General features: G+C 47.0%; 8 protein-coding genes, 1 long non-coding RNA gene and 2 pseudogenes across 14 annotated transcripts; 6 read left to right on the top strand and 5 right to left on the bottom strand.

Moving 5' to 3' along the window:
* The first annotated feature begins 1,870 nt into the window (after positions 1-1,870).
* LOC127390262 (olfactory receptor 14C36-like) lies at positions 1,871-2,839 on the top strand (annotated as a pseudogene).
* Positions 2,840-12,492: 9,653 nt separating this feature from the next.
* Positions 12,493-13,379, bottom strand: LOC127390261 (olfactory receptor 14J1-like; annotated as a pseudogene).
* A 26,990-nt stretch (positions 13,380-40,369) lies between these two features.
* On the top strand, positions 40,370-45,051 carry APBB3 (amyloid beta precursor protein binding family B member 3). The gene is given in 13 exon segments (XM_051631525.1): positions 40,370-40,453; positions 41,342-41,532; positions 41,828-41,904; positions 42,147-42,204; positions 42,367-42,507; positions 42,896-43,023; positions 43,142-43,147; positions 43,234-43,348; positions 43,435-43,522; positions 43,689-43,772; positions 43,895-44,041; positions 44,139-44,350; positions 44,827-45,051. Coding segments are annotated over 13 exon segments (1,521 nt in total). The 5' UTR covers positions 40,370-40,404.
* A 100-nt stretch (positions 45,052-45,151) lies between these two features.
* On the top strand, positions 45,152-47,039 carry SRA1 (steroid receptor RNA activator 1). 2 transcript variants are annotated; one of them, XM_051631107.1, is made up of 5 exons: positions 45,152-45,232; positions 45,603-45,729; positions 46,127-46,304; positions 46,464-46,572; positions 46,661-47,039. In XM_051631107.1, exons 1-5 carry the CDS (start codon positions 45,208-45,210, stop codon positions 46,852-46,854), a joined length of 633 nt encoding a protein of 210 aa, XP_051487067.1. In that variant the 5' UTR covers positions 45,152-45,207; the 3' UTR covers positions 46,855-47,039. The 2 variants fall into 2 exon arrangements, with proteins under 2 accessions (XP_051487067.1, XP_051487066.1); XM_051631106.1 differs by lacking the exon at positions 45,152-45,232 and adding an exon at positions 45,292-45,388 and having other exon boundaries at positions 46,090-46,304.
* An 829-nt stretch (positions 47,040-47,868) lies between these two features.
* Positions 47,869-50,963, bottom strand: EIF4EBP3 (eukaryotic translation initiation factor 4E binding protein 3). Its single transcript, XM_051630963.1, has 3 exons — positions 49,809-50,963; positions 48,281-48,454; positions 47,869-48,089 (listed from the first exon to the last, which is right to left on the bottom strand). Exons 1-3 carry the CDS (start codon positions 49,924-49,926, stop codon positions 48,061-48,063), a joined length of 321 nt encoding a protein of 106 aa, XP_051486923.1. The 5' UTR covers positions 49,927-50,963; the 3' UTR covers positions 47,869-48,060.
* Positions 50,964-51,054: 91 nt separating this feature from the next.
* ANKHD1 (ankyrin repeat and KH domain containing 1) lies at positions 51,055-161,494 on the bottom strand. 3 transcript variants are annotated; one of them, XM_051630965.1, is made up of 37 exons: positions 161,115-161,494; positions 145,835-145,988; positions 118,557-118,713; positions 115,327-115,474; positions 114,274-114,421; positions 112,970-113,203; positions 111,540-111,634; positions 108,674-108,911; positions 108,279-108,470; positions 106,742-106,851; positions 100,767-100,826; positions 96,574-96,661; positions 95,862-95,989; positions 95,555-95,698; positions 94,824-94,926; positions 86,017-86,760; positions 78,749-78,894; positions 78,482-78,593; positions 77,635-77,780; positions 76,280-76,422; positions 75,281-75,494; positions 73,884-74,059; positions 73,112-73,274; positions 71,935-72,030; positions 71,522-71,638; positions 70,280-70,454; positions 69,514-69,967; positions 68,987-69,064; positions 66,808-66,951; positions 65,369-65,479; positions 63,670-63,819; positions 61,758-63,373; positions 55,840-56,034; positions 54,492-54,743; positions 52,825-53,000; positions 52,017-52,181; positions 51,055-51,571 (listed from the first exon to the last, which is right to left on the bottom strand). In XM_051630965.1, the coding sequence occupies exons 1-37, from the start codon at positions 161,391-161,393 to the stop codon at positions 51,512-51,514; spliced, it is 7,911 nt and encodes a 2,636-aa protein (XP_051486925.1). In that variant the 5' UTR covers positions 161,394-161,494; the 3' UTR covers positions 51,055-51,511. The 3 variants fall into 3 exon arrangements, with proteins under 3 accessions (XP_051486925.1, XP_051486926.1, XP_051486927.1); XM_051630966.1 differs by lacking the exon at positions 100,767-100,826 and having other exon boundaries at positions 54,492-54,746; positions 55,855-56,034; XM_051630967.1 differs by lacking the exon at positions 100,767-100,826 and having other exon boundaries at positions 55,855-56,034.
* An 859-nt stretch (positions 161,495-162,353) lies between these two features.
* SLC4A9 (solute carrier family 4 member 9) lies at positions 162,354-175,264 on the bottom strand. The gene is made up of 20 exons (XM_051631576.1): positions 174,996-175,264; positions 173,169-173,329; positions 172,820-172,969; positions 172,590-172,651; positions 172,358-172,515; positions 170,544-170,631; positions 170,147-170,301; positions 169,394-169,510; positions 169,014-169,188; positions 168,600-168,733; positions 168,214-168,485; positions 167,498-167,553; positions 167,219-167,401; positions 166,975-167,088; positions 166,199-166,360; positions 165,841-166,019; positions 165,521-165,593; positions 164,097-164,165; positions 163,046-163,219; positions 162,354-162,635 (listed from the first exon to the last, which is right to left on the bottom strand). Exons 1-20 carry the CDS (start codon positions 175,262-175,264, stop codon positions 162,354-162,356), a joined length of 3,033 nt encoding a protein of 1,010 aa, XP_051487536.1.
* A 3,627-nt stretch (positions 175,265-178,891) lies between these two features.
* Positions 178,892-186,280, top strand: HBEGF (heparin binding EGF like growth factor). The gene is made up of 6 exons (XM_051631574.1): positions 178,892-179,291; positions 179,442-179,615; positions 182,047-182,224; positions 184,198-184,353; positions 184,475-184,567; positions 185,766-186,280. Exons 1-5 carry the CDS (start codon positions 178,892-178,894, stop codon positions 184,545-184,547), a joined length of 981 nt encoding a protein of 326 aa, XP_051487534.1. The 3' UTR covers positions 184,548-184,567; positions 185,766-186,280.
* A 3,290-nt stretch (positions 186,281-189,570) lies between these two features.
* Positions 189,571-224,674, top strand: PFDN1 (prefoldin subunit 1). Of its 2 annotated transcripts, none has more exons than XM_051631074.1 (4): positions 189,571-189,651; positions 189,829-189,974; positions 208,888-208,972; positions 224,458-224,674. In XM_051631074.1, exons 1-4 carry the CDS (start codon positions 189,619-189,621, stop codon positions 224,539-224,541), a joined length of 348 nt encoding a protein of 115 aa, XP_051487034.1. In that variant the 5' UTR covers positions 189,571-189,618; the 3' UTR covers positions 224,542-224,674. The 2 variants fall into 2 exon arrangements, with proteins under 2 accessions (XP_051487034.1, XP_051487033.1); XM_051631073.1 differs by having other exon boundaries at positions 189,829-189,995.
* On the top strand, positions 190,185-197,460 carry LOC127389978 (uncharacterized). Its single transcript, XR_007890787.1, has 2 exons — positions 190,185-191,529; positions 197,088-197,460. It is a non-coding gene; the product is annotated as an uncharacterized LOC127389978 (long non-coding RNA).
* Positions 224,675-228,490: 3,816 nt separating the features above from the next.
* On the bottom strand, positions 228,491-255,722 carry CYSTM1 (cysteine rich transmembrane module containing 1). Of its 2 annotated transcripts, XM_051631188.1 has the most exons (3): positions 255,673-255,722; positions 243,160-243,407; positions 228,491-228,940 (listed from the first exon to the last, which is right to left on the bottom strand). In XM_051631188.1, exons 2-3 carry the CDS (start codon positions 243,386-243,388, stop codon positions 228,834-228,836), a joined length of 336 nt encoding a protein of 111 aa, XP_051487148.1. In that variant the 5' UTR covers positions 243,389-243,407; positions 255,673-255,722; the 3' UTR covers positions 228,491-228,833. The 2 variants fall into 2 exon arrangements, with proteins under 2 accessions (XP_051487148.1, XP_051487149.1); XM_051631189.1 differs by lacking the exon at positions 255,673-255,722 and having other exon boundaries at positions 243,160-243,413.
* Between the last annotated feature and the right edge of the window lie 14,108 nt (positions 255,723-269,830).

Genomic DNA, 269,830 nt, shown 5'->3' with positions numbered 1-269,830 from the left:
ATGCGCAGTCACTCAAAATGTTATATAACTTAAGGTTTGATACATGACAGGGTATAGCTTCCAACATTAACTCTCACATAACCACAACATTCAATGCTTTACAAACATGAATATAACTTCTAACATTTAACAACCAGCATTTAACATAACTTCCAACATATAATAAACATAACTTCCAGCATTTTAATAAACATTGCATTTTAACATTCAACCATATACATTCACATTTGATCAGCAAATTGATTTCATTATTCACCTATAACAACCCTACTCAGGAGCTCAAACCTCCTATTTCAGGGCCACGACAGCCAAGACATACACTGACCTTCAGTTCCCTGGCCAGCTCTTCCTTGCTGCCAAGGATCAGATCCAGGTGTTCATGACCATCGCAGGCCCATTTGGCAGCTGTGTTGATAAGCTCTCCCAAGACACTCCAGAAACCCCTTCACTGTTTTCCTCCTGCTGTGTTCCCCTTCCAGCAGAATATCAGGGTCATTAATGTCCCCAGTGAGGCCCAGGCTTCTCCTACCAGAGAAGACCTTGGTGTCCTTAGGAAAGACATGTCCGCTTTCCCACCCTGGCTGTGGGTTCCTCATCTCCCACTACCATGTCACCTTTACTGGTCCCCAAGCAGTGATCATGCCCCCAACCCAGCAGCTCCCTGGTCTCCTCTCCCACAGAGAAGAGTCCCCCACTCCTGCTTGTCATTGGGACTTTATCCTGAGTTTCCATCCCAGCAGCCCCCAGAACCACAGAGGATAAATGCTTGATTGTCTGTGTCTCCCTGTCCTGACACTCCTGGCAGCAGAACTCTGGCATTTTTCCCTCCTGACACTGCTGTCCTTCTCCTTTTTTTCTGGCTGGGGGTCAAGGTTTTGGGTGCAACTCAGACACTGGTGAGCATGTCCTGTCTTGCTGGTGTGTCCATGGAGGGAAAGCATTCAAATGGCCTGGTACCTGGGGCTGTGGGGACTGCAGGGTGTGTGGCTGGGGTGAGCTGACCCTCCCGTCAGGACACCCCATCTGTAGGATATTTGACTCCTTCCCTGCAAGGTCCTGCTGGGTCCTCCAGAAGGGCACAGCTCTCCCAAGGCACGCCTGTGTCTTCTAGGAGCCCCACGGAGAAGACAAGTCAGTGCCAAGGCCATGGAAACCCTGCAGCAGGGCTGAATGTGGGTAGCTGCAGTGAGCGCTGTTTGTCCCTTTCCGGGGGAGCAGACCTAAGATCCTGCTCAGGGACAATGAGATGGGCTGAGTGGCTGGGAGAGCTGCACTGAGTATTCTGACTCCTCTGCGCTCAGCAGTGTCCAGATTCTGCTCTGTGGTGACCATCTTCCAGCTCAAAGAGGTGCAGCGCATGCCAGCACAGGGCAGCTGAGAGCAAGACAAATGGCCAGGCTGGCTGTCCTCACCCTGCACTAAGGGACAGTCCCTTTGCCTCTCAGCACCCACAGGGTTTCACTTGAAAGGGGTTTCTGCCTTAAAACTCTCCTCAGGTGTGGAGGGAAACTAGAGGAGGAGAAACCACCAAAAATCCCCTCAGCTCTTCTCTGCAGTTGGGTGACTTTGGAGTGACAATGCTGGGAGTGATAATGCTGAAGGTGACAGGAGTGGATTTAATCCGAGGTCACCCCGTGTTCCACTTTTACATGCTGCTGTAGGGCCGGGCTAAGTCCTGCAGAGCTCACAGCTCCTAGGGGACCATCAGCCAGTCTAACCAGAGTGTCCCAAAAGCACCTGCAAGAGGCCTTTGTGAATAGAAAGAGGAAGTTTGTAGGTCCCTAAGACCTTCAGCAGATTTTTTTTGAGAGAAGACTGAGCTAACTTCTCCCTATCTTTTATTCTGTGGACAGAAGCCCAGAAGCAGCAGATGTCCAACGGCAGATCTATCACCCAGTTCCTCATCCTGGCATTTGCTGACAAGCAGGAGCTGCAGCGCTTGTACTTCTGGCTCTTCCTGGGTATCTACCTCACCGGCCTCCTGGGCAACGGCCTCATCATCACTGCCATTGCCTGTGACCACCACCTCCACATCCCCAGGTACTTCTTCCTCCTCAGCCTCTCTCTTCTCGACCTGGGCTGCATCTCCACGACTCTCCCCAAAGCCATGGCCCGTTCCCTCTGGGACACCACGGCCATCTCCTACACAGGATGTGCTGCACAGGTCTTTTTCTTTCTCTTCTTCATTGTAGGGGAGTATTGTCTTCTGACCATCATGTCCTATGACCGCTACGTGGCCATCTCAGACCCCTACACTACAGGATCCTCCTGGGCAGCAGAGCTTGTGTCCACATGGCAGCAGCTGCCTGGGCCACTGGGTTTCCTCTATGCTCTGCTGCACACGGCCAGTACATTTTCACTGCCCCTCTGCCAGGGCAATGCCCTGGGACAGTTCTTCTGTGAAATACCCCAAATCCTCAAGCTGTCCTGCTAACACTCCTACCTCAGGGAAGTCTGGCTTTTTGTGTTTAGTGCCTGTTTAGCATTTGGGTGTTTTGTTTTCCTTGTGGTGTCCTGTGTGGAGATCTTCAGGGCCGTGCTGAGGATCCCCTCTGAGCAGGGACAGCACAAAGCCTTTTCCACCTGCCTCCCTCACCTGGCCATGGTCTCCCTGTTTATCAGCACTGCCATGTTTGCCCACCTGAAGCCCCCCTCTATCTCCTCCCCATCCCTGGACCTGGAGATGGCAGCTCTGTACTGGGTGGTGCCTCCAGCAGTGAACCCACTCATCTACAGCATGAGGAACCAGGAGCTCAAGGATGCCACTAGAAAGCTGATTCCATGGAGAAGGTTCAAGAATGAGAAATTTTCTACCACAAATCACTCCCACAGTCTTTGAGTCCATCTTTTTTTTTTTTTATTAATTAATTTTATTTGTAATTACTGCTGTTACTGTTGTTCTTTCTTGGTTATTATGTTCCTACAGAAATGTTTGTATTTGTATCACTGCACCTGAGTCATGGACCTACCCTGTGTCACCTGGCTCCCTTACAAAAGTGTGTCCAACACTGGCTCAGAGCTGGTCTTGTTCATTGCACCGCTATAATCAAGTGGGATCTCCCCAGTGCAGGGCTTTCATGCTGGGCTCTGTCTCCAAAGAGGCCCCAGGAACAGCACCCCTGGAGTTCCTCTTCCTCCATGCATTCAGGACCAACAAGATAATGCGTTTTTTGTGAATTTTTAGAGGTGTAGGATAGATTTAGGAGTCAGCAGTTGGTGCCCAGTGACAGGTAAGTAGGTGAGTGTCATTGAGGGGTGTCCCCAGGGCTTCAGTGTCCCACAGGGGACACTGAAGACAGCCATTCTCTGGTAGTACACATGGAAATTCCTGGAGAGCATGAGTCATCATGTTCCTGGCGTTGTGTTGGATAGAAGAGGTGGGCACAGGTGGGGTTCAGATCCTTGAGTGTACAGCCCTCCTTTGTGCACTCTGATGTTCATCCCCACCAATGTAGAGCAGGAATTCCCACTGAGGGACAGACTACTCCAGGTGTGGCCACACCAGGGCTCACTGGAAGGGAATGAAATCTCTAGATGTCTGTGCTGGCCATGCTCCTCCAAATACATGTCCCAGTGCAGCTGGCCTTGTTCATGGTGAGCTTGAACCACCTGCTCATATGGTGTCCTTCACAGTGCCCTGGTCCTTCTCCTCAGGGTCTCTGCTCAGCTGGTCAGGTTCCCTGATACATGGGGTATTCTTCCCCACCTTCCCCTAATGCAGAACTGGTCACTTCTTGTATAATGACAGAGGTTTCTGTTGGCTGAGTCCAAGAGTTTCTAAAGATCCTCCTAGACTGACACTCCACTTGGTCAGCTCTTAATGCTTGCACAGAGAGGGCTCACTCAGGTTGTGGTGATCCATCAACACAAACTCACAGCATGAGGAGCTGCAGGAACTCGGGAGAGAAAAGGCATTACTAGTTTTGTGCAGTTCCACATCAGAATCAGCACAATAAGCACGTAAGAAACTCCCTTGTGCCCCATACCAAACTGTGTGGTGAGGCTGACATGCTGGAGGGAAGGAATGCCGTCCAGGGGGAGACTGGACAGACTTGAGATGTGGGCTTGTGTAAATTGCATGAAGTTCAACAAGGCTAAGTGCAAGGTCCTGCACCTGGGTCAGAGCAATCCCAAGAACAAATAAAGGGTGTGTTGAAAGTAGCCTAGACAAGAAAGACTTGGGGGTGATGGTGGAGGAGAAGCTTACCATGAATCGGCAATGTGCGCTTGCAGCCCAGAAAGCCAACTCTCCTGGGCTTCTTCAAAAGTGGTGCAGCCAGTAGGTCCAGGGAGGTGATTCTCCCCCTTTACTCAGCTCTCATGAGATCCCACCTGGAGAACTGTTTCCAATTCTGGAGCCCCCAACATAAGAAGGACATGGAGCTCCTGAAGAAAGTCCAGAGAAGGGTCACAAAGATGATCCAAGGGCTGGAGGACCTCTCCTACGAAGACAGGCTGGGAGAGTTGGGGTTGTTTGGCCTGGAAGGCTCTGGAGAGATATTATAGCATCTTCCAGTGCCTGAAGGGGCTTCAGAAAAGCTGAGGAGGGGCTTTTTACAAGGGCTTGCAGTGAGAGGACAAGGGGTAATGGATTAAAAGTGGAAGAGGGGAGATTTAGGTGAGACATGAGGAGGAAATTCTTTAGTGTGAGGGTGGTGAGACACTCACCCAAGTTGCCCATAGCAGCTGTGGCTGCTCCTTCCCTGGAAGTGTTGAAGGACAGGTCAGATGGGGCTCTGAGCAACCTGATCTACTGGGAGGTGTTCCTGCCCATGCAGGGGGGTTGAAATTAGATGATCTTTAAGGTCTCTTCCAACTCAAACCATTCCATGATGATGATGATGATATAGAGGGCACAAAGCAAAGCCAGGGACAGTGGAGAAAGAGCAGAGCTAGGCAGTTTGTAGAGGAATGTGTGAAGTTCTCAGTGTTGGGACCATTTCTGTTTAACATCTTTATTGATGACCTTGATAAGGACATAGAGTGTATCATCAGTGAGTTTGCAGATGACACCACGTTAGGCAGGAGTGTTGATCTGCACGAGGATAGGGAGGCTCTACAGAGAAACTTGGATAGATTGGATCATTGGGCTAATGTTAATGGTATAGACTTCGACAAAGCCAAGGGCAGGGTCCTGCATTTGCACCACAACAACCCCAGCAACACTACAGGCTTGGAGAAGTGTGGCTGGATAGCTGTCTGGCAGAAAAGGACCTGGAGGTTCTAATTGACAAGCAGCTGAATATGAGCCAGCAGTGTGTCCAGGTGGCCAAGAACGCCAATGGCATCCTGGCTTGTCTTAGAAATAGTGTGACCAGCAGAAGTAGAGAGGTGATTGTCCCCCTGTACTCAGCACTGGTGAGGCCACATCTAGAGTACTGTGTTCAGTTTTGGCCACCTCAATTCAAGAGAGATCTCGAGGTGCTGGAGCAAGGACAGAGGAGGGCAACAAAGCTGGCAAAGGGCCTAGAGAATAAATCATATGAACGCTTGAAGGAGCTGGGAATGTTTAGTTTGAAGAAAGAGGAGGCTGAGGGGAGACCTCATCACACTACAAATAGCTGAAAGGACATTGAAGAGAGGTTGGTGCTGGTCTCCTCATAGGTAATTAGTGATAGAACAAGAGGGAATGGCTTCAAGCTGCAATGTGGTAGATTTAGACTGGACATTAGGAAAAAAAAAATCACAGAAAGAGTGGTCAGACACTGGAATGGGCTTCCCAAGGAGGTGGCTGGGACACCATCCCTGGGTGTGTTTAAGGGTCTTTTGGATGTGGTGTTGGTGGATGTGGTTTAGGGCATCTTCTGTTGGACTCTGAGTATGCAGGGAAGTCAAGACCATGTGTGTCAGACCCTCCCTGCTCAGTCTTGGTCCCTGCTCCAACCCCACACTTCTCTTATCAACCCCCCTGGGACTTTCAGCGCCTTTCTCAAACTGAGGCTTTCTCCACTGAAGTCCCATTGACACCAAGTCCCACCTGCTTCACATGGAGAATGAGCTGCAGGGAGTTGTTTCTTAATTTCCAAAAAACAGAAGACAAAGGAAGGCAAAGTCCAGTAAAGAATACACTGGAACAGGTTGCCCAGAGAAGTTGTGGAAGCCCCATCCCTGGAAGTGTTCAAGGCCTGTGCTATGATATGATTCTATGAACTCAGTCGTCTCAATAGAGATGCTTTGGCCCACCCTGCTTGTCCACCAACTCCTGCTCCAGAAAGGCTCCCCTCAGCCTTGGGCACAATTCCCTGTCCCACGTGGGGACAATACCTACCCCTGGCGATCTTGAAGGCAATGGCCACCTCTCTGTGGGCAACTGTATCAACCCCTGAAGGGAGATGTTAGGCAGAAGTTGCCACATATGCAGAAAATATGTTGGTGTAGTAAGTGTGCCAGGAGTCTTCATTTCCAGAACTTTGATGCTGGTCTGTAAGTTCTCATTATTGTTTCATAGGCCATGGACGTGGACCAGCAAGCTGATGAGCTGATGACACTTTCCCTCCCTCTATGTAAATAAAGATGTATACATCTGGTCCCTTCTGACAGGTAGCACTTGAGTTTGCCCAAGTAGCCCCTGATTTGATTCCATCCACCACTGGCTGTTTTCCTCCAGAGTCCTGCCTGGAGGCACAAAGGCCTGTGAGACCTTGTTGGTGACGACAGACGCAAAGAGCAAACCACCTATCTCAGATCTCTCTATGCCAGCTGTCGCAAGCCGGTACTGGGGGGCTCCCAGCTGTCAGGTGCTTTTGCGACTCCCCCTCCCGATGTGGAGGGGTTTTTGAATAAGACCGAGGGTCACACACGGCGCTGCCTCTCACGGAGGAACGGCCACCGTGGGACCGTATTTCAGGGGGGTGGTTAGAAAGCACCCCCACCCCACCACGCTCAGAAATTGCCTCTGAAGCCAAGGTTTGCTCCACAAACTGATCGGTTTATTAAGGGTTAACACAAACCGAGGGATGATGTTTAGGGACAATGCAGGTGTGAATGGCTACCAGGGATATCAATATGTGTGTAGTGAGAAAGCTCCTTTAGGGAGGCAATGCAAGAGGTCCTGAGCTTTTGAGGGAGGGGGTTAAGGACCAAAGGGAGGAGGGAAGGAAGCCCTAAGAGGTTGCGCTGTGTATGGGGGTATGAGGAAAGGAATGTGTGTGTGTGATGTTCCTCCGGCGGCTTGTCCCCGAGGGCTCCGTTCCCAGCGGCAGGGTTGGTCGGTGGCCCCTTCTCGCCAGGCAGGATGGCAGGTCCGTGGTGTCGGAGGGGCAGCCTCTCGGCAGTGAGTGCAGCGCCCGTTGGTTTCCCCTCCAGCGGCAGCAACATGGGGAGGGGGCTCCGGCCCCGACCCCAGGGCTCGGGACCCCGGCACGCTCGGCGCTGAGGCTCAGGCTGGACCCGGGGCAGGCAGGCAGGCAGGGTCCCAGCACCAGTGTCCGCAGCAGGGGGGTGTCCCAGGCAGAAAGCGTCCGAACGGGCCTCAGGGAGGAGGGAAGGGCCCACCTGCTGCCCTCGCCCCTTTGATACCCCCTGACCCACCTGTCCAGTCAGTGTCACTGTCCAGAGCCAACGAGCGTCCATGAGCCCCACGTTAGGGCAGTGACTGCCAGGGGCACAGGGTGGCTTGTCGCCCATCCTTTCTGTCCCTGGCCACATCTGTTGTTTTGGGTTTAGTTGTCCTTGAGAAGCAAGTCTGTTTTAGTTCGTTAGCTGGGAATAATCAGGAGAGGCCTTCGCTGGCTTAAAAGGCATTTTGTTTAGACTGATGTGGGGGAAGAAAAGTTTCCCACACCAGCTCTTTAGCAGTGATACCATCATGTCTGTGCTTCTTCAGTAACCCTCCCTGAAGTAGTAACAGGCTATTATGGTGCCCTTGAATTTACTTTCCAGTTTCAACAGAATTTTGATACAAACCATTTCTGTGCTTGGAGGCTGCTATCCTGGAAGACCAAAAGTATCTGTCCATCATATTTGAAAAATCTTGGCAGTGTGAAGAAATCCCCAGTGACTGGACAAAGGGAAACATAAGCCCTGTTTTCAAGAAGGGGAAAAAGGAAGACTTGGGGAACTACAGGCCAGTCAGTCTCACTTCTGTGCCAAACAGATCCTACTGAAGGCTCTACTAAGGCACTTGGAAAGCAAAGGGGTGATTGATGACAGCCAACATGGCTTCACCAAGGGCAAATCCTGCTTGACAAACTTGGTAGCCTTCTACAATGGGGTCATAAGCAACATTTCCTGGGGTGGGACAAGAAAGACAGAGATCATCTGATAAAACTTTCCAGCTGGCTTTACTTCTCACCAGGAACCTCAGTGATTTTTCACCTTTCAAGGCAAGATCCTTGGTGCATGGAAGCAAAGATCCATTCATGTAGGAAGGGACCTCAGGAGGTCTCTAGGCCATCTCTTGCTCAGAGCAAGTTCAGCTGTGGGATCAGAGAAAGTTCCTCATGGCTATATTCACTGGGGCTTGAAAAGTTCCAAAGGTGAAGATGGCTCAAGCCCTCTGGGAGATCCTCTCCAGTGGTTGACTGTCTTCATGGGAAGAAAGTTTTTCCTCCCCATTTCAGCTGATGCCCACTGGTCCTCATCCTCCCATCATGCACGGCAGGGTAGAGCCTGGCTGCCTTTGGATGACAGAAGCTCTGGGAAGGCTATTATCAGGGCTCCCCAAAGCCTTGTCCTCTCCTGGCTTGGCACCTTTGCAGCAAGGAAGCTCAGTGGCATCCTGGGCTGCATTAGGAAGAGCACTGTCAGAGGGCTGGGGAAGGTTATCCTCTCTACTCAGCCCTGCTACAACTTGTCTTGTTCTTTTCCCTCAGGCTTGTGAACCCCAACACCTTCACTTGCACTTCAGCCAAAGCTGCCCTCCACATCTTCCTTGTCTTCTTGTGAGGAACAAGTCCAGGAGAGCACTCCCCCAATGGGTCAGGGATCACCTTCCACCTTGCTTTCAACCAGAGCCTTGGAGCAGAGGCTCATGGCCTTGGAAATCCAGAGTTATTACCAGGACTAAAACCTGTGTCCCTTCCTCCAGCTGTCTACAGCAGACCTTGTCCTCCTTCTGTCCTCCATCAGGTGGTTTGGTGATCCACTCTATATCATGGAGTGAGTGATCCACATAACCGTAAACCTGAGTGGACCCAGGCCCAGGGCCGTGCTGGGCTGGGCTGTGCCCCGTGGACAGCTTGGCCTTCAGGCTGTGTAGTGCTGAGTGGATCCCTGGGTGGCAAGTGAAACTTGACTGTATAAGAGAAGAGTGCAGGAAGCTCCATGCTGCTACTGGCCATGAGGCAATCTGCATGTCCTTACCTGTCTCCAAAACTGCAGCAACAAATTCCTGTGTGAACATCACCTTTTTGTGGCAGCAGGAAAGACGACTGGAGTTGTTTTTTTCTTCGTAAGAAAACATTGAAAGGGCTCAGAAGAGTAAAGTGGGAAAACATTTCAACTGGTGAGATCTGCACAGCTTGGTGCTCCATGATCAAAGGCACCTCCTGGTGCCAACCGACATCCAGGTCTGCTGCTGCCCTGTCAGGGATTCTGGCAGGTGTGACCTCACAGTCACCTTCCCAGCTGATGGACCTCCAGATGGCCCATGCGTTCCTGAGGCACAGCTGACATCATCATAGCACTCCCACCCATCTCCTTCTGGTGGCCTGAAAGCTGGTCATCTCACATTCCTCTTCCTGTGCCTTGTGACTCCTCTGCAGCCACATGATCCTGGCCCTTGCCCCAGCTGTGTGGGGAGGTAGAACTGAGGAGGTTAGAGTGTGGGTACGAGGGCTTTGGGATTTAGATGTTAAGGGTGGGGTTTGGGGTTCAGAGCTTGCCTTTGCGGGACAGGCATTGAAACAAAGTTCACCCAACAGTCCAAGTGCTGTTCAGTCGGTATCTTTATTCACGGCGCCGGACGCACAGGGCATAGGTCCTCCAAAAATGTGCGCACCTTACAGGGTAAGGTGAGAGATACATATACAGATGATACTTAATTATGTGTAATATTTCTATGAAACAGTTTGCATATTCATTAGTTTCCCAAGAAATCATTTACATAAGTGTCCACCCATTATCGCATGAGTTTTAAGTCCATTAGGGTCTCCTCAGGGTTGTTTACTTCATCCTTGAGTCTTCCTCACAGGAACCTTTGGCCGAGTTCTGTCTCTTCTATTTCTGCTTACTCCTTAGAATTGGTTACAAAAGACATTCTTAGTCACACTTAGCTGCAGTTCAATGGCTTCTTTCTTCTTCAAGGACCCTTGTATTTCTTCCCTAAAACTACAGATAAGCTCACACAAAAGGCTTTTACAAGTCAGTAGCAGTAGGCCCAGATGAAAGATTTACACCCTGCAAACAGTTAACTATTTGAAGTCAGAGTTTGGTTAATGCTCTGTTTCAGGATTAGGCAGTTTTAGAGAGAGGTTTGGTGTCCTGCTCAGAGTGCCTAGCTGATGGACCTTTGAACAACCTGGTCTAGGGGAAGGTGTCTGCAGCCATGGCAGGGGTTAGAGTTTTATCTGGGACTTGGGCGGAGAGCTCCATAGCACAGAGCCTGATTGGGGTAAGAGTTAAGGAAGGAAATGTTCATAGCTTTGGGTCAGGGGCTGTCTGTGGCCAGGTGGATTCTGCAGAGAGCTGTTTAATGGTCAAGGATCACCTCTTCATGATCCAGTGCACCCTTCAGGAAGTCACATCAAGGACACAGGAGGCTGGGATGGGTGAGAAAGGAGCTTCTGACTAAGGTGAAGCATGAAGAGGAAGCACAGAACCCTCAAGGGTTCTGTGATTATAGGCTGGAGAGAGACATTTCTCTGTGTCTGTTCATCTGTGCACGGAAGATCTGGAAGGATGTTGGAATTCCAGAGCCAGCTCCTACATAAATGGAGGGACTAAGACCATCTCCAGGAGGTATCCGAACTGTCTGCACAGGTTGTACATCTGACACTGACACAGCCTGGCGTGCAAACAGCCCAATCCTCATTTCCCTTTCTCCATGGACTGAGGTTTGCTTTGGCCTAGAGATCTCCCAAGGTCCCCTCCAGGGTGAGTGACTGTGCATTTCCTTCTAGAATGGGTATTCCCATGCTAATGATAGGTGGAGCACTCAGGTTCCCCAGGACCAGAGAACTGAGCACACATAACTTGGGTTGACTCCGCTGTGGCTTTTTTGTCCCACTCAAGTTATGGCCTCAAGGCTGCCAGACAGGATCCCCCAACCTGGTCTCATCACAACCTGAGCTGACCTTTTGGTTTTCCTTTTCCCCTCCAAGGCTCTTCTCTTTGATCATCCTCACCCATTCCTCTACAAACAGCCCAGCACTGCTCTCAAAGCACTGGCCTTGGCTTTGCTTGATGCCCTCTATATGGGGCACAAAGATGTTTCTAGTGTGCTTGTTGTGAAGATTCCAACATGGGACAGTTCAAATCTAGTAACATCTTTTACTTCCAGAGTGTTCTGCAATCTCCTCATGCTGTTACCTTGTGTTGATGGCTCACCACGACCAGAATGAGCCATCTGCATGGCAGCATTAAGGACTGACAAAGTGCAGCTTAAATCCAGGAGGATTCTGAAGTTCTGGGATTCAGCAAAGATAAACCTCCAAAGTTTTACCTCCAAAGAAGAAGCAAAAGTTCTGCATCAGTGGTGGGGATGAAGAGTAACCCCATGTCTCAGGGAACCTGACCAGATGAGCAATGGCCCTCAGGAGCATGGCACTCTAAAGGACAACTTATGAGCCAGTGGTTCAAGCTCACCATGAACAAGGCCAGCTGCACAAGGGGATGTATTCAGAGGAACGTGGCCACCCCAGACTGCAGTGCCCTTGGTGGAAATTCCTACTCTAGTCCAGTGGAGAGGAAGCACAGAGTGCCCAGAGGAGGCCTCCACATGTTCTGGGCTTAAGGCCCCAAACCACATCTTTGCCCACGTCTTCCATCCAACACAACCCCAGGAACATGCTGACCCTGCAGAACCACTGTGCTCTCCAGAAATCCATATGATGGGTGTCTTCTGTGTTCCCCTCTGGGAAAACCCTGGGTGCAGCAATCAGTGATACTCACCATCTCACCTGTCACCAGCCACCAACTGGTGACTGTTAAATCCACTCCTATATCTCTAAAAAGTTAGAAAGAAGATCCAAATTTTCTGATCTTGAATGTGGGGAGGAAGAGGAATTCCAGTGGTGCAGTTACTGAAACCACTTTGGAGAAAGAGCCCAGCATGAAAGCTCTGGAGCAGGGAGATCCCATTTTATTACAGCGATGCCAGTATTGGACACACTTTTATAAAGGAACCAGGTGACAAAAGGTACAACTCTCAGATGTAGTGACGCAAAAGTAAACACTTGTGGAGGAACATAACTGGGAGCAACGGCAATAATTATAAATATAAGGATTACAAATATATATTTTTAAAAAAAAAGATAGCAAAAGGGTGGATGTGTGCGAGTCATTTCTGGAAAGAGGGGGTAAATTTCTCACTCTTGAAAAATGTCCATAGAATCAGTTTCCTAACAGCATCCTTGATCTCGTGTTCACTGCTGGAGGCACCACTGAGTACAGAGCTGCCACTAACAGATCCAGGGATGGGGAGGAAAAGGAGGGGGGCTTCAGGTAGGCAAACATGGCAGTGCTGATAAACAGGGAGACCACAGCCAGGTGAGGGAGGCAGGTGGAAAAGGCTTTGTGCTGTCCCTGCTGAGAGGGGATCCTCAGCATGGCTCTGAAGATCCCCACACAGGACACCACAATGAAGACAAAACACCCAAATGCTAAACAGGCACTAAACACAAAAAGCCAGACTTCCCTGAGGTAGGAGTGTGAGCAGGACAGCTTGAGGATTTGGGGTATTTCACAGAAGAACTGTCCCAGGGTATTGCCCTGGCAGAGGGGCAGTGAAAATGTACTGGCCGTGTGCAGCAGAGCATAGAGGAACCCAGCGGCCCAGGCAGCTGCTGCCATGTGGACACAAGCTCTGCTGCCCAGGAGGGTCCCGTAGTGCAGGGGTCTGAGATGGCCACGTAGCAGTCATAGGACATGATGGTGAGAAGACAATACTCCCCGACAATGAAGAAGAGAAAGAAAAAGACCTGTGCAGCACATCCTGTGTAGGAGATGGCCCTGGTGTCCCAGAGGGAATGGGCCATGGCTTTGGGGAGGGTGGTGGAGATGCAGCCCAGGTCGAGAAGGGAGAGGTTGAGGAGGAAGAAGTACATGGGTGTGTGGAGGTGGTGGTCACAGGCAATGGTGGTGATGATGAGGCCATTGCCCAGGAGGGCAGTAAGGCAGATGTCCAGGAAGACCCTGAAGTGCAAGAGCTGCAGCTCCTGCTTGTCTGCAAATGCCAGGAGGAGGAACTGGGTGATAGAGCTGCTGTTGGACATTTCCTTCCTATGGGTTGATAAGGAAAAGGCAGTACCGCGTGAGGCCAGACATCTCTGAGCAAAACATATTGCATGTCTCACAGCAACCCCACATTCAGATTTTCTCTTTTCAGGGCACCTCTTTGCAACTCCCTCACTTCAGTTTCAGGTTTTGTAAGCTGAGGGTACCATTGGCAGCAGAGAATCTGTGATGGGCTTTTGGGGAGTCCTTGCTGTTCTGTGAAAGGAATCTAAGAACACAACATGATCTCATACTAAATGTACCCGTGAGAGAGAGTCAAGAGCTTCTTGGCATTGTTCCCAATTTGCCCAGATGCAGAACTGAGCCGAGAGGGTTTTGGTTTGCTTCTTTTGTTCTAGTTTCTGCTGCCATTTTGGGAGTGGTTTGGGGTGGTTTCAATCCCTGACATTTCTACTGTATCCCAAGAGAAACCTTGTGGGTGGTGAGGGGCAAAGGGCCTGTCCCTTAGTGCAGAGAGAGGAGAGCTGTTCTGCCCATCAGTCCTGGTCTCAGCTGCCCTGTGCCGGCAGCTTGGAGCTGGGGGACGATCACAAGTTTCCCTAGAGAGAAACCGGACTCTGCTGAGAACAGAGGAACCCAGGCTGAAAGAACAGATTACAAGAGTCCTCACTTTTTCTTAGGGCACCTGAGCAGGATCTCATCTGTCCTCCCCTAGACTGGGACACAGAGGGATCACTGCAGCTGCCCACATAGGACTGTACAGCAGCATTACCATGGCCTTGGAACCCAGGTGTCTTCTCCACAGGGATCCTTGTTAGCAAAGAGATACTCTGGCAAAGCTGTGCCTTTCTGGAGGGCACCCTGCAGCCCAGCAGAACACCCAGGGAAATGGCTGAATGTCCTGAATTTCCCACAGGAGACTTGGGCACTTTGCTGCCACAACGACATCTGCAGAGCAGGACCCAAAGAGGCAACATCTGGACAGGAGCTGAACTTGTCCCCTCCAACCCCTATCCCAGGCACTGACTCAGGCAATCCATGGGGGGATACAAGGGCAGTGCAGGCAGGGGGGGAAGCAGTGACATGGCAAAATGCTCCTGCCAAGGGAGGAGGGACAGGCAAATCCAGCTGGAGAACAGGGGCTGGTGCTTGCTTTCTGGGCCCTGGCTGCTGCAGAGGTAATGCCTGCCAGACACACCCTGGGTTTGAGGGCAGAGGCTCTGCTTGGGCTGGGGAAGAACAGGGAAGAGCTGCTACAGGGAAGGTGTCTGCACTGCAGGGACAGCAGGGAGGTGCCACATCACCTCCCCAGTGTTTCTGGCAGCAGCTCCCTCTCACTCCCTGCCTGTGTCTCTGCTGCTGGAGATGTTTCTGCCAGAAGCCATTATCCTATTCCCAGCTCAGCTCGCTGCCCATGCTTGCATCCCACCACTGTGTGCTCAGCTCTGCCTGCAAACCCCAGCCAGGGGCAGGACCCCTGCCAGGGGCATCTCTGTGTGTGCAGGGGCTAAATTCCAAATCACAGAAACCTGAGGTGGCTGTTGGTGACCTAATGTGCTTCTTGAAAAGTCCCTGTAGAAATGTCATGAGCTAGGGGTGAAGCTGTGACCAGCCCTGACCTATGCAGCACTCTGCTAACAGCAGAAGACCCCTGCCCTGCTGGAGGTCACTCCTTCTGTCCACCCACAGCTTCTCCCTACAGTGCCGAGGGAAGCTCCGCATGCAGGCTGAGAGCTGACCCTGGCAGGCAGCAGTCCCTGCCTCAGCACACTCCCCCTGGGCTGCAGGACCCTGCTGTTCTCATCTCTCCTCCCACTCCATGCTGCCTTTATTCTCTCTCTGCCTCCCAACTCCTGTCCCCTGGTGCCTGCAGGCAGTGCCCTCAGCCCTACTGCCTGTGCAGAGGAGCTGCTCCTGGGCAGAGCCGTCTCTCTGCAGAGCTGCCCACTTGCCATCAGCTCCCTCCATCCCAGGAGCCCAGCCAGCTCAGCAGCAGAGGACCAGCCCAAGGCACCATCTCCCCCCTCTGGGCTTCCTCCAGCTGTCTCTGGGGCTGCAGGGGAACTTTCTGGAAAACAGGGTGAAGTGATCACTGATTTGTTCTCCCTCAGCTGGCAACAGACACCTCTTTCCTCCACTGTCATTTCTCCTATCAGGAAAAGATTTAGCTCCAAGAATCACTGTACCATCTCTAGACAGGAAACAGGGACATGGAATGATGTCAGGTACCCTTGCTGAGGGACGGGATACAGCCCTCATTCCATGTCTGTGGTCTTCGGCTGCACCACGCACACAATACAAAACCCAAGGAGCTGGGATCCCTCTGACCTCAGGTCAGGTGGGCATACAGATGAGCAATGGGCATACTAGTGGAGCAATGCTTAGAGACAGGGCACCATCTGGGGGAAATTTCTTGGAGGCTGTTGGGGAATCACTTTGGCAGAGTGAAATGACATCAAATGTCCACTTTGACGTCTACAAAATGTGTCTGTGCTTGTTACGTTGTGGGCAGCCTATGCAGGGATTCATCTGAGGACATGGAGTCATGTCCCACAGGGAGGGCGAAGTCTCCCTGTTTCTGCTCCGTCAGCTGGGCTGACAAGATCTCCACTGATGGCAGTGATGGTGGAACCATGAACAACCCCAGATGTCCTAATAAAATTCAGGCCAGTAATTCTAATTCCAGACACAGGCCTGTAGAGTTACATGAGTTGCCAAGGCTCTCACAAACACCTACCTGCATTTGGCCAGGACAGAGATGGTCCTTACCTGGAAAGCCATCCCCACCCAAAGTGAGTGTGGAACAGACACTGCAGGCAGCATCACAGACAGGTTTGAGGACTTTGTGCAAGGAACTCGTGGCACCTCTGCAGCGTGGCAAGGTCTGTCCCTTCTCAACCCAGTAGGTGTAGGGCAGTCTATGAAGAGGCAGCACTTCACAGTGGGGTCTCAGTCATGGGCCAACACTTTCCAACCTCTGTTTTTCCTCCCCACCAACCTTTGCTGAGCGTCTGGAAAAAACAGTTAAGGAACAGACCATCAGTTTTCACAGTGGGCCTGTCAGCAGCACCTTGTCATTCCAGGAGATCAGCTTCATCTCTGCCAAAGGCCCTCAAGGGCAGCAGAGCCACCACTGACAAGAAATCCATTTCCTTCCAGGGTGCTCTTCCCAGCCCTGTTTTTCTCTGCCCTTGAGAACAGCAGGGTTTGCTCACGCTCTTTGTATCCAGTTCCAGCTTCATGTTTCCACCTGCAGTCCACTCTGGCATGTCTCTGCTCTGAGGCCAAACCTTTGTACCCTGAGGGTCTTGGACCCTTGGTGCCAAGTGTCCTACAGATAAGTCAGAGCTTGTCCTGGGGCTGCACTTGAGCTGCCAAAGCCCAAATGTGCACTGTTGCCCTGAGGCAGGGGCACAGCCAGACCAAGCTGGAGCCTCTGTTTCATAGAATCATGGAATATGCTGAGTTGGATGGGACCCATCAGGATCACTGAGTCCCACTCCTGTGCCTATGTAGGACACCCGAAGAATCACACCACGAGCCTGAGAGCATAATTCAAATGCAGCTTGAACTCAGGCAGTCTTGGTGCTGTGACCACTTCCCTGGGGAGCTTGTTCAAGTGTTTGACTGCCCTCTGGGCTGTAATGGTTTTGGAGACACCAACACGGTGTAGGACACCTAGAGAAAGAGAGAGAGAGAGAGAGAGTCCTTAGGACCCTGAAAGACTGGAAGGGTCAGTATTCCCACCCACTCCCTGTCACAATCTATCCAAGCCAGGAGAGATGTAAGCTGGGCCCTTCTCCCTTCCTGCTCCTTTCTCCCTTCCGGGGCTGCTGCTGGTTCCTTCAGCTTCCCAGGTGCTTGCTCCAGAATCCAACTGCATCAGGTGCTGTGAGGAGCCGTGGACCTCTCCCCTGGAGCCACCCTGCGTGTCCCATATCCCTGCCATCATCGAGATCGGTTTTGTATATAAATATCTACTTCCCCCTTCTCCCCCTTTACCCTTTTTCCTTGTGTTACAGAAAATTTGTTTCTAGTTTCAGTTTCCAAAGATTAAGTCTCTCTTCCTTATTCCCCTTCTATCTTCCCTTGGGAGGGCGGAGAGGGGGTGTGTCGTGAGCTGATGCCATCACAGAAAATGGTATCCCTCTGTGACAGCATCAGCTTACAACAGGGTAATAGAGAGCAATTATGTCCTCTGGTTTTTTGGGGTTCACCTTTAATATTTAAACCAGAACGTGGGTAAAAAACCTTTTCTTGATATCCAACCTAAACCTCCCCTTATTCACCTTCCTGCCATTTCCCCAAGTCCTGTCATTGGTCACAGGAGTGAAGAAATTTGTACCTGCCCCATTTCTTCCCATTGTGAGGAAACCATAGACTGCAGTGAGGTGACCCCTCAGCCTCCTCTTCTCCAAGCTGAATAATACAAGTGACCTCAGCTGCTCCTCATATGTCATGCCTTCCAGACCCTTCACCATCTTGCCTTCCAGGCAATCCTGCTTTAGCAGAGGGGATTGGAGTAGATGTTCTTTAGAGGTCCCTTCCAACTCTCATGATTCTGTGATTCTGTGAAGTGATGCACAATGGAATCACTCCCCACCCACTGACTGATGCCCAGCCAGTCCCTGAGCAGTGATTGCTCCTCCCAGCCAACTCCCCTTGGTTTATATAAAACTGAGCATGACATCATATGGTTTGGATCAGCTGTCCTGGCTGTGTCTCCTCCAGCTTCTTGTAGAGCAGCAGCTTGTTGGACAGGAGCAGTGTGAGAAACTGAACAAGTCCTTGGCTTCATGTCAGCGTTGCTTGGCAACAACTCAGCCACCCCTGTGTTACCAACATGACTCTCAGCTCAATCCCAAACACAGCCTCACACCAGTTACTGTGCAGAAATGTAGCTCTATCCAAGCCAAAACCAGCACAGGGGGTGAGGGCCAATGGGCATCAGCTGAACCAAGGCAGGAAAAACTTTCTCCCCATCAAGACAGCCAGGCAGTAGAGCAGATCTCCCAGAAAGCTTGTGTCATCTCCATCCTTGCAGCATTTCAAGCCCAAAATGCATAAGCCCCTGAGGAGCTACTCTGACCCCATAATTAACCCCACTAAGAGCAGCAGGTTGACCTAGAGATCTCTTGAGGTCCCTTCAAGCATGAACATTTCTGTGCTTCCATCCACAACAAATCTTCAATTTATGATGGGAAGCAAAGCTCTCAGGTTCCCAGTGACCACTATATCCAGACAGAAAGGAGTTTGGTCAGATGTCTGTGACTTTCTTGCTGCGTGGCAGGTACCCCCAAACAGCCCTGATCATTTCCACCGCTTCAGTGTTGTTTGGTTTTTTTTGTTTTCCCCCTTTTACCACACACAATTACTTCCCCTTGACCATCCATTTCAGTTACAGAGCTGAGAGGGTCGTGATCAATGGTGCAGGGTCGAGTTGGAGACCTGTAGCCAGCAGTGTTCCCCAGGAGGCAGTGCTGGGTTTGATCTTGTTTAACATATCAATCAATGAAGTAGATGAGGGAACAGAGAGTATCCTGAGCAAGTTCTCTGTTGATACAAAACTGGGAAGGGTGGCTGACACGCCAGAGGTCTGTGCTGCCATCCAGCGTGACCTGAACAGGTCTGGAGATTTGGGCAGTGAGGAAAATAATGAGATTCATCAAGGGAAACATAAGCTCCTGCAACTGGGGAGGAACAACTCCTTGCATCAGTAGAGGTGAGGGGTTGAGCTGCTGGAAAGCAGCCCTGTGGAGAAAGATCTTGGAGTCCTGGTGGACAATAAGTTAACCATACCAGTGGTGTCCTGGGATGCATTAAGAAGAGTGTGGATTTCAGATCATCAGGTTCCAACCTCCCTACTGTGAGCAGGGACACTTCACACTAGACCAAGCTGCACAAAGCCTCATCCAACCTAGCCTTGAACACTTCCAGGGATGGGGCTTCCACAACCTCCCTGGGCAACCAATTCCAGCACCTTACTACCCTCATGGTGAAGAATTTCTTCCTGATGTCTAATCTAAATCTCCCCTCTCTCAGTTTAAAACCATTACCCCTTGCCCTATCACTGTGCTCTCTGGTGAAAAAAAAACCTCACAGTCTCTCCTGTAGATACCCTTCAGGTACTGGAATGTGTTCCAAGGTCTCCCCAGAGCCTTCTCTTCTCCAGGCTGAACAGCCCCAAAACTCTCAGACTGTCTTTATAGCAGAGGTGCTCCAGCCCTCAGAGCATCTTGCTGGCTCTTCTCTGGTCCCTCTCCAACAGTTCTGTCACTATCCTGTGCTGAGGGCTCCAGAGCTATATGCAATACTTCAGGGGGGGTCTCACCAGACCAGAGCAGGGGGGCAGAATCACCTCCCTGGCCCTGCTGGCCACACTTCTTGTGATGCAGCCCAGGACACAATTGGCCCTCTGGGCTCCAGCACTCACTGGTGACTCATGTCAAGTTTCTCATCTCCTCCCACCTCCCAGATCAGGGCTTGTCGGCCTGGGGTTGCGCCGACACAGGTGCAGGACCCTGCACTTGGCCTTGTTGAACGTCATGGGGTTGGCACTGGCCCAGCACTCCAGCCTGTCAAGGTCCATCTGGATGGCATCCCTCCCTTATGGGGTTTAAAATAATCCACACAGCTTGGTATGGTCAGCAAATTTGCTGAGGATACACTCAATCCCAGTATCCATATCTCCACCAAAGATGTTAAACAGCACTGGTCCAAATACTGACCCGTGAGGGACAACACACAACACCTGCATAATTTTGAACATTAGCTATTGACCACAACTCTCTGGGTGCAGCCATCCAGCCAATTTCTTATCCACCGAGTGGTCCATCTGTCAAATCCATGCCTTGCCAGTTTGGAGACCAGGATGCCATGCGGGACAGTGTCAAACGCCTTGCACCAATCCAGGTAGATGACATCAGTTGCTCTGCCACCATCCACCATCTCTGTAGCCTTGTTGTGGAAGGCCACCAGATTGGTCAGGCATGGCTTGCACTTAGTGAAGCCGTGTTGGCTGTCACAAATCACCTCTTTATTTTCCATGTGCCTTAGCAGACTTTCCAGGAGGATCTGCTCTATTATCTTGCCGGGCACAGAGGTGAGACTGGCCGGCCTGGAGTTCCCTGTGGCTCCTTTGATACTGTCTCTCACAGTTTCCTTCTAAACACAACGTCCAGCATCCAGCTGGACAAGCACATAATGCATTGGGTGAGAAACTGGCTGATGGGTCAAGCTCAAAGGGTCATAGTAAATGGGGTCACGTCAGGCTGGCGACTGGTCACTAGTGGGGTTCCACGGGGATCCATCTTAGGGCCAGTACTCTTTGATATACATGACTTAGATGCAGGACTTGAAGGCCTACTAGTTAAGTTCGTGGATGACACCAAACTGGGAGGAGCAGCTGACACTCTCGAGGGCAGAGAGGCCCTGCAGAGGGCTCTGGACAAATTAGAGAGCTGGGCACTCACCAATGGCATGAAGCTGAACAAGGAGAAATGCTGGATTTTGCACCTGGGACACGGTAACCCGGGATATACAGACAGTCTGGGGAGCAAGAGGCTGGAGAGCAGCCCTGCGGAGAGGCATCTGGGGCTTCTGGTCGATGGCCAGTTGAACATGAGCCAACAGTGTGTCCTGGCAGCCAGGAGGGCCAACCAAGTCCCGGGGCGCATCAAGCACGGCATCTCCAGCCGGTCCAGGGAGGGGACTGTCCCACTTTACTCGGCACTGGTGCGGCCCCATCTTGAGTCCTGGGTGCAGGTTCGGGTGCCACAGCACAAAAAGGATATAAAGCTACTGGAGGGTGTCCAGAGGAGGCCACGAGGTTGGGGAAGGGTTTAGAGGGGATGCCGTACGAGGAGCGGCTGAAGGCACTTGGTCTGTTCAGTCTGGAGAAGAGGAGACTGAGGGGAGACCTCATGGCAGCTATTGCTTCCTCATTAGGGAAGGAGGAGGAGGAGGAGCCGACCTCTTCTCTCTGGTGACCAATGATAGGACCCAAGGGAATGGTGGGAAGATGTGCAGGGGGAGGTTTAGGTTGGACATTAGGAAGAGATTCTTCACCCAGAGGGTGGTGGAGCACTGGAATGCGCTCCCCGGGGAAGCAGTAATGGCTCCAAGCCTGAAAGTTTTCAAGAAACATTTGGACAACACCCTGCAGGGACATGGTGTGAACTTTGGGGTTGTCCTGTTCTGGGGCGGGAGTTGGACTTGGTGATCCAGGCTGTCCAAGGAGGTGCTTGAGCCACCATCCCTGGAGACATCTAAAAAGACAGATGTGGTGTCAGGGGACAGGGTTTAGTGGTGGATGCGGCAGAGTTAGGGTAGTGGTTGGACTCGATGATCTTGAAGGTCTTTTCCAAACAGAATGATAAGGGTACTGTAAAGATACCTGACATCTCCATCCAGGAGTTGATTCGGTTGCCCAGACCAAGGTGGGCACGGCTTCCAAGTCAGACTGAAGCAGCTGAAGACCCCATGTGGGACTGGGAAATGTGACCCAGGACCTCCAGGAGCGCTTCTGGAGGAGGAGCCGGTGCCCAAGGTTAGAGGAGAACTCTCATCCCTGCCTGCAGCAGGGCTTGGGGGGGATCTTGGGGTCTGGGCCCATCACAGAAGGTGTTTCCATTGGTCTAAGGTTATCTGCTGTGGGAAGTGGACTTGAGGGGAGGCAATGTGGACAGCAAAGGAATGCATTTTATTTTTCATTGAGGTGCACCTTGCTCTGTTTTGGTTTGTTGGTCATTAAGAAACCTCCTCCTGTGTCTGCAGGCAGCTCTTTCCCCAAGTGACACAGGTGGGAGTTGGTGCCAAGGGGCTGGAACTTGCAGCCACAGCCTGCAGTGGAGGCAGCTCCAATTTGAACAAGGTGCTTTGTGTCCCGGGAGTTCAGGGAGGGAAATGGTGGGGGTGGAGGTGGGGACAAAGACCGGCAGATTGTGGGACAGAAAGGGCCTTGATTTCCATGTGCATTCAGACTGCATCATCAGGGGATGCTCAGGATCAAGAACAGCTGGAGTTTGCTGACATCACAGAAGGTGTAAACAGGAAAAAAAAAAGAAAAAAAAAAAAGGAAAAAAAGAAAAAGGGGGAAACCTTGAATATTTTCTGATCGCTGTTCTGATGGTGAAAATAAACCATTTTCACTGTGTCTGCACTCCTGAAAGCTCTCCACTTAACCACGTAAGGTTTGAAGACTGAAATTATTCCCAGAGGCTTGGCTTGTTAAGGCGTTGTGAATGTTCATGAGCTCGCTGGTACTGAATTCTTGGACAGAAGATGATGATGACAGGTCAAAAAGCCTCTAGAGAAGTAAAATTCAGCAGCAAACCTCCAAGTTTCTGAGGGTGTTAGAAAGCCCCACTGAGGAGCATCACTGAAAGAGACCATGCAGGAAATGACCAGGCACGGAGACCGGCTCCGGGGGCTGGTGAAGCAGGAAGTCAGAGGCACTGCCTGCAGGTGGGAAATCCAAGGTGGGATGTGGCTGTGAAAGCCACCCAGGTGACTTGGTGGGATCTAAACCAAAATAATTTTTCAGTATCTCTTGAGACAAGGCCAAGAGCACCTGAGCATGCTGGAGCTGCCTAAGAATGTGCTTGGATGAGAGTCCAGCTGTGAGAAAAGCTGTGGGACTTGGTGTGTAACGAGTGTCAGGAGGAAACTAGTGTCCTATTCATTAACAATGGCAGTGGAGTTGGGTATCACGAAGCCCCAGAGGAGGATGAGGGGGCCCATGCAGCAAAAGTTCCTCCTCAGGGCTGGGGTGCATGGCCAGAGGTGGAAATGGCTGGTGTGTGAGGTGCTCAGGGAAAATTGCCCCGGGGAACATGGCACAGATCCCCGGGCTTCTCTCTTCTGCAGCTTTGGTGCCTTCTTTCCTTCACTGTGTCACCTGGCTCTGCACCGTCAGCACCCCGCTAGGTGCCTTCACCATGCACGCTCCAACAGCTGAGCTCTACACGGCTCTTCTCCTCTCCCAGACACTTTCTACCCAGCCCAGGCTCTCCCCAGCTCTCTCCACCTCTCCTGCCCTCTCCCCCATCCAGAGCAGCCCAGTCTGGGCTGGCCCCATGGCAGTGCCCACCACAGGGTGCTGCAAAGCTCTGGGCACTCGCACCATGGCCCCCGCCCCTCTGAAAGCCACAGCAGATCCTGGGGAGCTGAGAGATCAGCCCCAGAGCTGAGGACCAGCCCTAGTATGAGGACACAGAGCCACCCTGCGCCTGCTGGCCTTGTCTCCAAGAGATCCTTATTGCCAGCTGCTGGCAGCCCTGCTCTGCCAGCCCCTCTCCCCAGCACAAGATTCCTGGCCCTGGGACGCCTCTGGCTGTTCTGCTGCCCCAGTGAAAGGGCAGCCTGTCCCAAGCTGCAGTAGGCAGGAAGAAGTCTGAGTCATTCATTACCCTTTGGAACGAGACAATTGCTCCCTTGCTCCCCTACCAGGACGTCCATGCCTCTTTTTTCCCCAGGTTTTCCCCAGGGAACTGTGTCTGTGCTGGCCTGATCCACGTGCCCTGCGGGGCCCCAAGCTGGTGGTGCTGCTCTGCAGAGCGAGCAGGCTGTGGGGCCTGGATGCCGCGGGGAAAGGGTCTCAAGAGGGTCACTGCTGACCACCCCATCTCCAGGGGCACTGGCCCTCAGCAGGGAACGCTCGGGCCTGGGCTCCTCCCCTAACCCACGGCCCCAGTCCCTCCTCCCCTCAGTGCACGAAGAGCCCCAGCACAGCAGCAGGGCCTGACGGAGGCCGTTCCCGCAGCCACTCCTGACCCCCGAGGAAGGATGCGAGGGAAGATCCCCGCGCAGGGACGGCCCCGCTCCATGGCGCCCTTGTGCCCTCGGCTCCCGGAGCCACCCGGGCCCCGGGGAGCACAGGCCCAGGGCTGGCTCCGCACCAGCGCGGTCCCGGCCCCCCCGCCATCTTCGCCCCCTGCCCAGCGCGGCCCACGCGCCGCCCGCCTCACGCGCCCCATCCCGCCCAACCGGCCCAACGGCCGCGGCGCGAGCGCCCCCGCAGCACCAGGCGCCTTCCTCTGGCGGGGGAAGGAGCGTCCTGCCCTGCCTGCCCTGCCCCGGCGGGGACGAGGAGACGGCCCTGCCCTGCCCTGGGGGGAACTGCGTGTCCTCTCCCCTCTCCTGGCCCTCAGCCCTGCGGCAGGTACCGTGGTCCGCCCGGCTCCTCGGGCCTGCGCTGGGGGCAGTTGTCTGAGGGGGGCTGTCTAGAGGCGGGCAGGGGGCAGATGTCGGGCCTCTGCTGTGGGACAGGGGTGCGGGCAGTGCGAGCTGTGGGGCTGCTGGTGTGTAACGGGGAGGTCTGGGCGGAGGGAGCGGGGAGGCAGCTTCTTGAGAGTGGGGTCTGGGCGGGGGAAGCTGTCGAGACCCCCCCAGGGTGGCACGGGGGTGCCTGCGGCTGACGGTGGGGCCTGGGCAGGGGGAGCTCGGAGGGTCCCTGTGTGCGTGGCAGGGGAAGCTGTGGGGGGTTCATGTGTGACAGCGAGATCTGGGTGGAGGGCGCTGGGGGGTCTGGGGCAAGGGGAGGAGGTGTGGGGGACCTCCGTGTGTGGCCCTGGGGTCAGTGCCTCAGGGGTTGACAGGGTGAGGCCTGCCTTCCTGACTGTGCCTTAGGAGATGAGGGCAGGGGGAATGGGAGGACATCTTTCAGCCTGCAGGTGAAAACCCCGCCCCAGCCCTCCTACATGAGTAGAATGGGACCAGATCTCTCGCTTATTTCAGCACCCTGCAGAAGTACCACTTGCGCTTCTGCAGGAGGATGTGGCTCAGAGACAAAGGCTGGGAGTGTCAGGAGCCGGGAGAGGATCTCTGCTTAGGGCTGCTGCATTTCTCAGTGTACGAAGGGCAGTCTTTGGGCTCAAACTGAATGAAAAACCTGTCCAAAAAAGTACCAGGCAACGTATTCTTGTGTGAGCCTTGCAGTAATCCTGATGGGAACTGTTTTACCATGGAATCATTGTACTAGTAAGAAGCAGGTCATGTGATTTAGGTTTTGTGTTTCTTTATTATCATTATTTTTCCAGGTAGTAATGTACAGTTGAAGTATTTGTCACAAAAAGCAAATTGTTTCTGTTCCCATCTAGTGAAGAATTGTGTGATAAGTCACCAGGGTTGTTTCTTTCACCTAGGACGATGTTGGGTGTAAACGTAGCTACCTTTCAGAGGCACGGAACCCACAGGAGGTGGCTGTACAGTCTGAAAATACTCAGTTACCAGCAGAAACGAGTGGGGATTTTCAGTAAAAACCTGTGCAAGGCCTTTCCTCCATCTGATTTCCTTTCCCTGGAGAAGGCAAGAAGAGCTTTGCCTCTCGCTTCCGAAGGATGTTTTTGCTCAACAGTGAGGCTAGAATCTGTCCTCTCATCTGCCCCTCACGGGAGAAGATGGGCGCTGTTCCTCAGTAATGAGGTGACAGGACTGACGGTGAAGTGAATCGAAGAAAGATGCACTATTTTTACTGGTCAAAAGAATCTGCTGTTTGATTGTTTGTTTGTTTGTTTGTTTGAATACACTAAACATGGCTCTGGCTAAAGAGCAAGTCCTTTTACGTAGTTTGTTCAGGATTGCTGCATTTTCTTCTTTACTCTTGTGCTGACTGAGAATCTTACCATCTAAAAGTTGCCAGATTTCATCATTTCTCTGTGTTTGTTGTTACAGAGCGTGACGCCAGGACAGAGTCCAGCGACTTCCCTCATGGACAGGACCATCAAGATGAGGCAAGAGGCTGAAGCCCGGAGAGTGGCCTTGGCCTGGGGACTCCTTAATATGTCTGTGGCAGGCATGATATATACTGCAATGTACGTGAATTGTTACCTCTGGTTCTAACAAGCAAAGCATCCTGCTTTGTATGTCCCTAAATATTTCCTAGGACTGAATAGCTGCAAAATGGCAACTTTGTGTGCTTCTTTTCAGGAGTGGAAGACTCATCAGCTGCCATTGCAACATCCCATACGGGCCACTCTCTTGTATTGGTGAGTCACTGAGTTGTTTGTGTGTTGGTTTTGTGGTTGTTGTTTTTAATTAAAAACGTTGGTTTGCTTTCTGTTACCTCCTTTAAAACTGTTGGGATCTCAACATTTTTAGCGTTGGAGGTGAGGAGTGTTAACAGCGTTCTCGGGTGGATCATGAAAGGGCACGTTCTGCATTAAAGGGCACGGCTGCATTAAAGATGTTTAATGACTGGAGAACACTGCAGATTTTACTGCTGCATTGTACTGTGGGTGGGGATGGCATTTCACAAGACTTACTGTTTGTTTTGGCTAACTAACTGTATCTAGTATTAGAGGATGAAGCAAGAGAGAGAGAAAAATCATGAGACAAGTGACAGATGATTTGATGGAAGTTGATTTTTGAGAAATACTGAAACTTGATTGCAGTAGTTTATGTCCCTTTTTGAAAATGACTGTCCGCTTTTAGGAATTCCATTTTATTAATATAATCTCAATCAATTAATCTCAAGATAGAAAGGAAAATTTTCTGCAATGGTTCTTGCATAAGAAGGGGAAGAAAGAAATCCTAGATACTTGCCAAAATTTGTACTTATTTATAGTCATTTACTGGGATCGCTTGTGGAGGTATAAATGACATAGCTGCCCTTTTTGTTTGTGGGGGCCAGGGCAGGCCAGGTTTCCCCACAGCTGAACCCCATTTTTATGAAATTTTGATTGACAACTCGGATGCCCAATGGAACCCTTTCTGACATTTAAGGCATAATTGAGGTGGAGGTTTTGTGGCACCCTTTTCTAACTGATCATAAGGCAGCCACCATTAAATTAGCATTATGAGTGGCAGTGCCAACATCCTGACATTGCCGTATCATATCTGTAACTGTCATGATCCATTTAGAACCTGCTAGTGCCTGCTTACAATCTTTGTTGCAGTTATCATATGCTAATTATATATATTTACATTTGCCTGCTGATTTCTCCAAGCCTGATCCATACAGAGATCATGGAAATACATTTTCCAAAGCAAATAATCACCTCCGTCTAAGGCAGTATAAGCAAATGTGTTCCAATCGTAGGGGCACATAGCTGCAGTGGCACATAGCTGCAGTGGATACAGTTTTAATTATGGTAAGCATATAGGGTGCAGTTGGATCATACATAGCTGCACCCTCTTTTAAATCTTTCAATATTTTAAGGGTATAGCTCTATGTGAATGGAATGCCTGTCCAGGGTTATTAGGATCAGCGTCTTCCAGAAGAGGAAACACCTGTAAAAGTTCTAAAGGGATTTCCTCCCCATTTTGTAAAGTGGCACTAATACCTTTTTGTATACCTGTTTGCAACACAGGAGCAGAGTTAAGTGTGAGAGGAGTTACAGCTCAGTACTCAGAGGGCTCCTTTCTCTGTGGTCTTAGTGTGTCTTGGGGTTCTAGTATACTCTCTTCCCTATCATCGTCCTGACCCTTGTCCCACGTATCTACAGCAGTGTCAACCACATATGGTCTCCTGACTGATTTAATAATCTAAATCTGGGGGGTTAAACATGTCTTAACTATACTCCAAATAGAAAAGACTGTGAGAGAGAAAGCATCTGGCCTTTCCTCCTGAAAATGAGCTTTCATTTGTTTTCCTATAATGTCCCATCATTCTAAATCTATCATCTCCTCTTCAGGAAAGAAGGGCTACAATGTTCTACACAGCATAAAAACTCTGTTCTTTTGTCTGTTCTTTTGAGATATGAAAAGCTTGTTCTTTAACTGCTTTTTTCAGCACACTAATATATTGACCTCTATCTTTACAATGTATTTGATCATTTAATGCAGCCTTTCATCCTCTCCTTTCGCCTGGCCTGAAGGCTGCTCAACTGAAATACTTTCCCTAAAAGAATACAGCCAGGCAGTTCCAAAGGCTTGAGCAGTCTTTTGAACTCAACAGACATTCCTTGGCTTAACTTCAGGTTCCTTAAGGGTGAATAGCTCACCATCCACTCAGAGAAGAGACCTGCCTCTCCTCCAAAGCACAATTCAGAGTGGAGCTTAATTCAGACCTCTGAGTCAGTCCCTGAGGAAATTCACAGTCACCACCTCTCTGTGAAGCTGGAATTCATTCCTCATGCAGATACACTAGGGCCTGATGTTAAATGGCATTAACACCCAGCCAGAGGCTTGGGGAACTAAAACACACAAATATTCAACAGATGGGGTCAGCAGAAACATCGTTGTGTTACAGGAGACACTGCCAACTGGGCAGTTAAAGCCAGAAACGTTTCCTGTCATACTGAAATATATAAAAATCTGCATGACAGCTCACAGAGAAAGATCTGTGGACACACTTAATGTCTGTCAGCTAGAAAACAGAAAATGTTACATGTAGAATTCCAGTTTTCCCTTGCACTGTGAAGGGCTTTGCAACTTTGCCACACACCCTCCGTATTTCACCCCAGGAGAAACAATTCTTAATAGGGGTGTTAAATCTTTGTGATGGAACTCACAATGTAAAAACATGAACAACTGAATGTCACCAAAAGTCCCCCACAATCTTACCCCATTTGTTGGGCAGTTCTTTCTATAGTGGCCAGGTTCTCCACAATGAAAGCAAATGTATGATGGCAGGGGTTGACTCAAGGTCTTCTTCATGTAACTGCAAGTTTTGGGAAAAAATGGAAAAAGGTGTCCATGCGTCTTTGTTGTTAAAATAAACATCTCTGCAATTTTCCCATCATCTTCAAAGAACAGCTCTGACATCCTCAACACTCACTTGGCTGGGTCGTAGTAGTGGCAGGACTGTATCATCATAGCTTTGATTTTACCTTCTCCAGAAGTGTTGGCTCCAGCCAGGTTGGCAGTCTGTTGGGGAGTGATTTGACACACGCGTTAGAGACACGTTTCAGCCCATGCAGCCAAAGACACCATCACTCACCCAGTCCTGCACAGAGCAGCACAATGTAGGCACAGGCTGCATGAAAACAGCTGCTTGTATCAAGCAACACTGTCCTGAAGATGTTCTGGAGAGTCCTTAAGCCATGACATGGTGTTCATGGGCTGGCTCACCTACTTGGAAAGAGCTTTCTTGGGCACTCCAGATACAGACAGGGTCTAAGGGAGGGACTGTAAGCTCTTTGGCCCTTCAAGCACCTGTCATTCAGGCCAGCCACTCATATTCTGGTTTCATATGAGCTCCTTCACAAGAGCAACCTACCACATTAAACGCTTTCTTCAATGGTTGTTTCATACACCCCGTTTTTTCTCAACAGAATCCAGACCAACAGCTATGAAACCATTTCCATTTACAGAAAACTTTACAAATACTTGACTTATTTGTTTGAACCCCAAGGGTTTACAAAACACACCCAAAACCCACAACACTTTACTAGGAATACACCCAAATCCGGATATGGCATTTCATCATCATCATCATCGTCATCATCATCATCTTATATTGGTTGGTAATAACAACCCAGAAAGCTTTGTACAGTGCATTGCCTCCATGCTAAGCCAGTCTGCAGTGAAGAGGCTGCAGCAAGTAACAGCTCTGAGCTACCTTACTTTGTGTTCCTGCCTTTTTCTGAAATATTTCCATTTTCTCAAAAGCTTAAATGTGTACATCACTTGGACAGTTTTACACATTTTAGAATAAAACTTCACAGGAGTTTACAGCATTAAGGACATGTTTAGGGACAGCACTAATGTAGACCAGTTTTGTTTTTTTTTTCTTTCCCCCCCAGGATGTGCAGTGTTTAATTTCTGCAGTGAGAGAGAGATGAAGTTTCCAGTGGGTCGAGTTTTCTCTTTCTTGGAAATTAACTCCAGGCTTTATCTTCAGAAAAAAGAACCAGCTCCTCTGCATTAGGCCCTGCCTTCTCTAATCTTTGCATCTTCAAGGACCAGTCATTGACTTGGTGGGCACTGCACCTTTTCACCAAGGGCAATCACTGGTGCTTTCCCAGACAAAGTTACACCTTGCTGAGCCAACGTGCCAGCAGTTCCTCAGCAAACCATGGCATGGCAAGAGTTTCAGAGGCCACATCTGCTAACACACCCCACAAACCCATGGGTACACACCTGAACTCCAAAGCACATGCCCAATCCAATCCAACTACGTAGCACTGCTGCAGAGACAGAGAAACAGAGGAAAAAAAAAAAACACAACAGCTTATGTATGCAGTGAGGAACGCAGGAAAGCAACGATCAGCTCATAGCACCTCTGCCACACCTTGATTTGACCAGGGGATAGGGCTCTCCACCTGGAAAGATGCTGCTGCAGGGCCACCTCCCCACAGTGAACTCATTAACATGCTTGAGCACGTGTGCAAACACTTGCACATGCAAAAGAAAACCAGAACTGCTTTCTTGGTCACCTCAGCTACCATTTCTGGCTCTCCAGGGCTGATTTCAACCTTTTTCTCTGCTGTTTCTCATGACAGAACTGCCTATAAGTACCTCTGACCTTTCACCTGCAGAACAAGAAGGCCATTCTCCAAGGAATGAGGTGAGCAAAAATGCTTCACACAGAGGTATGAACAAGATCCCTGCCCTGGGATGGCCCCTGTACAGGCAGAAGAAGGAAGGTGAGTATTTTTTTCTCCTTACCATCCCGAAGCTATGCAAGCACACACAATTCACACCTGCTTCAGCATTCTCTGCAGGCAAAGCCTGCAGCGAGCCTGGAGGGAAAACAGTGCCTTCCCCCCCTTCAGCAGGAACATGGGATTGCAGAGCAAACCAGTAACCCCAAGAAGCTTTGACAGGGATTAACAGCACATCTGACACTTCTTGCTTCAGTGCTCCCCTGCGATCCCATCCCAATGCCAACTGTATACATAGATGCTATGAAATAGAAGCCATCAGCTCACCCCCCCTACAGCTGGTGACCCCGCACAGGAGGCCAGATGCCAAGGGGGTTGGGGTACAGGGGGACAGTGCCCACATCAGGAAGGACACCACCCCTCTGGGGAGCAAACAGAAGAGTTGGAGGGAAGAGCTGGAAACTCAGAATGATTTCCCAGTTCCATGGCTTGTGCCCAAAGCCATGGGCTGGCAGGAGGAACACGCTGCTGAACATGGGGCTGGAGACCTGCTGCACCTGTGTGCGCAGGCACCAGGGCTCTGAGCAACCCGGGGCTTGAAAAAGGGCGGGGAACAAATTGATTTATACATCCACAGAAAGTAGCAATTCCTCATTCTTGCTGCACTTTTTCAACTCTTCACCTTTTCTCCTGCAGAGGCCCAACTCTGCTTCCCAAAGCATTCAGCTGACAAGTGGCACCAGCCTCATCTCAGTCAAAATCACATGAGCAGATGTCCTGCTTTGAAAATTGCCAATGGCTACACTGGCCTGAGACCTTCTGGCCCCATAATCTGCTGCCGGGCTATGGCTGTGCAGGTACAATGTGGGCAGCTGTGCCTGTGGGGAGGAGAGGACAGGCCAGGTGACCCAAACGGACCAAGCACAGGGCTCTTGCCCACGGGGCACAGTATAAAATGGCTCCTCAGGGAGCTCTGTTTTTGGCTGCTGTGCTGGCTGGGCTGGGCTTGGCTTGGTCTGACCATTTATCTGTTCTTTCTGCCTCTGCTGGTGTTCCTGCATCCTGTTTTCTCACCAGAGAACACTGTTCATCAAGACAGGTGCCCTGCTGCTGCCTCCCGGAGTAGGACAAGCATGGCTGCTCCAATGCTTGTGTGGACTGTCACTGGGACCCTGGACTCAAGCACCAAACTGGAAAAAAAATTCGGAGCTTCCAACTCCCCTTGCTTTCTAACACTCTTCGAAACAGGAGGCTAGGTGTGGCTGGATAAGGATTCTGAAATAAAGACCCAATAACAACAAACAAGCTGTTATTGAGCAGGCATTCTTTGTTGCAGCACTGGGGATATATCCACCATAATTGCTCTGACGAGTTAGCAAAACACCCCAAATAGTATACACTAAAACCATGCATATTCAGTTTTATGTCAATGAGTTTCCAGTATTCTTTGACATAGTAATTTTATTTCCTAGAGTTGGCTATCTTCATAATTATGCCTGCTCGAGGGTCTCCTGTGGGGGTCTTTGTTGATTGTAGTCTTTTGTCATCTTTGTCCTGTCTCCTGTCCTGGTCCTGGCTCCAGTCTCCCGCTGGTACATTGCCCAGGTGAGTCAGAGTCAGCATAAGTGTTGTCTGTAGGTGCCACAGGTCTTAGAAGACTTGTTATCACAACCTGAAGGATTGACTGACAGTTTCACAAAGCTTCATTGTTTTAAAAGTAACCAGTTCAGCTAACTTAGTGCAGCTAATTAATTATTTTAGTAAATTTTTATTAGGGTATTTTTTAATTTCCTAACTAGTATCCTGTGACTATCACTCCTCTGCTGCCAAGTGCAGTCTGGGACTTGTCTGGTCAGGAAGTAGTTACCAGCTGAGGAGCATAGGTTCCATATTTGCATACAATTACATACAGACCTGTTGACAATCTGACACCAGCTCAGTCCCTGCAGAAGTGTCATATGAAATTAGAAGGGTTTCACCCCTGGGGGAAGGGGTATCTCCTGCTATCCCATGCCAGTGCTCATGATGGAGAAGCCACTTCTGAGATATACAGGCTGGTATAGTTTTAATTGAGTATTCACTCAGCATTTTGCCCAGTGTGAACTCTGCCTTGCTTGATACACAGGATAGTCCTTCTGTAAGACATGGACACACCAGCAGGGCTGCCTGCAGGTTCCATTGCACAAGCTGGAAGGTCTGAATGAAGGTGGCCTTAGACAGTCCCAGAACACTGATTCTACCTCTGCAGCCAAAAAATGGTGGTGCAAATGTTTTCTAAAAATCTGGTCATATTCCTCAGCACATCTGAGCTGGCATGCACCGGCAGTTGCAGAGCCTGAGGATATGCTTTCCAGGATCACACAAGACTTGCAAAAATCACACCTCACACAGCAATTTTGACCTCAGCAACTCTGCTGTCTGTAAAAGTGAAAAAGGAGCAGCAGCTCATCTCTCAGCTGACAGTTCAGTTCTCCTACTGCACTGCTTTTCTTCTGATTGACTCATGTGCATCAAAGTGTCGTGTACACAGATATGTCCATGCACATGTGCAAACCCTGGTAAATGCAGCTTGCCCAGACCTCACTCCCAAAGGACAGAGGGTCAGGAGGAGAAGGGATTAAAGAACAAGCAACTGTTCCTTGTGAACTCTCCCTTCCAGGCCATTCTGCTTCAGCAACATATGGCTTCAAGGAGAGGGGATGCTGATTCTCAGTTCCCTTCTCCTTCAGTCACCCAACATCTTGGAGTGGATGCAGAAGCACAGAGTGCCCCCAGAGATTGTTGCCCTCAGCCAAGTCCCCACAACAGCTGCTGGCACTTGGCACTGGGGTCACAAGAGGCAGGAGAGCAGAGAACTAGGCCATGTGTGGGTGCTGGGCTGCATGGGCATGCAGGCATCTCCATCTCCATGCTGTGCTCATGTGCTGTCATTCAACTGGGGCTTTTAGGAAAAGAGTCAAATAGTTAAATGCTATTTGCATTTATAGGTTAATGCACTCCAGAAAGCACCTGAGAGCAAATTTTTCTTTTCTTTGTTTCTAGGTGGGGGCAGATAATTTCTCCTTGCTGGAATGTTCCAGGCAACTACTACACAGTAGCATACACAAAGTAGGTTCTCTTGCAAATATAACCCTATGTCAAACACTTGTTCTCAGTGGACATTTCTACAGATCCTTCCAGTCCCAGGGGTGCTGCTACCTCAGCTCAGCTTTGACAGCACTTGGATTTTCTCCTCACAACCAGCTTCTTGGGGCTCTCTTTTTGGCTCCGTCTCCAATGCATGGTTGGTTGTAGTCTTTCTCCATGCATCCTGCTCAATCAGCATCTTGGCCATGGGGATGATGTGTGTGGTGTAGGCAGGCTGTGGGTGGTGGCTCTGGATGAAATGTCTGGGCAGACCCATGGCAGCCAGTGACCTCCTGGCTTCTTTCCTCTCTGGGAAGGCTTAAAAAAAGGAAAACTTTGATGACACCAAGGATGCTCTCTGGAGCCAAAGGGCTCCCAAGAACAACAACTCCCTGCCTTAGTTTGCTTCCGCACTGTTCTCTTCTACATCGAGCTTATCCCTTCCATTCTTCTTGTGCCTGAAGTCCTTCACTCAAGTTTGCAGATCAACTTTAATTTTCTCCTAGCAATCCACATTCAGAGTCTGACTCCAGGTGCAGTTCTCCAGGATAATTAATAAAGCACAGAGATTCTCTTCATTGTTTCAAGTTCCCAGGAAGTAAAAAGGCCCCGAAACTTTTGATACCAAGCCAACCATGTATCAGGCAAAAAGGTACAGTCTATCTGGTTTCTCTTGTACTAACTGTTAGCTCCACTGGTCCTTCTAGTCACTGGGGATTTGCTCAGGGATGCTGTTCAGGTTGGTCCATTGATCTGTCTGGTCCTGTTATAGGAGGGCACTGAGGACAGTCCTGTGGCAAGTGTCCCAGGTTCCAACAAAAATAACGTCCACGACTTTCCCCTGGGTATCTCTGCTGCTGGCCTGATAGAGGAGCAGCGATGGGTTGGCAGAGTCCCATTCTCTCCTTTCCCTGAGGGCCTGCTTTTCACCTCCACCCTGCAGGTTTTTCACCAACACTGTCACAAATACATCGACCTGCTGTTCCTTTAATTTCCTCTTTGCCTTATGTTCCTGTTGAATTTATTCCTGCCACAAACATCAGGCTTCTGCTGAGAACCTCATCTCTCGGAGGTGCCAACACCCTGTGCTCCGCAGTGTCTCAGAGAGACCAGCCAAGGGTGTCTCAGGTTGGCTACACATGATAGGGAGAGCAGAAAGGGCCCAGCACTTCACTGAGGAGTAATGACCACGGCCCAAGCAAGAAAGGGGGAAGCATCCATTCCTTGCAGAGAACAGCAGCCTAAGTAAGTGTGTCACTTTATGAGTGAAAACACCCTGAAAAAAAATCACATCAATGACAAACTATCAACAAGAAAAATGTCAAGTGCTTGATTTTTCTTTTTTCCTCTGATTATCAGGCCGTTTGCATGGGTTGTTTCAGCTATTGCTTGCTCCCAGCCGAGGATCTAGCAAGGAACACGCACTCCTGCTTTACTGCTCCAGAAGACTGGCTTTACTGGGCTTACACAGAATCCCCCCACTAGCCAAGTTGCACTGCCTGCACCCTCAGAAACAGGCAACCTGCCCTGTCACCAGAGCTGTGAGCGACAGTAACAACCTCAGGCTCTGGATTGAAAGGGATGGCAGTTAGAAAGGAAAACTAGCTCAGTGTGTGCTGGAGAGCTGCCATGCAGACACCTTAGGACACGCACACCAGCTAGAGATGGCTCCTGGCAGCCTTAGCTAGGGCCTGCTGTCTGCAGTTAAGGAGTAAGTGCTATAAGCACAAGTGCCTTTTTCCTCCCCATCTGAACAGCAAGAAACAACTGAAAGCAAGGAAAGACCACACTTGTTTCTACCTCTCATTTAGAGAAATGCTGAGAAATTTTTCTTATATTGCGAAGAGATCTAGCTGATTATTGCCCCAGAAAGATAAAATAGTCAAGGAGAAACCTCATGCCCCTTCTCTGGGATTTCTTTAGTCAGACCAGAAAAAATAGAGTTCTGGTCTCTAGCCCAGCACAAAAAATAATACCTGCCATCCCATTTCTTCTTAAAGCACAAAGCAAAGCAAACCAAACTCCTTCCAATACCTGAAAGGGGCCTATAAGAAGGCTGGGAAAGAGGTGCTCACAAAATAGGAGAAGAGGTAATGGTTTTAAGCTAGAAAACGGTAGATTTAGTTCAGACATTAGAAAACAGTTCTTTAATATGATGGTGGATCACTTGACCAGGTTGCCTAGAGAGGTGGTAGAGGCCCAATCCCTGGAGACATTCAAGCTCAGGCTTGATGGGGCTCTGATCAATCTGGTCTAGTTGGAGATGCCCCTGGTTATTGAAGGGGGTTGGACTAGATGACCTTTATAGGTCCCTTCCAACCTAATACATTCCATGATTCTAAGAAACCCAGATGTCTCTATCTTCAGGGTCAACACCAAAAAATTATGAGTTGTAAATGTCTCACACCTTTGTATAAGAGCTTTCCTTACACTACTGCCTATGAACCGAAGAAGAGCTTCCCCAAGCTCTCCCAGCATTCAGCATCTAGCATTCAGCATTTGTCAGCCCCAGACCCACACAGCATGGCCTGCTGCCTGACAACAGACAAAACAATGTTAGTGTAGGTAATCAACACCTGCTTGAAGAGGTAAACCAACACTTGAGAGAGAAAGCGAAAAATAAAAGGATCTCTGAAGAGTCTAGGCTTTGCAGACCTGAAATCAGGCAAAACTCCAGTAGAGCATGTACTGCTTCAGATTCACACTTGAGAGACCCACAGATATTATTGGGTGATGCCCAGAAGAAGCAGGGGCAGAGCAACACCCTCTCCACACCACCCCCTTGGCTCAGCACCCAGCACAGCATCACTGCTGGGGTTGAAGCAGAGCTGCAGCCAGCACAGTGAGTCCCATCACCAGACAGGCTGTTTTGGCTTGGTAGCCTGTGAGAAGCTGGTTGAGAGGTTGATGCTGGGGTGCCCTGTGCAGTGTGGGCAGGGCACTGCAGGCACACCCGTCCGTCATGTCCCTGTCATTTTGCCTCAGATTAGTGTTCAGAGCAACACAAAAACCAGAGAACTGCTCTCTCTTAACCCCTCCACCCTCTCAGGGAACAATAAAAGGGGAATAAGGAAAAGAAACTTCAAGGTTGGAAGTTAAAACTAGAACAGGAGAGAATAAAACATGCGATAAGGAAAAAAATTGCAAATATATACAAAGCTCCATTTCAGTGGTCACTGGCAGAAGTGTCTGAAAGTCCTTTGCAGCAGGGTCAACTTGGGAAATGGGGCCAGGGCTCTTCCCAGTACCCAACAGAGTCAGATCCTTCAGAGCATGTGGCAAGCTGATGACAAGGCAGAAGCCTAGCTCGAAGACTCCTGAGTGCAGTGAAGCAGCAAGTAAGAAGGGAACAGAAAGGGGCAGACTTACTGTCCTTCTGGCTTGGATAGAATATGGCAGGAAAAGGGATGGAATCCCAACCCCTCTCTGTCCTGCCCCTGTGATTACTCATGGTCCTAAACAGTCCCCTCTCTACGTCCCCATATTGATACCATAAAATTAGCCTGTGACCCCTCAAACCAGAACACCAGTACATGTGGGTCTTCTTGCAGCTGAAAACAGCTCCTAGCCAAATCTCAGCCCTAGGAGTGAATATACGTGGCAACAACCAAAGAGCCAAAAAAATATCAGCAGGATATTAAAATAATTAGCCATGACAGATAAAGCTGCTTAGGGTACTATTTACCTCCAAGCTGATGGAAAGGCTGACCTGCTCATTTGGCCTCATTTGCCATGTCCCAAAGAGGTACATAAGCTGCACAGTGTCCCACTTCACAGACTTTCTGGGATTCCTCAGAGACAGTAGTCCTTTTTTCCACTACATTGACATCCAAAAATATATTTTTCTGATGCTAAGGATGCGCCTTGTCTTTGTTTAGGATTGGGTTTCTTATTAGACAAGGGATCATACCATTGCCCTTACACTCTCCAGCCTATATCAAGCCAAGACATTAAAGACACCCCACAGACCTCTAATACGGACATGCCTGTTTGTAGGAATACCAACAGGCATTAAAAAAATCAGGACACATCATATGACAAACAGCTCAGGCAGAAGACCATCAATTTAAGCCATGGTTGAAAGGGTTTTACCTTAGAAGTTACAGGGTCTGGTGAACTGTAGGAACCAGGGCATGGCCCGTGCCCAGTTCTGCAGAGATTCCTGGGGAAACCTTGTCCAATGTCTTCTTGCCTGTCCTGTGCACTGGCTGGTCCACCTGGGAGGTGATCAACCACCCACACATATGCATGCAAACAGACTTTGAGCATGAGTCTCTGATGACCTAGGCCCTCAGGTCCCTCAGACCCTATGTTACTTTATCTTACTGGGCATCAAGATCTCCTGTCCTACTGAGCAGCTGGTCCAGTCTGAGGTTAGCCAGCTCAGCTCACCTGTATTTGAAAACACAGGCTTGAAACAGGGAGCCTGGTCACACAGAAGAAATGTCATTTAACAGGAGTACAGGACAGACTGTAGTGGTGAAACAAGACACTCAGGCAGGCAAACAAACCTATCACTGCTTACATGCCATCGAACCCTTTTCTCCCTTTTCATTCTATTTTCCTATGCTTGATTGTCCCCCTCCCTTTCCTCTTCCTATGTCTATTCTCCTGAACATCCCCTATGATGATTCATAAAATCCCTAGGTTCTGCCCTGCATCATCCCCAGATTCTCCTTCCTCTGCACCTCTTTCATGACACTGCCAGGAGAGAGTTGCCTTCAGTAAGGCATCTTTTTTTACTTCACTAAGTAGGAAGAGGAGAGGGAACAGTGTGTGTTGGGGTTGCTGCCTCCCATATGATCAGCCAAGCTCAGGTTTTGGAATTTAAATGGATGTTGAATTAAGGACAAGGAGTCACATGCAGCAGAGGACACCATGTTGTTCGAAGTCACCATAAGCTTGCTCCTGGTTGGGGAGAGCTGATTCCTGAGCACTAGAAAAAGAGGAAGCATCACTTAGTCTGGCAAAGTGGGGGTCAAGGTAAAGTCAGGACCCCTCTGACTCCCATTGCCTCAGATACATATGAAAGTATGGAGCAACGGGCCTCCCTTACTTCTGCTGTGTTGGGATGGGTTGTATTAGGGTTTGGCAAAACTAGGACACAGCTCTTGAATTGGATCTCAGAAATCCTACTAGTTCAGGACAGATGCAGAAGGGCTTATAGCCCAAGAAGCAGATGCCAACAGAAGAAACAGAAATTATTGCGGACAACTACAAAGTTGGATTATGCAGCTGGTGCCTTTCTTAGGCGTGAACAAGGTTAAAATGCAGGTAGGAGGGAAGAGTGTTTCACAAAACGAGGCATGCCCACAGAGTGCATGACTGAGGCTGAGCACTGAAAGCCAGGGAACAGGCATGGAAAATTCATTTTGCACTTCCAAAAAATGCAAGCTCTGTGGACAACTGCATGTGGAAAGAAGCAGCTCAGCTGAGGGGCATGGAAGGCTCTGAAGGACACAGGCTACATCCAGGATTAGCAGTTTCTGACTTGGGGAAAGGACAGGAGGTCATGATGGACTGTCTGGATCATGCCACGGATAGCAAACCATCTTGGAATGTCACCAGGCATCAGCAGCTTGGAAGGACTTTGTCCCTAGCAGCACATGGGGGGGGGCGGGCTACATGTAGAAACTGAGGTGTACAAACAAATGTCTCCAGAGCTTCCATGCCCAGATACTAAGCATCAACCACGAATCAGCTCAAGGTAGAATGGAGAACAGAAGTCTCAAACTGACAATGCAAATCTCTCAGTTTCTGGTGGGAAGGAGAAGGTGACCAGCATGCACATTTCAGTGTCTTCAGTAGTGACTGAAAGAGGTTGCAGCTGGAGGAAAATGGGAGGACCTGACCACGCATGGAAAAGAATAAACATGGAATAGGCATGGATGGAGAGGAAAAAGGGTGGTCTATGGGAGAAGGGAGGGGAACAGAGGAAGCCTAAGGGTGCCTGGAGGGGAATAGAGGTAGGGATGCAGGCAGCTGACCTGGACCCACCACTGCACTCAGAAACCTCCTTTTCTGCCCCCAAATGCCCCTTTCCCACTAGAGTCTCCCATTTTCCATCCTGAAATACCCGAGTGGTAATAAAACCATAGAATCCCAGACTGGTTTGGGTTGGAAGGGACCTTAAAGATCATCTAGTTCCAACCCCCCCGCATGGGCAGGGACATCTCCCACTAGAGCAGGTTACACAAAGCCCTGTCCAAGCTGGCCTTGAGCACTTCCAGGGATGGGGCTTCCACAACCTCCCTGGGAAACCTGTTCCAGCGTCTCACTGCCCTTTGGGACTCTGGTAAAGCCCCCCCTTCACCTTCCCGAAAGCCGCCAAGACCGCGCCCCACGCCCGACGGCGCCGCTCCCCCTCCCCCCGCCTCGGTACCTCCCGCCCCGCCCTGGCCCCGCCCCTCCCGCCGCAGCCGCCGCTGGTCCGGGCCTGGGGGGCCGCGCCGGGGCCATGCTGGGCAAGGACTACATGCTAGCCATCGTCCTCGTCAACTGCGACGGTCAGCCGCGCCGGCGGGCGGGCCGCACTGCGGAGGCCGGGGCCGGGGCGGGGCGGGGGGGGCCGGGGAGCGGGTTCCGGGCTGGGGCCGGGGCGGGGGGGCCGGGGCCGGTCAGTGCCCGCCGGCGGCTGCCGCGTCCCGGTGCTGTCCGCGGTGCTGAAAGGCCAGGGCTGGGGGACCCGGCCCGCGCCGCTCCCCGCCCCTTCCGCGGATCGGGAGCACCCCCAGCCCCAAACCTTCCCGAGGGGCGCGAGGGCGGCGTTCGGAGCACCCACCGGCCCCGCGCCCAGTGGGGGTCGCGCTGCCTTCCAAGGGACACAGCTCGCTGCTGCGCTGCGACACGGGCTCGTTGCCGTGACCACTCCAGGGCTCGGGGGGGCCGGGAAGAGGGGGTTAATCTGCTCTTCCTAGCTGCAGCCCTCCAAGGTAGTTCCCTTCTCCCAGACATCAGGGATATGGCCCCTGTCCTCCTTCCCCGTCCAAGCGGAGAAGAAGCCGGTCTCGGTCACCCTCGGGTGTCGGCAGGGCCTGGGGACCGCATGCTGCCAAGGAAATCTCTGGGCTGGCAGCCCCGGGACCTGCCTGGGCGCCCCTGCAGCTGCCTCCCCGGGCAGGCTCTGGCTGCCTGTACCGTTTGTGCCCCTGCCGGGCAGGGTGCCAATGAGAGGCTGATACCGGCCCTGGTCACTGGCCCGGGGCCCGTCCCCGCTGCAGCCTCTCGGGCCTGGCGCCTTCTCTTCGTGCTTCTCTGCTGGGCCGTGTGCCCAGCCGTGCACCCAGAAGCCACGGCACGACCCTTTCCCTGCTGGGTGAAGCTGCTTGCTTCTCAGGGTGCCCTGCAGCTAGGGGACCTCTCTGCCTCTTGCCTCACACTCTCCCTCTGCGCAGACAACCTCTGGAGTGACCAGAGCCTGGAGACAGACCCCGACCTCCCCCCAGGCTGGAGGAAAATCCATGACTCTCTGGGCACCTACTACTGGCATGTGCCAACTGGCACAACGCAGTGGCAGCACCCGACATGCATCACCGGCCCAGGAGGGTGCCCGGAGGCTGATGGAGAAGATACACTCCAGGGAATGGTAGGGGATGTGGGGAGGGCTGGTGTTGAATCCCATCCCCTGGCAAAAGCCTAATGAAGAGCCCTCTGGGCATCATTGGTCCAGCCTCCCTGTGGAGCAGGCCTGGCTCTGTCACCCCAATGCCCTCATCAGTTCATTCCTGGCCAGAGTTAAGCCCCCTGAATGGCTCCAGTAGGCCTCACGTTGGCCTCATCTTGGCTACATGAGAGGCACTACTATCCTGGAAGGGAGGGTTCCTACCTGGTGCCTCCTGACAACCTATCTTGCTGCCCTCACCTTTCCCATTCTCTGCCAGGACTGCCAGGCTCATGTGGTGAAACACTCGGCAAAGGACAGGCCCATTCCCAGCCCCATGGCTTCTCTGTCCCGAAGGTAGGACTGCCCATGCACTCTGCTGGCGTGTGGGACACCACTGACCATTGACAACTGCCTAAGTGCCCCCCAGCAGAGCAGCCACTGGAGCGAGTAGGACCATGCTGGTCACCACCATGGTTTACTTCCCAGCTGGTGGCATGGGAGTCTGATGGTGCTAGGGCATCCTGTGCTTCTCTGAGTGCCCCAGGTCCGTGCTGCTGGGTGGGAACCATCCCCTCACCCACCCCATTCCTCTGCAGGACCTCACTGCCCTGGCATGGAGAGGACTTCCAGCAGAATGCAGAGCCTGGCTCCAAGGTACTGCAGCCAGGGGCTTCGTGGCAGCATCATGGGCTCAGGCTGGTAGAGGAGGGGTCAGGCAGGAGATGCTAGGGACAGGAGCAGGGGTGACCAAACAGGCATGGTGAGGGCTGTGGGATCCAGGTGGCTTGTGCTGAAGCCCCATGTGTCTCTTCTCAGTGCTTTGCTGTGCGCTCGCTGGGCTGGGTGGAGATCCCTGAGGAGGACCTGGCACCTGGCAAGAGCAGCATTGCGGTCAACAACTGCATCCAGCAGCTCTCCAACAGCAAGGGCCAGAGTTCCATGGAGAATCGGGGCGAGGTGAGAGCCTGGGACAGTGCTGCCAGGCAGGGTCCCACCCTGGGACCACTGCTGAGGCTGGCTGTCTCCACCAAAGGGGACTATGCTTGGTGTAGGGACCAGTGCCTGTGCTAGAATCGACTCTCCACATAGGGTATCCATGCAGTTGTCCCAAGTGTGGGGCAGGTGGGTCTGATGGAGCTGTCCCTTGGGGGCAATGCCGGGTGTGCCTGGGTGGGCTGTCCTCACACACAGGAATGGTAGCTGTGGAAGGCTGTGGGGTGTAACAGGGCTGTTCCCACACTTGGGGCTGAGCCAGCTGGGAGGAGTGGATTGTCCATACATGTGCTGGGTGCTGGAGATGCCCAGGCCATCTTGTCAGGCTGAGGGAGCCGCTGACCCTCTACAGGGCCAGGACCTGGTGATGATCCTGAAGAAGGACACCATGAGCCTGGTGGACCCCCTCGACCACAGCCTCATCCACCACCAGCCCATCCTCAACATCCGCGTTTGGGGCGTTGGCTGCAACAATGGCAGGTGCTGGGGGCTGGGGCAGAGCCTGGTCTGGGAAGCAGCTCTGCCTGCAGTGGGGAGAAAGCATCCCAGCAGTAACCTGTCCCCTCTCCTCCCTCCCTGATTGCTGCCATGGCTGCAGGGACAGGTAAGGGAGCATGAGGCCAGTGGGCAGTGTGGGGAGGGGGATAGCTGTCTCTGCTACTTCTCACTGGCTTGCTCATGGCCTTACAGAGATTTTGCCTTTGTGGCCAGTGACAAGGACACCTGCGTCCTCAAGTGTCACGTCTTCCACTGCAATGTGCCTGCCAAGGGCATTGCCAAGGCCCTGCACGAGATGTGCTCCAAGGTGGGATGCAGGGGGTCTGGCAGGCACAGGCATGGCCCAGGGATCTTGGGGGTACAGGGAGGCACTGGGAACCCCATCTCTTGCAGATCATGGCTGAGCGAGCCATAGCAAATAGCAGGCTGCCACATGCCACCATGCTGGAGCCCATCTCCACTGAGGACCTGCCACTGAAAGGTACCAACCCCCCTGTGCCACCAGCTGCTCCACCTGCCCACAGTCTGCCCTTGGCCAGTGGGGATGCCCAGTGGCCATAGCCTTTTAAGCTGTCCAGCTGTGGCCCTGGGGTCCTTGGGGACAAGCAGGGGACAGGGGTCTACCCTCACCTCTCCTGTCCTGGTAGTCGATGTCCTGGAAGCAGTGAGGCAGTCGATGCAGACCTACGAGGCACTGTACATTGGCAGCCTGCCTGTGCCCAGGGCCATGGGTAAGTGCTGCTGGCCCCACAGCTGGGGGATGCCTGAGAATGTCCCACTGCCAGGTGGCTGAGCAGTGGTGGTCCCTGCCTGTGGGGCAGCAGCTGATGGGATGGGGTCTTCTGCTCCTCAGGGATGGATGTGCTGAATGAAGCTATTGAGAAGCTGATGAAGGGCCCTGGGCGGGACAACTGGACACCCTCCCTCCTCCACGTGTCTGACACAGCCATGAGGGTGCAGCCTGCACAGGTGGGGAGAGGGACGGGGGGCTCTGGCTGAAGTGGGCACCCTGCTGCCACCGGGATGGAACAGGCACCCACCATGAGGGCCTGGGCTGCTGGCAGGGGGTACCTGATGGGGATGGCAGGGTGGGCCAGGGGTGGATGGGCCCATGGGGTCCCTGCAGGATGACGAGGAAGTGGTGCACATCTGGGAGTGCCAGGTGCGGTACGTGACCTTCCTGGGTGTGGGCCGGGATGCCCACACTTTCGCGCTCATCGTGGACATGGGGCAGCACTTCCAGTGCACGGCCTTCTGGTGTGAGCCCGACGCTGGCACCATCTCGGAGGCGGTGCAGGCAGCCTGCATGGTGAGCGGGGGAGGGGCGCCCCAGTGCCCCCAGCTTCCCTCAGAGACAAGGGCTGGGGATGGTCAAGGGCAGAGCTAGGGGCCTAGGTGGGATGCCTGGCCCTGGGAAGGGCAGCAGGGGCAAGAGGGAGTTGACTTCAGGTGCCATGTCTAACCCACTGGCATGCTCTGTTGGGCTGCATGTTGCGCTCCACCTCACGGGCACAGCACGTTGTGTCTGACCCCATGGCCGCCCCGTGCTGCATGTGACGCTGCAGGCACCCCATGTTGTGTCTGACACCGCGGCAATGCCATGCTCTGCCCAACCCCACGGTGACTCTGAGTCCCCACCCCATGGCCATCCCACCCTGTGTGACCCCACAGCCACACAGTGCCATGTCCCACCCCACGGCCACACCAGGCTGCATGTGACCCCCACAGTGGTGCTACTTTGTTCCCCCACCACACAGCCACGCTCTGTCCCTCCTGTCCCCACAGGTGCAGTACCAGAAGTGCCTGGTAGCCACTGCACCGGCGGCAGAGGAAAAGGCTGCGACAGGTCGGGGCCGGGCTGGGCCGGCGGCCTCGGGGGAAGCTTCCAGCGGGGCGGCCAAGACCAGCGGGGGCAGCGGGGGAGCGGCAGGGTCGGGAGGCCGCAAGCGGGGCCTCTTCTCCTTCCTGGAGACCTTCCGCCTCCGGCGGGCGCTGCTACACACCCCATAGCGGGCCGGGGCGGGAGCCGGGGCGGGGGGAGGGCCGGGAGCCTCCGCCCCGCCCCCCGCCCCGGCTCCCCCCCCCCCCCCGGCGGGGCGCGCTGCCCCCCGCCCCGCCCCGCCCCGCCCCGGGCGGAAGCAGCGAGGCGGGGCGTGACGTGGCGGGATGGCGGAGCCCTACGTGAAGCCGGGTGAGGGGGCGCGGGGCCAACTTCCGGTGCGGGGGGAGACTGGGGGGCCGGGGCGGGGGCCCGGGGCGTGTTCGGGTGTGGGTTGCGCTGGGAGGACGAGTCATGGCGTGGGGAGGGTCCCGGGGTTGGAGCCCCGGGGAAGCTGTGTCTCGGGGGGTGAGTGGGGCCGTGTCTGGGGATGGGGATCCTGTCCCAGTGGGAGGAGCCTTGGGGTCGTCCGAGTCCTGGGGAGGGGGATCAGAGGGCCGTGTCTGGTGGGGGTAGCCCCGGGAAGGCCGTTTCGGAGGGGGAGCCCTTCCTGGTGCGGGGGCTTGGAGGAGGGTCCCCTTGGCCCCCCTCACAGGTCTCACTGTGCCCTTTGCTGCCGCAGGAAACCAGGAGCGTGGCTGGAACGACCCTCCTCAGTTCTCCTACGGGCTGCAGGCGCAGGCCGGAGGTCCCAAGCGAACCCCACTCACCCGCCGGCCCCCCCCCTCCGCCCGCGGGGACCCCCCCAGGTCAGCATCCGCAAAGCCCCGGCCTGCCCCACTTCACCCTTGCCCAGCCAGCGGCTCCACAGGGGACTCTCCCTCACTCTCCTCTCTGGGTCCTTCCCCTTAGGGCCGGGGGGGAATTGCAGCCTGGTGGGGTGTGGGTCTGGTTCCCTTTGCTCCGGGGCAGTGGGGGAGCAGGGTAGGTGGCACTTGCCCTTACTCTCAGCTTTGGGGTGCCAGAGGCTGGGCATTGCTGGCCCTGGGGCAGCACGGACTGGGGGCTGGAGACCCCCCTTCCTGCTGGGCCTGTGCTTCAGCAGTGACAAGCAAGCAGTTCCTCGGCTTGCATCCCTGCGGCTGGGCTGATGGGGCTCTTCCCCGCAGGTGCTTCTCCAGACTCGGCCTGTGCCCCTGCTGCAAGTCCAGCACCTCCTCCCCGGGCGCTGGGACCACCCCCCTTGGGGCCCATCAGCCTTGCCCCGCGGGCAGAGAGCAGAGGGCCAAGCTCTGTGGCTGGCCTGGAGGAGTGCAACGTGCCTGCCCAGGCCGTCCTGGCCCCGCTGTGGGAGGCCCTGGACACCTGCCGCCCCACAGTGCAGGTGAGATCCCAGCCCCTTCCTCCCACTCTGTCCCTGGTGCTGCAGGATGCAGCCAGGCAAGGGCTGCCTTGGGGCGGGGGGGAGGAGAACCCCTACCAACAGCAGCTCCCCAGAGCTGGTGTGGCACAGATCCTTCCTCCAGCTCGCCTCTGCTTCCAGAAACAAGTGTGTGATGACATCGGGCGGCGGCTGACGGTTCTGGGGGATGCATGGGCTCAAGGGAAGCTGTCAGCCCCAGTGAGGAAGAGGATGAGCCTCCTGGTAAAAGGTGAGGAGCAAGTACCAGGTGCTAGGGCAGGACATACCCCTGAGAAGGCTGACCCTACACCACTGACTGGTTTCCCCTTTCCTGGCAGAGCTTCAGCAACAGCACTGGGATATGGCTGATGAGATCCACCGTTCACTCATGGTGGACCACGTGAACGAGGTGAGCCAGTGGCTGGTGGGTGTCAAGCGTCTGATTGCGGAAACCAGGAGCCTGCCTGCTACTGAGCCTGCTGCCGAGCCGGGTGGCAGCACTGAGGCTGGGCCTGGCCAGGAGGATTCCTGATGCCAGGGATGGGGCTACAGACTGAACACCATGCCCCGGGCCACCAGCAGAAGGGCCCCTGCTGCCCTATGGAGTCTGGACACCTCCCCTGCCTTCCAGTCCTCACCTAGGAAAAGGGGATTTTAATCATTGCAACATTTTATTGGCAATTCACTACATGATGTTTAATAAACGGCACTAACCTACTCCTGGCCATAGCCTGCCCTGAGGTTCTGGCACAGAACAGGTCCTGGTTTTCTCCCAGGAGCAGCAGGAGACAGGACTACTGGGCAAGGCTGCTGCAGCTTCAGGCTTGTCCAAGGAACTCTCACCCTTGCAGGGTGTTCCCAGTCCACAAGATACGAAGGGAAGGAATTCCTCTGGCAGCATCTCAGCATCACCCAGAGGTAGTAGGCAGCAGTGTCCCTGCTGCCTGGCTCCCTCTGGCGTTGCCTTTGGCAGTGGAGGGAACCCCAGCAGTGGGTACATAACCCACCTCTCCTGTAGGAGATAGCCCCTGAGGGGTGCTAGGCTGGCTGGGAGGCTGACCTGCCATCAGCCCAGAGCAGCCTGGCTATACCAGGGCTTGTGTTGCAGCTACAGACCATGCTCTCATCTGGGCTTCTGCCCTTCCTGGCACAGCTCAGACCCAAGACACCTGGGGGAGTGAGGCCAGGGAGACAGATGGGAGGAGAAAAATCACCATGCTAGTGATGCCCACCAGGCCAGGTAAGCTCAGGATAATTACCCTGGACAAGCAAGCAGACAGCACTGTGCTGCTCCTTCCCACACTTGCAGGAAGGCCTCAGCAGCTGTCCCCACCACAGCTGGGTGAGGTTGCTTGTGTCACCCCAAGCTTGGGAGCAGACCCTGAGGCCATGCATTCACCGCCCCAGCCTGCAGGGTCTCTGTGCAGGAGTGAAATCCTCAGCACCCTCATAAGGGCTCCCGGTGGTGCTTACCTCCTTTTAGCTCCCCTCCCCAGTGCTCCAAGCACCCAGATGAGTCGCAACAGTGATGCACCAGGTCAGCACAGGGGTTTCACGTTGTTTATTGATCAAGCATGAGCTCCTAGGCAATTGCACCAGCCAGTTGTGCTAGAGCCTGAGGTGTCACATATCCATCCCCAGCATCAGAGAGGGCTGCAGCTAGCTGGTCATGGTGCCAGCACCTCCACGAGGCCCAGGAAGAGGCCCAGCTGTGACCTGGAGACAGGGAGCTGGAAACTCAGATGTCCATCTCAAACTGGTCTTGATCTGCAAGGGTATGAAGGGATACAGGGCCAGGGTTAGGAGGGGCTGTGTACCAGGTCTGCCTTTGGAGAAATGTGCAGGCAAAGGGGGCAGGAGCTGGAACCAGGGCTGAGCCAGGATCCCCCCTTGGTCTTTCAGCCAGGCAGGAAGCCCAGGCAGTGCACAGGCAGGGGTTGCATGCCAGGGCTGCTCACCTGGCATGGCTTCTTTGCTCTCATTCTGCTCCTTGAGCTCCTCCAGCTTGACGAGGCTGGACTGGGCCAGGGATGTGACACCGGGGATCTGGGGCAGGCAGCAGGGAGGGGTCCTGGCCACGGGTGAATTCTTGCACTCCAGCAGGAACTTGCGGTCGTAGATGATGCGGGTACCTGCCAAAAAGCAGGCAGTTGTCAGGCACTGCCAGCCCCCCTCTCCAAGCACCATTGCCTGAGCCCAGAGCAGGGAGTGGGACCCAGTTTGGCTTGGGGATACAGCTGGCTCTGAAGTCACTGTGGGGCTTCCCACATAGCTGACTGAGAGTCCTGCCTGGCAGCTCTTCCCCATGCTGTTCTGCCCCTGGATTCCTGGAGCTCTTCCAGGGCACAGCATAGAGGGTCCAGCCTTGACACAAGTGCCCCACGGTAGCTACCCTGTGCTGCCTGGAAAGCAGGGCCAGCCCCGGGGTCCTCAGCCCAGTGACCAAGCAGGTCCCCAGCATACCCTGCCCAGAGGTGTCTGGTGCAGGCTGGGTGCCTCCTTGCTGGCACCATGGGGAGTTGTACCCAGGGACCCATTCCCATCAGCTCAGAGGGCCACACTGCTGCCCTGCAGGAGCATAAGGCACTGGGTTCCATAGGACACCTCTGGTGTGCCAACCTCCTGGCCATGTGGCCCCAGAGCCATGCCCACCTGGGGCACACGACCCCTGAGGCTACACCAGCCTGCAAACCACCCTCTGTCCTGACCCACCCAGGCCTGTCCTCGCAGGCCAGACCCCTCCGTGCTTGGCTGCCCCTGCTCTGGGCCCAGAGCTCCTGGGCAGGCCAGACCCTTCCCACAAATACCTTACACGCCCTTGAGCCTGCTGTGCCCCGCCAGCTCCCATCCCCAGATAAGCTTATCAAGGCACACAATGGAGCCTGCGGCTCAACTGAAACATGCCCAGCTCAGTGACACGGCACACACAGCTCTGAGGACAGACAGCAAAGAGAAGGACCTGCTCAACAGCTGAACCCGAGGCTTTGGGGGTGGAGGGGCACAAGAGGCCAGACCTCAGGTGCCCCTGGAGGAAGCCATGCCACCCAGTACCTTTCTGCAGGGCTGGTGAGCTCGGGTGGGAGCAGACTTTGTCCTGTGCCCAGGCACAACCCACCCTACAAGGACCAGTGCTGCACCCACCACCCCAGCAGGACTGCCACCAACACACACCCCAGGCAGCAACATCTGCCTTCTCCCCCCCGGTACCACAGGACAACAGTCCTAGCTTCTAGCAGTATCTTCATACAAAGCTTTGGGGCTCCCTGTTCCACTCCAGCTCTGGGCCACCAGGTTAGCCACTACCTCATGGGCCTGCCTGGGGCTGGGGCCCAGACCAGGTGTCCATGTCCCCAAGGGCCAAGCTGCAAGCTGGAGAGCCCAGAAAAGGACCCACTCCGGATAGAGCTGCCTAAATTAGACAGGCATGGGGCAGCTGAGGCCAGTGGTCTGCTCAGGGGACAACCCTGTCCCCGTGCTGGGTCTTACCCCCTGGTGTCGTGCAGTAGACGGTGCCACCCGGCGTAGAGCTGTAGCCCTCTGGGATGGGGGGATGTTGGCTCCCTGGGATAGGGCAAGAGGAGGCGGTGGTGCCTGCAGCAGCCATGGAGCCCTTGTGGGTGGGGTGGGGCCTTAGGCCCCTCCTTCATCCCTCCCCACAACTCACCCCCCCCCAGCAAACACCTATTGCACTACAATACTGTCTGTTTTCAACACAATTACTGTTACACGTGAGTGTTTCTCCACTGGCATTTGCACTATCAGGGGAGCAGCAACAGCTCAATGTCTTTTGTATTTCTTCCTCAGATACAAGGAAAAATATCTGCATGTATCAGACAGTAGCATTTCTGAGGTTTATTTGCCTGCAGTATTTGGGTTTTCAGTACTCCTTCCTCATGCTTTTCCTGGGGAAACTCTGCTGCTGCTTGTAGGGATTTGTCTGAAGAAGGTGGAGAAAGGTGGAGAAGTCTGCATCTGGTTTGAGAAACCACCATAACTGGTCCATTAGATTGGACACCACATGCACTGTAATTACCTGCTTGAGCAATGGACCAAAAATGCAGTGTAGTTACTGCACTGCCACTGAGCAAAAGCAGAAATGAGCATAGTCCAAGTGCAGAAAGTGAAGAACTTCTGCATCTGGTTATAGAATGAATATCCACCTTAAGCAGTATATAAAAATCCCCTTCTTCCTTACAGAAAGGACTCGAGGAGCTCTTACCAGATTTAAAGGGTTACAAGAAGCTTCAAACTGAATATGCTGCTTTTTTCTCTAGAGTAAGTGGTCACTGCTTTCCTGAGATCTGTCCCTAGGCAACTGGTCACAGCAAGTCAGGTGAAGAAACCCTGCATTCACCTGCAAGCTGCCTTCCCTCTGCAAATTAAGATGCCATCAGTTGCCACGTTGTCAAATCAGCCCTTATTTCCAGCCCCTGAATAAAATCCAATCTCTCAGGCAACCTACCTGGACAAAGAGTACTAGAAGCAGCAAAACTAATCCAGAAGGAAAAAAATAATGTATAGCCATGTTTGCACACACAAAGAAACAAAAGGCTAATAACTGGCAGGAGGAAGTACTCAGCAGACCTCATACTGCTGTCAACTGCAGATCAAAACCCTCCCCCAAACCCTGACAGCATCCACATGCTAATTACCTGACCCTGAAAGGGGCACAGAAGCAGCTACTGACGACAAGACAGAGCCTCTTCCAAAATTCTCACACACAGCCTAAAAATACTGTTCACCTTTTATTGAATGTTCAGGGAAGTATTTCACATTAATACAGGCTACATAAAGTAGAGTCACTATACGACATGAAGTTTACTTAGCTTTTCCTTTAAAAGTATGTAATGTATGTAAATGAATGTAAACAATTATACAGATATTTACCACCCTAAAAGGTTGAATCATCTAATCAGCTAGTTCTCTGCTGCATATAAGGAGCACTCCATGGTGTTTAGCCAAAAGCACTAGTTTTGTCTGATTTTTAAGTTCAAAATGGCTAAACTAACTGGAGAACTGAATCAGTTTGTATAGGTAAATCAATTTGTTCTTATTCAATGGGCAATTGAGTTTCCATTGTTAAAGCCCACAGAAAATTGCTCAGTTAGGCACATCAAAAAAATCCCCAAGGTTCTTCAAGACCATAAAGATTCCCAAACAAGGCTAAAAAAGGATAGACCCCCTTTAAATCAGTTGACGTACTTGAGATGCATGTTTCCAATGTGAGGTGCCCAGGTGCCAGGCCAAATCTACAGCAAGAAATAAAAAGACAATTCTGTTATGAAAGCAAATACAGGTTCCTTTAACATAGCGTTTAACCACTAGAGGGCACGCTTAAGGCTTTCCCCTAAAATATAATCAGACTGTCAAGGCTGGGAGCCCTCTTCAGCTCTGGCCCAGGTCTGACCGACAACCTGCAAGATGCTGAGTATGAATATTAACCCTCTCACAACAACACTGATTACCCGGATGAGCAGTCTTGAAATGCTGCTTATTTTACCTGAAAGGTCTGGTATGGGTAGCACCATATATTTTTTTACATACACATACTGCAGGGGAAAAGTAATGCAATCTCAATCTTAGTATCAAATAACTGAAAAACGTCAACTATGCAGAAACAAATCAAAACAAAACAAAGCACAATACTGTAAAAAGACCTAAGTAAGCAAAGGTGGAAAAAGGCAACCACACTACCTGCTGAGCATCAGTACATTCTGTTGAGTTCTGGACAACTTTGATCATGGGATTCCAGGCGGGATCTGGCGTATGGAGCCCATTAAAGAGGGGGCCTCCTGGGCCATCCGCTAGCTGAGGATGCGAGGGTATTAGGGTGCCGCCATACATGGAAATCGGTAGGCCCTGAGGGCAAAGAAAAAGCACCCTTGGTGAAGAAGACCATGGCTGTTAAAGATGACTGTAGTACCCTGTCTGCTTCACATTGTATGTAATGCTCCCCAACTGGCAAATACCTGGCACTGTGAGAAAACAGGGCACCACTGCACACCTAGGCAGTGTATGGAATACAGTGACTCTTCAGAGGTTGAGATTCTAGTCAGCTGACACATTTTTCTGAAATTACACCTTGCCAGGATGCAGCAACCTCTGCAAAGCCCTTTCACATGACCCCCATAAAGCCAGACACAGCAGCTGTGCAAGGCAATCCCAGTGCTCCCTCTGTGGCACTTGACAACCTTGGTGCATACAGGACTGCAGCCCAGGGCTGCCCTTCAGCAAAGCCTGCACGCAGCTTGAGCCTACATGACTCCAAGTTGAAGATTTTCTATAAATTTACTGTAGCCATCTAAAGTATTGCTCCAGTTCAGAAAGAGCAAGTTACAGAACAGCTTTTTGCAATCTGAGATTTCTTTATCATGAAAGGAGGTTTGTGACTAGGTGGGGCAAGCAATGCTAGAAGAGGCACACGCATACAGCATAAACAGGAAATGTAGGAAAGACAGTTCTTGGTCATTTTATTGACTAAATTCAACCCTCTGTGACTTACTTTAGAAAAATCCACAAAACTATTTGGCATAGGTTGGTGGAAAATATTTGAGGGAGCCACTATTCCAGAATCATCTCTCTCCATTGGCTGATGCTGAGAAAATGTGCCTGGGTCCGACAGCTGCTGATGCATTGGATGATTTCCCATGACAGGCTGAGACCAACCTGATAAGCCTTCTGGAAAGGAGGAAAATGAAAATGGCTGGTTACAATTTATTTAAGAAAAAAAATTCTGGAGTAGAATTCAGCAGCTGCACATACCTACATACATCCATCCAAAGCCTCCTGAAAACACACAGCTACACAAAGGTATCTCAGGGATCTGCTCTGAGCCCAAGGCAAAGCAGCTTTAGGCTGACAGCCCATCACAGACAATGCAAACACACCACTCTTAGCTGTAGCATCAAGGCCTCTCACAGGGAAGCTGCAGCAGGCAGAACTACAGAAGGCTGGCTACATGCACACTCTTTCTTTCCCTCCAGTTCCCACATCCTGTCATACAGCAAAGGAACACAGAACAAAGTTACATTTATGATAGAGGCAAAAACAGGGAAAGATGAGACCAGTGAGGCCAGGAAGTCTGGCCATGCACGTGCCATCTGCAGGTACATTCATCTTGGTCCTTCAGACAAGTGTGGAGATAATGGTGACTACTAGTAACTGCAAGCTTTGGGTGCCCACAGAGGAACAGCTAAGATTCAATAAACCTCCAAGCACTGTCTGTGAGCACATACAAGCTTTTCTTGAAAAAACACAGCAGTGCTGAGACACTGAGTTAATTGAACTATACAGGCCTTCACTGAAAAAATACAAATACAGTACTATTAAACATTTGTTTTTCAAATTACCAATGGAAACACTTTACACCTCAACTGCTGCAGTTCCTCCTTTCCACAAGGGCCATAAACTACCAGGAAACTGAAAGTAAAACTTCAGCTGTTTCAAAGTCATTCTTTTGAAACCAGGACTGTCTGGAACAGAAGTTACGCTGTAATACTTAAGAGTCATGATAAAATCAATGCAAAAATGAGCATCCACAACTATGTGTTTCAGGATGCACCAGCTGCACCACAACTAACATTTTAAAATGTTAATGGAAGGCAGGCTAGAAACTTGGATGGAGGCAGTTGTCCTTTTAGGCCAAGGGTCAGACTTAGAAATGGACCTTCTTAAAGATAAAACTTGTGTACTTTTTCAATTATGTATCATTCAATAGACTTGATATGACATTTCAGAACTGTTCTCAGGGTTTTACAAGAGTATGCTAACAGATAATCTAGGTTGGGTGAAACCACCTACATTAGGAGAGAAATCCAAAGTACATCCATTGATACACACCCTCCCACAAACGACACCAGGTTTCCCTTCAGGACATCATACATGGAAGTTGATTAGTCTGTGGAACTTCATTCCTCCTCCCCAACTTTCTTTTAATAGAATCACAGAATGGTTTGGCTTGGAATGGACCTTAAAGATCATCTAGTTCCAACCCCCCTATCATGGACATGGACACTTCTCACTAGACCACGTTGCTTCAAGCCCCATCCAACCCACTCTTGAACACCTCCAGGGAATAGACATTCACAAATTCCCCAGTTTCCAATGCAGTACTTGCAGAAGGCCCTCTTAAGTTTCTTTAGGCTACCCCAGGCTGTACAAGAGACTTACCAGACACACTGTTAACTCCAAAGGACCAAATACCACTATGACCAACAGGGGCCGTGAAGTTAGTTCCTAAGGGTGTCGGAGTGACAGATCCTCCCTGGCGAATCCTGGCCAGCCTTTCTGTCCCGATGGGAGGGGGGACCTTTCGATCTTGACTGGTGTTACCTGCTTTTGGATGGCCCAAGTTAGAAGGTGCAGAAGCAGCTGAAAGGGGCGAAGATGATCCTGAGGAAACTGATGGAATAGGAGATTCACCTGCTGAAAAGAATATTTCTCTTGCTTAGTGACACAGAAAGCACAGAAGCTTGAGAGCATAAATGCTACCCTCTCTATCCCCCCAGTATTATCTCTGAGCAAATGATTAAAAGGTTTTAAAGCCTTTTTCTTCAAGTCTTTCACAGAAATTCTCTTTAGAGTTTATTTTAACTCTAAAAGCACCATTGTAACACAAATGCTTTCAGCCATCTGAATCATGTGGTATTCTCATGACATAGCAGTACATCTAAATTAATTAGAAGAAAGAATAAGAAACATGGAAGAGTTTCAGGAAGAGGTAAAATCATCAGCCAAAATACCATAAATATCTAAACAGCCTGGTGTTGGTAACCACCACTTTCAGCAGCAGAGAAATTAGACAGCTTCCCAAAGCCACATGTACATATACATGTACATACACATGTACACATAAGAGTGTAAGTCCCACCAACTTCAGAAGCGTCACTGACTCTTCTTGGGAAATCCAACTTCCTTTGATCACTCATTTAAACGTTTTGGTTCTTAAGCTCAGAGTGGCAATGAAGTTGCATGCAGTGACATGAAAAGCCTCTTCACTTAAAATTCTGAATCAAAGACCCATATTTTCTGTAAAGCTACTTCCATGTTCTTCCTTAGGAGGAAAACCCACTGTTACCTCAGATGATCCTTAAAGACTTTAGAATGTTTTAAGCAACATGAAATAATTCCAGAATAAAATCCAAAACAAAAAGAAAAAAAAGGCAAGTATAACTTCAAACTATGGCAAACATGACAGTTTCAACTAACATTATTCTCATAGGGGAATCTTTAGCTTGGTATAATCACCTCCACTCCCCCACAGCTTCATGTCCTCTCCTCTCAGAGCCTAGGACGAATGTTTTTTTTTTCCCCCAAATATGCCTTCACTAATGCAACCAGAACTAGTGGCATTTTACATGGGAACAACCACAAAATAGTGCAGCTTGGGATTTGCACGCCATCCTCACGGCTGCTAAAAGCAATTGGAAAGCATTTTATGCATCACTGGGTAATTTCCTCTCAAGTTACAAATCTACTAAAGACAACAGCTATGAATTTATAGTTAACTAAGACAGACCCATGAAGTTCCTACATGAATTTGTTGCGCTTGTCCAAGGATGTGGTGAAAAATGCTGTCTGTTAAAGCTGGGAGTCCCAACAGGCGCTGGCCCTTGAAGGTAAACCCGTGCTCCTGGTATGTTTGCTGAAAAGCCTGTCAAAGGACCTGAAGAAGAAGTTGTAGAGCTGTTGGATGGATCTAGAGAGGGTAAGCCTGAAATAAACATAAATTTGATTAAATATCTCTCTTTGGGAACCTGCTTCAAAGCACCAGAGAGAGCTAGTGCTCCAAATATAATTAAAGCATCTCATCACCTTCAGGGGTATCTGCACATGGTAAATTCATTTTACGGGTGCACGATTCTCCCTTAGAAACCCACAGAAGGCATATCTCTATGCTCTCTGTTTTGGCCTGAAGTTTTAACAAAAACAGCCATCCCTTTGTGGTCACTAAAAGGAAAACATCTTAGCAGGGAGGGCAAAAGATGAAAGCTGGGAGTGGCAAGGATCTTTGTTTACAAAAAAGCCACGCAAGTCAAACAGAGATACAGGGCTCCATGAAAGTCCCAAGGGAATCCGGCACCAGGGAAGCAGTTTGCTGCAGGATGGTTTTTGCCATCCAATAGGTACATTCACATATAGATTGGTCTGAGCATGTTGTGTCCAGAGAAACAGGGCTGGAGATGCACAGCACAACAGGAGAAGGGGCTGCCTTCCACTGGGATGTGTGAGAAGAAGGGAGAGATGGGAAGAAAGTTCAAAGTCCCACAAAAATTATTAGCAAGGGGGAATTACAGTTATTTAACAAAGTGGTGTAAAAGCTCTTCTCACACGTTATCACCTGAAAGCAGAAACAGGCATGGCCATACATTCATCTGAGTTTTGGGTTTAGTTTCAAGGGCCTATTAAACAAGACTAGTTTCAAAAGCACTTAAACATTTCAAAGTGACCACAACCAGGACCAGCATATGTTGCTGAAGAGCTAGGCTGAAGGTTGTATCTACACACCTCAGCAAACAGCAGTGGTGACAGGCAATACCTTAGGTCATAGACTAGAGGTGCACCTTTCATCACCTGGATACATTCCTGAAAGCCAGGTCTTTTCCCCCCAGTTTTATCAACCAACTCAACCTGATTTACTGCTTCCAGAAGTGCGAGATACAACCTGCTCACATTGACAGAAATGACTGGGACATATTTTTCTTACTCAACCTACCACAGAGTTTTAAAAAGAGAAGTTTCCATTACAGGCAAGAAGAAATAAATCACCAGCACCAACAGAGCATAGAACCTGAGTGTGGGAGAACAATCTTCCAGGGTTTGTCACAGCACAAAGTGCTGCTTGGCTATGAGCAGGATGCTAATGTCTCTGCAGGCTGCCTGTGAAGGCAGTTTGATGTGTGTGTGGTTGTCTTGAGCTGCATACTGGCCTCCATCACAGCACCTCCTGCTGAGGGCCCTCCCTGTGCATCTGCCACAGAGCTACCGATGGGACACTCTCGCTAACCCTCCATCCACAAAAAGGCAACTCAAGAGGTGGTCAAAAGGTTCCTGTGGTGACTGATTCCACCACACATCAAAAACAAGTTTCCAGCTGTTTGACAAACCACTGAAGATCCCAAGTCTCTGCCCCATATAGTAGTAAAAGAGCAGCTGCTGTTCATGGGAACTGCTGGTTTCCTAAACAGAGAACAAGGCAGACATTATGACAAAAATAGCTATTCTGCAGAAGTCATGTCTAGATGTGTCTTTTGAAGATTTGATAGGACGGGTACACCACTTTCAAAGCACAGTGACTGCACAACCAAGGCCACTTCAGCACTGCCATGTGCTTTCTACAGGTTGAAGGAAGTGTGACAGCAAGAGATGCACAAATTCAACAGAGTGGTCATTTTTCAGGTTGCAAAGTACATCTTATTATTATCTTGCCTTTCACAAAGGTAATGAAAAAACCCTCTGCTAATAATAAAAATGGCTTGTATGAACAATGATGTACACAATTCTGATTTCAGTAGTAAGCCCCCTATTTATGTACTTACCAAATCAGGTTTTGTAATGCTAAAACTCTTTGCAATTCTATACAGTGCAGTTACTTGGGCCAGGAATTCAAAATCCTCATCATGCTCTGAAACCATAACTGAGCTTTTGAGATTGCTGTAACAATCTCACACAAACTCTGACCAAAATTCAGTTTATCAAAGCTCCCAGGCACTTCTGCAGAAACTGGTTCCTGCAAGGGCTACCTCCACCTTTAGAGAAAGAGCCACAACACTTGGTCACTCCATGTAAAACAAAGAGCCAAAGCCATTTCATGCAACTTCCTACTCGGGTACTGTGCTCCCAAAGCTGGTGTATTTCAAGCTTGTTATACCTTTTCATGCCACATTAGAAAGGTCTCAAAGCTCTTCTTAAAATGCACAGGAAAGAAGGAACAATAGACTTTTGGTCTTCTTATTTGGCTAAGTCTGCTCTCCAATTGCAAGCTGCTAGGACAAGAGAACTAAAGACATACATTTACAGAACAGAGCCCCAGCTGGTGAGATCAGCACATGTATCTGTGTCTCAAAGGGAGTCAGAAAACTCAAGCTGCAGCTGAGCTTACCCACGAATAGAAAAAGCAGGGTACCCAAATTCCAGCCTGAGGAATGACATTTTCCTTGTTCAGAAAAAGCTGGTTTGGTGCACAAACAAATTCTATTAAATCTTCACCAAATCAGCTGAACGGTGATAACCGAGATGTTTTTTTATAGAAAAAATTGCCAAAGCCCAACTGTGCAAGACAGGCACAAAAGACAAACCTCTGGTCCATCAGGTGTAGATTCACAGCTGAGATAAGGGGATCGGTGTCCACCAGCTTTGATGACCATTACTGCTCCCTCCAGCATGTACTGAACTGCCAGGCAAGGCTGCTTGTTGCCCATCACATTGCTGCTGGCCAAAGCATAAGCCAGCAGTGACTGGCCCTTTTCCCCCCTCTCAAAATCTCATGAAACCTGCCACCAAATTCTATGGAAACAGCCAAGGCAGTTTCTGTTCAACCCACCTCGGAGGCTGAGTGGGAATGTCTGGACCCCTGGGAAAAGCCAGTGAATAAGCTGGGTGGACAGAACACAGGACCACACTTACTCTCCAAGGGAAGGCATCAGAGAGGTCCTCAGCTTACCATCCACACTCCTTTCCTCACAATTACACCTTCAAAATGCCCCCTTTTCCCCAGACTCCCCTAGCCACCCCCTTCCTCCTGTGTGCAGACAATTTAGACTTTGAAAGGAACGTGATCAAAAGCAGTACTAAGTAGAATGACATAAAATGTATCAACTAAGGACCTGCCTAATCAGTCACCTCCTGCTAGACAGAACCTTAGCAGTGCATCTACCTATTTGCAGTTTTTCCCCACTTGGCAATATCCTAATGAAATTCCAGCTCAGAAAAAAATGTGCCCTCTCCAAATATTTGTGTGCTTCAGTTGAGAAGTAATTCACACTTATCTCCCCAAAGCCAGACACGTGAGTTCTCCTCAGGTACTCACCTAACTTTCCTAAAACAGGGAACAATAAGAGAGTGGTGGGGGTTGGAAACGAAGGACCTCTGGAGATAATCTAGTCCAATTCCCTGCTAGAGCAGGGTCACCTACAGTAGGTCACACAGGAACACATCCAGATGGGTTTGGAATGTCTCCAGAGAAAGAAACTCCATAACCTCTCTGGGCAGCCTGTTCCAGTGCTCTGTTACCCTCATAGTAAGAGAAACAGATTTAGGCTACCTTTAAAATACTTACAGTCATTTAAAGACATCTAAAGACCAACACATTTTTCCCTGTGACAAACAGATTACTTTAGTGTAAGGGAACAGCAACATTTTTTGCTGCTATAGGAAGTCAAGTCAGCTGTCTTTGTAGGATGCAATCATCAGAAAGATCAGCAGCTTCCAATTGCCATAAGCTTCCTGCCCCAGGGGTTATTCCAGCAACACTGGAATAACCAGCACTGAGGCAACCTGCAGTGTTTCTGGAGTCTGCTGAGAAGGGTCTGGCAATTCTTTCATTAGCAGCCTGCCTAACAAACAAGGTCTAGTTATTTTACCTTCCACAGCCTCAGTTACATCTGGTCCTGCTTACTGTGCTGGGAGTGGATGTGGCCCAAGAGCTCTAGGTATTCCCTTGCTTTGCAGAACTAGATAGCCCAAATTAAGAAAATTACTGTCATCCCAGTGTTGTAGCTAAAGCTAGTCAGAGAGAAGTGCTCTACTTTTCAGAAGACCTGCACATTTGCCAATGATCAGAGAGGAAAGGGAATGCTGAAAATCTTATTTCCTCACCACTACATCTTCCAAATGCTCCCTTCTTCTTTAGTCTGAAAGTCAAATTACTTGACTTGTCACAATGCAGCATTCAAGTCCTAAAGCATTAGCCCAATTAACTAGCATACACTGCAGGGGTAAAGACAACCTCAAAGCAAAGCTCTCTAGCTACTTACTCATCTTCAAGGCATAAAAGCCATTATGACAAGAATGAACGGGAGAGCAGGTTCAAACAGACTAGATCTTGAGGGTCCCTTCCAGCCAAATGGGGGCAGCCAGCTGCCCACATCATAGGTTGAACACTAAGATGATAATAATTCTTAGACAAATAGAATGGTTTGATTGGAAAGATCTTAAAGATCATTTAGTTCCAACCCGCTGCCATTGGCAGGGACACTTCTCAACCAGACTGGGTTGCTCCAAGCCCATCCAACCCGGCCTTGAACACTCCCAGGGATGGGGCAGCCACAGCTTCTTTGGGCAACCTATGCCAGTGTTTCACCACCCTCACAGCAAAGAATTTCTTCTTACAATCTCAACTAAATCTCTTCTCTTTCAGTTTGAAACTGTTTCCCCTTGTCCTCTCACTACAAACCCTTGTTAAAAGTCCATCCCCAGCTTTCCTGTAGCCCCTTGAGGCACTGGAAGATGCTGTAAAAGTGTCCCTGGAACCTTCTCTTCTCCAGGCTGAACAGCCCCAACTCTCTCAGGCTGCTCCAGCCCTCAGATCATCTCCATGGCCTCCTCTGGACTCACTCCAACAGCTCTGTGTCCTGTGCTGGGGACCCCAGAACTGGACTGAGCACTGCAGGGGGGCGTCTCATGAGAGTGGAGTAGAGGGGGAGAATCACCTCCCTTGACCTGCTGGTGATGCAGGCAAGCACACAGTTGGATTCTGGGCTGCCAGCACATGTTGCAGGCTCACGTTGAGCTTCTCATCAACCAGCACCCCGAAGTCCTTCTCTGTAGAGCTGTTCTCAATCCATTCTCCACACATCCCAGATTAGGGTGCTTCTTTAGGCAGAGCACAACAAAGGCAAGGAGCTCACTGTCCGTATTCCTAACCCATTTCAAATAAATGCTGATGAGCTTGAACTGCTATAATCAATAGTAAGACAGTAACTTCCTAATAAAACACACACAGAGCACAACGTAAGCTTATTAAAATGCCAGAGCCATATTAAGGGACAAAATGTACAAAGTTTACCCTTACTGAGTCAAGCTTGAGTCTCAGATAAAATACTGAGCAATGGCATCCAATCATTCCTGCAGCTGGAACCTGTCCTGAGTCCTGGCCCCGCTGCTCTAGGTTTTTTATCACCTGACTTTATGCTCCATTCCAACCCAAAAGCTAACATCTATGCTACTCTGAACTCTACAAACAGGTGGGAGAACTCCCGTGTCTTACAGAGGACTAGCAATGCAACATCTGTCATGTTCCCAACATCTAACATGCTAGAAGAGCTGAGGAAAAAATAACACACATTTTCAAGAACACTTGGAAAAAACAGGCCATCCTTGTTACATTAGTATTCTCTAATTGTAATTTGTAAACTACATCTTAATTTGAGTTCGAGATTATCAAAATATAATGGTTGGAGAAAAAATTCTGTCCAGTGCATGATCTTAATGACTTACCTACAGGACTAGTTGAAACTCGTTGGGAAGGTGGCCTGAAACCAGGAGCCTTGGAGGTGTCAGGATGCACGTTTTCCACATGTCCTAGCACAGAGTTATTCAGAAAGGTAGACTGAACGGTGAAAGATGGTTCAGCTGCTGTTCGGGTAGAGAGTGGACAGTCTCCCCATCCTTGGTTAGCTGGCACCTGGTTACTATCAAAAAGACTACTAAAGTGATTGAAGAGCGTTGCTGGCCCAAAGGTAGGTGGCAATGATTTGTTTGCTGGGTTTATGTGCATCTGAGAACCGTTCATAACGTTCATGGCTGATGAAAGCTGCACTGCAGCAGGTGGACCTTGAGAAGGTGTTAAAGGAACTTGATTTGTAACAAAAATAGACTGAGGATCTTGATGGAGGTTTGCATTTGGTACCACTGAATAGAAAGAACCTCTGGACTGCATCCTATGAGTAACTCGAGGTGCTGGTACAGCTACTTGAGGTAAGTTACTGTTGTCCTGATTATCTGCAACAACTGACCTGGGTGATGCTAAGCTTAAAGGAGCAGTTTCTGAGCTGGATGAAAAAGGCATCGTCATGGAAGGATTGATCTCTGACATGCTGGTTGGCAGTACTTCATCTTGGACGTTACTTAGTGGTGCAGGGCTGCTTGCTGGGTGAGTTTCAGTGACTCCTGAGTTGCTGCCAGCTGACACAACGCAGCTACTTGCAACTGAAGATGGGGTGCACACATTTGCAGCTGGTTGCTCTGGTGTTGACACCTTCTCTTTGGGCGCTGAGACAGCCGAGAAAGAGTCCACTTTAAGTGCAGAATGCTGCGTTTGTGGAGCATTAGATGGCATAATTGCTGTGGGCATTTGCCCATTGTTTGGAGGAGCAGAGGAAGCCGAAGGCAAAGTGCTACAGGTGCTTGTCACAGTTGAGATTGCTGTTGCTGCAGCACTTGTCTTGGGAACACAGGCAAACAGTTGCTTTCTGACTGAGGAGGGAGTCCGGTTACTGGTTACACACAGCGGCTGGGTAGAAGCAGCTACAGAGGAGACAGTAATGGGACAACTAGAAGTAGGTAACCCAGGAGACTCCGTCTGTAAAATATTTCCATTCTGACTGCCTACACGACTGGAACTATTATGCTTTGGAGAGCTGTTCGTGCTGCCAGGGTTAACTGGTCTCACTGGGAACGGTCCCCAAGTGTTTGGTGAAGGTGAAAAAGTTCCTCCAAACTGAGCCATAGGCAAGCGAGGGTGCCGGATCTGTTGCATAGTTTGAGCAGCCAGCAAGGCAAAATGAGGGTGAGAATAAGCTAGAGGAAGAGACACTGGAAAAGATGAGCGCACATTTGCTGGGACATTCTTGTTTATTTTGTTAGTAGGCTGGAAAGTAGATAGCGTTGATGACTGTGACGTGACTAGGGGTGGTGCTCCAAGAGGAAAGGAGTTCTTGCTTGAAGCAGTCGCAGTGTTGGCTCCAGATGAAAAGTTTGCATGGATTGATTTGGTACTCGAAGCAGGTGTTCTTATATGAGTTTTAGGAATCAAGTCTTCCAGTTCCTTGGCAGGATCTTGAATAAGGGCATTGATGAGTTGCACTGCGTATCGTGTTGACTCTGTGCCACCCCTAGAATAAAATGAAACATATTTATCTTTTGCAAAAGGATATGTTCCAATTTGTGCAACATTCTATAGTCTCCATTTTATACTGATCTGCTAGTGCATATTTACTCCATATTTCTTGACATTTGCTATCTTAAGGACTGTCTTTGAAGAAGCAGGCCTTCAGTGTATCTTGGCAGCAGTAACATATTTTCAGTCTAGTAACAGGAAGCTAAGTATGTCCCCTCTTAAGAAGCAAACAAACTTCTTAATCAATGACATTGTGGACTTATTCAAGATTTTAATTTCTAGATACTATACCTTATAGTGATCATTCTCTCTCCGTTCTTATCCTTTTGCTTATCAACATCAATATGGGCACCAGTGACATCCTGAATTGCTGTGATGTTGCACCCACCTCTTCCCATTATTCTAGATACGACAGAAGCTGGGACAGACAATTTCTTTGACCTGTATCACAAAGATCACAAATCTGTGAAATACATTCAAACTTCTAAGTAATACAAAAATCCTTTGCTGTCTGACAGGTGGCTGAAGCAATTTTCTTAAGGTTCAGGACAGCAACTCTTTCTCTGCTTGTATTTTCTTCACCCTTTAGAGCCTCTTTAAAACTCCCTGACTAAAATTACTCATTATCCTCAGTACCTGCTGACGATTCTCTAGAAGCATTTATTCCACCACTGTGATAAAACAGATGCATGTGCCTCACACTGCTTTAGAAACACTTTTGGATTTTATCTCATGTACCTTGAAAATAAGACAAATCCTTAGCGTGTCAACTTAAATTTACATAAATAGCACTACTTCAAATATAAAAGCCCATGGCTCAGTTACTTTGATTGTTTATAGCAAGGATTTATATCAAGGACTAGGTGATTTTTCAATGTTTTCCCAGTGATCACCTCTCTAATGCCACTTGCATTCACAACCCTTTTAGTATCCACCTCTCAGACCTCGAGATCTGAAAAGTCACTTGGTGACACTACACAACAGTGGCTGGCAGCCAGTTGAACTGTGCAGTTCTGTGATTTAAGGAACTGCTGGAAGCTGGCTGTGGAGGTGGAGGCAGCACATGTTTTCAGAAGCAGGCTCACTGTCAGGTCACAACACCAACTTGGGTTCAGTCAAATAAGTTCACAGGATTTTTCTAGTTCACCTGGTATTGGTGGGTCAGTGCAGGCATACTGTACGGGGAAGTCCTTGAACACAAGCTATGTCTGCATGCAGATACCAGACGAGGTCTCTCTGGGGCACCACTGTCCTCAGACTTTAAAGAGTGGACTTCTCAAGCCCCTACACAACTTCTATGCTTGACAGTGCTGTGCAATAGTTCAACACTGAACAGAGAGGATTCCAAGGGGTTTCAGAAACCACTGTGACCAGAGTGCAGGAATCTACAAATCACTGCCACCCCTGAAAAGGCTGCCAGCTTCTTGCTATTTCAGTCCTGGAAACTTTTAAGTAACTTGATATTCAGGAAATTGTTTCTCCTTTAACAGAACTTAAAGGAAATATATATATATTTTAAAACACATCTAAACACAGGGAAATGTTCTAAAGCATCGACTCATCTTGTCATGTTTTTTTTTTCTTTCCCCCTCTCCTGTCAGGAGAGCATGCTGCAACCCTCCTCATTCTAAGGTCCTCAGAGCATGCACCCTGATCTCCCTTCAAGGCTGTTTCATGCTTTGGGTTTTCTTCCTCCCTTAACACTCCTCTCTCCATCTATACATCCCAGTCACTCCCTCCCCAAATCAGAGCTTCCATCACCACCTCACTTTCAAGACATGCCCACATTATTCACCGGGCTCCTAACTGTACCTTAGTCTGCTTCCACCTCAGCCCACTAGGAACCCCACATCACCACCCATGACAACTTTCCTCCTCCAGAAGAGCTCACTCCAATGCCCAGGCTCCTGCCCATCCATCCCCAATGCTGCTTCCCTCCATCCCCACCAAGCTCTATGGTTTTTACCTTGAGAAGTGCCCAAAACAGTACCTTTTTGCTCCTGAACAGCAGCGCCCTCCTCTCTGCAGCTGAAATTGCTCGACTGGTGTTGGCTGCAGAGTGTTGCTAGGAGGAGGGTCTTTCAAAACTCTGCCTACTTGCCTGTAAGGACAGAAGGAATGCTTTCATTGGTTACTTGTTTGGTAAACATCCCTTCTCACCAGGGGCATATGCAAGGGGAAAGGGAAGAAGAAAAACTCTTGTTGAGACCAGGAGAGACTTTAGGAGAGGAAGACATTGCACTTCCTGGACATTTTGCATACACACCTAAATTCACCAAAAAGCTCTTTGGTGGGACATATGCGTCCATCAGCCAGTGCACAGCCAACACCAGGGCAAAACACTTGATGGATGTATTCTTTATGACACAAGGCCTGATTCCTTAGGGTTGAGTAAAGATCAGGTTTTGGATGCCAGCTCTAGAGCCCATCTCCAGCAGAAGAGCACACAATACCCAATCTAGCAGCTGAGATGTGCCTGTGAGACTCAAAAGAGACCCAGGAGGAGAGATGGAGCAGCTCCAGGGTCTATAGTGGGGTCTGTGTGCAGCCCTGAAGAGTCAGCTGCTTACTGAACAGTTTAATGCCTGCACAACTCACCAACTGGTGGGCAGTCTGCAACCATACATTTACAGCAAGGCCACGTCACAGTGAAGAACTCCATTTGTGAACAGAACAAAAGGCAAAGACCAAACTACCTCTCTAAGGGTTCAAACGCTTAAATTTTCAGGCCTTTCTAACCTTTATTAAGAACAGGCTGTGGCTTCCATTAATCTGAATGCATTATATAGTCCATAATATTCCATTGTCTGCACATAGTCTAAAATTCTCAAAAATGAGCATATTTGGTCATTATCACTGCAGAGCACAAAAGCAGGAGGGTATCAGAAATGCACCTAAAACATCTGACACTTATATGTTCATGTTATATTCCTTTTTGATAAAGACAACAAAAAAAGGAAAGCTAGATGATCACTTCCAGTTACAAGCAGTAGGCATCATAAAGGTCACAGAAAAGAGACTAGGGTGTTAATGGGCATATAATAAAAACCCCTGTACATTTGCAAAGGTAAAGTTTGCTTTACAGAAAATCTTTAAGTCTAACAGCACTCTCTAGTAATCACTTTAAGGTGACAAGATTTTGCATGGAATTAGTGATCAAGGTCACCACCCAAAGCACAATGAATTTTAGCCTTGAAGAGATCATCCACCTCTCCTCTACACTACTAACATCCGTCCTGTCCTTAGTTCATCTGCAATCAATCATCTCCTGTAGGGGCTTTTTATTGCCATCTGCTCTCTCCTCCTTTTATCTTATCCTTACATCCTTTACTCCACTGAAGTCACAGGTAAAGAAAACCCTCGTGCCAAATGAGTATCAAGCTAAGAAGCTCACAGACAGTTTTTTAGACATATAATTGAAGTCTTTACCTTCTAACCACTTCTTTCCAGCCTTCTTCTCTTTTCTGGCCTCTTTTTGGACTAGTCAGATTCAGCTTTACATTTGGAGAGGTCAGAGGCAGGGAAACCGGCTTATAAGTAGCTGACAAATTTGAATGACCTTCACCATCAAGTCTGGGAACAGAAATGTCTAGATTACAAATTACAGAATAAAATGACAGCATTGCAGTATACATTTCTGCAGCTTAAAACTGTTAGCATAAACCGTTTTCATTCTTATTTTCTACCTGGAACAACTGTTCAGAAGCACTAAGGACATCAGATAAAAACAGTCTATTACAGGGAGTGCAAAGCCATTTAGGCACATCCTGATTACGTGTCTATACTGTGTTCTCCTTTTTGAATAGCTTTTCCAGCTAGTTACTACTAGCTATTTTAAAGCTATAATTATTTTGGTAATGTCTTTCTTACTAAGTATTTGAAAATGTCTTGTCTTTCAGCTCTTATTGTTACAGATTCCCTGGAATGGGCTCCTACCCCTCACTTCCCATTTTATGAATGGGTAACAGAGGCCCAAATATTTAAGCATATTTATGTATTTCAGTCCCAGAGGCATCAGCTTGGAAGCATGTGCGCAAATATTGCTACCTGTACTAATACAGCTGTAGCAATAGTGTAGTGATACAAACAACACAAAATCTGGGAGAGAGAGAAAGAGAAAGAAGAGGCAAACACATCAGGCTAACTGATCTATGTGGAGGTGAAAAAATAATAAGCTGCAGTGGGAGCTCACAAGTTCATCTGCAGCACTGAAACATAGGCAGCAATCTTCACAAGTCACTGAAAAACTAGCCTTCTATGATGTTACCCAGCAAATCTATGGCATAAGTGGAAAATTTACCGAAGACCTCATACTCAAGCTATCCTGCCGAGCATCACTCCTCCTCTTTGTTATATACAAGTGTAGATGCATCCATTTTTTCCCCATTTACAGGATTTTATGCCCTCTTGCAGGCCAACTGTTTATGCTAAACTTCATACAAACTTTAGAGATCTGTACACATTTCAGTAACCCAAGTGTACTGATGATTTGAAAAGCAACATTTAGACAAAATGCCTTTTAAAAAGGCAGCATATTAGGTTTTAGCTCTCTGATAATAAACCTGCCCAAGGCATCTGAAAGTTCTGCAGAAAACTACTTGTCCCCAGAGAACTGTAAGATCGAGGCAAAGAGAACAAGAACATGCATACAGAAGGAAAAATTGAGGCCATTGTGGAATCTTGATTCCAGAGTAGATTTTAAAAGCTTTTTAGGTATGGTTTCAGAAAAGCGTTGTTACCAAGTCTGAGTTTAAGTTTCAATTACGGTAGCCTTGTCATTGGCATATCTATGCAGGAAAAGCAAATTTAGAAATGACCTTCAGATAAAGTCTGCCCAGTGCAAGAGCCAAGGAGAACCTGCAAAAGTTGATAAAATATGCTAGCCCCATTTTGATATTTATATACTGTCTTGTTTCTTAGGTGTACTTTACTTAACAGAAGCATCACTTCTAACAAGGAGTGAGAAGTATGCATTTAGTTAATGCTGCTGTAATGAACTGCACAGGATTCCAAGGCTTTTGTAGGAGACCTGGGATGAAAGGTCCAAGGCAGGAACAATTTATAGTCATAAAATAGAACAAAATTCAATTTCTAACACTCTTAAAGGGTAATCCAAAGCACACACTCCCCCCCAACCACAAGGGCTAACAAATCCACTCATTCTGCACCCAACTTTAATCTAGGGGAAAAACAAACAAACAAACAAACAAAAACACGAAGAAAATTCCAACTCTTCCCACTCCCAGAAAAGTGCCTCAATCCATCTGCCAACTGCCCTCTTGCTTGGTGCCCTTTTTGATCCTGTAATGCTTGTGTTCTTACAGAAGCTGGGAGCTGGGTTCTCAGTCAGCCATGTGTCCTGTACCCCCATGCCCTGTCCCCTCCCTTAATGCAGGAAAATAAATGAAAAAAGAAACATATTGAGGATCAGACTCATACTATTTAGATGTAAAAATAAGCAAAGACTACAGATGCAGATGGGATCTAAGCTTTTTTATTCAGACTAATGACCTAATCAGAATTATTAGCTCATTCCCTGGCAACTGAATGCACTTCCAAAACCATTCATACAGTCCCTGTACAGTCACTGAATTCTTCTGACTCTCACCTCTGGCTTGACAAGGTTAAATCAAACTGGCCATCAACCTGGCAGGCAAAATGCACAGAGTCATCAACTTCTTCGCTCCTTAAAACAAAAAGATTACAATTCAAATGAGTTGGTGATGAAAACCGCAAACAATTACGAAGTAATGAAACCACTTCTGTAACTTGATTGTAAGTAAAGCCGGCACTTCCTTTTTAAATTCCCAGCATATCCACGTGAAAAAATATTCTAATAAAGCTGACAATGCAACATGGATGCTTAAGAAGCACAGAGAGAAAACTGGCTGGTTTGCTGAAGTAGTATTACAAACTAGTCAGCAGTGCAAAAAAAAAAATCTCATCTTTACCATCTTGAAGAGGCTGCATTCAACAGACTTCACAGTATTATTTAATAGCTACACAAATAAAGCAAACTCAGTCTCAGAAGACTTTGGGAATGTACCAGCTGGTGTAAAGCTTAAGCTACAGAAAATTTCCTTTGGCATAGGTAAAACTCTGTAGAACAAGAGGGAAGCAATATGGCAGTCTCACCTCATTGGTGTTTTTGAAGCTGAGGTGCCTGTTTTTTCTTCCTGAGAGGGGATAAGCAAAGAGGCATAGCGCCGCTCAGAAGAATTGGTGTCCATTGTGAAGTTCAACTCTTGGCTTTTACCTCCACTGCTACTTTCACTATTGCAATCTGTGCTATCCAAGTTATCTGAATCACTATTCCCACTTGCACCACCACCTCTTGGTTCTCCATTTATTTTATTTTTATCTGCTTTTTGTTGTGCTAGAGATATATGTTGATCTGGCAAAATTATTTGCATATTCTGAGGAGTCTCTTTTGTTTTATTTTTCTTATTTTTTCTGTTTGTGCTGGGGGTAGTCACCACATTAGCTCTCTTCTTCCCAAAGGCATTTGTGAAAGTAGCTGAAGTTGCAGAAATTCCAATTGTAGTTGTAGTAGTTGCACTAGGAGGCTCTATAGGAACTTCTTGCTCCACTGAAAGAAAAACAGTGCATATACAATCAAAATCCACAAAATAAAGAAATCAGTGCCCTAAGCTGTCAGACAGTTTGCATCACATTCAGCTTTAAGTCCTCCTAGAGTGAAAGAGTCTTCACAAAGGAGGAAAAAGGGGAACAAAGGAGTTTTGCCAGGAACTCTTGACTGTAGAAGGATGAACCAGGGCAGAGGCAATGCAACAATGTCACAGTACCAGATAAACCAGCTTTCAAACAGATACTCTTGCCTGGACGGTTTAAAAAAGGCACCCCCACAAATACATTGCTCATAGAAACACTTGCTCTTTACCTTCATCATCATTTTCTTCCTCATCATCATCTTCTTGCAGTTCCAGAGTTTCTTTAGGCTTGTTCTCTTCATCTTCTTCTTGTTTTCTTTTTTGTTCCTCTTTCTTCTTCTTTCTCTTTTCCTTTCTTTTCTCCCTTTTAGCTGCAAGAGCTTGCTTTCTGCTCTCCTCTCTTGACTATGTAGGATAAAAAGATCCATATTTAAACAATTTCACACAGACTCAACTATACTATAATTCAGATCTTCCCTAGATATCTGGGGGGGGGTAAAGTAGAGGACGATGAACTAGAATGACTCTGTCAAATACTAAATCATTACACAGAAACTGGGCAGACCTTATGGAACAACAGGAGCAGCTGGTTCCAGAACTTCTAAGGAATGACAACAAAATACCAACCAAAACAGAGGTACTGTAAGAACTTAGTTTTACTGGAAAACCAGCAAAATCTCTCATCATCTCAGTCACTTCTCAAAAAACAGTCAGTAACCTCATTAATATTTTTGCAACAATGTTCACATCTTTTACTCAAAAATATCTTCCAGAGTAATTTACATTAAAAACAGCACTAATTTTAACCACTTTTTTTAATGTAGGGAATCAGTCAAGTCAACTATCAACACTCCAGCTTTGCACAGCAACTGATGGGTATTTCACAAGTCAGTAACCTGGAAAATTTGATAAACTAATAAGGAACTTGTTCATAAGAAGTTTTAAGAGCTTCCATTAAGAGACCCCACTAAAGAGTCGTTAAGAAGTGTCTGCATTACTCTTGATGATTCACAGTATTCTAAGTGAGGGAGAAGTTGATTTTCCCCACTATTTGCTCAACTCCACACAGCTACTTGGGCAGTTCATAGGCTCTTCTTCATACCTCTGAGCAGATGTCCACACAATGCTTATGGACTCCCAGCTTACAGAACATCCCATGTACCACACCCCCGAGACCAAAGACATCCCTTATTAACACGTTATCCGTGCTGAAAGAATGCAAGGAGCTGTTACCTAAGGTGACTGATGCCAAGTCCAAGCTTTCTTAAGAAGGACAACAGAGTGACTGAAGCAGAAGTCAGTTCTGATTTACCACTCTCAGTATACACTTCACTTGTATATTAGCAAAAGGAAAGCACATACAGTCACAACATGAAGGACCACTGCCCCAAGAAGCACCATCAGGAAATACAGCCTATACATTAATACTTAATACCAACAGTTATGCTGCACCACAGCAACTCTCTACTCACTTTTTCCAGGTCTAGCTCCTTCAACAATATAGTTGCATTCTTATTTGCTTCTGCAGCCTGCTGGTCTTTAGCTTTCACAATTGTCTCCACACACTGGTGACACTTTTTCAACAGGTCCTGGAATGCAAACTTGTCTTACTAACTCTGTGAAAAACTAAAACTGACAAATGAGGATTGCACTACAAACATGAGATTAGTTTTCCTGTATTCATAAACATACAAACTATTTCAACAGAACAGGACTCCAAATGCCTATTTTTTTTCAGTTCTGTATGAACTGAAAAATGAAAAAAAAGGATAAACCTCCTAAACAAATGTACATGAGCAAACAGGTACATTCAGATTTTGAATACTTCAGAATTTGTATTTTCACTGAAAATAAGGGAAAGTGTCTTTCCTAAAATTAAACTCACCTTGTCAGTTATCGTTGCTATGTATCGCATGCATTCAATGTCTGAAGGAAACTGATTAACTTCTTTCACCAGGAACTGAACTACTTTCACGTGCCCCTAGAATAGCAAAGAAAATTCTAATCTCTTGTATCTGATTGTCAACATCAGTCACCAAAATAACAGTTTGATATTGCTTAGTCCAATGCAAAAGACCACGAATAAGCAAGAACATTTCTGGCAAGCTGTTGTTGGGGAAGAAAGGCAGTTTGTGTTTGCTGAGGGTTGACAGCACTCACATTGTTCTGCAAAGAAGCTCCGCCACAAGTAACTTCTTATTTTAAAATACAAGGACCAAACCAGGCCCGAGGGCAGAGGCAGCTGTTCATGTTTTTAGTGACACCCAAGAAGATCCTCCCTAAGACTCCACCTGTGGCCCCAACCCACACTCTTGCCACTCCTGCTGTGCAGCTAACTTAGATTGCTCAATTATAAGGTAAATCTGAACAGGGAACTGAGCCATCAAATCCTGGCAAACAGGATTCCTCTGCAGATGGATCCACTCACTGTTGGGGCACACTGTGCAACCACACCAAAAGCATCCAGCTGTTGCCTCTGAAGTTGTCTGAAAGCACTGGAAGGACAGCAATGGCATGCTCAGTATTGCTGTACCCTTATTTGATATTTTGTTAAAGGCAAAGAAACTACACTTAATAAATTCCTCTGCTATAGTTATGCTCCTTGCATCCCACAATTTAACCGATGAAACCATGGCAAAGCAACGTTCTTCCTGCCAAGATTAAAAGGCAGTGACAAAAGGGCTGACTGAACAAAGTGTCCCACTCAACAACAAACCAGAAAAGAAACAGGAGAAGCACAGGAGTCAGGATAGGTTATTATAGACTGGTATTTTGTTCATCTCAACAAGCAGGACTGAAACAAGCAGCACAATCTCCAGAAATTTTGAGTGGACTATGGTAATCCTGAGACAGTGAAATTGCAAACAGGGAAAGATTTTAGAAAGCATAAACCTGGAAATAATAAAGTTGACATGGTTTATGGAACAAAGATTTTATCCTCTTAAAAAGTGTATCAGTGTGAAGGATGCAGATTACAGCTTCTTGAAAGCAGGCATTTTTGCTGTGATAAATTTGATTCTTCCAAAAGCAAGCATTTGGAATTAAGAACAAATATCTCCTACCTTGCGGAATGCTGACATAAGAGGTGTAATTTTCCGATTATCTGCAGCATCCACATCTGCTCCTGCTTGCACAAGCAACTGAACCACATCATAGTGACCACCATTGGCTGCCAACCACAGAGGTGTATTTCCTTTCTTGTTACGGACATCAATGTGTGCTCCTCTAAAAAAGTACAAGTGTAAACAAGTAAAACAAAGTGGAAGTTAGGAAGTAAGATGATGTAAGATCAGAGTACAGTTAGATACATAATTCTATAATCTAGTGGCTAGATAGAGAAATTCTGTCCCTGGAATCTGCCTTAAAGTAGTGACACAGATTACTGAAGCCTCCCTTACAGAAAGGAATATTCATCTAATGTAGCCTACTACATCGCAGCTCTACAACTAGCAACCACAGCTCCTTTACATTATCATTCATGTGTGACTACCCACAGAACAAAGCAGCCCCTTGAGATTTTAGTAGCGCACAGGATTATGCTTGAAGAGTTCAAGAGCTCTTTCAGGCTTTGTCCTCCAGGTGACAGTAGGGAAATGCTCATGTGGGAATTTCTGGATTAAGACACAGAGTTGCCAAGCCAGATACAGTTTGCTTACCTCAGGTCCCAGTTGCCTATTTAACTTAATTGATACCGGAGTAGCAGGATACTCCAGGATAACACTGGAGAGTGGGGAACAGATACTTCCAAACCTTCCCATTCCCTTTGCTCTCAGATACACAAGACCATGTAAACAAGGGCACCCTGTGTGCAGGTAACGTGAAGAAATAATTTACCGATTAATGAGAAGCTCACAGAACTTGTAGTGACCCTTATCTGCTGCAATTGTTAAAGCTGTATCTCTTGAGGAAGGCACAGGTGGAGCATTAACATCTGCTCCTTTATCAAGAAGGACCCTTCCAACCTCTGCATATCCTCCTGAAGCTGCTTCCATCAGAGGTGTGAGACCAGTCTGTGCAAAGAGAATGAGTTACACAGTGTGAAATGTGTACAATATGCTTTGGATAAGACATAAATTATTTCTAAACAGGAAAATCCCTCAAAATTTATTTAGCTTCTTATATTTAGCCTAACTTCAAGCAGTTGCTTCCTCAAAACCAAACCAACCCAACCCAACAACCAACACAAACAAAAAACCCAAAAACCAAATGCTCTTGGGCTTTGATTTATACAAACGCAGGCAAAATGTTGTTTTATTTGTTTGTTTTTTGGGGTTTTTTTTCCAGATACTTGTCTCAACAGCAAAAACAAAGCTTACAACAGGATCTACAAAAACCAGAGGTTAGAACAGATCCAAATGAAGACACATGGGCTTCTATGAAAATGCTCAGACACTGACTTTATGCTTTTCTCTAGCCTCCCTTAGGCCTGAGGTTGATCTGGGCCCAACTTAGTTGTCAGGCCAGACTGTTAAATAAACTTAGACCAGCTGCTAACATGCCCAACTGACCATTTGAGAGCTGCCTTTTATCCATATCCCCTTTTCTCCAGCCAGTCATTCCAGAAGCAGGCAGGGTAGAGAGACACAGCAATTATTTCAGCAGCCTTAGGAGTTACCAAAAATTCCTTTCTGCTGGGGAAATCAGTCTGGCTGTCTATACAAGCTTTAAGCTTGCTTTATGGCAGGAGACACAAAGCTGTCCCAGAGCACCAAAGGATGGGACCTGTGGAGCATTTCAGAGGCACAGAAAGTCACAGTACTGAAGCCATGGGTTCTACGTAAAAGCAATGTAAAAGCTTTACAAAGTTCGATTGCACTACTTCTGTTGTAGACAAGAAATCTGTTCTACATGGGAATCACCATAAGCAACACAATTGTCTTCCTGCCTGTACACCACTCATATGTAAAAACATGTAGATCTATCTGTTCTATTAGTAAGTATCACATCAAGCTTCAACCCAACAAGCTTCTCAATACTAGAGAACAAGAGTCAGTCTAAGGTTCACTATGACCTCAGAAGGGCCAGTCAGCTTTTCCCGAATACAAAACATTCATCATCACTGATGCTTTTTTCTTAAAAAAACCCTCAAATTTCTCCCAGAGTACTCAGTAAGTTGTTAATAAATTCTCTGGGCCACTAGGGGCTCAAGAAACAGGAAAAGATGAAGAAACTGGATGACTTAGAGAAATCACCTGGTAGAAGCCAGAAGGAAACGCGATTCACACACTCACCTTTGCCCTGTGCTCAACATTGGCCTTCCTGTCCAAAAGCAGGCTGACCACCTCTGCTCGGCCTTGGAAACAGGCCAGGGTGAGAGCTGTGTTCCGGTTGGTCTCAATCTGGGCATTAATATCAGAACCCATATCAAGCAACAGTTTCACAGCAGGGACGTGGCCATTCATGGCAGCCAGCATCAGAGGAGAAATGCCAAGCTTACTACCAGTCCTAAAGGGAAAGAAACAAACTGCAGTTCCCAGAACTGGAGGAATACTTTGGGAAATGTTAAGTGTAGCTAATGCTTTGTTGTAAGCCAGAAAGGAACATATAACATATACAAATATAGAACCTGACCTAAAATACTAGCATTTTTTAATTGATTATGCAAAACCAGAGTAACTACATGCAACAGACAATTGCAATTGATGAAAAAGGAAAATAAATTTCAGCTTTTAGATGTTTAGATGGCTGAAGCACATATAAGTCTTAAATTATATACACTAAAAATCAAGGCTGCATCTGATTAATTCAGAAAAAAAACATGCTTCTAGCACACCTGCAGGTTTTCATTGTATCTAAGGACAGACTATATGTAAGTTTTCTTAAAATGAATAAAGAGGAGGCTTAAGAGACAGCTGTGTAAACTTGTTCTTCTTATTGAAAAAGAATTTCAAACAAACACAAAGAGCTGCCCTGAGTGCGTTGGCTGGTTCCTTTACCTGGTTCTATCAGAAATAGTTTTATTTCTAGACCCCAGAATGGTGGAAAAGGGAAAGCGAAGGAGTAAGTTTGCAAAATATAATAATCCCTTACAATTTATGCATAAGGGAGATGAAGTTTGTGTTAATTAATTAAAGGCAATTTAGAAGCCCTAAGAAAACAAACATACAGGATAACATCAGTGTAGAAAGTCTTGAAGGAGTCTGAAGGCATTAGAACTTCCAACCTGTGTCTCAGTATGTAGCCAACAAGAGTGTCCATGCTATGCTGCAGTTCAGCTGGTGCATAGTTACCTGGAATTTATTTCTGCCCCAGCATTAAGAAGAATCTTGATGATATTAACATAGCCACCAGATGCAGCAAGGCTTAACGGCGTATAGTCAGACACATTCCGATGTTCTTTATTTGCTCCCCGTGCCAACAGCAAATCAACCACCTGCAAAGACAGTACTTTCATTAAAAGGCATATTGTGGCCTTTGCTATTATGCAGGAAGTGAAAGGATGTTATCACATGTGAAATCTTCCAGTGTGTTAGCCGTCTCCACTGTCAACAGATAACATTCTACAGAAAGACCTCTATCCTCTTTTGCTTTCCTTTTACAGACGTGCTGTACAGACTTAGCAACTGATGAATACACCAGCCAGTCTGCATGTGTTGGAGCACTGCAGTACTTGCCTTCCAAAAAGATTCTCTTACCTAATAAAAAATGCACGACTTTAAAGTGAAGCTCTTCCTGTGAATCTTGAGCTCGCAAACAAAGGGTTTATTCCACTCTCATAATGTCTCCCACTGTCTGAGTGACTCTTTTCAGAAACCCCCACAACTTCAACTCAAATGACACTTGAGCCAAGTTTGACCCTCTGTATTACATGGTCTTTGGAGCAAGACAGGTAGTATAAATGAGCATAACTGATGCTAATGGAACAAGCATGAGGAAGGACTTCTCTATTAGAAGCTGCTTATGAGAAATAAAAGGGGGAAAAATTAAAACCTTTCTAGTGATGTGCTGCACTTCAGGGGGCCTCATTTTGCTACTAACATAGGCTAGGTGATCTTCAAATAAGCCAGAAAAAGAAGGCAGTTGCTAAGCCAGAAATGTAAGAGGTAGGTTCTGGCATAAGGCAAAAAATAAGGCGGAAGAAGAAAAGACTTAAGCAGTTCAATAAGTAATGCTATCACAGGCCACATTGATCTCTCCTTTTATTTTTGAGCAGCACTTTTACTGGTAAAGATCTGCAGTTCAAAGGTCAAAATGGAAACTTAACAATTTTGGCAAACTTTTAATCCTTACAAGTTCCCAAACCTACCCCCTGTTCTGAGAGCAGGGGGGATGCATAAAGGAAGTGTTCAGTGACTGAAGTTACTCATTAAACATCTCTATCTCCCTCACAAAAGTACTTAATCTTGCAAGGATACACTGACAGAAGAATGACCACAAGTTTTAACAATCATCAACTATCAAAATTTGGAAAAAAAAGTAAGAAATTAATAAAATTCCCTTACACTCTTGGAAGAAGAAAAAAGACATTTTTTTTTCTTGAAGGTTTTTAACTGTATGAGTGTAGCTCATTTATTGTACCATCACCAGAAGAACACTGTACAAAAAAAAAACTGTGCAAACTCATTGAGGATAGAGATGTCTGTACCTCTTGGCGTCCACCGGAGCATGCCAATGACAGTGGAGTGTCCTTTGTACGCTCGGACTGTGCCTCGATGTCCCCACCTTTGTCGAGAAGAATTTCCACTACACCAACATGTCCAGCAGTTGCAGCCAGAATCAAAGGTGTAAAACCTAGTAACAAGGAATCATGTTAAAAGCAACCCTGAAAATCTCAAAAGTATCATTAAGGAGCAGAAATGCACAAAAGGGTTAATTCACAACAACTTCTATTGATCAGACTGGAGGTTTCCTGGAGGCCACCATGTCAGACCCTTTCCCAGCCCTCTTCTGACCCTGACACATCTAGGCTCCAATTCCATCCTAATGTAATTAAAGGCTCTGCACAAGAAATCTAAACAGTGCTTGCACTGATCAATTTGTATTAAGTTCCAAGCAATTAATCTCTTTAGAGAAGTTACGGCTTTCCACTTGATTCCTATTTAATAAAGCTCCAGTAAGTGAACACATCTGCACTGTGCGTTTTGCTTATTTCCAGTGGTCAATATGAGTCCCAAGCAGAGACATGGTGGCTTTGTTCTCTCAGCTCTAAAAGATCAGAGTCTACTGAACTCTTATTTGGAATAATATGACACACAAGCTGACAAGTACTTCAGATACTGCTCAAATGCACTTCCTTTCAAAAATACAGTCAGAAGGGCATGCAATGTCACTGCCTCTTGATGGCAAATGTTTCTACATGAAGTGCAAGAATGCAATTCTACATTTTTGCAAGCTTCGGTAATTCACTGTGGCATAGAATCCCAAATTCCAATTTGAAATTCACTGTTTCGAGTTGTAGCTAATGATCAAACTGTTTTACTGTTTTAGCTTACCCTTCTTGTCTCTGTGTTCAATATTGGCACCACGTGCTATCAGTACAGATACAAGTTCTTCATGACCTCCTGCACATGCAAGGGTCAGAGCAGTGTCATGATTACTTTCAGTCTTCACAGTTGGGAAGAAAAAGAAGCAGATATTAAAAAATTAAACACAATTTAAGAGAACTTAAACATCTTTAAGACAGTACTAGATTAATTTTTTTTTCCCTTTCAGAACTTTTCTGAAAGCAAATCTAGTCCAAACCAACTGCAATTACTCACATGTGCATCGATGTCAACTGAAGGATACATAGGGAGCACGGACTGTGGGGGCACATTGCTGGAGGCCTGGGAGCAAGGCTCAGGAGTAGAGGATTCAGTAGGGAGCGAGGAGCTGGTGGAACCACTGGGCACTCTGCTGTTCACAGCTGAAAAGTAATAGCATGTTATTAATCCCCTCTTAGGAACACCACATATTATATGAAAAATATTTAGTTCCATAAAACTGAACCATTCTAATATCAAAACAGGAATGGGGGAAACAAGTGTTCCTAAAAACAAACAGGTTGGTGTCTTGCACAAAGCAGCTTTCCGGCAGTTAAACAGTGCAAGGATTGCCTCCAAACTGTGTTAAATTAGAAAATCATGTTATTAATTAGTCTGTATGCATTACAAGCATGAATTATAAAGATTATTAGTTATCCTGTTCAAATGGTAACCTTCAGTGTTAAGAGTTCAATCATATGCTCCAAGCAGGCAGATGATTTATCATCAAAACACAAGGCTAATGTTCAGAAATACAGTCTCATTCTGGACTTCAAAAATTTTTGAGGTAAATGTTAGTGCACACCTGGTCTCCAGAGAAGGTTTTCAAAGCAAGATGACTGACAGCAACTTACACCATTAATTGTGTCTCAGAGTTAAAACAACCCAGGAGGGGTGGAAGAAAAGCAGATGGGGGGGAGGAGGCAGTCCACAAAAATAAGAAAGCTGAAAACTGCCCTCCCTAAACTTTATTCTCATCGATCCACAGCCTGTAAAATATTTCCTCCTGAAGATCTAGTGCAGCTCAGGGACACAAGGAATGCAACTTTATATCCCTTTTTAAAAAAAATAACAAGATAAATATAATTGAGAATCAGATTTTATTCAGCTACTTTTAAATTAAACTCTACCAGAACAAGTAGAGAAATATGCCTGCACATATATATCCCGGGACCAAGACCTCTGTCTGTCTCTGTAACCAAAACAGAGGCCGTGGGGAGCTCAAATGAATCTAAGGCTCAGCTGGGATTACTTGGCAGGAAAGACTAACAAACCTAAGCACCAGCTATGAGTGCACTTTAAATATAGCAAGCCTTGCAAATATGGCAGCTGCATTTGACAAGTATTGTTACTGCTGGATTGCCCAACTTCCGTACTGTGCAGCCTCACACAATGGAATACCCGGTTAGCTTTAATTATTCCAAAACATACTCTATTTTTTAGCATTCCTGGAACAAGCAACCACTAAAAAATGGAGGTAAGAAATAAGCAGCAGCATTTTGCTTTTGTCCAGGCAATATGGGAAGATGAAGGATGAACACAAACCTAAGTATGACTTGAAGAGAAATTTTTGCAAAATTTTTCCCGGCTCAACCTTCCCAATTCCCCTGACAAATCACAGACCCACAATTACTCATAGAGAAACAGCACAGACAGAAAAGTCATAGAAAAATCGTCAACATGACCACTAATACCACTAATTAGGCACTGGAATAGGCTGCCTATGGAGGTTGTGGCTGCTCCCTCCCTGGAGGTGTTCAAGGCCAAGCTGGATGAGACTTTGTGCAGCCTGGTCTGTGTGAGGTGTCCCTGCTCATAGCAGGGAGGCTGGAACTTGGTCATCCTTAAGGTCACTTCCAACCTTCACCATTCCATCCCACCCCAGCCTATGGGACTACATAAGCATGACAAAGGAAACACAAACTAGAGTATGTTCAGATGAGTCCCTTTGGTTGGTTTCTGGAAACACTGGGGGGGGGCTGTCACCGATATTTTGGGGGTGTGACAGTTTTCAATTGCATTTTTTAAGTAAAGGTTTCTCCTTGGTGCATTGGCAAAAACCAGCATTAATATTTGGGTACCACAATAAAACAACAAAGTTGTATCCAAGTTCAGACTTTACACATTACAACTTTCAAGAGCAAACCAGGTTTGTGTTAGAAGTTTCAAATATAAAAGCTCCCACACTTCATCTGCTTACTATGGATTACCACTTATAGCAGCAGATGAGCACTAATTAATGCAATACAGTTTTGGTTTTTTTTGCTCAGTGCACTGAACAGCAAGATACTAATTGGATTATTCCTTCCAAAATACAAGACACCAAATTGCCCTGTTAAGGACTTAAGAGTAAATCAAACATGTCCTTTCTCATGAAAGACACTGGCCCAATGCTTTATTCTCTTTCAACTACAGGTAGATCTAAAACCACGTGCATGTGCTGTGCACACAAAGCAATGGTACACAGAGGAACTCCACCTGAGCCAGTCCAAGGTTCCTTCCTGCAATATACTCAATGTTGCTGTTACAGGTTCCACAAACTCTCTTCATTTCACAGCCATGACTGAAAACATCCAAGTATTTCTTGCATACTTTAGATTTTCATTGTGTGCTTGAAACATGAGTGTGCACAAAGTGCTTCAACTGCACAGTAACAACCATGTCAAACATGACAAATGGTAGTAGAAATGCAGAGAAAATTCTGCCCCAAACTCTTGTTTGAAACAAAATCTAACAACAGTCTACTACAACACCCACTTATTATTCATCCCTTCTATAACTACTGAGTTTACAAAACTGCAAGATTTTTTGAAGTGTAACTTCTGTTTCCTTAGTGTGGCTGGCAAAAGCAACAACAGAACTTGTGCTTTGTGGAGCAAAACATGTCTGAGAACTTCTGCCTCTAGTTTCATGGGGCTGATTTAGTTCAGCCTAACTAACACAACATTCAGATTTTTTAATTCAGAATCTGACCTCACAGACTTTTAACTAAAAGATGACTCCAACATTCCTTTGCATACATTTGTATGAAATTTGAGTTAACTTGCATTTCTCAAAGTCCATTTCTGTATTACCAACCTTGACCACAGGAGGTGGGACAGCTACTGCTCCTGCACAAACCCCATCTAGAGAGATGCAGCTGTCCCACCTATGGGACACAATGGGAGAGCCAACTCTCAGCTTCTGCCTCCCCCTACCAGGGGGGACCCAGCTGTGCCCCTGGAGATGGCTCCATTGGTGTGACTTCCCTGGCCCCAGGGAAGTTGAGGAAGTCTTGTCAATCACTAGTCTGTAGCAGGGCACACTCACGGAGCTAATGTGCAGCCTCCCTGACGAGCAATACCACCATGGCCACTCCAGACTTTCATCTCAGTAACTGGATTTAAATCAGGAATGAACATGGCATGGCAGCAGCTCTGCAGTGAAGAGCAGCACTGGCACTCCTAGGAGTCTCAAGAGCAAAGTGAGCTGGAGGGCATAAAACCAGCCCTGGGGGATGATCACCCTCAGCCATCTCTACACTGCACTACAGGATTTTAACAGACTAGAAAAATGTGTGCCTTTCACCTTCTGAGAGGACATGAGGGCAACTTTCCACCATGCAGATTGCTTCCTACTGAACTGGCTTTCCTCTGGGAAGGGTACTGACAAACACACTGATAGCTTGGTATTTAGCAAAAACCACAAAAATCGATTTTTGCAACCTGCACCTCAGATCTTTACAAAGTACCTGTTTTGTGACATAGCTGTTGGATGTTTCCATAGACTTCAACAGTCAAAAGACTTGTATTTTAAAAAAATTATTCTACATGCTACAAAATCCAGGTTCTCCATGTTTCAAGAAGGGCTTGAAACTTTCCAGAGGGACTTTCTTTGAATCAGTGTGAAGTCAAAGACAGGTCCCTCAAAGATATGGATTACTATTTTCAAAAGTTATTAAAAATTATCACAGGAAACATGAGTAAAACAAAAGAAAGCAAGAACTTGGCATTTTATCTAAGCACAACTTGGAAGGCATTGGCAGAACCTCAAGAAAGCATGTCTGGATGACACTGCAGCTGTAATCCATAACTGCATCTACCTAACCATTGCCATGCCATGAGCATGGATGTGCACGAATACTGAACTTGGATTTCAGTTCTCCTTTCATCAAAGGAACTGGGATTTTCAGGCCAAAGAAAACAATCCTTTTTCCATGCTTTTGCATGCAGCTTCTCAGTTACGTTACGGCACAGAGGCTTTTGCACATTGGTAACTGGGTCTTGTGTTGTGACTCTCACTCCCAGTTATCCTAGTAGCCAGTTTTACTCCAAACAGCAACCCTATATACAGTAACTCAGATGTCACCTTCTAAATAATTACAAATAGGAGCCTGCAGGAGAGTCAGATAGAAGCACAGAGATGCCACTTCCTAACTAAAAATACCAGCTGAGTAGAACGGGAGTAAAAATGCTCCAACTAGAGACAAAATCTAGCAACAAAGAAAAATGTTCTTAATCTGAATAAGCTAAAACAGAAAAAAAGCCCCAATTTAGACACTGCCAAATAAGAAACCTACTACGCCTAAATCCATAATGTGAACTGAAGCAAAACTCCAACTTTGCAAAACAAGATGCTTCAAGTAACCAAACGTGCACTGAGTAACAAAAATTAGATCCAGAATGTCCTCTTCTACCGGAGGATGCAATCCAAAATAATTTACTGCTTTTCTACTCTAAATTGCACGATGTCTACATCTCTTTTGAAAATGCTACTAAAAATTTGACTGTTGTATGCCCTCAAAGATAAGTTTAGTTGCAAGATTTTTGCTTCAGCACATCTGGATAAACTCCTTACAATCAAAAAACATTGTGGAGTAAAAAGAATTGCTTTTTACGTTTCACCTAACTTTCCAAAGGTTACTTGGTTACTTCTGTGTAGCTTTACACATCTAGCAGTGACTGACTGCCAGTAAAACCTCCAGCACTTCACACTTTAACATTAACCATCTCAATACCTAGCAGCTGACAAATTATGCTAGCACACTGGCAAGATAAATACTTCATTTACATATGTTGTCACAATTAAGTTAGTCAGCACAAGAAAGGCTTTGTAGAAATGCAAGTTCTCCCTTCAAGCTAGTCTCAAATAGAGGCTTTGAAAAATTTGCCTCTTATATCACCACTAGTAAGAAAAACAGTATTTCCATGTAGAGGGCAAAAAAGCTGATTTGACATTTCTGTTCTTCGGAAGTAGACCTGCTAGAAACTAGAATAACTCCGCAAGAAAGAAATGTTCGTAACTCTTGTAAAATAAGAGCCACTCACCACCTTCACTGCAGCCACACCAGTAGTACCGAGAAGTAGGGAAACACTTCATCAGCCCACCTGAGGGCAAGACACAGCTTCTAACTGAGATGAGAGTTCCCATGCACCCAGCACAAGCTCCTTAATTTTACCTGGCATCTGTAGCATGCATGTAAAAATCAGTTCCCGGAACAGTCTCTATGGCTCAAAATTTCTTTACAAAATTAAGGACTAACAGGCAAGTTTGTGGAAAAAGCTCAAGTGCCTTTTAAATATGGAGTTTGAGTATGAATAGGTAGTTACAGTTTGGTTGTAAATGTACTTAAGTTTGAGATATAGTAGGACTATAATTTCACTCTTTCACACAGTCTAGATTTTAAAAGTAGCAAAATATCTAATTCTCTTCCAACAACTTTTTGGCAAGAGGGAAGTAAAACAAACTTAAGAATCTCGTAAGAAAATCTATTTCAATAAAACAACATCAATGCATTTTTGCAGGGACCTCTGGAATTGGACAGCTGAAGTTTTCTTGAGTCCCATTGCTGTGAATACAGTTTCTAATAGTTGTAGAAGAGCATACTATTTGAACCAATTTTTGCAATGAGCAAATCCCATTTCTTAGCAAAAAATGTCTTTACCCACTTTGCAAGGACAGCAAAGAGTTTCAGAAAAATGAACCAATGGCTAGTCATGGTTTTTTAAATTATTTTTAAGACAAAGCTTTTCTAGTTGTTTGCAGCCTTTCCTCCAGCAGCTCAGCTCTCACGCTCAGCTGACTGTGGCAGGGCTTGGTATGGGTGCATCAAGTGTTCTGGCTGTGATGTCCAGTGCTACCTGTGAAAGCACATACACTACATGGTCTTGTGCTAGAGATGTCAAACTGTCAGCAACAGGAACTACCTTGAAAATGAAGCCCTTGTTGATTAAGTTTTGCATTAACCATTCAGATTTTCCTCCTCACACACTGCAGTAAAATCTTGAGTAATAAAAATCAAGAATAATCCAGTTGCTTTTTTAATACCCTGAAGAGCAGGGTAGAGTGGGGGAGGGAGGAAATCCAGGCCAGAAAAGGGGCAACTGAAACTGATTATTTATAATCCAATACAATTTCTTTGAATTACACTGGATAGCTGAAGGAAGCTGGTGCATCACTCCACAATAGCCCACCAACTATGACTTCCATGGGAGCTTGCACAGTCACAGCTAGTCTCAACTTGCACAAGCTCAATGCAATTACCATTCTAAAAATCCACAGGAATGGCTGGCAAAAGGTCTTACCACATATTTCTACAATCTTCCAATAAACTTAAGGAGAACAGGGCAGTGACTATGGGGAGGGGAAGAAGAGACAAAATAAGGGCTGAGGGACAGACATAAGGTGCAAAGGGAAACACCTAATTAAAAAAAACAAACTACAGACCAAACAACACTGTCTATATCCTACATACCTCCAGCAGCAAACATCAATCCTAGTCAAATCCATGAAATGAAGTAAACCCAAACGATCATTCTTTTTCCACCAGGGGAACTCGCACAAGCCAATGTGTGGGAACTTCCATTCTTCTTCACACCCTTATCAACAGCTGGAAGGATGGCTGGATTTTTTGCTTTTCATCCATATAACAGGACACATTTTTGTCATATGTTCTATCTAAAAAGCAGATATTCCTGCACAACCACCAGCGTTTAGAGGGTATTCTGAAAACACAAGCCTCTGCAGAGCTGAGCAGTTGTTTGCAGATTCCAGGTTGTGTTTAAACTGTACCAACACCCTGAGCAGCAAGAAGGCCACACATCCATACAGGTGACAAGAAATTGACTATTTCTAGAGATTTTCTTCTACACTGAAGAAAGTCATTCAGATACAAGCCTGTATCAAAATTTATACAGAAGATATAAAACTGTCATGCTTCCATGTTTCCTAGTGTGCACTACTAATCACTTATAAGGCTATTTAAAGAAACACAGAAAAAGATGAGGCCAAAGGGGTTAAAACAGGTCTCAAGTACAGGAAATTTTACACTTTGGAAAAAAAAGATATTTAAAAGTCTTATGTTAGAATTGGAAGTCACTATTAGGATTAATAGTACTAATCAGGAACTTTATTCTTAAGCAAGTACTCCCAAACTGGAAAACCCCCGAGATGTTTTTGGAGGGAAGGAGAGAGAGGGAAACTGAGCACACAAATTAATGTAAAAATAGTTATGTTTCTTAACCCACCTGCTATTAGGTCATCAAGAGTGTCGGTAAGCGTCTGTGCTGGAGTGGCAACCATTAATCCGTCTGGTTCTTGAACTAAGAGCCCCTGCCCAGCAATTTGCTGCTGCTGTCCTACATTCTGCTGATTCCCTAATGCTTTCTGAAGTTCAAGAGACTCTGTCCCATGATAACCTAAATTACCAGAAAAATTACATTGCGATGCTGGCAAAGGCTGGATAGGGACAAACTCTATTTGTTCAGTAGGTGGTGGAGACTGTTGCTGCTCATCATCTTTAGACAAGATTGTGTCAACCTGAGATAACCCTGAAAAGTTATCCTCTGGCAAACCCTTATTAGCTTCCACTTCTGGGAAGACCCCTGTAAGTGGGCACTGCTGCTGCAGGGGAAGTGGTGTGTCTGTCTGACCTTTGGTCTCCAAATATTCTTTGGTAAACTGCTGTTGGGTTTTCATCTGCAACTGCCTTTCCACCTTCTGCAGCTCCTTCAATATTTTCTTCTTCTTCTGTACTTGTTCTTCTCTGTTCTTTTTAAGTTCTTCAATCTTATCTTTATTTAAAGGTTCACCTTGAATTAATTCCAATGATTTAAGTTGTGCTTTTTCAATAGCACTAATTCTCTGTCCAAGTTCATTCAGCTTGCCTTCAGTCTCTTCTACTATGCATTCCAAAGGCTGGTATGGGTGAAAAGGTGGCAGTAGGTCCTTATCTGCTACCTGCAGGGAACTTGACTTCTGCTTGGATGCACCTAAGCACATGAAAAATGTTTGAAAAAATGCCATGCTGAAGATACCCCAAACCTCCCCTCTCACCCACCAAAAAAAAAAAAGGAAAAAAAAGAAAAAAAAAACAAAAAGAAAAAAAAAGAAAAAAAGAAAAAAATCTTTACAACTAACACTGCACATCTGTCAAACCACAAAAAGGTAAACCTTACTCTGCATGTCAAGACAAGAAAGGACAAAGCATATAGCTGATATTTTCAATATTGATCCTAATATCCCTTTAACACAGCTATTTTAATCTTAAGGAATAAGGAACTTCTGTGGTTTCTGACACACATGACAATGCACCTGGGAAGTGTCATCAGTGAGAACGGCAAGCAATTTAAATCATTTTCTCAGTTCCCAAAGTTGTTCTGGTATGCAGAGCCATTAAGCTATTTTCCAGACTGACTTTCAACAGCAAGGTTACAAGGGAACATCATCTAGATTTGACAGCAGACTAACCCTACAGCAAGATCAGTATTTTGAACTAGTACTTCTCCAAACACTCTAGCATTCCACCTTTACATTACAAACAGAATCCTGCCAGTGATTAACATATACCAATATATTTGAAGCATCAGCACCTTTTTAAAAGTTCTGAGATAACATTAACAGCTTGCTTGCCTCCATCTCTACAGTAACAAATTAAAAATTCTGCTCACTTCTAAGACTTAAAAAAATAATCTTCAACATTAATCTAGCAAGGAACACCAAGCAGGGGCAGCACTTCTCTTGAGTGCTCACTGCCTTCCAACAACCCTTTGCCAAAAGCTTTACCTGTGAAACCTCCAGATCTTGCTAATAGAAATCTATTTAGTGCTCAAATTTTGATAATTCCTTCACTGTAAGAAACTTCAATTAAAAATGTCAAAGGTTTTAGCCTGACTAAATAATGTTCTGCAGTAACACTAATTTACAATACCCAGTGATATATATAGCATTTTTTGTTAAAATAAAATTTAAAAAATTTTTAAAAAAGGAAAAAAGAAGAAAGCTTGAGTATTTACAAAGCAGACTCATATAATTTTAATAATTAAATGGAGAATTAAAATTATGTACATTTTGACCTACGGCTTAATAAAGCTACCTACACATCACAAAGTTAAATGAAAATCTGAATGCAAAAACCAAGTCCCACATCTGGCACTAGCTTTAGAAGGATTAAGTTTCCTAGAACACAGATTTATTTCTCTGTGTCTTCTCTCCCCAAAATACTAATTGATACTAATACAATTTGCTGCTGAACATCTTCACCAGACTCTCTGGAGCCAAAGCAAAACATGTCCAAATTTAAGGGAAACAACAATTTTACTAACCCCAGGAATCACCCCAACATTTCACAAACACTACAGACAACTTCAATAAGTTCTTTCTCCAGTTCATTACTTCACACGGCTGCCTTGTACAAGCCAGCAGTTCCAGCTGAACACCTATTCCAACCACTATTATTATTTTGTCTCTGAAGCATTAATGAGTCCCAAGATAATTTCTCAGAAGACAACAAAGAACTGGACTAAAGTTTAGCAGTAACTTGCTTTGTGCTGGCTGGTGGATACCTAGCTCAAGCCTGCCATAAACTGCTGGCTCTTTGGCTTTGGAGAGTACTTAGGGTTTTATATAGTTCTCCTCCCATTTTAAAAAATGTGACTTACAAATGATACAAGTTTTGAAGACCACTCCTGAAAAATATATTTGCACTCACCAAAAGATCTCTAAAATGCTTGTCTATATATTTGTTAGAAACTAGTAAAAGTCAATTGGTGTCTTCTGAACCTAAGCTGCTCCACTGCTGAAGTAGCAGCAACATTATGGTAACCTAACTCAAATCAGCCCTGCCTTTAAGATGTGACTAAGATGAGAAGCCTTTGCGCTTCTCTGTTTAATGGCAGCCTCAAGGCTACCATTTCCATCCCAGCCCAAAGCATTCCCACAGCCTGGCAGCTCTGGGCAGCTTCCATCACTCTCTAGGAAAGAAAAGCTGCAGTTCACAAGGAGCCTCCCAAAAAATCAAGTACCAATATTGTCTCTCTCAACTAAATCCCACGTGGGGAGAAAACAAGCCTGTCAAAGGAAAACTCTTCTACAAGCACAAGAGAAGGTAAAGAGATGAAGCCTGGCATTGAGAGCTGGGTTGGGTGGAGGAGCCAAGGCTGGTCTCACAGTGGACAGTGCTTCCCAGGCAGCAGCTCACACTGGGAATGAACAAGGAAAGTTGGGACAGTTTCTGAAGACAGGTGTTTAGGAAACCAGCAAAAGGCTCTCAAGTTCCAAAAGCAGTGGGAGATTTACTTTAATCAGCTTATAATTAGTTAGCATGGCCACTTTTCACATTCCAGCACCCTTTCCATGCCAGAAAATAGTTGCAACCTGGAATCTTGAGGATACTGAAAGAGGGGGAGGGATAGCAAGAAAGATCTGCTAAACCTCACATGCACACCTGAACAGCCAGGTCCAACCAGAGCTGGAGAAAACACTGCTAGCAGCTTTCAATCTGTAAGCACTGTAATATAATAACACCATATTTTAATGTTGGAAGTATTTAAAAGTAGCAATTTCCTGTTTTATCCAAATCTCTTCTGTGTTGCAATATCCTGAAGAATACTGTGCCCATTTTAGTAATTAGGAATAAGACATTACTTTATACTTTTACTTTTGAAATACGTAAGTGCAGTGAGATTTAAAAATCTCAACACAGGCTAGATCATAATTACTTGAACTTTTTTTTTATTATTTGGTTAATTTATCTTTTTGGTGGAGCATCAGTCTTTTACACAAACAACCTACAAAATTAAACCTACCAACATTAACTAGTAAATCTAGCCTCTAAAGCAACTGTCTTGGTCACTTTTAGAATACTCTTTTAGTATGACATGAAGACTGAGGATACATGAAATCCAGATGTTGCTACACAAATGCCTCCTAATCATGATTACAGACAGAATTGTTCAGTTGACAGAAAACCCAGAGTGGTTATGGGCACCTCAGGAAAGCTGCAGAATAAGGAAACAACCATTTCCCAATGTATTTGGTGATCAGTAACACCAATTGGTCTTTTACTTATATTTCCATATTCCCACAGGTTCTCGTCCCCAACCTGACCAATTCAGCCTTCACTGCCATTCCTGCAGAGCACACATCTTCAGCCAGTTTTCTGACCAACACATGTCTTGGTGTAAGACCTATTCTACACAAATACAGCTTCCCATCCATCCCTCTGACTTCTTATTCTCTGTAGGAAAAGAGGTAAATGTTTCCTGTGGAAAATTCTCCTGCATACTGCAGGTAATCTCCTAAGTACCTGAGCTGTAACAGTCTGTTCAGCTACATGATCCTTGCTCAAGCACCACTGCTGCTCTCTTCAGCACCTAGTAACACACAGGGAGGACAGACACCACTACCAGTTCTTAATGACTGCTGGCTGCAAGTAGCTTTTAAAGGTTTTAGACACTGTGAGCAAGCATTTGGAAAAATAATGTTCATATTTATAGCCCCTGGGTGGCTCTCATGAGCAATTAAGTTCTTCTAATTTAAATTTGCTTAACGCACATTGTTGCCTACAAACAAAACCATATTTCATCCCAAGTGCTTCTAATTCTCAAAGAACTTGTTCTTCTAGCCCTGACTTATAATTCATAGGGTGTCTTCTCCTAAGAAAGGAGTAATGTATATGCCCTTTCACAATGAATAGGTGAGATGCTACTGGTCCAAAACAAACCTATCTAAAACTACCCTGTTGACCCCAATGCCAGTGTTGTAAGATGTACCTCCATTTGCTAACACCCGAGTGACAGCCCTGTAGTCCACAGCAGCAGCACAGGCAGGGACTTGTGCTGTCCTCTGCAGGTCTGAGGACTGATATATACTCCAAGGAAGTGTTCAAGAAACATGATGTAGACAATTCATGTTCAGATGTTACCCTAAAAGCGCAGAGGAATTAGCAAGGAAAGACATTTGTTATATTTTAGAGCAAGCAACTTAAGAAAAATCACTACTTAATTTCGAGGTCTTTTCAGAAAAATAAAAAGGGGAAAGGTTTGGTTTTCCAATCCATTAAATTCTTCTTCTGTAAACACAACTGCATTTCAGCTTAGTGGTCTTTATCTTGGCCACCACCTGAAACAATTCTAGTATACTTTATTTCTTAGTTGATGAAATTCTGGGGCTTGTTGACAGCTTCTTTATTTCTAGACTTGTTAAATGGGGGAAATAATATCCAAACAAATTCCAAAAGATTTTTCCAGCATAAAAATGATAGCAAGAAAAGTCAACTGTGTGATACACATTTGCACATTAAAATACACCTTCTTTGCTGGAACCAACACCTAGCATATAAATCTGTATTAATCATGATGTCATCCTAATATTACCTAGAACTTTAAAAAAACCCAACAAAACAAACAACAAACACACCACAAACCAGAATTCAGTCTGATTTAAAACCTTCACCTCAGTGAGGACTATATAATCTTTCTAGTTCTACAGTTAACCTGGCCCCTGCTTCAGTTAAATCACATGAGATCTCTGCCAGCACAGAAGTCAGATATCAAAATAAAAGACTTAGCAATGGCATACATGGGGATAAAGTATATTGAAGGTCTCACTTAAAAAGCTTAGAGATTCCAAAAATCCTCCTCAACTTTAAGGAAACTCTGGTTTCCTTCCTAGGGATCAAAGGCAGATGTCAGAAACTTTTCCATGAATAACTGAAGTCTATTAAGTCTTGTGGAATTCTAAAAAAATATGCACTACAAACAAGAAATGCTACAAGTTACTGGCCACTTAAAAAAAACAGTGAAAAAGTCTAATGACAGTATGTTGATAGGTTTTAAGCACTCAGTTAAGGCAAATTACTTCATTTATAAGCACGCTTTCAGATCAGCTATGAAGTAAAACAAATCTGGAGAAAAACTTCAAATGCAACTGATACCTCGGCCTCAAAGATAGACTAATTTAAGTTCCGACCTGTTTAAAAACACCTTAAATAGTTAAGACATTTCAACTAGAATTGTAGAATCACAGAATCATCATCAATGTTGGAAAAGACCTTCAAAATCATCAAGTCTAACCATTTACCCTACAGCCCCTAACCACTAAATCATCTCCCTAAACACCACCTCCACCCATTTTTTGAACACCTCCAGGGATGGTGCCTCTACCACCTCTCTGAGCAGCCTGTTCTAAGAAAACAATCCTACTGTTCTCCATGGATTTCCTGAGCATCCCCTCGCTGCACTAGAATGTTGTTTTTCAATAGTGTTCAAAAAACATGCCATGGGCTTGAGGCAGTGTGCTCACCAGAGGGCTCTGCAAAAGACTACAGCAGAATCACAAACACCACTGGGAGATTCACAGCTCACTCTTAGCAAACACGAGCTTGCACTTCCAAACTAGACAAGATTATCAACGGTAACAGTATTGCACCAGCTGATTTCCTGAAGAAATCCAACAACACTTCTTTCAACCATTTCACGTGCTGGGCACTGAGACTCCCTTGCCCCAGGAGCACTTGGAGCTGCATCGCAGCCACTGCGCTTTACAGCCCTCAGAGTAAGAGGGGAACCGGCCCTGCAGGAACAGCATGTTTGGTTTGTTGAGTCAGAAGACTCTCTTGTGTTGAGTTGCTGCATCACAATTACTGCTGAACAATCCTGACCATGTTCACACAAGGGCAGCAGTAAGCACAAAACACCAAGGAAGAGATCTCTTGCCTCTCTCTATGGAAGCACAAAGATCTGAACTTCACTGGGATTTCACCTCTACATGGACACAACAGCCACATGCTAATCATAGTGCATGAAAACCAGTCCTTTCTAAGCACAGAAGAGTTGAGGTCTGGTCAGTCCCAAGAAATAGTTCTGCTTCTTCTTCCACCTGAATTTTCTTCAGCTCTTGTGGAGGCTACCATCCTCATATATCACCTTTACCTGAGTCACTGTGAGCTCTGAAACGTTTCTCTTTTCAGCTGCTAACACTGATATTAAATCCTTTGCCAAATTATTTATTCAAAGGGCAGTTATTCCATACATGTTCTTACTTTACTAAAAATAATAATGTAATTTGAAATTAGAGCATAAATTCCTCTTGAAAAACACCAGGCCGTATGTTAATCTTAACAATAACATACAAGTCTATTCTAATTTTACATTTGACTTGCCAAGAACTCTTCAGCAAACAAGTTGTTAATACTGCATTTCTTACATAACTAATAAAGGTTCTTAGAAACCAGCCTGTGCTGAGGTTAAGAAGGTCAGGTGCTCCTCTCCTTCCTCCAAGTAGAATTTATAAAAAAACTTCAGAAACCTAATCCTAACTGTGAAGGCAAGAGATTTGTCTTCTCCAGGATGAACAGTTTTGTTCCCTAAGAACTTCAGACTGCTTTCCCCCTACCCATGGAAACAATAAACACACCTTGACTCACACCCTCTTTGCCGCTTGTCTCCCAAGAAGTCTAACAATAGAAGTTTGGTATATTAAAGCCATGTGTGTATAACAAGTTAAGAATGGAAGTTCAGTAGAGTACTAATGATACCACAGTTAACGTAGCAGGCTGGTACCACCACAATGATCACAGTGTTTTATCACAAAAACACCATTTTCCCCCTAGAGGTCCAAGCGCACGAGAGCTTTTGCACACACAGTTTTCAGGAATGCTTCATCAGCCCAACAGCACATCCTGGATTGCTACATCTCTTGCAACACATCACAGATTTGTTTCATTTACATGCATGAAGCATGTCCTGAAACACTGAGAACAACTAGATCTCTCTGTGCCAGTTCTGACAGCATGGGTACTGCTAAAAACATGCCTAAAGTATGTGCTGACATGTAAAATAAGTTGTTTGTGGGTTTTTTTTAAGAGAACTATTTCTTAACCTACAACCAACTATCAGCTTTTCATGACTGATTATGAGACTTACAAGCTTGTAACTTTAGTTTTCTGACTCAGTATCAGTATCTCATTGATTCCCATACAACATAAATTGTACTTCCAGAAGACTAACCCACTTCGCAATATTACTATTTATAAGGGTACACATGCTGATATATAGCTTTTTGCTGTTTTATTTGAACCAGAAGTTGCATATTCTATTCAGTTTTCTGATATTCATTTTTATGAAATCCAAAATGTCAAGCGTTTCATATCCTTGGAAAATGATACAATAACTGCAGTTGAGAAGTCACACACATGGCATATATACCTGGAGACAGTTGTGGCTGCATGTTTAAAGACCATTATGTACAGAATTTTTTTCTCTCTTCACTTGTGTCCCTGGGGTTTTTTGTTTGTTTTAGAAAGCACTGAGCACTTCCAGAATAAAAGAATTAAGCTAGCTAATAGAGCTTTTGATATTTTAATATCCCTGTCCAAAACTGCAGATGAGTAGGAGCTGCAGTTCGTAACTTTCCACTTGAGAACCTAATCCTCTTTCTGAGCTGACTTAGCTGACATGAAGAGTCAGTAACAGAATAGCTATGAGTGGAAATGAACTGCTAAATTTGCTTTTTTAATGATTGCAAATAGTTCTAATCAATCAGTCCAACCACGTTCAAATCCCCTGACGTTATGACTACTTATAAGATTACTACTATTAAGACAAGAAAAATTCTCCTGTAAATACATCTGCACTGGCATTTTACAGTGCCAGCATGTTTGCATTGCTACTGTAGGAACAGAAAAAAGTTGATATATCAAGTTCATGGATATAGTTGCAACTGTTCTAGACAACCAATATACAATATTCAAAAGTTAAAAACATTAATAAACTCTAGGTGTGGTGTTAGCAGTCTGCACTATAGCAGTCACAACAGTTATTTTCCTCCAAAAAATTACAGTAAGAATAAAATGAGACTAACCAGTGTTTCTACACTGTAGAATTCTGTAAGATAACCAAAACTATCCACTACATAAAATACTTTTAAGTTACACTTCATTAGAGGTGTTTAAGAATTAATGGAGTGGACTATACTATGCACGAAGTCTAGTAAAATTGTCCCCAGCCTATCAGTTCCCAAATTGCATATATCCTTCAAGTGGCTACATACTAACCTTTCACCACTCCCAAGGGAGGTGGTGAGTTCTCTTGAGGGGTTCTGTCAGGTTCTTGGGGAGGTACAACCATAGCAAGTGTATGCACCGGTACACGTGGAACCTTAAAACAAAGCCAGAGACACACACTCAGACAAAAAACCCCTTTTGAATGGACCAAATCTTGAAGCACTGATACAAAGATAAATTTCTACAGCAGATCTCCATTCCACTCTTCCCAAGCTATGCATGCTTTGCTCTTGGTGTAATCTGTCCCATGCTATTTTATTGTGGATAATACGACAAACTATGTTTCTCTTAACAAAATCCCAGGCTGCTTATGCTGCAAAACTTAACATCTTCAGGCTTTTAACCAACTAACTCCACCGGAAAGCTGTCTCTCCAGCCTGCAGAACTCTAAATTTACATAATGTATTACAACAACATTTCAGAGGTGCTGTCACAAGGATTTCGAACTGTTGAAACAAAATACTGAGCAGACACAACCAAGAAAATAATGTTATTTTGGGCTTGGGACTATCCCATAAAGGAGCAGAAAGGGAAGAGAGTTCTTGCACTCTTCAGGACACTTTCTCCCTCTCTACAATTTTCAAATGTGTAGTCTTCTTTTTTTTAATTATTCTGTCCACTGTATATATTCACACCTAGATTAATTTCAGAAGTTAAGTACTAAGGAAGTGCTTCTTTGCAACACTCATGATGATGCTTAAAAAAAAAGTCTTATGCCTGACCTGAGAGTGATCCTGAGATGGAGGCGTGAGCTGAGACAAGTCTGCTGCAGGAACTGCCAAAACATTGTTTGGGTAATCCAGCAAGTAAGACACAACATTTGTATGGCCTCCTTTGGCGGCTTCAATAAGCATTGTTGAGCCATCCTAAAGTGAGATTTTGGAATAAAAAGCCAGAAGGTGAATTTTGCTACCTGGTGTAGCACGCACAATATGAATTAGACCATTTGAAATTACACACTTACTAATTCACTAAATCAATTACATAAATTATTTCAGTACCTATGATAAATGCACATTAAGTGAATACCTTGAGCCGATGAGTAGGATCTGCCCCATGAGCCAGAAGGAGCTCAACAACTGCCAGGTGGCCTCCTGCACACGCCAGTGACACCACCGTGTGGTCATTATTAGCTGTAGCCCTGTTAACGTTGGCACCTATAGAAAGAAGATCTCAAAATTAAACACAAGGAAACTTTTTAAAAGGAAGTAACAGCAAGTACAGCTTTTTTTCTGGAATAGAGATAAACTTCGCTAATCTTCTTAATTCATGCACAATTCTAGGGTAAAGCATAGGAATATTAATGATTGAAGACTTCTGCACAGCATTGTCCTTATCTTGTAAAGACAAGGCAGCAATGAGGTTTCAGAGGGCTTGTAAATGGGAAGAGAGAAGGAACACTTCAGGTGCACAAAGCACAACTTTGACATTTTCATTCTCAGCACTTATCAGTATCACTCCACAGTTTCAGACAGTGCTTTTTTCTGAAGTGTGGGGTAGTCTTTTTAAGAAACTGAAAATACTTGCTGTACTGAAAATCTACTAATCTATACAATGAGAGTAGGAAAAGGAGAAAAATATTTTGTGATTCATTGTATCACGAAATTCAAAAAACCCTTAATGGTTTGACAAATGCTCATACACACATAACCAGATCCATTTTGAAGAAGGATCACAAACCCACAGAATTGTAAAGTGGCATTTCATGTTTTTCAATTAGTTATTAAAACTAGAATTTTACCTTTGCTAATGAGGAATTGCACAGTGCATAAATGACCAGCTCGTGCAGCCTTCATTAGTGGGGTTCTCCCACCTTCGGATTCATGCTCCTGTTGTAAAGAAGACATAAACAGGCAAAAATTATAGCATTGTTTCAGCTTTTGAACCATCGCATAACAGAATCAGAATTACCTGTCTCATCAGAAGATCTGTCTTATAAGCTAACTGGAATAAATTTTCATGTTACATTAAATACTGAATCACACAGTCAAGAAACATTAAGACCACATCCTTACTCCTCCCACACATGGAAGTTTCCCTACTGACACACCCCTTTTTGTTTTAGTGTTCAACTGCATGACATCCTTGAGAACAGTAACATCTTGTTTCCTCCTCAAAAAAGGGACAACTATTTAGCACAAATATCATCCAGCATCAGGATTTATACAAATGACTAAGAACTGGCATGCAACCGTTCTGAGACCTGTCACATGCTGCATGAAGCATGTCCTGAAACACTGAGAATCTTTAAAACTACAATAAAGTCTGAAGTGCAGACATTTTTAGCAGATGTTGAAGAGGACCAGCAAAAAAAATGAGACAAATCAATGCAAGTCACAAAAAGTCTCTGAACAAGAGGACTGGAGAATAAAGTACAAAGCCGACAAAAGGATGATACAAACCAACAACAAAGAAAGGAGCAAGAACAGTTTTCTAATTCAAAAAGTTTCTGAATATTGGAAGTATGTGGTTGAATACAAATGCATTAGAGAAGTTACAGAACTAGAAAATTTGCCTGCTATGTAGACATGATCAATACCACAAAGAATGCTGACTAATACATATCAACCGTCCCACAGCAACACGGGGAGAGAACAAACATGATGTTCTGGGAGTGTTTGTATTTGCACTCTGGATATTCAGAATGATCAATAATATACTAGGACAGAGGGATATGGAGTGTGTTTGATTAAGTATCTAGGAAGCCCAGCTCTAAATTCACTGTTTACTCCTGGAATTGCAAGTCTATCTGGCAGTGAAAGTTAACATTTAGCACTGACAGTGGATGATACTGCTGTTTACAAATACAAAGGGACAAGAATAGATTTGACTGAACAAAAGAAATTTCTTCCAATAGCTTCAGTATTCTTGAACACCTGCATACGTCCCTTGACATACGGCTTGCTTCAGTTGCAAGCTGTATCTCAAGTTAGGTTTCTGTTTATGCACTCAAAAGAAGAATTCTATTGAATGGATCTTCTTCTGAAGACTTATCCTATGCAGAAAATACAGAGTAATCTGTTGCTATAGCAGGGGTCACTCTACCCCTGTCCTACTTGCTCTAGGAAGAGCAGCAGCACTCTGCTCCCATGCCTTCCCAAGAGGTTTGTACTATTGTACACACTGCTTTAACACACACTTAAACCCCACATTAGTGCTCTGATTTCTTTGCTTACTTGGTGGTGTAAGGCATACGTGCACACAGGCAGACAGGAAGCCTTACAGACTCACTACTGTAGTCATCTCTTTATTTTTTCTTTTTTAATAAGTAGATCCCACTTCCTGGGCAAACGACTGCTTAGCTGTTGAGAACTATATGCATACTTTTGGATTATCTGCATGTCAAAATTATTTGCAGGCCATGTAAAGCCATGTTAGTATGCGGTCCTATGATATGAAAGAATTAGTAGCATGCCCTTGAGCTCTGATGCTTACTCTGGTATTTGGAACAGTTTTTTCCTCCTCAGCCACTGCCAACAGATCATAAAAAGCCAGATGCAGATGTTTGCCTTATGCACAGTGAACACCTGGTACTGCCAGCAAAGCACTCACAAAGCAACTGAGGATGCAAAGAATTGCTGAACACCACTTCACTCTCTAAGAAGGACCAGAACAATACTTCCCAAACTATTCTATAATCCCCATTGTTGCAATAGCAACATTTATTTTAGGTCATCCTCAGTATATCCAAGATAGCAAAAAGCCATCCTACATTGCATTCAAGGTAACACTTCAGATAACTAGCAGTGAGGTACCATTATCTGCAACATTATTTATTCCTAGCAGACTTCACTGCTGAAGTCTTAAACAGATGTCAGGAGGCTTCCTCATTTAAATGCAATGTAGTTATTCTGCCCAGTTTAACCAACTGTCACTTCATCAAGCAGGCAGAACTTCATCCTATTACACACTTCAAATACACTATTATACACTTCAGATACTTGCAGTACCATACACAAACCAGTCCAGACAAACTAAATCGTTTGTGAGTCTACTTGTCGCAGATCTTCAAAAGTTACTGCATTTTGATGGTTATTTTCATGTCAGAAGACAGAAACGGGTGTTTTCAAGACTAAATTAATTCCATGACTTGAGAACTCTATTTAGCCCCTAACAGGGGCTATTTAGCCCCTAACAGGCTAAATAAGGCTCCAGAGAGCATTTACTCAAGCTTTAGGGGAATGTATTCATAGCAAGTCCGTGCAAATTCTTCTGTAAAAACAAAAACTAGCAAGGAGTACTCATATCCAAAGAGAATTTTCCCAGCTATCTGCACTGTAGGACTCACCACACTACTCTTGTCTCTATTCACTGCTACAATCCTGAGAAATACTGCGGTTAGTATGATCAGAAAGCAGTAGAAAGGAGAACATCTATGCCAGCTTTGCCTAGGAAAACATTTTCTAAACACTTGAGTGATATGCTCTCTTGCAAATTCTGCTTGAACAGAAAGAATGTCTGAGAAGAATTTCCTGTACATTTGGGTACCAGACAGGAAGGAAGGGGAAAGTGACAGTATTACCTAAATCAAGTAAGAGCAGACATGATCTGCACCTTTTCGACTCGGACTCAAGAAGGACATGAGAATCCAGTCAGCAATAACTATTTATTTTCTAGACAAATCAATACTTCAGAGAGCAGAGCAAAAGCAGTGTCATCAGAAGCATCTTACAACAATCATTGAAATTTATTTTTGAGTTCTCTGTTTTAAGTAATTCCAAGCTCAACTACATAAGGCCTTCCCCTCCCCCCATGAATGTCCTTGGTTCACATGTATTCATGGTTGGCAGGTATTATTCATTAGGGTTGCTTTTTTTTTTTTTTTTAATTAGTTTGTTTCCAATGTCCTATGTTATTTAAAAGTTCTAGAACAAAATCTGCATCTCATCTGTGACAACAGGGAATATTTAATGCAAATCTAAGTAAAATGATTTAGACAAACTTTTTAATGCAAGATAAGAACGAAGCAATACAGTTGTTAACAGCATGCCACTTTCCTGGTTTTCAAGACTGAACACTTATCAAGAGTCACAGAATGTTACAGGTTGGAAGTGACCTCTGAAGATCATTCAGTCCAACCCCCTGCCAGAGCAGGACCAAAACTAGAGCAGATCACTCAGAAAGGCATCCAGACAGGTCTTGAAAGTCTCCAGAATAGGAGACTCCACAACCTCTCTGGGCAGCCTGACCCAGGGCTCTGTAATCCTCACAGTAGAGAAGTTCTTCCTCATGCTGAGGTGGAACTTCCCGTGCTCAAGTTTGAATCCACTGCCCCTCATCCTATCACAGGGCACAAGTGACAAGAGGTTGTCCCTGCCTTCTTGAGGCCCAGCCCTCATGTAGTTAGAGACATTAATTAATTAGATCCCCTCTCAGTCTTCTCCTCTCTAGACTGAAAAGCCCCAGGTCTCTCAGCCTTTCCTCCTAAGGCAGGTGTTCCAGTCCCTTCATCATCCTCATAACCCCCGCTGGACTCTCTCCAGTAGATCCCTGTCCCTCTTGAACTGGGGAGCCCAAAACTGGATACAGTATTCTAGCAGTCACCCATGTAACTGTCCCAGATAACCTCCTAAGATATGCAGTAAAACAGTGTATCGGAGGCACCTAAAAACTCAACTAGCCCTCTAGTTCAAAGTAAGTATCTGACTGGGAAGACATTACAGGAAGTTAGATCAGTACTAACAGGTTTAACATAGCTACTTGTGCTAATAGACTTAAGGATGTAACTTGTTCCTTTTGTGAACACTGAGATACTGGTTTTTAAAAACAGGGTTTTAGAAAACCCAATGAAAGGGAAAATGGAGGACAAAGATGACATGTCTAGTCTACACAGTAAGACTTTATTTTTTAAGAAATTTAGATGCCTTAAATCCATGTTTGTCATTAGCATGTATCCTGAGGCTGCAGCTTACAAGCATCAAAGGCCAACCTCACCTGATGCTTGCCCGGCTCTATGCCCTCCAAAATAGTCTTCTTTAAGTCCTCCTGCTTGTCCTGCGGAAGGAAAAAGAAGTACTCACGGCTCTTGTTCTACACATAAGTGTTGTTCTTGGTCATGAAGACCTGGAATGTGAACTTAAATAGACCAGATTCACCAGCTGAAAACTGTTTTGCTGGAGTTAGGCAAGCAAGCTCAAAGGTAAGACTAAGCAACGCTGCTCTCACCATGAGTCATCCAGGTTCATGAAGACAGCACAAAGGTCAATACAGCATCTTGTTAAACACAAGATTACTTTTTTCACTACTGGCAAGAGAGGATTTCAACATACTTTGCATCATCCAGAGACTGCAACACAACATCCAAAAGGCTTCAACTACAAAAATAAGCTTCATATTTCCTACAATCTTTTGCTTTACCAGTAGAACACTCAGGGCCAAATCTATGAAGGTCTGAAATCCCTGAACTTCCCCTGATGGTTCAAGAAACAGTATGGAGAAACATGACAGCTTCTCAGATCTCTGACTGTAACAACATAGCTATCATCACACCACTGTTTTCTTTCATTCAAATCCATAACATATTAGCTACTTTTGCAAATGTTTAAATGCTGCCTTATGCATGCTGCAAACACCCAGTGTGTCATGTCAAGGAAAGAGTTTCTAATTAATGAGCCACACCACTGTAAGAGTGTGGCTTCAACCGAAGCCAAGCAATGATCCCTCCAATGATAAAAACACCTGTCTGTAAAAATATTTTGTCATAGGGTAGTTTGGCATACTTTTTTTTTTTTTTTTTTTTTCAATTAGAGGTATGTGGATGCCAGGTAGACAGTTTTAGTCTTTCAAGGAAAGCCAGGCATGGAATTTTAACAAGTATAAAGAGCTTTAGGGAGAGCATGACAGAGTAAAATGAAAAGAATGCAAGGATGAACCTCAGGGGTTCTCTTCCATCTCCCAATCTCAGCACAAGAGCACCCATATATCTTGTAGTAGAAAGGTAAACTCCATCACTAGATCAACTCTCCTGTGCAACAGAGCCTCACATACAGCTGCAAGGCAGTCCAAATTAGAAAATTCAAATTTAAAATTCTTTTTTGTACTTCCCATCTGAGGAAAGCTGGGACCTTCTTGCTGTCCAAAAAAAAAAAACAACCACTCTCTCTTTGTTTTCAGCTACACTGAAACAAGCAAAGATGGAACCACCTTGTCAAGAGCAGTCTTGCCTTCCAAAGGGGGACTGGAATCTCCAGTGCGCAGCATTTCATGCAAGTCTGATTCTACTTTTAAAGAGAACATATATCCAAAAAGATGCTTTTAGTTTACAGAAAGGTACACAGCTTAAAAACAGGGTATTAGCTCTCATTAAAAATCACCAACACTCTTTTGTGAGCTGTACAGTCCTTAACCTAGTTCCTCTGGGAACACACACACATCATACCTGTCTTACCTTACACAATATTTGAGATGAAGGTAACTGATAGCAAAGGCATAAATGAGGGGGAAAAAAACAAAACAAAAGCCAAGAACAAAAAGCAAGCCTACTGGAAAACCACAAGTCTCCTCTCACCTTTGAGAGAAGACAAATCCTTGCCACACAGGTCAGTAACTGTATGACTGAAGTGCTGGTTATTTTTCCTGAAGCAATTAAACCAGCCCACTGCTTAGAAAATTTTTTTTCATCAATTTGTATTTCAGAGTTCTAACCTCCAAAATGTCACTCCTAAAGTAGGCATTTTGTCCCCATAAAGAATTTTGTAAACAGGTAAAATTTACATTCAGTAAAGTGGCAGGAGCTCAGACCTAGACTCTGGAAACCTCTAGTCCTGCAGGTGATGAAGGAACTAGAAATGCAGCTAAGGCCCAGACAGGAGCACAAACTGAAGGGTTCAGATGTGCCTCTCATACTACCATCCATATACTTGGCAAAAGACAGGCAATTTCAAAATGCATACATAACAAGGAAACATGTAGGCCTGCCAAGCTTCTTTTGCTACAGATTTTGACAGACCAGCTATGTCCCTGTAAGGACATGGAGAAGACAAACTCCTAGAAGAAGGGCATCAGAAAAGTAACAGAATAACTGGAAACAAGCCAGACTTCATCAGCTGTTAGTCACAAGGAGATACAATGATTGAGGAGCTCTCCAGCAGAAAGAAACAGATAAGCATGTACTCCAATACTGCTTACTTCTAGTCTAAGTTGCCACTGCAGAGATTTAAGGAAAAACTAACCACTAGCTGAAGAAAGCTAATCTCAGCCATCACTTTCTTCTAGTTCTCCTGGTTTTTATAAAGCCACATTACTTAATAAATCTACCAGAGGTCAAAAGCTTAATTGGTTCTTTAACTTCTGAATTATACTTGATATCTAGGCCAGAAGATCAGTATCTGAAAAGCTAGAGATCCAAAAACAACAGCCTTTTTGTCCTGAGATGTGGTGGTAATAATCACTCCCAGCTCAGACAATACTCTGCTGGGGACTAGAGATGATCATAGAATGGTTTGGGTTGGATGAGGCCTTGAAAAACCATCTATTCCACCACCATGCCATGGGCAAGGACATCTTCCACTATATCAGGTTGATCAGCTTGTTCAAAACTGCCATCCAACCTGACCTTGAACTTCTCCAAGGAGGGGGCATCCACAACTCCTCCAGGCAACCTGCTGCAGTGCCTCACAACCCTCATCATAAATCATGCTCAAAGTTGAGCTCAAGGTTCTATTTTGAGATAAAGAAAACATCAACCAGACGCAAACAACACATTAGAATCAGTTCACTAGAATGAGCAGGGTAACTTGAGCCAAGTTGGAAGACTTTGGTTTTCAAAGCGCGTTAACACGGAACACGCCCTCCCCAGGAGAAACATCTCCTGCCCTCTTCCAACCTGGCTAGCCCAGCATGAAAGAGGCTCCTCTTCGTACCTGCCGTCTCAAAGGCTGCAACTCAAATCCTACTCAGTCCTGACCTCCTGGCAACTGAAGAGAAACCTGAAAAGCCAAGAAACATTTGAGGTCTTAAAGCGGATTATACGCTTTCCAAATCATGTAATTAAGGCTCTGAACTGGGGAAGAAATGGGAGAACTGACTGCAACAAAACTTGACAGTCAGTGTTTGTAATTTCTTTAACTCAAGAGCATTTGGGGAAGAAAGATCAACTTTATTTCCTCATTCTAGAATTGGAGATGAAAAACCCTCAAAAACCACATTCCTCACCTTCCTGATCTGGAAGAAAACAGAATATGCAGGTGGCTCACAAAACAATCAAGTAACAACAGCAAAATCTAGCCCTGGCTACATCTCTACAAGTAAATAAAACTGGGTCAAGGGACAAGTTTAGGCATGGGATCACTGATCAGTCACACTGCTCATTCCTTTGCAGCCTCCCTGGCATAGTACTGGCCCTGTCAAGAACCACAGGTGAGGAGGTCATCAGGGATTGTTCCCAATGGGCAGCTTGGAAAATTAGATATTAAGTAAGTCTCCACTTATCTCTGAGGCCTCACACCCTCAAGAACTGCTTGAAGACCTCATGCCACAACCCAGAGATGTCCCAGTGTATGCTCCCAGTGTTGTCTTAGGAAAACACCCCTCTGGTGGGCTGACATGCTACCAAGTGATATTCTTGCAGACACAGAGGCACAACATGGATGTGCTCAGTGGGAGCCATTTTTCCTTGCAATCAGAGCAAACACTCAGACCTGTTTTATTTTACTGTTTAAGACATAACCAGTGTTTTCCTCAAAAAAGACTGCTTTGCAACAGTGAAAAATGTTTTATGTCCAACTCCTCAGTGACTGATATAAACCTCAGGAACAAAGAAGGTTTCTAGAAAACAATGAAACATCAGTGAAAGCAATCCCAGGAAAGACTGAAGTTGGAGGATGAAACAGGAAAGAAACTGGAGATGTATGTTCACTTGCTGTGTCTGAACAAGGAGAGCAAACTGAAGACAAATGAAGACAGACCAGCCAGAGGTCAAAGTCCAGATCTGCATTTGGCTCCCTACTCCACTGAGATTACCTGGGACAACTTGGTGAAATCATCTAACCTCATTAAAATTACTAATGACAACTGAAATCTAGAAGAATAATCTCCCTCAGTAGTGCCAATGAAGCTTTTTCATACTACAGCACTAAGGCAACACACTTCAGAAACCTTCCTCAGTACAATTACAATGATAACAATGTATCCAAACCAACTTACAACTTCTAATCAAGCAAAACAACACATAGGTTTGAAAAGAAGCTGCTCCAAACCTGAGGCACCTGTCATAGCATCACTGCAGTTTTGGAGCCATTTCCCCATTTACTTACAACCAGAATTCAAAACTAGTAGATGAACACAGCAGGTCTCCCTTTCATGTGCCATTTTCCTTTTCTTCCTTCCTATATTTTTTCTTGACAGCTCCCCATTTTGTTTGGCAATACAAGAAAACGCAGTACGGTAACATTTTCGAAAGGCGCAAGATTTTTCTCAGCAGTACTGATCAGAACTAGATGCTGAAGGCACCAAAGCACTGCTCACCTTAGTGATGAGAGCAAAACATAAAAATGACACAACTCTAGTAATTTGAAGTGACTTTTAGCCAGCACCCTTTCATGCTATGAAAAGCTTATGCATGGGAATTTGTATTTTTTTGTATCAGGCTTTGCTCCTCACTTTGAGATACTTCTTGATTATACCTTTTTATAAGTAAGAACTGAAATATTGCTTATAAATACCCAATAAAATTTCAAAAACCTCTCCTGCCTCTACTAGAGTGGCTGATGCTCAGTATCCAACACTGAATTAAACAAAGAGCAGGTGTACGAAAATCCCCACACACCTCCCTATTAACATGGCCTTCTTCCCTGGGAGGAACATATGAAGCAGAACCTTACTGCAGAAGAATTAACAAGGCCTGAAAAAAGTGTATTCACAAAGAGTGGAATTCACAGTTATAGCATTAATGTAATTATATTTGCAAATATAAACTTAAAAAATAAAATACTTGATTTAGGGTTGAGATTGAAGTAACTTCATTAGAATGCTGATTTATCAGGTTCAATGATAAACTTTTCTGGCATTCTTGTTACTTAAAGTGCACAGAAAAACCCTAAAATATTCAACCTAAATCCCAACCCCTTTCCCTAATAAAAAAAAAAAAATAATATATATATACACACAAGCAGAGAGTGTGGAAAAAGAAAGGAGAACAGCGGGAGAAAAAAACGAAAGGCAACCAAAAGAACAATCTTTGCTGCTCATGTCTTATTAGACATAATGCTCTTAAACCCCTTTTTACTGCTTAAAAGCCAGGCACACACTGTATCCCTGCAGCTGATGAACCTCTCCCAATACACAGTAAAAAATAGTTGATAGTTACATATACAAGTTTGTTATTATTAAATGCAAAGGAAAAATAAACACTATGAAAGCAATATGCTAAACCCAAGAACTACAAGAAAGAAAATAGTTCTGGAACAAAGAAAAGAGATTATATTATGCTGGTCATCTAAAAGGCATTGCTTAGTTTGGTGTGGTTGTTGTTCTTTTTTTCCTACAGTTTTAAAAAGAGACTCACAGTGATCAGAAACTAACACTAGAAGAGAGAAGCAGAAGCACCTAATACTAAAACATTTTAAATTCAAAGCAGCGGAGCAGGTAAACTCTAATACACAAGAGTCTGGGAATAATAAAGTAGCACAGTGAATAAAGATAAAAGAAATATATCCTGCTAAACAATTAAACTTACGGATTATACTGAAATGCAGATAATCAACTGTCACAAGTGTAAACTACAGTTAAAACTTTTCACTTAACAGATTAAAGATTATCCAATCAGAATTTTTATTTTTAGAGCAAACAGAACATGCAGGCTTTCTAAAAAGTTTCTTTCATGCCTCTTTTCACACCTATATATGAATCCCAAGTATTAAAATAACCTTCCTGTTTTGTAAGCATATAAGCTTTGGCATATAAAGTCTTACCAAATCAGCACCAGCTTGAAGCAACACATCTGCAACATCAGTGTGTCCATTTTCACAGGCATAGGTCAAAGCTGTATCTCCTGTTGCTGTGGTGGCATGAACATTAGCTCCTAGAAACACAACATTATTTTTTCATTATCAACATCTCCTTATCAAGTATGTCATATCACAGAAACACAAAAATCAAGGCACTTGATCTGTGGCAACAGCTATATCCTACTGACCAACAGCTTCCATAGCCCAAGGGCATTGCTCTCATGGTAAAAATTGCTCTTGAGGTAAAAATACTCTGAGGGGTAAGGCAAGGCTTGGTAAAACGATGACTGGCAATCTAAGCACTTTAACCTATATGCTCACTCATTCCTATGGTCCCTCTACAGCAATGAAGATTTCAGTAGTTACAACAAATACAAGTGAGTCCAGACAATTGTCTAGACTATTGCTTTGACACAGCTGCATGACAAGGAAAACCAGACAAAACACGTTATTGAATTAGTATTAATTCTACAAATTTTGTTTTTTCTCTGCTCTTTAAAATATTCTGCTTTAAAACCATTTTATTGGAACAATTTGACTAGTTTAATATATGCCAGCTACACAAAACCAATGTGTGGTTCTTGCTATGTAACACATTATTCCTCCCCCAAAATGCCAATGTGATGAGCCATTTTCTTATTTTCAAGGTGTGAGATATATTTAGAGACTCCCTGATGCTAACACAAGGCTTCTCAATTAACTTTCTACACTATGACAAGTGAAGTGCAGGCAGCGTTCCAAGGGAGCCGGCAACAGGTGCCACATGCTGGTATCACTGCACGAAGAGACACAGTTGTTACTGTCCCTCGATGAGCAGGGAGGATTACTTTCTAGAATTACAAATCCAGACAATTTTATGTTTATTCTTAGAAAAAAGCATACAAATAAATCACCTCCCATAACAAGGAAGATTTCTAAAATGCAGCTCCTTTTACTTTACTGTTTTAAGCAGTATTACTACATTTCAGTCTCTACCAACTTTAAACTGACAGATGGACATTGAAGTGTCATTTTTCCCCAAATCCAGCAAGATTTCATTTTTACTACTGTTTAATGTAGTAGTAAAACACATTCATCCCAGAAATAAGCACATTCTAGAATCTGTCTTGCACACTATTTCCCAGGGCACAACTCCTAAAGTACTGCTTATTCAGGGAGACTGACTGCAGATAATCAGGCCCAATCAAGGCAGGTATAGCATATAAAAACAAGCATTATCTGCATTAACATTTTGTTCTAAATGCAGTTAGTTGGAAATAATGTTCCTAGTGAATATTTAGATAAGCAACAGAATACAGTGCTACATGAGGCACTTTCCTCTGTTAACAGTATCAAACAACATTACTGTGTAGCTTTTTTTTTTTTCCCTTCTTACAAAAATATCAGAGAATACAGTTTCTTGTTACAACACTGCCACTATCAAGCCCAGGTATCTTCTAAATCATATAGAACAATGAGTTTGTAGTATCTGTGGGCTAGATCATTTGCACTGTACACATACCTGCTGCCAGCAAGTATTTCACCAATTCAAGATGACCCTCTTGAGCAGCTTCCATCAAAGGTGTTGAGCAACCAAGTTCTATATCAGCTCCTGCTTTAATAAGGAAATCAGCTACTTCAGAAAACCCTCCACAGCATGCCAGAGTGAGAGCTGTTTCTTGTGTTTCCTCCGTCTGTGCATTTATGTTTGCCCCTAAGAAATAAAACAGCTGTTATTTTAATTGACCAGATGTGACGTAGGAAGGTGAATGATCATCACCTCCAGTTTGGGTGGTTTAGCTTTGCTCTGTAGTCACAGTAACGAGCATGCTACATCAGAGGAATGTGTACAACTGATGGCAACGGTCAACACTGCGTTCTTCAGAATGAACCCTCCAGAAATGTCAGTGATCTCACCTTGTGCCAGCAGCAACGCTACCATCTCTTCATGGCCTTCCCGAGCAGCTTCCATGAGAGGAGTATAACCTTCATCATTAACTTCCTCCAGGTTAGCTCCTCTTTCAATCAGAAGAGCTGCTAACTCCACGTGTCCACCACAAGCAGCTAGAGTGAGCGGAGACTCAAATGAATCTGCAGGCATATTCACTTGAGCACCACTGTCTAAAAGCAAGCGCGCCACTTCCACATGTCCATCCTGAAAAATTAAGGTGAATACAAAAATCAGAAACAGCTTGATGCTGTAGTTGCAACCACTATCATACTAGATCTGAAAGTGATCCTCAAAAGACAGGGTCTTTTTACTTAGCATGGTTCAATTTATGTCATTGTTATGGTAATGCTTGGATTAAACTGACATGTAGGTTTCCAACTGCATTTAAGTTAGGTTAAGTTTCACTTAAGAAACTGGGACCCAAACTTGTAGAACAATTTGAAGAAGATATCTTGGAAAACTGAAATAGATTTATTTGAATCAAAGCATACTCTTTGTGTCTCTCAGCAGAGAGAAAGCCACTTGCTGCCTTGTATACTGCAGATGCACAGGGATCAGGTGCATCACCTTGGACACTCCATCTGTCATCCAAAGAAACATGCTGTTCTTCCAGAACAAGTAAAGTGTCAGACAGCTTTGATGGTTTAGAGCCCAGTATCCTGACACAGAGGTTCTCCTGGGATTTGACAACTAAATTGGATTAATTCTTTAAATGAGCCCAAATGCATGCTGACAGATTTTGATGGAGAACTAAAGAATACTTATTCCTGAAGAAGACTTCAAAAAGGCCAGTTTCAGTGGGAAATATCAGATTCTTTTATGTTGCAGCCTTAGAAGGAAATCTAAATAAAGTCAGGCAACACTAAAGAGCAAAAAAAGATGTTAGAAGACCTTTCTGCCCAAGATTCAAGCCAGAGCTGTCCAGGCTAGGGCACTGATGCTCAGGGGTGACATATTAAGTTATAAAGCTACGAATTCCACTAATTCCCAAAATCAAAGAACTTTTGCATTAAGAACAGCAACCTCAAACAAACCACCAGTTCCCCGTTCTGGTGTCACCGCAATTGTCAGCCAGTAACTCAAACAGCTAACACAGAGGTATGAAAAAAGAGGGCAAGAGGGCTTACTGAACACACATCTCCCACCAACTCTTTAGTTGACCACAAAGAAGGAAGACAGTGAATAAGATGCACAGCAATCAAGTCTGTAAATGAGACAGGCTGCCATTCTCAGAGAAGCTGGCTAAAGCCCAAGAACCACCTCATCTAACTAAATGCACTATCCCAGGCATGGCACTCCATCTTGACCAAAACATACTAAAATTCAGAGGCACTTACAATATAATGGGTGAACTGACACCTCAGCTTCCTGTATTTGCAGTGTTCATTAGTTAGAAAACAGCGAAGGCTTGGAAAAGTCATAATAATTTGGTGGGATGGTTCCCTTCTGCAAGGGTGCAGCCAAAGGATAACAAGGAATAAACCACATCATTTGATTTGGGACTTTGAAGGATCAACTTCCCCTCTTGCTTCTAAAGGTCAATGCACATTTTGTAATGCAAACTAGTCTGAAACATCCAAGAGCTAAAAACATGCAGGCAACCCACACAACTTATCTTCACCGAGTGAGACACTTCACAGTCTCCACAACAACCCAGTGTTCAGGCTGCATCACCATGAAAGAAAAAAAACAAAAGCTAAACTGAAAGGGGAAAAAAAAAAAAAGAGACTAAACCTCAACAGAGCAGTAGCCTGATCAAAATATTTAGTCATGCTGCCATCTCCTTTAGGTGACAGCACACACCCACTGCAACTGTGTCCTTCCTAATTCCTTATTGGCACTAGACTGTCATATAGGGACGACTATTCAAGGATACTATTACCATCACACTATCAGAAGACTCTGACACAGCTTGAGATGTTCTAATCTGACCTTGGTCACTTGCATCATCACCTCACTACTGCACTGTAAGAACACTTGATCCTCCAGCTCTCAGAAGACTGGAGGAACATTGCAGCCTATCTTCTAAGGCTTACAGGCTTTGGGGAGCAAATTAAGTTTTGCTCCATTTGCTGTTCTTCCTATGAAAACAAGGTCCCTGTTCTTTCTTCAAAGAAGTTCCCCAGCTTGAAGAATAGACAGAAGGTCACCTAAGGTCTGAACAAAAATGGTTGCAGATATGCTTTGACACTACAGCATACTCTTTATTAAGATTAAACTCTTGGAAAGGGAAGTTCCTCCTCAATGGCTGCTTTGAAATTATATGAGTTTCCCAAGGACTAAGATACAAACTACTTCTGGTACACCATTTTATTTAAAAAAAAACAAAAAACAAAAAACAAACAACCTCACAGCACTGTTTATAGAAACCTAAAGCAAGCAAACCATTTCTACTTGCAACACACTTCCTGCAGTGGTGAAAGGAAAAGTGTAATCACTCAGCTCTGTGCACTTCCAGAAGGCTCATACCATGATGATCTGAGAGTCCTTATTTATAAAGACAAAGGTGGAGAACTAACTCTAACACTATAGAAGAAACAAGTGATTTGATTTAACTTGTTACTTTCCTGCACTGCAGATCAGTGACACCTGCACTTCACATAGGGAGCACTTAAAACAACACATCACACCCCCAAAAATTAGAATATTTTTTCCCTAAGATTAATTAGACTGAGAAGCTGACCACCCTTTGTAACTACAGTAAAGGCTTTCTTACAATAAAAACACATCATCACTGGCAGACCCAAAGCAGCCTGTTGACAAAGGCTCTCTTTTTATAACCTCTTTTATTCCTCTCTCATTGAAAAGTGAGGACAAATAAAGGCTATTTACCATGCAGGCCTCCATTAGCGCTGTGTGCATCTCATCTGTTTTATGTTCTTGATCAGCTCCGGCTTCAAGCAAAAAACGAACCATATCTAAATGGCCTTCAAAACAAACAGATCAAAATAATTAAGAATGTACTATCATAAACTTTTTACTATTACAGACAATATTCTTAATGAAATAATTTAGATGTACATAGTTTGCTAGTAACATTTTTGCAGGTTACAATTTGCAAACCTGCTCTATTTAAAGTAGACTAAAGAAATGCCAATGTGAAATGGGCAGCCAGACATCAGGTGGTTCTTCCCAAAGATACTGCCCAGCAATGGAATGAAGTCAGACCTCTCTAATCCAGCTTTACACAACAGGAACCTTTCCTTGGGAGATCAAGCTATAAAAGACTGTGCTTATTCAACTGTATAGTGACACACTATATAGTTATGAATTCTATCATTTTAGAATTTGTCTGTTAAAAATGATACATTGAGCATCCTCTTCCAAGACAAAACTTAGTTATAAATAAACTGACAGCAAGACACAGTACCCCAGCCATCTTACCAAATATATTACAGGAAATCTCTAGTCAATGAAAATCTTACATTACATAAGTCTATTAAGTTTTAGATCACAGGAGACAAGAATGCCCCTCCAACATATCCAGGAGTACTTCTGCTGACATTTCTCTCTCAGGAACTACTACACGCTGCAAGACACCCATGACAAATCCAGATCCAAGGGTTCAGATGGGTTATACATTGTATGCAGCCTCCAATTCTAACCACAGAGGCAAAACCTGAAGTCACTATGACAATAATCCACATCATTAAAGCTTCTAATAGGAGAAAAATAATTTTAAGAAATTTTATCTTGAAAGAATACTGGATTACCATTGCATTAAGTTACTTTATATATAAATAGCAAAGGAAATTAAGCCATAAGTCCATAAAAGTTCATAAAACATAACAATTCATAGACATCCTCCAAAATTACACTGAAAGTATCCAGTAACAATATTAGCATTTTCACCCCATTGGGTATTCCAGGAGGATTCCTTCTAACTGTTTCCCAACAACTACCGGAGAAGTTTTCATAACTTGCAGATAGTTGGTGAGGGGTATCCAAACGAAATAGGGAATGCAGTATAGTGGGGGAAGAGGAGAGTGGTGATGTGTCAAAACACGTGTTTGGATGCAGTCAGTCACAAGTTTTCATCTGTAACATGTCAAAGGCAGGTCCACCACATTTGATCACAAGTAGACAGGCTTAATATCACTACACCATGGATGAGCATTTCCTGATGTCAAGTTTAAAACCAAAATCCAGTATTCCAAAACTCTTCATAAAGTATTCAAAGTATGGCTGGAAGCTTCACTTAGATAAATCCTAGCAAATAAATTCAAACAAAAATACAAAACAAGGCAAGAGACAATAAATACCTTTATAGCATGCAAGTGTAAGTGCACTTTCTTTGAACTCGTTGGAGTGAGTGTTGATTCCCGCACCATATTCCAGCAATACTCTTGCAACCTCAACATGACCTGCACTGGCTGCTTCCATTAAGGGGGTATGCCCATTCTCATTGTGGTCTTCTATATTAGCACCAGCTTTCAATAGCACCTTCACTATGTCAACAAAGCCCCCAGCACAAGCATAAGTGAGAGCTGTGTTCCCTGCAGAGAAGAAAATTTGACATGAAAGCCCCTTCCACCACCCACACCTAATACAGGAAAGGAAATTGTTTTCAACAGCTCTGAACAAAACCAAGTACATCACTAGCAGCAGACTTCAACCTCACAGCAATGTTACTTCAGCCAACCACTTCAGGCTTGGTATAAACTCCCAACACAACTATAATGTGAAAGAGTTTTAATGCTAAGCCAACATTATAAACCAGAATATTTTTTCTTTTATTATTATATTTCCTTCTTCAGCACACAAAGAGATCAAACACACACACACAAAGATCAATGAGTAATTTTCATGCTCACTGTAAGAGCTTGGGCAGGGAAGGTAAGGTGGATGTTTGGGTTTTTGTGCCTAAAATTGTATCCTGTAATCCCTTGAAAAAGTTTTACTAGCTGGATGAAAATAAATTTATTATTTCAAACTCTGGTACTGTAAGGGATAAACAATCACATATGGCTCATGTTTTAAACATCACAGTTAATTTTAATGTTAAGTTCTGCTTAATATGGGTAAACATCAAGATAAAAAGAACATTCCATAGTTCAGACACTAAACTTTTTAAGAATTTGAACAAAGTTTAAATTCTATCTTAATATTAGCAGAATCCAACTGCAGGTTAATACTCTCAGCAAGGTTAGTTAAGCTGTGGCCAAGCATCAGCAATGTAGAAAACATTCAATGCCCAAAAAATTGTACTTCTTTGGTAAAAAGCAATAGACTGAAATAACTAGTCTTGACCAGATGTGTCCCATGGTCTTACTGGGTAATTTTTTATTATACCAGTGAGGAAAAAATAAACTTCATGTATTTTTCTGGTCATCTAACACCACAGTGTTTTTCACAGGTTTTACATTATAGTTTATACTAAAAATAATATTTAATAATGGACAGGTAAGACTCTAAATACACCCACTATGTATCTGGCCTATTCTGAAAAGTTCTCATCATGTTTTCTTGTGATTGAAAATATCAGACAAACCCACAGATTTTCAGAAGAGCTGCATATCTTATGTGCCAGTCTCACTAATTCTTTGTGTTCCTGGTGCCCAGTTACCTGTTGAAGACTGTGCGTTGACATCTGCACAGTGAACAAGGAGAAGTTTAACAATATCTACATAGCCTCCACTGGCAGCTGCCATTAAGGGAGTTATGTCTCCTTTATTCCCTCGATCTTCAACATTGGCATGCATTGCCAGTAGCACCTAGAGAAAAAAGTTCACTTTCGTGAATACATTGGAACATCAGCATTTTGGTTTTAGTTCAGTGGAGCTTGTGAGCACGATTCCCCAGCCAGCCGTGCTACCCCCTTGCAGCAGCACCCCCAATGATGAAGCACAATGGAACTCCCCAGGACCATTGATATTTACTATCTTCACTGTGCTCTGCCTCAGGAAATGCTGTTTTTCTACATTTGTTCAGATCTGCTAAAATCAACATTAACAGCAAAAGACTGACATCTTCAAAAGTCACAGGGCAATTCACTGGCCAGAATGACAGCAGAGAAACCATCAATTTGCATTAATGACCACAATACACATGGGGTCAACCTTTCAGGTAAACAGTTTTCTCCCTGTACTCTTGCCTGGCACCAAAACATGAAGCTGGCCCCATTCTGAGGACCAGCATCTCAACACTTCAAAGAAGCACAAATTCTACCCTTAGATACACAAATATGAAAGACAAAAATTAACATAGATTAACACACTGTTGATGCAGATGTGAATTTAAAAAACCCAAAACACGACTGAGTGAATGAAACATCATTTTTGAGAAGGTAACTGCTTGCAGAGTTTGATTTTACTGTTATTTTAGATACTCTTGCAATGTCTGCTTGGCAGAACAGCTTGCCTGCATCTGTAACAATGCCAGAAAAGTAGATACATTATAAACCACAAGAGACATCCCTCAGACAAGTTCTTTAAACATAAAGGCATATATGACAGGATTTCCCATTAAAAAGACAAACAATAACTGTAAGGCCACAAGAAACTGTATAACTGATGCTCTGTTTAGATTATAAAAAAGTATTCTAATTGGAATAGCTACCAAAGAAGCCCCTTAGACAGTGCTTCACAAAGGTTTAGCTGTGACCATATTTGCTACTTACTTGTGCCAATTCGTAATAGCCTGCTGAACAGGCCAAGCAAAGGAGACTTTCCCCTTCTTCAGTGTGTTCATTTACGCTTCTTCCTTCATCGAGCAGCTTCCGGACAGCATTGACATCCCCATCCGAGCATGCTTCTGCCAAGCTGCGACTGGAAAAGCAGTTACCACAGAGTCAGTTAAAAATACACCTGTAAGAGATGGGTAGCTTCCCTGTGCAAGAAGTCTTCCCTTAAGACTCATGACATTACCCTTACTAGAAAATACACCTTACAGACTTTTTAAAGAAAAGGTATACATATATACACACACACATTATGTCCTTGAGGGAATGGAGATTTAGGCCTTGCTCATGTCTAAATCAGCCCTTGTCCTCCTCAGTTGTGAAATCTCATAAGCTCTTAGACTAGATGCAGAGGAGAGTGCTCAAAACCAGGTAATCTGGGGTGTCTGCAAGACACAGAAGTAAACCTCTCTGATGCTATTCACACTTTGGTGAATGCCAGATGCACTGAGGCTGTGACCACCACAAACTACTGACTAGAGGTACCAACACAAATTACTAGGAGAGATAAAGCCAAAAGTTGAATAATCTAGTATCATAGAGACCACTGATACTGAATAATGCAACAAGACAAAATTCTCACTGTAGTTTCTCTTGTACTGGGACTATTTCCCTCCCTGCACTAGCCTAAAGATTTTTTTTCTTTCAATTGAAAACAGCAGTTTCATAATTTAATCAGCCATTTCAAAGAAAAAAAAAATACTTAACTTACCTAAGGACATATTAAAAGGATTAAAGGAGAGGAGCCTTACAAACATTTACTTTCATGTACCATTAGCAGCATATTACAGAAGCTTTGAGATAGCTGAAATGAGCCAATGGAACTGCACATTTTTTAAATGGCAATAACCACACAAATCCTACCCGGAACACTACTAAGTCATCCTTAAAAAAATATGTAAGAGGTAATTACAAGATAAGAGTTAGAAGGAAAAGACAAGACAAACCCTGGGTTCTTGTCATCTCATGGCTCAGAAGTCTATAATCACTACTTCAGCCATCATTAACATCTGAAGTAGAGAGAAGAGCTATTTTCCCCCAAGCCCTAGTGAAGTACACTAACTGATCTTGACAAAGGTGAGCTGAGCTTCAAATTATTTCAAACCAAGTTGTCTAAAAAGTCTAAGAGCAAAGACAACTGTTAAAGAATTACTAAATACAAGTGTACACAAGAGCAAGTCATGCTCAGTTCCAACTCAGCTGCACTTCTCCAACTAATGATAAAAATTTTATTTAGAAAATATTTGCAGGGAATCATGGTCCCTCAGCCACTGGAAACCAAACCAGTTAATGCCCTTGGCAGGAGGGAGGAAGAGCCTTCTGTTATAAACAGAACAGGATGTGATGCATTCCTGTCAGCATGTTGTATTTGAAAGACACGGAAGCTTGCTTCTTAAAAACTAGTACCTTCAGATTCACTAAGAACCTCAAACTTCTACTTTTCTTCTGCAAAAGGGAGAAGTCCACTCAGTAAAATTCACTCTACAATGAAGAAAATATTCACTTGAACACAAAGCTCCTTCAGGAAAGCACATGTTTCAATTCTCCATGGCTCTAAGACTGTAATGGTTAAACTATATTAAGTCCCTGTTTTAAAGGGAACACATTTGCCATGAACCCCAAAATGAAATCAACTGTGCTAGTAGCTGCTAGATAAAAGCTGAGATGTGACCTGAAGAAAATATCCAGTATCTAAGCACTTATATTTGCACTGTATTCACCAAGTATTTAAACCAAAATAACCAGTATTTTGGGAAAGTTTATTATTCGGCTACATAGTCAATTTCATATATTGAAGCAAGCAGTCAGTCAGATAGCCCTGCAGCAACCCACACGTAACAGGCATTCACAGCTCCTGTTCCTGATCATGTTTCATGCTTTTTGACATGTTCAACTCCAGGTGAGTTTTGGCTTTCTTAAACATGTCCCTGGTATGCTTGGACACTGCCTCTGTATTCCCCATGGGTCACCTGGCCCTCTTCCACCTCTCATATGCCTTCTTTCCATGTTACAATCATAGAATCATCATCAAGGTTGGAAGAGACCTTCAAGATCATCAAGTCCAACCATTTGCCCTACAACCCTTAACCACTAAACCATCTTATGGAACACCACACCTATCCATTTTTTTAACACCTCCAGGGATGGTGCCTCCACCACCTCCCTGGGCAGCCTGTTTCAAGGCCTCACCACTCATTCAGTAAAGAAATTTTTCCTAATATCCAATCGGAACATCCCCTGGCATAGCTTGACCCCATTTCTTGTCCTAAAATGTTCAAGCATGCTTCCCCAACTTATTTTCATCTCCGCAACTTTTGATCCACAAGCGATTTCTCCAGCTTCAGTTAGGAAATGAAACTATGTTTGCTCTTTATTTGCATTTACATTTTTAATAATGACTCAAGACAACTGTCCTTACAGTGAACACTTAGTTTTGCAAAAAAGTGTGAATTTCAAAAGGATACCAAATGGAAGGAAACTTAAAACTTTCAATTTTTGATCGTAGATCCGAAGTTCAACAGCATATGCAGTCATACCATCCCAACAGTTAAGGAAATATTTGCATCATTTGTCAGAGTAGATGTTGTTTCGGGACCCCTAAAGATGCTTTGAAATTACCAATGTAGAAGAAAGCTCTTTGAGAACATAGGACAAATTCTCAGTTCTGTCATCATGGAAGTTAAATATCATCCTCGTTAATTATCAGTTGTAAAAAGTTATCAGATAATAGTAGTTTTATTTTTCCTTATGTTCCGGAGCAAGATCCCGGGGCAATTTGCTACCCTGCGAGTATTAGTATTCTCTTCCAACTTATAACACAATGAACTAAATTCATCACTAGTTTCCAAAGCATGCTGAGGCAGTAATTAGAGAACTGTTATCAAGTCTTCTACAGCTAAGAATCTGACCAATTTTTGAAAAATAAATCAAATCACAAGTACACAGGAAGAGCAGCAGGTTAGAAAGTAATTCCTTTTTTTACACATTTCTCTTATACTTTGAAGCCAGTAACCTGACAGGACAGTAGTTACACCTTCAGATTCAGTAACTGCTTCTGGCAGCAGTAGAGCAGATACCAAGTACTAACTATAAAATTAAGTTTGATAAGAAAAAGACAAACTTGCATTCTTTAGTTGGGAAACTGTGGATGGGGAACTGTCAATACATACTTGTCCACTTGTCCTGCATTGTGATTGTTCTCTGCTCGCATCCGCGTCAGGGCCGCAGCAGCTTCATCCAGCGCGCAGCTGACGGAGGAGGTCAGTCTCCGGAGAACCTCAGGATCTGCGAAGGCTTTGCCATCAGCAGTGGACAATTTACCAATTCCTTCAGTGTACATTCGTTCATCAGTCAGGTTAGTAGGAAAGTCACACAAAAGAAATGCAAAGACACTAGTTTAGATTTCAGTCACATGCACTAGTAGTTAAAAATAATTTGCAAACATGCCAAAAAATCAGCTACTTAAAAGTAACAGTTTACATTTGCCTAAGACCTGAACCTTTAATTAACTATAATGCAGTAGTAAGAAGCTATTTCTCAACTGCCAGCTTCATTACTTGTCCCAAATTCCTAAATCATACCTCTGAAGAATTAAAAAAACAACAACATCTGAGGGGAATAAGGATAAGCTATGGGAACTCAAGTCCAAAAACAGAAGTTTGAGAAACAGATATTATTGCACAGGCTTAGCTTAGTATTTTCTGAATGTGAAGAATGTTCCAGTTCTAGAAGTAAAGTTATTACACTTCTCCCACCCGACTCTAGCCAAATGCACAGACTGAGGAACTTCTTAAGTTTCTTTTTAAAAAAGTTTCTTTGCTACAAGACTCACGGTGAAGGCCAATACAGAACAGCACCATAAGATGGCACTTATCCCACTTATTTACATGGCAGATATAAAATCATGGTACAACTGTGTAGTTTTATTCCACACAGGTTTTACTCTATAGAATTCAGAAAAGCCTGTTTTACAGATGCAAGAATCAATGCACAGTGCACCATGTGAAGAAATGCACTGATTAAGATTATCCACTCTCCCTCCAAAAATCAACGTCATGCGGTATAAAAAGCTAACAGTTCATAGTTTATAGATGAGCTACCCTCACCAGTGATGAATCCATAACTTTCAATTTCTTAGCTGTTGAACAGGGTCAAATTAGATACAAACCTCTTAAAATAATGCATCTGATACCTCAGATTTTCTCGCTGCAACACTGAGTTACACTATTTCTCCCACAACCCAGCTTGTAATTATTACAGAGTAAATACTGAAGTCATACTTGGAAATTTTTTAACATTGTCTTCAGACAAAGTATTTCCCCAGTTTTAGAGCATCCATTTCTTATTACTGTAAGAACCAGTACTTACCAAATTTCTCCAGCCTAAAAACCAATTGAGGCCAGCATATGCTCAGCACACTCTGTTACATGACTCTGCATCACTGCTGCAGTGCTGGCAGGTATTGGCTTACAGTATTTAAACTCAGAGAATTGTTCCTACCCTGTCTTCAAGGCAGACACCTACAATGGGGTGTAGAAGTTTACTTGGCCAGCTGAAACTGAGCACGTGCTATGAAGATTGAGGAGCCGTTTAAAATACTTGGTCAGATTTCTCTGGCTCTAACACCCTACACCTCTGGATCACTTCAGCATTGTCAAGAGGCTATGAAAAACAATTTATAATTAAGTTCCCACTCCACAATAAAATGAGAAATTAGTACCAGGTCTGATCACACCATACCCATCAGGTTTTTGAGGACTGTCTAACACACTGCACAGCAAACGGAGCAGCAAAACATAATGCCAGACTCTTGACTTCATGTACCTGAAGAGGCTACCAGCCATATGCTCCCTTCCACCTCCAAGCTGTTGAGGCTACCACCTTTCTAGTCACTGCTATTACATACAGTGAGGCTATAAACCACAAGCCTCCAACACCACAGCTCACACCTCACAGATGAATATAAACCTAATTTATTGTTGGTTTAAGAGGGATGCAAGTCATGTTGGCTCTGCAATTGCAGCAGGTGGGACAGCAGGGGACAGTCACTGCCAACCATGCCGAGGCATCGACTTAGTACCAAACACACAGAGAAAGTGAGGGATTTGCTTCCCTAGGACAACTCACTGAGCAAGTACACAATGTTTACACTAGCTATTTCTGATGGCAGTGCTGGCTTCCAGTAGCTTGCAGTGTGTCTACAGAAGTACTCCTGGATGCCTGAGTGATCTGCCCCAGTTTTTGTCCTGCTCTGGCAGGGGGGTTGGACTCGATCTTTGGAGGTCCCTTCAAACCCCTGACATCCTGTGATTCTGTGATACTGCCTAAGTAAAGAAAGGGATAGTGCAACCAAAGCTGAACACCATGGTAAGCAAAGTGGAAAAGTACTCAAGAGAAATCCACAGAGCTTAGGAAAGTGACCCTGAACAAAGGCTAAAAAAGCCTAGCTTTAGTTTAGGAGAGGCAGCACAACAGCAGTTTCCATCCACTTAGAAGGGTCTCATGAAGGAGCTGGTGTACAGCTCTAGTGCTGGCAAAAGAAGTGAGAAATAAAAAGTCTGGCCAAAAAAAACCAAAAAGGCAATCAAACAACCCCAAAACAAAAATACCAACATGACCTGACTATCTGAAATTAAACTGGGTAACTTGATAATTTCAAATCACTAAGGCAGCAGCTCATACAGGTTACCAGAATCTTACTGCTGTAATGCTCACTTGTCTTTTAATCTCTGATGTAATTGTTTTTGTGACTACTTCATAACCATCTGCTTATGTCACTCTCCTAGGTGTTTAAGATACCTCATACATATAGGGACAGATCCACAGGCAGGACCACAACTCTTCTGTCCCCATCCATCCAATGAACACTGAAAGCATCCTCAAGACCATTCTCCACATTTGTTCAAGTTCATCCTTCTTGCGCACTCACTAACATGTTACTGATCTGACACTACCTGAACTCCAACCAAATGTCTGACATTCTGTGCCTCCTGCAGAGCAACAACACATCTTCAGGAATTCAGAGGTCATCTTTTAATGCACCAATCACTGTTGCAGAATAAGTCAGAAAAGAGAACATGGGAGCCACAGCAGACTGGTTTTTACTAAGAACAGTCTACATATGGAGATGGGGATGTGCAAAGTCACAGGTTACCACTAAAATTATTAAGAACATGTTCATAAACCAAAAGGAAGTACCTTCCATACAACATGAGCTGCCATACAAAGGCCAAATAGTTGAATTTAAAACTAAATGGATAAATAAATTATAAAATTTTAAAAATTTATTTTAAAATTTATTTTAAAAATAAAATTTATTTTAAAATAAATGGATGTTCATGGAAGGCACAGGCTTTACTAAGTATAGTGGCCCTGGAAGTCACTAGTTAGGGACATTCCTGAACAAGAGACTACTGGAAAGATAAGAGATAAAATACCTTGTACTGTGATTTTAGTATCCTCAAGTGTCCACAGGTAGCCCAAGGGATAGGGAGCTAGACACACCTTCAGTTTGCCTTTGTGGGGAAGTTCTTTAGCTGAGCACCTTCTGCTGAAGCCAGTGTGTTCACAAATCCTGGCAGGGACAACACCAGCAGCACTATCCAGCAACTGAAAAGAGAGGTCTTAACCATCCACTTGGGCAGGAGCAATTCTTGCTATCAGTACAGGCTGGGGGATGATGTGATAGAGACACATCAGGATGTGATAGAGACGCGGGGGAACTGGCGGATGAAAAGTTGGACATGAGCAAACAATGCGCACTTGCAGCCCAGATGGCCAGTCGCATCCTGGGCTGCACCAAAAGAAGTGTGGCCAGAAAGCAGAGGGAGGTGATTCTGCCCCTCTACTCCACTCCTGTAAGACTCCATCTGGAGTACTGTGTCCAGCTCTTGGGTCCTCAATACAAGAGGGCCATAGACCTGTTGGAAAAAGTCCAGAGAAGGGCCACAAAAATGATCAGAGGGCTGGAGTACCTCTCCTATGAAGACAGGCTGAGAGAGCCAGGGTTGTTCAGCCTGGAGAGGAGAAGGCTCCAGGGAGACCTTAGAGCACCTTCCAGTGCCGGAAGGGGCTATGGGAAAGCTTGGGAGGGGCTGTTTACAAGGGTGTGTAGTGATAGGACAAGGGGCAGTGATCTTAAACTAGAGCAGGGTATATTTAGATTAGGACGAAGTTCTTCACAATGAGGGTGGTGAAGCACTGGAACAGGTTGCCCAGCAATGCAGTGGAGGGCTCCTCCTTGGAAACATCCAAGGTCAGGCTCAACCAGGCTCTGAGCAACCTGATCTGTCAAAAAGGTCCCTGTGCACGGCGGGCGGGGGGGGGCTGGAATAGATGATCTTCCAACACCACATATTCTATGATTCTATAAAGTGAGCTGGTAACCTTTCAGTGTGTAGTAGCTTGTAGGTAGTAGCTCCTAATGATCACCATTTAAAATATCTTAAAAAAAAAATACTCTGTAATGGACCTCACAGGTAAGTCCCTCATGTCACACACAACTAGTGTCAACACATGGTTTGAACATCAAAGGAGATTGCTCCAAAGAGATCAACATATCGAAGCCTAAGAGGTAACATCCAGTAATCCTCACAAAAAACTGCAGACTCAGTGGGGATTATGTTCCCTTACAGCCACTTCCAGCATCCTTTATGTTTTAACACACACTTGAGGCCATTAACATGCTAACATGTCCAATTTATGATCTCATGTTCATCACAAGCTCTAATTCAACTTCAGCTCAGGTGGTCCTGGAATTGTGGCCCAATAACACGTCCTTTTTTTTTTTTTTTTTTTTTATGGTATCTCAAGAACCATTCTACAAGGTTCTACAAGGTCTCCAGTGGCTTAACTCAAATTCTTTCTTGACAAAGGTATGGCTCCCCTAACAGCTTATCAGAGGAATTCAGTTCAGACACATGAAGAGCAGAACCTAAGGGAAGTTGTCCTAAAGAAATGAGATTTCACAGGACCGTTTAATCCCAATGTGTAAATTTATTTCTGGAAACACTTTGGAGCAGTGCAGCATCTGCAGAAAATTACCAGTAGCAGAAACAAGCAAAAAAAACCTATCAGTCATCTACCCACCAGCAGGCTGCTCTGAGCCACCTCTTAACTTCCTGCTTTGAGTACAATCACAGAAAATTACCTTTTGATTCTCCATATAACTAAGCAAAATAAAAGTGTGCTTCACTCCTCTCTGATGATATTAAAATATTTTCATATTACATCATTTTCAGAGCCAGTAAACCACAGTATACTGTTGAAAGCACACTCAATATGACCTACACTGATCTTCTGGCAAACCCAGGAAAAAACAATGAATGAGCTCTAACCCACTGCTGCCACTTAATGCCTAAGCAAGGTTTGCAAAAAAAAAAAAACAAACCAACAAACCAACAAAAACCCAACCAACCAAAAAAACACCAATAAAACAAGCAACAACAACAACAAAACAAACCCAGAAAAAACCCATACATTTTCAACAAAAAACACACAAAAAAACCCCCAACAACCAAAAAGAGATGGGTCCCACTGATGATGTGACCACGCAGCAATGGAAAGACAGATACACTTGAGTCTTGCTAAGAGATTTCAGCAAGGACCCAACACAAGTTATTTCAGCTAATCTAAAGTGAGAGTGGATTGTGCTGGCTTTATGTTTTCTTGTTTAGAATAGTCCAATGCCAAGCAAATCAAAAGGAATATTTATTTTCAAGTTTCACTGTTTCTGCATCAAGTTACCTCGTTTACAACATCAGGAGGAGGGACATAACAGATTTACAATTTTTGGAACGTATTTTAAGTATTTAAACATGTTTTATTGTATGTCGATTGCTACACTGAAGTCCTCCAGGAAGAAACCACACATTGAGTAGTGCTCTTTGCATATAAGAACTAGAAAAATACTAATAATTCATTCTAGTTCAGTCACCTTTCTAAGTCATATGCTTTTAAAAACTTTATCATAAAGTGGTGGTAAAAAATGCAATTCCCATTAAGCTAAAGATCACGAGAGTTACAAGGGAAGGTTTACCAGCTGTTTAAGGAAAACAACTGTTTCAAGTTGGAGTATAGCCTGAGCTGGGATTTCTGGTAAGCCATATGGCCTTTAAAACAAATATTGGCCTTAAAGCAAGTTTAAAACCCTCTTTATTAAGTTAAGCACCTCATCCTGAAATTTTCCTATTATTTTGGTGAGCCTTTGAAGAATGCACACAATATTCACACAATACTCTAATAAAACCTAATGCAGTACCCAGGACTATGTGTGAAGGGAAACCTTCAGGAGTTTGTGATCTGAGGATGCACAAAGAAGAGTTGCACTGAAATACACAGATTTTGCATGTGGAACATCCATCTCTCTCAAAAAAAAAACAACAAACAACAAACAACAACCACAAAAAACCCAACTAGCTACTTCAGACATTATATTTTGCCTTACCTGCCTACATTTCATTGCTACTATTGTTTTCATAATGACATAGGAGAGCAGCAAGGCTGGTGACGGGACTAGAGGGAGTCTTACAGGGAGAGACTGAGGGAGCTGGGGTTGTTTAGGCTAGAGTAGACTCAGGGGGGACCATCTCACTCTCTTCAACTACCTGAAGGGAGGTTGCAGTCAGGTGGGGGCTGGGCTCTTCTCCCAGGCAGCTAGTGACAGGACAAGAGGGCATGGCCTGAAGCTGCTCCAGGGGAGGTTTAGGTTGGATATTAGGAAGCACTTCCTCATGGAGAAGGTGATCAAACATTGGAATGGACTTCCCAGGGAAGTGGTGGAAATACCATCTGTGGAGGTGTTCAAGGAAAGGCTGGATGTGGCACTTAGTGCCATGGTCTGGCTGATGTGGTGGTGTTAGGTCATAGACTGGACTTGATGATCTTAAAGGTATTTTCCAGCCTTGGTGATTCGGTAATTCTGTGTGATTCTGCGACATAAACCTGTTCAGGAATAGCTGATTCTACTTCATCTTTCAAAGAACCCATGTTTCAACCTCAATTTCATACCACACAAATCCCCTCCTGACACATCTGCCCTTAATTAGTAGCAAATACCCCTCTTACCATGATTCTTTTTCCTCATCTCTTGCATCACTCAGAAGAAAGTTGAATTTGGAACAGAAATAGTCTTTCAAAGTTTTTGAATTCTCATTCCTGATATTTAAAATGCCATTTACATCTGTGTTGCAATAAACTTTATCATCTTACCCTATCAGCCCAATCCAAGAATACCTTGATTATGGCCCAACACATTCTAGAAAAGGTATCTGAACCACTTGGCAATACGATTCCTAATCACTATGTAACCGATTATCACACATTCCTGTGCCATTGTGTATGAGATTACCCATTAGGTCTTACCTAAGCATGCCATTTCATTGATGATCTTCTTACTTTAGATGTCAATAAATGTTTTGAACAATAAAATAACATTAAGTAAAGTGGTTGGGTCCCCCTTCCTGCTCTGCACTCTTCCTAAATTGGTCTTTCTGCACTGTGTGATACTCAAAGACAGGAAACTTTAATCCCTGTGTAACAGAAAGAGTCAATCCCCCGTAGGGTACTGTATCAAAAGCCTTGGAGAAGTCCAGGTAGATGATGTCCACTGCTTGCCCTGCATCAGCCAAGCAGGTGACTTTGTCACAGAAGGGGATCAGGTTTGTCAAGCACGATTTGCCCCTGGTAAATCCATGTTGGCTTTTCCCAATCACTTGCTTCAGCTGACTTGTGACAATCCCCAGGAGGATTTGCTCAATGAACTTTCCAAAGGACTGAAGTGAAGATAATGAGTCTATAATTACTTGCGTCCTCCTTTGGACCCTTCTAATAAATGGGGCCTTCCTCCAGCCTTCAGGGATGTCTTCTGATCTCCACGACTTCTCAAAGATATGGAGAGCAGCTTTGCAATGACATCAGCAGCTCTCTCAACACCCTAAGGTGGATGGCATCAGGGCCCATCCATTTGTCTGGGTCAAGCTCCTGTAATAGTTGACACACCAGTTCTTCCTTCACTGACAGCAGGTTGGTGCCTGCATCATCCTGGACTTTTGTTCCTATGGCCTGTGACCCAACAGCATTGGCAAAGACAGAGGTGAATCACAGAATCACCAAGGCTGGAAAAGACCTTTAAGATCATCAAGTCCAGCCTATGAGCTAACACCACCACATCGGATAGACCATGGCACTAAGCGCCACATACAGCCTTTCCTTTCCAGGTGAAGAAGGTGTTGAGGACCTCTGCCTTTTCAGCATTGTTGCTGGTTCACCTTTCCTGTTTAATAGTAGGCCAATATTATTCCTCTGTTTCTGCTTGTGGTTAACATATCTGAAGAACCCTTTCTTGAAGTTTTTGACAACCCTGGCTAATGTCAGCTCAAGCCGAGCTTTTGCTTTCCTAACTGCATCTCTGCATACCGTGGCAATGCCCTTGTAATTTCCAACCAGTAACGTTCCACTTTTCCACCTCTGGAACATCCCCCTTCTAGTTCTGAGCAGACCCAGAAGCTCCCAGTTAAGCCAAGGGGGTCTCATGCTCCTCCTACTTCCCTTGCCTTTAGAGGGTATGAACCAGTTTTACTTACCTAGGAGAGTGTTCTTGAACAACTCCCAGCACTCACTAGCTCCTTTACCCTCCATGGAAGCTTCCCATGGGATTCCTTCCAACTGAGGCCTGAGTGAGCTGAAGTTTGCTCTTATACAATCTAAAACCTCTGTCCTGGAATTAACCTTCATGGTGCTCAGCAGAATCCCAAATTCCACGATTCTGTGGTCACTGCAGCAAAGTCTGTCACTAACCGAGATATTACAGAGCAGGATTTCTTGGTTAGTGAGTAGTAAGTCCAGCTGTGCCCCATTCCTGGTTGGCTCATCCAACTGGTGTGAGGAAGCAGTCTGCTACACATTCCAGGAACTTGATGGATGTCAGGTGAGCTGCAGTATTGTTCCTCCAGCAAATGTCTGGGTATTTAAAGTCTCCCATAAGGACCAGACTGTGTTGACCCGAAGCTTGACTGAGTGACCCAAGTGTCTCTTCATTGGCCACGTTGTCTTGGTTTGGGGGTCGGTAACAGATGCCTATTGTAAGGTCTCCCTTGGAGATGAGCTCTCTAATTTTGACTCAGAGGCATTCAATAGGGCTACCATAATTACCACAGTTGACTTATATACATTCAAGGTTTTCCTTAACATAGAGCATGACTCCTCCACCTCTTCTCCCCGCCTGTCTTTACAAACAGCCTGTTCCATCTATCAGGGTCCTCCAGTTGTGTGAATCATCCCACCACATTTCAGTTATTCCTATGATGTCATAACTATCTGACTCAGCACAGAGCTTCAGTTCTTTCTGCTTATTTCCCAGACTCTGTTTCTTTGTACACATACATTTCACGAGACCAATCTTCTGGTTCTCATTTAAGGAGACAGCTGAGGCACATTTTATACTACTCTTGGCCTGATTTAATCCACAATCAGTTGTAGTGGTGATGGTGGAGTGATCATTGCCATTCTGAATTCCTCCCCACAGGTCCTTCAGTTTAAAGCCCGCCTCACCAAGTTGGCCAGCCTGTTGCTAAAGATTCCCCTGCCTCTCTTAGAGAGGTGGATTTCATCCCTTCCTAGCAGACTGTAGTCCTCGTAGAAGGACCTGTTTACATAAAAGCCAAAACCCTCACAATAACCTCCAGCCTCAAAGCCAGAAGTTGATCTGCATTATGTGTCTGTTCTTGACTGCCCCCAATCCTTGAACTGGTAATACTGAGGAAAAGGTAACTTGGGCACCATAACTCTTGACTTTCTCCCCCAGGGCCTTAAAGTCCTTATTGATTCTGCCTAAGTTTGGTCTTACAGTGTCATTTGTGCCCACATGAAAGAGTAAGAGGGGACAGTAGTCCATGGTCTTGAGAAGTTGTGGCACCAACTTGGCCACATCTCTGACCTTGGGAAGGCAGCAAACCTCACGGGATCTCCTGTGGCTCTGCAGGTGGGCCCTTCAGTGCCCTTTAATGAGTCTCCCACTACAAGCACATGGTGTTTCTTTTCGCGATATCTGCTGTGTGCTGGTGGTTCTGTTGTATCTTGTGGGCCTTGCAATTCCCTGAATGAGGCTTTATTAACATTTTCGTTTCCCTCATCCTCTGTCTCCAGAGCCCTGTATCTGTTCTGTAGGGGCACCTGGGAAGATGAGGGAGGTCTGGAGGGGACTCACCTGCTGCCCTAACAGAGACCAGCTTCCATTCCCCCCTGTCATCTCTTAGGTCCCCTCCTTCTGCCTGCTTCAGTCCTTTACACTCATGTACTTGAATAGCAGTAACAGCATTTCTCAGTAAACTAACCCGCACCAAAAGGCTGATCCAAAGCAGTCAGAGCCTGTTATTAGCCCTGCCTTATCTCTCTATCCAGGCAAAAACTTCAGGACCTTAACACAACGTGTAAGCTCTACTTCAGTGAAGTCATGTCTGCTACTGAATTACATCAGAGCTCAATTTCACACTTTTGAGATGCATCTGAGCAACTGTGCCTGGCCAGTTGGCCCCCAAGAGAAGGGCTGTGGCCATGTAGTGCACAGTAACTGCAAAAGGCCTCTGCAGTAGGTCTAGCTTTCTCTGGAAGAGATGGTCTTCCTCCGCCTGTAGAGTTGTTCCAACCCTGTAGAGTTGTTCAACCCAGTAACTACTACAATATGCCTGGAAATTCCCAAACAGCTACAGAAAAACTTCAACATATGCCAAGCAGAGTACCTGTAGAGAAGAATAGTCTTCCTCATGGACAGAATCAGCAGAGGAGAACCTCTGCATAGCTTAGGCACTGTGTGCCCATCTGACAGTAGAAAGGCTCAGCTTCACTCCTTCAGAAAGTCTTTGCCACCTTCAAAATCACAATAAAATAATTCTCCTACAAATAGTTCTTGCTGGCTTAATGTGACAGCAGGAGCTGACACAGTGGCAGAAAGACAGCTTTCATTGCTTTGCAAAGGAAACTTGATGTTGTGCTTTAATTCAGACCCAAAAGGATGAAACAATCAGACAACTGATGGCAGCACTACTCCTTTAAATCCTGGCACATCTGAAACATGCCCTCAAGGTGGCAAAAGGCTCGTAGAAATAGACAAATTTTCTTTGACTTGTGAAGGAGAAAAGGAAGGTGACATGTTCCAAATCCCTTAGAAGAGAAAACCTGCCAGGGAAAGACAAGACAGTAATATCTCTTGATTGCAACCACAGACTGAGAAGAAACATTTTTATCAAGTAAAGGTAAACTATTATGACCACAACTAACTAAACCCTGTAGAAGTTTAATCCTTCCACATCCAAAAAATGCTATTTTTTGCTTAGCTCCCTGAAAAATGTGTTTGTTCTTTGAAAGTTCTCATTTTGAAGACATTTTAATGTAGATACAGCCTATAGTTTCTTTTTGAGAAAAACATTAACCAGAATGCTTCTCCATTTTTCAATTGGTCATTCCAATACCATTAGCCCCAGGCAGAGAGTAGTAGAGATTCAATAAAGGTTGGGTTTATTTGAGCTTTGTTTTCTAAAACACTAAAAAGCTACATTGAGGCTTTCAGCCTTTTCAAAGTCAAGCACATGTTTTCACAATCTTCACCACCAAGTACCAAAATAATAGTTCGATCTTAGCTCCAGTGCACTGAAAACCTACTCTGCACCCTTAATATCCCTGTTGTAATTATGCTAAACACAAGAATTTATCCTAATATACATTTGATACAAACTGCCATTATTAAACTGTATTTTTTCCCCCTCTGTCATGGAGTGCGTGGCACAAACAGAATTCACAGGCTGCAACTTCTTTTTTTATTCTTCTCAATTAGTATTTGGACATGCTAAACAAAACTCATTTAGCATGAAATTAAGAGCTACAGCTTGAGAATTTGGTGGGTTTTTTTCTGACTAATTAGCATCTTCCAGTATTTCAGGTGCCACCATCACTGTTCATCACAGACTTCCAGAGTTTTCAGTTTCTACAAATCAGATGACTGACAGCAAACAATCACACCCCAAAGTGACATTTTCAATGCTATCTGAAAAATCATGCTCAGATCATCTGCTAAGCATTTTCTGACAAAAGCAGTAATTATTTTCTTCTCTTGAGTTGCATTTCATGGTCTGAACCTCAACATATCCACTTCTTCACAAATCTCCACTCCTAAAAATAATAGGGACTCACTCACTCAAGCAATATCCACAAATGAAAGGGAATGTCTGAAGAAAACTGAAAAGCCATCACACCTCACACATGCCATTGGACAAAATTACCATTCATTCCAGCTTCAAATTTTCACTTGTTTGATTCTGCGAACTCTTAATATTATATTTGCATTTACACATATTTCAATGCAGTTGTCAGAACAGGAGCCAGAGATCTCAATGACATTTCTCTCTGCTTTCCAGTATGGCAACTGTAACAGGGAGCTATTTTTTCAGAATCAAAAGCTAGCAAGCACTTCTCCAGCTACAATTAGTTCTTACTGTTATTTTGGTAGCATTTTGATGGTAAGGGTCTCCTCCTTTGGGATCCTCTGCTTTTACATCAGTGGGCTCAGACATCTCAAAATCTGAAAACTAATTTTCTGTATTTCAGCACAAACATTAATTCACAGGATCACAGAGTCACCAAGGCTGGAAAAGACCTTTAAGATCATCAAGTCCAACCTATGACCAACACCACCACACCAGCCAGACCATGGCATTAAGTGCCACTTCCAGCCTTTCCTTGAACACATCCAGGGACGGTGCCTCCACCACTTCTTCCCTGGATAGTCCATTCCAACATCTAATCACCTTGTCCATGAGGAAGTGCTTTCTAAGCACTAATTCTTCTTTAACTAGTCAATACTCATTAACATTTAAATTTCTTTTGAGAGTTTCCCCATTAGATTTACATTTAGTCTGATGTTACTTCGATACCAGGTTACCTAGTCAGGTAATTTCCAACACTAGTCAGGAGCTTCCACTTTTACTAAAGCCTGGAATCACTGTAAGCAATGAAAAACCAGCTCCACATAGATGTTTCTAGCAAAATCCCAACATCCTCAAATAGCCTGCAATTTCATTTATTTCCTCTCCACCAACCCAATCCTTTGTTTTAGAATGCAAGAAAGAATACCGGTATTTGTATATATATATGGAATACGACACATATTTCATCTTAAAATACTAAAATGAAATATTAGCTTCATCCTTGTGACAGTTTTATTACCATTTCATAGTTCAAATAGGAAAGAATAATACCAGATAATTTATTCATATAATTATCTGCTCATACGCTTCACCGTATTTAAATTCCTGATGATGACAGACTTTTCTACAGCCTAACTTTCCATTTTTCTATCCATTCGATCTTTTCAGGCTTTCACCTGGCATCCATTTTCTCACACTGTATGAAAATTGAGTTACCTCTTCTAAAGCTGAAATAACATGACCTCTTCTGTGTCACTGCCAGAAAGATGACTCAGTGTTCCTCCTCTCCCACCAACCCCCATTGCCCGCACACTTGGGAAAAGATGAGGGAGCTTTACGCTAGTGCAGCAAGATGAATTTGACCAGCAAAGGGTCTTTCCAGCCCCCAGCAGAACTGGCAAGAGGAGAGAAAACTGCACAGCCAGGAATAAAAGATTCCTGCCTGATGGTGACAGCAGATAGCCACTAAATCACTTTAGCCACCTCTGACACCCTCCCCTCGTGCAATTCATTCAGAATGTTGAAGTTTTAAAAGATACTTGATTAGGAAACATAGCAAGAAACCAAACCTTTCAATTTTTCAAGATTTTGCTTCTATTAAATCTCTAGCAAATAAACATTTGCCTTACAACAAGGTGACAAATTCCTAGATGCAATCCTCAGCACTGCTGATTTGTTACAGCAGCCAGGATCTTCAGACACATTCATCTCATACGTGCATAAAATCATGCTGATCACTCAACCAAATGCACTTTAATCCCATATATGTTAATGTCGTTAATACAGAAGCATCATTAATTACTCCTGTGTCATAGTTACAGATAAACTTCAGCAGCAGAAAATGTTTTCACCCATCTCTGTGGATAAGCATCCAGGAGAGAGATCTGCCTCTTAAATTACCTTGTGCTTTAAAAAAGAAGCTACAATTAGAACAAATGCAATAACACAGTAAAAAAAAATGTCAGTTTTGTCTCAGTCATCATTTAAACATCAATTCAATTGCTTTAAAGAAAGCAAACTAAAGCTCAGGCAAGAATATGAGAGGACTTGTGGTTCAACAGATATTCTTAACAACTATATTCAAGTATAAGAAAGAGTTCTTATTTCCTCTAGCTAAGAAGGAAAAATGTAATCCAATTATGAACTGAACAGACATTAACGCTGAACTTGATTGGATCGGTCTGGAGTGTTCACATATTCGCTCCTTCTCCTTGTTTGGGTTTTTGGGTTTGTTTTTTAAGTATCTTTGGCAGAATTTAGCCTCGGTCCAAAACCTAGTGAGTACACTCCCCACACCTCTGAAAGACTACAACCAATCATGGTAAAAAACTAGCTGATATGCACTGAAAACTGCTATACATATGAAGCCCTGGACTGAAGCTCTTACTCTTTACCTATGCCAGGCTTCAGCTGACATTGAACACCAGTGTTATCTCATCTTTGATTCCACAGCAACCCTGCTGGCCTGAGCATCTGCTCAGCAAACATATTCAAGAGGCAACAAGATGGAAAAGTAAGGCAGAAAGGAGAGGAGAAAGGAGCATTTTCCTCAGCCCCGGGACTTAGTACCAGAAAAAGCAGCTTTGTTTCTTCACGGAACCTGGCTTTTTTTTTTTAAGTGCAGTGCAAAAGACATGAAGCTCAACTAGATCTTTACAAGGTGTGGCAACAAGCTGGAGACAAGGGCAAATGTGAAGTTCTGCATCTGGGAAGAACCAGCCCCATGTATCAGTACAGGTTGGGGGTGACCTGCTGGAAAGCAGCTCTGGGGAGAAGGACCTCAGGGTCCTGGTAGACAACAGGATGACCATGAACCAACAGTGTGCCCCTGCAGCCAAGAAGGCCAATGGCATCCTGGGGTCCAACAAGACGAATGTGGCCAGTAGGTCAAGGGAGGTTTTCCTGCCCCTCTGCTCAGCCCTAGTGAGGCCACATCTGTAATACTGCATCCAATTCTGGGCTCCCCAGTTCATAAAGGATAAGGAACTACTGGGGAGTCCAGTGCAGATGATGAGGGGAATGAAGCATCTACCCCATGAGGAAAGACTGTAGGTGATCCCACTCTAGCAGGGGGGTTGGACTAGATGATCTTCAGAGGTCCCTTCCAACCCTGATCACTCTGTGATTTAGTGAAGAGATTCCTACAAAAGAGGTTTGTTCAAACTATCTGTGTTTGGCTTGTGAGACATACCAAATTCAAGTAGAGACAAACCAAAAACCTGACTGACATCTATATGGACTGCTGGGTAAGAACTGCAATAGGAAAGAGTCACACAAAACAATTATTATTAAGAAATTGCTCTAACTCTGGGACAGTTGCAAACAGCTCTAAGACACATTCCAAGCCAGGTATTATTCCCACAGCACAAACTACTTTTTTCTAGATTTTCTCAGTCTGTAGAGCTGTAATGTCTACCAGGCTTCTATATTGAAATATCGGGGGGAGGGGGGAAGTCTGCATGCTATAGAAAAGTAACAGTCTTCCTTTAGCTAATCCTTATTAGTGCAGTATTGTACAACAAGATCTGACAGAAACTCAGGTATTTTTATTAAAGAAGTCACAGAGTAACAGCTAATTCTACCAGTTCCAGTAGATTGCTGGGGTTTGTTCTTGGGTTGGTGTTTGTTTTTTTAATTAAAAAAAGTGCTTTCACCTGTAGCAACTAAGGCCTCTTTCCTAACCTGTTTTTGACTGTAAGAAAATCTGTGGTCTTACATATGAGAAGAATATTCACAATGCTAACTCTAACCTAAGTTAGAAAGGACCAGGATGGCAATAAGCACTAGTTTATCAACACCTGCATTACTCTGGACCTGAACTTGTCTTGATGCTTCTTCAGGTTTAAACAGGAGATACTGTATATTACAGTTAAATAGGAGCTTATTGCTTCATTTCTTAATTACCATATCAAGGATTTTTATTTTTTTTTAGGTTTTGTTTCCCCTCTAACATAAAGCCAGCAATACACACCCAGAAAGACTTGCCATGGCAGCAAAATCACTATTTCAGTGCCTGATGCCTTCTTCACTGCCAGCCTTCTCTTTCCTCCTTCACTACCTCCTCCTGCAACAACTCTACAACACCTTTTCCAGGGCCACAGCACCAGCAGTAATTCAAGCACATTTATGCAATTAAAACAAATATTCTTCTGGTTTTATCACACTGGCCAGAATTACAGTGATTAGCTAAGGAAAAACTTCAGCCACAAGCTGAATTGTCTGCCCAGCTTTGTTTAGCTTTTAAATGGACAGAGGCTCAAATGGTGGAGTCAGCACATCTCTGGCAGAGATGGGCAGTCACCTGCTCACGCTGGGTCAAACCAAGCCTGAGGGCACAGGGACATTCCAGCACACTCAACTGGATCCTAATGACAGGACACAGGGCTAAATGAACAAGCAAGTATTGGTATCATCTACCGAGTGCCCCAGCAAGAATCAAAGGAGTCTCACTCCACATCAGAGCTTCATACTCCTGTGTTCCAAGGAAGCATCCAGGCTAGAGACCAAGAGAAAAAGACTCAGATTGCTTCTGGTTGCTTATACAAAGTAGTATTAAAACTCCAAGTTGCTCTTGGAGAATTATTCATGTTGAGACTGTAGTGCTTATAATATTTACCCATAAAACTATAAAAGCAGCAACTTTGCAAATGATACAGAAGCAGAAATCATGATCTCTGTATGGAAAGCTGAAAAATCAATTATTTACTTTGTGTCGTCAAATATGAAAAAATGTACAAGGTTTATTTCATCATTTTAAAGAAAATACCAAAGCTAACAGTTGGCAATTTTTCCTTAATTCCTGGTTCCTTCTTTCTTGCCTTATCAGAGAGAGAAAATAGTATTTCCTCATTTCAAGTCTAATAACTGCTTGCTCCGAGAATCTGAAAGATACACCTCAAAGAGGTACTGCTGAAACATGGAAAGGAGGAACATGGAAATGGTACCATCCACTGTGGGAGCATAAGGAGCAAAGACAAACCCCACATATCCCTGAGAAACATCAAGATAAGAAAAAAAATTTCTTCATGCTGGAGAAAGAGCAACAAATTTCTACTCTTTACTTCTAGCATTCTAACTCAGCCAAATATTTTAAAATTCATCTAGTTTAGGGCTTCCAACCTTTGCAAACAAGTTACTTTACAGGCACTCTCACCCATGTGGTGGTACAAAGAGAAAAGTGGAATTACTTTCTGTTTTTTAGTAACTTGAGGCTTATAGAGAAAAAATATCATACCTCTATTGAGACTAACACCAGGTTATGGCTTCCATGCACAGCAGAGATGCAGAAAGAAGAACATTCAACCTCTGAATGCTGTTGATAGGCAAACATCCCACTTGAACTCTTCTCCACATTTCTAGCGCTTGGAAGGAAACTAAGGCCAAATCTGTAATTGCTTTCCTGAATCAGAAAGCATCCTGAAAACAAGATCTCTGGCAATGTCACAGTAGATTACAGAGTACAAAACAACCAAAAATCAGGATGCTATAGTATTCAGAAAGAAAATAAAGACTTTATTTCACCATGACCCAACCTGAAGAAAGAATGCACCCATCTATTCTTAATGCATTAAAAACAAACACCCCTCTACAAAAACAGTCCAGGCAACTCATACCATCACATATTTTTATTCTTTGCAGCATCCTCCTGCATTTCAAAAAAGAAAAGAGGACACAGGTATATCAAGAGATGCAGTTTCACCGAGTTCTGTGTCTCTTAACCTCTGCTTCTTGAGATGGAGTTTTTGTCCAGAGGTTACATAAATCCAACGTGTGGCACCACACAACACGAGTTTTACTGAGCTGCGTTCTCCACAACGCAGAGAGAAATTCTAACAAGCATTAATCAAACAGACAGTTTCTGGATGGAGTTGCTTCAAATAGTGAGTATAGAAAAGTCTGGCCCACTAAGATTTTACTAAAGCAAACTTTTTACATTCTTTCTCTGCAGGTCCTTGCTTTTATCTGTGTAAAGACTAAAATAAAGTTGTTCTACCTCTTATTCTGTCTCTACAGTTTAAGAAGATCAGGCACTGGGTGTGCTCACTATAGGAGAAGGCTAATAGCCAAAAGAAACAGCCACATTGCAACTTTCTTCTCTTTTCATTATTAAATCTTTGTACATGCCCCTTTCCCTGGAGAGACTTCCAAAACATGCTGCTTACTTGTTTTTGGCAAAAGCCAACTGGAAGCCAGGCCAAGCTGGCTATAATATTCTTGCTCACTGAGGCCCTCCTCTGTTACTCAAAAGTCATGTGATTATTCAAAAGCAAAGGTAGAATTAACCTTTATAACAATTCAGATTCCTTACGTTTTTTTAAAGGACATACCCAAACAGGAGTGTCAGCAAATAAATATATGCACACACACAGAGGAATAATCAGCTACACACAGAGAGATACAATTTCTTCAGGTAACAGTTCTTCTGAAAAGTATTGGTAGATTTAAATTAAACTTGTAAACTAACTTTTCTCCAGCAAAAGCTGGCAACAAACTGAGATGTATAAACAAAAGCACAGCTTGCAGGACAGATGAAATAACACTCCCACTCTCCATGCATCAACAGAGCTCAACTTGAGTAATGTGACTAACTTGGGGCAACAAGCTATGAGGAACAGAGACCTGTAGAGGTGATGTTAGATTTTATACTATTTAGGTTAAACAGAAAAAAAAAAAAGAGAGAGAGAACCAAAGAAGATCACAGTCTGCAAGTTGGATCCAAGGGTGGCTGCTTTAAAAATGGAACACTGAGTTTGATATGATGCATTTTAAAAAAAGCAGTCAAAGCAACTCCATTAAAAAACACTAATTGCTTTACTACAACAATTTCCTTCCTGATGCTCTTCCAAAGCACCTCAGAGCCTCCTTTGCCCCCAGATTTTGTATGTAACACTGAGGACTGATACTCTGGAAAACCTTTTCATTCTAAAGACTGCAGCTGGCTTGGCATTCTGTGGAGCTTCCAGCACTGCAGACAGTTTGTCTAAATGAGTTCTCAAAGGCACCCATGAGGAATGGCACAAGCACAGGTGAATTTGCCTGAGGAGAAGGAAGGGAAGAAGATATAACCAGAACTTAAAATCTTTCAGCTTTACTTTTTGAAAAGTGTTAACATGCTATACCGAATTTGATGAAAAGGTGATGGCTAAATGACAAGTCAGTAATTGCTGTTTCAGTGATGATGCTTTTTTACACAGGGCTACAAGTCTTTCGAGAACTGCACTATGCCCTTTGTTCCCACAGCAAGTACTTCCTTGATGGATACAACAGAGCTACACTTGTGCAATAATATAATATTTTTCAAAAGTTTCCTAGTATATGTTGAATACTTAAGTATTTAAATACTTTATATTCACAAAGAACATAAACTATATTGCTTTAATAAGTAGAATCAAAGATGAGCAGCAGTATGTTGTACATAATTTTACTTTTCAGTAATCTGGTGAAAACTACCTTGACTTTCTAGAAATAAGCAAATTTTCTCATTTATGCTATGCACGTGCTATATTACTGTTTGTTTTCCTATGAACTTGTTTATTGTAATTACCTGTTAAATACAGAATAGTAATATTTTGTCAAAGTTGAGTTACCAGTGGAAGAAAGTAACATTCACCTGTTACACCATATCAAGTATTAATGACTCAGATCTAAAAAACCCCACACAAATACTCTGTATCATTATAAAACTGATAGAAGAACAAGGTATTGTTGGTCTGCCAACAAGAGCTCAGCTAACTCCTCTCACGTGTCCTGAGACACTTGTCACAGCACATGCTTCACAGTTTAAGCACCTCTTATATAAAGGGAGGAAGCAGCCCTGCTTCCAATAGAACTATGTTCCCTCTCACACTATACTTCCAACCAGCCCCAGAAGGGGTGGCTACACATTCAGACTACCAACCTGACTTACCAGTCTATCCAGTATGGAGCTAAGTGGCTGGCACTAGTTACTGCCACCACACTTTGACATTAAGGTCCAGAACTTCAACAGAAATTGAAATCTGAGTGGAGAGACTCAGAACTGACCTTCTGCACACTGTGAAGTATTCACTAAATACTGAGGCTCTGTTCTGAACACTTCTAAACTCTGGTTTTATCAACATGTGCTAAGGAAACTATATGACTGACAAATGCAGAAAAGAGTAAAAAATGCAAACTTAAAACCCAAGTCTGTGTAATTGAGGGCTTTTTTTATTATTATTAAATTATTAAGAGACTCTTCCTGGAGGAGATAGAAGCAAAAGACACAGGCTCTTCTACCTCCTTACTCTCCTGATGCACTTAAGGAGTTCACCTGATGAACTGGCAAATGTAGTAATGTGCTTCATTACACACAAGGTCAACATCTATGCTCCGCTTTTACACAGGCATCACAAAGAAAGAATCATACCAGTAGCCATCTGTTTAGAGAGAGAACACATGCACATGAATGGAGCAGAAGAACACAGAAAAGATACTGTATCACGCTCAAATGAGACACACTCTGTTAAGAGACCCAGGTGAACAGCAGCACTTGCCAGATACTAGGCTTTAGCAACCTGTGGTTTGAGCTAGTGTGGGTTTTTTTCTGTACCTGATTAATGCCATAGACACACATAACTGGCTTACCTGCAATATCGCTATGCAGGATCTTTATTTACCAACTCTAACACAAATCTGTAGGCAATCAAAACAAAAGCTTGCTTCAACTTACTACCACCAAACAGGATACTTAGTGGCTGTCCCACAACAGCCCCCTTGCACCCTGCAAGGGGCACCAGCTCTCCAGTACAGACTACAGCACTGCTCAGCCAGCTCTGAGCCATTGGCCAGCAGCAGCACAAAGCCCAGTGTAAGCTTCTGCACCCCACTGAATGTGCTTATTTTCACTTGGATGGATGAAGGAAGCATACCATGTACAAAAAGAGTAGGATCTCCTCTTGGTACAGGCTAAATTCCATCTCAAGTCAGGCATCACGCAGGACTGTCAATAAACCACTTCCACCTTTCTCCTGCCCAAACACTCCCTGCCTTCCTCCTTTGGCTGAGGCTATTGAGAGCACCAACAGAACAAGTCCTGAAGCAACACTGAGTGGAAAAAAGTTTGGAACCAGGAATATGCCCGTATTGGAACAGGAGGTCAAAGGGGATTTTATCTTCCATAAGAATCCAACTTGCATGAAAAATAAAATACAGCAGAAGTAAAATATAAAAGAGGAGTTAACAAATAAATATATATGCAGGATTTGGAAAAAATCGTGTTAGAAGGAGAACTGCATTAGTTGTTCACAGTACAGTCATGAAGGCTGATCAACCTCTGAGATATTATATAGACAGATATACAAAGAGAGACATAAAAATACGCAGACAACTCAAGAGATTGAAGAGTAACCTTGACAATTTTCTTACTTCACAAATTAAAACTCGTAACTTCGTCCTGTCTCTTCCCACTCCACATCCCCACTGAAAAAAATTTAAAATCTCATAATCATCTTTGTCAAAGAATTCCAAAAGCACAGGGTTTAGATCTGGTAGGATACTCAGCTGTCCGATAACTAAATTTAAGGGCAATGAAACAGTTCTTCACAGCAAACTCTAACTGAAAAAGAGCCAAAAAATATGAAGCTGGTACATTTAATGCACTTTCAAAGTATGGAAGTTAATTTGACTAAGAGTAGTATTACACTAGACTTCTCCAATCTAAAAACCTAACAGATTAGAAAAAAAAAAAACAAACATGCAAAACCTCAGAGAAATGTAGTATTAATAATCCAATTACATGCACAAAATTCAGTTTATCCAACTTACTCAAAAGCAATATGTTTCACATACCATATATTCCTTCCCACTCTGAATCTTTAGATGGTAAAGAAAGAAATTAAGTAAGTCACTGTAATGTGTCGGTGTCTTAAAAGGCAAAGTTTTATAGTTAAAATGACAGCAGTAATTTCAGTAGTTCAGTAGTACTTTGGTCTCCAAAGAAATGCCTAGAATGAAGCCTATTTCAACTTTCTTAATGAAAACTATTTATCTTTTAATCTCTATACTGTGTCCATATAACACCAAGTATTTTACACCAGATCAAATTAGGGTGACAAACTTTTCTTGGTTTAAAAAAAATAAATCAAAATAGTTGGACTAACGTTGGACTTTGTAAAATGTGGCTAAACACACTGCAAATTTTATATTGCTGCATTTTTACAATAAAGTTCCATCTTTGCTCAAATTCTAGCAATTTTCTCTCAGATTAGAATCACAGAATCATTAAGGTTGGAAGGGACCCTAAAGACCATCAAGTTCCAACCTCCCTGCCATGAGCAGGGAACCCTACCCAGGTTGCACAAAACTTCGTCCTCCCTGGCCTTAAAAACCTCCAGGGACAGGAATCAACAGATTCTCCTCTCCGATTCCCCCCAGTAAAGACCTTATTTTTCTTTTGTATTCAAGAACACTGATACAGACTAGATGTAGTTGTTACATTCCATGAGCACAGAGCTGCAGCCATTAAACTGACAAACATGAATCATTCATTTTCTGCAGTCCTCAACTCCTACAGTTTGAAGTGGAACTTGGATAACCCTTCAGAGGTTAAGTTTCTAATAATTCACTTTATTTTAATCAAAAACATCCTTGCTGTTAGTGAATAACGGATGGGTTTGGGCACTTCACACACACACAGAAAAGCAGGTCTAGCTGACAGCTTGGCAAGTGAGTAAATGGAGATACATACACTGGAAAGCATTCAATTTTTCAACTGCTGAATCTCACTCTGTCCTTTCAGTTTATCCTAAAGCAGCCAGATTTTATCTGGGCCCATTTGTCTTTTGACCTGTGTTCTGTATTTCCACTAAGTAGGTGATTATTTCCACTTTTTGCCTTCCCCAGTTCCAGAATACAGAACCTGATGCCACCTCATCCTACCAGCTTTCCAAAGAGCGGTACCAGGTCCTCATACCAGAATTGGCTACTGAAATTCAGCAGGTATTAACAATTTAAACTGCATTTAATCCCCTGAAATCTCAAAAGCAGCAAACCATCTACGTGAGAGTCTTTTCAACAGAAAAGAAGGATGTATATAACTGATCCCTGTTTGAACATAAGGATGAATTACTCACATCTGTTTCATTAAGCAAACCCTTGGGTAAACATGGTTCATCTTCAAAAATACCCTGATTTTCCTCACAAGCCTCTTTATAAATACTAGCAGAACTCCTGAAGAACTCACTGCTAACAAAACTCTTCCCTGTGTATATACTCCACATGAACAGCGAGTGCTCGAATGCTAGACAAAGAGTTTAACCACTTTCTTCTGAATATGTTTTTTGATGCTTCATTGTCAAAGTGCTTCAACATTCAGACAGAGAAGGAACATGATCAAAAGATGTGCTGCTAGGGATACAGGCACCCAAGCTATTTCCTCAAGTTAAAAGTTCTTTTAAGAATATGTGTTGAGGGACCCATGGAGGAACCTGTCAGGAAGAGCAACAGCTCTGAAGGCTATAGCCATTCCTTCAGAGTAGGGAAGAGCTCTCATCCTCCAGCAGTTAAGCACTGTCCCTAAAAATTACCATACTGAAGATCCACAAAAGAACCATAAGACTTCAGAGCTGGAATATTATTTTAGGAAACCAACAGTAGCATAATTAACACTGGAGCTTTATGCTTCTAGTGCAGAACATCAATCCACTGGCAGAATACTAATAATCTGTTCTATTAGAATCTGAAAAATAGAAACATCTCCAAACAGCATGGTTCTCTTTCCACAGGTTATTTTACCTACAAAACTCTTCTACTAGGAGTCAAATTGAAGGTATACAAAAGACCTGGTTTGTTTAGGGTAACTTCTGAAAGAATAGGATAGAATTTATCTTCAATTTCTGAAGATAAAAAGAACTCATGACTTTCACAGAACAGCGAAGTCTCTCCATCTTCAGAAATTAAAACTAGGGTTTTTTGTGAAATAATACTGTGAATTATTTGTGAAACAATAATGTGATATTTCTCCTCCCCCTCTACTCGGCCCTAGTGAGACCTCACTTCGGAGTACTGCATCCAGTTCTGGGCTCCTCAGTTCAAGAGGGACAGGGATCTACTGGAGAGAGTCCAGCAGGGGCTATGAGGATGATGAAGGGACTGGAACACCTGCCTTAGGAGGAGAGGCTGAGAGACCTGGGGCTTTTCAGTTTACAGAGGAAAAGACTGAGAGGGGATCTAATTAATTAATGTCTCTAACTACATGAGGGCTGGGCCTCAAGAAGGCAGGGACAACCTCTTGTCACTTGTGCCCTGTGATAGGATGAGGGGCAATGGATTCAAACTTGAGCACGGGAAGTTCCACCTCAACATGAGGAAGAACTTCTCTCCTGTGAGGGTTAGAGAGCCCTGGGACAGGCTGCCCAGAGAGGTTGTGGAGTCTCCTATTCTGGAGACTTTCAAGACCTGTCTGGATGCCTTTCTGAGTGATCTGCTCTAGTTTTGGTCCTGCTCTGGCAGGGATGATCTTCATAAGTCCCTGGACTCGATGATCTTCAGAAGTCCCTTCCAACCCCTAACATTCTGTGATTCTGTAATACAGTAACTGACAGCTGTTCATTAAAGTGCCTGTGCTTTGCTTGAACAGATTACAGAAGGAAGGTATTGTTGCCCAAACTAAAGCTAATGAGCCAGATTTTCAGTGGACCTAGTAAATATAAGGAATCTAACTGCTGTTGGTGTGCACACATACATGTACATATGTGTACACTTGCTATTTTGTTAAGCATGGGTGACGCACACCTCTCTTGCTAGAAAATCTACCGAAGGCTGTCACCCTCAGCATCCAAAATTACAAAATACTTTAAGTCCTCTTGGAAACAGATAAACAAACTGAACTGCAAAAAAATATCCAGCACTCCTATGGTGAGTAAATACAACATGGAGAAACATTCTTAAGAAGTTCAACTAACCTCAGGCCTCTACACTTGCATATGTAGGCCCAAGTGGCTCTCAAATCAACATAGCTACTTAAAACAAAAACTCCTACAGATCTTAGAGTGCATTGGCTGAAAACCACTTCTGCATAAGTAATTTGAAGAACATCCGACCTGGCTGCAGTGGCTTCAACTTACCTTCCAGGATTAAAACACAACATGTCCATGTGAGACCAGAGCATTAAAGGATTCATGAAGAATAAACAAAATAAGTTTTGCAAGTCATACTCATTAATATCCTAATGACACAGCCACAAACTCTCCACGTGTGAAGCCCTAAGAAATCTGAGACACTAAATGCAAGACCAGCCTCCAACAGGTGATGGGTTTATCACAATGAAGGCTGAGCTACCTTGGAAACCACACCAGATGAGGACACAGCTAAACCACTTGTTCAAGCAGTAGTTCTGCCTTCTACTTCTGCAAGCTATATTTGATGCTGGGGACTAAAATGCAACTAAAACAACAGGAGAAATCACTTGCTTTCCCAAACTGCAAAATAATACCAAGTCCCAATACTAGGCTGCTTTGTTGTCATCATGGAAACCTAGAAGCTCACCTGGAGTTAGAAAGGGCATTTGCAGCCAGGCCAGCCAGAGAAATTCAGTGAAGATATGAGAACATCTCACAGAAACACTAGCTTCTTTTTAAATCACTTTCAAATTATGGCTTTGATTAATGAACTACCAGATTCTCAGTATCTCCTTTAGACTAGCCTAGTGGTATTTTCAGTGTTCAAATTTGCAGTGGGAAAGACAAGTACTGCTTAACTGAAGAACTTTCCCAAGAGTGTTTTCAGTCTTTTGATCTCACATATTTCTCAAGTGGCATTAATTTTGTCCAATCTTTTTATAGAGGTAGATGGAGCCCCCAAACAAAAATACAGTTCTTCAATTTGCTCTTCCTTCCAGACTCCTGTTCTGGCCATTTGCTATATCCCTACCAAGCACTCAAGGGATCAAAGCATAGAAACCTCAGATTAAAAAGAAATTATCTAATCCTGGGAACAAGTGGCCAACTACTGCGTAGAAATTTGAAGAAAGCACTACAGGAAGCAATGGTATCTCACAGATTTGTTAAATAACCTGGAATAATTTTGAACACTGCAACCCTATCTGTAAAGCCCATACCTCACAGACTAAGTGCCTTCATAACACTAGCCATCAGACATCTTCACTGATAATTTACAATAGGTTTTAGGACACACCAGTCATCAGGTACATGAGAGAAACTGAAACTCATTTTCATTTCTAAAAGTGCTCCTAAAGGGGTCAGACTATTCTAATTGTTAGTGCTCGGAGTATTCCAGAAATACTCTTATTCTTCCTGCAAATCAAACTTTGGTCCCCGAGAGTTATAACAGGTTAGAAGAATTTTAGGGGACCACCTTTAACTATACTGATGCAACTTTCTGCTGACAAAAGCTATGCTAGGTTGCAAGCAGAATTTTCTCCAAATTCAAAACGCAAAGAGAACTAACAGCACGAGTCCCTTGCCCTCTTTTCTTCCTCAGAATGAAGATCTCCTCTAAGACTGTACATAGTTTTACATCTTTACACCTGTAAATAAATGTTATTTTTATCTACTCTAAAGTGTGTTCAAAGCTAAAGTCTGAAAACATTTTTCAGTACACTACTACTAGCCTGAGTATGCACCTGTAATAATCTAACAGGATTTTTTTACACAGCAGGGTTTTTACATCTTTTTGTCTTTGGGATTTTGAAAGTGACAATTTTCAAATCCACATCAAACATCTAAGTCAAAAACCTCAGAAAGACTTTAATTATGCAAGCCTTCACTATAAAAATAACAAATGCAGTGGCACTAAGTTAATTTAGTCCGGTTCCAAAACATGAACATTTAATATGTATTTTTCAATAGTCATATCTCAGAACTACACAATGGAAAAATGTATTTGTGAAAGTCAAAACAGAGGAACAAGTGTTCACCCATATATTCCTGTAGTAATGGACTAGTAATTATATATTGACCAAAGAAGCAGAAAAGAAGTTATTTTACCAAGTCTACTTCCTTCCATTCTCTCCACTTTAATCCTCCCCCAAGTAACACATGTAACCTCATCTGGTCAATGAAATACCATATAATTCAAATTAACTTTTCTAACTTCATATGTACAGAACGAATGGATCAGGCAACACTCAAACCCCCATATTTTCCATGTTCTGCTCCCCACCCACCATCATGGTAAATTTCCAGATTTGTGAATATTTCACTAGGATCAAAATTTACAGGTTGCCAGATCTGTGTGCTAGTTAGGTTCAGAAACAAACTATACAAAGAAAGTACCTGCTGCCTCCAGTAAGGCTTCTAGTCTTGCTTGTGTTTCTGGATCCACAGTTCTCAAGTCCGCACCTTCTGCAGTACTCGATACGAATAACTCGGATGTGGTTTTAAGTACTTGGTTATCAAGATCTTCTTGGTCCAAAATAAATGATTCAACCTGTTTGCCAAGTCAGAAAAATAATTTTACCATTTTTGAAGTTTTATACTAGATCTGAAGTATTAGGGAAAATATAAAACAATTTAACTGCACTATCATAATCATTTTTACGCTGTACAGATTACAGGACACAACTGTACACATTACAGGACACAACTGTACAGATCATCTGGTCAGCTCACAGAAAAGGTAGGTGCAACGACAAAAGAAAAAACTCTAGATGAAAAACAGTTTACTGTAAAAATAACAACAAGATCTTAAACTACAGCAAGGGCAACTCAGATTAAAGATTGAAAGTACATTCTGCATGTTTGGACAGTTAACCACCAAAGTAGGCTGCTACAAGATGCTATAGTTTCTTTGTCACTAGAAGTCTATCTACTTTGTTATTAAAAAAAGCTGTCAGTAATGACTATGGTACAGCTGAACCTGTCTGAGAGCCAGAGAGGGACTGAATGGTTTCCCTTGATGCTTTTCAGTTGTACTTAAAAAGTAATTTCAATTTATGTAGCACAAGGATTTTTATATATATATATTTTAGTAGAAACACCACAGTTGACTAAAATTCAAACCCCAAACATCAGTTTCCAAGCTGGCACTTAGTATTGCCCCAGTCATTAATGTTTTCTAGACAATAACAGCTCTGTAGGACAATTAAGCAAGCAGGTAGTCCAGCTGAGCAACAATAATGCAGTCCCACCAGTTGCCCACATGATCTCCAAATGCAAGCTCATGGAATTACTCAACATAACACACTGTAGTTTTCTGACAGCTTGACTAAGTAAACAAGGAGAATATCTGACTCATATTCCAATGAGAGTAGAACTGTATTTCAGAATTTGCCCAAAGTTCCTCTATTTTCACAAATACTGTAAGATAAAAACACTATTTCATAATAAGATGTTACCTGTTCAATACAATTGGAACCTCAAATATCCCATAGAAATGAGAGGTGCTCGTTATGCCACCACTGCTGCCCTCTCCCACTTCACGACCCAGTTGCTTCTTCCTTTTCTCTGTTTTTTCCTAATTTTTCACCCCATCTTTCTCATGCCAGCAGTGAACTACCATCATATTCAGCTCTATCATGTAACACCTCACAATACCTTAAGGAAGTTTATAATCATAGAAAGTTCTGAAGTTATACTTTAAAAAAAAAATCGTATCAGACCATCTGCAAATTCATTACAGTATAAGGAACCTGGAGAGCTCCACAGAGCACTGCTATTCAAGGGCAACTGGTGCTAATTTCTTCCCCCTTCTGATCTGTAAATGCTTTGTAACATTATCCCCTGGTGCCCAAGATAATCTGTGGATACCCAGGGAAACACAATGCTAACATATTAATCCAAAGGGCACCGGGGAGGGGTGTCTTTTAGGCTCCAGAACATCATCCCAACATCTCGGTGGATACACGCGCAATACTGGCTGGCTAACAGGTAGGACATCGCGCCTGCCGAGACACAAACATGGAAGCTCAGACAGCAGGCTGTGATTTAGGGCTCTAAGACTTCTAGATTAGTCCAGACAATGGTCACTGTGTAAAAGAGCTGAACATTCAACAAGGAGAAAATTAGTGAACTAAACCAGCAATACACATTTTTTCTACAAGGAAGAGCTACTTCGAAGTCACAGCAAAATGTATCCCTCTGCAGAACTCAAATTTCAGGTTGTGTCCATCCAGTCAGCTTAAGGACTCCCTGCTGCTATAAGCTCTGATGCAGAACTCGACTTCTGGAAAAATTCACCCTTACCTACAGGAGTAATGCTAGGTTTTTAATTTTCTCCCCCAGGACTACACAAAGGTACTCTGCTTCAGCAACGTGCTAGAAATATTTTTGCTACCGCAACCATCATTGCACGACCCCGTAACTGGCAGAAAATCCCACTGTGTATGTAATGCCTCCACCTTACAAATAGTTGAGAACTACATAGGAGAAATTTTATTACAAATTCATGGACTTTTTCAATTACACCACTGAACTTAATGGCAGTCTTAAGTTTTGAAGACATATCAAAAGGGGTAAAAACGCTGCCTACCATTGAAGCAACTGCACTTAGCATCAGCAAGGAATGCGGGAACGTTCATAGTGGCAAACCTTAACTTTCAGCCTCAGAACAGCCTGACAACAACCAAACAGAGCTAGGAAAATCAGCCTTGCAACAACCTTCCAGAAGTTGTCCTGCTGCAAGGTTTAAAACTTCATTTTTTAATACTTTGGTAAAGATATGGACCATTTTCTCCCCAACCTCACTTGTGCATATTTACAGGACATTATCTGCAACAATACACCTCTTGAACCTAAATCAGGGTTAACTAACCATATCACAGAATCACCCTCGTTGGAAAAGACCTTGAACATCATCAAGTCCAACCATAACCTAAATCCACCAACCATAACCTAAATCTACCCATTCAGTGCTTAAATCATGTACCTAAGCACCACATCTATATTTGTTTTAAACACTTCCAGCGATGATGACTCCCACCACCTCCCTTGACAGCCTGTTCCACTGTCCAACCACTCTTTCAGTAAAGAACTTCTAATACCCAGCCTAAACCTCCCCTGGCTCAACTTCAGGCCATTTGCTCTGGTCCTGTCATTATTCACTTGAGAGAAGAGCCAAACTCCCACCTCCCTACAACCTCCTTTCAGGCAGTTGTAGAGAGCAATGAGGTCTCCCCTCAGTGTCCTCTTCTTTAAACTAAGCAATCCCTGTTTCCAAATAATCTATCAACTTGTAAGAAACTCCTCTCTCCCCCTAACAGGAAGTACATTTTGCTTACAGGAAACTCTAAAAAAGTCTTTTTAACACTGATTATGCAAACACTACTTTAAGTGAATTAGAGACAGCTTTTCCTTATGGAAGAAGTTGGATAGCAGTCTGTTCTTTTCACCACTCTCTTCGACTCCCATTCAGCTCTTCTTTAGGTTTACAACTGTACTTCCAGAGACCTCATGCATTTAAAGTCTCACATAAAATTCTTGCTTCATATACAGCATTTTCATCTTTGTTTTATATTACAGCAATTATTTCTGCATGTTGAGCATCAAATTTTATGTTTGGTTTTGATATTTTATTAAGAGCTTAATAACATACCCACAATACAAAAATAACTTCAGTGTGAAAATACTGAAAAGCCATAACCAAAATGTTAAGATAGCTGTAACCACTGCCAGCCTCCCAGAACAAGTTTCAATGCATTTTCCAATCAGAATGTCTGACATTTCTCTAAATCAATGCAGCTTCTCAACCACTAAGACAAGGCTAGACAGGATGAACAGCTAGGTACCTTATCACTAATAGCAGAGTAAGAAATCAGCTCATTCTCCAGATGTTTCTTGTGAATGGCAGTGACCTATGATAATAACATAATACATCTTTTAAAATTAAAAAAAATAATCAAATTACCCCAAATATATCAAGGTTCACTTTTTAAACAAAAAATAAACATTAAAGAAAACAACAACAAAACAAAACAAAAAACTAGCATATTTTATGTCAGCATTCCCAGAAGACTTAACACACTGCTCATGTGGCAAAATTTAGGCACTCTGCTCTATCCTAATCAGATCTGTAGCAAAGGGACAGAGTAACCAGTCCCTGTGCTATTTTTGGATTATTCTGCAAGATACTGTGGGGAGTTAATAAGCATCTTACTTGACAAGGTTCATGGGGAACATGTGGATTCAAGGTATTATTCTAACTGCCAAAACAATTGTAACAAGGAATAACTGACAATCAAAAACCAAAGAAGATACTAGAGAGTGCTGAACATCAGCCTGCTTCACCATACGTCCTGTTTCACGCTCATTCACAGGAATGACAGACCTTTCCTGAAGTTCTGCCAAAGCCTGGAGCAGCCTCACAGATCTGCAGATCCAGTTACACCACTGGTTCCTCCCTCCACAGCAGCTACATTCACAGCTATTTGGACTCAACTACATCAGCATTTATATGTTAATACCATGACTGAGTTTACCTCAGGTCAGGGGTATGTGAAGGCAACTTTGCAAGCACTAACATCACAACTAACATGAGCAACTCTTGCAAGATGGGCAATGACACATTTCTAATATTGTCTAAACTGGTTTTTCCTACGTTACACTACTGAAAAAAAAAAAAAAAGTACTTTTTCCAGAAGACATCGGAGCTGCTCAAAAATCGCCTGTTACTGACACAGGCTCCAGACATGGAAAAGCTTCTTGCTGCACCATTCTGTCCTCCTGCAGGCAAGGGCAGCAACACAGACAGCTCCTTCTACCTTTTCCTTCCATTGGTGCCAAACCAGTACTTCTGGGAAAACAATCTTTACAAAAAGTGTTGATATGAAAGAGAAAGCTACTATTATTTCCTTGAACTTGCATTTTCCAGATACATCCCAAGCTATGAACACTATCCTGGGGTAACAACACTCCTTGCTCTTTGTTTGTAGAGCATCCACAAACAATGAGGACCCAAGCCCTTGACTGAGACCCCTAAACTCCTATTTTTTATGCAAATAAATTACTACCTGATTTTCTCTCTCGTGTTAGTAACCCTTCTAATTATTCCTATAATAATTCAATTTGAACATATGTCTCAACGCATCCGACTACACACAGAGGGATGCTGGCTTCCTTAAGACTAACATAAGCCTGAAGATGATGCTGAAAGTTTATGCCTATGAAGCTGAAATAGATCATCTATATTTAAATTGTTTTCATTCCACAATTAACAAGATGTGCAACACTATAGTAGGATCACACCAGGAAGACACTATGATTTTGCTTGATCAACCTGACAGTTTATGTTGTCATGCCTTTTATTACACTGCATGCCAATTTCTAATTACCACTTGTAATCCTGCTTCAAAAGTTTTGAGGAATACTGATAGGACATCAGATACCATAACACTAAGTTAAGGCCAAAAATGAGTCTGCATTGAAATTTGATGTCCAGCTCCTTTAAATTCCTCATATAAATAATATCAGCCTCAAAACTATTAAAAATAATTATTGCAAGGAAAAAAAAAAATGAAGGACTGTCACTGACATGACACTTTTAAGTTTCCTGTGACAAGCGCACAATTACACCCCTGGTGTAAACTCCTGACAGAAGCAAAATGTCTGGCCTTAGCTTATCCCAAGATGAACACTGCTTGCCCCCTCCCCCCATACCAGTCAAAAATCTTTGCACCTACTTCAGGTATCTCCCTGGCATTACTGTTTCAGGTTCAAGAGATGGCACAAAGCAAGAACAGTAAAACCACACACAAATGGGGGTATTTGCACAACTTTCAGTGGCACCTCAGTACACTGCTTTTTCTTGGCATTTCAAAGCTAGAGAAAGCAAAGAAACATTTCAGAGAAGTACTTGATTCAGGACATAGGAACAACATATAAACAATGTAAACAACAATTCAGCCATAATTTGAGGTAAGACCATACCCACTTTGTTAGGCCTGAACTGTAATTTCTGAAGACATTTTCTTCAATAACAAGTTTCAGCCTGACAGAAGCCACAAAAATCTGTGACTCACCAAGACATCACCTTTCAGTGCTGGCTCCCCATAAATCCTGTGATTACAAAGTATCTAAAACCCCATGGGAGCTACAGAGTGCTTGGGGTCACCATCACCTCAACAAAGCACAAAGTATTTGAAGCACCACCTCCAGTCACTGCTCATCTTGTGACAAGTCATGCAGCTATCAGACACGTTTGTGGGTTGATCAAAAAGGGAGAAAAATCAGGAGAGGGAGGAGCAAATAATTTTCTACCACTTCGCTGAATTTCATGGACTTACAAAGGGGTCTAGTAAGCTGGAACATTATTCTTCTGGGAATAGGAAGCCACTAGATCAGCTTAGCTCCCCACAAGGCTACAAACCCAACCACCTCGGTATGTGAGCAGAGCTGTTGGTGCCTCCCCAGTGGCCTCCTGCAAGTTCTGTAGGCAGGTGATGAAGTTGGGAGGCAGAGAGGAGGGTTGCAAATCTATTCAGCTCCAATTACAATAGGAAGTTGACTAACTTGAGGCAGGGTTATCTGAAGTCTTTATTCCAATATATATTAAGCAATTATTAGATAATGAAACAAGCAGCTATAGGATCTGGGCTGTGATCTGTCAATTCAAAAGACAGGTTCATTTTGCAAAGGTGCTATAGATACTATGTAAACAAAGATGGACACAATCTCTCCTTGTCTCCAGTTAGAAAGCCTGAGTGCCTCTTGCATACGGTGGGGTCCAGAAGTCTGCCATTCATTTATAAATCCATGCCATATGCTCTTCATGTGTTAGCACACACACAGCCTGATCTCAGCATGAACTTCAGCTGCCTAGAATGACGGGCCAGCCGGCCAGCAACAAGAGGCCTGATGTTTGTATGGCAGCTCCCCCAGTCCAGCCCCATCACAGGTTCTCAAGCCTGGCACCCCAAGTCACTCTCAAAATTAAGGCTGAAACATGCAGGTAAACATGCAGGTAAAAAAATAACTCAGAATGAGTGCTTTATGGAACTACTCTTCCATACTGCAGATCAGTGATCCTGAGTTTTTCATTCTCTTGTGCTAATACTAAACACATAAGCAGGAATTAACAAGCAAGCGTCTGTCAAATGGTTCACATAAACTTAACCACTTACCTAATTTCTCCCTTAAGCAATCAGCTGACACTAGATATCCTTACACTAATATAAGTAGTTCTGAATACTACAAACTACACCTTGTGACACACCTCTGGACAGAGCTGTCTGACTTTTGGTTCTTCCACAAACAAGAAATCTCCAATTAATTTTTATTAAAGTCCACAACAATAAGCCCAAGACATAACTACACTCCCAGTTAACCCTCAAAAAACCTAAGCCACAGAACACACAGATTGAGTTCTGCAGAAATACCCCCTCTTCTTTACTCAACCCAACCCAACAAACAGCAGGAGTAACTCAATATTCTGATTTATTAGAATATAGAACAGGACTGTTGCACCTATTTATCCAGGGCTTTCAGGGTGGGACCCTTGCTCAAGTATTGAACCACAAGCATTAAAACAAAGTGAAGGCAACTTCAAAACAGAAGATGATGACCTTTTAAGATCTCCTGTCAATCCAAAGAGGCACAGTGCTTTAAAAACAAACAAACAAAACACACACAAAAGAAACCAATCATACAAGTGGATCTGATTAACTTAGCCTGGTCTAGTAATTCAACAATATGTTCCCAGGCCAACCTATATGTTTCAGACAAAGAGGACTCTCACCATTTAAAGTGACTAGTTAACTTAAAATTATATAGAGGCTTATACCAAACTGAAAATCACACTGGGCCTTCTGCTGTTCTCAGAGCTGAGACAAGTGGAAGTTATTTTTCAAGATCTCTATAAACAGGATTGTGCATTCTCTGCTACTGCAAAAGCAGCAGAAACAATAATGTAACAACTGATCCATCAGTCAGCCACTTAAAAGAAACTATCACAATGAGTAGCACAGCAGAGATCACCATCTAAAACATGAGCCACTGAAAACTCAAGATGTAGCAGTAAAAGGGACTTTAAATGTAACTATTTGAGAAAAATAATGAAATTATGTATATTTATATAAGGTCTTTAAGAAATGCTAAATGTTAAGCATCCACTTTCAAAGAGTTCCTTTTCCCCTGCCTACCTTGTCACACCATGGATGAAAAAGTTCCAAACAGGCGATGCTCTGAAGCCACCGTGATCAAGGAACATGGCTCAGTAGTTCATTCAGTCCTGAAAGCTGATCTCCTCTCTTCCCTTGGTTTGAAATACAACTGATTTACCACCTACCCACCATGTGACACCCATTAGTTTTATTCATTATTTTGGAAAGGGAAGAGTACAACAGTGTTAGGGATTTTCCTATAAGAAAACCTTAGTTAATTAGTAATCTGTGTTACTGAAGACAAATGAGAATAACTTATGGATCCAGCCAAAACTTAATGCCCATGAACACTAAAACAGCCACAAAGGTGCTCTTCAGCTGCCCCACTGTTTGTCAGTCAGTAAAACATCCCTTTTTTTTTTTTTTTTAATTTGACAAACAGTATACAGTTAGGCAACCTTCAAAACCTACCATGGTCAGAAGAGCCAGCCACACACGTTCCTTCTCACCACCAGCATTCTGACAAGCAAAACACAGTAACCCAACCATGAGTAACCCCTCTCAGACAAGGACACTCTTCCTTCATATTCTGGGACACTCTGGAAGAGCTAAAGATTAAAAGAAGTTTGAAAAAAATCTGCACAACTCCCACTTAAACAAAAGGCAAAAATGAGTAAGTGGTCATGTCCCATGAAACACAGTTAAGAACTAACAGGATCCAGCACAGGACCAATTCAATTCTTTTACTTACATTTTATAGTAGTGTTTTCTACCTGCATTTGAACAGAAGATGCACAATACTGCAAAAACTGAGACAATTTTCCAGTACGCTATAAAACTTTCAAATAATCAACATTACCTAAGAAAATATTCTTAAGCAATGAGTTGCAAGAGTAGAAGAAGGGCATTGTCCTCTAATAGGGATAAATTTCACTTGTTCTGCATGCCTCTGAAAAGATACAAAATGAAACCTCTGCAACTTTGCAACAAAAAGGGAGAGCTACTTGTCAGAGGAAAAAAAAAAAAAAAATACAGAAACCACCTCTTAATGAGGTGTACCAAAAGGTTATAGAGCAGACAAGCATATTGTCCTAACTAAATGAACCCTTAAATCCAAATATTAATTGATCTGTACCCACTGTTTCCTCTTACTCAGAGGCAGCATGGTTTCATAATGCAGACTGCAGGAACGAGGTTGCTACAAAAATCAGTATTTCTATCATCTGAAAGTTAAACTGATCTTCAGCTTATCACAGAAGACCAAGGTCATACAAGGTATCAACGAGGAAGCTTCTATTCAAGATAACCCAAGGTCAGGCACATTCCAAAAACTTCCTAAATTTACCAAAGTACCTGAAAACAACTGAAGTTTTCCTGACAGCAGCGAGTCACACAGACATGGCCATTCGGGAGATCAGCTTTCCACAAGGACTTTACATGGCATTTCCATGGCACATTGACTGCTATTAGGAAAGATGAAGGAAAACAGAAGTATCCTACTGAAGACTGAGGCTTCCGAGCTTAACTTAAACACCAAGTCCTCAAAAAAGATACAATAGTTATTTTACTTGCTTCATTAAGTGAGAAACCGATCTCGGGAGGGTTCCTTTTTCCATGTAAGTCAGACAGGTCTCTGTTTTAATTCCAAGAGTCACTTTTACCCCCCAACAACAGCTTAATACTTCTATGGAACCTCTGTATATCTAATAAGGACTCAAAATGACCTATTAAGACCAAAGCTATGCAGCCTCCTCATTTGCAGGATCTAAACCCCAGTTCTAAACTCCTTCAGAAAGCATGCCACTCCAGTAATGGGGCTGCTCGTACTTTTAACGGCCAGGCCACATGTGTGCATGGGAAAAGGATTACCTTTATATCCCCCTTCCCTCCACACCTACTCTTAAGTGAATGTCACAGGTACGGTTTGAGCTCTAAGCACAGGACAATGACCCAACAGCATCATCCAGCTGTCCTTATAGGATCCTTTCAGGATCCTCTGAGACAGGAGGAGAGAGGAAAGCATTCCAAATATCAAGCCCACAAGGGAGCAGCTGGGTAGCCCCAACTTAAGTCAGAATACAAGAACTTGAGATTCCCCAGCTCTACTCTTGATTTGCATTAATGCTGCAACGAACCCTCCCCTCCTTGCTCTAACCAGTTGATCAGTGAAACCTATGTGCAAATTTGTAGCTAAATATAGACGTTCTGCTAAATTTGGTAAATCTTTCCTTACCAAGGGGATGCAGCACTGCATATCTATATAATTATATAGCAGTATTTCACATCTTTACTTTCTACGCCTATCATTAGAAAACAGTTGCTGACATTTATTTTAGGTCATGTATTCATCTGGGTCAAGCTGCACTGAGGGGAAGTAAAAGTTCTGCCAGAAAATTTAGAAATCAGATCATTTTTAACTGATATTGAATAGTAAGTATTAAGCATAACCAGCTAGATTGTTTCACAGAATCACAGAATCTTAGGGGTTGGAAGGGACCTCAAAAGATCACCCAGTCCAACCCCCCTGCCAGAGCAGGATCACCCAGAGCACATCACACAGGAACGTGTTCAGGTGGGTTTTGAATGTCTCCAGCAAAGAAGACTCAACCTCTCTGGGCAGTCTTTTCAAGTGCTCTGTCACTCTCACAGTAAAGAAGTTTATTCTGATGTTTACGTGGAACCTCCTATGGTCCAGTTTGTACCCACTGCCCCTAGTCCTATCACTAGACATCACTGTAAAAAGCCTGGCTCTGTCCTCCAGACACCCTTAATGTATTTGCAAACATTGATGAGGTCGTCCCTCGGTCTCCTCTTCTCCAAGCTAAAGAGACCCAGCTCCCTCAGCCTTTCCTCATCGGGGAGATGTTCCACTCTCTCCATCATCTTTGTAGCTCTGCATTGGACTCTTTCAAGCAGTTCCCTGTCCTTCTTGAACTGAGGGGCCCAGAACTGGACACAAGCTAGCTACCACAGGCCAGACTTCCAAAGTTATAGAGACACCTACCAAGACTTTTCCAAGAATTAGGTGCTTGATCAGGCTGGGAATAAATTAACACCCTACTAACCCAGTTCTCCACATCCTTAAGCCTGAAACCATTGTCTACTGATGTTTTCTAAACAGTGAATAATTCTTGAAGAAAATTTTCCATTTTCTTTTATCTCTTACTTCCTCACCTTTGAAAGAGCTACTCGAAATTAGACAAACATCAACTGCTAAACTGAAAATTTTATTTTTCAGAGAAAAGTCTTCTCTATTATTTTCTACCTGAATTTGCACCAACTTTTTAAATTTCTATTTCTTGTGATCAAAAAAATGTTTTTATTTACATTATTTCAAATATAATAAAGAAAAATGAAAGGTATAAGCACTGAATGTGTAGATTAGGTTATGGTTGGTGGATTTAGGTTATGGTTGGACTTCATGATCTTCAGGGTCCTTTCTAACAGGATGATTCTGTGATTCTGATTCTGTGATACTTAATAATAGCATTAAATTAACCAGAGAAGCCAAAGATACCTTGTGTATACCCCTGAAGAAGCAGTGCCACACTGAGAAGGTTCTATAACCTTGCAATAACTTTAACAGACTACACTGCCAATTTAAAACAAACTACCTATTTACTCTGAATTCAAAACCCAGTTTAAAAACTAAAAGACCTCACATTGGGAGCAGGGGGGGTGAGGAAGAAAAAAAACTAAGCCCCAGAAAAAATCTCCAAGTACTGAACTGATCTGGAGTACATGCCATTTGACTATTAATTCTACTCATTGGAGGAGGTAGGTTATGTCTGATTTTTAATTATGCTTTATGTAAATATCCCCAGAGGCTTATGCAATAGGTACAGGCTTAAGTAAGGCAAGCTGGTGGCAGCAGACAGCCTCCTCTGGCAAGGGAAGCTGAGAGCTCTGTTACCGGCTCCATAGCCAAGGAGTGCATGAGCTCCAGTTGCCACTGAAGGCTTCTAAACTCCTGCACTACAGAACACAAGAGACTTGCTACATGTCACCCCCAAAAGCTACTTACTGAATCGAGTTCCAAGATGCCCTGATACTTTGGTCAGCACAGCTGGCTTCTCCTCCTTGATTTACAACAGATCAGCAAACTGCACAATCCTGCAAGCACTAACACTGCCATGTTTATCACTTGCTTCAACTCTGTTTCTACTGCTCAGTCTGCTATACAATGGTTTTTGATAAGAACCTGTGTGCTCCGTGGCCAGAAGCCCTCAACCACCAAGGACCCTATGGACTTCACATCCATGCACTATTAATCACTGCCCTGCAGCACGCCTTCACCTTGACCTATAGGCTTCTCAACCAGTACGGAAGAGGTTGTTTAATACTCGTGTCTTTGACACCACTTTAATTGTCAACAAAATTCACAAGGAGAGCTAGTAATACAGTTACAATTACATCAAAATCTCACCCTAAACAGGTTGCAGGCTGTGTCCGAACCCTGATTCAGCTTAGAAGGCAACCAGGCAACGATTTACACCAAGGCCAAAACCAAAACTGCAACCAGTGGAGAAAGTTTCTCACGAGGCCCAGGAGAACCACAGCTTTACCCTCTGTTTTATGCAGAAATAACACAAAGCCTCCCAGCCTCATCCTTCCATGCCTAAAGGCATGCTTCAGCTTGCAGTTGTTTCTGTTTGCATGTGATAATTTTAACTGGTAATTCTAGAAAATATTCAGCTATATTACAGCTGCATTTATATTTCACCTTAAGACCTGACACGACTCATTTATACAGGATCCACTTCATCCCTGGGTTTCTCAGCCAACAGCTTAGTGACTACCCTAGCACTGAGCTAGGAAACCAGAAAGCTTTGGTTTTCCTCTCAGTTCTGCAAGGCAGGATAAATGTGGCACACTCTTCACCTGTAAAATGTGGACAATACTCCCACTGTAAAGTACTTGAAAATCTGATGCAATAGCTTTTCCAAAAAGTTAAGCTAAAATATATTGCTCTTTTCATTCTCTAGATGAATACTTCATTACACTCTTCATCCTGCGCTTCCCTGATTATTTTCTTTTCTACCTAATTTGCCATTTTGATGAATCCAATTATTTTAGCAATTTAAACTCAGACTAAGACAAGGATACAAAACCTAAATACCACTGCAGAGCCTACAGAATATTTTACCATTATTTTTATTACTTCAAAAGTAAAGAGTGCATATCAAGGCAGCATGGCAAATGCTCACTTTATTTGAATTCCCCCTTCCAGTTCTCACCAATTCCACAGCTAAAGGCATACATCCAAATCTGTGACTCATGGCACAAGACCACACTCCAAACAGTCACTGGGTTTTCAAAGCAGCACTGTTCAAGAATTGCAATGTTCCACCCCAGAACTTATTGTCTTTTCTTTGTTTAAAAAAACCAAAACAACCACCAACAAAAACAACACTGACAACAGGTGCTTCTTTAGTTCTCATATATAAAGAAGAAAAAAAATTCACTATTGGTCCTCCCAGCCATACCTCATAGCCCAGCAAGACAACACAGATATAAGGCACATCCTTCCCACCCATGCTTCTTCCCCAGGTGACTCTCCACAACCAGAAACACAAGACAGGAGAACTCCCCAGGCAATTTCAGCTTCTAGATTAGCCAAACTCCTCTACATGCATTCTGGAAATTTCCAAGGGCTTTAATTCCAACTTTTCTTTTTATTATGACATATTTTAAATGAGAAATTTTTTTTTCCAGGTTTTTCAAATTCGTAATTTTACTTTAACAGATGTTTGGGAACTTTTTTTTTTTTACCTCAATGCCAACCTCCCTGACATTATTTTTAATAGGCTATCTTCTTAATACTTACTATTAGAGTGTTTAGTAAACACCTCAGCTGTTCAATTTTCACATTCTTTAAATAACAGGGCAGGTTCAACAGGGAAAAGCTTTCAAAGCAGAACTCTGCTCATGCTGTAAAGAGCCACATACACTGATACAGCCCATTTCCCATAATTTTCCAATTTCTGGAACTACTGCTTTGTTTCTTCAAATATACATTAAAATGTGACATGAAAGACATCCTACAGAGCTGAATCTCACAAATTACATGCAACCCAGTCTATCTACAGTAGGCCTTGCAGCTCCCCAAAACAGGTATGTATTTGAACATATGTTCAGAATACCAATCACGCAAGGAACATTCACACACAAGTGCTCATCTGCCTGCTCATTAGATTTTTATTTAAAATGTCCTGCTGGTAACACAATTTTTATCTCAGGTTAGGTGGTCACGAGCGAAGTGCAAATCTGCGTTTACATCAGTTTAATCACTTTTTTTATTCAGACAAAACCTGTCAGTTTAGAGTTCAAGAGAGCTGGACAAAAGATCAATAGAAGGCAAAAAATTTAGACACGGGAGAATGAACACAGGCTACCCTCCTTTGACTTCAGAAGAAATATGGACACACACCAAAGTACACACTCCTGGCCCATAAAGAAAAATTGGTATGTATCACCTCAGCTACCATCTTCTTTACCCTGCAGAAGCACACAGAATTACAAGATACTGGATTCACAAAAAGCCTGCGAGTGCTAGCCACTTTGTCCTGCTTTCCACTCAGACTACATGAGGGTTATGATGGCAGCTGTGATCTCAAGTCTTCTTTCTAAAAGAGGCAACTAAGGAAGTAAGATTCACCCTTTGGTGTAGGATGAGTGGGCAGCAGCGACAGGTAAAAACCTTAATTTATCTTCTCTCCCTAGGCTACATAAAGCAGTATTAGATGCAAGTTTACAGGCCCAACAATGCTCCATGTGGGTTGGGATAAGGATGCAGTCTCTCCCCCACACCCTTCCCTTAAAACTCTCTGCAGGTTTGAAAGATCAAAGGAAGACACCTCCATTATCCTCTTCCATTTTCTTGAATAATATTTCTATTGTATTAAAGTGTGTATGTACGTATGTATATATATCAGGAATTTAGGAGAGTCCAAGAATCCCACATTCTTCGTTCGGAGTCCAGCGCAGCAATCCAGGGGGCCAGAGGCTTTACTTTATGCTCCACAGGGTGGAGAATCCCACCGCCCCCTCCAAACCTGGGTCAGAGTGGAAATCACTCCTAGAGGTCAGGAGGCAGCAGCACGGGAGACATCTTTTCCCCCACCCTCCGAAGGCAGAGACAGAGCGCCGGGACGCTCCAGGAGGTTCCCGGCGGGGCGTCCAGCCCCCTTTCCCCAGAGACTACCGAGAAGCGCGGCGGTGCCGAGTCTCCCTCCCTCCTCCCCTGCTTCAGCAAAAAGCCCTAGGTCGCCCTGCCCGTGCGGGGCCGCCGGGACCCCGCCCCCGCGGCTCCGGTGCGGCCGCACACGCCCATGGCGGCGTGAGGCCCGGGCGGGGCGAGGGGGTGAAGGGGGTGTGGTGCGGCCAGCGACCCGAGCGCCCGGCCGGGGCGGCGCCGAGCCCAGCAGGGCGAGCAGGAGGGCGGGCGCCGGCCTCGGCCGCCGGCCGGGCCTGTCAGGAAGCGGCGCGAGGGGAGGGTCGGGCCCGCCGGCGGGATAGCTCACCTCGGACACCTCGTCCTCGTCGCTGCCGGAGCCGCCGCCGCCGCCCCCGCTCCGCAGCACGGCGGCCGCGAGCTTGAAGTCGAGGGCGGCCTCGCCGGCCGCGGGCGCGCCGGGGCCTCCCGGCCCGCCGGGCCCGGCCTCCCCGAAGAGGCGCACGGCCCGCAAGCCCAGTGGGGAGGGCCCGGCCGCGGCGGGAGGCTCGGCGGCGGGCGGGGCGCGGGGAGCGACCGAGTCGATCTCCTCGTCGCCGACGGGGGCGGCGGTGCCGTCCGTAAGCATCGCGCTGATCCGGAGCCGCCGCCGCTCGCAGAGCCCAGCCGTCTCCGTCCCCTCACGGCACCGCAGCAGCGCCACTAACTTCTCACACCCTACCCGGCCGCGGGTGCCGCCCCGCCCACCCGCCGCTCTGCCCGCGCTCATTGGGCGCGCTCGGCGCACGGCGGCGCGCGATTGGGCGCTGCACCCGCCACTCGAGTTGGCGTCACGCGCTCCCAGCATGCTGCCCTGAGAGCGCACGCCGAGGCGGTTAGAGGCCGCCGCCCCGCCCCGCTCCGCCGGCGTCGCTTCCTGACCCTCCCGGTAGCCGATTGGCCGCCCGGGACATCACTCGCGTGCCTCGCCAGAGCCGCGGGCGCCCATGGAGCAAGCCGGCTGTCGGTCAAAGCCAACCTTTGACTCGAGGGTTTCCATTGGTCGGGAAGCACGTCACTCACAACGCGCGGCGTCTGTCACCGCTCGATTGGTTTATTCCTTGCCCTGGGACTCCCTCCCCTCCCAACCCTGCTGAAGGTCTCCGTCAGCCCGGGAGCTCGGCACACGCCCGCCTGTCCTGAGCGGCAATTGGAGTGGGGCGCTGCCTGTCGAGGCGAACGGCCTCCCCTCCGCCCCGCCCCCCGCCCGAGCGCGGGCCGCCGTAGGCCGAGGGCGCCGTCCCTCCGGGCCGCGCGGCTCCGCCTCCCGTGACGACCCCGGCGCGGCCACGTGGTCTGTGTCAGCGGCCGGGCCGGGGGTGTCACCGCTGCGTACCGGGCTGGGGGGAGGGGGCCGAGAGCGGGGCCGGCTTGGGGGAAGATGTTCAACCCCTTCCCGCGCGGACCACGCTGAGGTGCGATGGAGCCGGCCCTGCCCCGGCCCCGCTGCCCCTCGCCTCGCCCCGGCCGCCGTCCTAGTTCACGGAGATGTTGATCTCTCGCCCTTGGCGGTGCATCAGCTCAGACTGAGGAAGAAGGGAGGGGGAGACTAGGCGGGCAGCGCTGCAACCCCTGCGTCCACCGGGGTGCTCAGCCCTGGCCCAGCCGTAGCTCTGGCACCGGAGCACCCACGGGGACGGCTGCGAGAGCGCGTAGTGCCCCCGACATCACCCACCTCCTCGCCATTTCTTTCCTCCTCCTTCCGCCTGCTGGGCCGGGTTCCTTCTGGCTCTCTCCCGGCCGCCCCAGGCAGCAGGCCGTCCAGCCAGCCCAGGTCGTGCAGGGAGAAGACACGCTCCAGCCCCTTCCGCAGCCCCACCAGCGCCAGCAGCTGGGCCAAGGCCAAGCGCACATCAGCACCAAACAGTGCTCGGGGGCTGGAGGCCGGAGAACCGGCAGAGAGGTCCCTGTCACACCCCCTTCATCCCCCTGGTAAATGCCGGGGAGGTGGCATGTCACCTCTCCTCGCTTGATACCAGGGATTGATACTTGAACAACACCTGCAGAGCAGCGACAGCCCCACTGGTGAAGGCTGGTGGCAAAGACCTGCAGGGACCTCCTCAGTCCTCGGAGGTCAGAGCACCCACATACATCACCTGCCAGGGCACCAGCCCCCACCCAGGGCAGCTCCCATGTCCCTTCCACAAGGGGCAAGGGGCTCTGGCAATGCTCAGGGCAAGCGTGGGCAGTACCCAGTCTGGGACCAAAGCAGTGCTATCCAATCAAAAAGGGATGTCATACCATCACTGGGAAAAGAATAGCAGCTGTGGTGGACTTTAGGACCCAGAGCAGGGCCAGACACAGCAGCTGGATAATGGTGAAGAGGTGCACCCGGTGCAGGGGCACATGGCGGAGGTAAGAGAGGTCTGGCTGGTGCTTGGCTGGCATCAGGAGGAGCTGCACACGGTCTGTGAGCTATAGAGAGGAGAGCATGTGGGTCACACTCTTCCAGCTTTCAGGCAACTCTCACCCACATCCCTGGTGGTACCGGGGCTGGCAGCATGGGTTTGCACCATTGCTTTCGCAGTGCGGCTCTCCTGCCACTGGCCACAAGCGTGAGGCAAGTGAGTTTGTCTGCAAGACCAGATGTGCTGGTGCCACCCCAGGCCAGGGGAGCACTTTCTAGGCAGATACCTAGAAACTACTCAAGCTGATCTTAAAGGGTTAAATGAGAGATATAAACTCCTTGATTCCCCTCCCTGCATAATGGAAACTGCTGCTGCCTCTACCAGAGCACAACTCCAGATTCCCCAAGCAGAGGGAGAGAAGGAGGGGGTTTCCCAGCCTGTCAGCCAGAGCAGGGTTAATTGCAAGGAAGAAGTATTGTTTAGAGGAGAAAAAAAAAAAAAAAGATAGATCTTTCTGGAGAGGGGATTTTTTCCTCTCCATGGGTTTCTCCAGGGAGGAACAAAGCTGGCACATCAGTGGCAATGCCAGGAGCAAAGGACCAGCAGGTCCCAGCTCTGCCTGCAGCTCCTAGGTGGAGAGCCACTTTGAGAGCAAGTCTGGGTTATCAACTGGTCCTCCCACCTTTCCCAAACCACTTGATCCATCAGTGCAGAAGTCACTCATGCTCCTCAGCATCCCAGACAACTCTTTTTCCCTTTCCTCTGCCCCAGAAAGTTTCCTTTGTCCTTCCTTGGCCTGGACCTGGTGGGGGCAGACCTGTGCCAGGCTGCACACCATACAGAGCTAAAATCCAGGCTCAGCTGTTCAGTGATAGCTGGTATCAAGCAATGCTCCTCGTCACCAAAACAGCCCCCACCAACACCCCTGCCTCAGCTCCACTCACCTGGATGCTGTTCAGTGCTGCCACCCCCATGTGCAGGAAGACCCCGTACAGAACTGGCATCGGGATGTGCTGCAAGACAGCAGGGTGAGGGGACATGATTCCCAGGGGGCTGTACTCACTCACTAGCCACTCCTGTACAAAATACTGCACAAGTGGCTGCAGCATTTGCTTCCTGCAGTTTCTATAACCCAGATTAATTTCATGGCTTTTTGCTTCTCTTACGGCTTTGAGGACTTCAAAGCCCAGACAAGCCTCATTACTCGTTGCTGCCTTCAGAAAGGGGAAGCATGCACTGAGTTTTTTCTCCTGATTTCCAGCACATGGTGAGAGCAATCCAGGCTGGAGATGGAGAACATAACACCAAGCCACTTGGAGATATGGCTTAGGGCTCAGGATCTGTAAATGTGGGGGGGTCCTGCCTGCCCAGCACACTGTTTTCCATTTTATCTCCTCCTCGGCTGCTGTAAGTTGGCTCCTGCCCTCTGTGTTCCTCAGCATGGTTTGGTTTTGTCCTAAGCCAGGGCAGGCAAGGAGGGACATGAGGATCACTCTCTGCTCCTCATGGATCCATCAGGGACACAGGGACTGCCTGGGGCTGGATAGGCCTCCCTGGCATCATGCAATAGGTATTGGAGAGGAAGCATTGAACCACATGCCCCAGGAGGGAGGGAACTGCTAGTCCTGGGGCTACTGCAGGAGTGACAAGGGGGAGATGGGTCCTTGCATGAAGGACCATGCCAGACTCATCCTGAGAGTTCACTTGATCCCACTATGTCATTGATGAAGATACTAAATAGGATCCCATTAGGGACCCTTGAGGGACACCACACTTTGCTGGTTTCCACTTGGACATGGAGCCTGTAACCCTTTGAACGAAACCATCCAGACAATTCCTGATCCAACCAACATCCATCAATCCCATATCTTTCCAATTTGGAGGAAAGAGTGTTGAATAGGGGACCATATCAAAGGCTTTACAAGGCTGTCCTTGGAGGTGAGGACTGAGGTGGAGGGAAAGTGACCTTCTGCCTGCCATATATAATCCAGCTGTGGCCAGGGTACACTGGGGGGCTCTGCCTCATGTGGCAGCAGTAGCAGGTGAGAGCCAACACCAGTCAGGCTCAGCCCCCATGTGGCAGCGTGGGGCGCAGTGGTGAGGTGTTTTTGGGGATGTCAGGGGACCCTAGTGCCCACTGTAGGGTGGCCAGCTGTCAGAGGCAGAGTGCACTGGAGGTGCTAGCTCTGCTGTGCTGCTCCAGCCAACCCCCTTCCCACACAGCACACAGCTCCCTGCCTCCTGGTCAGGCTTCCCAGAGTGGTTTGATGGGTCTAGGAATGGTGGGGTTAGGAGTCCCGCAGCCTTGCAGGACACAGCCACCTCCCACCTTGGAAAAGAGGCCAAACCCAGCAGCCAGACTCTGTACCTTGAGAACAGGTGCCATGAAGACAGAGATCCCCGTCAGGATGAAGACAGCCAGGCCAGTCAGGCGCTGCTCCCTGCGGGTGGCAGCACAGGGTGAGGGGTGCCCAGCCCCCCAAGGGAGCCCACAGCCCCACCTGCTCTACAGCCATCAGGCCTCCGCTTTTCTCAGCTTTGATGGCCACAGGGACAGCTGGCATGCCCAGGGAGACACAAGCAGATCCAAAGCTTGGTCTGCTGACCAGACTGGGCATGTCCCCATCTCCTGGCTGCACAGACACAGCCAGGGTGTCCCCCAGAGTGGGGTCTGGGCTCGTTGTGTACCTGATGCCCAGGAACTCAGGATGCACTCCAGGGACCGAGGTTGCACTCTCCTTCCTCAAGCTCTCCATGTGCGCTAGGGAGATGACTGTGGCCGAGACATACCAGGGGAGGCCAGTGGCAGAGGTGATGACCATCAGGAGGGAGACACAGAGAAGATCCAGGTGAAAGCCTGCTCCTTTCTGCAACGGGAAAGACAGTGGTGCTGGGGGTGAGCCATCTCACCAGCAGCATCAGAGGGGCAGCAGTGGACTCTGCTCACCTTCCCAGCCAGTTCGGGCTCCTGCTCACCCCCAGCTGCCCCCTAGCCCACGGAGGCCAGCCAGGACCCATTGCTGGGTCCTGCCTGTCCCCCACTGACCTGCAGCTTGTACTCCCTGCGGTTAAGGATGACAGCCGTGATCTGCTGGTCCATGAAAATGAGGATGGTGGCAAGGACAGCAGGCACCACAGACACCAGGCAGACCCACCATGGATTAGCTCCAAAGGGGAAGACGATCCAGCCCCGTGCTGGGTTTGTGGGCTGCAGAGAGCAGAAGGGTCACAGCAGCTGCCACCCACCTGTGGGGTCTGCAACTGAGACAGTTGATGGAAGCAGCCCTGGGTGCCCATGCTAGAGCCCTGCACAGGGCTGCCCCACCTGGGGAGAGGAAGAGCATCTTCTCTCATCCTGGGGATGCTCGTAGGCAGCATGACCCATCAGACCCCCATGAGGACACCCTGGCTATGGTGAGGCAGGGGGTCGCTCCTAGGCACCACAAACTAGGAACTGGGCATGTGCGCCCAGGAGCGGGTGGAAAGAGGTGGTGTGGGGTGTTGATGATGGCAAGCCCAAGGAGGTGGCAGCAAGCACAGGCTGCTCTGAGGTGCTGCCAGCCCCATTCCACACCCAGGGTGGGGAGCCCAAGCCCAGACTTGAGCCTGTGACTCTGGCTGTAGCACGAACTGTAGTGACATGGTTAATCCAGGACGGAGGCAGGTTATTTACAGAACATGGGATCAGCTGCAGTTGAGCCCCTTCTTGTTTCCTGGGGTGCAGCCCACAGCCCCGTAGGGCTGGACCCAGTGACAGGAAGGACAGCAGCAGTGTAGCAGGATGGCCACTGCAGGGGGCACAGACCCACTTCCCACCAGCACCTTCAGCTCACTGGGGACAAGGAGCTTGGGGGTCTCCAGGCCCAGGGCGGCATCAACAGCACAGGAGGCAAGGATGGCCAGGATGATGGCGAAGTCACTCACCAGCTTCCGCACCTGCAGATGGAGAGGGCTTGGCCTGCGCAAGGGGCTGCCCTGGGAGCACCTCTGGGTCACAGCACCTAGAGCCTTCCCCACACCACCAGGATGGGTGGCCACAGTGCTGGGGCAGCCGGAGGATGCTCACCCCTGCAGGAAAGTAGCGGCTGCTCCTGAAGCGCTTGAGTGCAGTGCAGGAGAGGAAGGTGCCCCCGAAGAGCAGGAAGGAGATGAGGGTGACATCAGGCACGTACTGGCAGCTGCTTCCCATGAGGTGCCCACCTCGATGCAGGCACTGGGTCCTGCTCAGCCCAGCTGGGGCAGCAGGAGGCTGCAGGGACAGGGCAGGCAGCGCGCAGGGGTCATACACAGACACCTCAGGCCAACCCCAGCCTTTTGCCTGCCTGCCTGGGAGCAGGGGCTGTACCTGCTGGGGGGCCAGGGGCGAGGTGAACAGTGTGTCGTTCCCTGTGGAGCTGTGACCTGCAAGGGGACAAGTGGGGTCAGGGTGCCTGCCAGCACCAGGAGGACACTCCATTAGGGATGACTGGGTTAGGGCAGCTCCTCATGGTCTTCCTAGGGGCACAGGATGATGCATGGGGCACCATGGGACACCTGAGGCTCTGGGAAGCACCAAGGGAAGATACCCCTGTGAAGGGCTTGGCTGGAGCATCAAACACTCGGAGACACCATCAGCCCCGGGCTGTGCACAACACTGATGCTTTCGGTACAAGGTATGTGTCTCATTTGCAGGATCAGTGTGAACACACCATCAGGCCCCAGAAGACACCCTCTGATTTACAGACCAGTCTGAAAACAGCAGTGCAAACCCACCCAGGTGCCCACCTCCAGCCCCTGACATCCCCCATCCCAGAGCCACAGAAGCCAGACCAAGGCTCTTCTTGCTTCCAGTGCTCCCTATCCAGTGCCTGGGCTGTGCTGGGGAACAGGGACAGATGGACAGACAACATGAAGAGGAGTGGAGGAAGGTGGCACTGTGGTCAGGCAGGCAAAGATGGGATTGAGCAGCCACCTCCTCTTTCTGCACCTTTCCCCATATAGCTGGGCAGCAGGGTCCCAGGAGATTCCTGGGGTAGCAGCAGCCTCCCAATCCCCACCAGCTCTGCAGCTGCTTGAGCTCACCGGGTCTGGACAAGTTGCAGACACAGCTGTAGGAGGTGACATTGTCCAGCCGGTACTGCCAGTTGATGGGGAAGGTATCTGCCAGGCTCAGCATCTTCTTCAGGGAGTCATAGATGAATATCAAGCTGATGAGGGCACAGAAGCATTCCTCAGTGAAGCGGGTGAAGTACCGCACCAGGTGGCTGGCCTCAGTGGCCACCAGGACTACACCAAAAAAGGCCACCCAGAGCCCAATCCAGAGGCGAAACTCCAGGTAATCCAAGCTGTGGTCCCTGGTGGAAAGGGTGACCCAAAACCTCATCAGTGACACTCATCTGGCATGCTGGTTGCTTGTGCCCTGGCCAGGGGACAGTGGCCTCAGGAACTGTCCATGGCACCATACGTACTGGCTGAAGGAGAAGAGAAGGCGCTCAAAGACCAGCACAGGGCCAGTGCTGCTCAGAATGGTCAGGGGCTGGCCAGAAAAGAGGCAGAAGATGGAGCCAGCAAAGGCTGTGCCCAGGAAGCTCTCCAGCACTCCCTGAAATGCAGAGAAGGGGTACAAGGGCCCAGGCACATGGTGGGGTCAGGGGTCCCAGGCCTGTCCCCTGCAGTGGCACAGCTGCTGGCAGCTTCCTGCAGGGTGCAAGTTCAGCACTTGAGGACCACAGAGGCTGGAGAAGGACACAGGACTTTGATGATGCTCAGGGTGCCCTTGGGGCACCACTGGCTCCCTGGGCATGGGTGTGAGTGGGACACCCAGGAGACCTGTGGGCTGGGCCAAGTGTGGTTGGTGCTGGGCAGCCTGTGGCCACACCAACCTGCATGTTGGCGGTCGCATCCCCCAGCATGCCACCGAAGGTGATGGCGTTGGTGACCGTTGCCAGGTAGATATAGAGCACTGCTGAGAGGCACTGGGGGTGCAGGGCGTCCCAGAAATCACTGCCGTACCATGGCACCTTCCTCCGGATGTCCCGCAGCAGCCCCCCAAAAAGCCTGGGGCAGTGGAGGGAGGTCTCAGGGCATCACCCCCATCACCCCCTGTGAGAGCTGCAAGGCAGGGGACGGTCCCTTCCCCAGGAGACACAAGGCCAGAGTGGTTTGGATGTGGTGGCCCCGTGTGCTGAGGAGAGCCAGCACCCTGCCCTGAATTAGGCTTCCTGCTGCACACCCCCCCACTGTCATCCTTCCAGACACTCACCTGCCCGTTCTCTCCAGCTCCTCCGTGGAGCATTGGTGGCCCAGGCCAGCTCTGTCCCCGGCTGCTGCCACATCCTGGTGGCCATGGGACTGCGGATTTGGTGAGTGCATGATGGGCCTGTGGCAGACCACAGCCTTAGACCATAGGCTTCAGGTTGGAGCCCTCAGGACCCAGCTGCATCTAATCTAGATCTGCATCTAGACACTGTGAAGGGACAGGGATGATGGAGAGGGGGCAGGGGTGCAAGCAGGGCTGGGGGGACCTCATGTATCTCCTGATAATGAGGAGGAGGAGAAAGATCAAGAAGAGGAGAGATGGGGTGGTTGGACTAGATCTTCAGAAGTCCCTTCCAACCCAACCACAACCTACTCCACCAAGCCCTGGAGCCAGTGATAATGGGACCAGTTTTGGTGGAGGAGTTAGACAGAGCTGGAGGAGTCCTGCCCAGAGGATGTTTCATGTCCAGGTGCTGAAGCCCAACATCCCAACAGCTCCTGCCTGAAAGGCACCTGGGGCAGCTTTGCCATCCCCTGCTGGGGGGGGCAGTAGGACTAACAGCAGCAGGGACCAGAGCTGTGGCCATTGGCCAGATCAGCAGAGGGGCTTGTCTGGGAGGACCTCACTGGTAGAGGTTGGCTCCTAGGTAGCTTCATCCACACAGAGAAAGGAATTTCAATGTTGCAGGCAGAGGTCTCCACCTGGGAGCCTGCAGAAGGGCTGGCAGAGGCTGTGGGCACTCTCCTTCCAGCCTACCTCCTGTGTGGAGATGGCAGACAACTTGGAGGAGGAATTCGGACACTGGGGTCCCATTTCCCAGGAGGAAGCACAGTCAGCTCATCCAGGAATGCCTCCATCCCTGCAATGAGGTCCTCTTGGTGCTCAGCCTGCCGGGCAACCCTTTGGAAGAGCTGCAGGGAGATGCCATGATTTAGCCATCATGTTCCTGTGTTCAACTGCTTGGAGCCTTCCTCCCAGTCTGCAGACTCTGGGAAAGGCACCCACCCACTTCAGTGTGACAGACTTATCCTTGGCAAGGGAGGCCACCAGCTTGCCCCATCCTCTGCCTCCCCCACTGCAGCCTGCAGAGGAGAGGAGCTTCAGTGTCCTCAGCCCAAGCCCATCCCTCCCATGGGTGCTGCAGCAGCCTCACCTCATCCGTCAGTAGCGTGGCCATGGCCCTGCCAACCTCATGGTAGGCTTTCACTTTGGCTCGGGGACCCAGCAAAATGAAGAGGAACCTGCAGGTGAGACAGCATATCTCCCGAGCAGCCCTCTTCTCGCTGGGGGATGCTTCTCCCAGAGGAGACCATGGTGCTGCAGGGATGCTGGGGACTACAGCTAGGCCAGCCTGGGGGGCTGTTGCCACCATAAGTAGGGGATCAGGGCAGAGACGTGTGTCTGCTGCCACTGCATGTAAACCCCAGAGGACACCATGAGACACCAGGGCCCCAGCCAAGATCACAAGGGCTGCAGAAACCCAAGCTGGGGACAAGGTGGATATGACATCTTTGGGGCAGAGAAGGAAACATCCTGGGCTGGAGATGTCTGTGGGGCTGAGCTCTGGGATGGAGCTGTCTGGGGGGTCATGCTGATGTTGCTTGCAGGCAGGATGCAGGACCATTAAGCATCAGGAAGGAAAGCTTGTCAGCAGCATGGGCTGTAGGTGTGACAGGACTACCGGGACATGGGAAGAAATTGAAAAGAGGGCTCAAAGTCCTTGAATAAATATGGCTCAAATCGCACACCTCAGAGGGTAATGCAAATTAATACAGTCTCCAGAGGGACAGCCCATCCAAATATCTCTCCAAGCCCTTTCCAAGCTCTCCACTCCTTTACAAAACTGGCAAAACTGATTACAGTGCTGATACTCTGAAGCTGCAGTGAGGTTCCAGTGATTGTACCCCAAGCAAAGCTCCAGAGACAAGGTAGGAAAACTCCTCCAACAGCACGAGCAGGGCTGAAGGTGGTTCAACAGAACCTGCTACAGTCTTGATGTGGGGCGTCAGTGCTGGAGGCCTCCCAGAGCCTGCTCTGGAGGGGTCAGGGGGTGATGGTAGCCACCTGGAACTGCTTTCACCCAGACATCTTCATCAAGGCAATGCGAAAACCTTAAGATCCTAGAGATGGACCTGAGTGGGAGATAGCCCTGAAATGGTGGCTGCACTCACAGGACAGCTTGGAGTGGCTGGCAAAGTGGATGACACCATGGGCAAAGGGATGGGTAGGGACAAGCTCTCCTTCACCTCATGTTTGGGGTAGGAAAACACAGGGCAAGGGGTTGTCGTGAGACAATCCCCGGGGACCAGCCACCCGTCTCCACCAAGGAGAGAGCAGGAGGTGGATGGATGTCCTGCTCCATACAGCTCTTGGTGAACGGGTGCTCTGGGCAGAGTGACCAGGAGGTGGCAATGTCCCTCCTGATCCTCGCCTGCCTCCTCCACATGCTCCCTAAGAAGTCCCCAGCACAAGGGGCACACTGACCTTTTCTCCTTACACCTTCAGACGATGCGTTCCTCAGCCACGGAGAAACACCTCCTACACCTGCTGCTTTCCCCCTACACCAACAGTACCACAAAAGCTATCCCACTGCCCAGAAGAGCATCATAGGCAATGGGAGGGCAAGAGGCTCCTGCAAACCTGTGTCCCTCTTCCCAGCCACTAGCCCCCATGCTCCCGGGCAGTAAGTGAAGCACATCCAGAGCCTCCCAAGGAAGAGAGTGAAAGCAAAGCCCGGGTGAGGGTATCCCAAGGGTTGTCCTCCCGAGGCTGTGAAACTCTCACTCCATCCCAGGATCCTCCTAAGGATCTGGGAAAAGCAGGAAGGGAAGAAGCAAGAAAGAGTTCTGGGACTGCTTGTGGGTGCTGCACCGTTGGCTTTCACCTAGCAAAACCCTATCCTGTGTGGGAAGGAGTGGGGAGACAGGGGTGGACGGGGCAGAGGGCCATCAGCCATGCTCTGGTTACCTGCTGGGGAGGGAGACTTCAGCCAGGGAGCCGAGGGCCACCCCTCGCCTGAGGCGGATGAAGGCAGTGAAGGGCTTCTCCAGGAACTCCACTTCACCTACAGCAATGTGGGCTGCTTCAGCCCCCTGTGGGATTTTCTTCTTAAATCGGTTTCTCAGCTGAAAGGAAAGGGATGCAGCAGCTGGGGCTTTGGTGCAGCAGCTTCCCCCAGTCCAGCTCCATCCTGCCTTACCTGCTCCTTAAGAGGTGTTTTGGAGACCTGGGCTCCGGGCTCAGACCAGCTTTTGGCCTTCCCTGCAAAGAAGCAGGGCAAGCAGCAAAATACGAGTGTGAGCAAACAGCTGGCACGGGTACTGCTGAAGGCTGGAGGCAGTGGAGGGTGCGAGGTGGGACAGTTGTGGTGGCAAGTGGGGCAGCCATGGTGTTGGGTGGGACAGCCATGCTGCTGGGCACTGTGCCTACCTTGGCAGGGAGAGAGGCTGAGCTCAGTGAGGAGCTGCAGGGGGGATGTGGTGGGCTGGTGCTGTGGCTGGCGGAGCAGAAGGGCTGCCAGGCGCTGCCTCAGCTCAGGCTGCAGCTCTGCTTCCTCAGACTGCCCAGAAAGCACTTCATCTGCAACAGGGATGGGGACAGCCCTGAGTCCCCCCAGTTCACTGCCCAGGGAAAGACCTACTTTGCTGGAGCAACAGACCGCCACCTCAGGTACCCGGCTATCATGCATCAGGGCTTTTATGTAAGGACTTCCTTGGTGGCCTGGTCCCTCTCTGATGACCACTTTTTCCAGGAGGTGACCTGTGCATTCCCCACATACCAATTATTTCCTTAAAACTCGAGGCATCCAGATCCAGGAGCATTGTCCCACTCTGCAGGCACGTCCTCAGCTGAAAAAGGCTGTGCAGGGTCAGGGCTGGGACATGGGGTGTGCTCCAGCGGTCCCCACCATCTTCCACCTTCTCCTCAAACTTTATCCACCTGCCCAGGGAGATGTGGGGGGTCAGTGGTGAGGTAGTGCCATGCCACCTTTGCAGGCAGCGGGACCTGGAGCTTGGGACCATCTCTGAACTTGGCATGGGGATGGCAGAAGCAAAGAGGGGCTTGGGGGGACTCAGAGAGGGTTGCAGTGGGCTCATGGAGCAGGGGAAGATGGGCAGCCTCCTGCTGAACCACACTTCACTCTGATCTCCTGATCAGGAGGATTTTACCAGTCATGGGTTGCAGAGCATTAGGGTAGGAAGGGACCTTCACAGACCATCCAGTCCAACCCCCACTCACTGAGCAGGGACATCTTCACTGGATCAGGTTGCTCAAACCCCTATCCAACTTGGCCTTGAACAGTTCCCATAAGGGACAGGGCATCAACAAATTCTCTGGGCAACATGCCCCAGTGTCTCACCACCCTCATGGTGAAACTTCTCTTCCCCGTGTCCAATCTAACCCTGTCCTCTTGCAGTTTAAAACTGTTGCCTCTTGTCCCATCACTACAGGGACTGAAATGCCCCAGCACAGTCTCACCAGAGCTGTCTCCTCTCCAGGCTGAGCACTCCCAGCTCTCCCAGCCTCTCTCTCCATAGTGCCAGCCCTTGGACCATTTTCATGTCCACCTCCCTCTCACAGGTCCGTGTGCTGGGGACCCCAGAGATGGATGCAGTGCCCCAGAAGCGGTCTCAGGAGAGCAGAAGGGACAGTCCCCTCCTCACCCTGCTGGCCATGCTGCCAGTGATGACCCCAGGATGCAGTTGGCTTTCTGTGCTGTGAGCATATGGTGCTGGCTAATGTCCCACCTGTCATCCACCGGTATCTCCAGCCCTTCTCTGTAGAGTTGCTCCCAACCCACCCAACCCCAGGCTGTACTGGGACTGGGCGTTTCCCTGCCCATTAGCAGCTCTTGCTGGAGTCCACACAGAAGTGTCTTGACTGGTTTGCCATGCTCAGGCCATACCAAATATCTTAATACTGGGCACAGATAGAGCTTTCCTTTGGGTGGGCGCTGCTGCAGGGTGGCCCAGCATGCTGCTTGGGCAGAGAGTGCCCCAGCAGAGCAGGTCCTGCCGATGGGCCACCATGCCAGGGAGAAGGTTGGGTGCCGCGGAGAGCTGTCACAGCTACATCCCGTTTTTTTTCCCCCCCTCCAGACCTTCAGACCCTCAGGGCAGACCAATGACATCTGCAGACCCCCATGGCCCTGTGCTCCTGCAGCCACACCAGCACCCAGCTGGCCCCAGCTCCTTCCTGTTGTGCCCCATCATCCCCAGCCCAGCCTGTCCTGACATACCCTCCTGGTTGCCTCCCAAAATGTGCTGGGCAGATGGATGTGGAAAGTGTCAAAGCACCGTCCCAGCCCTGGGGCAGCCTCTGGAGCCTCAGAGAGGCAGCAAAAGCAGGAGCTGAAGCACAGGTGCTGTGCTCATGAAGGGTCACTGCCCATGCCTTGCTGAACCCCCTGCCCTCTCCCATGACTTAAGTCACCCTCAGCCAGGCAGAAGCAGCGCAGGCACTGGCGGGAGCAGACGACAGCCAGCAGCCCTGCTCTGGGGCTGAGGAACCACCAGCCTTAGGAGATGCAGTGCACCTCATCTGAGCTGGGCTTTTGAAGGCTGAGCTTCCCAAAGCATCGCAAAGCAGGTACAGCTGTGCCTACCTGGACATCTCTCTCCACTCCAGCCCTGCTGGAGTGCTGAGGAGCTGGTTGAGCTGGATGAAGAGCAGAGGGCAGCTGGTGTTCCCTCCTTCCTCCCATTGCAGGATGGTCGCAGCTCTCTTGGCCTCTGGAACCATGATGGAGGGGATGATGCTGCAGCCAAAGGCTGGGTAGGGAGCTTCAAGGTCACCACCTTCTGATCTGGGCTGTGAGTGGGCATCTGATGCTGGGAGAGCTGTTCTGGCCACCACGGGCACCTGGGCCTGCATGGCCGCCAGCACTAGCAGTCAAAGTTGTGGGCTGCACTCCAGAACTGCCAGCACTCACAGGATCCCACTCATCCCACACCTTTTAAAAGCGGCAAACCAGCTTGAACTGGCCACAAACCAATACATGAGAGCCAAGCCCAAAACAATGACCTCAAAATATCAGGGCCAGCCCTATGGGTCCCAGTGTGGCCTGCTTCTGCCACCCCAGGCCACACATCTGGGCCAGAGACCAGAGGAACCCCCTGCCTCCTTCTAGTGACCCGTGGGGACAAAACCGCAGTGATGCTCTCAGGGCAGCAGCATCCCAAGCCTTCCTGCAGCCTGCAAGGCTTTGGTAAGGGGACAGCGAGGACAACCCTGGAGAGGCGGTGGCAGCGTCAGTGCCTGTGCCAATGTGCCTGTGTGTGTGACAGGAGGGGTGGCATGACCCCTGGCAGCTCTTCCCAGGATGCGTGCTGGGGAAGGATGTGTCACCCCTGAGGAAATCCAGAGTGTGGCAAGAGAGGGCTGCCACTGGCAGTGTCTATGGCAAGGCCAGGACGGCGTCAGGGCTGCGGCCATCCTGCCGTGCAGAGGGTGACAGGATGTCACAGTGCGTGCGGGAGGAAGGATGTGGGCACAGCCCCATCACCCTGCGGGCACAGGGAGTGGCAGAAGGGGTCCCAGTGGGCACCCGCTGTGCCTGCAGTGTGGCTGTCACCAGGCGAGGCTCTCCTGGCCCTGCACACAAACAGCCGGGCTGTGTGCAGTGCAAACACAGCAGCGGGCAACACAAACACCCAGCCAGCACCAGCAGGCTGGGCTGGAGCCCACCGGCCCTTGGCAGGATTGGGCCCCAGAGACAGCCCAGAGTGGGGCCAGGCAGCACTGCTGCTAAAGTCACGTCTGGGGGGTGTGGTGTGCACTGGTCTCTGGGGTGTTGGCACCTGCCTTGGACAGGTGGGCTGGGAGTTGAGGCTGGGAAGTTGCTGGTGCTGGCTCCAGCCCTGGGGAAGGCAGGGGGTGGGCACCACTTCACATCAACCCCACTACCTCAAAGTACAACCGAACCCCCCCTGCACCCATCCTCTGTGCTGTAGCTGATTCCCAGGACTCTCTCCATCCCCACAACCAGCTTCACTCCAGCAGCTGCCCCATGGGGCTGGCCTCATCCTTCCCTGCTCAGCGCCAGCAGGAGGGGAGGGCAACAGCTACAGCATGGTGGGGGCAAGGCCATGCCAGGACACCCCCATGCTGCAGCATACCTGGCCCTGCAGCACTGGATTCAGCCAAGGCCACCTCTGACTTCTTGGAGACCCCCAGCTCCTCCAGGAGAGGTATGGGATGGGGAGGACAGGGCTGGGGGGCTGGGGTCAACATGTGGCTCCTGCTTTGCTGGGATATGATTCCTGTGCCTGTGCAGGATGGAGGGAACCTGCCGCCACTGGAGGGCTCCATGCTCGGGGTCACATGGCGTGTGGGGGTCACACGGCACGGGGGTCACACGGCATGGGGGGGATACAGCAAAGAAGCAGTCAGAGGGTCTGGAAGCTCACATAGGGTGATGGGGGTCATGGAGTTAAGGGGGTTCACATGGCGTGGTGGGGGTCTATGGCAGGGGCACATTGCATTGGAAGTCACATATGGGGGAGGTCACATGGCATGGGGAGGGGGCACGGTGTGGTGGGGGTCCGATAGAAGCGTCACATGGCATCCAGGTCACATGGCCTGAAGGGGGGTCACACAGTGGGGGGCAGTTCACGTGGCATGTGAGGGGCACATGTTGGGGGACTCATGGTGTGAGGGGGATTGCTGGGCAAGGGGTTCACTTTGCATGGGGATGGTCAGGCAGTGTGGTGGGGGTCAGACAGTGACAAGGGTCACAGCTGAGGGGTTGCTATCTGGCCAGCTGTCTCCTGGCTCTGCCTTGTCTGCACTCCCCAGCTTTGGGACTGCCACAGGTACCCCCCAGTCCCCCTTGCTGTGGAGGCCTGGAGACTTCAGGGTGGCCTTGGTGGGCTGCCATGCACCCCTGCCCTGTGCTCCATCCTCCTATCCCCAAAACACTGTTACAGTGCTCCCCAGGGCCACCCTCCTGGGGGACCAACACTGCCTATGGGGCTGGGTCCTGGCACCCACCTGTCCCTCAGCACTCACCCCCCCCAGCCATGCTCCCCATGTCCCCCCAGCCACACTCCCTGTGCCTGCCAGGCTCTTTGCTCTGCAATACTAGCGTGTGCTGAAGACAGATGCTGTGGTGGGCAGGGGCTGCCCTTGGCTGAATTGGGGACCATGGGGAGACCTCAAGCAGCAGGAGAGCTGCAGAGGGCACAGGGCACCCAAACCTTCATGAGGGTTCACCTCCACCTCCTGTGGGGGCTGCCTCAGCACAGCCCCCAGCATGGGGTGGTGTATGGCCAGCAGTGGGGTGCAGGCAGGAAGGGTGTGGGGTGGCTGCAGGGAGGCAGGGACAGGGAAGCAGGGAGGCAGCCTGCAAACCACCCCTCTTGCCCGCTGCCAGCCCTCTCTGCCAACAACCTCCCTGGCAGCTGATGTGAGCCAGCGCCTCCCTCTCCTGAGGTGGCAGGTCAGCCAGCAAATGCTGCCCATTCATGCTACCCGCGCATGCCTGGCCTTGGGAACACGGCAAGGAACTGACAAGGGGGAAAAATACCATCCCCATGTAGAAACCTGCCATGGAGCCATTGCTCGGGGCTCCCCAGAGATGCAGTCCCTCGGCTGGGCCACCACTGACCTGCCTTGCTTGCTGCCAAAGGTCTCTGGGCTGTGGATAGCTGGAGGAGGCGGAAGGAAAAACATCGAGCAAACAATTGCAAAAGTCAAGTCTGAGCAAGAAGGAGGGTGTGATCAGGGGGGTTGCCAAATCCGGTGGTATTCCTTGGAGACACCAACAACAATGGCAGGAATATTTAATCATGGCTTGCTGATCCCAAACCGGCAGTGGGTCGGGGGTCTCAGGAGCTCGAGTAACTAGCAAGGGGCTGTTGCTGACCTGAATGTGAGCTGGGAAAAGACTGCATTTGCCCAGCAGCGTTTTCTGGGCCATCACCTGGGCTGAGGAAGAGGCCAAACATAAGCTGTAACCAGTGCAGTGAAGGGGACAGAGAAATGCTGGCAGCCTCCAAACACAGCGGCTGGGATGGAGGAGACAAGGACAGTGACCGACTAAGAGGGGATTGTAAGATGAAGCCATGGCAGAACCAGTCAGGCCTCCATCAAGGCTCAAAGGTGGCCTTTAGGACAAAACAGGGTCTCTGTCACCATCTCAAGCTGCCACCAACATTCTTCTTCCCATTGCCACAGGGTGGCACGTGGCTGGAAGTCTATCCCTTATCAGGGTGTCACTCTGTCACTGAGGCCAGGAGGAAGTTTCAACTCTGAGATCCTGACTCTTGTCTAACACCTTTCTTGTGGGGTGTGCTTGCTTCTCTCAAAACCCCCCAGGTCCCCTTTGGCAGTGGTCCCACCAGCCAGTGGACACCCCGCGTCAGCATGCCGTAATCCTCCACTTCTGCCTGAGACCAGGCAGCGAAGTTTCCAGGCTGCTTTCCCTGAGCCCCTCCTGCCCTCCCCAGCTTTAGCGCAGCCCCAAAGGCATCAGCAGCTCCCCCGGCCCCCACCACGCAGATGGGGCCGCAGCACGGAGTACCCCAGGGGGTGGAACCGGGGCGGCGGCTGCAGGTGAGCCCCATCCACGGAACCGTCCTCCGGCCTCAGCCCCGGCGGCCTCCGGCCAGCGGGACCCCCCCGCGCCGCTGGGGAAGCCCTTCCCGGGGGCGGGGCGGCCCCGCCCCTCCGCCCGCCGCCTTTACCCGCCGCGGGGCCGCGGCGCGGGAGAGCGGCTGCCGGAGCGGGGCCGGGCGGAGCGGGGCCGGAACCAAGACTGAGGCCAAGTGGGGCTGCGGGGACTCGAGTGATGGGCGGGCGGGCTGTGCTGATCCAGGCGCTGCTAACGGCGGGTACGGACCCACTGGAGGGCTTGGGGCCGGGCACGGGCAGCGCGGCCCCAGCTGGGGCGAGGGTGACGGTGGCGGCCCGGGCATGTGGGGACCCTAATCCTAGGTGGAGCGGCACTGGCGCTGCTGGGGGTTCCCGGGCAGAGCCAGCGCGGCCCCGGACCTGGGTGGGGGTCCCGGGCAGGGCCGCCCGCCCCCCTGACCATGTCCCCTCCCCGCAGTGTGCTCGGCGGCGGCGGCGGGCGGGCTGGGCCGGGACGACCTGCACAACGAGGTGCTGCACAAGGGCGGCGGCGGGGCGCCCGTCCCGGCCACTGCCCCGCTGCTCGGTGGCAGCCCGGAGAAGGAGGGCGGCGGAGCGGCCTCGGGGGATGCGCTCAGCGAGCTGCCGAGAGGTACGTGGGAGCAGAGCGGTTGACTGTCCTGGGCCGGGATATGGGGGTCCCAGGCGGGGGTCCGGGCGGGGGCGGGGCCGGTGCTGTCCGGCAGGGTGGGCTAGAGGCGGTGGAGCCTGGGCGGGCGCGGAGGAGCCGGGCTGAGTTCGGCTTCGCCCCGCGGTTGCCTCGGCGGACTCCGGCTCCGCTTCGGAGGGAGCTACGGCGGAGTCCCGATAACGAGTGCCCGTGGCGGCAGCCCTGCGTGGCGGCAGCCCTGCGTGGGGCCAGCCCGAGCGGCACCAGCAGGGAGCAACTTGGCTTTGGCAGCTCCTCGCCTTGTGTGAGGGGCTGGCACGGGTGTCCCAGGGGTTCCCGGGTGCCCCAACTCTTTTTGGGGGCACGGCAACCCCTTTCCGCAGGTGCACGGCCTGTGCCGAGGGCCAATGCTGCCTTCCAGATGGTGGCCACCAGCGAGAAGATCGCTGTGACTCACTCGCCGCCTACACGCGGCTGCTCCTCATACCTAGGCAGGGTTAGTCAGCTGGCAGTCCCCGCTATGGGGGCGGTGGGGACACTGTCGCTCTGTTAGGTTCGCTGGGCATTCATGCATGGCTCCTCTCCCCTGGCCTGGGACGAGAGAGTGTCCCGGGGACTCTCGCGGGGATGGGATGGGGCTCCTTGCAGGCTGAGGAAGGTGACCTGTACCTGTGTCTTGCACATGTGACGTGCCAAGGGCAGTAACCTGGCACCAGGAGCAGTGTGCTTTGCCCCATATAATTAATCCTCGCTTTCCCCCCAATGCTTTTATTTGCTTTTTGGCTGTGCCATCAAACTGTGAAAAAAACTTGCAAAATCATTCTGGCCCCCTCACATCCAAGGGGATGCAAGACTCGGAGCACACTGTAACCCCTCCTGCTGGCAGAGGAATGCTTCAGCCTGCTCTTCTGTACATCTCCATGAGGAGGGGACCCTGTCCCAGAGCAAGAAACCTGGCACGTGTGGGCTGACCTTTGCCTGCGCCTTTGGGCTGGGCTGAGGGGATAAGGGGTGTTAGGTTACTGAGGCTGCACTTTCTCGATGCCTTGAGCTGAGCTGCGGTCAGAAAAATCTGCCTTTTGTATTGAAGGCCTCTTCTGTGTCACAGTCTCAGGGTGCCTGAGTAGGGGGAGGGCAGCGGCACTCCCTTGCTCGCCCGGGCTGGACCAGTTTTCCTACCAGCAAGATCTTCCAAACCTTCTCTGGCTGTCCTAAGGGACAAAGCCCTGGGGAGGAGGGGTAGTGACAGTGGTGGTGGCTTGGTGGGGGTCAGCAGCACTGTGTTTCTGCTGGTTGCAGGTGGGATATAAGCGACAGGGGAGGGGACAGCCTCTGCTGCCAGCCTGGGGCAGAGCCCTGGGCCTCACCCGGATACCAGGGTTTCTCCAAGCCACAGAGTTTCCTGGAGTATCAGTTTTCTCTAGGCACAGTGTGAAGGATGTTGAAATGGCCAAATGACTTTGCCAGGTGTACAACTGGTGTACAGCAGCACAAGAGGTGCTGGCCAGGGAGGAGCCATATCAGGAAGTGGCTGAGAAGAAATTAGGCAGGTCACAACTTGCCAAGTTAGACTCAGCTGCCTTCTCCTCCACAAGCAATGCAGGGCTTAGTTTATGTTTCCCTGGGCTCACCAGAGTTAATAAAGCACTGTGGAATGATAGGAGCTGCAAAGCCCCTTTCAGAGCAGTGAGCACTCTCTAGCATCCTTGGCACCTTGCGAGATCAAGCTGGAGGCTGATTTTTTGAGCATCTCCACATCTTAAAACCATTCCAGTAATGTTGCTGGTCTCATCTGTGTCCAGATGAGGAGCTCAGTGCTCTGGTTCCCACCAACCCAGCAGGGAGCTGGCCTTGAACCAAGAGCCGCCTGTCTCTGCAGTGCAACTCAAAATCACCTTTGTAATTGGTGGGAGCCCTGCCCTTGCCATCTCTTTGGCTCTGCAAAACCAAAAATTAAGCCAGACTTGCTCTGGGTGCTCAAGGCGTCCTTGTACCCACAGGAAGGGGAGTCCACCAGAGCCATGAATAGGGTCTTGCAAAAGGCTGAGCTCATCAGGGAAGTAAAAGCTAGATAAAGGGGCAATTAGCAGTTTTCTGTGTTCAGTGGAAACTGGTGCTCATAATGGCAACATTTGAGAGACATAAAACTCAGTGCTTCCCCACTCCCTGCCCCGATTTTTTTCTTTCCTTGAGAATTGTTCTTGTGAATTGGAAAGGCCATGATATTTGTTGGAAGCTAAAAAAGAAATGAAAAAAAGCCCTCTGCTCAGGGGCAGGTCACTGCACAAAAGGCTGTGGGAGTGCCAGGGCTGAGCTGGCTGCAGCAGCCCAGGATTTGCTGCTCTTACTTGTCTTCAACTGATGCACTGAGGGGATCTAACTGCTGTTTTCTCCTTCCCAAATTGTTCTCCAGTTGCTTTCTTGTCAAAGCCTCAAGGCCTGGTTACTCCCAAGAAAAAAGGGAACGGGAATAAAAGAAGAAAAGGCAAAGGCCAGGGGAAGAAGAGAGACCCGTGCCTGAGGAAGTACAAGGATTTCTGTATCCACGGCGAATGCAAATACATCCGAGAGCTGGGAGCTCCCTCCTGCATGTGAGTTACTGGCGTGTGCCTGTGCCAGGGGATCCTTAGTCATGGTTCCTTCAATTCTCCAAGCCAGGCAGAGGAAGAGCGGAGGAGATATTTTTAGTGCATATTCCTTGTCTGTGCAGGGATGGCTCTGACTTGGCCTCTTCCTTGTGCTTCTTGGGCAACGTCCATCCCCCACCAAAATTTGCTGTGGATTTAGACTCAGCATCCCCCTGGAGTGGAGACCCACAGAGGTGGGGTTTGGAGGACAGTGAGCAGGGCTGGGGTCTTGTAGCCAAGGTCTCCCACAGGTCTGGTTTGCGAGACCCGATCCTGCCTCTATAACCTTGTGTCTCCCGGTCCCTCACTGCTGAGGGCTCAGGCTCCCGTGGCTGTTGGGATGTATTGGTGCAGGCAGGAGAAACATCTCTGCACCAGCAAGGTGGATTGAAGGTAGCACCTCTGGGAACAGTTGCTGAAGCCACGCTCAAGCTGTCCCTTGGCCCTGATGGACAGGGCTGTGTACCTCCCCCTGCGATGCAGGTAGAGGGCAGGGACTAGACAAGGCAAGCAGAGAAGAAAGCATTTGCCTGCTGCTGGGGCACCTCTGACCAGCACCACGGGAAATATTCAGGGGTGCACATTTGATCCCTGCGGATGTGAGCTGGGGTTGAGCTGACAGATATATAAGAGGCTTTGTTCTTTGCTATCAGTCCTCTGAGCCACGCATCTCTGTGCCTGGAGTCCAGGGAAGATAATAGCTCCCTGGCTTATGGTGCTCAGCAGATCCCTCACCCTGCAATCTGCAGGGATCAGGCTCCACATAGCTCCTTGAACCGCTTAGTTTCTCTCTGCCTAGAAGCTGCCATGAAGTTGGGCCCTTGCCCAGGGGGCTTGGGACTGCCAGCAAGAAGAGACCTCTGCTGGCTCAGCTTTGGCTTCTGAGCCAGTGTGGTGTGGGGTGCAGCACCCACTGTCTGGGGCTGGGACAGCCAGGTGTTCCCTGCCCAGCATCCTGCCTTTCCCACATCCTTCGGGCTGGGGGACACAGGCAAGCAGAGAGGGGTGTGGTGGCTGGCTGGGGCTCTCCAGCCTGGTGGCCCATCCCCAGGCTCCCATCCCTAGAGCTTTCAAGGCTTTTAGGAACAGCCCCAGTCCCCTCTGATATTAAGGCCTGGTGTTGGCTGCTGTCACTCAGCTGTGCATGCTCTTGGTGGCTGGCTGCCCATGTTGCAGGGTCTCCTGGATCATTGCTTCCTTGGGCTTGTCCCTGGGGTGTGAGGTGGGGTGAAGATGCTGTCAGACTGTGTCCTGCATCTCTGCTTTGTGGCCAACCTGTCTGTGGTGTGACACTGGCACGTGGCATTGTGAGCCTGGCAGCAGAGCTGGGCTGAGACCCCATCTTGGAGATAAGCTTGGGTGTTAGTGGCACTGGATATATAGAGAGAGATATTATCTGGTTACATCAGTGCGCTTGGGCTCATGGGGAGGTTGGCAGCCCCACAGCTCTGCTGAGGAGTGTTATTTCTGTGACATGAGTAACCTCCTGAATCTGCAGGGAGGTGGCACCTCTCTGGCTGGTAGGGTGTGAAGGAACATCCTGCTCTGAGAGACAGAAGTGCTGAGCTCCAGCCCAACTGCCTCTCTGCTCCTTTGTGTGGGACTTCCCCACTTCCAGAGGTGGTCTGGACAGCTTGGCTCTGCCTGGGAGGAGCACAGACTCCAGTCCCTTCTTCTGGGGGAGAGCTCACTTGGTGCTTGGGGCAGAATAAACTTAATTTACCAGTAGCAGGGCGGTGATGGTGACACCAGACCTCGCAGCTCTGGGAAGGGGGACCAGATGGAACAGGTGGAGTGCTCGCTGAGGCTAAGCAAAGAGGCAGCTGCTTTCCATGGGGATGTGAGGGACCCAATGACATTCTGTGCTTGGTCACCAAAAACCCAATGATATTCTGTGCTCCACCACAACAACTTTTAAGACTTTTCTTCTCTCCCAGATGCCAGCCAGGGTATCATGGAGAGAGATGTCATGGCCTTTCACTGCCTGTGGAGCACCCCCCCAGTGTGTACGACCACACCACAGCACTGGCTGTTGTTGCTGTCATCCTGTCCTCCCTGTGTCTCATCATCATTGCAGCCCTGCTGATGCTCAGGTGAGTGGGACAGGGCTGAGCCACCAGATCCACATCCCCAGGAAGGCCCTGGCTCAAACCAGGACAACCTGCATGGCAGGGTGGCAGGGACTCCTGAGCATCTCTTTGCTTGGCCTCACAGGTGTCACAAGAGGGGTGTCTACGATGTAGAAAACGAAGAGAAAATCAAGCTGGGCATCACTGTGAATCACTGAGGATGCCAGGTACTGGTGAGGTGAGCCCCTGGCCAGGGATGGGGCTGGTGGGCATCTGGGGACTCTGCTTGTTCATGCTGGCTGGGATGCTACGCGGATCCTGTGCCAGAGCCAAGCAGGAGCTGAAGGCAGTTTGAGCCTGGAGAAGAAGCTTGCTGGATTTGGCCCAGGAGTTTGGGCTTCCCCATGGGGCTTCAGCTCTTGTTCCTACCGTTCCTGCTCAAGCCCCTGTTCCAAACATCTCCAACACCATCATCTCCTCCTCTGGAACCTTAAGTCCCTCCTCTGCCTTTTCACTGCATGCTTTGGGGAGGTTTGGCAGTGGGGGGAAGCTTCTTCTGTTGTTTGGTTTGGTTTTTTTCTCACTTGTTCTGCTCCCTCCCTGACCCTCTGAGTCACTTCCCCTGGTTAGATATTGCCTCTATTTATATATATGTGTGTGTATATATATATAAACACCCTTCCTTTTCACTCCCACTCTGCTTGTTGCCTGCACCAGCGTAATGCCTTCCAGCTGGGCGCAGGGGAATCTTGCAGCCAGCCACACGTGGTGTTACTCTGGCTGGGCAGTGGGCTCTGCCCAGGAGTGGCCCTGTCTGGGTGCTGGAGAGCTTGCAGACTTCCTCTACTCTGGTCCAAACCCTGGCGTTAGATGTGCCCATATGTATTATAGCTACTCTTTTTTTTTTTTTTCTTTTTTTAGTTTAGGTTTTTGTTGGTTTTTTTTGTTTGATTTTTGGTGTGTTTTTTTTTTTTTTTTAAAGCCAAAGCTTTGTTCTTTGGGAGGATGTAATAATGCCTTCACAGAATTTCTGTAATGCTGGTAATGCTGCTGGGGGGGGATTTTTAGCTGCTTACAGGAGTTGAATTTTGGGGAAGGGCAGCCAGCACAACGTTTTCATCACTGTCCCTTCTGCCCTGAGGATCGTTGGGGTGGATGTGGATAGGGGGAAAAGTGCTGGTGATACCTGGAAGGGAAGCATGATGGACATGGGGTGGGATGCTTGGCCACCACTCCTTCTGCATTGTGGCTCCAGTGACAGAATCACAAAATTGCCAAGGCTGGAAAAGACCTTTAACATCATCAAGTCCAGCCTATGACCTAACACCACTGCATCCAGGTCCAGCCCCGCATGGCAGCGAGTGGCTGCTGCTGGAGGGGTGTTCGGTGGCCGGGCACCAAGGGACCCTGTCCTGAGCTCCTGTGCTCTCTTGCAGGGCTCGGCACTGACGCACTTCTACCTCCCGGGAGAGGCAAGAGCCGCGGAGCCAGCTCAGGCCCAGCTGGAGCCCGCGGGAGCTGCAGGAGCCCCGCTCTGGGGCTGGCGGGGCAGCTGTGGCTGCGCGTGGAGCCCCGGGGCTGCACCAGGGGCCGGGACTGGGGAGAGGCGCTCGCTGGCCGGGAGTGGGGCCCAGGGGCTCCCGCCGGGGCCAGGGGCTCCCACCAGGGCCAGGGGCTCACCAGCTTCCTCTGCTGCAGTGCCAGGAACAAACTGTGAAAGGAGGGGAGAGGGGGCTCGGGCCTTGCTTAGGCACAGGAAAGGTGGGAGGGTAACAGCTATTTAACAAGAGATTTTTCATTTTAAATTATATATTTATTTTAGATAAACTGTACATAGTATTTATATTTATTGTAGGTCTGGCCCTGCATCCTTCACGTAGGTCAAGGTGACAGAGTTAGACTGCCCTTATTTTTTAAATGCGATGTAATATTCTAATAAATAACACTTTGTTACAAACATTTGGGTTGTTAATTTAATGAGGTAATGAGAGGTGGAAAGGAGTCAGACCTCTGAATATGCAGTATGCCCTTGCTCATGGGGTATTGCAGCCAGTGGCAGAGATCCTGAGTGTGTGGTAGGGGTTGTTGGGTGGGCTGATGCCATCCTTGGGGTGCAGTAGAGCTGTGTGGTGCAAGGGGCTGTTGGCAGGATCTCTCCTGCAGGAGCCTGCCCTGTCTCTGTTTCTTTGGAGGTTTGCAGCTTTCCCAGCTAAGGCCCTGTGAGGAATGTGATGTTTGGGTGTCTGCTCAGGCAAGGCTGCCTCTGGTATGAGTTAAGCCACTTTGGCCACTGATTGATCCAAATAGGACCGATTTCTGTTTTTTAAGCCAGCATTTGGCTAAAAAAAAAAATTAAGAAGTGGACTCACACCTCCCTTGCAGGGGAACCCAGCAGTTCCTGGGGTGGGCTGTAGGCTCCTGGGGCTGGGGTCATTCCATTCAGATGGTGGTTCTGGATGGATTCCTGCCTTTGCAGGAAAAATAACCCCATAATCACATTTTATCTGCCCTGATTTTCCCCACTGGGAGCTTAGATCAGGGTGAGATACTGGCTCTAGCAGAGAGCCTTGAAGCACAGAGAAAGGCCTTTCCCCCCCACAGGAAACTGGCTTTCCTTCAGCCCCTTTCCCTTTGGCTGATGCCAAACTTCAGTTTTCAAGGGGAGTGCTAAGCTACTGCTTTCCACTCCTGCTTTTTCTATGTGCACGAAAGCCAGGCAGTGCATAGTCTGTGGCCTAATTTAGCCAAAATTTAGCTTTGATAAAGTATGAAATAAGCTTTATGCTCACTGGAGGAGGGATAGCTTAGGAAGTGAATGTGTAGGTTCATCCCTTTTGCACAGCTGATGCGTTTTGTGGTAGCAAAACCTGGGGCATGGGAAGGAGCAAAAGGGCAATACTTTGGCTTTCCAGTGCTTCCTGAGATAGTAAGGCTAAAGTACACTACTACAGCAGATGGGAAGCGAGTGGGTTACAGTGGGCACCCTTGTCTGTTATCACCTGGAGAGTAAAAGCCCCAGCAGCTGCAGTGGCCTAAGTTCCAGAGCCAGAACAACAAGTTTCTGGCTCTGCTTTGTGCAAACCTGAACTTTATTGCTGTGGAAGTGCCAGTTCAATCAGAAACTCCAAACTTTGTCCTTTTTTAACATCTATTAAGCAAATGATGCTTCCAGCTGCTGTGCAGGAGGCCCTTCTGCTCCAGGTAACCTGGCTCTCTTCCTGCCTTGCTGTGCTGCTACTGCTCCCATTCCCAACCTGCTCCCCTGCCACTTTTCTGCCTTTAGTTGCAGGCAGCTCCACATGCCTAGAGCTTCTGGCCACCCTGGCAGGCACTAGGAATAGCTCCACTGGAAGCTTCCTGCAGTCAGCTGGAACTTCTGCCTGGAGCCCAGCTGCCCTCTGCTTTCCTCCTTACCTACAAGGATGTGTTCTGGTCCACTTTGCTCTTCTGTGGGCTGGTGTTGCAGGCTGGGCTACCCACATGGAAATTTAACAGGCCAAGAGATGGGAAGCATATTCTGGAGATGTGTGGAGTGGGAAGCTGGCTGGATCTGTGGGTGGGCTGCCTTTCCTGCTTTGCCTGGGGGAGGCTGACAGTCCTACAGATGCTCTCTTCCTGGCTAAGGCAGGGATGAAGCCCCCAGGGCAGCTCCCTAGCCCAGCTGTGCTTATAACTGCAAAACAGGAGATGCCCCATAGCCTGGCTGGGGAATGAGGGGCTCTGCCCAGGATACCCATGCACTGTGGAGCTGGGGGGCTGGCTGCTCACCTACCTGTGCCTGCAGGAATGAGGTGCCAGTAGAGCTGCCCTGCCATCCCCCCCAAGCAGGAGTGGTTAACCATGGCAGCTGGCCAACAGTACAGGTAGGTGTCCTGGTGAAGGCTGGCCCTGGGCTCCAGCAGCCTGGCCTTGCACATCCCTCCAGGCATAGACCCAGAAGCACGAACACATCACTAGCCGTAGCATTTCCTGACTGCCAGTGTCAAGCTACCCCTGACACTGACTACATATCGTGACCTCTGGAGTCTCCCTTCATATCCCTTTGACACCTGTCCCTGGCTTGACTATGGGTCACAAAACGTGTGCACAGCCAGTGAACACCATCACCCAGTGTGTCCCCAGCCCTCTGCCTTGGCTCACTAGGTCCTGCTGTGGGCAGAGACCATGCACCTGGAGGACAGCCCTGCAGCTTCTTCTCAGTCTCTTTTCTGGACAGAGGGCCAAAGGTAGGAGATCTCTAAAACCCCATATGTGAATCTAATTAAAAAAATGCAAGATATTGCATTAGCCAATTTAATAACCAGTTCTCCCCCACCTGCCCCAGCACCACACCTTTGTCTGTCACCGTGCGGCAGGGTCTGGATGGAGGGGGGAGCGGTGCGCTGGGGCCAGGACAAGGCAGCCCAAGAGACACCCCAAAAGTGGCTGAACCACCCCACTGCCCTTCGGAAGAAGGCAGCGGCAGCCCCGTCTGCAGTTCCAATCGGTCGATTTTCCTCCTGACTGGGGTCGTTGGCTTTGCCCAACTCCTCAGCCAGCTGCTAAGCCTGGGAGATGCTTGGCCACAGTGAAACATTTCCCACGGGTTTGTTACCGTTTAAGAAAGGGCAACAGAAATCCCCCAGATGCCTGCGGAGCCAGGAGCACAGCAGAAGGTCGCCCCCCGATGTGCAGCTGCCCTTGCAGGCAGAGGTGCAGGCAGTGCAGGCTGTCCAGCAGCTCCAGCTCTGCTTTGGTGAACAGCAATGCCAGGGGGGCGGGTGGGAAGCTGGGAAGTACCGGGGAAGGCGCTGAAACGGGCGCCCAGGCACTGGAAGCAGGCGGCAACGAGGGTCCCTGAAGGTCGGATGCTGCACCCTGCTCTGCAGCAGGGGTCCCGCAGCAAGCTCCCCCCGCCGCCTCTGGCTGCCGAGCCGCACTCTTGACCATTTTGGTTTTTACTGCCTTGGCCCAAAAGGCATCCGATGAGTTCATCGTGATCTCACCCCTACCCGAGGCCGTCTGGACAAGCTCCACGGAAGGCTCCGGGGCTAGAGGGAAGGGCAGGTGATTCAGTGACGGGCAGGCCGCAGGGTGCTGGGGATGTGGCCGCAGGAGACAAGCACGACCAGCCCCGGGGGCTCCGGCCCCACCGCGGGGCCCGGCAGCCCCGCCCGGCGAGCGCGGCCCCCGCTCCCGCCGCTCCCGCCGCTCCCGCCCGGCCAGGGCCCGCGCTGCCCGCGCATGCGCAGCAGGAGGAGCTCCCGGCTCCCAACCCCCCTTCCCGCGCAAGCGCCGTGCGGAGACAAGATGGCGGCGCCCGTGGACCTGGAGCTGAAGAAGGTACGAGCCCCGCTGCCGCGGCGGGGGTTTTTGTGTGTCGGGCGGCGCCCGCTCGAGCCCTCCTGCCCTGCAGCCCGCGGCACCTTCGGAGTCCGCCGCCCGATATCAGTAGGATGAGGCTGGCCGGGCCCACGGCCTGTCAGGGCCGCTTCTCATCGCCGCCCCCTCTCCCCCCAGGCCTTCACCGAGCTACAGGCCAAGGTGATAGACACTCAGCAGAAGGTGAAGCTGGCCGACATCCAGATCGAGCAGCTGAGCAAGACGAAGAAGCACGCCCACCTTACCGACACCGAGGTCATGACGCTGGTGGACGAGACCCGCATGTACGAGGGTGTGGGGAGGATGTGAGTACCTGCCCGGCCTGTGGCGGGGCCTGGCTAAGTCCAGAGCGGCTGCTGCGTCCCTGCGTGGGTGTACCCGGCTTCTGTAGCGGGGTGGGGTGGTGACTGGGGCCCTGTGCGCAGGAAGACCCCCCCCAGCCTTCCCGTGTAAGAGGCCTCTAAGCTGCTGCCCTGGGCAGGAGGTTAGTCTCTTTACAAAGAACGTTCTTTTTCTCAGTCTGTCAATTTGTTTCATTTTTCTCATTGTCTTTAGCTTTTTAATTTCAGCAGTCTGCCTGGGAATGCAGTGAGACTTACTGGCTTGTATCTCTTGGGGCTTGCTACTGGCTACCTTGAGACGGACCTCTGAGAAGTTGGTGATCTAGACTATGAGAGCAGCATTCTCATGGCAAACAGCTTTTGTGCTGTCACAAATCTCTCCAGCTTCAGTAATTTCCAGTGTAGTTCACATCAAACTTCTTGAAAAACTCCTGTGCAAAATTCAAGTGTTTAGGCAAAACTTTGCCTGCAAGTTTTCTACAGATGTCCCCTTTGTGTTACCTTGTCAGGGAATGGAACAAACAGGTGTTGCCTGTTTTTTTTAAATCCTTGGAAGCAATCATGAAGTTCATATGGCTAGTCGCAGTGCACTCACAAAGATGTGCTTCCATCTGTCAGATGGTTGTCAAAAGAAACACCTTAAACCAGAAGTAACATGTTTAGATTAACTTTTACAAGGCACTTGTGTTTGACTGCAGCACCCTCTGATACAAGACCGTACAAAGTGGATTCAAATCTGAAATGTGTTTGCTCGTGAAATATCACACTAGATTTCTGTGTTTCTGATTTGAGGGTACTCTGATTTTTCTCTTGTGTCCCTCGTGAGTTGGGTAACAGTGATGACTCTGCTCAGCTCGGGATGTAGTTTTGCAAAACACTGAAGCTGCACAGACTGCTGCCAGAAGGGGTGATTATATCAGCCTCTTCCTCCACCCTGTGTTTGCCCCACCTTTTTCATGTCAAATTGGATGATCACAGGGCTGAGTGGTGAGCCAGGTCAGACTATGAGTGCCCTGATCCATCAGACCACACAATCTCCAGATCAAGTTGCAGGGAGGTGGCAGGACTGGGAAGCCAGGGCTGGTGTGTAGTTTGCCCATAGCTGTGAGTTTCCAAGTTGTACCCAGGCTAATGGAGGTATTCAGCTTGACAGAGTTTTTTTCTTGGCTCCCAGTAAATAAACTTTTTTTATGTAGGTGAATTAAATGTTGGGTTTGTGTGGGGATCCTAGTGACTGGTACCTTAAAAGGAGACATTTTCAACCTTTGCAAGAGGTGACTGATTTGATCCAGGCAGGCTGTAGGTGGGGTAAACACTCGTGTTTGGAGTAGTCATGAGGCAACTCAGAAGGGGTTTTTCTGTTTGTTTTTGTCACAGAGGAGACAGATGAGAAGTAGAAGATAATTCTGGAGTCAACAATTTTTTTTTTAAGCTTTTCTTAAAATCCGAAAATACATAATTCTTCTACATGGAGAATTCCCTCAAGGTACTTTAAAATGTGAGTGTATTGGTTTTTATCAAAAAGTAACCCTGCCTGTGAATCGAATGTGGGTAGCAGATGGTGTTTTGGTGCTGGCTGAAAATGCATTGTCTTGCTTTCTGCTTCTGCCTCACACTGAGGAGGAACAGATGCTTACCTTCTTTGTGTCTTAAACCACTTACACTTTCTCTGTGTAGCAGCTGCAGGAGCAAAAGTCTCCTGGGAAGTCTTCTTTTCCTTACCTTTCCATGACCAGACAGGGTGGCTTAGGCATGGCAGGCAGCTCCTGCTTCTCAGGGATGGCAGAGGCACCATCAGGAAAATACCTGCGTTATGATAGTACTTGAAAGCTGAACTCTTCATGGGCTTCATTGTAAAAGCTGCTATGCAAATGCAGATTAAAAGGGTGCTGTTCTGAATTCTGCTCATTTGCTCATTTGTTTATTTATTTTTCTCCTGCCTTAGCTTCGTGCAGTATTTCTGGGAGCTCTGCCTGTTCTGGCCATGGGGCTGAAGACTGCCTTGCCAATTGGCAGTAAATGCTCTGGTGTGATCTCGGTCACTATACCCAGTGTGGAGAACACACACAAAGGACACAAAGCTCATCCTGAAGCATGCTCCAACCCCTATCTAAGAATTTATTGCTGAAATCCAGACTTTTAGCAAAGCAGGCTAAAGCAGCCCTTGAGCAGCAGTTATAATCCAAGGGCAGTCTAGCATCTTGTGTTCCACTGGAGACCAAAAAAGGTGGTCATGATGGTTTTTCTGGACAGAAAATCCATGTTCTGTGAAGTGGAATTGCAGATATTTTGATTTGTTGGCTTTGTTGTCTTGCACAGATGTGGGAGTTCAGCCTCCAAAGGGATATTTCCTAGAATCATTGGTTGGTTTGGGTTGGAAGGGATCATCTGCCCTGGACAGGGACACCTTCTACTAGACCAGGTTGTTCAAAGCTCCATCCAACCTGGTCTTGCTCAGTTCCGAGGAGGCAATGTCCACAACTGCTCTGGGTAGCCTGCGCCAGTGTCTCACCACCCTCACAGCAAATAATTTCTTCCTCATGTCTAACCTAAATCTCTTCTCTTTCAGTTTGAAACCCTCCCCCCTTATCCCATCACTCCCTGCCCTTGTCAAAAGTCCCTCCTCAGCTTTTCTGGAGCCCCTTCAGGCACTGGAAGGTGCTCTAAGGTCTCTGTGGAGCCTTCTCTTCTCCAGGCTGAACAGCCCCAACTCTCTCAGGGTGCTCCAGCCCTCAGATCATCTCTGTGGCCCTCCTCTGGACTCACTCCAACAGCTCCTTGTGTTGGGGACCCCAGAACTGGACCCAGCACTGCAGGGGGAGGTCTCATGAGAGTGGAGTAGAGGCGGAGAGTCACCTCCCTTGATCTGCTGGTCATGTTGCTGGTGATGCAGCCCGGGATACTGCCCTTGATGTATACCATGTCTTCTTAATTCTATGAAGGTTACCTTTCCTAACCTGATACCTGGCTGCTTGGACAACTTCTCTGTACTCCTCCCAGGCTGATTGTCCTTGCTTCCACCCTCTGTAGACTTTCTTTTTTACATCTGTGTCCAGGAGCTCCTTGTTCATCCATGCAGGTCTCCTGGCATTCTTGCCTGCCTTCCTCTTGGTTGGATGCAGTGCTCCTGAGCTTAGAGGTGGTGATCCTTGAATATTGTCCAGTTTTCTTGGGTTTCTCTCCTCTCCAGGGCTTTATCCCATGGTACTCTACCAAGCAGATCCCTGAAGAGGCCAAAGTCTGCTCTTCTGAAGTCCAGGGTGGTGAGCTTGGTGTGTGGCCCCCTCCCTGCCCTAAGGATCTTGAATTCCACCATTTTATGGGCACTGCAGTCAAGGCTGCCCTTGAGCTTCATGTTCCCCACCAGCCTCCTTGTTGGTGAGAACAAGGTCCAGCAAAGCACCTCTCCTTGTTGGCTCTTCTCTTCCTTGGAGAAGCAAGTTACCATCAACACATTCCAGGAGCCTGCCAGATTGCTTATGGTCTGCTGTGTTTTAACTCCAACAGATATCAAGGTGGTTGAAGTCTGCCAGGGCTTGTTAACATGAGACTACTCCACTCTGTCTATAAAGGTCCTCATCCACCTGGTCAGGTGGCCTGTAGCAGACCCCGACTATGATATCCCCTGTCCCTGCCCTCCCTTTAACCCTGACCCTAAGGTCTTTGTTGGCTCCTCATCCATCCCTAGACAGAGCTCCATGGATTCCAGCTGGTCCCTGATGTAGAGGGTGACACCCCTCCTCCCCTTCTTGTATCCTTCCATTATAACATTCCAGTCACAGGAGCCATACCACCACCTCTCCATGATGCCAACAAGATTGCAGCTCTGCAGGCACGTTTGTGTCTCTGACTCCGCTTGTTTACTCCCCATGGTACATGTGTTTGCATAGAGGCACTTAGGTCGGCCCCCCAGTGAAGCTGCCTTACTGGGTGGAGTGACTGGAATTCCTTTCAATCCATCGTATTTATGATGTCTCAATTTCTTTTGCATAGTCTAGCATGCAAATGGCTCTAGTGGGCTTCAGTTATCCAGAAAGGGTAGAGCTCTGCATCAGTGTTAGCTCTGATGATCGGTGCTCTTCTGACAGGTTGCTGGAAGAGCTAAATTCCTTGAAATAATTTTTGTGCTTCTATTCCTGTATTCAATTGGCTTGTTTTGTTTTGTTTTTCTTCTTTAACACTTCTAAGCTGCTGCTTAGAGTCTTGCTTCTGATAGTGTCTTTGTTTTATCTCCAGCTTTGGTGGCTTGGGGCATGTGCAGGGAACTAGTACGTACACTTCTGTAGAATAAGATACTCCAGGTCTTCGTGGAATTTGAAGGCTTGAGGAACTGTGGTGATGTGTTGCATCCTGGGAGGAAGTCTGGTAGTTCAGTACTGGCTTCTGCACTACTTGGAAAGCAGTCCTGTGGTTTTTGTTCTCTGAAACCCTATCTGGAGCCTTCCTCCTTTGCAAGAGGCTTTTCTTGAACCATTGGCCAGTGTGAAAGTCCATCTTCAATCATTCCTTGACTTGTTGCTTTTTGGTTTGGTTGCTTGTTTTTTTTGAATATGGTTGTGTGTGTAGCATGCAGAGGCCTTACTGGCCTCCAAATGTAGGGCTCAATTTACTTTTGCAATATCTATTTTTGGTTTTACACAAGAAATGTCAGTGCCACATAGTACGAGATGATGAATTGCTGTGTACTGTACATACCCGTGAGGCTGGGATATCATCTGAGTGGTGGCATCTTGCCAAATACATTTTGATTCTGTTACTTCATACTCTTTTGAAAGGCCTGTTACGTAGCCTGAGACAGCTACCACCGCGCTGGACTTCTGCTTAAGCTATTTGTGAACTGATACCATCATATTGCTTTGATAACTATGCTTAAAGTTTAAGCTTCAGAATTCTGTCTGAATATTTCAGACCTTTCCCTTTACATTCTTTTAACCCATAACCTGAACAAGATCCTTATTTACAGAAGAAAAATGTCTGGCACTTCTGGTAGGCACAGTGAGGAGAACACTGCAGTTTTCATGCTATGCCAAAATAGATAGTAAACTTTGGTTTGATACTGTTTTATCATCAGTTTACAACAAACTGGAGAACACTTGAAAAAATAAAATATAAGAAAGTAAAAATCAAGCAAATACTGTATCTCAACTTTATGTTCAAGGTTTTCTGCAAAAATCGTGTATTAGTACAACTGTCCCTATGAAATGACTTTATGTGAGTACAGTATTTCATGGGGACAACTCTAGTAATATGACTTTGACTTGTTGGGTTTTTTTGAGTTGTTCAGATTTTTGGTTGCTGAATCATACACAAGTGAAACCTGAGAGGATTAAATATTCTTGATTGTTCCTGGGATTTAAATGCATTCCTGCTTTGGCTATGATTCTTGGTTTTGTCTGAAAATGAGATATCATAAATCCTTATAAGCTCTTTCCTAAACCCCTGAAGGCCTCAATTGCTACTGCACATGGCTCCATGCAGATACATTTTTACTTTTTGTGTGTGTATGAGGTTGGTGTTCAATTTTACTAGCACAGACCCTGCAGAACGTGGTGGTAGCTGTGCTGTGCTTCCCGCTCACATTTTAAAAAGCTCCCAAAGAACTGAAGGACACACAAGGCTTAATCTTTATGGTTCAGTTGCTAACTATAGGCTCGTGTGTGAAATCTGAGTGGCTTCTCCATGGCCCATCTCCTTGGTGAGGCTTTGAGCAGAGTTCAGAACTGAAGCCCAGCTGCTGAGAAGCTGACAGCTGCTGCAATACTCACATGAATCCCAGAGACAAGCATGTTGCTATCAGCCTCTGGTCAATATGTAGTTTATATACTTGCAGCTCTTATATCTAGCTGTTGAAAAAGGGAAGATTTTATTTTCCACAATAAGTCTGGTGTGTCTAATAAGTATAATCAGGCACTGAACTGTGAAGGAAAGAAAATTTGTGTCCAGCTTTTTTCTACTTGACCACTGTTCATGCTGTATCTTGAACAAGACAGGGGTGTTGGGAGATAGTACATGAGGAATCAAAGGCTACGTGGTATGACATGTGCATAAATTGTAAGGTTTTCCATCACACAGTAGGTTTTTATTTTGGTTGTTTCTTAATTTTTGAACTGCTCACTTTTGTTGCAGTCTGAACGATGTTCTTCATGGTGTTATGTGTGAGTGGACCTAGAAAAGTTTGCAAGACCTTTTTAAAGAGCAGTCACAGAAAGCAGAAATCAAAACAATGCATGCAGTAGTAGTCTGTACAGCTGCCTTGGACATAAGCAGTGAAGTAAGGGGCAGCAGTTTGTTGTCATCCTCTGTCTGACTGATCAGGAGTGTAAGAGGAGCACAGTTGGTCAGGGAGCTTCTTGGATAAGTGCTTGCAATAGTGGGAGACGGGGAGTCTGGACTCCTGGATTCTGTCCCAGATGAGAAAGGAGCTCATTCTCTTGGGCACAGGCTCCTCTTCTAACTTACCATCTGATTTCTCAAACACGATTCCCCCTGCCCTTCCTCCACTTAGTGCTTGATCTTATTCCTGCTGCGCTGGGCTGCTCATTTGTAATCTCCTGGATATCTTGGTCCAGTTATAGCTCTCCTGCCCTGCTACTTTACATAATTTCTCCATGCAACACTGAAACTTCAGAAAAGAAAAAATTGTCATGGCTTGCTTTCAAGATGTGTATCTGGCCAATTCTAGGAAACATCTGCATTTCTTTAAAAAATCAGCTTTAGGCATAGAATGGATGAAACTGATAAGTCAGTGTTTGTCAAATATATAAGCAGCAGAAAAAAGGTCTTCCATTAATAATAATAGGTAATCTAAAAAATGTTTTACTTAGCCCTACTTGAAATAAACCTGTTGGTTATAGTCTTCCCCACCTACTCCATGGATATTTTGATAGAAAATTAGGTACAGCTTTTACTTGGTGTTTGTTTCCTTTGCCTGGAGATAATTTAGCTTTTTAAGAACATTTTTCTGTTGGCACTAGGAGTATGACATTCAAACAGACAAACAGATCTGTTCCATTTGTCTTTTCTTTATCCGTAACTTTTTCCCTGTCTGTTATGTAGACAACGCAGAGGAAGGAGCTACCTGAGTAAAACTAAAGGAGACAAAACCTAAACTAAGAAGATAAGGGTCAGAACAGAGGCACAGTACTCCTGCAGACTGCCACTGTTGCTGGAAGAGCCAGTTTGATCTGCTGTGATCCAGAGGGAACATGCTGCTGTGGAAGTGCCAGAGCTTTCAAGAGGTCTGTCACTTGAAGGGCAGCGGTTTGGAGGTCAGACTGTTGTGGGGAGCATGGGCCATAATAAAGCACCTTTATTTTCGTCTTACCTCCAGAAAGAGGAAATCTGGGGTCTCTTGCAAATGCAACACATGGCTTCAGTGATACAGAGTTCCCTTTGTATACTAGACAAGTATAAAACGTTTTACTCCTGCTTTTGTGGCCTGCTGTGTCAAATGACTTTGCAAAAACATAATGGAACACGACTGTTTTCTTTCTGAAGTTCTTCAAGTGCTTAAGAAACTTCCATTTACTTTAATATTTAGTGGATTTAAAGTACTGTATTTGGAGTCTTTTTCTGCATTTCCTAAGGGAAATAAATGTTGGAATCGAGGGTTAGTCCTTGAGGACATGCTGGGTGCTATAGCACTTCTTTCAGCACATAGGGCTGTTTGTTTTGTGTGGGCACTTCAGCTTTCCCATGGCTAAGGAGAATGGTCAAATCACTGTAACAAAGCAGTACTGGGAGAGTCACTGGTGTATCCCTGTCCTGCCTGGGGATTCCCTCCCAGGTGTGGTGTCAGTGGATCTCAAGCCTGTGGAGCAAGGTGTGAGGAGGTACCCAGCACTCAGGGCCCACAGCTGGGGGGAGATGCTGAGAGTCTGTCTCCAGTCTGCTGTGTATATATCAACATGAAGTAAAATATGAGGAAACCAATCCTGTGGGCTGACACCTGTATTTTACACAAACTTAATACAGAGATGTAAGAACTAAAGTGCTGGACTTAGGAATACTGCAACTGCTGTCTTGAATTTTTATTTTTGGGTGGTGTTGTTTGTTGTTTTTTTTTTTCCAAAACTATTTGCTGAATTAACAGAATGTTTTAGCCAGAAAAAAAAAAAAAAAAAAAAGGGCTATCTGAAAAGAAACTATTTTCCAAACCAACATCCAGCTTTTTCAGTCCACAAATGCTGATTCTAAAAAGTTTGTTCTTACTGATTAGGAAACAACAGCATGATTGTTTTAGCACTAGCGAATTTAGTATGCAGAAATATCTCTGTAATAATGTTATGCTTGAATTCTTTAGACTCGGTTATCTTTACATCCACTTCTGCAATGTTTGCTGTGTTGCTTGCTTTGATGCTTTGTTGTAGCAAGACCTGCGATGTGCAGAATCCAAGGCTGTGCTATTTAACAACCACAAGCCGGTTGCTGGGTCTTCCTTACTTAGCATTTCAAAGGTTTCCAGGGTAAGGCATAAAGCTGTTTTTTTTGTTCTTGCAGCTGTGGATTTGCTTTTCAAAAGAGATGTATCCTGATTTTGCTAGTTTTCCTGCATGGGTTCTTAGTGAAGGGCTGCTGCTGAAAAGGGTAAACATAAGTTTGCCTGTCAGAGTACAGCGGTAATTCATTTATTCACATCTGGTAACTTAATTTACTACTGCGAAATTCAGCTTTCTGATCACAGAAGATTTAGCAATAGAAAACGACTTACTATATATACTAAAATATTACTAAAATAGAAATTTATTTAAGATTGATTGACCAGGCTGTTCATACCAACATTTTCTTGTTTGTGTTTTTGTAGATGAGTGTTCATTTGGTGATACGGGGATTTTTTTGATGTGTTTTGGTTTTGTTGTTTGGTTTTGTTGTTTGTTTGTTTTGTTTTAAATGTTCTTCCTTAGGAATTTGTGGGGAAATATTAAAAATGCAGGAAACTTTAGAAATGGATCTTGACTTCCCATGATTGGAAAACTGGCTTGTTTTCTGCCACTTGCAGCTTTCAAATATTGTACAACCTAGACTGCAAAATCTCCATCTGAAGTGCTAGAAGCATGCTGTAGTCATTTGGAGTTTCCTTTGCTTAAACAACCCACAGGTTGTCATTGCTACATACTTAAACATTACGTTAAGTAGAAGAAAAAAAACATTAAACCAGAGTTGTAGCGAGGAAAAACACTCATGTTGATTTCAGCTTCTTGAACAGCAGTTTCCCCACATAGTTTGAATCTCAAATGTTTTTAATTCCTGTATGGTAGAGAGGAGGCATTTGCTTTCTGTTTTTCTGTTAGAATTCTATTTATTTTCATTGAGCCTTCAAAAAGAATCGATGATGTTCTTAAAAGCAGACCACAGCTTTTATTATTTTGGGTTCTGCTATATATAATATAAACTTAGAGGTATATTCCTACTTTCTTTTTTTAAAGAACCAAGCCTGAACAATTGTATAAATCTACCATCTAGTTAAGTGTCTGGCAATGCAGAAACTGCTGTTTGCAAGCTCTGTTACTATTTTGGCTTGAAGTAATGTAATATGCTGTAGCTATTGACAGATCCAAAGAAAAAGAGTGAAAACTCAATGTAAACATGGCCTGAAGTGCAGAACAAACCAAATCCCCCTCAGCAGAGCAGGATGGATGTGTTTGACCAGTCTGTGGAGAGGTTTGAGGAAGCAAAGAGCGTGGCACTTTTTGTTCTCTTTCTTTAGCTCCTTGCAGTAAATAGGTTTCTGGCTTACAAATGTTCCTCGGAGTAAAAGTTACCCTTGTTCTGGCCTACATAAGACTGGGTTTGGACTGCTGCCAGTGCCGCTAATCCTGGTCTCTGTGCATGCTCTGGTGCTGCCAGGTGAGTTTGCACAGATTCTGCTGCCCACCAGAGATGCTGCCAGAGTGCTTCGACCCATGTCTCGTTCCCAAACAGCTCCCAGTGCACATCGTCCTGTCTGAGTGCAGTAGTAGAATGACATGTGAACTATAAACTGCTGCTCCTGGAATGTATTCATACATAATCCTCCCGATATAGGCTGCAGGATTTGTTTTGCTTTAAGTTACGTGTTGCTTTGGCAGGGGATGGGGGGCAGAGGAGGAATAGTTAGGTTTAGCTATCTTGAGAGTGACCCAATGAGAGGACTGACCACTAAAATAAAAGGAAACATAGGAAATCTTCAACTCATCTGTTCCAACTCCATCTGTTTCTGAACAGATGCCTAGTTAAGGCATATGGTCTGTTGAATGCAGACTGAAAAGCATGAAACCCTTAGAGATGAAGGGTGGAAGCACAAACTATATGTTTGGTGGTTTTTTGTTTGTTGTTGTTTTTTTTTAAAATATTGCTTTCTTGTCTTGTTTCAAACTGGGTAATTGATGTAGGATGACCGAAACAGGAATTTGCTGGAGCATAAACAGTGCCCAACTGCACAGGGAATCATTTACATCAGTAGGCCCCAGGAGAGCTGAAGGGGACTTCTGGGTGCTTGTAATTGTGCACAGTGGCCTCAGCTTCCATCAAGCTAGATTGCATGGGATCAGCTTGGTGGAAGCTTCTCTTCCATTGGCTTTGAACAGCACTTAAAACTCAATAATCTCACACTGAGTATGTTCAAAGCTTCAACAGCAGTGCAAGTTCCAAATTAAAAAGCATCTAAATAGATGAGGGCATGACTGGGCTTAGCTCAAGTTTTCTCATGGCGCAGTCTAATTAAAATGCTTATTTTCAAGGAGCAGGGTATGTAAATTACCGTGCTGTGTTATAGGGTAGCTTGTTAGGTTCTTTTAGAAATGCAGTATGTTAAAATAATGTTATGGCTTTGTACAAAGTTGCTGGATTCCGTTTCAGTCTCTTAAGGTGTTCTACAGTGTTTCCCAAATGCAATGAGAACCATAGAGCTGAAGTTATAATGACCCTTTGTGGGAGCTGGGAGCCAGGCTGAATGGACTTCCAGATCTTGTCATTCATCATTCTTTTGGCAAAATAGTACTGGAGCATTCCTTCCTTTAAAATGGTTTCTGTCTGTATTTAGGTAGAGGGGCATATGGTACCAGGCAGGGCAATAGCTAAGGCTTCCCCTGGCACCCCATGTGGTTTCTTGCCAGTGATCTATAAGGACCCAAGTGAGAAGAGTTGCTTTGCAGACTGGAGAAGAAACCCTCTGGCCTGTGGTGTGGCTCCTTCCCTCCTGGTTTTAATACTTTAATATGAACAGTTCTTTCACCAGCAAGGCAGTCAGGAGAAACACCTGAACTATGCCCTCCTAGCAGAGCGGGGAGAGGAGAGCATGCTTGCATCTGAGACAGCTGCCTGCCACCAAAAGTGTACGGACTCAAGGCTGACATCGGTTGCAGTTGCAAGCAAGTAATTGCAAATAGGGGTTCTTAGTGGAAAACCGTGACTATGAACATCACTGGTGCTCCACCTTTAAGGACTTTAATGACTTGTATGTCATAATGAAGAGTGATGTGTGCTGAACAAACATCTCCATAACCTCATTCATTAAGAGAGGAATCATTCAGTATCTAGTATAATGTCTTAAAGTCAAGTAAACAGCACAGTTTTGGTGCAAACAGACTGAGTTATGGAATTACTTACACTGTACAAACATCACTTTGTGGGTGTGTCCCTGTGACACAAAGGAGCAGACAGATGATGAAGTTGACAGCATTGCTGACCAGCCTGACAACTGTTTTGGTCAGGGCACAAGGGAGTGCTATATAAACACTGATCAAATGGGCACCATATCTAGACATTTGTAATTCGGAAGGGATAAGAGATCCTTTGGAAAGAAACAAGCACTGAGTCTCAGAGAGACTGTATAACCACTTTCTCTGTGTTAGGGAAACAAAAAACCTGATGCTATCAGAGGGAGGAAAATAGAAACAAGTGGGAATATTTAGAGTGAGGTTTTTCTTTCAGTTCCCTTGTGCTCTATTTTTGTTCCTTCTGTTGCACTTGAGAACCAGCAGTCACCAGGAGACCAGAGCGGGTTGGTGCAGCTGATTCATTAACATTTCACTCTGTTACAGAGCTGCTCTTGTTGGCAGCCAACGTTTTGCTGTCCTCGATGACCCCACTTCTCTGTAGCTTTCTTACCTAATTTTCTTTGTTTTGTTTTGAGTTTTTACCTTTATCTGTGGACACTGGAAAAATTGTTAAGTGTCTGGAATTGGGCAAATCAAGCCATTTGAAATCGGTGGCCAGCTGAGACGTGGTGAACTTGTCCATTCTGACCTAGATATTTTTGGTGTTATTTAACAACAGTGAAAAAGTTCCTGCATGAAGAGGTGATTGTTACTAAGCTTTGTAATTGCCACTGTGGTGTGGAATGTTTTTCTGAATTATTGTTTCATGTTTGATAGTGTAGGTGTCATGTTTGACAGATCTATTAGTGTGTGCTGTGATGCTGTGCTGAGAGGAGGCAGGCATGAGTTAACTTATTTATCTGGAAGAGGATTTGCTTTGCTGCTTGTCTTCTGTGAACAATCAATACTTAAAAGCCATCCCAGTTCAATGTACAGGCTCTCGGAGCTTGGAGCCTCTGGTAGAGGACTCTGGCAGAGCTGTCTGTGGAGGTAGCTCTTGGGTGCTGATTAGTGCCAAGGGGCTGGTGTTAGTTGTGTTATCTGCCAAGCTCAGTGTCACGGAGTAGAAAGCAACTCCTCAGCTCTGTGATGCAGTGACCCTAAAGTGGGGCCAGAGCTCAGATGGTCATGTGCCTTCAGGCAGTGAAGTTCATGCACTTGAAAGGCTTGTTTACAAACTCACTCAGGCAAGACCTAAGTCCTCAAAACCTCCCAGTGTTCTTGAGCTTAAAAATTCGTAAATGAAAACATAGAATCATAGAATCATAGGGGTTGGAAGGGACCTCGAAAGATCATCTAGTCCAACCCCCCCGCCAGAGCAGGGTCACCTAGACTACATCACACAGGAAGGTGTCCAGGTGGGTTTTGAATGTCTCCAGAGAAGGAGACTCCACAACCTCTCTGGGCAGCCTGTTCCAGTGCTCTGTCACTCTCACAGTAAAAAAAAATTTTCTGATATTCACCTTAAACCTCCTATGCTCCAATTTGTATCCATTACTTCTTGTCCTATCACTGGTCATCACTGAAAAAAGCTTAACTCCATCTTCTTGACACTCACCATTTACGTATTTGTAAACATTGATGAGGTCACCCCTCAGTCTCCTTTTCTCCAAACTAAAGAGACCCAGCTCCCTCAGCCTTTCCTCATAAGGGAGATGTTCCACTCCATCATCTTTGTGGCTCTGCGTTGGACTCTTTCAAGCACTTCCCTGTCCTTCTTGAACTGACGGGCCCAGAACTGGACACAATACTCCAGATGCGGCCTCACCAATGCAGAATAGAGGGGGAGGAGAACCTCTCTTGACCTGCTAACCACACCCTTTCTAATACACCCCAGGATGCCACTGGCCTTCTTAGCCACAAGGGCACATTGCTGGCTCATGGTCATCCTCCTGTCTATCAGGACCCCCAGATCCCTTTCACCCACACTGCTCTCCAGCAGGTCAGCCCCCAACCTGTACTGGTGCATGACATTTTTCTTCCCCAAATGCAAAACTCTACACTTGCCCTTGTTAAACTTCATCAGGTTTTTCCCCGCCCAAGTCTCCAGCCTGTCTAAGTCTCTCTGAATGGCAGCACAGCCTTCTGGTGTGTCAGCCACTCCTCCCAGTTTATTGTCACCAGCAAACTTGCTGAGGGTACATTCTGTACCCTCATCCAGGTCGTTGATGAAGATGTTGAACAACACTGGTCCCAGTACCAACCCCTGAGGGACTCCACTAGTCACAGGCCTCCAACTAGATTCTGCCCCATTGACTACAACTCTCTGACTTCTTCCTTTCAACCAGTTCTTGATCCACCTCACTGCCTGATCATCAAACCCATACTTGATCAACTTATCTACAAGGATGCTGTGGGAGACGGTGTCACACATTTAACTAAATGCAGGCAGCAGAATGATGCTGCCCTAATTTTCCAGCTTGGTGAGAGAAAAAAAGTCATCAAGTTGGTGTTTTACTTAGGATAATGAAATCCAGATTAAATTTAAACTTCAGTTTATTACAAGTGCCCTGCAGCCTCTTACCTAATGAGCAGAACAAGCTTCTGCCTTTTCTTTGGCCAAGATCTCCAGAATGTGTGTATCCCAAGCTAGAACCTGAACCACTGAAGAGTTTTTTGTAGTCCTGAAGTTGGAAAGTTAAGCACAGATTTAAGTAGTTAACTGTGGATATGGATTTACAGCTTTCAAAAAACTGGCCTTTGAGAGCTCACATGGCAGCACCTGTATGCTTAAGTCAGAAGGCTCGACAGGCTTGCAGCAGGGAATTAAAATGGGTGACTTGGAGCTGGTGCTATTGAAAACCTTCTAAAGGATGCAGCTGGCCAAGTCAGGGACATCTGATGTGCCCAGGTGGCCCAGAAGGCCAATGGCATCCTGTCTTGTATCAGGAGTAGTGTGGCCAGCAGCAGTAGGGAAGTGATTCTTGCCCTGTACTTGGCACTGGTGAGGCCCCACCTCGAGTCCTGTGTGCAGTTCTGGACCCCTCACTGCAAGAACGATCTTGAGGTGCTGGAGCAGGTCCAGAGGAGAGCAGCAAGGCTGGTAAAGGGACTAGAGGGAAAGTCTTATAGGGAGAGGCTGAGGGAGCTGGAGTTGGTCAGCGTGGAGAAGAGGAGACTCAGGGGGGACTTTATCACTCTCTACAACTACCTGAATGGAGGCTGTAATCAGGATGGGGGCTGGGCTCTTCTCCCAGGCAGCTAGTGACAGGACAAGAGGGCATGGCCTGAAGCTGCTCCAGGGGAGGTTTAGGTTGGATATTAGGAAGCACTTCCTCATGGAGAAGGTGATCAAACATTGGAATGGACTTCCCAGGGAAATGGTAGAAGCACCATCTGTGAAGGTGTTCAAGGAAAGGCTGGATGTGGCACTTAGTGCCATGGTCTGGCTGATGTGGTGGTGTTAGGTCATAGACTGGACTTGATGATCTTAAAGGTCTTTTCCAGCCTTGGTGATTCTGTGATTCTGAGCCAGCGTGTGAATGGTCACAGGCCCTAGACCCACTGTTTTATGGCAAATAAAATTGGGGTGGTTGTATTTGTGCCCAGCTGCCTGCTTAAGTGTCGTCAGTGCTAACTTGATCCATCCAATTTTAATTTGCTGTCACACGTCTCCCAGAGCATTGCAGGAGGGTGGAAGGGAAGATATTTTCCCTGATGACTGCTGTTGACATTTGCAGAATAGAAGTGAAGTCAGCCACTTGTTTGTTCAGAGGTTTGCATGCCTGTAGTGGTTCTCAGCTGGCTGGGCTCACTCAGTGCCTGTAGCCCAGCAGGGACCTTCCCAGCAGCAGCATGGGGAAAACTGATCAAGCTGTGTTGGTGTTTCTTTTTGTTTTGAGATGTCAGTGAAACCAAAATGATCGATCATGCAATACAATTTGGAGAAGCAAATGGGAAGGTATTGTGTTCCTTGCTGCCCCCACAGAAAAAGGAAATAAGGAGATGTTCATATACACACACAGACTCAGGGAAGCTGTGACATGGGAAAGGACTCATGGCTTTGTTTATTGATGGCATCTTGCAGCTTTGGTTTTTCACTAATGGCAGCTCCTGCAGAAGGAAGGCAAAATTTCAGTCTTCACCCCAAATGTACAGGGTGTGTTTGTGTGTATGAAGGCTAATGTCTTTCTTCTGATGTTTCAGGCTCAAGGTAAAAGCATGAGAATAATGTGGTTGATGGTGGTCCTGAAAAGTAGCTCCTCTCTGGCTGGTTCCAGGCTCTGCATCTAATAGCAATGTAAATAACTTCTCTTTCCTAGCAGGGTGGTCATGGACTTGATTTTCACAAGACTGAGCAAAGCCCACCTTTGGTTTCAGCAGGCTGATGTGTACTGGGACCTGAAAACATTACCACTGTGTGAAAGTTGATTGTGGGGACACCAAAACAAAAAGTGGGGATGAAGAGAGTGAAGACAGTGTAACTGAGCTGTGTTGTTAAGAACAGGAGCAGATCCAGGACAAAGATAACTTCAGTAGTAAAAATGAACTGAGACTGGGAAAAAAGGAGAGATTTGAGAAAATTGCAACATATAGATGCACCGGAAGTTATTGTAGAAAAGAAGAGGTGAAGCAGAAAAAGGAGAGAAGTGGGAGAAGGAGGAGGAAGTGATTGCTAAGTGCAGTTAATAGCAGCACCAAAGGGAGTTTTAATTGGAAACCATTATCATTAACCACAGTTCTGCTCCCATGCATCTCAGGAATGCACATGGCAGGTAGTTTTCCTTTTGGCTATTGCGTTGCTGATGCAGAGTGTGCTGAATTTCAAGCCAAGTGGCAGATTCCTGTTTGTGTTTACCAAGCCCAGAGCAAACACGTGAATAATGTCATTTGGCAGGAGAGATGGCATTACAGACTGATTTCAGATTTGCCTGTAGCAGACGGGGAATGCACTCTGATTCTGCCCTGTCTAAAACTGCTCATTTTAACTGTCCACTCATGAGCTCTTGTCATCTGGCAGGAAGACACTGACCCTACTTGATGCTGGAAGGGAGACCTTGACCTCGCTGGTATGACCCATGGAGGCTCCTTCTAAATCCCCTGGAGGACTTTCTAAGTAGGGAAGGGGTGAATCTGTGGCTTGTACATTCTTTATTTCTGGAATGATGAAAAACAACCAAAGAGGGTTCCTAACATTCATTTGAACTTAGTGGTCCTTTACCTATGTGGGATGCCAGTGCCAACTGCTGGTGAGCTGCTTTGGATGATGGTGCTCCTCCAGGGGCTCTTCTGAGCATGTCGGGCAGCTTTTTGCACGCTGATGAGCAGGGTTGCTGTGACTGAGATGTTACGAATGCATCTTTCAAATCCCTTTGGCAATTAAAATATTGAACAAGTGGAAACAAGTAACTGCAATTTCAGTTAAAAACTGCTGCTTTTCACTCCATAGAAGAGCCATCTGAATGTAGAAAGCACAGGAGCTAGGAGGTCAGTGAGATGTGGGCCCTGAGCAGTGTAGCTGTGGAAGCTCAACTAAAGGCAGGTGTACCACAGCTCTGTGTTTCTGGTGGAAGCACCTGGGTCTGTACCATCAAATCACAGATGGTTTGGGTTGGAAGGTACCTTCACAGACCATCCAGTCCAGCCCTTCTACCATGGGCAGGGACATCTTACACTGGATCAGGTTGCTCAAAGCCCCATCCAGCCTAACCTTGAACACTTCCGGGGATGGGACACCCACAACTTCTCTGAACAACTTGTCCCAGTGTCTCACCAACCCTCATCATAAAACATTTCTATATGCAATCTAGCCTTGTCCTCTTGCAGTTTAAAACCATTGCCCCTTGTTGTCCTGTCATGACAGGCCCTGGAGAAAAGTTTGGCTGGCTGGCTTTTAAGTCCTTTTTATATATGGCAAGGCTGCAGTAAGGTCTCAATGGAGCTTTCTCTTCTCCAGGCTGAGCAGCCCCAACTCTCTCAGCCTTTCTCTGTAGAAAGCTTTGTTTTTTATTGTGTAGGTTTGATTAGCTCGTGATCTAAGTATGGTAAGGAATAGCTTTCACCTATGAGATGGGACTTCCTTGACTTACTTGCTTGACTTAATCCTAATTAAGTTTGCAGATGACACTAAGCTGGGAGGAAGTGTCAATTTGTTTGAGGGTAGGAAGGCTCTGCAGAGAGACCTGGACAGGCTCGATCGATGGGCTGAGACCAATTGTATGAGGTTTAACAAGGCCAAGTGCTGGGTCTTGCACTTTAGTCATAACAACCCCATGCAAAGCTTGGAGATGAGTGCTTGGAAAGCTCCATGATGGAGAAGGACCTGGGGGTGCTGGTTGACAGCCAACTTAACATGAGCCAGCAGTGTGCCCAGGTGGCCAAGAAGGCCAATGGCATCCTGGCCTGGATCAGGAATAGTGTGGCCAGCACGAACAGGAAGGTGATTCTGCCTCTCTAGTCAGCCTGGGTGAGGCCATACCTTGAGTACTGTGTGCAGTTCTGGACCCCTCACTACAAGAAGGATGTTGAGTTGCTGGAGCTTGTCCAGAGGAGCTACCAAGCTGGTGAAAGGTCTGGAGAATATGCCCTATGAAGAGAGGCTGAGGGAACTGGGATTGCTTAGTTTGAAGAAGAGGAGACTGAGGGGACCTCATTGCTCTCTACAACTACCTGAAAGGAGGTTGTAGGGAGGTGGGAGTTAGACTCTTCTCTCAAGTGAATAATGACAGGACCAGAGGAAATGGCCTGAAGCTGTGACAGGCGAGGTTTAGATTGGATATTAGAAATAATTTCTTTACCGAAAGAGTGATTGGACACTGGAACAGGCTGCCCAGGGAGGTGGGGGAGTCACCATCCCTGGAAGTGTTTAAAAGAAATATAGATGTGGTGCTTAGGGACATGATTTAAGCACTGAATGGGTAGGTGAGGTTATGGTTGGTGGATTTAGGTTATGATTGGACTTGATGACCCTCAAGGTCCCTTCCAACCAGGATGATTCTGTGACTTTATGCCATCAACTGATGGAGATGTTTTTGAAGGAATGTGATGACAGACTCCCCTTGCTAGCCATGTGCAAGAACTGCTTTTGAATCATTCAAGGACGCTGAACGGTAGAGGGAGATCTGTGTGCATCCATATTCTTCCTCCCAAATCATGGGTGAGATTGGTGAGCAAACCTTTGAGGCCAGCCCAGTGATTTCTTCTGCCTCTGTCCAGAGTGCGCGGATTGAGGATTAACACTTTGCAGAGGTTACTGTAGTTTCACTCTTGATGTGCAGCTGGGTGCACAACAGATGTAAAAGATATTCAACAGTTGTCTGTTTCTTCTTTTTCACTTGTAGGTTTATTCTTCAGTCTAAAGGAGTGATTCATAATCAGCTTTTAGAAAAACAGAGAATAGCTGAAGAGAAAATCAGGGAACTAGAGGTAAGTTTTTGGCAAGAAATGATGAAAGTAGGACACTGAAAGTCAACAAGATGCTGTTTGCTACATCCTTTTTTTTTTTTTTTTTTTTTTTCCTGGTACCCTTCATTCTAGAGGCTTGTAACTAGGTGAAACATAGAGCCTATTACAACTAGTAAGTAATCTTAATCTACAAGGAATTCATGTCACTTGGTTTCTTTGTTACATCTGCAACCCTCCTGGGAATTGATTGTTTGCTCTGTGTCCTGGTATGAAAACTGGGGGTGATGGATTCAAATGAGATTTGTAAGAGTAAGGTTTAAAACTAGCAAAAGGATGTTTGTGCGGTTATTTGCAGTATATAGGTGATGTGAAACTTTACCAGTGCTGTGGATATTAAACATTTACACTGGCTGGCTCAGGACAATTGCACAAAGTCATGGAAGAGAAATCCATTGAGAATTACCAAATATGTAGAAATGGCATCCTGCTCAGGAAGTCCCTGAGCTAAAAATGTCTGAAGGCTGGGAAAGTATGAGGAGGAAGTACCATGTACGCTTGCCCTGTCCTTACACTCTTCCCTAGGCGTCTACTTGTGGCTGCTGTTGAAGACTGGATCTGGGCGGAGATGGGACTGTTTTGACGATGCGGTCAGAGGACTTCTGTGTTCTTATGTTTATCTGGTTGGAGTATTCAAGGCAGAGAAGAATATCTAAGAAATATAAAGTAGTGTCTGACCAAGTTCTAGTGTTCAAACAAGTTATCTAGTGAATCTTGTGTATCTTCTAGTGGCTATGTGTACAGCTTACAGTTCTTTGGAGAATATGTGCAAAATATTATTTTCCAAGGCCCTTAGTGCATTTTTTTCAATGCCCCTAAAGTATAATTAATACAAAACCCTGTTCCTTGGTTTTTGGAGAATGACAGAGAGCAAAGCCTGAGTTGTGTCAAGCTGCTTATCTTAACTGTTAGTGTTTTGGAAAGTGAGTGTGGAGATGAGCTAAGCAGGGACAAGCAGGAATAGGAAGTCAGTGCTCAAACCTGTGCAGTCCTGTCTCTGTTATCTCCTACTTAGACTAGAGCAGAAGTAGACTTTGTCATTTTTTTAATTCCTTCTTAAAACTTACCTTGCCTGGGAAGCTGTAGGGCAAGCACATCACCATATGTTGTGTTGCATGGAGTGTTACCTGTGCCAGATACTACGGGGGTTTGTGTTCCTGGCTATGAGAACTTTTTATGCACAGGGAAAACAAGTACTCCATGGATAGGCTATATATTTAAGGTGATGTTAATGCAGACAAGGCACCATTATTTTTATGGTTATGTGATAAAAGTGATTGTATCCTGGCTCCTCTGGAGCCATCGCTGATGCTAGTGCCTTTGTGCAGAGACAGCCTTGTGCCTGGGGTTGGAGAAATTCAGAGCAGCATGTCTGGATTTGGAAGTGATTGGAGTGTGGTTGACAGCCTCTTTACAAACTGCCCTCCCTTACTGCCAGGTCCATTGGGCTGTAGTTAGCTTTTTGGCCACTATGCCCTTCAGCTGTGCATCTCAGTTTCTTCCTGTTCCTTGTGGGCAGTGATCTTGACTCCTGAACTTTCTGATTGCCGAGTTCAGCAGAATGGATGGAATTTCCCCCAAATTACAGTCTTTGCCATTCTTACCCAAAGCCCCAGAACTGGCTTCATCGCAAATGTGTTTTTCTGCTTCGTAGCTCCTTGTTGTTTGAGTGGCCACTGAATTGAAGTTTGCAGTGATAGTGACTGTCTCGAAAGGTGGTTGCCACCACCTTTTTAAACATGGATAGTGGGGCTGAGATTGCCAAACCTTCCAATGGTTTGCTTTAAGTGGCCATTCAAGTCCATTATTTTAACTTCTTTGCTTCCAGCAGTTTTGTGAAAAGGATTTTCTTTAGACTTGGGATTCCCCATGGAAGAGGGCAAGCTTTTAGACTGCAAACTGAGATTTTGGGGGGAAATACCTGAGTCCAAGTCAGATAGCACTTACCACAGGAGTATGGGATTTTGCTGTCCTCAAAACAAGTTGTGACAGAAGCAGGAAAGAATGTGAAGCTTTGTGACCTTGGCTTCCACTGTATCATTGTAAAATAAATACCAAACCATGATAGGTTAAAACCTCCCTGCATTCATTATTAAAACTGGACAGACTTTAAAGTTTAGATTTATATTTTACATTGTTAACTACCTTGTTCCTTACGTGGATTTCTCACTTTACTTAGTTAATCAAGCTGGTCAGAGTAACCCTCCAGTATCCATATGGTTTGGCTGATCTGGTTGCTTATGTAGTGTGAGCTTGAGACGGTTGTGCTTTGCTATTATAACACTATTGCAAAGGTACTGTGAAATGTTGTTTGATACAAGCCTGACTTTGAGAGACGCTCTCACCACTAGCTTGGTTCTGTGTGCAGAGGAGCACAGCACAGAGGGCTGGGCTCACTTGTGAGCTCTTCTGTAAATCCATCCAGCTGCTTGGTAAGAAGAGCTCCTGAGTGCTGACTATTCATGAAGATACGGGCTTTAACCTGTTCAGAGGTGGGATCTGTGTTTCCTGACATTCACAGCTGTCAGTGTGAACTTAAGAAACGGTGAGGGGTTTTGTGTCTAGTTGGAAAGCTTTTCTCCCTCTTCTGATAGTCTCCACAGCAATGCATGATTGCAGTTAGTCCCAGTGATGCATTGCCTTTTTCAAGGCAGCATGGCAACATTTTTGTGATACTGCTGGTTTGATCCCGCTTGCTGCTCATTGAGTGGCAGAGCAGGAAGGAGAACCAGCCCTGTCTTTGTACAGGGCTGTGAAAATAAGGCTTGGCTGAAATACACATAGGATGTAGTCAGTGAGAGGAACTGTGGTCTGAAAGCATCAAAGGGGCATGGATGTGCACAAGGGGCCCAGTGCATAGCCTGTCGGCTCCTCTGCAAAAAAAGCAAGGTAGCTTCACCCTTCTTGTTAAAGCTAAGGTATGACTGTGAATGTATTTATGACCATGTGTAGCATTCTTAACTTGACAACTTGTGTGTAATCCTTTGGAGTCCAAATAGGCTGTCCAGGCCTGCTGGCAAAATACTGTGTGAAGGCTGTGCCAGCTAGGCTGATAGAAACCTGCCCAAGGGGGGCAAGGATTGATGGCACATGCTCCTCGCCCACTGCCATGGGCAGCCTCCTGCTTAGCAGCAGCAACGGGATTTTTCCAGTCCTGATACTATCAAATTCTTGTTGTGTTTCACAGGACGAGGGGTATGTATTAAATCTATTTTGAAAGCATTCTAAAGGGATGAGCACAGACTCTTTTTAGCTCAGCAATGTTTATGCAGTATTAGGAGAAAAACCAAGTAATGTTTTTCTTCCCCTGTTTTTAAGGAAACATGATATGTGAGGGGTGGAACAATGCTTTGTTTCAGGAAATATTATCCGTTTCCATTGTAGGGCTAGATGGAGTCTGTTTTTAAATGTGGCATTTTTAAAAGAACAAGCTGTATGATGTTAGAAAGACATGGAAAATTGATTCTTCATTAGGGGTGGAGAAAGTGATTATTCCTGTGTGTTTTCTCTGATAATATCAGATAGTCCCCTTCTCTTCTGCTATATTCAGCATGTTTAGTTGTCAGGCGTTGTCAGACTAAATTGCTAAAAATAACAAATAAGGGGGAGGCTCTGCTGGGCAGCTCTGTCTACTCTGTGCCACTTAATTTAGCTCCTTTGTGAAAAGAGCAAAAGCAGCCTGCAACTCTCTGGCTGAATTGGATTTTGATTTTAAATTCTGACCACAGCCTTGTTGTGTGCATGTTTTCTAGACAATTATTTCATGCTTGTATAGGAGACTGAAAGTTTATTGGTGTGGAGATAAAGGGCTGGTTATTTTTTTCTCTGTCTGCCTGCAGTAGAAAATACCTAAGTGCTTGATTTCAAACTCAGAAATCCATCATGTGATCCCTAAAATGCCACATCCAATTGCCTTGTCCCATATAGAATACTTATTTGCTCTCATTCTTGGTGGGGAAACAAACCTCCTACCCTCAAACACTTACAGGCTCACATGGTGTTGCAGGGCTCCTTGCTGGTGAAAAGTGGCTCCAATGCAGTGCCTGATGGTGACCAGGTGTCAGAGGTAGCACACTTCTTCCCTGGTGCTGCCTGGATTCAAACTTGCTTGCACTGCAGCTTCCTTTTCTCTAATCTTCTTTCTCTAGGAGCTTTAGAAAGGCTTTGCTGCAGCCCTGGGGCGGAATGGTGGTGCCCCCCTTCTCGATGAGTCGACCAGGGCGTCTCCAATGGTTGCCACTGACAGTGTTTTCCTGCCCTGTGGGAACAAAGATTTAAGCAGGCGAGGTGTGGCTGCGGGGGATGTGCTGAACTTGGGAGCTGATGTTCTCTGGGCAGGTATGGCTGGGATGGACCTGCTGGGTCTGGCTGGGCACCACTGAGGTGCTCCTGTGGCAGCGCTCAGGGCGGCCTTGCGGTTTTTACACTGAAACCCTCACCGTGGAGTCTAGCTCTGAGGGTGGCTTTAAATGTGATGTGAAAACAGGCCTCTTGAGATCTGTGGTGTGCTTCACAGACCACTAAGCAACCATCAGAAGGTAGCAATTGTTTGGCTGTTCACAGGTTAGACCAATTTCTTCCTAGGAATTGCAGTGTAGAAGCTCTCATCCCATAGTTGGCTCGGGATAGGCCAGTGCCCAGGAATGTGTGGTGGGCTTTTTAAATAAACAAGGGGAAATAAGGAGAGTTTCTGTTTGCTTTGGAAAAGGGAACCCTCAAGAATAGCCCTCTGTGCCTCAGCTCAGGGCAGATTTTAGTTTGGATGAGTGTGCTGTTCTCTCATTCCATTGCTGGCATACGTGCACGTACCGAGGAGGTGATTTTAAACATGTGTTGTCGCAGAAGCTGCCCCTTGTTTCTAAGCATGTGCACAGACAAGGTCAGTCCCTGGCTTGGTTTCAGCTCTGTTGGCTTTATGGCCTGATCTGCTCTAAGGAAGTCTGGTGGCTTCTGTTCCTGTTGTTTCTGCAGGAGCCAAGCCAGAACCATCCAACCCTGAGGGCTCAGCTGCAGTCATGATTTGCAAACATGTACAAAGCTCCTCCTGCATGGATTGTTTGCAGGTTTGGTGTGTTGCTGGGCTGTAGAATGATTTTCATTTTCTTCATTTTCTTGTCCTGGAAGGTGGTGTGTTGTGGGGTTGAGTTTTTTTCGGTTTTGGTTTTGTTTGGGGTTTTTTTTCCTATTTGTTTTCCCCTTCTCCCCCCTCTTTACAGTATCTGATGTCTGGGATTTCAGAGTGTTGATATGTTCTTCCTCTCTTGCCTCTGAATCGCACCTTGGAGTTTTGTTAACCCTCCCTGGTCATCTGCAAGTCAGGAGTCCAGATCTTCTCTGCAGTCAAGAGAAAGACAGCAAATGCTTGCAGAGGGACACTGATTCCTAGAGGTCATCTGCTCCCTCTGCTTGCTGTACAAGGAGGCAGGATACCTGATGTCTGATAGGTGAAAGTGAATTTAACATTTAGGATTAGCATCTGGGCTCACACAGACCTTTTAAGAGGAAGCTATGGGAGCTCCACAAGTTACGGAGATGGGTGTGAAGGTGAGGTGCAGAACCTCATTAGGCCCCCTGTGAGGACCAGGCCCAGCTACACTTTGAATGGTCGTGGGTGTCTGAGGCAGTTTTAGGTACCTGGGCAGGTCCTTCTGGGCACAGGCATCTGGGCTTCATGACATTCCTGGGAAATGTGTTTCATCTTGACTATTGGCTTCTGTCATCCAGGCCTGAGTCTGTGCCTTCTCTGAGGGCTTGCTTCTGCTTTTTAGGCTGCAAAGCTGGACACTTAGCTTGCTTTTTGAGGACATGGGTGCTCTGGCTTCTTGCCTAAGCTTGCTGTCAGCTGGGGAGCATCCACAGGCCCTCCTGTAGGAGAGCAGAGCTGTCAGCACCAGTCTGCCCACTTCTTTTGAAGTAGTGAGTAGCAAAAGCTCATGGTTGGGGTTTTTTTGGGGGGTGTGTGGGGTTTTTTCCTCTCTCCCTGTCTTACAGGGAGGAAAATCCGCTTTTTAATTCCTGATTTTTGAAATGAAAAATACTCTGAGCAATGAGAAAAATAGGCTTTGAAATAATAAAATGGTGAGAAGGTTGAGCATGTTGTGGCTACAGAGCTAGCACTATCAGGACAGTCATTCTTTATGGAGAAGCCCTCTGACATTGGACTGGAGCCATAAAATTTAAGGTAAATACTGGAAGAACTGGGACATAGCTAATGCTGCTTTAATTCTTACTGTCCCCTAAACTGACAGTTTTGATGGCAGCGTGAATAACAGGCCTTATTCCTTGCTTTCAAGCCTGTGATGAATCGCTGACTTACTTCTTTATGTTTGAAGTTTCATGATGTGTTTTACTGTCATTTGTTAGAGGTGAGGAAAGCAAAAGGATTGGATTCTTATAGCCTAACTTAATGTGTATTTTATGCTGTTTCCCTTTTATCCAGTTAGTGTCATCTCTCATCCCAGATAAATGAAAGTTGATTGTGTGCAGCTAGCACCTTGCAGCTTTGAAAAGGAACAAATGCTCTTCAGTAATCAAAAGAAAGGAGGTGTATTTTTTTTTTTAATACTCATTCTGATTCCTGTGGTAGATTTCTTAGATAAAGATCAAACAAGAATGTTCTGCTTTGAAAATTGCGTAAGAAGCTTGTCCTGTGTTAAATAGTGCACAAGTCACTGGTTGCAAAACCTGACCTTGTAATCTTAAGAGGCATAGAAAGAAGAAATCAGCACATTTAAGAGGGGATTCCCATCTCTCCAAAAGGATCTTCCACTGGTTTAGACCTGGGATAGCTTATACAAAGTTTAACAGCTCACCACATTTTTGTGAAGAGTTGTTGTGAGTGATGCCGATTTTGGTGGAATGAGATGTAACGTCTAACAACACGTTGGGGATGGGTATGCATTTGCGAGGCTGAAGCTTTCATTTGGAGCATTCACCACAACAAGTTTTCAAACTCCCGGACTTTTGCAAGCAGCTGCTTAATTAGTAATTCTTTGTTATTCTTCCCTGTGCTGCAGACTGCAAAGTAAGCACACAAACTAGCTGAGAGGGCAAAGGCTTCATGAAGGGAGAAGTGGAATTTGATGACTTTTTATTTTCACTGTTCATACCTTTATTTTTAGGTTTTAAAAGCAGGAGAGTAATCAATGTGGGGGTTGTTTGCTTCCTTTTAAATCCTCTAGAAGCTAGTTATAAAGATGCTTTGAAAATCAATGTATCCCAGAACTTGTTTTAGGATTTTTTTTTGGAGGCTTGCTCTGATTTAAAAGAAAAAAAGCCCAATCAAATGGAAAAAAGCTTTTCAGGCAAACTTTGCCAGTATTCTTGCATTCTTTTATCATTCAGGGGAAAGTAAAATACATTATGCAGTAATAAAACCCCACTTCTGCTCTATCTAAATGGTTTTGTTCATCCAGGAGCCCACATTTAGTCATCTGAGTCTGAAAATGCTGCTTGTTTCCCCTGTTTAGCATTAAGCTGCTTTTATGCTTACACTGAACTCATTTTAACACAAAGTCGGTAGATAAGTCTGTCTTTGTCGTTTTAAACCGGGCTCTGATTCATTGTCAAAGCTCTCCTTTGTGCTTATGGCTGCAGAAGTCTCCAAAGCAATGAGCCGAGCTGGATATGAGTCCCTCTCCAAATTCCTCCTTGCATAAGTAATAGTTAGTCACCAACCAGTGCTGCTGTCCTTGCCTTAGTCACTCCAGCCCGTGCTCCTCGCTCTCCTTTATGCTGAGCAGCTCCAAGGAGGGGGATTATCCATGCCTTATAAACCTCCATCCTCCCCCCATCTCCTCCATCTTGCCTGGGGAGAACAGGAAACGATGATGTGGAAAGCAGCTGCTCCTGTGTGTGGGAGACCTGAGCCAGCCCTGAGTCAGCTTCACAAAGCCACACCTTGCTGGCCAGGTCTGGGGGAGCCCATTGAGCTTTCTGCTGGCCCCGGGTTCCTTGCTGCTCTCAGCACAGAGCTCCTAGCAGGGATGTGTCTGCTTTCTGCCTGTGAGCCTGCGAAGTTCAAGGGTATCTGAATTCTTGTTGGGGGTAAGTTCTGGTTAGTTGGAAGTTTACATCTATCTGTTGCTGATTTGTTGAATCTTGGAAACTTATGGAAGTATTTTTCCTTCAAAATGGCCTTGTTTGGCCAGGATTGCAAGACATGAAAGGTGTGGTGTGATTTTGCAAAAGTCCTATTGCCAGGAGGTGTTCTGATGAACCATACTGGCTCTGCAGGGCCATAGAAACCAAAGCACCAAGTTAGGAAACTTACCATGTTTTGCAAGAGGTAGTTTGGTGAGGGACACTTCCACCAAAGCAAAACATGGGGATTTTCAGGATCTGGGTGAGTTTCCCCTCCCCACATTCTCTGTTTGGCGTTGCTCTGCTGTTGTAAGCCTGGTGAGTGTGCAGTATCTGACCTGAAGCAATGTGCCTCTGAAAAATGCTCTGAGTAATTTTGCCAATAAGGGGTGTCCCTGAAGGAATCCTTTGTGTTGCTAATGTATTTCTGCTGCCACCTATTGAAAGGTTCCCAGTCAGCTTGCTTTAGTAGTAGTTAACATCAGGCTTGGTTGCAGAAGTTCACTGGAGTTATCTGTCATTCCCAGTCACAGAGAGCCACTGTCTCCACCTCTGTGGAGATGGTGTCCCATGGCTCAGAGAACAGGTATGTGCAATGTGCTCCCAGCAGGGCACAGAAAGGCTGCTCTGCAGGCACGCTTCCCTGCATCTTATCTTATCCTTTCTTCTCTCAAAGGTGGTCTACCTTGGTACCAAGTGAGGAAATCAGCAGGTACTTTTCCAAATTAGCTTTGTCAGAGTATGTTCCTCAGGGATTCAAGGTGCTATGATAATGATGGGGGAAGCCCTGCTGGTGGTGCAGTAGGTAGGATCAATACATGATGAAGGTGGATTTGCACCAGCAGTTCTTTAGGCAGGTGCTTTTAAAGCTCCTCCTCTGTTGTACAAGTGCACTTTTATACTTGATGTCTTTTCTTCTTCTCCCGAATCCAGATGGTTTTGTAGTGACCAAGTGTCCCCGTTACCTTCTGGAAAGAATGCTTAAGGGAAAACCCAGGGATCTGAATCATCACTTCTCCTCTTAGGTAAATGGTGTCGTCATTCTTCTGTCAGCAGCTGTCATCAGAAACCAGCTGGGCTTCCTTCCTATTGCAATTCACTCTTGAGCAAACACTGGACAACTTCCTGAGAGCAATAACTCTGCTTGGAAAGTCTTGAAGTGTATCTAAATATTTGTTGGTTGCTGTAGTGTAGTAATTCCCAATGTGTACATGTGGCACAGTGTTGTGCTGGGTGAGGATCAGTGCTGGGTGGGACCCATCAGGGCACAGGACTGCTTGCAGACCCACCCTGCCCTGTTGCTGGTGCCCACTGGTTCAGCTCCTTTCGAATCAGAAGCAGCCGGGAGCTGTTCCAGCAGGTCCACCTCTGTCCTGCTTATGATTTTCAAGTGAAGTCCTGTCAAACTGAGCTCACATCCTGGGGGCATCATCCTGTTATCTCAGGCTGCCCAAAGTGGTTGTCCTGCCCATGGTGTGTGTGCTGACAACTCTGTGTGCTGTTCTCCAGCAAAGGGGGTTCGGGCAGTTCCAACTACCTGAAGAGCAGCTGTGGCCTCCAGAGCAAGGGGAGCTCACACTGCTGCTGCTGCCTGTGCCCCAGCACAGCTCCCTTTCCTTTGGGAAGATCCTTACCAGACATGCCAGTGTTGCCAGCTCTATCTCAGGGTCTGCTGGTCACTTTCCCGAAGAGTGTGCACACAGAGCCCCTGAGGAATGCCAAATGACCTGGATTAGCTTTGTGAGATACAGGAGCTCATGGCTAGCAGGTTTATTGAGATGGTGTCACAATATGAGATTCCTATTTGAGGCACTGTATCATGCCTGAGGACTCTGCAGCGTTCCTCGACGAAAGCTTTCTCAGTGCAAGAGTGGGATGCCAGCATCTGGTGGCTGGTAGCCAAGTGTGCTGCGAGCCATGGGGATGGAGGTGTTCTCTGGGAAGGAACCTGCCAGCTTGTTTCATCCTCGCAAAGTTGGATGTAAAACAAGTTTGTAGAAAAAAAGGTTTTGTGTGGTTTTGTTTTGGCTTTTTTTTTTTTTTTAAACCAACAAAACCCCACAAATAAAAAGGGTGAATTGAGAAGGCATGTTCCAATACATGATCCTTACATTTCCATGGAAACATTTTTGTTTGGGTTTAGGCATATTTGTGTTTGCAGGTCGGGGGTTGAAGCTCTATTCCTCTTGCTGTAGTGAAGAGAGAGAAGTGGAATTTTAAGAGCAAAGGAGTAGAGGTTGATGGAGAAACTGCTACTTGAAACAGAAAATTCACCTGTAAGCGTGAGGCACAATGCAGCAGGAATAAACTGTGGCTGCTGTGTGTTGGTTTCCTGCTGAGAGCAAAGTGCTGCTTTGGCTTTTGGAGACAGAGCTACCAGCTTCAGACAGGGCTCTGCAGACATGTGGGTCTGGCCGGTGACTGAGCAACTCTCTCTGAAGGCAGAGCCCTCTGAATCACCGCACTGGGGGAAGGAGGTTGCTTTGATCATCGAAAGCCTGTCTGAGATGAGCTGATTAATAGGGGTTTTTTGCCACGGAATCTGTGGATGCTGCCTCTTTAATCTGCCAGGAATGTAAGGTCTGGTGTGTCATGGTGTTTCCCCAGCGAAGCACTGGCCTAGCGAGCGGTGTGATGCGATGGGAACCGAGGTGGGAGGCTCAAGCAGGAGGTAGCTTCCTGCCGTGTCAAAAGGCCGTGGGCCACCTCTGTTAATCACAACTCCTTTTTTTTCTTTGGGGTGTGAACTGTGATTGTATTTGCATTGGATCTAGTATTTCCGCAGCTACTGCCAAAAGCAAACAGCACAGAACTGGGGAGGGAGCAAGTGTTGCCCAGGACAGGGAGTGAAGTGCACAGCAGAGCCGGGGTATGGGGTTAATGGCAGGGCAGGTGTTTGTGGCCTTGTGTTTGCTGTAACCAGCAGCACCAGGGCACAGGCTCTCCCCTCTGGTGTGTGGCAGTGAAAAGTGTGGTCAGTGAGGGACAGCTTGTGCGTGTCCAGCGTGGCCTCTGGAGAGTAAAGGCCAGGCTTGGTGGCACCATCTGTGGTCAGATGCAGGAGGGCCTCAGAGTGCAGTGCTGGGAGATCCAGCTGGTGGGGTTGGCTCTGCTGCCCAAGGAAGAGTTCTTGGCCATGTCTTCTCACCCTTCATCTCAGTGCCAGGCAGACCTCCTTCCAGAAAGCACATTTAGCTGAGAACATTTCCTTTTGGGCTAGTTTTCAGACAGATCATCAGGGCTGTGGTTTGTCTTGCTCTCAGGTGCTGTAGCCCTTCCTGGCTTTTGTTGGTAGTGGAATTAGTTTAAAGGAATTACGAAACTACATGCTGGAAGGCATTGACTGTGCTGGCTTTTGGGGGGTTATTCTGCAGTTTTGCTCTCTCTCAGCTGTCCTGCAGGTGGTCCAGACCTTGCTAGCCAGCCACAGTAGCTGTATGTTTCTCTCATGTCCCCCAATGCAGGTGGCAGTGTCCTTCCTGTGCAGGGACAGAGCGGGGCAGGAGGGGGATCGGGGGGTGCGGGAGCTGCTGTGTGGGTCATGGAAACCAAGTGGCATTTCTGAAACCTCCTCAAGCCACGGGGTGGCAGAGACCAGTGGAGACAGAGGGGCACTGGCTGCCCTGGCTGCGCTGGTGGGCAGGACCTGTACCTCCTAAATAAGTTCCAGAAGCACTCAATTAGTGTGTTTTGCAGTGTCCTAAATAAATCTCTAGCAAGTAGATGTGACAGTTGTGAACCAGGAGGAGGAATCATCTGCTTGCTGCAGCCAGAGCCGTCAACTGACAGAGCAGCCTCTTCCTGCAGCCCTGTCAGTGTGTCCTCCCTCCCTGCCTTGCCACACTCGTGTAACTGCTGGGGAATTGCCAGCACCTTGTGGCACTGCTCAGCCTGGGTCCACAGCCTGGTCCTGCTTGTCAGCTCTGAGTTTGGGCTTTTCTGGGAGCTGAATGGCATGTGTCACTGTTACCCTATTGCCTTCCCAAAGCAAGGCTCCTTTCTCTGTCTGGCCCTGAGACTCTGTGACTTGGACAGTGATATCTGTTGCTGTTTTGGGTAACCACCTTGTCTGGCCAGAGGCTTGCAGGAGCTGGTGGGTGGATGGGGGCAGCTTAGGGCACTGCTGGTGTGAGGGCTGGGTTGGAGCTTTGCATCTGGAGCTTGGAGGTTGTGCAGCCTCTGAAGTCAATGGCCTGCAGTGCAGCAGGGTCAGTGTGCTGCCATGTCTTTTTGGGCTCCTGAGGGGTGAGCACTGGAGTTACTGGTGTAGAAGCAATATCAGAGTCTGCAGAAAGCAGCAGGCTTTGACTTCATGAGTGACCAAAATCAGTAGTACGGTACTAGCGTTGCACTGGAAATTTGCTGCTAGCTGCATTTGCCTTGGCAAAGGCAACAAAGAATTAACACTTGCAGTGGTGAACACACCTTCACAGGAAAAATATGCAGCTAATTGGGTGATGAGGTAAAATCTAACAACCATGGGCTGGCCCAAAACGTGGGGTCAGAGGACATAGGGTTAACTAGGGCTGCAAGTCAACATCAAGTGCAAACGAAAGCATGTGACGTCAGGGAAGCTTGGCGGTGGGGTTTTGGGGTTTGGGAGGCTGTGGCAATGTTCCTCCCACAGGGAGCAGAACTACCAGCCTGGCAGATCTGGCTTGACCAGAACAGCTTCCAGGATGACTGAGGAGCTTTGCTGTCAGGTCTCTGGGCTCTGCTCTTGCAGCACTGGTGCAAGGAGGCAGCACCAGTGTCAGCCAATTGCTCCCTGCGCTGCTCTGGGACGGGCAGGGAGAGATTGAGTTTCCTGTCTAGACCCCAGTAATCGCAGTGAGGAGGGGTTTGCATGCAAGCTCCTGCTCTTTATCCTGTGATTACTAAAGCAGAAACCAGGCCACAACTCATTGGGAAGGAACACCTTCTGCCAGTTGTCTTGGAAGATGCAGTGACTGTCTGCTGTGATTTGGAGCTAGTCACAGTGGGAGCCAATTGCTGTGCTGGCTTGCAGAATAGCTCCAGAGGTTTGTAGTCCCCCAGCTGTGGGTGCAGACTTCCCCTTGACATTCAAGGGAACATCCTCAAGCCCAGGGATGAGTCTTCCTGGACCCCGCTTTTGTGAGGAAGGAGCAAATGCATCAGGAGCAGTTCACATCCTTGTGTCTCATAAACTACATGACTAAGAAGAGTGATTGAGGGAAATACAAATTTCCTGAATCCTCACCTGCCTGGTACTGCAGGTGCTGTTTAAGTAGAGAAATGGCATTAAAGCATGTTCCTTTGCCATGAGCTGGGTAGCTTCAGCACCCCTGCTCCCCCCGGCAGGGCAGAGCACCTGGCAGGAGTGTGCAGCATGGGTCTGCGTGGCCATGATAGCCACGAACTGCACTGTGCCAGGCCATGCTACTGCTCATGGTCCCTTGTCCTCAGGGAACTGTGACCCAAATAGTCACCAGCAAGGTGTCCTAGCAGGGTACATTTGAAATCCCACTGTTAGGAGAACAGAGCTGTCATCTGCAGCCCGCCAGCTCCTGGATGCACATGGAGGCTTCCTGTGAGGCTGCAGGGCTGCCAGACTCTCCTGAGGTCTCTGCCGAGGCCAGCCTGCCTGTACAGACCTGCTCTCTGGAACTGGCTCTTGCTGGCCAGTGGCATGAGGGGGAGTGGAGAGGGCAGAAAGCCAGAACTGTTTAATAGACTAATTCAACTTCATTAATTAAAAAAAAAAAAAAAAAGTTTTGGTAATAAATGCATAAAAGTTGTCTCTTTGGATGCTGCTCTCCTCCAGTCAGCAGAGCAAGGTGGAGCTCAGACCCACGCAGATTTTCTGGGCCCTGTCTCTCCTTGCAGCCTTCAGCTTTAGTTCCCTAGATGTGAAATCCCTCGATGTTTGTCTGGGCAGCGTGGGAACGGCGCGGTGGTGGCAGAAGTCATGCTCGTGCGTCAGTGCGTTGGTGGCAGTGGGAACCCGCACGGCACCTCCTCTCCCTGCAGTTTCCTGAAAAGCAGCTCTTGTAAGCGAGGAGGATCCCACGTGCCTGGGGACTGTGTGAGAGGGACAAGGAGCTCTTTGCTGTACCCCCAGTCCTAGCTGTCGCTGACAACCTTTACTGTTTAAATAAAAGCCCTTCAGTATTTAGAAATGGGGCCGTAAGAGATGTCCTCATGGCATGGGCATTTCAGCTGAGTGCACAGAAGTGTCACTGCAGGTCTGCTGTGAGGAGACAGATGGGGAGCGATGGCAGCAGGACTGTCCCACGTGCTAATGAATTTTCCTTCAACATTATGGATCCCAGCTCCCCGTGGACTTGCAGGAGTCAGGGGGAGGCTGTCAGGGAGGCATCAACTTTACAGTTCCTTTCCTGTTGCCATGTGGCAGTGGCCATGTCCTCTGGCTGACACACTCCCCTGGCCTGCCCTCCATAGCAGGCATGTGCTACAAGACTTTGCCTTGTGATGACAGCAAGGCTCATGCCAGCCTGTGGCAGGTAACACTTGTGGAGCGCTGCAGGGCTCTCCCTGTGGCCCCCCACAAGCCCAGCTCTGGGGATTCTTCCCGAGGGTCCCCCTGCCCCTACCAAAATGCATTTGGGGAAGTGCTGTCCTGCTGCCGAGCTCTGCCTGCAGCAGCCAGAGCTGCTCAGAGCCAGCTGCCTTCCTGGCCTCCACTGGGGACTGTTGTGGCTGTTGTTTGGAAACCCAGAGAAAATAGTTAAAAGAGCCAAGTGCTGATTTTTCCAGTCACCTAGGAGCACCCAGACTTGGAGGAAAAAATGCTGCATGTTGAATTCCTGTCTTGGGATGCACAGCTTTGGGCTGCTTCCCTGCCAAGCCTAGTCTAATTAAAGATGATTAAGGAAACACACGTATTTGGTGATGATGCCAGGGAATTTCTGATAGAAAGGAGGGTCTGGGTTTAGAAAACTGGCCCAGCTGGGAAAAATAGCCTTTTTTTATCCAAGTGCAAAAGGATTTTGCTGTTGCCTCCATAAGGAGGCCTCAGTATGTTAATTCCTCTCTAGGCTCCAAGCGTTACAGGATCTAGCTGCCTTTTTTGTCCTTACTGCAATTATTGTATCCCACTTTTTGCAGCTCTGCTGTTGAAACAGCCCTGGCAGCTCTTGAGGAGAGGATTTCAGAGGCAACACAATTCAAAGTCTATGTAAACATTGCCCAGGCTTGTAATGCTTCCAGGATGCCTCTGGAAATGAGTAACTGCTGTCCTCACTTTGGGAAACCTGTAGGGTTGTGTGTACCCTCAGCAGGCAGCTTGGAGGTCTGCTCTGGAGAGCTCTTGGTCACAGCCCTGGGGCACCTGCTGCCAGTGCCAAGGTAGTCCTTAACTCTCCTCTGCATTTTCTGCCTTGCAGCAGAAGAAGTCCTACCTGGAGCGGAGTGTGAAGGAAGCAGAAGATAACATCAGGGAAATGCTGATGGCCCGAAGGGCACAGTAGCTGTGCAGTTCCCCCTGTGCCTCCTGGACACCCTGGAGTGGTTTAGGGCAGCGCTGCCTGCTCTCCCTCACTGCTCCCCTTCACTGCTGCCCCAGCTCCCTCTGTGGCAGCTTCAATAAAACTCTGCTGCAAAGCCTGGGCTCCTTTGCCTGCCACCTCGGCATCCCACAATGGCTGCTCTCCCTGCACGGGTTTGATGGAGAAGGAGGTGGTGGTGGGACTTGAGGTGAGGGTCCTTCAGGGAATCCTGCTTCACTTGAAGGCAGCTGTAGCCCTCGCTCTCCAGAACTCCAGGTGCGTGGCTCAGTGTGGGGTGTGGGGAAGTCTGGCTGTATGGTGCTGCTGGAGCAGGGCTGGGGAAAATGCAGTGGGTGAAAAGGGAGGCTGGCAGGGCAGAGCCAGGTGTCATGGGCACCTCCAGGTCATTGATTCTGTCCCAGTGACAGGCCCTGGTTCCCTCCTTGTACACACAGGCCTGGCAGAGCCCAGCATGGTGGTGAGCTCATGGAGAGCCAGTGCCACCCTATGCTCCACACTCACAGTGCACCAGCGCCACCTTCCCCTGCTCCTGCCTCTGGTGCTCTGCTGAAATGGAGCTTTCGGGGTGTCTCCTTCCTTGGGATCTTGAAGCTGAGCAAGAGTTTCCAGGTCCCGTTGTCAATCCCACAGAATCACAGAATCGTCATGGTTGGAAAGGACCTCTGAGATCACAGAGTCCAACCATCAACACAAACACGCACAACCAACCACACTCACTCCACCAGAAAACCCCAAACCCCTACAACCTCAGCCACTAGAACATGTCCTGAAGTGCCACAACTACACATTAATACCTCCAAGGATGGTGACACTACCATCTCCATGGGCAGTGGATTGTTCAGTGTCTGACCACTCTTTCAGTATAGAAATTCTTCTTAATGTCCAGTCTAAACCTCCCCTGCCCCAACTTCAGGCCATTTCCTCTGGTCCTGTCATTATTCATTTGGGAGAAGAGGTCAACTCCCACCTCATTACAACCTCCTTACATGCAGTTGCAGAGGGCCATGACGTCTCCTCTCAGACCCCTCCAAACTAAACAAACCCAGTTCCCTCAGCCTCTCCTCACAGGACTTGTTTGCTAGAGTCTTCACCAGCTTGGTTGCCCTTCTCTGGACATGCTCCAGGCCTCAATGTCCTTATAGTGAGGGGCCCAGAACTGATCTCAGTGCTTGAGGTGCAGCATCACCAGTGCTGAGCACAGGGGCAGGATCATCCTATTCCTGCTGGCTATGCTATTCCTGGTGTAGGCCAGGATGCTGGTGACCTTCTTGGCCACCTGGGCACACGCTGGCTCATGTTCAGCCAGCTGTGCACCAACACCCCCAGGTCCTTTTCTGCTGAGCAGCTCTCCAGCCACTCTGCCCCAAATCTGGAGTGTTGTTGTGTGTGGCTTGGTGTGACTGAAGTGCATGACCCAGCACTTGGCCTGGTTGAACCTCATACAACTGGCCTTGGCCCATTAATCCAGCCTGTCCAGGTCCCTCTGCAGAGCCTTCTTACCCTCAAGCAGATCAACATTTCCACTCACTTTGGTGTCATCTGCAAATTGACTGAGGCTGCATTTGATCCCCTCACCCAGAGCACTGATAAAGATGTTGTACAGGACTGGCCCCAACACTGAGCCCTGAAGGACACCACTGCTGACCAGCCACCAACTAGCTTTGACTCCATTTACCACATCTCTCTGGGCCTGGCCATCAAGCCAGTTTTTTAACCCAGTAGAGTCTACTTGTCAATGCCATGATTCACCAGCTTCTTCAGGAGATGCTGTGGGAGACAGAGGCCTTACCAAAGTCCAGGTAGACAACATCCACAGCCAAAAGGCAGGTTACATGGTCACAGGAGATCAGGTTGGTCAAGCAAGACCTCCCTTTCATAAATCCATGCTGGCTGGCCCTGATACCCTGGATGCCCTGCACTTGCTGTGTGAGCTCAGTCAAGATGGGTCTCTCCATGATCTTTCCCAGTACCAAGGTCAGGCTGACAGGCCTGTATTTCCCCAGATCCTCCTTCTGGCCCTTCCTGTAGATGGGGGGTCACATTAGCCACCCTCCAGTCACCTGGGACCTTCCCTGTTGACCAGGATTGTTGATAAATGATGGAGAGGCTTGGCAAGCTCCCCCATGAGCTCCCTCAGCACTCTGGGGTGGATCCTGTCCAGCCCCATAGGCTTGTGCCTGTCCAGGTGCAGAAGCAGATCATTAACTACTTCCTCCTGGATTATGGGGGCTTGTTCTGTTCTCCATCCTTCCAGCTCAGGAGGCTGAACATCCTGGGGGGAGCTGGTCTGACTATTAAAGACAGAGGCAAAGAAGGCATTACATATCTCAGCCTTTTCCTCATCCTTGGTTGCCATGTTCTCCCGCATATCCAGCAAGAGATGGAGATTCTCCCTCGCTCTTTTTTTATTGTTGATGTAGTTACTAAAGCTTTTTTTGTTGTCCCTCATGTCAATGGCCAAGTTGAGCTCCAGCGAAATCTCTGCACTCCTCTTGAGTTGCCGGGCCCTTCTTCCAAAGGTGGTAAACCCTCCTTTTTTTCCCCCCAAGTCTCACCTGGGTGGGTCATTTGCACCCAACTGGTCTTTCATCACCATAACTCGCTATTTTTCCAACCATGTTTCTCCCAAAATCACCTACACCTCTGCCTTGGGACTCCTCCACTAAACATCCCATAGCAAGTTTTGTGCAATCCCAAACAGCATTTCCCTGCATACGCTGTGTCCCACCCCCAGGCATAAGCCCCTTATTCTGAAGGGTAGCCTGGACATGAGGCCCTGGACAAGGTGGGCCTTGAAGTGTCCGTGGGCTGGGGTCCTGCCTGTGCCTGTCTGCTCCTTGTCTGGTGCGTGGGCCTGGGAGGGACCCAGCCAGGTGTTTGTTGGGCTGGGCCTCGCTGAGCTCCTGTGTGGGTGAGCAGAGGTGCTTTATGCCGTAACGGACCACAGGTTGCCACATCTGCTGCTTCCCAACCTTGGCTCTGGTGCTTGCTGGCATCTACCAGCTGCTATGCTTGGCAACACCCAGCCAAGGTGCAGGGGAAGGAAACAAGGTGAGTTCTGGACCAGGGACCCACACATTTAGGTCCTGGGGCAGGGCTGAGGGGTCACACCCCCTGCCCCATTTGTGTCCTGGCTCACCAGGGACAGGCAGAGCCCTCTCATCTCCAGCCCTGTCAGCCCATTTGCCCCCATAGCCCCAGGCAGGTAATGCCTTGCATGGTGCAGGGTGGCTGGAACCCTGGGCAGCCCTTCACAGTGGACCACGGGAGATGTGGTGTTCCCTCCATGTCCCCCAAAGACAGGCACTGTGGCACTCAGGGCAGGGTGCTGCTGTAGCCACATGACCCCAGGACCACAGGCAGTTTTTTGATGTTTGTGGTGGGTGCCAGAGCAGGAGGCAGAGAGCAGCAAAGCTGAGTCCTTGCCCCATCCCACCCTGCTGCTACTGGAAGCAGAGCAAGGACCAGCCCATGGTTGCGAGGTGCCTGCACAGGGCTGGGCACTCACCTCATGCCCAGTGGGGCCATTTCAGAGCAGAAGCTAAAGCCAGGCTGGGTAGGCTGACCACTAAGCTGGGACAAGGGCTGGGAGGGAGAGAGGGCAGCCAGGCTGGCAGAGCCATGGCCACAGGCAGCTGGACACTCCACCCCCTCCACCACAGCTGCTTGCACTGCACCCTCACGGCTCATGCAATACATTTCTGCAGAAAATGTCCCAGATGCTGGTAACAGCATGGCCAGCCACCCCCAGCCCAGGCCCCAGCAAGGGATGGAAGCCTGAACTTCTGCAGCAAAGCTGCTGGAAACTGCTTGAAGCCAAGTCCATCATTGCTTCAGCAAAGTCAGACAGCGGTGGGGGAAGCACACCCTCTATGGGACAGGTTTATTAAGACAATCAGGACCTAGCAACGAAAATCAACTGTTGGCTTTAATTATTGCATACGTTTACATTTCTAGGACTACGAAAATTTCACCCGATAAATATACATTTCATCAGAATGCCTTTGGCTGAAATAGACCATTAGCACATTCTTCAAAGTTACAACAAAAGTCTTAGAAATGTTAAAAAGGGATTTTTCCTTTACTAAAATAAAGGAGTGCACCTCCCACCCCAACAAGGCGCTAGGACTGACAGACGGGAACTCCTGGCTGTGCAAAGCAGAGCATTGATTACAGTAAAAGAAAGAGGTCAGGACAGGAGTGGGGAGCCTGCATCGCCCTCGGTGAGAGGATGGGCGGCAGCCGTGGCGCGGTCAGGTCAGCATGTCCCAGAGGCAGCAGCAGCAGAGCGCGGTCCAGCACGCCGTCAGGCAGGCACTCTCGCCAGTGTCATCCCTCCGCCGCTCCTCGACGACGTACACTGCAGGGACAGGAGAACTGGGTCAGTCACAGAACAGCATGGTCACACCCCAGAGGCCAACCAACCATGGCCGCAGCCCCTGGCACAGCCACAGGGTTCCCCAGCACCCACCTTGGGTGTCACGCTCACTAGGGCTGGTGCACAGGTACACACACGGGGAGGTGCCCAGCACCCGCGGTGGGTGCTGCAGTTCCTCAGGCCATTGTTTCATCCCTGCAGCAGCACTCTGTCAGGACCTGCTGCCCCTCCCATCACTGCAGCTCCCCTCAGGAAGGGTCCTGAGCTGCAGGGACTGCACAACACAACAGTCTCCACACAAGCAGTTGGTGCAGGTCAGTCAGGACGAGGCTTCTGTTAAGTCCCGTGCAGTTATTGAGCAAGAAAACAGGCTCAGCCTGGAAGTGTGCTGCTTTCCCAGGAGTGCCCCAGCTGAAGGCAGTGCCCCTCCAGGCCTGCCACAGCTGCCCTTATCGGGGCATAAGCTCTTCAGCTCAGAATGCTGTGCTGGAGGGGACCCTGTGCTCCTGTGGCACTTGTGGTGCTGGGGTGGGAGCACCTGACAGGAGGGTAGGGGTCAGACACAGCAAAGGACAGAACCAGCCCCTCACTTGCTGCCCCCCCTCAGCAGGGCAAGATAGGGAAAGGGGATGAGAAAACTCATGGGTGGTATAAAGTCAGGGAGATGGCTTACCTATTGCCATCATGGGCAAAACAGGCTTAACTTGGGGAAAACTAAATTCATTTATCATGACCAAAATAGATTTGGGCAATGACGAACAAACACTAAAACACCACCTTCCTTCCTGCCTCCTCCCCCTGGCAGTACAGGGGTCAGGGAATGGGGGCTGCAGCCCTTAGACAGAATCTCCTATCACTCACTCACTGTGTGACCTGTGTGACCATGTGTGCCAACAGGGAGGTGGCACCTGTGGGCTGGGGTTGTTTCCCTGCAGCCTTGGCAGAGCCTGTTGCCCCTTGAAGCAACCTGTGTTGTGGGTATGTTAATCACTGTGATTGTGAGGCACATGGTGGTGGAGATGGCTGCTCAGGGCTCTCCAAAACAGCAGGAGCAGCTGTCCCAGACCAGACTGGGCGCTGCTGGGGCTGCTCCAGAGCTCCCAACTGGCCTGAGCTCCAACATGGCACAGCCTTTGGGCACCCACACAGGGTCCTGCCAGGAGAACGTGCTCCAGCACAGGTCCTCTCCAAGGGCCATAGGTCCTTCTGGAAACATCCACCTGCTCCATGGTCCTCTACAGGTTGCAGTGCACACCCAGAGCACCTTTTTGCTTTTCTTCCTGAGAGGCACTGCCGGGAGCAGCCAGACATGCTGACACTGGCTCCGCTTCCCCTCCTTGGCTGAGCAGCACTCTCTCCTGGAGCACAGAGCTGCTCCTCTGCCTGGCTGAACACCCCGGGGAGGAGAGACAAGCCCTGGCACTGTCTGATGCTTCTGTGCACGCCCAGTCACAGGAGTGGCTGTGCAGGGAGGGGGAGCAGCAGGGCAAAGCTGCGCAGAACAAGTTCAGCTTGCAAGGCCTGAAGGAGGCACTGGTGTGTTTCAGGCAGGGAAAAGCCTTTTTTTTTTTTTTCCCTGGTGGATCCAGGAACTCTGAACAAGCAGCTCTTTCATGCCTTTGTTTCCTCTGAAGAGTTCCTGTTACAACGAGCAAAGGCACAGCTCCTACCAAAAGCAACAGAGCTCTGCATAAGATGATGACATGCAAGGCAGAGTGCATACACAATGAGCAAGGAGCTCCCCACCAGAGCTGGGTACCTGCCATGCTCTCCTGCCTACATTCCAGTGGCAGAGGATGCTCACTGGCTCCTGCCATCCCTCAGAGCCAAGAGCCAAGGAAGTTTCTCCCATGGTTACTCAGGAAGCTCACAGAGGAGATCCCTGTACTGAAGCCCTGAGACAGTTCTGGTTTCTAACCAGCTGCCAGGTGCCATTCAAGCTGTCCTGCTTCAGAGCCACGGAGAGCTGGGCTGCTACTGCCAGAGCACAGCTACAGCCAAAACTGAGGGCTAGAGTGCCCACAGACACCCAAATCTGCACAGCAGAATGGGGCTGGGAGGATGGTTAGGGGTGCTCTGGTTCCTGCTGGTTTGACAGCAGCAGGGTGACTGACCTCTGGAAAACACCTGCAAGAACAGGCACCACAGAAATTGCATGTCCTTGCAGCTTCAGACTGAGTGAAACCCAGGGGAACCTGACACCCTCCCCTACCCCAGAAAAATCTCTGTGGCATGTGACACTGCCAAATCTGGTGGACAGCATAAGGTTACACCGCTTTGGGGGTGCCTCATGTACCCTCAGCTCTCAGGCTGACAACACCTGGCAAGGGGGTCGAGTTCCCTCCACTCTAAGCTCCAAGGTACAACACTTCACACCCAGGACAGGCAGACGTGGCTGCTGCCCTGCTAACCAGAGGAGGCTGTATCACTGCAACACAAATCACAGTCTGGACAGCAGTTATGAGTTTTCGCCAACCCAGTGAAGCCTGCCTTCACCCTGGGCCATACCTGTAGCTGCAGCCAAGGCACGATTCAGGGATGAGTTCCAACATAGCTGCCTTCTGCTCCTAGAGTCGAAGCAATGATGCTTTCTGGTAGCTAAGCTACCAAGGAGCAATGCTTCAGTATGCAGAAGACTCGAGCTGTCAAATGATACATCAACACGGACAAGTCCTCTCTGTAGCACACAAACCAGCAGAGGATCTTGCTGGTTAGTTGGCTACTCAAAGAGAAGTCAGTGAAATCCAGTCTAACCACTTACTCTGCTGGAGGAGGGGTCTGCATAACCATCCCCACCTCAAAGCAGAGTTGAATGTTGTCCTGTGCAATTTACAGCAACCTGGCCACGAGTGCAGACACACAAGAAGGGTATGCCTGAAGTATTTAAGATTAATCCATTAGCAGTTTTAAACTATACTGTGTTTTCCAAATTTGGGCCTGTGCAGTGGGAGATGGGCACCTGCACTACAGGGCTGCTCAGCTGACTGCCAGTGCTGCCTCCCGGCACAAGTGGGTCACAGAACAGTGGGCACTGCTCCCCCTCCAGCAAGCACCTCCAGCTACTGCCAACAGCTTCTGCTGGAAAGGTCTGCACTGAACTGGCTGATACATGGGCACAACTGCCCACTAACAATTCAAGGCAGGACTGGCACAGGAGAAGACAAGAGGGACAGCAGCGATGTCCAGACCTTTCTGGACTCACCATGGGCTTGGGGGTGTATCTTTCTGCTGGCAACAGAGCAATGACACTGGAAAGTGACCACATCCTTTCTCTCATTAAATGCTGGAAGCCACTTAAACCAGCACCACATCATGGCATAAGTACCTTTCTCCAGAAACCCTCTGAGAAAAAGCTGTGCTTCCTCCCTGTGCAGAAGGTTATGCACTTCATCAAACCCATTCACCTTCCAAGTTCAAGAAAAGCCCCACAAAAGACTATTTGATATCCACATTGGAGAAGCTGCTGCCTTCCACTGCAAAGTTCCTCTTGAGAGCAGGGATCTCAAGGGGGCAGCTCTGCCACCACGAGCTCTCAGGAATTGGTGTAGTCTGCTGCAGTTTGAGAGAACACCATTCTCTCTGCCTTTGAGAGAATCTGGGCAATACTCTGAATAAAAACAACCACCTCTCCCTACAGTTCGAGTGTAAGGATCACTTTATTTGAAGCTTCATCAATGCTTCAGAAGTTGTAGCTGTTGCTGTCACCAGATGAATTGCCAGAGAAGTTTTAAACACAGCCTTACAGCACTGACAGTAAAAAGCTTTTCTCATCAACCAGCTGGATGTGGGGCTTACAGAGGAGAGGATGAGAGCAGAACAGGTGAAGGTTGGTCAACCTTGCAGCTACCAACAGTAAAAAACAGCTCTAGGGAAGGCTAGATGAACTTTTCCCAGCCAAGCCACTCATTAAGCTGCAGACATCCTGCACCAACCCTCTCATTTTGGACACTTTGCAAATGAACATCAGCTTCAAAGCACTAACACAAACACAGTGACAGAAGTACTCAAGGAAATCTCGAGAGTCCATAGTAGCAGCTTTATTCACTCTTCCCAGCCTATGCTACTTTAAATACAGAGGACTCCCCATAAACAGCCCAGTAAGAGATAAGATAACAAAACTCAAAGCACCTTTCCTAAAACCTCATAAAAGCGTTTTGTTAGGAAGTCTTGCACAGCACATGACTGATGCCAGCCACCCAATAGCTTCCCAACTCACTTCAACCAGCATTCTTCCATTAACAGAGATCAGGTTTTCTACTGGAATAACTTTGACAAGAAAATCTCAGCCCAAAATATGTCAATTAAGGGAACTGCTGGTTTTGTATGCTTCTTTTCAGCAGCCTGAATGCCTCCAAGCTAAAGCCACCCAGTTTGCTGTGGCAAGCCTCACTGTGAACTTCAATAGCTGCTTTGTGCCTCTCTTTTGTCCAAGATCCAAGATCTCCTATGGTGTGTCAGGGTCCTTGCCACTACAAGCAGAAGCCCATCAGCACTTTGGGACTGGTGGTCAGATAAGAGAAACAAGGTCAATTTCTCAGAGGCACTAGACAGCACTCAATTTTAGGCTAAGCTTGTGATGCTGCCATTTTTTTTCTAAAACAGGATGGGAGATGGTGTAAGCTGAGAAGACCCTCCCATCTACTAACCAGCCCAAAGGACCATACATCACAATGATTCATGGCTGCCCAAAAAATGGCAGCACTTCCTGTAAGCACCCAGTATCAGCCTGCACAATCCAGTGCAAAAACTCCCACTTTGTTTTTAAAACAAATACTACAATACCTTGTTATTTCATGTATAGACTCCTTTATCTTAAGCATACACATTTTGTTTCTTCTCGTACCTAACTGATTTTGTTAATCATTAGCTCCGTGAGGGAAAGGCAGGAACAGTGCTTTTCACCTGGTGAAACTGCAATCATGACCTCAGGCTGCAGTGCTCCATACAGCAGCACTTTACTGCATTTGCACGGATGGCTTTGGGAACAAAACCAGCCCTCCTGCCCCAGGCACAGCCAGCACTGCTGAGCCCCCCCCAGAGGGTGGGCAGAGCTGAGCGCAGAGCCTTGGAGCTCTGGAAGCCTTACCAGAGTTCTGCTGCACTTCCTCCAGGGCTCCTGCCCTTGCCAAAGAATCATCAGGCAGGCAAGATCTCACTGCAGGGTGCTCACACCCCTAGGGTGGGCCCAGCCTGGCCCCAGCTACGGGGACTCTTTCATCTCCCTAAAGCGAGAGGAGCACAAGGAACACACCAAGTCTGAAGTTTACTTCTCCTTCAGCTCCAGCTGTGTGCTAGCACCAGACCCACTCTGCGTCAAACAAGTCACACCTGCCTGCTGTAATGGATTAGGCAGGGCCTGGAGCACACCAGAGGAAGCAGAACAAGCTGTTTACCAACCCCTGCTACTGCAGACCAGAAACTTTTTCCATAGGATCTGAATGGCTGTTCAGGGCAGAACTATTAATTAATATTAATTAATTCATGCCTTATCATCTGGGAGGAAGCACACAGCAGAGAAGAGACCAACAAGCCTTTTCCCATCTGTGAATAAAGTAATTTTTATCATGAGCCACTTCTGCACCAAGAGATTTTTGCTTGTCCAAGCTAGCAAGGAAGAAGTCTTGTTTAAAACTGCATAATTTCTTACAGGGTTAAGTGTTGCCTGCAGCAAACTACTAAGCCAAGTCAGTTTGTGCAGCAGGTTCTACCTTAAAAACATTCTTACCCAAGTCATTTGAAAGTCTTTCCTTTCAGGATGGAGGCCAGGGAAGGGGAGTCTGCACAAGGGTGTTAATGGCAACCCAGGGATGCAGAGGTGACAGTGACTAGAAACCAAGTGTTTCTGAGCTACTCTTTGGGGTGCAGTCTAGGTCTGCAGACCCAGCACTGCAGGAGGAAAGAACACCCAGCCCTGACCTCCCAGATGGCCACACGTCCTGGAGCAAATCCCACACAGGCAGCAAGTGTGCACAACTGGTAAACAGGCACCCTAGGACTTCAACTAAAGCTTTCGTACCAGCTGCCAAAAAAGCTCCTCTCTACCCCAGACCTCCTGCCTCATCCGTAAGACCTCCAAGGCAGAGTCTGGGCACAGATGAGATCTAACTCCCTTGGAAAGAAAGGCATTTAATAGTTCCTTCTCCTCTCTGGGAATATTTGTTCATGCTTAATGGCCTCACACCTGTATGTCACATTCCCCAGGCCCCCAGCTCCTTCCTGCCCAGAGGCTTTTTCACTGGACATACAGTCTCGATGTTCAGATATCAGGAAATACCTCAGCACACTCTTGAAACACATACCAGTCAGGGCCAGATGGAAATACAATAGCCTGCTTCCAAGCAAAAATGTTCCCGAGCTGCAAAATACGCAGGGCAAATTTCACAGTCCCCAGCTCCAAACACAAACAGCTGTCCTGCCACAGCTTCCTGAGCAAAACCTAAGTATCTGAGAAACAAGCTGCAGTAAGTACAGGTAGTTTCACCTGTAATCCCCTCTGCCACCAGACAACTGCACTTACACAGAAGCAACTGATCTACAACCACCCACACTGCTATCAGGCCTGCCCTCTTCCGTGGCTGCATGACTATATCCAGCAGGTGAGGAAAATTCCTGCCTTTCAGCTCCTGCAAGTCCGAGAAGCTCTTATGGTCACCTGGGTGGGCTGTTTCAGCTTTCAGGGAACTGAAAAGGCAACACATTTCAGGGAAATGACTGTGCAGACATGCCACTTCCCAGAGCCAACATTGCCCTGGCTGCATTTCACACAAGGCTGAAGTTGTTCCCCTTTTCACACACTGCATGTGCTCCAAGCCTCAGGTACATCTGATCATAAACCCTGCAGATTTTCTTGCAGCTCAACTCAGGGCTGCAAAAGAGACAAGTTTCCTCACCTGAACACACAGGGATGAGATTAAGAGATCTCTGAGATAATGGAGGTGATACTAATCAACATTTGTGGAATTCAGATGCACTCAGGAAGAATTCAACATCTCTACAAAGTAGGGCTACAGGTGCTCCTTCCAGAAGGAAAGCACATCTTACATAGTAAGCCCCCACATCTCTGCAGGATGTCAGCAGGCATTGGCCAGCTTTCCAAAGCACCATGAACCCCATGACACAGGTTAGAGAGTGCACAGAAGACATGTCATGTAAGAAACCAGCTTCAAGCACAGTAATTCAGGGCTTCAGACCCTTCAGTTTTCATCTACACTGCAACAGATGCAGAAGCATCTCCCAAAACTACAGAATTTGAGAACTTCCTCTAACATTTTTTTTTAACCAGTGAAATCTTTATTCACTGTTAAAGCAAGGATGCATTTTTCAGCAACTCAGCTGCAGGGCTAAGAACAGCAAAATCCTCAGCTTGAGTCACAGTTTTGACTGAAAATCACCATCAGTCCTAGATTTAAACTAGACCTGGCTTGGAGGGATTTACACAGCACAAACTTGGTCTTACAAGAGTCTTGTCAGAGTTTTCTCGGTGACCAAGAGGAGGGACAAAGTCCAGTTTTGAAGCAAAGGGAACATGAGTAGTCATTCAGGGTAGCAAGACTCTCCTTAAGCAGTCCCCACTCGCCCCAAGTAACACAATCTCTGCAGCACTTGCAGTGCTGGAAAAAGGCTTCACACAATCTGCTTCTCACCCAGGCTAGGTGCCCAGTTGACAAGGACTGTCCAGAACAGCAGCCTCTTCTAATGCTGTCCACTATGGAGCCAGCCTTAGCCTTGCTCAGCCAGTTTGTCTGCAGCATGTTTTCTGAATCTGAAAATCTTTTTATTTGCATCAGGCTTTTCTCAGATTACCCCCTTCCTGGGGGTGCAAAGCAGTGAAGGTGGAGTCAGCCATCAGAGCCAGGACAGCACTGTTTGCCAGCAAACAGCCCCCACTGATTGTGCAGTCAGCTGATGCAAGGCAGGGCCAGAGGGAGGTATGATACAGCAATCTTGGAGGAGAGAGAACTCCAGGTTTTAAAGCACCCTTCAGTGTGAGAAGCAGCTAAGAGGACAGCTGCCAAGTGAGATTTTTTTTTTTTTTGGCAGGACACCAGTTGAAAGTGCTGCTGGATCGCAAAGTACAGTAACACTTAAACTAAATGCTCTGACAGACTGCTTGGAAAGGGTCAATATACTTAGAGAGGCTGATGGGATTTATACATGGTGCCCTCCAAATAAACTTGCTGGGGAAGGCTCAGCTCGACACAGCTGGAGAAGCGAGGGGGTAACCACTGAAAGGCACCAGAGAGCCTAACCACAGCAATTAGGATCCTCTCTTTTTCACACTGAGACTTGTAAAGAGCAAAAAATCCACCCCTCTAGCAGAAGGCAGTGGCTGTATCTAGGTGACCTGTTTATTCTTGCAGCTGGCCAAACATTAGGAGGCAGGCAGCATCACTGTGACTATTACTCTTATCTCAGTCAGCTTTGCTACAAGTAATCAACTTGTAGAACCAAGATTTCCACTCTGTGTGTACAACAGGTCACATGCAGTTCTGAACATTGTTTGCCTTTGGTTGGAAGGAAGGCTGCTGAGAGAGCCTGGCTCCCTTGGGCACAGCACAAACAGCCTCCTCCATGACGTTGTTACGTATCAACTGGAAGGGGAGAAATTCAGCTGGGTAAATTGCCAACGTCAGCTAGTGCTTTTCAAATTAGTATGTCACCTTGTACTTTGGCTCATTCCACTTCTTTTTAAAGCATGCCATTATCAACAGCATTACATTTCACCTCTAATTTACACTGACAAGAAGGAACCTGCTGACCAATCAACAGATATTGTGGTTTCCTTCTGCCAGTTGATACCAAATTATTTTTTAATGAAAATACTGGTGAGAAAATGAGGTATTTTCTTCCCCCTAAGCAAGTCCCTGCTGCTCAAGAAGGCCCAGCTTCTTACACCATGCTCCACACAGGAACCGTGCTCCTACTGCTGCATGTTTCCCAGCTTTGTCCTAGTGCAGGAGAATTCCTCCAGCCAAAGTATTGTGTGACACTGAATGGCAGATCTATGGTATTCCAGGAACTCGTGCCTGGACAGACATCATGTGGAGAGGCATGAATATAGCCCTCAGTTTTTACAGCAGGGAAGTTGCAGACAGAAATCAGCCCAAGTAAGTTCCCAGAGCTAGGAAGCTGAAATGAGATACCCTTAACTCAAAATATAAATTATAAGCTCTAAAGGTAAAGGTCAACGTGTTTGCTTTTAACGAACAACAATCAAGTCAGTTATAAGCCCCTGCAAGATGCAAGAAGTTTTGTTTCTTTGGAGACCTTGCTACTGGTAGCCTGTGCAAGGCCAAAAGCCAACTATCAAAAAAACAACAACAAATAAAAGCAAAACCATGGTCATGAGGTCTTCTGTGCCACCTTGGCAAGTCACCTACCCTCTCTGGCTCACACCTCCTCCACCTGGAAAAGAAACACACCCTTCAAGGCTTTTCACACCCCACACTGTTGAGGCAGCTAGGGTGACTCTGAGGGGGTACAAGCTGACACACAGTGGACTTAACTTGGAGAAGGGCCCAAGGCCCACCAGCTGCCATTCCCAGCTGCAGTCTCCCTCTTCTGCACTGAACTCATATGGCCAACACCACTCAGTCTTAATGCATAAACTGCAACCTGACTTCTGCAACTCTGATGGCTGTCATGAGTAACTAATCCTACTAGTCTGGAGTGGGATCTACTTGTTGTTCTTGTTCAGCGCTGCTCTGGATGACACCTTCCCCCAACAAGCCTTCATATATGTCTCCTTATTCAAAGTAATTTTAAAAAGATGACACCATCCTCCCTCTCACCTATTTCTAGCAGAGATATTGCTCAGTCAACAGTAATAACTTCCTCTTTCCAGCCTAGATGTTACCTACTCTTTCTATGCATGACCCCAGCAAGAAGGACTGAACTCTCCAGCTAGGGTTTGCAGACCCCACTGGTGGGGTGGGGGGGGAGACAATGCCCAGCGGTGATACTCACAGCCCTGATGTTCAGCCTGAAGGATCCTTCAGCAGCAGCTTTAAACAAGGCTCAGTGGGTCACAAGCTCTGCTACAGCATGGCTGACAAAACCAGTATCAACTTGAAGCTGTCTTCCTGTTACATCTCATGCAGCTTTGTTTTCAATACAGAGAGCAAGCCATATAAAGTTTTTTCTTCTCCAAGGGCCAACTGTAATGGCTATGCCCATTGTTAATCAGGAGAAGCCACAAACTGTGAGATTATAAAACACTATCACTCTGAAATGCTACTTTACCATCGGATTTCGAGAGCTCAACAGTAACTATTTCTAGCTGTGTGACTGACCCAAGACCAAAATACAAATTTCTTCCACACATAAGCACACCAGCTTTGCTCCGCAAACTTTGCAGTTTGCCTACACAGAAAAATAACTTAAAGCATAAAATTTAAAGTATAGCAAATTTCCTATTTTTCAATGTGGACACGTTTGTTCAGAAATACCAATGAATTACTTGGAGCAGCTTAATTTGTTAGATTAAGAAAAGTCATCTAGGACAGCAAGACATCTACTCGGAAAGGAAAGCATCCACACAGGAGGACACAGAATTATAGAATCACAGAACGGTTTGGGTTGGAAGGGACCTAGAAGATCATCTAGTTCCAACCCACCTGCATCGGCAGGGACACCTTGCACTAGACCAGGTTGCTCAAAGCCCTGTCCAACCTGCCCTTGAGTACTTCCAGGGATGGGGCAGCCACAGTTTCCATGGGCAACCCATTCCAATGCCTCACCACCCTCACAGCAAATAAGTTCTTCTTAATGTCCAACCTAAATCTCCCCTCTTCCAATTTAAAACCATTACCCCTTGTCCTATCACTACACACCCTTGTCAAAAGCCCCTTCCCAGCTTTCCTCAAGCCCCTTCAGGCACTGGAATGTGCTCTAAGGTCGCCCTAGAGACTTCTCTTGTCCAGGCTGCACAGCCCCTACTCTCAGCCTGTCTTCATATGAGAGCTGCTCCAGCCCTTGGATCATCTCTGTGGCCTCCTCTGGACTCGCTCCAAGAGCTCTATGTCCTTCCTATGTTGAGGGCTCCAGAATTGGACAGAGTACTCCAGGTGGGGGTCTCACGAGAGCAGAGTAGAGGGGCAGGATCTCCCTGGTAGGTCTTCCCAGATGACTGCTTGGAAACAACACAAGAACTGACAAGCCACATTAAATCACGCCAGACCAGCTAAGCAGACCGTAACAACTTGACTAGATTTATATGTCAGTTTTTTATATTAGAGCCACAAGCATATAGCATTAGTATATTATTTTTTTAGAAAAAAAACCCAACACAACAGCTTTTTTAGGGACATCCATTCTATACTAGGCACTCCTGGATGTGATCATTAAACAAAGCCTCATTGAAAGCTCTCTCAGATTTCCGGTAACGTGTCACAGGACAAAGATCAGGCACCAGTCTGACAGACTGGCCAAAAAGAGCAAAGGGGAAAATGGGTGTTTAACAGAAGGAGCATCAAGAAAAAGGCAAAGCTTTTGCAGACAAACACAAAGTTATAGCCCTGACTTCAATGTACACACATTTAGTAACGTTTCTGTAGGTTACATCCACTTCAGCAAAAACAATGCAAACTGGGGGCTCCCCAAGTGGGTCTGGAGACCATGCACAGGAAGGCAGCTCAAAGCCAGGACTTACCAGAAGGTCTTTGGTTTGTTGGTTAGTTGTGTCTGCAGTTGTGTAAGGTTAGATTTAACAACAAAACCCTGCGTCCTGCAGTATAAGCCTCGGCTCTCAGTGAAATACTAATTGTTTCCAAGGGAAAACCCTGATTAAACTTTGAGTCCACGTAGCGGTAGTGATGGGAAGCACCATCACACTGCTGCCTCCTCCTTTGCAAAGGCAGACCCTTGAGGTTTTCACTCTTGCAGAGGAACCTGAACTCATGACTTGTACTCCTTTAGGTTCGTTCACTCACACCAACTGTTCACTGATTACATTTGGGTCCTCTGGCCAGATCCACAACAGAATACTCCTGGCATCTTACATCAGCTATAAATCTAGGGATGCCTTTACACCGGTCCAGTAGTCCACCATTTTAGCCAAAAATACTGGAAAAAAAAAGTTCTTAAACATGTTCTCTGCACAGTTCATCCTGTCCACCCACCTATGTAAAATTTCCTTTGGATTCACTGCAGTGAAAAACTCTTGCTGGGAATTTGTCAAGTTCCAGCCTCCCCAGAAATGCAGGCTTTGAAAAGACCTTTGTCACAGCGTGCTGTTGAGTCAGAGTAACATGAAGGGGCACAACAGGCAGCTACCTCAAAATGCAGCAAGTGTCCTGACAGACCCTGGGTGCAAGCACATGGTGTCCCAAGCAACGACAATGACAGTATGTAGAGGGTGACCTTAGCGTGCAGTGTCCACAGACACTGGCAAAGGCCTCAGGGAATTGTCTGAGTTCTGACAATTTTCCAAGTGATGTAGCTTTGATACCCACTTTATCAGCCAGTCTTTACAGCAGCAGTGCCTGAAGTGCTACTGCCTCACACAGCTGTAAAGCTCTGCTAGGATTTTGATATGAGGTACATGTTAGCCTCATTTCTTTCCACTCCAGGTTAAGTCTGTCCATGACCATGCCAGACACACCCAGCATGTTAAAACCCTGAGTCTCCCTTCCTTCCTCACAGCAGCTCCCACCGAAAGCACAGTGCCTGGACAGCACCTCTCTGGATGTGCATCCCACACTCCCTCCTGCATAGCACCCCCTTTGATAGCTCCAGCCACATCCCCTGCCACGCAGAACACCTATAGGTACTTAAGACTCTTCTCAACAGTTCAGGCCTGTTTGGGATATTTACTGCAACACAGGAAGAGGTGATGATGGTCTCTGGCTTCTCAGCCTAGATGAGAATCATTATCAGTGAAGAAGACTGAAGAAAGCACTGGAGTTGGCAGGACAGCATGAGTCCTCATGCTGATGGTGAGGGAGTGAGCATGCCCTCATGATGTATGAGTAGAGGTTTTAAAAAGCCTGTAAAATGCTGACAAGAATAAACTTGGTCTCTAGGCAAGTGTCCTTACCAGTAAGACCGAGAGTTCCTAAAAAACCCCAAGCTAAATTCTCCTCTTTCCAATAGGGAAAAGGCACAGACCACACCCAGCCCTGCCAGAATCCCAGAGTTGTTGAGGTTGGAAAGGACCTCTGGATCATCTGGTCCAACTCCCCTATGCAAGCACTGTCAACTAGAGCAGTGCCCAGGACCACTGCACAGTCAGGTTTTTTACTATCTCCACAGAGACTCCACAACCTCTCTGGGCAAACTGTGCCACTGTTTGATCACTCTCACAGTAGAAAAGTGTCTTGTGTTCAGAAAGAACCTTCAGTGTTTCAGGTTGTGCTCATTGCCTCAGGTCCTGTCACTGGACACCACTGAGAAAAGACCAGCTCCCTCTCCTTCATTCCCTCCCATCAGGTATTTATACACAAAGATAGGCCCTCTTGAGCCTTCTCTTCTCCAGGCTGAACGGTCCTTCCTCTCTCAGCTTCTTATATAAAGATGCTCTGGTCCCTTAACTGACATGTCAGCCCTCCTCTGACAGTTCAAGCTTGCACCAAGCACTGCAGTGTGTCCCACGAGAGCTACAGGTGACAGAGTGAACCAGCACACCACCCTGAGGGGATGCAGCACACGGACCAGCTAGATGCCAAAGTAAGTTATACCATCTTCCTTCACTTACCCAGAAGTGTGGTTTTTTTGTGTTTTTCCACAGAACAATAATAGCTTCAGAAAAAAAACAAACAAAACCAAAAGCCCTAGAATTATTTCAATGGCTCAAGAAAATTGGTGCACATTAATTTGGTAGTAACTGTGTATCTGTGTACTACAAGCTTTAACTGTGCAGCCTTAGGTTGAAACTTCTCAACAGAAAGACAGGCAGAATGAGAGTTGGGGCAAATCTAAAGTCAGCAAAAAGCATGTACAAAAACCTCAGCGTCAGGATTCCCTCGAGGGATCTGCATTAAGGACATTAGCAGTATCCTCCAACAGCCAGAGAACTGTTAGAGACATGACAGCAAAACAAAGCAGGAAAACAGGCTATAAACAGAATCCCTGCTTTAAATGAGTTTCCACCTTCCCTAGCCCCCTCAGGGCGAGATGCATATTACTTCAAGGTCAACACATACTTAGGCATTTGCAAGCCAGACAGGGACATGATTACACTGCACCATGGCTGCTAGGCATACCTGTGTTTTTAGGCCCATCTGCGTACACTGGTCCTGGAGGTGGAGGTGCATTTTGCCATCCATACTGGGGATAGCCTTGATAACCTGGCTGGCCTGGCTGGTACGGCCCCGTCGGTCCGGGAGGATAGCCTGGGTAGGGGCCAGGAGGACCACCCGGCTGCTGTGCATACGGGGGGTAGGGGGCAGTCGGGCCCGGACCAGGGTAAGGTGGAGGGTTTTCGTAGTTCATGTGGGATGCAGAATCTGTCCTGCAGAAGAAGGAAAACAAACAGAAGAACTGGTTTGCTTTTGTCTGCTTCATACATGATCATTTCATTCCCATTTCAGACTGCTCTCCAGAGGGTCCTACATTAAGTGTGAGAAACAGGCCTCAGAATACCTGGCCAAGTAGTGAGCTTATTTTTAAACCTATCACAGGGACAGAGAATGAGCTGAAGTGATTTCTTTTAGCAGCACAGTGACTTGCTGCTTTCCAGTCATGCATCAGCTATTGACCTTAAGATATTTATCAGCCTTGCAACTGCAAAACAAAATCCCCTGCTTCCACTCATTATTAAATTGCCTTAATTGCTTTAAGGGGAGATTTAGAAGTGATTACATCATATTCCTGTCAATATTAAATAAGAAAACCACACAGAAATGCAGCTGGTTCCTCATGTTTGATAGCCTTGACAGGAGAAATGGTGAACATAAATGTTCATTACACTTCTGCTAATTGTTGCAAGCATCTAGAACAGCACTCTGGAGCAAGACTGTATGTGAACAATTTCCTGATGACACTGTAACCCAACACATTGTGTATTTTTCCAGTAATATGCAACTGAATCATTCAGCAGCCACAAGCAATCAGGACCTTGGGCTCAGTCTCATTCAAAAAGCAACATTAAGGCCAGCTCAGAGAGTTGATGTTCATAAAACCTACCTAATGCATTACACGGTACAGACATCAAAAGACAAGACTGTCACAATAATGCAACTTTAATTAGCCTCTAAGCAGCATGACTAAGTGAGCCATTGCTTATGTTAGGTTTCTGAAGCTTCTCCCTGTTTACGTTCCTTAATATCATGTGTTCAGGAACCATCCTGACTGAAGGAGCTGTACTTTTCCATTTCCTTTTACCATCACAGGGTGCAGAAGGGTCAACATTTCCCCTTTGCTGCACACCTCCTCCCACATGCTCCAGGGAGAAATACCAGGAGCATAATTACAGAGGCTCACTGTGGCCAGCACTGAGCAGGAGCGGCTGACAAGCAAGATACTCTTTGGGTGGTGTTGAAAAGGGCAAGCAGCTGGGCTAAGCTGACCTGGATGCTTAGTACTGTGCACCAGCTCTTGTGGACATGTGGATTTTGAGTTTAGAGGAGACTAGCAACACACCTAGCCTGAGCTCTGGCATGATGCAGATTAAAGAATTTCACCTTTGTAACTTACAGTGAGCTCAGAGCAGTCATCTGCCAGGCAGAAGCCAAGCAAGTCAAGCCTCTAGGGCTATGTTCAGCTGCTGCAATCCCTGACAGCATTGAAGTGAGCTTTGTTTGTTTATGGCATGCTATTTCATCCCCTCAGAGCATGCTGCCTGTCCCTCCCCAAGGAGGGTCCCCAGGCTCTCTGCTTATTTATACATTGCTCCTGCCAAGCATTGCTGCACGATGTGCTGCTGTGCAGGCACCATGGGGATGGCCCCATCCCGCTTTCACAGCCAATCTGACCAGACCCGGGGCCCAGGAGAGTGCTGCCGACCCCAAACACCTCCAGAGGCACACTTACGGAACAGGCCTGACATCCCTGACCCGTGATGACACCAAGAAGCCCTTCAGTTTCATCTCTGCAGGCCTCACCAGCCTGCAGTTAGCTGCTAAGGCAGTGCTGATACCTTTCAAATGCTATTTCTTAACATCTTTTACAAGAGTTTTAAGTGTTTCACCAAAGCCAGGGATTAAAGGAATTTGATTTTTTTCATTGCCATTCCAGTCAGATCACTTAACTGCTCATTTTAAAACAGACAAGCACAACATACATTTAACTTGAGGCTCTTCCACAACAGTTCCGCACTGCAATGCCTCTAGCAGGTCCGCAGCGAGGCAATGCTCCCTTCAGAGAGGCAGCAAAAGGCAGGCAGCAAGCCCTCCAGCTCACTGCAACACAACTAGAGAATTGGAATATAACAGGTCACTAATGTTCACCTAACTCAGAAAATCACCCCAGAACAGCAGCCTAAAGCAAGTTTCCAGGGAAGAACAACGCCAGAGTGAGTGCATGTATATACTACATACTGCTGCACATGGCAGGGTAACCATTTGATGCCCAAGCCAGACAGGGCCCACACAAGCAACACACCCCTGTGAACTCTCCCTGAGGCTGCTCAGCCTCCCTGAGCTGGTGTCCAGCTCCAGTGCCTGCTCCTGGGGCAAGGGGACCCTCAGCCCTGCTGGGTGCCTCATGGAAAACTGCCTCCTGCCCCACCAGATGACTGCAGCAGATCAGTGGTGACATTCTTGAATTCTGGGATTCACCAAACCAGGGAGGAGGCATGTGGGAGCCTTATCCTGCAGGCCAAAACAAACCAGCCCACTGTCTGCTCCTCAGGCAGAAGTCAGTCCCTCCACCTACCTCTCCCTTCTCTGAGCCCCTCCAGGTCTGTTCTAGGCTGTAAACTGGCATCCTAACGTGTGTGTGTGTGAGTGTACACAAGGCATCCAAAGGCAGCAAACCGCAGATCATGTTTTTTGTTCATAAACCTTTCCTCAAGATCCCCAGGGCTCAGCTTGCTTTGGTGATCATTGCCAAACTCAAGCAAAGAGTTTCACATTCATTACCTCTGTTTTCCAAAGCCCTCCTACCTAAGGGGACAGTCAGCTCAGCCCATCCTTTCCAGGCTTCCCTTCTGTCCCTTCATATGCATCCATTTCTTTATCTACATTCAACAGAATTGCCATTTGAGTGCTGTAGAAGGACTTAAAAGATATTGCAGTTCTTCAGTTGGCTGTGAACTCCAATTCAGACAGTGGATAACTTCAACTCAGCCATCCCACTGCTCCCTTGACACAGGGACTTGTGTGGGGACACCAGGAGCCATCCTCCACTCTCATGGCTGGCCATTCGCTTCACTCCCTGCTCCCTTTGGTACCCAAGCAGGGAGCCTGTCCACTGCTATGGCTGCCTGGTTTCTGTACAAGCACTCATCATGGGACCACAGCAAAAGCCCCTCAGAGAGCTGGGGTAACTGCCAGTGGAACCACAAGGGTAGAAATCATCTCAGCAGAAAGGTCTGAGATGGGCATCAGCTGTACAAGGCTGTGCCTGGTAAAGTTTAGAAACCACTGAAACCACTGAAAATCAACAGCCATGGAGGACGAGTAAAAGAAACTGTGGATCAGCGGCTCTGAAGAAAAGTCTAAGAAACTGGAGAGGAGTTAGAATCCAGATTGAGCAAACAGGGAAATGGTGGCATAGGGAACAAGAAATAAACATCTGTGCTCTTCATCTGTTTAACAGCTCCGTGTTAGCCATGTCAAACAGTTCTTGAAGAGGAGGCAGGTTTGGAGTGGAGCTACTGCCTGTTAATATGGGAAAGGGACTGAGGACAAAACTGGAGAGTCTACTGAAAGCTGGGCAGAGATTGTCAAAGAGCAACAGGACAACAGAAAAGATGAAGATTAAGAAGGGCATATTCCACCAGGGCAAAAGTTACTTTTCCCCTCAAAGTAGAGGGAAAAGTAACACAACTGACGTTAGGCAAGAAGTAAAAGACAGCACCCAGCAAGAGCAGTTTCAGCAGCAACTATACTGGAGATTTATTTGCAATGATAACTCCTGAAAGAATTTATGAAGGCATTCAGCAAGCCCAGGAGGTGGCTGTGGAAACCAGGTCCTCCAGAGGTCCCAAGTACTACTTCTGTCCACTCCCTACCAGTTCCACCTCAGCTGTGAAGATCAGCCTTCTTGCAATGCTATTTGTTCTCCAGGAAGAATTTTTCCGTGTCCTCCATTTCCACACATAAAACCTTCCCTATTTGCCCTTTTTGAACTGTGTCACCATACTTGGATTTTCCTCATTCTCATAAACTCATACATGATTTACGTGCTTACTAGACTTATTTATTCATTTGGGTATGTGTTTGCAAGGCAGAGCCTTGAATCATTAAGCAGATATTTTTCAGAGACATACTTGAGCTCCTAGTAAAACATATTACCAAGCTTTGCTGTGGGTTCTCATCCCAGCTAGTAATTCCATGAGAGTTGCAAACAAGACCAACTCCTACGGGCTTGCATCAGGGCTCATATCTGTGGGTTTCCCAATGAGCACCTCTTGAAGACAAAGCTCAAAAGAAAGAAGTTCATACATCAGTAAAGCACCTTGTTTTCCATGGCACTGCAGGTCCATCAGGAAGTACCAGAACAGCACTACACTGTCTCACCTGATGTGAAACTTAATTTAGGACTAAACTCAGCAAATGAAGGTATTTCCTGGATTGTCACTAAGCATTTGTCCTATCTGTTGCTGGTCAACAACAGAGAAATCACTAGTCCACCCAAAGAGAATGACAAAACATGTTCCTATTCCTTCTTCCCACACCTCCCAGCCATTAATACTTTTGCTAAGATGTAAGTTTGTTAATATATCATTAAATTTCCTTAAGCTATCTTCAAACTCCTTTGTTCCACACTGCTGAGCAAACATTTCCCCTGCTCTAACAGAAGTGGTTTCCTTTTAAACAAGCAGTTTACCAAATCCAGAATGCTGGCCATCTTCCATAAGGTTTACAAAAAACAAATCACTGAAGTATGAGTACACACACAGTATCACAGCATCCTACAATGCTTTGGTCTGGAAGGGACCTTTAAAGATCACCTGGTCCAACCCCATCTGCAGTAAGCAAGGTTGCTCAGAGCCTTGTTCAGCCTGACCCTGTGTCCTGGTTTGAGCCAGGATGAAGCCACTTTTCCTTTTACTGATTTTTCTTTTTTCCTTCATCTTTTAACTAGTAGCAAAGTATTCCAGCTTGGAATGATAACAAACAGTGGAATGTTTTTCTAACTGCTGCGTCTTCAAGGTTGCACCTTTACTCTGGTGGCTCAGGCACTACAGGAAGATCTATGACACGCCCCCTCCCCTCCCCCGCAGGAGGCTGCATTAGACACACAGCAAAATTGGCCAGAGATATTCCATCCCATATACCTACATGAGCTCAGAGGAAGGTCAGAGATCACAGAAAGCTTCCTTTCTGCTTCCCTTCTCCTCCATCCATGACTGGTATCCGGGAAGGACGCTGTGCATCCATCACCACTGACCCCCAGGCTCGAGCTCTCCTGACCCTCATCACTCTCCACTTTCTCAGGCAGTTCCAGAATTTTTCAGGACCGTTCGCATCTCAGGAGATGCTGTGGGAGTTGCTGTGGTTGGGGGGAGGCAAGAGGCTTTTGCACACACCTGAGCATTTGTATATAATCGTATATATTTTCTTTTATCATTAGTGTTTAATTAAAGCTGTGTAGTTTAGTTTTCAATCCCGCAAAGCCTCTCTCTATTTCTCTCTCTCCTTCCCTAGCTGGGTGGGAGGGCGAGGGGATCAAGAGCATTGTTGTCAAACCCGAATCAAACGGTGACACCCTGAATGTTTCCAGGGATGGCATCTACCACCTCTCTGGGCAACCTGTTCCAGTGTTTCGGCATTCTCATAGTAAAAAAACCTCTTCCTTCTATGTAGTCTAAATCGATCCTCTTTTAGTTTAAAAAAAACATTACCCCTTGTCCCTTCTAACAGGAAGGTTTACATGCATTTGCTGGCTCTTTTTGTGGTTGCATATATCATATAGAGAATACATGTGGCATCATAAGTGCATGTGCATATTTATACAGACACAGAGACATCAGGATGTGAGAACCACCATCCTATGTGAGGACAAAAGTCTCTCTACATCTATAACATGTCTTTGATTAAGGCTTAGCAAAAGGTGCAACTTATGAACTATGGTGCTTGGTATACACTACATATATATTTTTAACCTGTCAATTTTGGCAACCAATATACCTTAGAGAAAAAAATTCATCATTAAGCTTTGAAAATACCAACTTCATACCAATGTGGCTGCCACAGAACTACTCAGGCGCTGCTCCCAACTCTCCCCTTCCAGCACACTTGTGAAGTAATAATCTTCTTCTCTTCAGGCATCTCTCCCAAGATGAGGACTCTGCTTATACAAATTCCTTGGGAATTCTTGCCACCCACTGCTGCTCCTGTAGTTTTACTGTCTGTCTGAGAGGAAGCAACCAGGCTGCAGGAAGCTCTGCTGCTTGATGCTGCAGCAGTTGTCTGCTCTCTGTTCTGTTCAAGCCCACTCCCAGGACAGCTCTTGCCATGTGTCCAGCCAAACATGGAGCTCAAGCTGCACCACACTAGTTGTAACTGCAAGATCCTTCCACAGGGGAATAGCTCATGTAGAGCTTATAACTGCATACGTACAGGTCCTTCTTACACAAACTGCTCACCAGAGAACCAACACAGCTTCTTCCCCCGTTTCACAGACCAGGTATCAGACTCTGCCACAAATTTCAATGAAGGAAAGTCTCATAATCCACAGGTGCCACATATTTAGCCCTTTTTATAGACCAGTGCATGGTAGATTATTAATCAAATGAGATCTACCTTTATCTCATCTATGTTTAGGAATCACTGGGAAGGATTTCCTCCCACCACCCCCCCCCCCCAAAAAAAAAAAAAAAGACACTGATAGCCTCATTTAGATAACTGATCACCATCAAGAGCCTCCCTGAAGCACAGCCATGAGGGCCTGAACAGGTACACTTTTGGTCAGAAAAGCACACCATGCAGGTAAACAACCAAGACAGAACAGAACAAGGAAAAGCATGATGAATGGAAAGCATGAGGGGTTCCCAAAGAGTCTTCAGACCCTGCCCAGAAGAGCCAGTTTTGCCCTTTATCCTCCTCCAAAAGGCCACTTACACACCCGCTAATCTACCAACAAGGAAAATCCAGTCCTTGCAGACAGCTGTCTGCAAGGCAGATCCTTCAAATGTAATCTCCTATGCAAGTGAATCAATTAAATTGAAAGCTGTGGGGGGAGACTAAAGTCTTAAGCTGGGCACCGAATCAGGGTGAAAGGCCTTCTCTTGCACAGGGAACAGAGCAAGCAATAGCCTCTGAAAACAAATGGGGGATAACAAGTTGAAAAAGAACAAAGCATATCAGCAGTCTGGAACACCTAGACAACCTCCCTCCTAAAAAACAATTAGCAGATTTTAGGAATTCAAAGATAAGAAGTCCTTTGTTTGTAGGAGAGCAGAAGAAGCACCACACCTCATATGCTGCTCTAGTCAGAAGGAATCACATTTTGTGCATGTCAGATATTGATTCAGCTGGCCTTTGCACAGATGAAGATGGAAGGCATGACAAGAAGCACAGATCATGAGAAGGGCAACGGGGGTGCCCTGATGTAACCCACCCCTTCTCATGCCTGCAGCTCTAGGAAGTAGTTTTCCAATACAGAGTTCTAATGGAAAGTACATTTAATATAAACAAGCCAGGTCCTGGCAACCAGCCTAGAATTTAAATTACATTTCATATGAACAGTATCCAAATGAAAAAAGCACAAGTGGCTTTTAAATGGCACTGGTTCTGTGTTTTCCTCTCACCCGCTTCTCTGCAAGCTCTGCTCAGTGATTGCATGAGAGGTATATTGAGGATAAATTGTAAGAGATTCCCTTCTTGCTCAGTTTGCTTCCAATGAGAGCATCCTCCCAGGTTTGTCCACCCACTTCACCAGGCAGCACCATCAGCCTAGAGTAATAGCTGAAAAAGAACTGCACAAGACTGCAACCACCTTTTCTTAGAAAAAAAGACAAAAAGACCTTGTTCTTGCTGGTGCAAGAACTGCATCCACCTTTTCTTACAAAAGCTCCTCAAACCCTTTTTACTTGACAAAATGCAGGCAGAAGTGAAAAGCCCAGCTTTGCTCTATCAAAGGAGGAACTAGAATATGATGCTTTCTTCAAACCCATTTTGTTAAGAGGTCTCCAGGGCTTTGGGACACTCCACAGTCATTAGAAAGATGTGCCTTTCCTCACCGTTCAAGTGGCCCAGGCATTTCCCGCACAAAAACCTCAGTAGCTGTTCTGAGCAGCTGAAGCCACCAGATCAGGCAGCTCCATAGGATAAACAGCCCTGGTTTCAATGAACAGGCATTTAACCTTTCCAGCTCCTGAGCCAGGTATTCCCTCATTCCAGTACCTTCCAAGCCCTCACATCTGTCCATCTGTGCAAATGGACAGTGCAGCAGTGATTTGCAGCTGACACTTGTGTCCCTACAAACTGCCCCACCTCTCCTGTCCTGCCTTTCTGGCAAAACCATCGTTGATATGCATGTTTCCAGGTGATTTTGGTTTAAAAAGAAACAAAGGGTTTTGATCAGCTCTAAAGGGCCTGTAGTCTTGTTGAACCTCCTTTGTAGAGCTTCAGTCACAGGATCTGTCCTCACTGCTCTGTTACACATGACTCTCTAACAATGCAGCCTTATGCACAGGCAGGTTTGAAGGCCAGGATTTTACTTCTGCAGAGAAGCTTCAATCAATAATTTAGAATGTAAAAAACCTCTTCAGAAATACTACTTAGAACTTACTGCCTAGTTTTCCTGCTGGCAATGTGCTGTCCACTTAAATTTTCTGCACGGCAGAAGAAAAGTATGAACCTCTAAAAGCCGCCAGTGTAGTTCCTAAAATAAAATCGTTGGAAAAAAATAAATAATCAAATCCAATGCTCTGTTACACCTAGTACACGAACTGCATCCTTTATGGGGAAAAATGGTCAAGTTTTTCAGAGATCTGATGAAAGGTACAATTTACCAGCATTTACGATGCCAGGAGGTACTGCAGCACAGTCCCTCTAGTGTTACAAGCCAAGGCACTCGCTGCTGGCTCAGCACACCAGCTGAGAACCTGCCCAGTTACACAAGTGTCTATGGGAAAACATACAAAAAAGCAAAGCCCACACAGAAATACAGATACAGGCAGATAGATGCACTAACAGCCTGGTTTCAGGTTTTCAATGCTTTTGTGTGCACTACTCTTGTTCAAGTCTTTGTATATTGTGCTACATTAGATACTTCCATAAAGAAATACTTTGTTCTTAAAGGAATGTATTAAGACAGTTTTAAGGTGAAACAAATACCAAAACAAAAAATCAATGAGAACTTCTGATTTTCAAGTTATACTGTGCTCTGAAAATAGTGGTTAAAGAAAGCAGCTTTGTTGGTTCAACTGAGAAGTGAATGTGAAACAGTGTGACTGGCAAGAAAATTAATAAGCACAGTTAATACAGTCATATGTGCTATTCAGATGGTGTTTTGGCAGCATCCCAGCAATGAAACAGCAGTAGTCTTTCATGATAACCTCCCCAGCTCTGATACACTGATGGATTTAGTGGAAGATACCCAGACTGTGTGATGATTCTTGACCATCTCAAGCAGGAAACACACTGAAGGGCAGCACACAGCTGCTAAGACTAGGAGCAGTCACTGTGTGCAGACAGAAATAAAAGGATTTTCTACAGCTAAGATTTCATTACTCAGAAAGATATTTTCACAACAGACTGGAAAATGAAATGAGACAGATTTTCTTCCTCATGTTTCCTCACTTTTTCTGCTTTTCCACACTCTACATGGAGTTGTAACACGATTCTTTACTTTGCCTGTAGGGCATAAGCAAGAATCTTTTAATGCCTGCTCATCACGGGGCACAAGCAAGGACCTTTGATACCATTTGTCATAAAATTAAGAAAGCCTTTGCCTTGCTCTGTCAGAGGTTGAAGAGAAGCTGGAGGTTGATGTTCAGAGACTCTCAACAGTCGATGAGACCGAATAAAGGCACAACGATGCATTATAACGCTAATGCAGAAATACATCTAATACATCTTTCTTTTCTGCACGTGAAAGAAACAGCAGCTTTTGTTTAGCAGTGGTGGTGCCTGGTGTAAGGAATACCACAGACCAAGCATTCCCAAGTAGATGCATTCCCCCTCAGCAACGCTGAGGGGCGGTGGGCAGGCAAGCGAAGCCCAGCACAGCTCCTTCTCCTAGGAAGCGGTGTGGGGGCAGAAGGAACGTGCTCACCAGCTTCCACATAACCGGGTCCCGGCTGGGAAACACTCCCCGGGAAACAACTGCAGATGGCGGCACAGCACGGGTGCGAGGCCAAGCACTTCATCCCAAACTCTGGAGGAAGGCAACCTCCACCACCCTGGGGCGAGTGGCCTCGGCGAGTCCCCTGGAAAGCCAAGCTGCAGCCAGCAGGATGCCCGAGCTGGCAACGCCAACCATCTGTTTCCGTGGCTCAGGCTTCTTGCTGTCTTCCCCTATTCCCAAAAATGAGGGAGTGCTATTTTCTACTCATCGAACCATACTGTTTTGGGAAGTTGAGAAAGACAAGACACAACTGAGAGAGTAGATGAGTAGAAAATATCAATACTGAAGGCAGTCATTTGAACCTTGCTCAATCAAGTCTTCAGCTCCCTCTGGGAGTTTTCATGGCCCCCACTAAGTCCACAGCCACGCCACAGGGAGATCACAAACAGGGAACAGGAGATAGGCAGAGTTGTTTGTCGAAAAAGAGTTACTCTGCCCTCCTAGAAAAAAATTAAGTAATGTATTAATCTGATCATGCACGGGACTACCCCAAAAACAGGTAGCTGCTCTGTTTATCACAAACACAGCCCTCCAGGTAGTTGCCTTATCATCCCATTGCAACACTACCAGCAGGAACATCACTGCTTACACTTAGAGGAACACCTCAGTTTTTTCAGCAAGCAAGCCACTGCCAGTTTTCAATGTAATATGGAGCTGAGGATACAGATGGTAGCAAAACACCCGAGCCCTCTCCTCTGATCCTGGGGTACCACCTCACAGGGTCTGCGCAGCTCATGTCAGAGCCACTCGTTTGTAGGACACCCTGTTCTCCTCTTTGGCCTCTGCAGACTATCAGTTACTACTCTCAAATCATTAGGGGAATGACAAATCAGTATTTTAACAAAGATGGCCTTTATAGCACATGAATAAGAGGCAGAATGTAACAGACTTTAGTGCTGAATAAGTTTCAGTACTTGGTAAAAACACTATTCAATGTCATGCAGAAGATTATTATCCAATATGCACATTCATTCCTGATTGTCCCTAAAAAGCACTTAAATACAATCACTAAAACGTATCATGTCTCAGCATTTTCTGCCTCCTCCTCTATTTGATATAGTAATACCATTTGTATCACCCAATGTTTCTAGGAAGAGTCAGTCTTTTTATTAAAGCAACTGATGCAGTTGAAAGAAAAATACCCTTTTTCTGGCACAGCAGCACTTCTCACACCTTCTATCACATCCCTACATTTACCACAGCACAAAGGAGGAGGCAGTTGCTCTGCACAGTCATTTTAACTCCCCCACACTTACTACCTTACCAAGACTTCCCCTACTTAGACAATCAGGTTGAACCTTCTGCTCACACAGGTTTTGTAGCAAAGGTGAAAGCACCAACAGCATTTTTTTTTTCCTTTCAAAGAGCTAAACATGAATCTGGGATGACTAGGACAGATCTTACTGCTGCCCTGGACAGAGAGGGTCTCCCCATTGCTACTGGAAGGGGCTTCCAGATCCATGTGGCTGAGGAAAGGACATGCGTATTCTCCTTTTTTTTTATTCTCCTATTTCTCTATGACATTTAATTAATCCAAATTAGGTCTCCAACAGCTATGGTAGCAGGAAAATATAAATCCAGGACAACCATAATGGCTTTTAAACAGTATTATTATTATTTTTACACAGTGTGCCAACATACTACTTGCTCTACACTAAATAAGCCCATTAGTATTAAACATGCCCATCTGCTCTGAGTCTGCCCTCCTCTTCTCCCCCCACGTTGCATAAACAATCGCAGCCCAGCTCTCCCTGACATGCAGGGCAGGGCTGTGAACCCCACAGCCTCCCTGCTCCCTGCAACGAAAACTTGACAGTTTAAAGCAACTTTCTGAAAACAAACACATCCTTGGAGCTGGCAGAGCGGGTGACACGCGCGGGTCAGCAGCACCGGGGCCCAGGGGCTTCCCCGGGGAGCCACCCTCCTGCTCCAGAACAGCGCCCTGCCCCGACCTCGGGCGCGGCTGCCCCCCCAAGGAGGAACGGGTCCCTCTCTTCACCCCGAGATGTTTTGCCCCTCAACGTCCTCAGAGCAGCAACCCTGAACAGCCCGTTCCCTGCAGCAAGGGCCTCACGCCCACACCCCAGTCCCCCCCTCCCCATCGTCCAGCCGCTCTCCCGGCCGCCCGGGGCCCTCCTCTCCCCCCAGCCCTCACAGCACGGCGGGGGCAGCTCAGCCCCGAAGTCACTCCATCACACGCGGGCGGTGCCGGCTGCTCCCGGCCACACACACAGACGCTCCCGGGGCCCCACAGCCCGGCCCGCCGCCCCCCGGGCTCCCCCGCCGCCCCCCGGGCTCCCCCGCCGCTCCGCTACCTCAACCGCCGCCCGCCTCGCGCCCCTCCGCGCTGCGCACTGCGCGGCGGCCGGTGACGTCACTGAGGGGGCGGGACCCCCGACGCTGGCTGGAGGGGCGGGGCCAGGCGGGGGCGGGGCCGCGCGCGGGCTGCGGGGGGGGCGGGGGGGGCGGCGGGTCCGTGCGCGCGGCAGGTACCGGCCCCGTGGCAGCGCGGGGGCGAAAACCGGGCCGAGCCAGATCTTTAAAGGGGAATTAAAAAAAGTGCAGCTGCGTAAGAGCAGAAGGAAAGAGAAAACAACGGCGCTGCGCGGAGCTGGGGTCAGGTGGGAACGAGGGGGCTGATCTCCCCGTGATCAGACGAGGCGGCTGCCTCAGCCCCGCCGAGCCTGCCGGTGGGGGCGGGCAGGGCAGGGAGCAGCAAAGTGCTTGGTCGAGGTCAGCGCTGGGGCTCGGGGAGCCCTGTCTCAGCCAGGGAGCCCTGGGGCCCCCCGGGCGCCTCCCGCCCTGTTCCCGTCCCGGTGTGGGTGCGGGACCCGCAGGGGACCCGCGGGTTCGGGGCGTCGCACGGCGCCTCGCGCCCTCCGGGTCACGGAAACGTGCGCGGGAGACGGTCCAACACAGCGACTGGGAAAACAATGACTCAGGTTTGCCCCGATGAAATAGGTCAGGGACGCAGGTCACCGTGTTACGTTTCCATGTGCCCTGGGCACATGACCCTGACTCCCGGTGGTGGCCCGTGGCGCGGGGATGGCCGCTGCCACCCGCGGCGTGACACCTTCCCCGACGGGCACGAGGTGGGACTGGGCACTGCGGGGCAGCCGGGCCGGGGCGGGGGACGTGGTGGTCCGTGGCAGCGGGTGGCACGACCCTGCTCCTGTGCTGCCATGTGTGCCAAAATCAGCTTCCTGCCAGATTAACACTGGATCCCTAATGAGCCTCAGCCAGGAAGAAATTATTTAGTTATATGACATGATGTATTCTTAGGCAAGAAAAAAACAAGATACAGACTTAGCACTGTTCTGTATGAAGAACCCAGCACTTTAAGTCCATGAAACCTGGCTGATGGGAGGTGGGGGAGACATCAGACAGCCCTTTCCAGGCAGTCAGCTCCTGTGGTTCCCTAGATGCAGGGAGTCGATATCCAGCCCACGACTCCCCAACCTGATCTGCCCCAGCTACACTGCCCTCCTCACATCTGGCAGAGCCTCCCATGATGCAGTTGACTCTGCAATGTAGGAGAACACTAGCAAACCAAACTAACCCTCTGAATCATTTTGTGCTGTGCCAGTGAGTCCAAGTGACCTGTGCAAAGGACATGAGGAACTGGAGAGCTGGGGCGGGAGGACTGAGGAAGGCACTGCACACCGGGCTGAGGAGGGGCCTAATGGCCCCTGGAATCTGCAGACCAGTTCCCTCACATGCAGCTTTTGCCCTGCGACATTTACATATGCATTTGTAAAGGATACTGCCTGGCCAGGTACCTTGCAGCAGACACAATATACATTGTTCTGCTGGTTAACATTAAACTTGTCTTGGTCCATCGCTCTGGTGCCAGTGGGCACAGACAGTTGTCCTAGAATCATAGAATACCAGGTTGGAAGTGACCTCAAGGATCATCTGGTCCAATCTCTGAGCACCCTGTCAAGCTGAGTATTCAAACTGTCCAGTGTAGGGAAATCCACCACTTCCCTTAGGAGATTATTCCAATATCTAATTGCTCTCATGGTGAAACATTTTCTTCTGGAGTCCAACTGGAATCACCCCAGGATTAACTTGTGCTCATTAGCCCATGTCTTTTCCAGGTGACTCCTTGTAAAACGGGAGTCTCTGTCTTCTTGGTAGCCACCCTTTATGTACTGATAAGGTCTCCCTTGAGCCTTCTCTTCTCAAGACTGAACCAACCCAGATCCCTCAGCCTTTCCTCATAAGGCAGGTCCTCTGGTCCACTAATAAAGGTAATTAATTTTTCCTGGCTATCACTAATGGTTTAGTGGACAGTAGTATTACAAGCACTGCATTAGAATCACATGTGCAAGTTTTGGTGTTTAACGACACCAAAATCCAGTTTCCTGTGGAGTCCCACTCTTCGGGCTGGGTATCCAGAGCACACCAAAATGTGAGCCAAGTGAACTGCTGAGGTGGCAAAGGCCACCTGGACACCTGCTTCTTACACAGACACAAGCTCTCTTGATGAGTGATTCCACTGCTCCTCCCTGCTCGTCCCAAAACATTAACTGAGAAAGCAGCTTGAAAAACATTGCTTGGCTTCATTAAAATCAAGCAGACACTTGATTCCTAAAGCTTTTTATTTTCCAGTTTGCACATACTTCAAATACTAAGGCAGTCCAGGCTTTATCACCCTTGTTATCCCTCCAGCAGAAATTATATATTAATTTCTAGGTGCAGATATCTCTGTCCTGGCAATGAGGCTGGGATGTAAGGCCACAAAATGGGATCTAGCTCCTGCAAAGAGAAAACAGGCCAGCTCTCCTCTGGGATGAGAAGAAGCAGGTCTCTTGTTGAGCAAGGACAGGTGGAGGGTATGTTCACCCAGTTTCCACCAGGTGTGTTAGCACATCCCCAGGAGTTTGCTGAGAGGCAGTTGGAGCATTCTGGAGGGATTACAGATGTAGAACTAATGGGTTCCCATGACCTCCCACACAGGTTTTGCTGTGCATTTGTGTGCAGGTGCCATGTGGCCAGCATTGAGTCGCAGCCAAGGCAGGAAGAAGCTCCTGACATACATTAACGTGATCATTTGGGTTGTCTGAGATGCTGGAAAACAGACCAGCTATAAATACCCTATCTTTGCGCTTTTCTTTTACTGGTGATTTTTCTCCCTTGCTTTCTCCTGCTCCCAAATATGACCTACCATTATTAGCAAACATGGGAAGGGAGCTGTGAATTCTGTTTGCTGGGAAACCTGCACTGCCTGGAAACTGTGGTTTAGCAGCATTTATCCCCCCTAGCCCTCCTCATGTCTGGCAAGCTCAGTGGCTCTATAATCATAGCTTTTGTCTTTGGTGTTTACTTTTTTTCATTCTGATTGCCTGAAGTACACAAACGAGAGGAAAGGACTTGACCTTGGAGAGGACAGATACAGAAGCTGGACCTACACAGCATGTCAAGCTGCAGAAAAGCAGCAAACCATAAGAAAGGAAACAGCAGAGTGCAAGACCATTGCTCAGAGGACTTGCTGTGGTTGCTTGCCCCCATTCTTGCTGCATTTTGCACCTCTTTCCACACAGTCTTTTGGTTAAACCTGTTGCTTAAGCCTTGTGAAACACTCCACTGTCTTGCAAGAGGGTTATGTGAGACTACAGGTTGCAGAAAGGGAAGGGTAGTTTTGCTGGCTATTGGTTTTGGCAGAGGTGTCTTGCAGCATAATGGATCAGGAAGATGTCCTTTTCTCTGTGACAGTGCCAGCTGAAGAAAGTCTATCCCCACACTCCCACCAGCCTGCATGTTTGTTCCTACCACATGCCAGCACCTCTAAGCAAAAACACCCTTCACAATCTTGTGGGCAGACCCAGGATCAAGATAACACCTCAAAATGAAAATGCTGCCTGGGAGGATAAAGTCAATGGATCTATACCAAGGCCTGCCTGGGACAAAGGTCTTTCTTACACTTCACCTCTTCTATCAGCACATTTTTGTGACTCTCTTGATAAAAATTCCTAGTTTAAAAGTTCAGGTCCATAGTTTCTTTCAGGGACACAGATGGCTTTAGAATAAGGTGTTTGTCTGCCCTGCCAGGAGCTGTGCCTCGGTGTCTGATCCAAATGAAATCAACGCTGCTGGATCTGAGGGTGGATGGGGCTGGTACTCCTGATTACAAACCGTGGTCCTGCGAGCAGAGAAGCAGCAGCAACCCAGCCTCCAAAACCCACCTGGGAAGGGGTTGCTGATGTGCTGGCTGGTCCAGCATAAGTCACACCCTCCTGACATGATGCTGCTGAACACGTACAATGTCCTTCTGTTCTGGCTCGGTGTTTTTGGTAGTGGGGGAAGGGCCCCAGGAGTGGCTTCGATAAGAAGTTGAGAAGCTCCCCCTGCTCCAAAACCAGCCAAGGAGCCATTAGAGGGACAATAGATGTGCCTCAGCTATTAACATACAAAAGAACAGCTATAACACCTGAGCAGAGGAGGGGAGAAGAGCTGTGCTGGTGGAGAGGAGCCGTGCTGGTGGTTGGTGGGCCATAGCTCTTCTGCTGCACCAGGGTGAGAGGCTTAGGATGTATCTCAAGTGTGTGAATGCTTTCTACACTCCAGCGTGGCTAGTAGAAGCAGATAATTTTGTTGTGCCTCAGTTTTCCTGTCTATAAGAAAAGGCTGAACACCGGCCACTCCTGAAAGTGTGGATTTCAACTCACCATTTGTGTGTTTGTAAATGTTTGTAAATGAGGTGAAGAAACTCGAGGCTGGGCACTGTTTAAGTGCAACATCATTTGTATAGGAGAAAGTGTGCAGCAGGGTCAGTGAGTGGAGTTCTAAAGGCAGATGTGATCACTTGGATCTCCAGCTGGGGTATTCCCAAGGGCTGTCACTGAGGGGTTTGAGCAGACAAACCCTGGTTGCTCTCAAGTGAATGGTTCAGTCCATCACTCCTACAGCCATCAGAACTGGAGGACCTTATAAGGGAGGTAAGGTAATGGGAGCCTCCTTGACTGCAGCAGCTGAGACAGGGCTCACTTCAGTTCTGCTGACTCTGCTCCAGAGGTTTTTAAGCCATGGGAAACGGAGACAGCCACAGCAATAAGCCAACAGCAATACATAATTTCTGCACTGGCTCTACTGTAATTCAGCAGAAGGGATCAATGGAGGCTTGGCAGAGCAGCTGTGGGCTGCAGAAATCTTGCCTTTGTTTAGGCCACAGAGCCCCATGTGGTTTTCTCCAAGAGCCCTAAGCAATGCCAGAGAGCCCTGCTGGCTGCTTGGCACTGCAGGAAGACATGGAGAGCAGCAGCACTGCAAGCCTTGGCTGCAAAGGAGTGAAGATATGGGGATGGTCTGAAAATGATCTCTGTAGAGTCAGAGTAGCTCCCAGCCAGATAGCTACAGGAATTCACCTGTGAACACAGGATTTGCAGACTTGTTGTATTTGGAGTGCCTGGTGCCCTGTTAATGCTCTGCAGAACATACAGGCTACTCGGAGGCCACGGTGCCTGCAGAGGAGCATTGTCCCCCACAAAAGCTATTATAAGAGGGGTGTCACAGATGGGATAACCTATTCTTGCTGTGGTCCAGGTCCTCATGGTAGGGCCATGTGGATCTAGCCCTCCAAATGGCCAGGATTTCCATGTCCCATCAGGATCCTATATCATTTCTCTGATGCTGGCACCTGCACAGCTAAGAGGCTGCAGGAAGAGGCTTGGTGTTTGGAGGATGTTAGGGCTGACCAGCACTTCTATAATAATGATCTTTGCTGAACTGGTGCAAAAGAGCTTCAAAGTAGCCATAAATCCACCTCAGAGCAGCCCTGGTCCCTCGGGCAGAGCCCTGCTGCCTCCTTTCACTGTAGGAATGAGAAGAAGGGGCTGGACATGACCCACTCCCTGCTTCAAAGACACCTACCTGCATGGCTGGGAGGCTGGAACAGTGCTTAGGACGGCCTGGATAGGTCCACTGCTGCCACTGCAGAGAGTGTGAGGTGTGTGGAGGATGACTTTTGTCCATGTGGGTCCAAGCCTGGGCAAGTCTGGGGAGAGGAGGTGGTGCAAGATGAGACTGAGCACAGGGGATCTGTGCCTGGGTTTTACCAGTGTCCTACATGATGGCTGGAAAGGGGAAGGAGGTGAGGTTTCACAGAGGAAATTATATCCTGATGAACATCTCTCCGCCAGAACATCTCTATGCCAGGACATCTCTCAGCAGATCAGCAGATTACACAGGACTGTGCCAATGTTCCAGGGTAGAGATGTCCCAGCAGGGAGATGTTCTGATGGAAAGATGTTCTGATGCAGAGTTGTCCTGGCAGTGAGGTGTCCTGCTAGAGAAGTGTCCTGGTAGAGAGGCGTCCCAGCAGAGAGTTGGCAGCAGAGAGTTGTCCCTTCCAGAGGAGGCTGTGGCTTAGCAACAGTCCTCTCCAGACCTTGATTTTGTTCAATATTTCTCTATTAGTAGCTGGAATGATCATGGGTTTTGGCCCTGGTCCTGGAAAAACTGGGCATGACACATCCCTGGAGAACAGACCTCCTCTGTCCGAGGGCTCTAAACGTTGCATGCAAGTTGTGTCAAGCCCTGTGACCTGTGTTGGAAGCTCCCTGCATCACTAACCAAGGGGTTTTGACTCAAGCAATATCAAACTTCACAGGAAGCCAAGCAATCTGCCTACAGCCTTTCTGCTGGCACTGCCTCATGGCAAACCCTGACCCACAGGACCTGCTGAAATTGGACCCTTGCAGAATTGGACCCTTCCCTTGCACTTGTGGATCTCATTCATACATGATTTATATTCCATGGACCAGCATGCAGGTACAGCTGTCTATTACTAAACCTCTTTTCAGTCAGCTACCCTATTGCTGTGAACAGGTCTTGCTTCCAGATGCCTCAGCAGCAATTTAGCAGCTTGAAGGCACAGGGAGGGCTGGCCTCTGTTCTTGTGGGTGTTCTGGTTTGTTTACAACACTGGTTTTTCACCTCCCAGCAGTGGGAACGAGGTCATTTAAACCTTGTCTACACTGGAGAGACATGTCGTGCCAAATTCTGTACTGGAACTCCACTTTTCTGGTGTGAACAGCATCACTGCTGTGTTGCCACACAGCTTGGCCTGGGAAAACCTTCTGCTGCTGAAGACCCTGGCACAGAGAGGTGGTGGAGGGAGACCTGAAGACTGAAATCACTCTAGGAAGTATTGTGAGTAGCAGCTGAGCCTGGCAAAAATGGTAGTTGTATAAAAGGCTCCACCTGAATGACCTTCACTGCCAGCTGAGGCTGTTAAGGTGTGGAGGAGCTAGCTGGGACTCTGTGTGGTTGTGCCAGGGGGATTGGCTGCTCCTGGAGCAGCAAACGCTCCATTGAGCCCAGTGCCTGGCTTCTTCTCTGAAAGAGCAGGCTGGGAATGGATATCTTCCTCCACTTTCCTGCTCCTGGCTACCACTGGTTGGGACCCTGTGGCTCCCTGGGCCTTTAGGGCATCCAGTCCCCACTTCTGACACAAGACTCATAGGTTTCCTGCAGAAAGCTCAGCTTGTGCAACTCTATTCCCTGTTCTTACACCTGCATTTCTCTCTGTTTGTCCCTCAGAGCACCTGTTCTGTGTTGTACAGCCCCTTGTTCCACCCGTATTAGTGGCATGACTCTCAAGTCCTCAAACCAGTGCAGGGAGAAAGGGCCAGTCACCTGAAGCCAACAGTAGCAGCAAAGACCTATGCTTTATGCTGAAGGACTGTCCCCAGCAGCAGAGAGGACTGGAGTGATGGTTTGTACCAAAGGCCCGCTAAGGTGTCTGCTGAAGGTTGGTTAATGGAAACCAGGACAAAAATTTTCCTCCTCTGGTGGCAGGAGGCTTTGCAGGTGTTGGGGTCATGGTCACAGGCACCCATGGGCTGGCACAGCCAGGCTGATGTGGCCCCAGGTTCCCTAAACCTGGCTAGAGTGCCACTCACTACCTCGCTTAGCAAGCCAAGCCCTGCAGTTCATCAGAGCAGATTTTGGAGCCTGTGGACTGTCCTTACAAGGGGGATTAATGCAAATTTGCATTTCCTGGGAGCTCTGGAGGCACCTCCCAATGGAGTCCTGACATTAAAGCGTACTGACATTAAATCATCCTTACAAAAAAGCAAGCTATGGCTCCTCAGATGTGGGACCTTAGCCCTTGCAAGGTCCTGGATAGGGCCCTTGTAAGCTCTTGGCACCATCTCAGGGTCTGTTTGTGATGTCCTGGTGCCCCAAACCCAAGCACAGCTTTGGCTAAGCCTTTTGATTGGGGTTTATTTGGCTCACCAGGCCTGCAGTGCCATGAGGAAGCTTGGAGAGGGCTGCAGGGCTGGATGGGTCAGTTTTTAGTTGCTCTGTGCCTGTTATGAGCTCTCTGCCTTGTTGGGTGTGCTAACAGTCACAATGGTGCAGATGTCCTAGTGTTGATGAGGCTGAGCAACCTCTGCAAGAGGTGCTGAAGCCAGTGGCACAGCTCATCTCAGTGCGCTTGCCACTGGTAGCATCCCTGTGTCTTACCACATTCCTTTCCCAGACACCCAGTCTTTTGCGTCTTCTGCTCGAGTCCTGTGGCTCCACAGCCGGGCTGGCTCTGGCATTTGAGCTTCTGAAGGAAGCCCCTGGCTGCCGGGGAATCCTATTGCCGCAGCCTGGACAGGTGAAGGACGGGCTCTGCAGCGCAACGCACTGGCACCCTCTAATGACACAGTGCTGTATATCCAGGGGGTGCTTCGGTGCTTCCTACCATGCTGGCCCTCTCCGGTGCACTGCTGGCAGCTATTTTGGAGGCTTCAGGGGTTTCAGTGGATTTTGGAGGACCACAAGCTGGGTTCCACCTTCTTCCACCCCCTGCACTCTAGATCCTCATCTCCCTGCACTGCGGTTTCCCAGGGTGTAAACAGGGACTGGGCAAGACAGCAAGAAGGGTTTATGTTTGTGCATCACTCCTGCCAGAAGAACTCTGTCAAGGACTCTGTCTATGACTCTGTCCCATCCCCGTCAGCCCCAGGAGCAAAGCCAGCTGTGGCTGCCCCTGCACCACTGGGATGGCAGAGCTGGTGAGCTTGCTGCCAGGCTGTGTAAACTCCAGTGTTTGGCCACGCTGCTCATGCTAGCTCAGGAAGCCCCTTTGCTCTAACTTGCCCTGCCACAGAGACACCAGGACAGTTTGCCAGCTTTGTTGCCACAGGTTCCCATCTTTCCTTCCCATCCCACTTTGGGACAAAGCCAGAGAGTGTGCAGCTGAAGAGGGATTGCTCAACTTCATCCCAAATGATTCTGAACGTAACAATGATGTGAGCTGCACAATAGCCCCTGCATTTGGCTGCTTAGTAACACTGTCTGGAGTGGTGTTATGGTGTGGGCTTCAGAGCAGCTCAGCAAGGCACTGTGTCCTGTGTGGCAGAGTGGGGGACCCTGGACCCCTCTGCCAGTTGTCCCAGCCCCAAGGAGCCTGGCTGTGAGAGCCCTGTGCAGTTAAATGCACTGTAGCTGAGTTTGGCTTTACTCAGAAAGATTGAGTCAGCCATGCTCAGCAAGGTGCCAGGACCCAATGGCAGAGCCTGCCACAACAGCAAACAGCAGCTCCCCTGGCACTGGTGGGACAAGTGTGGTCAGCTCTTCCCTGGATGTTGTGTTGTGTTGACGAAAGTCTCTGATGCCCTGGAGTTGTGTTTGGACATCCCATTGCTGTTCTGCCAGACTCATGGCCCAACTCAGCAACTCTCTGCCTCTCTCCACCAGGCAGGAGCTGGGCAATGGCCCTAGCAAAACCGGGATTGTGCATTCCTGTACAAATAGGCCAACAACCCTCTTGAACAGTGAAGGAATAGCATGAGTAGGGCCAGGGCTAAGTGCTCTGAGGGATGCTTTTGCTTCCTGCAGCTGAGACACAGGCAGTAGAGTGCAGGGGAGTGAGTTCTGCTCTGTGTCCCTACACACCCCTCCAGCAGCTCCCATAGGATCTGCCCAGCACTATTGTCTTGCTAGGAGACATCCCCAGAAAACTGTTCCTGCAGGGGTCGATGGTTGCAGCTGGGGAAGCCTTTGGGGATGCTGTACAAAACAGGAGGACAGGGATAAGATGGGAATGGAGATGAGGTAGGAAGATAAAGGGTATGGATGTGGGATGAGGATAGAAGTGGGTTTGTAAAAGGAGTGGATGGAATGTGAATGGGATGGAGACAGCATGTGGATGGGATAGGGATAGGGATTGGGATGAGGTTTAGATGGGGAGGGGAAGGGGATGAGGTGAAGTTGAGGTTGGGATGAAGATGGAGAGGAAAGAGGAAGGGGGTGGGATAGAGGTGGGGAGGGGAAGGAATAGGATAGGAGGTGAAGGAATGGGGCAGAGAGAGAGATGGTGGAGGAAAAGAATTGGAAAGAGGACGGGAAATGCTCAGCACTCATCCAGAGAAGAACACATTCAGATGGCAACTCGCACTGGCTGAGCCATGTTAGACTCAAGCAGCTTGGAAAGCACTGAATGCCTTCCTCTTCTGTTGTTATCCCAAGGGGCTGTGCTGCTCAGCCAGCCAGCTGTATCAGCAGGTTTTTATTTTACATTTATTTTCCTAATGGCTTGGATGGCCTGAAAACTTGAGCAGTGAATTGTGACTGCTCAAGATTGGATAAAAATCCACACAATGGATGAGCACTGCAGTGTGGCACCGGGGATGAGTCACTGAAATTGTAATTAGGGAAGAAAATAACAGTGGGTTTGCAAGCTTCTTTCCAGGAGCATTGCATTTCTCCTGAATTGCAATGATGTTTCAGACTGATTTATGGGACATTGCCCATGTCAAAAAATACACGGAAATGGAAGAAGCTGTGGGTGATGTAAAGCAGTTTAGCAATTAAGAGATGAAGAAAAAACAACATTACATTTTACCGTGACAGTGCAGGTGCTTTGGGAGGGACAGGTGGGGGTGAGCAGAGAAAACCATAGGAAAAGGCAGGGATGTGGGACAGTGGATCTGTGCCCTGACATGGAGCTCAAGGTGATGCAGGTAACCTGGGCAAAAAGGGCATGCAGGGAAGGAGTCCCTGGGAGTGTTGGGAGTCCCAGGAGTGTCTCCTCCTCAGCTATGCAAGTCTCTGCACCGTGCTGGAGAGAACCTCTGCAGAGCGCAGCAACCAAGGAAGAGGCATCACCCATGGAGAGCAGTGCAGCAGGGGATCCAGGAGAGCAAAAGTCAATCTTTTAATTGTCTTCCAGTAGCTTTATTTTATCCTTCTAGAAAGGCATGTCCTGCCTTGCAGTGAGCAGGGTTGTAAAGCCCTGAGCAAAGCAGCTCTACTGTCAGTGGGCACATACATAACCCTTATGGCCTTGCTGTAGCATCATGTTTCAGCAGGAGGCTGGACTCAGCCTTCCAGTCCACATGGTGCCAGAGAGACCTCTGGCCCCTGCAGCTGCTGTCACCTCTTTAGCAAGCTGTCCCAGAGCTGGAGGAAAGACCAGAGATTCCCAGGGGGTTCGGCAGGGCTGGGACACACGGAATCCCTGTGCATCCACTGGGCTTGGCTTCGCTTAGGGATCAGCACCTGCATAGGAAGCTCTGCAAAACTCAGGGTTCTGGGGATGGAAATTGTCACCTCCACCCCAGCAAAGGGACACAGCTGTGCCACCCATGCTAGGAGTAGGGCAGGGGAAAGCTGCTTCTCACCCGTCCCCAGGCAGGCAGCAGGCTTCAGCCAGCTCTTGTCTGTGGGCTGTGAACAGTCCTCAAGTTAATCTTCTTGGATTTACATGTTTTTAATTATTTTAATTAAACTCAGAGGAAATGTTTCAAGGGGGAGACCAGACAGCTGCTGCTGCCACAGGGAAGGAGAGCCCTGCCTGCTTACTGTGATCACTCTCCTGCACTGCCTCCATCCCCAAACCCACAAAACGCGGTAGCAGGAGGGAACCATAAGCTCAAGTGCTATTTTCCTGTGCCCGGTGCTCCCGGGCAGCCCTCGGGCAGGAAGTGCGGTCCGGCCTCGGAGGAGGCTTCTGTCCCCTCTCTGCCACCGACGGTCACTCGCCGAGGCCAACAGCTGCGGTGCAGCCATGTCTGCATCGGGAAAGGAAATAGGGGGAAAAGGGGGCTTTTTCTGAGCTTCCTTGAACAGGGGACAATCCCGGGCAGGGACGGGGGATGGGCGGCTCGTCGGAGGGTGCTGGGAGGCGCGGGGGAAGCCCGCCCCCCAGCTGACACCACAGGCAGCCCCGGGGGGCGCCAGGGTCCTGAGCGTGGGGCTGGGAGCAGGCAGGGAGGGGAGGGCAGGGCTGGGGGGCTCCGCTCCGAAGGTCCCCGCTCCGAAGGGATCCGCTCCGAGAGCATCTGCACTGATCAAGGGTGCTCACCCTGACTGACCCACCCGGCAGAACGGCGGGCACGGAGAGCCAAGGCTGCAGCTCCGGCTGCGGGGTCTGCACCATCCACCCCGGTGGGGGCTGATGCCTTCAGCCAGCGGGAGCTGTTGAAGGTAGAGGTTGTCCTGCAGACCTCAAGGCACTGGAAGTGCCTAGATCTCTTGCATGGGGCAGGGATAGGTGGGAAGCCTGCACGCAAGAGGTGTGCCCAGGTGGAGGACCTCCTGCCGAGCTGCATGCAACTCTGAAAGGGCTTCGTGACATCAGGGTGGCAGTGAAGGAGATGGAGAGCTGGATCCAGGTCCAGGCTGCAGAGAACTCATAGCCTATGGCCACACAGCCAGTAACTCCCCCACCAGCACACACGGAAAGGAGGGATAACTAAGAGAAATGGAAGATTTCAAGAGTAAAAGCCAGGAGGAAGAGGAGGTTTCCCTCAAAGCTTCGCAGTTGTGCAGACTGAAGAGGAAAAACAATGTTGCACCAAGAGAGTTGCTGCAGCCCAGTAAGGCAGCCTGAGTGTCTCACTGTGTAGCAACAAGTGCTAACAAGAAGCAGCACTGGGTGATAGTGGTGGGAGACTCTCTTCTGGTGGGTATAGAGGCACCCATTTGCCAGCCTCTAGAGAGTCAAATGAAAGGGGCTTGAAAGGGCCAGTTGTATTGGGAAAATCAATAAATAGTTATAGGAACAATGCCACAGCCAGGCCTTTGGCTACTTAGACCATGGGACACACTTCAAGAAACCTGATCTCCTAGGGGCTCATGGGGCTCATCTCTTAGAGAAAGGGGAGAGCATCTTTGGCCATAGGCTTGCCAATCTAGAAAAGGGGCTTTAAACTGGAGCTTCTGGGCAGGAGGATCCTCAGTCACCACCACCACATTGAGGCGAGTGCCAGTAGCAGATACCCTGGGCCTGGAGAAGGGTCACAGGCCAGAAGAATAACACCTGAAATGAAGGACAATGTAAGCCCAGCCAGTAAGGCAGCTTCAATGGGGGCCCAACTTAAATGTCTTTATGCACATGTAGGTACCATGGGGAAAAACCAAACAGAGTTAGAGGTGTGTGTGTGCCTGCAGGGCTGTGATGTTATCGGCATCACTGAGACGTGGTGGCTCCTGTGACTGGAGTGTGGGAATGGATGGGTACAAGCTCTTTATGAGGGACAGGCAGGAAGAAGAGCCATTGCCCTCTACATCAGGGACCAGCTGGAGTCCACGGAGCTGCACCTGGGGGTGGATAAGGAGATGACAAAGAGCTTATGGTTCAGGGTTAAAGGGAGGGCAGGGACAGGGGATATCATAGTTGGGGTCTGCTACAGACCACCTGACCAGGAAGATCAATCAGATGAGGACCTTTATAGACAGATTGGAGTAGTCTCATGTTAACAAGCCCTGGTCCTTGTGGGGGATTTCAACCACCCTGACATCTGTTGGAGGGAAAAAGGCACCAGCAATCCAGGAAATTCCTGGAATGCACTGATGAAAATTTCTTCCTCCAAGTGGTAGAGGAACCAACAAGAAAAGGTGCTATGCTATAGTTTGATCTCACCAACATGGGCTGGTGAACAATGCAAAGCTCAAGGGCAGCCTTGGCTGCAGTGACCACTTAATGGTGGAATTCAGGATTCTTAGGGCAAGAAGGAGGATACTAAGCAAGTTGACTACCCTGGACGTCAGAAGAATAGACTTTGGCCTCTTCAGGGATCTGCTTGGTAGAGTACCATGGGATAAAGCCCTGGAGAGGGGAGAAGCCCAAGAAAACTGGACAATATTCAAGGATCACCTCCTCTAAGCTCAGGAGCACTGCATCCAACCAAGAGGAAGGCAGGCAAGAATGCCAGGAGACCTGCATGGATGAACAAGGAGCTCCTGGACACAGATGTAAAAAAGAAAGTCTACAGAGGGTGGAAGCAAGGACAATCAGCCTGGGAGGAGTACAGAGAAGTTGTCAAACAGCCAGGGATCTGGTTAGGAAAGCTAAATCCTAGAGAGAATTAAATCTGTCCAGGGACATCAAGGTAACAATAAAAGCTTGTATAGGTACATCAGGAATTAAAGGAAGACTAGGGAAAGTGTGAGCCCTCTCCAGAAGGAAACAGGAAACCTGGGCATGCAGGACATGGAGAAGGCTGAGGTACTCAATGACTTCTTTGCCTC

Source organism: Apus apus, chromosome 13 (assembly GCF_020740795.1).
Source record: "Apus apus isolate bApuApu2 chromosome 13, bApuApu2.pri.cur, whole genome shotgun sequence".
NCBI classification, from domain to species: Eukaryota; Metazoa; Chordata; class Aves; order Apodiformes; family Apodidae; genus Apus; species Apus apus.
This window is presented reverse-complemented; position numbering and strand designations above follow the sequence as displayed.

Excerpts from the sequence above, each read along its gene's own strand:
- EIF4EBP3 (XM_051630963.1), bottom strand. The coding sequence starts at position 49,926 with ATGGCTGCTGCAGGCACCACCGCCTCCTCTTGCCCTATCCCAGGGAGC. Across the intron at positions 48,455-49,808 it reads CTACTGCACGACACCAGGGG|GTACCCGCATCATCTACGAC; the intron begins GTAAGACCCAGC and ends GCTTTTTGGCAG. Across the intron at positions 48,090-48,280 it reads GAGCAAAGAAGCCATGCCAG|ATCAAGACCAGTTTGAGATG; the intron begins GTGAGCAGCCCT and ends ATACCCTTGCAG.
- SLC4A9 (XM_051631576.1), bottom strand. The coding sequence starts at position 175,264 with ATGCAGGCCCAGGTGCCCGTGGTGGCCAGAACAGCTCTCCCAGCATCA. Across the intron at positions 172,970-173,168 it reads GAGTTTTAAGGAAATAATTG|ATGAAGTGCTTTCTGGGCAG; the intron begins GTATGTGGGGAA and ends TCCCTGTTGCAG. Across the intron at positions 169,189-169,393 it reads GAGCTGGAGAGAACGGGCAG|GCTTTTTGGGGGGCTGCTGC; the intron begins GTGAGTGTCTGG and ends CCACTGCCCCAG.
- CYSTM1 (XM_051631188.1), bottom strand. The coding sequence starts at position 243,388 with ATGAACTACGAAAACCCTCCACCTTACCCTGGTCCGGGCCCGACTGCC. Across the intron at positions 228,941-243,159 it reads AGATGGGCCTAAAAACACAG|TGTACGTCGTCGAGGAGCGG; the intron begins GTATGCCTAGCA and ends CTGTCCCTGCAG.
- ANKHD1 (XM_051630965.1), bottom strand. The coding sequence starts at position 161,393 with ATGCTTACGGACGGCACCGCCGCCCCCGTCGGCGACGAGGAGATCGAC. Across the intron at positions 95,699-95,861 it reads ATCCTACTCATCGGCTCAAG|GATGGCTCAACAATGCTTAT; the intron begins GTATTCACTTAA and ends ATCTCACTTTAG. Across the intron at positions 56,035-61,757 it reads AGTTTCAACTAGTCCTGTAG|GCTTACCCTCTCTAGATCCA; the intron begins GTAAGTCATTAA and ends TGTTTATTTCAG.
- PFDN1 (XM_051631073.1), top strand. The coding sequence starts at position 189,619 with ATGGCGGCGCCCGTGGACCTGGAGCTGAAGAAG. Across the intron at positions 189,652-189,828 it reads TGGACCTGGAGCTGAAGAAG|GCCTTCACCGAGCTACAGGC; the intron begins GTACGAGCCCCG and ends CTCTCCCCCCAG. Across the intron at positions 189,996-208,887 it reads TACGAGGGTGTGGGGAGGAT|GTTTATTCTTCAGTCTAAAG; the intron begins GTGAGTACCTGC and ends TTTCACTTGTAG.
- HBEGF (XM_051631574.1), top strand. The coding sequence starts at position 178,892 with ATGGGGCCGCAGCACGGAGTACCCCAGGGGGTGGAACCGGGGCGGCGG. Across the intron at positions 179,616-182,046 it reads GCTCAGCGAGCTGCCGAGAG|TTGCTTTCTTGTCAAAGCCT; the intron begins GTACGTGGGAGC and ends ATTGTTCTCCAG. Across the intron at positions 182,225-184,197 it reads CTGGGAGCTCCCTCCTGCAT|ATGCCAGCCAGGGTATCATG; the intron begins GTGAGTTACTGG and ends CTTCTCTCCCAG.
- SRA1 (XM_051631106.1), top strand. The coding sequence starts at position 45,335 with ATGGCGTGGGGAGGGTCCCGGGGTTGGAGCCCCGGGGAAGCTGTGTCT. Across the intron at positions 45,389-45,602 it reads GGGAAGCTGTGTCTCGGGGG|GAAACCAGGAGCGTGGCTGG; the intron begins GTGAGTGGGGCC and ends TTGCTGCCGCAG. Across the intron at positions 45,730-46,089 it reads GCCCGCGGGGACCCCCCCAG|GTGCTTCTCCAGACTCGGCC; the intron begins GTCAGCATCCGC and ends TCTTCCCCGCAG.